The 278,785-nt window shown below is 42.4% G+C and overlaps 23 protein-coding genes, 2 long non-coding RNA genes, 1 other non-coding gene and 1 pseudogene across 70 annotated transcripts in view; 16 read left to right on the top strand and 11 right to left on the bottom strand.

Moving 5' to 3' along the window:
- Window positions 1-1,818, bottom strand: part of LOC118123658 — a 3,308-nt gene extending 1,490 nt beyond the window's left edge. Inside the window, exons 1-2 of the long non-coding RNA XR_004698616.2 lie at window positions 1,731-1,818; window positions 1-158 (exon numbers count right to left, since the gene is read on the bottom strand). The exon at window positions 1-158 is cut by the window's left edge and continues 1,490 nt beyond it. This is a non-coding gene — a long non-coding RNA (uncharacterized LOC118123658). The remainder of the gene's footprint in view (window positions 159-1,730) is intronic.
- Window positions 1-25,058, top strand: part of LOC118123653 (septin-9) — an 83,315-nt gene extending 58,257 nt beyond the window's left edge. For 5 of the 6 annotated variants that reach the window (XM_035181156.2, XM_035181161.2, XM_035181160.2 and 2 more), the window contains 9 exons: window positions 14,963-15,172; window positions 17,542-17,670; window positions 18,122-18,203; window positions 18,493-18,630; window positions 20,515-20,632; window positions 21,368-21,463; window positions 21,606-21,702; window positions 23,138-23,189; window positions 23,552-25,058. In XM_035181156.2, coding sequence (XP_035037047.1) covers window positions 14,963-15,172; window positions 17,542-17,670; window positions 18,122-18,203; window positions 18,493-18,630; window positions 20,515-20,632; window positions 21,368-21,463; window positions 21,606-21,702; window positions 23,138-23,189; window positions 23,552-23,693 — 1,064 coding nt within the window. In that variant the 3' untranslated portion in view covers window positions 23,694-25,058. Of the gene's footprint in view, window positions 1-6,446; window positions 6,601-14,962; window positions 15,173-17,541; window positions 17,671-18,121; window positions 18,204-18,492; window positions 18,631-20,514; window positions 20,633-21,367; window positions 21,464-21,605; window positions 21,703-23,137; window positions 23,190-23,551 lie in introns of those variants that run through there. The other variant, XM_035181162.2, reaches the window with a different exon arrangement.
- Window positions 25,059-48,353: 23,295 nt separating this feature from the next.
- Window positions 48,354-90,151, top strand: tnrc6c1 (trinucleotide repeat containing adaptor 6C1). Of its 5 annotated transcripts, none has more exons than XM_035179863.2 (21): window positions 48,354-48,474; window positions 54,111-54,213; window positions 55,014-55,035; window positions 65,052-65,408; window positions 72,028-74,547; window positions 76,970-77,170; window positions 77,709-77,893; window positions 77,977-78,054; window positions 78,199-78,417; window positions 78,794-78,943; window positions 79,257-79,376; window positions 79,634-79,717; window positions 79,869-80,109; window positions 80,212-80,376; window positions 80,633-80,809; window positions 81,197-81,346; window positions 81,742-81,852; window positions 82,715-82,933; window positions 83,638-83,711; window positions 84,148-84,287; window positions 84,376-90,151. In XM_035179863.2, the coding sequence occupies exons 2-21, from the start codon at window positions 54,151-54,153 to the stop codon at window positions 84,752-84,754; spliced, it is 5,655 nt and encodes a 1,884-aa protein (XP_035035754.1). In that variant the 5' UTR covers window positions 48,354-48,474; window positions 54,111-54,150; the 3' UTR covers window positions 84,755-90,151. The 5 variants fall into 5 exon arrangements, with proteins under 5 accessions (XP_035035754.1, XP_035035756.1, XP_035035755.1 ...); XM_035179865.2 differs by having other exon boundaries at window positions 48,402-48,474; window positions 80,212-80,337; XM_035179864.2 differs by having other exon boundaries at window positions 48,403-48,474; window positions 78,797-78,943.
- A 1,437-nt stretch (window positions 90,152-91,588) lies between these two features.
- Window positions 91,589-94,896, bottom strand: LOC118122919. 2 transcript variants are annotated; one of them, XM_035179871.2, is made up of 4 exons: window positions 94,548-94,896; window positions 93,388-93,732; window positions 93,198-93,304; window positions 91,589-92,149 (listed from the first exon to the last, which is right to left on the bottom strand). In XM_035179871.2, the coding sequence occupies exons 1-4, from the start codon at window positions 94,588-94,590 to the stop codon at window positions 91,937-91,939; spliced, it is 708 nt and encodes a 235-aa protein (XP_035035762.1). In that variant the 5' UTR covers window positions 94,591-94,896; the 3' UTR covers window positions 91,589-91,936. The 2 variants fall into 2 exon arrangements, with proteins under 2 accessions (XP_035035762.1, XP_035035763.1); XM_035179872.2 differs by having other exon boundaries at window positions 93,198-93,247.
- Window positions 94,897-95,319: 423 nt separating this feature from the next.
- LOC118122918 (zona pellucida sperm-binding protein 3) lies at window positions 95,320-98,321 on the top strand. Its single transcript, XM_035179869.2, has 10 exons — window positions 95,320-95,785; window positions 95,860-95,975; window positions 96,050-96,153; window positions 96,231-96,405; window positions 97,027-97,144; window positions 97,232-97,314; window positions 97,395-97,552; window positions 97,718-97,879; window positions 97,983-98,051; window positions 98,127-98,321. Exons 1-10 carry the CDS (start codon window positions 95,405-95,407, stop codon window positions 98,303-98,305), a joined length of 1,545 nt encoding a protein of 514 aa, XP_035035760.1. The 5' UTR covers window positions 95,320-95,404; the 3' UTR covers window positions 98,306-98,321.
- Window positions 98,322-99,948: 1,627 nt separating this feature from the next.
- On the bottom strand, window positions 99,949-102,869 carry LOC118123616. The gene is made up of 3 exons (XR_004698603.1): window positions 102,848-102,869; window positions 102,536-102,612; window positions 99,949-101,110 (listed from the first exon to the last, which is right to left on the bottom strand). It is a non-coding gene; the product is annotated as an uncharacterized LOC118123616 (long non-coding RNA).
- A 3,666-nt stretch (window positions 102,870-106,535) lies between these two features.
- LOC118123484 (BUB3-interacting and GLEBS motif-containing protein ZNF207) lies at window positions 106,536-113,524 on the bottom strand. 2 transcript variants are annotated; one of them, XM_035180899.2, is made up of 11 exons: window positions 113,357-113,524; window positions 112,915-113,041; window positions 112,704-112,842; window positions 111,963-112,145; window positions 111,623-111,698; window positions 111,453-111,523; window positions 111,183-111,337; window positions 110,894-110,986; window positions 109,791-110,018; window positions 109,425-109,563; window positions 106,536-109,160 (listed from the first exon to the last, which is right to left on the bottom strand). In XM_035180899.2, exons 1-11 carry the CDS (start codon window positions 113,395-113,397, stop codon window positions 108,997-108,999), a joined length of 1,416 nt encoding a protein of 471 aa, XP_035036790.2. In that variant the 5' UTR covers window positions 113,398-113,524; the 3' UTR covers window positions 106,536-108,996. The 2 variants fall into 2 exon arrangements, with proteins under 2 accessions (XP_035036790.2, XP_035036791.2); XM_035180900.2 differs by lacking the exon at window positions 110,894-110,986 and having other exon boundaries at window positions 113,357-113,523.
- Window positions 113,525-115,673: 2,149 nt separating this feature from the next.
- c16h17orf75 (chromosome 16 C17orf75 homolog) lies at window positions 115,674-121,138 on the top strand. 2 transcript variants are annotated; one of them, XM_035180143.2, is made up of 11 exons: window positions 115,674-115,798; window positions 115,906-116,079; window positions 116,501-116,575; window positions 116,989-117,114; window positions 117,229-117,357; window positions 117,515-117,575; window positions 117,667-117,786; window positions 117,922-117,986; window positions 118,112-118,251; window positions 118,706-118,809; window positions 119,205-121,138. In XM_035180143.2, the coding sequence occupies exons 2-11, from the start codon at window positions 115,937-115,939 to the stop codon at window positions 119,418-119,420; spliced, it is 1,179 nt and encodes a 392-aa protein (XP_035036034.1). In that variant the 5' UTR covers window positions 115,674-115,798; window positions 115,906-115,936; the 3' UTR covers window positions 119,421-121,138. The 2 variants fall into 2 exon arrangements, with proteins under 2 accessions (XP_035036034.1, XP_035036037.1); XM_035180146.2 differs by lacking the exon at window positions 116,501-116,575.
- Window positions 119,699-124,386, bottom strand: LOC124854953. Of its 2 annotated transcripts, XM_047343788.1 has the most exons (10): window positions 124,215-124,386; window positions 124,054-124,131; window positions 123,871-123,903; window positions 123,173-123,259; window positions 122,713-122,810; window positions 122,336-122,538; window positions 122,149-122,241; window positions 121,970-122,053; window positions 121,822-121,887; window positions 119,699-121,344 (listed from the first exon to the last, which is right to left on the bottom strand). In XM_047343788.1, exons 1-10 carry the CDS (start codon window positions 124,275-124,277, stop codon window positions 121,307-121,309), a joined length of 843 nt encoding a protein of 280 aa, XP_047199744.1. In that variant the 5' UTR covers window positions 124,278-124,386; the 3' UTR covers window positions 119,699-121,306. The 2 variants fall into 2 exon arrangements, with proteins under 2 accessions (XP_047199744.1, XP_047199745.1); XM_047343789.1 differs by lacking the exon at window positions 123,871-123,903.
- A 132-nt stretch (window positions 124,387-124,518) lies between these two features.
- Window positions 124,519-139,846, bottom strand: rhot1a (ras homolog family member T1a). 6 transcript variants are annotated; one of them, XM_047343787.1, is made up of 21 exons: window positions 139,432-139,846; window positions 137,699-137,757; window positions 137,489-137,570; window positions 137,188-137,231; window positions 137,037-137,090; window positions 136,839-136,891; window positions 135,992-136,100; window positions 134,882-134,983; window positions 134,113-134,211; window positions 133,832-133,940; window positions 133,533-133,653; window positions 133,082-133,166; window positions 132,713-132,858; window positions 132,452-132,552; window positions 132,120-132,250; window positions 131,863-131,946; window positions 131,558-131,680; window positions 131,264-131,466; window positions 130,115-130,237; window positions 127,405-127,557; window positions 124,519-125,678 (listed from the first exon to the last, which is right to left on the bottom strand). In XM_047343787.1, the coding sequence occupies exons 1-21, from the start codon at window positions 139,466-139,468 to the stop codon at window positions 125,561-125,563; spliced, it is 2,136 nt and encodes a 711-aa protein (XP_047199743.1). In that variant the 5' UTR covers window positions 139,469-139,846; the 3' UTR covers window positions 124,519-125,560. The 6 variants fall into 6 exon arrangements, 4 of the variants coding, with proteins under 4 accessions (XP_047199743.1, XP_035036029.1, XP_035036031.1 ...); XR_007034885.1 differs by lacking the exon at window positions 130,115-130,237 and adding an exon at window positions 129,510-129,596 and having other exon boundaries at window positions 125,547-125,678; window positions 127,405-128,753; window positions 139,432-139,845; XM_035180138.1 differs by lacking the exon at window positions 127,405-127,557 and having other exon boundaries at window positions 139,432-139,845.
- Window positions 139,847-140,457: 611 nt separating this feature from the next.
- On the bottom strand, window positions 140,458-146,293 carry adap2 (ArfGAP with dual PH domains 2). Of its 3 annotated transcripts, none has more exons than XM_035179622.2 (11): window positions 145,847-146,293; window positions 144,708-144,832; window positions 144,495-144,586; window positions 144,159-144,247; window positions 143,791-143,903; window positions 142,911-143,060; window positions 142,704-142,787; window positions 142,447-142,509; window positions 141,514-141,588; window positions 141,183-141,411; window positions 140,458-141,053 (listed from the first exon to the last, which is right to left on the bottom strand). In XM_035179622.2, the coding sequence occupies exons 1-11, from the start codon at window positions 145,932-145,934 to the stop codon at window positions 141,031-141,033; spliced, it is 1,131 nt and encodes a 376-aa protein (XP_035035513.2). In that variant the 5' UTR covers window positions 145,935-146,293; the 3' UTR covers window positions 140,458-141,030. The 3 variants fall into 3 exon arrangements, with proteins under 3 accessions (XP_035035513.2, XP_035035514.2, XP_035035512.2); XM_035179623.2 differs by having other exon boundaries at window positions 141,514-141,591; window positions 143,791-143,891; XM_035179621.2 differs by having other exon boundaries at window positions 141,514-141,591; window positions 145,847-146,292.
- A 110-nt stretch (window positions 146,294-146,403) lies between these two features.
- Window positions 146,404-157,960, bottom strand: atad5a (ATPase family AAA domain containing 5a). Its single transcript, XM_035180108.2, has 22 exons — window positions 157,703-157,960; window positions 156,660-156,723; window positions 154,793-156,558; window positions 154,050-154,134; window positions 153,783-153,914; window positions 153,359-153,500; window positions 153,008-153,268; window positions 152,741-152,886; window positions 152,367-152,517; window positions 151,777-152,052; window positions 151,206-151,302; window positions 150,832-150,914; window positions 150,609-150,736; window positions 150,352-150,523; window positions 150,055-150,222; window positions 149,687-149,929; window positions 149,536-149,600; window positions 149,262-149,430; window positions 148,850-148,992; window positions 147,838-148,724; window positions 147,542-147,700; window positions 146,404-147,217 (listed from the first exon to the last, which is right to left on the bottom strand). Exons 2-22 carry the CDS (start codon window positions 156,708-156,710, stop codon window positions 147,139-147,141), a joined length of 5,403 nt encoding a protein of 1,800 aa, XP_035035999.1. The 5' UTR covers window positions 156,711-156,723; window positions 157,703-157,960; the 3' UTR covers window positions 146,404-147,138.
- Window positions 157,961-158,084: 124 nt separating this feature from the next.
- LOC118123044 (far upstream element-binding protein 2) lies at window positions 158,085-165,727 on the top strand. Of its 3 annotated transcripts, XM_035180118.2 has the most exons (18): window positions 158,085-158,367; window positions 159,511-159,613; window positions 159,725-159,784; window positions 159,925-159,961; window positions 160,114-160,166; window positions 160,305-160,376; window positions 160,467-160,524; window positions 160,814-160,985; window positions 161,171-161,269; window positions 161,352-161,450; window positions 161,542-161,644; window positions 161,867-161,988; window positions 162,108-162,401; window positions 162,505-162,620; window positions 162,706-162,794; window positions 163,148-163,354; window positions 163,813-164,000; window positions 164,139-165,727. In XM_035180118.2, exons 1-18 carry the CDS (start codon window positions 158,239-158,241, stop codon window positions 164,145-164,147), a joined length of 2,010 nt encoding a protein of 669 aa, XP_035036009.1. In that variant the 5' UTR covers window positions 158,085-158,238; the 3' UTR covers window positions 164,148-165,727. The 3 variants fall into 3 exon arrangements, with proteins under 3 accessions (XP_035036009.1, XP_035036011.1, XP_035036010.1); XM_035180120.1 differs by lacking the exons at window positions 163,813-164,000; window positions 164,139-165,727 and having other exon boundaries at window positions 163,070-163,291; XM_035180119.1 differs by lacking the exons at window positions 163,813-164,000; window positions 164,139-165,727 and having other exon boundaries at window positions 163,061-163,291.
- A 589-nt stretch (window positions 165,728-166,316) lies between these two features.
- On the bottom strand, window positions 166,317-179,142 carry rfx1a (regulatory factor X, 1a (influences HLA class II expression)). 8 transcript variants are annotated; one of them, XM_035180109.2, is made up of 18 exons: window positions 178,977-179,142; window positions 176,458-176,838; window positions 176,064-176,173; window positions 175,877-175,975; window positions 175,186-175,280; window positions 174,667-175,090; window positions 173,756-173,937; window positions 172,819-172,938; window positions 172,408-172,541; window positions 172,129-172,247; window positions 171,820-171,926; window positions 171,568-171,719; window positions 170,756-170,853; window positions 170,184-170,333; window positions 169,501-169,709; window positions 168,863-169,016; window positions 168,679-168,724; window positions 166,317-168,589 (listed from the first exon to the last, which is right to left on the bottom strand). In XM_035180109.2, exons 2-18 carry the CDS (start codon window positions 176,816-176,818, stop codon window positions 168,429-168,431), a joined length of 2,721 nt encoding a protein of 906 aa, XP_035036000.1. In that variant the 5' UTR covers window positions 176,819-176,838; window positions 178,977-179,142; the 3' UTR covers window positions 166,317-168,428. The 8 variants fall into 8 exon arrangements, with proteins under 8 accessions (XP_035036000.1, XP_035036004.1, XP_035036005.1 ...); XM_035180113.2 differs by having other exon boundaries at window positions 173,756-173,931; XM_035180114.2 differs by having other exon boundaries at window positions 174,718-175,090.
- rln3a (relaxin 3a) lies at window positions 175,993-183,332 on the top strand. 2 transcript variants are annotated; one of them, XM_035180123.1, is made up of 3 exons: window positions 175,993-176,193; window positions 181,814-181,963; window positions 182,565-183,332. In XM_035180123.1, exons 2-3 carry the CDS (start codon window positions 181,858-181,860, stop codon window positions 182,843-182,845), a joined length of 387 nt encoding a protein of 128 aa, XP_035036014.1. In that variant the 5' UTR covers window positions 175,993-176,193; window positions 181,814-181,857; the 3' UTR covers window positions 182,846-183,332. The 2 variants fall into 2 exon arrangements, with proteins under 2 accessions (XP_035036014.1, XP_035036013.1); XM_035180122.2 differs by lacking the exon at window positions 175,993-176,193 and having other exon boundaries at window positions 181,567-181,963.
- A 1,153-nt stretch (window positions 183,333-184,485) lies between these two features.
- On the top strand, window positions 184,486-193,083 carry il12rb2l (interleukin 12 receptor, beta 2a, like). Its single transcript, XM_035179612.2, has 15 exons — window positions 184,486-184,692; window positions 184,988-185,086; window positions 186,601-186,748; window positions 186,855-187,000; window positions 187,188-187,348; window positions 187,454-187,595; window positions 188,138-188,214; window positions 188,328-188,565; window positions 189,237-189,431; window positions 189,598-189,702; window positions 189,825-189,959; window positions 190,757-190,903; window positions 190,979-191,042; window positions 191,263-191,371; window positions 192,280-193,083. The coding sequence occupies exons 2-15, from the start codon at window positions 185,014-185,016 to the stop codon at window positions 192,616-192,618; spliced, it is 2,079 nt and encodes a 692-aa protein (XP_035035503.2). The 5' UTR covers window positions 184,486-184,692; window positions 184,988-185,013; the 3' UTR covers window positions 192,619-193,083.
- Window positions 193,084-193,669: 586 nt separating this feature from the next.
- LOC118122768 (transportin-2-like) lies at window positions 193,670-209,477 on the top strand. 9 transcript variants are annotated; one of them, XM_035179605.2, is made up of 26 exons: window positions 193,670-193,808; window positions 195,416-195,515; window positions 196,024-196,099; window positions 196,592-196,741; window positions 197,022-197,128; window positions 197,571-197,704; window positions 198,012-198,093; window positions 198,241-198,363; window positions 198,583-198,701; window positions 198,824-198,884; window positions 199,122-199,293; window positions 199,570-199,722; window positions 199,912-200,137; window positions 200,327-200,498; window positions 201,377-201,463; window positions 201,637-201,744; window positions 201,836-201,994; window positions 202,118-202,205; window positions 202,421-202,519; window positions 203,167-203,202; window positions 203,377-203,472; window positions 204,083-204,158; window positions 204,559-204,658; window positions 204,755-204,829; window positions 205,377-205,525; window positions 205,746-208,666. In XM_035179605.2, the coding sequence occupies exons 2-25, from the start codon at window positions 195,417-195,419 to the stop codon at window positions 205,482-205,484; spliced, it is 2,706 nt and encodes a 901-aa protein (XP_035035496.1). In that variant the 5' UTR covers window positions 193,670-193,808; window position 195,416; the 3' UTR covers window positions 205,485-205,525; window positions 205,746-208,666. The 9 variants fall into 9 exon arrangements, 7 of the variants coding, with proteins under 7 accessions (XP_035035496.1, XP_035035498.1, XP_035035500.1 ...); XM_035179606.2 differs by having other exon boundaries at window positions 193,692-193,812; XM_035179607.2 differs by lacking the exon at window positions 203,167-203,202.
- On the top strand, window positions 195,238-195,308 carry LOC118124132. Its single transcript, XR_004698693.1, has one exon. It is a non-coding gene; the product is annotated as a small nucleolar RNA SNORD41 (small nucleolar RNA).
- Window positions 209,478-211,014: 1,537 nt separating the features above from the next.
- Window positions 211,015-216,272, top strand: LOC124854987 (transportin-2-like). The gene is made up of 8 exons (XM_047344013.1): window positions 211,015-211,149; window positions 211,241-211,399; window positions 211,523-211,610; window positions 211,782-211,892; window positions 212,366-212,441; window positions 212,897-212,971; window positions 213,524-213,672; window positions 215,651-216,272. Exons 1-6 carry the CDS (start codon window positions 211,147-211,149, stop codon window positions 212,952-212,954), a joined length of 495 nt encoding a protein of 164 aa, XP_047199969.1. The 5' UTR covers window positions 211,015-211,146; the 3' UTR covers window positions 212,955-212,971; window positions 213,524-213,672; window positions 215,651-216,272.
- A 1,615-nt stretch (window positions 216,273-217,887) lies between these two features.
- gtf2f1 (general transcription factor IIF, polypeptide 1) lies at window positions 217,888-223,138 on the bottom strand. Its single transcript, XM_035179613.2, has 14 exons — window positions 223,069-223,138; window positions 222,602-222,679; window positions 221,734-221,780; window positions 221,492-221,564; window positions 221,134-221,327; window positions 220,773-220,943; window positions 220,462-220,667; window positions 220,205-220,355; window positions 220,021-220,076; window positions 219,740-219,871; window positions 219,545-219,615; window positions 219,092-219,233; window positions 218,432-218,570; window positions 217,888-218,292 (listed from the first exon to the last, which is right to left on the bottom strand). Exons 2-14 carry the CDS (start codon window positions 222,611-222,613, stop codon window positions 218,088-218,090), a joined length of 1,599 nt encoding a protein of 532 aa, XP_035035504.1. The 5' UTR covers window positions 222,614-222,679; window positions 223,069-223,138; the 3' UTR covers window positions 217,888-218,087.
- A 2,889-nt stretch (window positions 223,139-226,027) lies between these two features.
- Window positions 226,028-231,322, top strand: LOC118122835 (deoxyhypusine synthase). 2 transcript variants are annotated; one of them, XM_035179717.2, is made up of 10 exons: window positions 226,028-226,165; window positions 226,283-226,479; window positions 227,594-227,758; window positions 227,892-228,013; window positions 228,565-228,661; window positions 228,822-228,908; window positions 229,322-229,427; window positions 229,495-229,598; window positions 229,848-229,973; window positions 231,070-231,322. In XM_035179717.2, exons 2-10 carry the CDS (start codon window positions 226,288-226,290, stop codon window positions 231,160-231,162), a joined length of 1,092 nt encoding a protein of 363 aa, XP_035035608.1. In that variant the 5' UTR covers window positions 226,028-226,165; window positions 226,283-226,287; the 3' UTR covers window positions 231,163-231,322. The 2 variants fall into 2 exon arrangements, with proteins under 2 accessions (XP_035035608.1, XP_035035607.1); XM_035179716.2 differs by lacking the exon at window positions 226,028-226,165 and having other exon boundaries at window positions 226,172-226,479.
- Window positions 231,323-231,902: 580 nt separating this feature from the next.
- On the top strand, window positions 231,903-236,262 carry LOC118122779 (deoxyhypusine synthase). Its single transcript, XM_035179625.1, has 10 exons — window positions 231,903-232,048; window positions 233,129-233,319; window positions 233,435-233,599; window positions 233,794-233,915; window positions 234,400-234,496; window positions 234,771-234,857; window positions 234,962-235,067; window positions 235,148-235,251; window positions 235,411-235,536; window positions 235,774-236,262. The coding sequence occupies exons 2-10, from the start codon at window positions 233,134-233,136 to the stop codon at window positions 235,867-235,869; spliced, it is 1,089 nt and encodes a 362-aa protein (XP_035035516.1). The 5' UTR covers window positions 231,903-232,048; window positions 233,129-233,133; the 3' UTR covers window positions 235,870-236,262.
- Window positions 236,263-236,704: 442 nt separating this feature from the next.
- LOC124851077 (F-box/WD repeat-containing protein 9-like) lies at window positions 236,705-241,286 on the top strand. 5 transcript variants are annotated; one of them, XM_035181013.2, is made up of 9 exons: window positions 236,705-236,943; window positions 237,046-237,085; window positions 237,175-237,274; window positions 237,358-237,505; window positions 237,926-238,943; window positions 239,089-239,237; window positions 239,324-239,527; window positions 239,612-239,677; window positions 239,791-241,286. In XM_035181013.2, exons 2-9 carry the CDS (start codon window positions 237,058-237,060, stop codon window positions 239,863-239,865), a joined length of 1,788 nt encoding a protein of 595 aa, XP_035036904.2. In that variant the 5' UTR covers window positions 236,705-236,943; window positions 237,046-237,057; the 3' UTR covers window positions 239,866-241,286. The 5 variants fall into 5 exon arrangements, with proteins under 5 accessions (XP_035036904.2, XP_035036902.2, XP_035036907.2 ...); XM_035181011.2 differs by having other exon boundaries at window positions 237,160-237,274; XM_035181016.2 differs by having other exon boundaries at window positions 237,046-237,090.
- LOC118123551 (guanine nucleotide-binding protein G(I)/G(S)/G(O) subunit gamma-7) lies at window positions 241,280-242,834 on the bottom strand. The gene is made up of 2 exons (XM_035181020.2): window positions 242,632-242,834; window positions 241,280-241,813 (listed from the first exon to the last, which is right to left on the bottom strand). The coding sequence occupies exons 1-2, from the start codon at window positions 242,722-242,724 to the stop codon at window positions 241,688-241,690; spliced, it is 219 nt and encodes a 72-aa protein (XP_035036911.1). The 5' UTR covers window positions 242,725-242,834; the 3' UTR covers window positions 241,280-241,687.
- A 2,279-nt stretch (window positions 242,835-245,113) lies between these two features.
- LOC118123548 (F-box/WD repeat-containing protein 9) lies at window positions 245,114-247,709 on the top strand. The gene is made up of 6 exons (XM_047343871.1): window positions 245,114-245,287; window positions 245,622-246,594; window positions 246,740-246,888; window positions 246,983-247,186; window positions 247,271-247,336; window positions 247,451-247,709. The coding sequence occupies exons 1-6, from the start codon at window positions 245,114-245,116 to the stop codon at window positions 247,523-247,525; spliced, it is 1,641 nt and encodes a 546-aa protein (XP_047199827.1). The 3' UTR covers window positions 247,526-247,709.
- Window positions 247,710-250,415: 2,706 nt separating this feature from the next.
- Window positions 250,416-253,263, top strand: LOC118123552 (annotated as a pseudogene).
- A 470-nt stretch (window positions 253,264-253,733) lies between these two features.
- dhps (deoxyhypusine synthase) lies at window positions 253,734-258,753 on the top strand. 2 transcript variants are annotated; one of them, XM_035181017.1, is made up of 10 exons: window positions 253,734-253,897; window positions 255,010-255,206; window positions 255,560-255,715; window positions 255,804-255,925; window positions 256,496-256,592; window positions 256,731-256,817; window positions 257,064-257,169; window positions 257,268-257,371; window positions 257,579-257,704; window positions 258,319-258,753. In XM_035181017.1, exons 2-10 carry the CDS (start codon window positions 255,012-255,014, stop codon window positions 258,412-258,414), a joined length of 1,089 nt encoding a protein of 362 aa, XP_035036908.1. In that variant the 5' UTR covers window positions 253,734-253,897; window positions 255,010-255,011; the 3' UTR covers window positions 258,415-258,753. The 2 variants fall into 2 exon arrangements, with proteins under 2 accessions (XP_035036908.1, XP_035036909.1); XM_035181018.2 differs by lacking the exon at window positions 253,734-253,897 and adding an exon at window positions 253,955-254,163.
- The last annotated feature ends 20,032 nt before the right edge of the window (window positions 258,754-278,785 follow it).

Here is a 278,785-nt window from a genome sequence, read left to right as displayed (position 1 = left end):
AGTGGAGAAGTAGAAGAGTGTGTTTGGGCACAGATTGACCAAAGTTGATTTTCTTCAAATCATTAATTGAATTGAGTCTTTGTACAGCTGACACAGAGGCCAGTGCAAGGAACAGAGCTGCACAGCAACTCGTGACTCTTCCTGACATCCTCATCATCCTGTAATGATACAGAAAAATATATCAATGAAGGCTGGGCATGGTGGGCAATAAAACAATAGCAAAAAAGGTTGAATATATATTGATATAATGGTTATGCATTGTGTAAGGAGGTATAACTCATAATTAGTCTACCTCAGATTTAGATAATTATTTGCTGTTTATCAAATGTTTGTCATTCTCTCCTCATAAAAGAGTTTGAAACCACAACCTTCACTTCACTGAGCAAAAATCAGTCTTTACACTTAAAATTAATAACGTGACATTTAATGATAATTATCGAGAACCTTGGCCCAATTTTTTTCCCATATCGCCCCATATTATCAATCCATACATGTATTTGTAACTAGGATATATCTAAAGATTATTTTTACTAGTGCAGTTCCCGTTCTCAACCTGCCTGGTTGGAATGTGTTGTTTGTTTAGCCTGTGGTGATGCTGGTTGCAGCTTTCATTCTGAAATTGACCTGCAGTAATTAAGCTGCAAGTAAAGACCAGCTGCTGTTGCACAAAGAGCTGTTCACCTGCTTTTTTCCAAGTTCGGTGAAGCTCGACTCTGTACGAACAACCTTGACCTAAATTTATGAGTCCCAGCCGCCGCTGCTGCTGCAGAGCACTGACCGTCTCTTTATTCACAGTTTATTGATATTGAATGCATTTTGCAAATCGTAAAATTCAACACTGCACTTCCCTGGGCTCTTAACAATATATATGCCATGTGTGAAGGCAATAAGATGAATGCTTCTCGAGATGTGAGGCACAGACTTAAAGACAGGGAGAGAGAGACATATGTCTGGAAGTACTAGATGGAGATAATTTATGTATTTACTAATGCAGAAAGGGCTTAGGTTTTATTAGGAGCATCTTTATTCTACGTGAAAATCTATTAAAGTTTTTCTGACTATAATGAGCTTCTATGTTTTGTTTCTAAAGTATTCCAATGGGAGAGGAGTAGTTAAACAAAGGGTGGAGTCCATTCTGAAATGGCCGCTGCATCAAGGATGTATCTCTGATAAGGAACGGTTACTAGTAAAACCTGTTTCAGTGTTCATAAGGATGTCTATTGTTATAAATCATAGAAAAAAGGATGACTTGTCCTGACGGAGAGGTGAAAACATCATTATTTTAATGCCTCTGATCAAACTATAAAATAATGTGTGTTGTATCACTTGAGAAATAACAAACAATAATGACAATATATTATTTGTTTGGTAAATCGCCTGTATGATTTTAAATTATCACAGTTCAGGAAATGGAACAAAGTAGGTGAATGTTTCAAGGCTATAAAGTGGATTAAGGATTTTGTATCTGTTTTTGCTGAAATTTGGAAATAATGTTTTTGGTAATGTGTAAATGACTGTATTCCTATGACACAACAAAGATTTCATAGAAGAATGACCAAGTGTAGCATCACCGTCTGAACAAATGATGTTGTTCAATAGAGAAAAACTATTTAATAAAAGGAGAAACAAATAGCGAACCCCTCACAAAGAAGACTGGGATTAAATGCCTCAATCAAATCTTGAGTGAAAACTAAATCAAAAAGTAGTGATTAGAAAATTTGAGCACTCACCTGCCTTAGTGTGCGGTCACTAGGTATATGATCTGTGTTAGTGTGAGAGTCGCTACTCCCTCAAGTTGCTATTTCCTTGAAAGTGAAACCAGCATAGCAACGTCTGTTCGTGGTTGCACAGAGTTTGGGTTTATCTGTAATGTACTTGTAAAAATACAAAAGCTGATTGTTTGTATTGACAGTTATTTGTGGAATTGTATCTTTTTTGTTTTAGCTAGATTGTTGCAGAAATCATGGTTTGAGAAAGTTGAGAAACTGACAAAGACATTACTTCCTGTTTAATTGTAGATTAAATCTTTTCTGTTATTCAGTGAATGGAACGGAAATTTAAAAGTGTGGTGCTTCTGCTTGACATTTCTTGAAAAACTCCCTTCATCAATCACTTCTGAATTATATATATATTATATTTTTCCTCATTTTTAATCAGTCAAGATTCAGTGTGAATGGCATCAACTTTTCTAAGACACTCCTACAAAGTGTTACTTTCACAATTGGATAAATCTTTATATAAATGGTAATATTGATACGGTTCTTCAAAGCTGATCACTAGATTTCAATAGCATGTTGAATTCTATGGCTCTAATGATCTGCAGTGGAACATGGAATAGTTGTTTCAGCCTGCAACTCTCCCAGCAACCAGCAGGAGATGCTGTCACCCAGGTAGTTGCCCTTGCTCACCTGGAAGGTTACTTGGCCTCAGGCTTGTTAAAGCTTTATGTCAGTGCTGCGTTTAAAGCTCATTATAGTTCAGAGACATGCGGAAGAGCAGATCAGCTGTCAGGCTGTTTGTCTGTACACACACAGGCTGCAGCAGCTGTTTTCAGAGCAGCGACAGTGTCTCATTTAGCTGTTTACTATGTATCCTCCAAACCAACCAAGTATTTCCGATTTTCCCAGAGAACTGGATTCATGTGACACACACAGGTTTCTTTTGATATCCTGTAATGGAGCCTTTTGTGTTGGTCAGGACAGAAAGGGAGTCAGAACACACAAAGGAAACATTTAGTTAGTTTGCGGTCACCACCCACATATTTTGTATATGCAGCTTAAGATCATCCACACACAAGATGCTGTGTAACAATGCTCTCATTGCTGTGTTTGATTTTTTTTTTTTTCTTGTTGTACTCCAAAATATCCTCAACAGGCAGCGCAGCCAAAGATTCACTGATATTTTTTGTGAAATAGCATTCACTTCACTGTGCGTTTTCTGTTGAGGAAAAAGACTAGCCACTGATGCATTAAATCCAATGCACCCAGTGACTCAGGCTACTATGCTATCCATCATGTTTCTGTGTTATAAAAGACCTTGGACAGCTGTTAGGAACACTGTCAGGGGTCAGCCAGGCAGCCCTATACTCCGCCTGCCAATATATGACACCATTTTGGCTCCAGAAACATCAGCCCCTGCCATTGGCTCTCTGTCACCACATCCCCCTGTCTCCTCAAAATGAAGATCTTTTTTATCCGAAAAGGCCATGTCCCCAGCAGGGCAGCAACTCTGTTACAAAGGAACAAAGCCAAGTTATGTCGGCTCAAACAAATGATGGTTGGCTCACACTGCCGGGTTCAATCAGGAGTCAGTAGCTTCAGGAAGAAGCTTCGAAGGTGAGGGAATGGAAATCATTTTTATCTTACGGTTTATCTTAATTTATTTATAACATCTGTAAAGTTGTGTGTCACCTTTCATGAGCTGCTTTCAGACATGCACTGAACTCTGAAGCAGGAAAATGTCCAGAAAATGAAATGTGCATGTTGATGACGTTTCTTATGTGACGGACGGAGAAGCTCTCAATTATGAAATATCTCAGGATGAAAAAGATACACGTTAGAAGACATCGAAGAATGTCATCTTGTAAAGACAACAGGATTTCAGAGCTTTTGGTGAGAAGCGCAGACATTGGTGTCGAAACAAAGAGTTTTGTGTTTTCTGCAGTGGAATTTATACCTTATGTCCTGCCTCCTGCATGCTCTACCCAGACGCCACCCCTTGCTTGAAAGTTCCAGACATTTTCTTGTTGTAAATGAGTCTCATCCTGCTGCGTTCTTCATATCCAACTCCCTAAAATGTCCACGAACTATTTCTTTGGACATTTCTAGGAGTTCACGTCTGAAAATGTCTTTTAGTTTGAAAGTTGACACGGACGAAGTTCAAGCTTGCTGTAAGCTGGGTATGTTGGCTGTCAGTGGTGAGTTTTACACTGTGGGTAGCTCAAAGTAAAGGGTAACTCAAAGTTTTTTAGTGAAACATTAGGAGAGAGAGAGGCTGCACAGAGGCAGTCATGAGGAAAAGATTGTGTTTCGAGCTCAGAGTTGGCAGGAGATTTAATTTGCACAAGGCTGTTCTCATTTTGAATGAGAAAGAAACTATTTCATGACACATCGTCAAAATCACACACTGCATTAAAATGACTAAATCTGGGTCTCAATTGTTTTGCCTTGAATGAAACCGGCAAGTTTCCTTTCTTTGTCTCAGTCCATTACACTGTGGATTGTTTTATCTCTGGGACTGTAAAGACGAGAAGTAGCAGTAAGTGTATTCTCCTATGCTCATGTCCGTATTATAAACGGGACAAAAAAATGATCTCTGCTCCAATAACTGCACTGGGGACCTGGTGTTAAGTTCACAGAACTGGAGCTGAGGTGATTTTAAAAAACAGCAAACTCAACATGTCAGCCTTTAAATCCACTGATGCCTCCTGTGTTTTATCTACATTTTAGCACCAGTCTATAACTTCATACGTACGTTTGGTTTAAACCATGGCTTTTTACTGGGGCGACAAAGTGGAATTTCAGAGAGAAGGGAGATGAAAACAGGAGGCTTGCCTTGGACTGAAAGGTTTTAAGGGGGGGGGGGCTTAGTTAGGGGAAATGTACAATTTACCACTTTGTAAGACTAAGTGCAACAAAGGTTTAATTTGAACTCCATATTAGGTCGAACCTGGTTCGATCACACTGACGAGGCCCCCTGCTTGTGTGTTGCGGCAGTGGCTCAGGAGGTAGAGTGGGCTGTCACCTAACCAGGTGGTCATTGGTTCGATCAGCGGCTCCTCTGAACCATAGACTGTATATAAAAGCTCTGAACCCCAAAAACTTGATGGCTGTGTGAGCAGTGTCTGTTACAACAAGTGCAGCTTATATGAACGATGTACGGATGAGTGAATCTGGGTAAAATGGGGAAATACAGCCCATTTACTGTGTGTTTTGTATACATACATATATTTGTGTGTCATGCCAATGCATTTGGCACATACCCTCCTTGGATTACAAAACACCCCGAATTTACAGACACCTAACCAATCATTCTCTGGTATTACGTAAAACAGAGGAGACATGCGCTCAAAAGAAATAGAAAATCCAAATGAACTTATGTTTACAAAACTTTTGCAGATGTTGCATATCTATAAATTAGCTCAAGTGTGTATATATATATTTACTGTCTGGTATAGTGCAGAATAGGGTGTGTACTGGGAGAAGGGTTAATCCTATGTGTAGATGAAATGAGACAAATCCATCTTTGCAGCCCATTGTGCCTGTTTTCTTTTTATTAGGAATATGACCCTTCATCTCGAGGAATGCAGGTGCTGCCGTGTGCGTGCGCGTGTGTGTGTGTGTGTGTGTCTGTGTGTGTCTGTTCACGTGGCTGTTAGGTCGCTCTTCAGCCTTGTACTGGTGTATAATTACACTTCCTGTGAGGCTGGAGACAGCTGTTTCCTCTCCTCTTTAATCACACAAATATACATACTCCAAGAACAGTAATCAGCCAAAGTAATTGGTTGGCTCTCAGGTCTTAAAAAATAAGTGAAGGCTAAAAAATCTGCATCAGACGAGACACTTAAGTTTTAATTGTTTTAGTTGTTTATGTTGAAGAGTGAACTGTTATTCTTATATTTGGCTGCCCCACTTGAAGACATTTTATATAGATTTATATGTATTCCCCGATGTGTGGATGAATACAGTTCTATCTAATCTAGGATGCTGGAAAACCTGGTGACTTTATTTACTTGTATTGTGACTTTGTTTTTTAAAGGTTACAAATGGCTGCCTCATCAAATGTTACCGGGCTGGCTCTGTAATTGATCATGGCTTTATAGTGATAGTAAATATACATTTACATCATGCCAGAAATATTTTAAAACAGGTTGTGATGGAATTATGCAATACCTCAACCCCCAGCTTTTTAACATTCTCTTCTTTTGGGAAAGAACAAATCTCTTACACATCCTATGCTCACCCTGCAGTGCATGAAAATACCTGAAACATGAAACCTTTCCTTCAAAGCATGATTTTGAAATCGAAGATGTTGCATAATACCATGAGTTTTTCCATAAACAACGTATTTGTTAGTATCATGAGAATTGAAAAATTATTCTGAGCATACTGACAAAGGGTTTGATGTGACGTGTCTCAGGTCTGTGTGCGAGGAATGAGTGGGATGTGATGAATGCAGAGCCTGGAGAGGAGATGAGGAGGTCAGGCCAGGTAATTAGATTAGGGTTGTAAATAATCCTGGGAGTTTAGGAGAGGGACATTCAGCCGGCCTGAAGCTAGAAGTCAGCCTCAGTGCAGATACACACATACAATCTTTTTTTTAAATGTTCCCTTCAAACTCTGCCTCAGACAAATACATGTGCTCTCTTTTCCTCTTAAGTTTATTCTGCATTTTGGGGGTTTTAACTTTGAGGCAGGGGGTGGTGGGGATATTGGAAGGAAGTGGGCGTGTCTTGTTCCCTTGCATGCTGTCACATGACAGGCATGGGTGGGAGGGCCAGGCAGGGAGCCTCCAGAGCCACGGCAGAGTTTGGCCTCTTTCACAGTGAGTGCATACACACTTGCTGAACTTCGACAGGGGACGACACATACTTTACACACGGTGAGTGTTTGGCATTCTGGGCGTGCGTGCGTGTGTGCGTGCGTGCGTGTGTGTTTTGCAAGGAAGCAAAACGAGAGGAAGCAAATGTTTTTTCTTTCATTGTCTTTTTTTTGCTTGCATGTCTCTGTTCTTCCAATGGAAGAAGAGCTTTGATCATCTGTGGTTTTCACATACTTTACTTTATAAATATCTTCTGCATGCCTCTCATACCTGACTGAGTCCATAAGTTAATAAGTGTTTACGTGCTCCTGTTATTTTTTAACAGTTTTGTTTAATATACATAGGAGATGTTTTGAGTTCTAGTATCAAAGGGAATTTTTCAGTTCTGTGTTATTTGCATATTTTCTCTCTGTGCGTGTGTGTGTGTGTGTGTGTGTGTGTTTAATTACCCTTCTTAAAGTTTTACATTCCTCTGTTTTCCGTGTCCTTAATGTTGTGTGTTTCTGCCCTGTGGCAAGCTTTGTAATCGATATACACAAAGGGATCTGCCATCATGTTTCAGCTCCTACTCTGTTTAAGTTCACTTTGTGTGTTCTGCTGTTTCTGATATTGATCCATCACCAGATAAGCAACGAGCACTTTGTGTGTGTGTGTGTGTGTGTGTGTGTGTGTGTGTGTGTGTGTGTGTGTGTGTGTGTGTGTGTGTGTGTGTGTGTGTGTGTGTGTGTGTGTGTGTGTGTGTGTGTGTGTGTGTGTGTGTGTGTGTGTGTGTGTGTGTGTGTGCCTTTTAGTTCTGTGTCTGCTTTGGAAAATGCACTAAAGGAATCAACGTAGCTGATGGTAATTAGTGGAAAGTTGTCCTTGTTCCTTTCCAGTGGAAAACATTATGGATCAAATTTGACCAAAATCAAAGGCTGTTCTTTTTTTGTGTCGTTGGAAATGTTTTGTTGACCCCGTCCAGCTTCCCTTTAGTCTCCTTTCTGATTAGTCTCTCTGTCATTTTGTGGTTGTGGTGGATTCTGGGTAACCTATGGCTGAAACTGGAACATTGTGTCATCCAGGTTTTGTTGTCGAGGGGGTGGGGGGGTACATGGCACAGCGCTCTGACAATCTCCAACCGATGGAAAACAGCAACCACCCTACACCTTCTCAGAGAGTCACAAGCCTCTGGTTTGCCTCAGAAGCATGTGCACATACACACACACTTTCTTACACAGAGTTGCTGAAAGGAGCTCTGTTGTGGCCCCTGTGTAATGCCAAGCGAGAACAGACAGTGGCCTTTCACCAGTGTTTGACGGGACGCTGAAAAGGTCATCGTTACCTTCTGTATCTTGTGTCTGTGCATTTTGAGAGTTGGCGCAGCAGTAAGATTATGTATCTATTGTGGAATTCAGAATCACAACCTTGAAATGCAAACTATTTCATGCATGCTACAGCTGCGTAAAGTAAAATTGATAAAGTTTCAGCTGTGTAACTTGACACGCCCTACAAGTTTTTTACTGTGTGCATGAGAACTTACATTTTTTTTTTATAAAATTCGAAAATTTGAATTCCAGGGCATACTCTGATGTAGTAACTACAGTCTAAAACGACTTTGTGTGAGGAATTTAACTTATTTTAGATGGTAATGTATGCAGTGTCAAATTACTTATTGGAATTTGGATATAAAGTCCTTTTGTGTAAAATATGCCAAGAACTACAACACTGTATGAAGCTGCTAACGTGCTGCAGTGTGAAGTGACAATGTGTATTACCCCTGCCAAGGAGGATATGTTTTCATCTGCATTTGTTTTTTAATTAGTCAGCAGGATTACACAAAAACTACTGGAGAGATTACCTCAAAACTTAAGGACCAAGTAAATTTTGGTGTGTATCTGAATCAGATCCATATTTTCAGTTAAAGGCTTTTTCAACATTTTCACAAATTTCCATTTCCATGTATCTTGATGGGAAGAAAAACATGCATATTTATGGGACTGATATCTATGAGTGTGTGCAGTTTGGTTTAGCGTTATTAAATCTAAGGGGACCATCGAAGATTTCAAAGTATCAAAGCTGACGTTGGTGATGAGGAGGCTTTTTATAACGGACTGAAATTTTACCTGAATTAAATGTGGAAAATGGTGCGCACAATTATATCCAACTGATATTGAGACCTAATAAATGAACTTAGTCGGTGGTGAATTCTACTTAAAGTAGTGTCTACTATCGTATGGTTGAGCTTTGTATGTGCGTCAGTCATAGTCCATAAATACTGCTGCTGAAGCCTGGAGAGGACCAGAGTGAGAGGCTTTATCTCACACACACACACACACACACACACACACACACACACACACACACACACACACACACACACACACACACACACACACACACACACACTGTGGGGAATGTCAAAGACTCTGTAAGGACTGCTGGTTATATTACTGATGGAATGATGGACATGTACTTGTACACCTTCACACATGCAATGAAACATTTTATGAGTGGCCTTGGGGACCTCAGTCCAGCCCACTTCCCAACACTGATACACCGTCGCCCTCATATGAATTAACATCCTGATCTGGTTAGACAGCATGCTCCTTTAGTTAGGTAAAAATCAACCAAGTGTTTTGTTGTTTTTTTGCAGTCTGGATAATGTCATATCTGCTATTAACAACACACTGACTTAAGTATGAACATTGGGCCTTGTCGCCTCACCTAGAGTCAGGGGATATGTTTTACTCACAGCCACACAGCCTGCCATGAGTCCCACTGACAGTTGTAGACAAATGAAGAAAATCTTGTTTTACGAGTTTGAAAGCTTCTGGCTGTTGTCCCTGAGGTGAGGTATGCGTGTGGACAGAGGTCAGATTCCTGAGCCCTTTGGCCCTGTGGACCCACACCCGCTGTCAGCCAACCGATTCACTGATAAAGTTTGACCTGCGCACTAAGATAAAGAACTGCACTGGCTCGCCACCACAGTGACCAACAGCTCCTGTGAGGGAGCCGCTAGCAGATAATAGCTTGCTTAATTATTTTTGCAAAGAGCCTCAGAAAATTGGCAACTTCTTGATTAATTTAGTGTTTGTGTGAACACTTTAAGGGGTTAATGTTTACTAGTTGCTTTGGGTGAGGATATTGTTGTGAAAAGCTTAAAATGTAGTCAATTGCACACTTATGTGAGGAACGTTGTATTGTGGTGGAATTGCTGTCCTATGTAGATACTCGGCAAGAAATCAAATAAATGAGCCACGGATCACCCCGTCCATAAATGCTCTTCTTTCGTAATATAAGCATTCAACCTTGCAAAATGTTCATTGTGAGCTGCGAGTTAAAAGGAGCTTGGAAAGACAACAGCTCTGTTGTACACCACCACAGTGTGGAGACTGAACAAATTCCTCTGGCAGTCTAGACAAACCTGTGGGCTTCTACTGTCATTACTGTAATTTACCAACATTTCTCATCTGTCTGCAAAGTAACACAAGCTTCAGAAGCTGCTTGCACCGACATGGATGCATCTTGATGGTTGGAGTCTACATGTCCAAGATTGGAGTAAAAATGCAAGAGATTGAGTAACACTTGTTTGTAGCTCCAGAGAGATAAGGTTTCTACACGCCTTAACAAATACACAATACTGTAAAGGCATACTTATGATATGCAACACACATACACACATGTTGTCCAATGCCAGGTGACATGATGAGCGAGTTGGTTCTGCAAGGGTCAAAGGGCACATTTCTCCAGAGAGCTGAATGATGGGGACTCTGGGAACTGGGCCTTGCTGCACAAACACTCTGACTTTAATAACACAACAGACCATGTTTGCACTGCCACCACTCCAATTTCCCCCTTTTATTAAGGGATTCACTGTCAAAGGGTGGGAAAAAAGTGTTTGTCTGTGTGTGCACAAGTGTTTATATATGTCCCTCCCCTGGGTCTGTTGCAAGCCCAAGTGGCCCATGGTATTTAATTGATTCTGTGCTGGAGGGCTGTGCTGGGACCCCAGTTCAAAGTAATTTAATGGCCACATGGACTTTATTCTTTCTGCACAAGCTTTCTCAGTTGTCTTTGCAGCATCTCCTTATCTTATGAGAAATGAACCGTGTGAGACTCATTGACCAGACCTCCCAGAAACTTTTGTTCTTTTTAATTTTAACACAGAATAAGCCTCTCAAGCAGCTCACAGTCTTCTAAAGAACTCAACTGTGAACCAGCTTTGTCCTGTGCGGGAATGTAAATAAAGAACAAAAAGAGCCAATGCTTTTAAAGAGGGCCCATAAAAACATTTTAGACCAGAGCAAAGAGGCAAACAGCCCATTTAGTGGATTAGTCCACTAATGTGTGTTTGACATGGAGCTCCAGACATGCACTGAAATGCCATGAGTATTACAAAGTCTTAAAAGTGTCTAAATAAAGGAAATCATTTTTAGGATCCAAGTTTTTAGGATTCGGTGAGTGAGTGAGTCACCCTCCTAGATACCAAACACACTTCCATTGAGCCAAGTTTCCAATCCTTTCTTTCTCCTGATTCCTCTCTGATTCAAGTCAGTTTTTTACACGGGGTCAAACCACTGGTTTGTCATAACCTCAGCACGGCTCCTTTCCAACCTAAACTGGGAACACGACCTCTGACCTGTATGCACGCCACGCTGTCAAAATCAACACCCTGGGCAGCAGAGGCATGGCTCAGTGGTTCTGACCACGTCTCTACAGTCGTAGCGTTTTTCACAGTTCTTGGCAGTTTTGGTGCCTTTTTTAAAAAGACTAACAAATGTGGACATGTTTTGCTGGTTTTCAACTGTATTTACATCCCTGTTTGGAGGCCTGTGTGTAGTTAGTGAGGAATGCCCCAGGCCCAAAAGTAGAATAAATCACAAAATGTACGTTTTTTTCTTTCCTCCCCTCCTCCATTCAACACTCCTTCCTCTGTCCTCCTCTTCCTGACCTTATCTTTTTTTTAATTTTTTTTATCCCAACTCCTCAGTGGTCCTCTTCCTTTCTGCTTCTAGTCTTTATCTCCCTGCTTTCTTCCTCCTCTTCTTCACCACATTTCTTTTTAAATTCACTTGATGCCTGTTTCTTTTGTTTCACATTTTTTCTAGCCTCCAAAATGTTTTGTGGTCTTGGAGGCTGCTGGAAATGTTTGACAAAAAAGCTAAGTAATCGGACACTGCTGGAAGCAAGAAAAAAAAAACATTCTTTTGTGCCTATAATTGAAAACAGGATCCCAGCAAGTCAAATGACTCACTCCATGCTTTCCAATTTCTAAAATTAATTTTGCTCATCTACAGACTCACATTATCCAAACCATCCCATAACTAGATCTGACACAAAGGAAATCCTTGCACAAATTTGAGGGATGGTCAACACTTCAATAGATGATGCAGAGAAACTCTCTTAACCTTTTCCCCAAAGTTTTTACACAGAATAACATTTGCCATGAGACATTCAGATACCTGATGTTCTGTCTGAGTGAGGTCTGTGAAGCCCCTTTGTTGGGGAAATGTCTACCAGCTGCTGAACCACCAGGGTCAGACATTGTGTCTTAACATTTTATAGGGTCGTGCTCCAACCGGCCAGTAAACATCTGTTTGGAAGGACGTCATGGAAGAAGTGAGGGCACTGAAAACCCCTTGTCTGATAAATGGTCAGTGTATACAGATGTTTGCAACTGGCTGCTTCTGAGGCTTTCTCCGCTCTGGTTTTATTCACTGTCAAAACAACAGAGTTTACACAATACACTTCACTCGCAGCTTGACAATCTTGTATCAACACCTCTTCAACCTGGGCTCTGTAGTTTACTGAAATTCATGACACAGGACTGAAACGGTTTACTACCTCGGGAGAAAGTGATTTATTTTTATTGTTTGGCAGGGCTGGGTTTCCCACAGTAGTGGTCCAGGACTTTGTGTTTGTTTGCCAAGTAGTTTACAGTGTTTGACACTACTCTGACTTGGGCAAAAAGGCAGTGTGTATTCCTGAATGACGGATAGCGATGCCCCTGAAGAGTCTTGTTGCGTCTTACCAGGAAACCTGCGAGTTAAAATGCAGGATACAAACAGCTCCTTCTCTATTTGTCTGTGAACCATTCATCCTGTCTTATGGTGACTTTTGTATTTTTCCACCCACACAAGGAGCTTAGTGTGTGTTTACTATAATACAATAGATGAGGGCAGCATTGTTTTCAAAGAAGGAAATAAGGCACCTATTTCAGGACAAGACCTGAAATCAACTGCAGATATTAAAATTGTTTGTACACATAATGCTGTCAGAAAAACTATATAAAGATGGACATAAACGCTCAGTCCAGAAAGTGAAGCACCGTTGTTGCAGCCTTGCCTGTCGAGGTGTGCTAGCCTCTGGTCAACATCTGTTTATTGCACATAACTGTCACAGAAGAGAAGGTCAAGCAGAGCGAGAACAGCTGACATGCACAGTGGCAAGCAGAGGATAAAGGAACAAGGGTTTTGTGAGGTGAGACAAAGGAGGAGGGAATTTGGAAAAAGGATGAAACCAATGTAACCTTCAAGATAAACGTCAGAGGAGCAGTAGAGAGGAGGAAGAAGATAAAGGAGTGATTACAAAGAAAGTCGCATGGGAGAGACAATGGAAGACTAAGGGAAGAGGGGGCTGGTGATGGGAGAGAATCAGTATGTGGAGGGAGGAAAGGGTGAGGCTGACACAAGCAGAGGTATGGGAATGTGGGAGGTGCAGAGGAGAGGTGGAGGGCAGTGATTTGCACCAGTTTGCTGACTAACTGTTGGAACAGGATGGGGAAGTGGTGAAGGAGGGAGACCAGGAGAGCTGCTTCCATAGGTGGGTCTCTGACACACATACATACACAATGGAGCTCATTATTATAAAAGTAACACTCCATGCTAAATATTGAGTTTCCACAGCCGTGTTATTCTAAACTGATTTTCTCCCATTAATCACTGCTGTGTCAGTTTGACGTGTGAGGAGCTCCTACCAGCAGTGGTGCCTTTCCCCTCGATGATTTAATTCCCCGGGTGATACAAGTGAACTATCTAGTTGCTTGGACTTCTTCTCTGTGTGACAGGCCAAGTGTTGTGGAGGGAGATTTGTGCCTGAGCTGGAATCCAATAGCTATTAAACACTTGGCAGTCGGTCCAAGCTGCTGGTTATGTGTGTGTTCATGTTTGCCCAAGCTTTTTGTACCTACGGGTCGGCTATGTGATCGAAAAGAGGAAAGGCTGAGTGGGTGCGAGGCCATGGCGACCACTGTGAATGTATGAGCGTGTGCATGTGCGTGTGTGTGTGTGCGAGTGGATCAGGTTTCAGCCTCAGCCGTCTCTGGCTCTGTTTTCCACCCTTGACATTAACAAGACAGTAACACTGCTCTGTGCGAGCGAGGGAAAGTGGGGCCCTCTGAGGGGTATACTCTACTTCATCCACTGGACATAGAGACGTAGACATAAACAGTGTAAATTCTTCACCTGCACTCCCTTAACACACTGTAACAGTGAACATAGTAAATCAACAGCGACCATATTAAAAGTTGAATATTTAGCTTATGATTGGACACACATCCGTGGGAATTCCACAGGAGGACATTGAGCTAATCATTAGCAAAACAAACTGTAGGGATAACCTCCTGCCAAGTGAAAAATACTTTAATACTACAGAGTGTATTTTGAATTTGAGTTTTCTGTTGAGTCAAGAGTCTGCGTTGGCATGAGACCAGCCGTCTCCTGTGTTTAAAAGTCAGGGGGTGATTTTTACATGCCGTGTGTGGTGATTATAAAGCAGACAAACAACCAGACATATTTATCTGCCACTTTGGTGCCAGTTCTCCAGCAGGTACATCCAAATGATTGAAAAGCAGGGATTTCCCAAGGTTTTTATTATGCGGGTTGTGATTGTTATGTAATTGATACGTTTTTTTTTAGCAGTTTTGCAATAATTTGTTCCCTGTTAAAGAAATGACGTCTTAGGAACTGTGAGTGTTTTCGATATAGCTCTCAGCTCTGCTCCTCTCTCGCCCACAGTCCTTGTTTTTCACATTCTCACCCTCGCTAATCGAATTCACAGAGAGTAAGTTGACGCATTGGCGACACGTGACAGATGCAAAACTAAAACAAGAATACAGTTATCTCAAGATGAAAAAAAGGTGCCAAACACATCGACAAAGATGTCAACTAAGACAATGAGATTCGAGAGCTTTTGGTGATGTCTGTGTGCTGTCACAAAAACATGTGATTTCCACAGCGGCATTTATACGTCATCTCCTCAGGCGCCACCCCTCGCTCGGACATTTTTCTGTTGTTGTGAACGTGTCCGACCGGCACAGTCTCTTGTTGCATTCTTCATATGTAAAAAGCAGATTCCGGACCATATCATGTCATGTCTGAAAATGACTATTCCTCAGCCACATCCCTCTAAACCTCCATTTTCTCCTCTTCCTCTGTCAAACCAGGGCCAGAGGTGATATCCAGCTACAGTGGCATGACCATGTCTGAGGCGGTGATGCCCGATGCTGTGGTGTCCCCACCGATGGGCGGCCTGTACGGGGAGAAGGTCGGTGGCCCTGTGGTGGACTTCAGTTACGTTGGGATCGACGCCATTCTGGAACAGATGAGGAGGAAGGCCATGAAGCAGGGTTTTGAGCTCAACATTATGGTTGTGGGTAAGTCGTTTTAATTTACGAGGAACACAAAGACCTTTGTCTGTCTGTCTGCTCTGAAACACACCAGAAAACATTAAGTAGCATCATCTTTTTTCCTATCAATTCATTAGTATAGTTAAAATGAGTGTGACATGTTTTCAAAAGGGTTTAGAAATCTGATTACTGACCTGCTGCATATATGCGTTACGTTTAAATTAAACGCACAGAGTTTAAATGTCTTATGCTCAGCCCTCACACAAACCCAAAGACATGCATGTTGGGTGTTAGAAATATTCCTGTCATTGCTCTTGACTGAAACTCTGTCCTTGGGGCTGGAGTTGGCCCCTTGTTGCTGGATGGTTACAGCTCCAAAATATTTAGGATTGCTCAAGTCGTGAATTAACAACTTGTTCTTAACTTTTATTTTTATTTTTTATTATAAAGACGAATTTCATGTCCTCATTCTCTGAGCCTTGTCATCAAGTGCAGCCGACATTTTAAATGTGTTAGTCTCGAAAAGACCTCAAGGCCGACTGTCATTCAGGTATATGTGCTGGTTTCTCTCTAATCAAGTTTTGTGAGAAAACTGAAGCCTCAAACCCGTTTTAATAAGCGGCCAAACACAGTAATTAAACTCTTTGTGGTTGAGCCCTCATCACTGTGATCAGACACCTTTTAAACAGGAGCTAATTACACACAGACACACTCACGCCTCCGTAGTTGACAGGCCACTATAAAACCAACACCTCCCTTATGTCTCCACTTGGTGACGTTATGCCTGTGGGTCTGCGTTTCATCCTCAAATAAAAAAAGTTTGTTTAAGAAACAGCCTCAGGGTTGTGGAGCCAATTTTCTATTCAGTTGAAATTATTTTCAACAACTTAAAAACTGAGAACAGTGCAAGTTGTTGTTGTTGTTTTACAAAGATATTTTCAAGAGTTGAGTGTTTTACATATTGGATTTGTATTAGTAAATTGTAGTGGCATGATCCTAAACGGTGAAGCCTACAGAGCAGGTAAGGTCCATTTGTCATGTTTTATTCAAAAGAATTAGGTGTTAAAGACGGAAGAGGGAAAATGCAGTCTGGCACTTTTTATTGTAAGCTCTGAAGTTTTAACCTTGACAGTACTTTTATGAAAATGTTTTATCCTTGCTTTATCAAATCTATAAAGTAAAGAATTGGCTGCAGGTTAATATGAAAGTGTTAAGACCCTTCATCACCTGTACAAGCTCAAGATTTTAAAGATGACCCAAACAATCCTGGATTATTCTCACCACCCACTGTATATTGAGTTTCTTCCATCTGGCTGTAGATAAATTTGGTCCAAGTGCAAGTCATTTCTACCTGCTGCCATCAGACTTTTAGTGAAGTTGTTGTATTTGTTGAAGCATTTATTGTTATTAGGTGGAGTTTCGTATGTGGTCAGTGCCAGCTGTTTAACTAATTGCCCCACAGGGATGAAAAAAGATAACTTGAACCTTGGAAGAACTTGATTGTAGCAAGAAACCTCTAATTTGGTTGAATCTTTTCATTTAGTTTTTTCTTATTCATCTTCAATATAGTTTTGTATTTTCTATTAATTTATATTTGTCAGTTAGTTTTCAACAAAATCTACTCGACAATGGCCACATACAGGCAGCAAGTATGGGATTTTGGTGCCACATCTGTTGTGATGGTTGTTAGTGAAAGAATGTTGGACCGAGACACTCTGAGAAATGCCGCTGACAGAGAGGGCAGAAGCTTTACAGGGCAGAAGCTTTACAGTACATAACATTTGGCATGAAGTGATGATCGCTTCTTAACCTCAAACTGAAGTGAATGATTTTCGTCCAATAAAATGTGCAGCTGTTGTCTCTCAGTATTTGCAGAGTAGAGCAGTGTTTGCATGTAAGCGCGCTGCTGACTGCCTGTAACTTTGACTGTGTTTGAATGTGCTTCTCCAGTATTAATTTCTTGATGTTGACACAACCTGAAGATGAACTGTGCAGTCGCTGCCCAGTGGGCCTCTGCAATCTCCTCCTCATTAACCTGTGGTGGTGGCAGTGGGAGGAGATGGTTGCATTCATACAGATATTTACACAGACTGCTTCTACCATAAAGTTTCCATTATTATCTATATCTCTATATAATCTTATCCAGTGATCATCTGGTTGAAAAGTATCTGAAAATGGCCCAATAAAAAATAATTTGATCAGATTTGTAATATTACTTCAGGAACGTCTGTTCATTTTCATGTTTTTATCCTGGTTTGGTTTTATTTGTGTAAGCTTGTCATTGTTTTATTTTGTATATTTCTCTGCACTTTGATGTACCTGCAGTACAAGCATCATCTTTTTCTGTGTGTCTCACTGTCTCTCGTGTCTGTGTTGTTGTTGTTTTTTGTTTACAGGACAGAGTGGCCTGGGAAAGTCTACTCTGATGAACACGCTGTTCAAGTCTAAAGTCAGCCGTAAGTCGGTGCTGGCTACTGCCCAGGAGAAGATCCCCAAAACAATCGAAATTAAGTCCATCAGTCACGGTACGTCCCTCCTCAACCCCTCATTTCTTCTCTCTGTTTTTATTTTTGTCTGTTTTTCTGATTGTCTGAACGTCTGTCAACAAAAATATACCAATCTCTCACTTTGTTTTTCTTCCCTTCTCTTCTGTATTTACTTTTTTATTTAAATCCAATTGTCTTAAATTACAGCTCGCTAGTTAGGCTCAAACTATGTTGGAATGTATTCTTAACCTTACAAAATCAACAGTTTTAAAGCTGGCAGCGTTTTCCCACTGTCGCATTAATTTTCAACAAATCTATCAAGATAAGTTTCTGGATGCATTTCAGGTTACAATTAGTGCAGTTATAGAATTATCCATTACTCATTATCTCTGAAACCAGGATCAGTAGTTGTAGTATACAGGGTGTTCATGTAAGCATAGGTGTACAGTGTTCTACTACTCCCTGACCTTGTGTTTTTGTTTGAGTGCAGACATTGAGGAGAAGGGAGTGAGAATGAAGTTGACGGTCATTGACACTCCAGGCTTCGGCGACCAGATCAACAATGAGAACTGGTACCTAACTACTCTGTCATCACTGCATTAACTGTATGAACCCTGTGAGTTGAAATGTGTCTCACCACATGTCCCACCCTTTCCCCTTTCTCTTCCTGTCATCTTACTTTTCCTTTTCCTCTTCTGTTGTTTTAAATCCTTGTATCCTTCCTCCTACCTCTGTCTGTCTCATTCTGTGAGCTCCTCTTTCCTCCCATCTTTCTACCTCAATGTTGCTTCCTCATTTTTCCTCCTTTTATCTCTCATTCTCTTCCTCTACCTCCCTCCATCCATACCTGCTGTGCTCCAGCTGGCAGCCTATCATGAAGTTCATTAACGACCAGTATGAGGCATACCTGCAGGAGGAGATCAACATCAACAGGAAGAAAAGGATCCCAGACTCCAGAGTTCACTGCTGCATATACTTCATCCCCCCGACCGGACACTGGTAAGGACACAAGCACACATGGTTAAATATGGTGCAAAAAGGAAAACACACAGATAAGACAGCCTGAATATTAATGCTACCTTATTAGTATGCCCCTTAACACAACAACACCTTTAAAAGATATAGAAATAAGATGTCAGACACTTTACAAGGGGGTTCAACATTTTGAGAAATGAACTTCTTCACTTTCTTGCTGAAAGTTATTGTAGATGAGAGGATTTAGGATCATGATTAGGAAACAGAAACAGGAGAGTCAGTCCAGTGTTTGTGCTAATGTATGTTAGTTAGCTGCTGGCTGTAGATTCGTGTTGTGCTTTCAGACGTGTTGGTGATGGCTGATGCTCAACAGGAAAGTGAGAGAGAGAGAAAGTGTATTTTGCAAAACTTGACTGTCATTAAGTAACGACGGTTGAAATGACCTTATTACCTCCACCAAGTAAGTTATGTTCTTACCCCTGTCTGAGCCCATTTCAATTAAACTTTGATTAGGGGTGGGGCGTGACCCAAGGAAGAACCCTTTATATTTTGGTGCGGATCCAGATCTGGGGGTTAATCCAGGAACTTTCTTTATTAACTTTAACATTAGGACATTAAAATAGGTGGCAAGATTTTCAACATTTTAGTTGACTAATTCATGGATCTTGATGGAAAAAGTCAGGCATGTTTAGGGAACTGATATTTATCAGTGTGGTCAATTTGGTGCTAATTCAATAGAATTGCATGAACCAGAAACTTCTGTTGTTACTGTGTGTTGTTCATGTGCTAAAAGGTCATTTACAATGATACAGATTTCCTGTTTATTCTGAAGCTTTCCAATGTGAAGCAACTTGGAAAAACTTTGTTATCCCTCATATTGAACACATGCATGTCCCCGAACATTTCCACACCAGTGCACCACAACACACACACACACACACAGGCCACTCTCGCCAGGCCCTGAAGCAGCACCGAGTCCCAAGTTTCTTTCCCTGGATCTCTTACAGACACACACATCTGTGTTTGATTGAACTGAATAAACTGTCCTCTCTCTCTGCTTGTTCAGGCCTGCACTGTTCTGAGCTGGGGGTTGGCTGGGGAATACTAGCAGGAGAAATTAGGGGGAGGGTGCTTAGTTTCATAGGTTCACTGAGCATTTTATAGCTTTTGCATTTGTGTAACTTTAGGGGAGTGCAGCGGCAGGTCTTGGGAAAATGTTGAAAGCAGCTGTGGATTTTCAGTCTCGTTCGGACACACACACAGACGCAAAGTTGATCACCATTCAAGTGCTGCGCCTCTATTTAATTTTTGTGTCATGGTCTGTCTTTGCTCTGGCAGGGGGCTGGTGTGAAATGGCCCCCTGTCTCTGTGCCCCATCAGCCACGTTTCATGTTGATCCAACACTGCAGATGTCACATGGCCTGGCCAGCAGCTGCTCAGGGTTTGCCTTAAAAAGCCTAATGGGACAGAGGCAGGAAGGACAAGAGAGACACAGAGTCTATGTGGGTGTCTGGTGTGTGCAATCAATTGTTGCACTTTTGTCCTTTTTGAATGGCTCCTGCATGAGTGCACAAGGCGCTCCTTGTTGACAATGACCTATCTTTGTCGAACTGTATGTTATTCAGCTGCTCCAGCTACAGGCCCATGCTTTTGTCAAACTGTGGAAAAAGTCCTGTGCTCCTCAAACCACCACATGTTTTTTTAGTCCCGTCATGGAGCTGATCAAGAACAGTGTACAGTGTAATTGGGTCATGAATTGAAGGTGAAAAGTTGGAACTATAAATACTGTATGTGACAGTTCCATCTGGGAGATGTTAGGAACATCTGCCCTCTGGTGGAAGCGTTTTGTGTCACAATTTCATATTCATGTCTCTACATCTAAAGTTTGCTTTCCCTCTTTCTCTCAAGTCTGCGGCCTCTGGATGTAGAATTCATGAGACGTCTCAGTAAAGTGGTCAACATTGTCCCAGTCATTGCCAAGGCAGATACACTCACCCTGGAGGAGAGGGACTTCTTCAAAAAGAAGGTAACATCTGTCTGTCTTTTGTTTTTCCTTTATTTCAATAGATTTCTGTATTTTAATCTCAGTTTTCATATATAATCCAGAAAAATCCCCTTTTTTATTCTCGAACTCCAAGTTTGGATTTGTCATGTTTGTGGTTGGACAGTTGGAAAACATGGAAACGTTACAGCAAGAGAATCTCTCTCTCTTCCACTCTTGTCCTTTCCTTTCTGCTCTTCCTCTACACAGTTAATAAAGCTGCAGCCTTTCATTTGTATGTTTTTATTGGCATCGTATTCACGATTTCCCTTTGTCTCATTAGTTGTGAGGTAGCTCCCGTGTGTGTGTGTGTGTGTGTGTGTGTGTGTGTGTGTGTGTGTGTGTGTGTGTGTGTGTGTGTGTGTGTGTGTGTGTGTGTGTGTGTGTGTGTGTGTGTGTGTGTGTGTGTGTGTGTGTGTGTGTGTGTGTGTGTGTGTGAGAGCACAGGTTTATGCAGAGGCACCCATTATGTTAGGCTTTCTGTTTTGTTTGTGTACAGACAGCGATTAATGACTAAGCCCAAACTTTTGGACTGGATTAGTCAGAAGATTAGTGTTAATACCGCCTCAATCTGTGCATCAGCCAGTTTTAGGTACATTCGTTTGAATTCTCTAAAGACTATAATCACGTCTGCCTCATTATTCTTTCAATTAAATGCCTTCATCTGAGTCCTTTCTGAACTGTTGTTGGTTAAAGGTTTGTTCTCTGATCACTCACCAGATCAGGGAAGAGCTACGAGCCAACGGGATTGACGTGTACCCTCAGAAGGAATTTGACGAGGATGCAGAGGACAGAATGATTAACGAGAAGATCAGGGTGAGGATATCCCTTTAGTCAGTCCCCCTTATTGATGCTCAGACATCCCCGTCAACCTAAATCCATCAACTGCCACTGTTGATATACTTAACGTGAATGATATCTCACTCAGTTGTCTGTTTACCTTTTAACCTTGGAGCAGGAGATGATCCCATTTGCTGTGGTGGGCAGTGACCAGGAGTACCAGGTCAATGGCAGGAGGCTGCTGGGGAGGAAGACCAAGTGGGGAACCATTGAAGGTACAACTCGCTACTCACTCCCCTTCTTTCCTCTTCTTTCACTGCCTGTTTACCCAGTTTTTTACCCTTTCACCAAATAATGGCGTCAAGGTGTAGTAAAGCATTAACTTTTACAAACAATAAAATCAGAGACAAAATCTACATCTTATTTACATTAACCAATCATTTGTCGTCATATGATATCAGTTATGTCTTGATGAAATGGCAGTATAAACTAACACTGCACTGCATACCTCAGCCAAGGCCCAGCGGTTCTCTTGGGAAACCATTATTTTTGGGATCTACACCAAATTGCACACACTTATAAATATCAGTCTTCTAAACATGCCTGATTATTTTCATCTAGAGTCATGAATTTGTTGAAAAATGCTCTATCCTTGCATTGGTAAAGAAAGTTAAAAAAAATCCTGGACAAATTTTATTGGTTCTTCTGGGTCTTGTCCCACCAGTCCGCAAAATTCCGTGAAAATCTGTTGAGAAGTTTTTGCGTAATCCTGCTAACAAACAAACCCAGATGAAAACATAACCTCCTTGGCGGAGGTAAAAAGTAGGATTGGGACACGTCGGGTACGCATCTCTCCTCCGATTCTTTTTATTCTTCCACTGAAATCTATTCTGAGACTTTTTGAGGGCAGAGTGTGTCAGTATGCACATCACTAAGCTGGAAGTGGTTTCGTTAAGAAGACACAAGATGGATAAAGAAGTCACTGAGCTCGTCAGTCAATAAAACAATGCTTCATTCAGGGTCCAGACTGGTGTGAGCCATGTGGCTGCTTCAGGCCTCCAGCAGACCCAGTCTGTCTGAAGAGGCCGGATTTGTTTGTTTGCTTCCCCCCCGATCCACACAAAGAGATGGAAGATGCTCACATCAGAAGTGAAATATGTTGTAGAGAGGAAACTTTATTCTGCTCTGTCTAGTTAAAAAACAATAGGAAATAAATAGTTGTTTGTGTGCTTTACTTTTTTTATTCTTTAACCATTTACTCAGTTCATCATTTGGCCAGTGCTGTGCTTTAACATCCGTTTTTACTGCAGGAGTCGTCATTCAATATTCAATTATGTTATCCACTCCAGACAGACGGCCCCACCCCTCTATCAAGTGTCTCATAAAGGAGGTTTCATTTCCTGCAGTGTGCAGACACACAAACACATGTCCCGCAGGAATATCTGAGTTGTTTGGTCTAATCTCTGCTGAACGACTCAGAGTAGATGAAGTTATCAACAGAGGAATAAAGGGACAACTCACTGACTCCACCTAGTGGACTGTTCAGGAAACTCAAATTACCAGCTGTCATACTGTGTTGTTTTGATCCCTTTTTAAACCAGTTGAGCCTTGTGTTGTTTGTTTAACTCGATTATGAATATTTAATAACTCATAACCTCTCTGTCTCTCTCTGTCTCTCTCTGTCTCTGTCTCTCTCTCTCTCTCTCTCAGTTGAGAACATAGCCCACTGTGAGTTTGCCTATTTAAGGGATCTCCTCATCAGGTGAGTGAACTTTGTGTTTTGAAAGCTGCCTTTTGTGTCAGTGTTGTCTTTTTATTCATAGTTACTTATGATAAAGTTTATGGTTAAACTGTAAAATATCAAGCCTCGATGACATTTATTTCAATATCAGATAAATCATTATCTCTATTATCAGTATAGGCATCGGCCCCAAATAATCCATATCAGTCATTAATGCTCTAAAAAGTTATAAACATCGTTGTGCGAACTGAAGCTCAAATATTAAAGTGACGTAACAATGAGGAAACACATTTTTTAAGTGAAAGGCTTTTTTTACATCTTGTAAAAAGCTGAGATTTCCCTGTCTCATCTACTGGTTCCTCGTGTGTCTGTGTGTTTTTCAGGACCCATATGCAGAACATTAAGGACATCACCAGCAGCATCCACTATGAAATGTACCGCGTGAGGCGCCTCAATGAGAACAACTCCGTGGCGGCTCACGCCAACGGTATCCCAGAGCATCATCACGCCGCCCATGAGATGTAGACGCCAGCTGCCGTGCCGCTGTTGACCTCAGCTGTGTGCAACTCACCTGCTATGAGACTTTTACCTTCATCGACAGCCCCCCCCCCTCTCCACGCCAGCCCCCCATTCTCACCGGTGGGACAGAAACTTAAAAGCTCGCCAGAGGGACTTCATTTTCAACGTTTTTGGCGGCTTAATGGACAGTTCACGTCAGTTTATTGCCTCTCTAGCAAACACTACCCGTTCACGATTGCTGACAGAGAGTGAAGAGAAGTTTGATTCTTCATGATGCGCTGCAGCTTGATTGTCTTTTCTTTTTTTTTTTAAACCTGCTTCCAGATTTCAGTTATCCTCGGTGGTTTTTACTTGTGGTGCCAAAGTTTCAGGCTCTGCCAAACCGGACGGACTGACACGATGCAAAATGTCTCAGACGGCATCGCCTTAATCAGTAACACGTTAACCTTGTCCACTTTCACCCAGTTTTCAGGTTTGATTGTTTTTAGCAGCGTTTGTAAGAATTGATGCCGTAACAGAAGTTTTCTGTCGTTTCTTCACACGCCTCTATAAACATGTGTGGGACGTTCTGACTTTCATTGTTGCACTTGATCTCTACATCGTGTGTCATTGACATGTTGGCCAGTGGCTGTGCAGCACTTTGCCGACATGTGTGACACACACACACACACACACACACACACACACACACACACACACACACACACTCTCTCTCATTCACCTTTCTCACCCAATAGTACATCATATGTTTGATTTTCTTTTCTTTTTTTTTTGTCACAAGATGTTTTGCTTTATCTGTTTTTGTTATACGCGTGTGTCCATGTTAAATATGGATGTCAGGTCCTGGACGTCTTTTAAAATTCCCGGTGATACTTGTCTTTGTTTATTAATGGAAATATCTTAAGAGTGATTTAAGATGAATAAGTATTTATGCACGAGATGAAATGTGAACATATGCCATGAGTTGTGGTCCACTTATTCAGATACTTCACGTAAACAAACACACAGACTCATACCTTTCCTGCATTTGGGCCCATCCTAGTGCCTTATTTATTGGAGGGTGTTTGCTCGCATGTTGGCTGAAACTGGAAAGAGAGCAGGTTTGTTGGTGCCAAGTTAACGTCTTTTACAGTCGACACTTTTCAGTCCTTCTCCCTCGTTTATGCAGCGGGAAACCGACCCACTTCTTCTGTTTTCCATAATATACCAAGGATCTTTGTCTGTTTGAAGCATATGTAATTCTCTAAGCTGTCACTGTCATGCTTTGTCCTGTATATTCTTCTGTGTTCTGATACATTTTTTTACTTGTATTATTAACAAAAATTGTCCTTTTATCTTATTTTAAAGAAATAAAGATTAAAGTTGTAAATATTTACTTTCTTAGATTTTTCTTCAGTTTCCCGTAATTCTGATCGTTTTTCTTTTAAAGCTACTTTATATGTATTTTTTTTCCACATTGAACACGTTGCACAATCTGCAGAGCAGGTAAAGATGAACAAACCACCGTTCATATGCTCAGAATAATATTTTAGATCTTTTTCTACTACACTGGATCCCATCACATTAAAATCGCAGGTGTAATTCACATGGTGGAGCTCGTTAAGTGTCGTGCCATTAAGCTTTCCCTTGATTACCTTCTGAAATCAATATGGCTGCCTGCACGGTCAGTGGATGGCTGATTAGCACTAATTACCTGAATGCCTGAGTGCCTGTTTTCGTCCTCAGTGAGTGAGATTGGAGGAGACGAGTCCGGAGCTCCAGTCAAGGCCTCGGTGCCGAATCAGCAGAATGTAAAGCAAACCAACTGGTGTCAAGGGAAAGCGGCTGCAGTTTTATTTCATGTCTGAATTTCACATTTATCAAAAGGCCGATCTTACATAAGTATGAAGTTAAAGGGGTTCATATTTTGTATGCAGAAATTAGTTTGATGTTAGTTAGATTGTGCAAAAAAAATACTAGACAGATTACTATGAAACTTGTAATAAATATTACTTCAATTAAATATTGATTCCGGTCAAGGGCTGGATCCAGGAATTTTCTTTGACGTGCCTTTTTGATTTGGCATTCTTGGGGAAAAAGGTGACATTTTGTGTGGATCTGGACAATTTCTGTCGGCATCAATCTGATCCCAATACGATATGGTGATGAAGTGGTTAATCAGCATTGGCGGAGGTACGAGTGCCTTTTTTAGTTTTCAGATAAATGTCACATATTTGTTTGTGATTTTGTTGTGTTAAATAAATAAGTAAAGCAACATGAACAAAAAGAAAGAAACAAATGCTAATTGTCTGTTGGCTGATGATCTGGGGTAAAAATCCTCAGTCATGTGGCCTGATGAGTCATCATCAACCTTTTGAATTTAGAGATTTGCATAATTTGCCACTTCTTCCTATTATTTTTTTTAATAATTTCCCATTATCATCATGCAGAGCACTTCAAAATGGCGTCTCGCTGCCTCCTCAAAATGGCGTCTCCCACGCCCCAGGATTCAGATGTGTCACCCATGGCCCTGACCCTGGAGCAAACCCTTTACTCAGGAGAGTTGAGACCCCCCACATTCTCTTACCCTTCCTCCGCAGCTCCCTCCATCTCCTCCAGGAAACGACCGAGAGAGAAAGCAGCTGCATCTCTGCTCTGTCTGTCCGTTGCTCGTCCCCTCCCCGCACCCCGCCCAGCCGCCGTCCCGTTGGCAGCCACCCAGAGCTCCGCCGCTCCTCCGCCCGCCTTTATGACACTCATTAATGACTTGTGCTCTTTCTGGATACTGATGAAGTCGAGCAACAAAGCCAGAGAAAGGACCTGTGTTGGGTCGGCACAGTGTTTGTTTACAGGCCGTGTGGAATTTTAGTCTGTGTCGATCCGCCTGCGAGAATTCAAACTCGCGCATACACACCTTAACAAGTTTTGCTTGTAGAGGTCAGACAAATGAGGCATTATGGGATGTGGGATTAATAGGTACGGGCATGCTCATTGGTCAGACCTGGCACTAAGTGATGGATGGGACCTATCGGGGCAGAACGAGCCCTCTCAACAGGAAGCATTCTGACGGATGCTCATCCGAGTTCATGTGTTGCTGCATGAATATGCAAGAGGTGGTTCCAGCCTCATCGTCACATTTATCTAGATGTGTTTTTTTTTTTTCAGGTTTCTAAAATGTAAACTATTTGACACTATTGTACGTGCACGTGAATCCCTGTAGGTGTTGGTTGATGAATGCATTTCACCTTGTAGCTACGTCTCGTTATCGAGGCCGTCGTGTGCCTCCAATTAACACCTGGTTGTAAGATGAGTAAAAACTATGCATTGTGTTGTTTTTCACTTTATTTAGTAAGTGACTCTCTTTGTGTGATGCCTTGTGCGTTGGTGTGTGTGCGTTCTGGTGATGGTATCGTGCGCTCGATTGTTTCTGTGTGTACGTTTCTACCTTTTCTACTCCCCCATCTCTCGGCATGAGCTGTTTGCACCCCATTTGTCTCCCCCACCCACATCTGCTGTTCCTCCTCTCCTTTGTTGGCGGACACCTCACCTTCTCCTCCTCCATTCTCTCCTCCCTCCTTCCTTCCTCATTCCTCTGTCAGTTTGCAGCCACGCACTTGTCTCTGTGCCAGGCTCTCAGACATGGGAGGGGAGGGGGAGGGGCTGCCAGCCACATGCAAATGATCCGACTTTATGCAAATCGGATCCGCTGTTAATTAAAAGTCAGCTGCAAATTCAATTAGGAGACGGAGGGGGGGTTTGCTCACACTGATGTGAGCTGCGGTTTTCAAAAGACAACATTCCCCCAAAACAGTGTGTGGGTGAGGATGTATGAAAAACAACGAAATTGCGTCTTTTGGGGGTTTGGAGAGATTAAAAATGTTAAATTCAAGGTTTAAAAGGTCACAGGAATACACTCCTCAAGCTGTTTGAAATCACTCGTGGTAGAATAAGAATGTAGGAGTGCTCCGTGTACGACTCTCTTGAGACGAGCAGAGGAAGATCCAGACAGAGAAGGAGAGAGGTGAGACTGAGAGGAGCTCCTGCCTCTGGATAATTACTGTGAGTAATTAAACTAGTCACAGATGTATGTCAGCGATAATTCTGCTCTTAGGGAAACGAACGTGAGCGAGCGTGTGGACCGTGTGTTCTGTACGTGTGTGCTTGTAACATGCTTGTACGTTGAATGAACGCTTGCCTGCCTAGAATCTGTGAGCGTCTTTTTCTGGTTGTGGTCTTTGTCTCTTCTGCCGCGCTCGACCTAGTGGACCCTTTCATCTGAGGCGTTTGTATCATGAGGAGTTTCTGCAACTCATTTAAGATTTTAGTGTCACGGTCAATTCACTAAACTGGACGGACGAGAACGGAACAGAGATTTTTTTAAGATTTTCCTTGAATCGAAATGTGCTGGTTTGTGGAGCAACCTGGAGTGGTGACATCCTCGCCGTTGTCTTGGAGATCAGCTCGGTGACCCTTAGCAGCTGGTTGTCATGGGAGGGTCGTCGGCTGACGCAGTTCAACCGGGCCTAAAGCCGACCTGTGTGTTGCACCTGCCGACATCATCATCTTTGCCTCAGCATTCGCAACACCTCCACACGCTCATTTGTAGTTCACATGAATAGTTTAGTTACCCACAAGTCAATGAGCGCTGATGGGTGTGATCTTATTGTCCGATTGCCGATGTCTTAAAGGTTCAGTGTGTAGAATTTAGTGACATCTAGTGGAGAAGTTGCATGTTGCAGCTGAACACCCCTCACCTCAACCTCAACTTCTAAACATGAAAGAACCTGTGGAAGCCTTCAGTTGTCATAAAAACTCAGAAGGTGTTTAGTTCGTCCAGTCTGGGCTGTAACAAAAAACATGGCGGCCTCCATAGAGAGGACCCGCTCCTGATGTAAATATAAAGTATTTGAATATAAAGGGCACAATGGATTGTGTTTTATTAGTGTTTTTATGTATGTGTCATCTGTGTGCAGGACTCCACGCACACCCAAAAAGATCCAATCACCATGCATGTGCCCGGGGGGGGAATCCTAAATGAGCTCTCGTTGAAAGGACCTGTTTCCCAGATTGGCGTTTTTGACTTTTCCTGAGTCTCCTGCAATATCTACCAGAGAGTGGTCGCACACAGCCAACAGGCTCTGTGGAGAAAAGGACCTTTAAGCCAGGTTGATGCACGCAGCCAGGGGAGACTGCAGGCGAATAGCAACGGAGGTTAAGGACAGGAAGGATTGGAGCCTGGGCAGAGGGGTGGTTGGTAAATGGAGTGAGGAGAAAGGGGCGTGTTTTGTCGGGTAGGTAGAGGAAGTTAGGAAGCGGGTTGGAGAGGCGGGTCATGTAATAAGAAATTAATTTTCCCCATGGTTGCACATCAGTTTCGGTGCTGAAGCGGACGAGGGAGGCGTGGACGCTCGAATGAACACACACACACACACACACACACACACACACACACACTACACTGGAACAACCCCTCCTCCACTGTGGTGCTGATGATTGGAAGAAAAAAAAAGGTACATTGGCGTATAAAAGAAACGTGCAGGAGAGGACAGCGAAAGTGTAAAAACATCACGTGGACTGAGTAATTGGATCCAGCACAGTATGTATTTCCCACTTGTTGACCCCCTAACAGCCCAGGTCAGTTTAACACGACGTCCTGGCTGATTGTGTGTCCGTCTTTATGTCACCCAGGTAATGGAACTGCCATCAGAGACACCGAGGACAAACACAGCACAGGTAGGTGTGCGCATGTGTCCTTGATTTCCCCCGTTGGTTGTCAGTCAGACAAGTTGACTGGCGTGATGAACCCCTCCCCCTACACAAAACCCCCAATAATCGCCTAATTAAACAAATCCCCCCATCAGGAAGTCACTCGGGATATTAAAGGAGATATTATACTTTAATCCCAAACTGTGAACTCCACCACTTTCACCTCCCTGGAGCTGGAAGATGTGAATAAAAGTGAACTCCTTTATTGCCGCGTGTGTCCTCCGGGCTTTTGCTCCCTCAACTTTCTGTTCCCTCCCCTGTTTTTTATGACAGACTTGATATTGCGAGGGTTTATTATTGTGTTAATGCTGAGTGACCATCCTCTACACACACAGAGAGACCCCCTGTGGCTGCAGCAGTCCCTCACTCACTCAGTCAGATATGAACCAATAAAGCCGGGCGTCTCTGAGCCCTCAGCGAGAGGCCGAGGGAGAGAGTGTTCTTCATTAGAGGAGAGAGACCCTGGGTAAAGTCGCTCTGAGCTGCTCTGCTGATCCTCCGCCTTCACTCCTCCATGCTGTTCCCGTCTCCACTCTGATACTTTCACTGATGTCTCGTCCTGGTGTATGACGTGGACTTCTTTTCTCTTGCTTCCATGTGAGGCTGTGAGGTTTGAGCAGTTTCTTCCCACGACAGCCGACGACAGAAGCAGTTGTTCTGTGCTGGCTTCATTTCTCTGTGAGAGGTTGATTGGTTGTTATTGATTGATCACTGAATTCAGCAGTGATGTGTTTAGATCCCCCAAAATGACAGAGGCTTTATATTTGTCAGAGTTTATGTGTGTCCGCATCATAGACATATACATAAAGATGGACGACACACTTCCTGCCACTATCCAGAAATGAAGCCAAAAGAACCTGGGTACGAGCGCTGGGGTGGGGGTGGGGGGTCTCGTTGGCAGCCTATCCATTAACCTACTGCTAATCTACATGCTGCAGAAACAAGTGGATTAGAGCCCACCAGCCTCAGCAGCCAATAACATTTGATGGATAATACCTTTCACTCACACACACACACACACATGCAGAGGCACTGCACGTACACGAACATTCACGCCCCGACCAGTCCATAGGTTTGTGCTGTAACAATATTACAGAGTATATGAAATTAGAGTTATGTATTACGAGTCAGAGCTGTCGCTTGCATATCTGTGTATGTGGATTGTGTATATTCAGCCCAGACGCCTGGTTACGTGGACGTGTTTTACTCTGTTACTGTCTCAACGGTACCAGCCAACCTTGTTTGTCTTCTCTCGCCTCAATAAGGTTTTTTTGCAGCCACGCTAATGCCATGAAAGCCGGAGGAGGGGGAAACACCGTCTCTATAATGAAGCTGCTTTATTAAAGAAGTATGTGGTTTTATCATTTTGGACTGTTTACAGCTCCCCAGCTCAGGCTCCATTCATTACAGAGGACCCCTGGAAGGTTTCATCCATTACGTTATGCTTTAAAGATTTGTTGGAATCGATGTAGTGATACTGTGATACAAAGAATAAAAGTTAGAGGCTGTGGTATCTTGTATTCTGTGGATGGATGTACTTCCTATTGCCCGTGAATAAAAGCTGTATAGTTGCTTAGGCTTCTTTCCTCTGAAAACACAAACACCCACGTGCATTGTGTTGAAAAGTTTTTAGTGTTTATCGGGCACGACAAAGGTCACCAGACAACACAATGCATATGTTCGGTTCTTTTTCTTATTCATCCAGTGCGGAAGAAAGCTGCATGTGTGAGAGCAGCCAAGTCTTCTGTGTTGCTTTTATTGTTTGCAAAGTTCAAAATATCATATGTAACTAAGTTAAACTCACCACATTTAAATCCACTAGATACAGATTTTCAAGTAGAGTTATGTTTTGCAAAATCAATGGAAATGTTAAAAAAAATGTTAAAGAAAGTATTTTTTTTAAATCCTGCATCTGCCCCTTGATACAGATCCGTACTAAACTTTAAAAAGTTCTTCCAACTAGGTAATCTGTTCCCAGACAAACAAATAAACAGATGAAAACGTATTGGTAGAGGAATTATATTGTTACTGTTTTAAACATAGAAGATGGATCCGTACCAAAGTTTTCATTGTGCACCCTAAGAAGCTCTGATATCTGACTTGAGCGACACAGCATTTAATTTCCTTCTTTAGCTGTCGTGTCAAATATGCAAAACAATGTGACCACCTGGTGAATTCTTAAATTACCTTTGATGCCACTTTGATTGTACCTGTCACTACCTACAGTGGGGTCCACATGTCTGAGAAACCTTAAGTGATGTCAGACCTTAGCACCCAAGTGTAAGTTAATAAAAGCTTTGTGTGTGTGTGTGTGTGTGTGCATGTGCGTGTGCGTGTGTGTGTGTGTGTGCGAGTGCGTGTGCGTGTGCTTAACGATCAACCATGTGATTGCAGACTCTCACAGCCCAAAGGAGATTGTTCAAAATGCTCGAAACAAAGAGAGAAAAATTATAATTTGTCGCGCTGTTGCCAAGCAACCAGTGAAACTCCCTGAAGTTATGTAACTCCCGGGAAATGGCAAATTGTTGTTGTCACACTTTGGTGATACCGTGTGTGTCCTTTTATTCTACACTCTTGACAACTTTACGTCACAGGAATCAGGGTTTAAAAGTGAATAGGTCAGTAACAGTAAGCTGTTGAGTATTCAAATCTTAAATCAATGATTACAAATACAGATCCTGGCTTCACTGTAATTGGAATTGGGAGTGCACTTGCTTTACTTTATGATACTGTAATGACATTAGTATAAGCGTTTAACCTATTGATGCTGTTTGTTATAAGTGTTTATCCTCTTTTTATAACAAATGAAAATGTAACTGTAGATTAACACTGGTAACTACAAACTACAAAGTTTCCCATAGTTTGTCCCATGACGTCATTTTAACTGTTGTGTAAAAACTTACTGGATGAAAACACCTTGATAATTAACCAGGAATGAAATAGAGCTGCAGATCCTATAGAACAACATAATATACAGTATAACCAGGCAGCATTAAACAACCTCTGCCTCCTCTGAGAGAGGGGACAGCTTCTGGAAGCACTCGACAAGATGAGCACATAGACACACACACACACACACACACACACACACACACACACACACACACACACACACACACACACACACACACACACACACACACACACACACACACACACACACACACACACACACACTGCACATACAGGCACACACACACACTGCACACACAGGCACACGCCCGCGCACCAAGGTGTAACTCAAATTCTCAGCTTAATTAAGAGCAGCCCACTTTGGAGCTGCCATCTCGTTTAGCTAATTAGTCATGAATATGAAATGCCAGGATTTTAATTAGCTCGCCATTGTCACAGAGAGAGAGAGAGAGAGAGAGAGAGAGAAATCACACACTAATTTTCTCTCCTCGCTCGGCCACACTTTATATTAAAGACCTGGTAGGAATGTGATTTGGGTCCTTTGTGGCAATCACTACGTTGTAGGAGAGAACTTGCAAGATCATTGTCATTTTCTTACTGAATATTTAACAAGGACTGCATTTTAATATTTGTCAAATGTTCTGTTTAATATTTAATTTAAGTAATTGTTCAATTATAAATTTCAAAGATTGGATGAAAAAATTGCTGGAAACTTTTATATTCACTTATTTACAACAGACTTTATTCATGTATATCTGCAACTAAGTGACTCACAAACATGTAAAATAGTAATGTTTTATTTTGGAAGAATAAATATGCTGGTATAAGTATTGATGGTGAATTAAATGAAAGGTTAGTAAAGATATTATGATAAAAAAACTAATGCAACACACGCAAAAAAACACACAATATAATGTTAAATATTCTTTGTAAATTGTGGAATTGGCTATTTTGTCATCAATTCCTGATAGAAAAATGTGCAGATATTTAAAAAACTGAAACCTATGATTGTTCATTTGCGATTACAACAATGAATAAAGCTCCTATTTAAAAATCCTGCTGATATTCCCCATCTATTTTCTATTGTCTCTTTCACTCCAAACCATCAGATAACCAGGTTCCTGTTAATGAAGCTCGACCCCAGGGGGGAGGCTGTTTAGAGCGAAGGCATGGAGAGGCTCTGGAAGGTTTCGCAGACAGGTAGACGGGTCCTGGTTCTTTTCTGCACCGGGTAATTAAATTGATTAAGGCTGAGCTGGTGGTGGAGACGCGACGACAGGGAGAGGGGAAATAGAGATGGATGAGCCTGCGAGGGCTGCGGCTACGAGATAGGAATGGTGAAGAGCTCATCTCGACTGGCCGGCCGACCGCCTGGCTTCCCTGCTGCGGGGAGAAGAAAAGGCCGCTGGGTTATAATCCTCTCTCCAACTTCAGTCTGTGTCTGGATTCAGCCGGACACAGATTCAGTCCCAGCAAGATGTCAGCGGAGTTTATCCTTTTAAATTGGTGGACGGACTATTTCTTTTGTGCTGTTGTGTAGTGTTGTGCTCCATCACTGTGAGAGGAGTGTGTGTTTCTCTCTTGATTGCAAAGGCAAAGAGTGGATTTCCGCCTCTTTCCAAGCACACACACACACACTGTGCTGTGTATGGAGAACAGGTGGGCTCAGTGTGTGTCTATCGCTCCCCGTGGAGTTCATGTTTGATCAGGGAGAGAATGAGAAAGACTGAGAGATGAAGTATAACTGATTACTTTCCGTCTGCAGGCAAACGTGTTACCGAACCACGACTTCCTCAGCGCTCAGGATCAGGTTGCAGGGCTGCGACTCTCAGGTGTTTTCCAGACATTTCTGAGCTCGCTGGGGGAAATTGACATCCGACGCGTGACGTTTACACCAACCATCGCAAACCGCCATCAAACATATTTCATTACCTGCAAGACAGAGCCTTGAAATAACCTGTGGTGGACGCGGTTCTTGGGGAAACTGCTCTGTTTAGCATGCAGTCTCCATCGCGGTGCCAAACAATATGGCAATTAACCCGCTGCCCACCCAGGCCTCTGTGCATCAGGGGTTAGGCAGAGCACAGAGGATCGTGGTGGGACTGATTGGAGGCTAAGTGGTCAAACATACGCTCAGTAAGTAGGAGTTGTTGATGGCGGCAGATACAAGAGGACCTCATCTGCAATTCCTTACACCCTGCAGAAATAAGACCTGACCTCTGGAAGTAGTTTAGACAATCAACAGACGTTCAGTTCTTTGCATCGACATAAGACTCTACAGCGAAATCCTAACGTCCAACATGCTAACATGCTTATGCTTAGCAGGTTTACCATCATGATTTAGCACGTTAGCACGCTAACATACACGTAGACTGTATATAAAGCTCGGTGTCTTGAGCAGCAGCTACGTCTGCTCCTGCCTTAAGATGACATCAATCTAAATCTCTCAGAGGAACTCTCAATCACCTGAGAGCTGATTTAATAGAAAGACCCCAGCCTCCCATTCATCACCAAAATGAAAGGCTGCACAGTGCTGGAAATTAACACGCGCATAATGTGAGTGTGTGTGTGTGTTTGGACCAAATATTCCCGCCTTTCCTCTCTCTCTCTCTCGCTCTGGCTCTAAAACACACACACACACACACACACACACACACTATCCCAGGTTGCAACAAAATAAAAATTGTAATGGCCATTGATCCGAGGTGTATAAATAACCCCCTTTGTTCATCATCCTCTCAACACCCTCCCTGCTTTTTCACACTTTGCTGTAAAGAAAATGAAAGCTCACTAAAAAAAAACTATGATCCGTTCATGTATATTTATCTTCTGGGCTAAAACACCACAGTCTTTCAATCTTTCAAAGCAAAACATATTCGTCAGTTAACAGCAAATGTTGATGTGAAGACAACAGAGACTCCATATTTCCCTCGGAAATCCTCAGTTGTGATCATCCCTCCCAACCCAGCACCATTCGCTTGTCTCCCCTATTGATCAGCTGCAGGTTCAAATGTCAGGGTTGGTGTCTGGGCTGCTGCTGTCTGACATCGGACCTCTCCAGGGATTCCCTGTGGAGGCTGCAGGATTGACGAAGTGGACGGGGAAAGTGCCCCATGTACAACTACTGTCTAAATGATCTTTATTTAGAGGGTCGTCAACATTTTGGGAAGTATGATTTCCACCAAGCAGGTTATGTTTTCATCTGCGTTTGTTTGTTACTTAGCGTGATTACACAAGTATTACGAGAAGGATCCCCATGAAACTTGGTGGAAGGATGGGATATGGGTCAGGCAAGGGTCTTTAACTATGTGAGACAGTTTTTCAACAATATCTCTATTCTACTGAGTGCCTTGTTTCATTTTGAGTAAACAATTTATTATTTGACTTCATTCTTCTTACCACTCTTTCACTTTCCAAAGAGTGATTGTTGGTTTTAAAATGTTTCCTATAAAGAAACAACATATAACAGGTCATGCTAAATTGGTAACAACGTGAATTTGTTCATTTCAATATTACGTTGAAGTTTACGTCAGCTTAAACGTGACCTAAAAGTATAGTTGAAAGGGATTTTGTGTGTGTGTGTTTTCTCCTGTTGTGCAACTTGGAGATTAGTTTTAATTTAGCAGCAAACCACATGTTTACAGTGGGTTAGATACATACATGTAAGAACACTGCATATTTATTCCTTTGTCATTTAACACAGTCTATCTCTCAGTCTCTCTCTCTCTCTCTCTCTCTCTCTCTCTCTCTCTCTCTCTCTCTCTCTCTCAGTCTTTCTCTCTCTCTCTCTTTCACACACACACACACCTACCTCAGTCAATCTGTGCCTCTGTGTGTGTGTGTGTGTGTGTGTGTGTGTGTAACAAGGGAGCATCCTAGTAGGAGATGAGACGCGGATCAGCATACTGTTACAAACCTGGGCTCCTCGTCAATTCATGTTCCTGCAACTTAAAGGTCACGTCATCAAATAAAGCTCCCTGAGCTCGATAGCAGTGAAACGAGTAAAGACTGAGGAACAAAGAGCGAACCCGTCTCCCCTCTCTTTCTTCCCCTCTGTCTGCTCCTGCTCTTTATCTCATAATGAAGCACAATCCTCCTAAGACCTCAAGCTCTGGGATTTGTCAAGTTATCACAGGCTTGGGTCGTCTGCCCAGCTCTGCAGCTCTTTGATATCACAGCTCAGTTTGTGTGAACATTCATCTAAATATCAAGTTAGTTTTGTCCACATTCGATTGTATTTGTTTCTCATCATCGAAATATGTCTCACTGTCCATCTTTCCGTTCTGACTCTTCCTCTTGTGCACCCTCCTCTCCCTCCCTGCCTCTGTCTCTCTGCTGCTGCTGACGATCACAGACGACCAGGAACCCATCATCAGGTTAGATCTCATTCCCTTGTCTTTTTGTGTGTTAATTGCAAAAGTCTTTCCCCAGACTAAACTCACTTAATAGGATTTCCACATTCAACTGATGCATAATATTTGCTGCTAATGGTGTTAACTGTGCTCTGGGAGACATCTAATCACATGTGATTTTCATGAGCTGATTTCCATAACTATAACCCACTCTGCCCATGCTCCCTCGCACACCTCATGAATTTGATTAAAGCTGAAACTGTGTAATTTCCAGCCGATATTAAAAGATGCAAACTTGTGTGATCGTGTTGCCTGAGTAACAATAGTTTGTGCCCATGATGACAATATTGTGAGCAGCGTTATTCACCTCAGGTCTCCTCTTGCCCACAGCCGTACAGTATGCTAATGACTCCACGCTAACAGCCACAATAAAAGTAATGATGATTACTGGGGGTGGGGGGAGATGGGGGGTGGTAACAATAACAAACCCTGAGATGTGTAGTAAATTACAAACATCCTCCCTGATGTCATTTTGTAGTTAATTCATATTTTTATTCAGGGTTAGGAGAATTCTCTCACCCCCTTGCTCTCGCTCTCTCTCTCTAATGGATACTGTGTTTACTAGTTTTTGTTATATTGTTGCATGCATGACTTTATCTATATCTTATTTGCATGTGAATGCACGTGACCCCTGTGTGTTTGCTTCCCCCTGCCTGTCTCAGTCCATGGACATTTTCATAGAAGTAAATGTGGGAAATAAAATGTCCGGACTGGGAGCATATTTGTGACCAAACATCACAATGATAATGTGGATGTTGTGAGTGGTGAATGAACGAATCACCTGCAGGTGGCAGTGTATCAGCATGTGTACACACACACACACACACACAGATACACACATTTATCCACATGTATATATACACAGCATGTGTGTGCATGAGTAGCTGTACAGCAGCTCCTCTCTGGTTGGAGCTTCAGATCATTTATGTAGCACACAATGACTGTTTTGTCATGTTGAATGTTCAGAGGGTCCCGAGAGGGAAGCAGCCATGACAGCCATCAAGGGCTGTCCAGATGACTGATTTATGCTGGGACACACACACACACACACATATAGACACACACTATCACGCCACACCATTTCTAACAAACACACACATGCACACACACATACATATATATCTTGCCTGAGGGTCTGTCACTGCTGAACCTGCTTGGTTTGGTTTTATTGCCAGTATTGATCTTGCCTCAGGCTGAGTTGAGGGATCAATATGTGGATTATAGGGAGGAGTTCACTCCACAGTGCTTCCCCCAGAAACCCCCCAGTTCTCTGACACCTCTCACATTTACACCCAGGCCCTGATCACCACTGTGTGAGAGAGAAGAGAGGTGTGTGTGTGTGTGTGTGTGTGTGTGTGTGTGTGTGTGTGTGTGTGTGTGTGTGTGTGTGTGTGTGTGTGTGTGTGTGTGTGTGTGTGTGTGTGTGTGTGTGTGACACATGCCCTGTCCTGATGAGTGATGTTTAAATGAAGATGGGCACCTCAGTGTCTAGTCAGCCAGCCCTCCGCCCCCCCACCTGAATGCACCTCTCTCCCTGCCTGTATCTACATATCTACAGTAATTGACATTTTCCATTTGGCGGCTTCTGTATCTCCTTCCTGTTATTTCTATGGCAACGGGCAGTGGGGGCCTGAGCCGAGTGAGCTAGCTGCGCCGCTTGGCCCAAAGCGTCTCGCCGGCTGCCTGCTCCTGAAAGCTGACAAGAGAGCACATGGGATTTCCTTACTGTCCGTTTAATCAGGTAAATAGATACGGTAATAATAACTAATTCTATTTCGGCCTCTAATCATGAGCCAGCAAGCTACTTGGTGAAAATGCATACTTTAACAATCGTTGTCCCACCTGAACACATCTGGGTTTAATGAAACTAATTCTCATTCATTTCCCCATCAATAGAAGAACTAATGTGCCAAACCGCTTGTGAGGAAATTACACGAGCTGAGCAAGTAATCAATTTGCCCACATTGTGGAGATTGGTCTTGATGATTACCCTCTTTAGTTTTCACTCAGTGTAAAGATCTGCACATCCTCCAGGTGATTACCACTTTCCTTCTTTACACCATTCAGGAGATTAATGGCACATATGATACCCAGATGATAGACGAAGTGCATTTTGAAAGTTATTTCATGCTGAAATGGAAATATTGCATAAAACACATTATATTGTATAGCAAAAGCACAGCATCTCAGGAATCTGTCTGCAGAGAAATGAAGACAAGATGCTCAAGAGTTTGTTTTGCATATTGATACTCATTACTGCCTCTCTCACATTACATATGTCTCTCCCCTTCTTTCCCACCATGACTGTACGGGGTGAAAACAGGGTGAGAGTCTAGGGGGTGGGGGGGCTGTCCCAGCAGCTTCGCTTGAAGTGCAGCAATTAGTAGCTGGAGAGCTTGTGGAGATAACAGGGGCAACTAACACACACACACACACACACACACACTGACACACACACTGACACACACAGACTCCCAGCGAAGACATCAAAAGCATTTGAATGTAAGAGAGAGGGGAGGACAGGAGAGGAAGGGGTAAGGACGTGGTGAGTGGATGCATTAAAAGGAAAACACTCAGGGTCCTTGAGATGTAAAAATGAGCTTTTGTAGGTTGCAGAGGTTGCAGGATAATGGAAGACTTAAGAGCACTTGTTCCTTTTCTCGTTTATGCACGGCTGGTCATGTTGTGGCCTTTTGTGTTTGTACTCGCGGTATTTTTCAGTGTGCATTTCACTTTTCTGTCATCCTCACAGCAGGAGACAACGATCCAAGACACAAGCAGCGGTTGAGTTGTTTATAATAAGTGTTAGTGTGATGTAAGGCTGTTGATATGAAAAGGGCCATGACAGAATGGATTGTAAATGTGGATGTGTGATTGCTGTGCAGGCTGCGATCACAAATTCAGTTGTTTCTGTATTGAAAACACAGACACACAAACACAGAAGAACAACACAAAAAATCCTTGCAACCTCATCATAACCTGTGCAAACAGACTCGTCATTGTAAAATACTGTGGAATCCAGAGGACTTTTTTTTATTTTCCTTGTAAGTCTCCGGTACTTTCCTGCACTCATGTGATCTTCGTCATCACTTAGGCTGCTGAGATTTTCCTCTTTAAATGGATACTTACATGCCATGTGCAAAATTAGTACGGCACTCAGAGAGCACTTAATATGTTTTGGTTACTTATATGTTGAGTGTGTTACTTATGTTGAGTATTTATTTACATTAGGGATCACAGAGAAATGTCATTTCAATCCTATCGATGAGTTATTCTCTGAGAAATCAGAGAAAGTGTTGACATGTCACAATTTAATAGAAAGTGGAAAACAATTCCTGGATCCGTCCAGTGATCTGGATCCACACCATCATTTAGTGGTCTCTACCCCAACTCATACCACATCCTTCCACCACGTTTTGTGAAAATCCATCATCGTTTTTGCGTAATCATAGTTTTCTGCACCAAATTGCACACACACAGAGACTTCAGTCCCCTAAATATTCTTTTTTGAAAATTTGGATCCACAAATGAAAACTCAACTTCCTTGGAGGAGGTAACAACCAGTCTGAGGAGGTTCTTCAGGCTGATAAACAAACACGTCTTTAATGTGATTTAATATGACAAACAGTTTTACTGCTCATTGCCTCACAACAAGTGTGTTAGTTCATAAATCAGCTGTAGTGAGTCTGTGTGGTGGATAGTTCTGTTTTCTACTGTGACATAGTCATGGCTCTTAAAATCTGAAGGGCGCAGACAGAGATATATGATCTGCTGGGCTGCTGCCAGGGCGCTGCTTAACAGCTTTTTTTAATCATGCTCATTTGGAGCGTTTTGTGCTCTTCTAAATGGACCTTTAGCGTTTTTTAACTGTGTCCCGCCATCACCCGAGAGTGTTCGGCTCCTTGTTCCAACCAAACACCGCAGCAGCTGATTCCGCTGAATCTGCCCTGAGGGAAATGAGCTGGTGAAGCCCTAACCATACAGTCAAACAGATCGTTTTTTTTTTATTGTTGTGATAGGTAAATAAGGTTAAGGTGGAGAAAAGAATGGAGAGATCACAGGGAAGAAGAGAGGAGCACGGGGGGATTTCCCACTGGGTGAATGGAAAATCCATACACAACCAATTAAAAAGAAGGAGATCTTTGAAGGCTTTATCCAACCTCTACTCCTTCGTCTGCATCTCAACCTGCCAAGCTCCCCTCTCCTGGTCCTACAGGACAAATCTCCAAAAGAAGACCCCCTCCCCGCGTCGCTCGTGTGGTTGTGTTCACTTCTGTCAGTGAGTCGTTGTGTTGTTTCTCTTCCCCTGCTGCTCCACATGGGGCGGTCTCAGGAGACGATAAGTGCATTACTAGCTGTGTGATTTACAGGCCTTCTGACCAGAGTTAGAGGAATAGATATCATTAGACTGCACTTAGCAGATGCTGTAGAGTACACACTGGGCGGCTGCTGCGTGCCAGAACTGGTATCTGTGGTCTCACTGTGGTTCCAGAGCAGCATTTCCATATTCACACTTACTGCTGTGACTGTTATTTTGGCTATTAGGAATCATTTTATCACGTCAGTCTTACCGATTCAATAGATTTTTAAAAGATAAGTCTCAGGTTAGTTGTATGAAAAGAACATTTTTTATTTGATGCTTATAAAAAACGAGGTGAAACGTCATGATTGGCAGCTGAGAATCCAAATGCGCAAGATGTCAATGCTTCATTTCTGGATTGTGGGAGGAAGTGGGGACGTGTCGTCCATCTTTATTTACAGTTTATGGTCAAAACAGTATTATCATGTTAACCCAGGTCTGCAATTATACTGCATTTTCTCCATCAGATAAACATCTCATTCAACAAAACGGTAAAGTGCTTTGACTCGCAGCATTATGAAACACATAAATTCATGTCAGCTGCACCGCTCGTGCTTTATGAAAATCCTCTACATCACCGAGTCAGACCTTATTAAATTGTCAGATATCTTTAACAGCCACTTACATGCTACTCTAATCTATTACATCTATTTAATCTATTTCACACAGTATTGTCTCGCGTGTTATTTCATTCCTCGCTCCTCTGTTGCCTCCCTGTTCTTTCCCTGTCTGCCTCTGTCTCCGTTACACTCACTGTCTGTCTGTCTGTCTCTCGCTCCCCTGGGAGGGGGCTGAGGGCATTATGTGCTGCTATGAATGATTCATTGCCCTCTGTGGTGTGTATGTGCACGGACTAGACAACAAGGAGGGAAAGCGAGGGTAAGGTAGGTGGTTGCAGGAGGGGAAGATGAGGTGACGGAGAGAGAGAGAGAGCGTATAGCCTCAGGTGGAGGACAGCAGCAGCAGCAGCAGCAGCAGCGGGACTATATGAAAGAAAAAGCACATTATGAGGTTTTGGGTTAAACAACGCAAACAGGATTTTCTTTGAGGTTTCTTATTTTGGCAGAATCGACCATATGTCAATGTAAAAATGCAGCAGCATTATCTTATTTTTTAAAATGAAGTTTATAGGGCCTTAAGGACAGTCTTTACCTTAATTGACGGAAGATTTCTGAAATGAATGTTCTCATTACTACTTTGGGGTACACAGTCCTGGGGGTACTAATTCTAATTCTTGTCCCATTAATCTAAATACATCTAAATACAGTACATTTGTTTAGTTCTATGTCTCGTGTACTTTATCCCTCCTTTCCTCCCAGTTTTGCTCAAAATGGAAATAATTCTCTCAAAAACACCCTTCCCATCATGCACTTATAACCTCTCGTAAATTCATAAGCACTCGAGCAGAAAACACTCGGCACTCGACCCGAGATGATGAGACACTTGAAACAACATTGTCTTTCCTTATCTAATTTCCCACGACCTGGAATAGATTATCTGCCAGATAATTAAGACCTGCTGAATAATTAAGTGGACAATAATGCTAATTCATGAATAATATATCTGTTTATGATGGGGAGGCATAGATGGCGGTTACGGCGGCGCTGACAGGAAGATTGATGCCGTGGCCCAGATAGGATCTCTCCAGCGAGGGGATGTTGCCGACTGCGACACTGCCCATATTCATTAAGCCACTGTCATTGGCTTCTGTGCGTAATGACATACTTATGTATAATTTACAGGCACATCCCAAAGCAGAGGTGGCATACGTGACAGAATGGAACAAATGGGTTTCTTGGCACAAGGCACATGGAGTTTTTGTTTGAAAATGCTACGGTGTTGTCCTGTAGGTTGGGACTGATCGATTCCTGCATTTTTTATTGTATTTCTCTCTCTCTCTCTGAAGTGTGTGTACTGAAGCATGGAGTATGTCCAGCGTGTATTCATATCTGTATTTGTGGCAGAGTCTGCTGGAGTGTGGTCTGCCACATAAACCGTAAGTGAAATGCCCAGCACCACGATGCACTGGTATACAGGTGTTAGACCTTGTGTAGCAACGTGTGTTTATGATTGCTTTTGAGGCATCTCGGTGCAGATGTGAACGCAGATTAAGAAGAATGTGTTGCATCAGACACTTGCATGCTTCAGCTTCAAACACAATGAAACCCTCCTTGTCGTCCCCCCGCCCCACCACCACCACCCTCCGCTTCTCCAGCCCAGCGCAGCGGAGCCTGTAGCACCTCGGCCAGTTGGATTACATTTGCGATTAAAGCCGCGGCCAGGGGATGGTGAATTATGCCTGAGCTGTTACCTTGCTGAGGCTGCTGGGGGAAATGAGGCAGCTCGGCTGCATTTGCCCCACTACCACTGACCTTGAAGGTCACTCACAGGAAGGAGACATTCATCACTCTGACACATGGATGCTGTGGGGAGAAGATGGTGTGCATGTGTGTGTGTGTGTGTGGCAACTACTACTATTGCATTATTATTCCACGCAGTATGTCGGTGCTCTTAATAGTATGAAATCACTAACCGAAGATATGCAGGGTATACGTCATTCCCTGCACTGCAACGAACAGCTCAGCTCATTTTGCATTCTGTGTGATGCTGTTGTTAATTTGTAATTAGTTAGTGATATGATTCTTTTACAATAAACACTGTCTCTGGTGAAAGACTGCTCTTCTCATCTAGCCCTCTCCCCTCTCCCCCTCTCTCCCTCTCTCCTCATCTAGCCCTCTCCCCCTCTCTCCCTCTCTCCCTCTCCCCTCTCTCCCTCTCTCTCTCTCTCTCTCTCTCTCTCTCTCTCTCTCTCTCTCTCTCTCTCTCTCTCTCTCTCTCTCTCTCTCTCTCTCTCTCTCTCTCTTTGTGCTGAGTCTCAGTTTCTCTCCTTCTTTCTGTGAATATAATCATGAGTGTCAGACAAATATCGACCATGGCCATTGTTGGCCCAAGTGTCTATTTGCTCACTAGAAAAGACTCATTATGTTACAACAGATTGATATCTCTGCCCCAAAGGACTTTAATCTCTCCTCAAATGAAAATAGAAACAATCATGGCTGTTGGTGGGGTGACACTTTTAGCTCTGTAGCACACCTGCCACTCTCCAGCACCCCCCACCCCAACCAGGAGAGAGACCTTGGCAGGTATAGTTAGTGATGGGATGCGCTGACTTTGAAGGATGACAAGTGGACCAGCTTTCATAGCATGTGACTGCACCATCTTTTCCTCCCACTGTCTTCTCTCTGTGGGATAGATGTTGTGCTCTGTGTGTGTGTGTGTGTGTGTGTGTGTGTGTGTGTGTGTGTGTGTGTGTGTGTGTGTGTGTGTGTGTGTGTGTGTGTGTGTGTGTGTGTGTGTGTGTGCGTGTGTGCTTAACTGAGTATGATTGAGAAGACGTTACACTGATGACAAGAGGAAGCACAGACTCAACATACTGTTAGAGAATGATAAATGATCTTGTAGATGTGACACAAACTGAGAATCAGACATGAGACAGGAGGCAAACAAAATACATTGAGAATGCAAATTAATGTTTGCTGGAGTTTAATTGTTCAATTGAATCATTTGAATCCATAAAGGTACACAATTATGTGTATGCATCCCATAAATCTGATTAGCGCGGAGTGCCGCTCTGCAAACGTTACGCAGTCTGCTGAATGGGGGGGCTGATGCCCACCCACACAGCTCACGTCTGATTAGCTGCGAAGCACCGTCACTTATCTCTCTTTCTATTACCACACAATTTATGAAATGAAGTATGATGATGTATCGCTCAAACTAATTGTGCAGTCTTTTCTTATTTAGAAAGCAAACATCAGTGGCAGAAATGTTGAAATAACAGCCGAGCCGAAAGAAAGACTTTCAAACTGTGCACGATCCAATTTGTCATGCTTGTCTGAAATTCCTTACACTTGTAATGTTGTGTTTTTCACCATCGTGGATCATTTGACCTTTTCCTAACTTGCCTCAGCTCCTCTTTGAGAACACAACCCTGTATTTGATGGAGGAAGAGGGGCAAAACCTGCTGTGCCAAATGTAAAAGTAAAAGATAATAAATCTCCAACCAGGACAAAATGACTGAGCTCTACTCTCTAAATTCAATGGTTGAACAAGATAAGTTACCAATGTTAGCAAAGATCCAGGTGATAGCATTGAAACCGCTCACAACAGTATATTTAGATTAATGTTGAAAACCCATGCTCACGTTCTGGACCTTCAGACCATTTTCAAGGGAACGCCAATACACAGTTTGCACATCACATACTTACGTTTTTAAATAAATTAAAATAAATAAATAAAATACTGCAATATGAACGTATTCAGTCATGCATGGAAAATTCTAAATAAATCTAAATATGCATTATTAGCTAAATGTATTTAAAGCATCAAAAGTAAACTAAAGATTTCCCTTGTGATTTCTCTTGGTCTAACCCTATCTGATTCTTTTATCCAATGCATTATTTCAAGCACCATATGCCGTTGTACTTGTTGTGCAGCTTCGGTTATAAGCTAATGTTGGATGGTTGGATCTGTAACAGTGGATCGTATTTCATAAAGTTGTCATTTATTTTCAGTGCAAAATCATAATCTGTAACATATAATTATATCGGTCAAATGAATGTAATATGGTATAAAATAGCATTAAATAGAAAAAGTTAAGTAAAGAGGTACTTGAAATTTACAACTGCTTGAGTAAATGGATATGGTCAGAATCCACCACCAATGATATTTAACATATATCCTATAAATAAGCAATAAATACTACTTTATGTAGCTTTGCAATTGCACATATGCTATTTTCAACAAGCATGACGAGCTCTCTCTCTCTCTCTCTCTCTCTCTCTCTCTCTCTCTCTCTCTCTCTCTCTCTCTCTCTCTCTCTCTCTCTCTCTCTCTCTCTCTCTCTTCTCACAACCAGTCCTGCCCCCGTCCTCGGTGTGAAATGACACTTTGATCGACCCCGCTGCACTTCCCAGGTGAACTCTATCCTCGACCAGACAGGTCAGCGTGGTCGGGGTCATAATTTAATTCCTCAGATACTCATTGACTGGCCGTGCGCACTAATCAATGCTGCTAACGTTCACAGTGGGGACAAAAGGTCAGAGTTTTTCTTGTGTGGATCCCAGTCACTCACTGTCTTCCACACAGAGGCTTTATTTAACTCACTGCAAGGAGGAGTGGTGCATGTCAAAATATTTACATAGGATTTATTTAGTAATTTGGGGAAAAGACAAATGTCAAACTACTTTTTTGTGTCTCTATTTTTTGCAAACCTGTCAATCATATCGGACTAACAGTTACCATGCTGCCAAATATCCATCTCACTTATCTACATTTATATCCTTGCTCACTGACATTTACTTCCAGTTAGCCTTACTCCATCCATGTGCCTGTCAAAAACACAGTCTCTGGGATTGGAGCATCTACACAGTGCTCATGTACAAACGCACACGCAACGCGCACGCACACGCACACGCACACAAAGTTCGAAAAGGACTCAGGCAATAGATTATTTATATCTCCTGGAAGATTCATCACCATGGTGCATGATTAGTGTCTCCCCTCCTCTCCTCTGTACGCACATGTCTCCGCTCACACTCCATCATCTTGTAGACTGAATAAATGTGTTTTGCCACCATCACTTTAATGCATACTTCTGCAATTATCCAGATGTGGGGATTGCCGTAAAATATGTGCTGGCGACACCCGATACAGACGGGTCCGTAATTGCGAGCACACGGTGGTGATCATCCTGTTTCGTAATCAGATTCATAGTTATTTCTTGTGGGCATTCACCGTTTGATGTTTCTCCCGGATTCATTTCCTTATCAGACGCCACTGGAGACTCATTTACAGTGGACCTCGTTGGCTCTTAATGAGATGCAGACAAGGGTATTTATTCAGCTCTCTGGCTCATTGAGTGGTGACATATTGGCCTCGAAAGCGTTCCAGTCATATTTATTTCTCCTCGATTCTGTGGCGGAGATAAGGTTTCCAATGGGAATTTCTAATTGTAAAGTAGCCAGTATATAGACAGGGTTTATCACATAGAGTGTATATAAAGACGGTGGCCCTGAGGGTCCAAACACAACAACACAAAGACATTTCACACAAGCACAATGGCCACTGAGAATAAACAACAACACTTCTGATTAGGGAAAAGGTGGGATAACACTTCTTGTTTGTGTCTGAACAGAATCTAACTCTCTGGTGACTGGAGTTCTGCTGTTTACGAATCTTAGCAGTGACCTGATGCAAATTTTAAACTGGGATGAAAAGATGGAAGATCAGATAGAAATCATGAGGAGATATTTAAGTACATATGAGGTAATTCTCAATATGTTTTTAGCATTGTGACAGAGAAAATTGAGAATGTACTCTAATGGTCGGACTCAACCAGGTGTGAAAGCCCCTTAATATAATTTCTAACCTTAATTTGAAAGAACTATATTCATTTGTGTGTTACCAATTCAAGTTTTAATATTTTCCTATTTCAGTGTAATAACTGTTTCCTATTGTTTGCGCTCAATTAGCACCTTATAGCTGTGTTTGCAAAGGTGCTTTATGAATAAATAAAGTTTATCATTTAAGTTGTGGCACCAGTGGAATCATTTAAAAATGTTACATACATTACAATGGAAGTCAAAAAATGTCCCTAAAGTTGGAAAAGTAGGCGTTCTCTGGATATTATTAGAGGAAATATTGAAGGCCTTTAGAAGAGGGACGATAAATTAAGATTAGTTAAATTTAGATAAGTTAAGATAAGATAAGATGTACCTTTATTTTTCCTCCATAGAGCGTCACATACTTAAGATTATAATTAACATCACAGTTTTATTCACATTTGAATGTGCTATTCCGTGGTGGAAGCCGTAGTGAGATCCTGAATGCAATTTATATAAAAATACAAAGTAGACTGGTTTATTCTTAGGCCTTTATAAGGAGCTGAATTGAATGCATTTTAAAACTTTGATCGACCCTCAGACTCCCTGTTACTGGTGCTCGATCACCACAGAACGTGTTTCTGTTGCACACTTGCTTATGTTGCTGTGTCGCTACGTATTTAACGTAAGGGGGTTATGATGGTGTGCGGCATGTGATGAGAGGGCAGTGATGGAGGGGCTGCAGTTGTCATGGAAACGCCGGGTGAGGAGGGGTAATGGTGGTGGTGGGGAAGGGGCGGGGGACAGTTTGTTTTGTTATTGACGGTCACGTGGCAGGGTGAATCCCCGCCCCCCTCCCTCCTCCCATTACCACCGATTCAAGCGTCGCGAGCTCCCTGCTCCGGTCAGTAACTACAAAATGGCTGCAGAGGCTCCGCCGCCGCCGCCGACGAGATCCCGCTGAACGCTTCACGGTAGGACCCGGTGGTTTGTTCTGTGCGGTTTCATTGTTCCTGCTCGACAGCGTTGCAGCTCCGCGCTGCATGGGAAATACGCAGGGGGTGTGGGGGGGTTGTTTTGAAAGAGGCTAAGAAGAAAAAAAAATGGCAGCTGGGAGAAGGAGAGCGGAGAACGTCTCCGGCTCAGCCCACTTTGACATCCCGTGCTGCCGTCGCTTGTTGACGGGGATGTTTGTCTTTCAAGCCCGCGCGCAGCTCTAGACGACCTTAGCACGGGTTTTATTTTTATTTTTATGTGACGCTGGTCACGCAGAGCTAACTCGAACTAACCCTGCAGCACAAGTGAGTCAAGGGCAACCCGGGCTGTGTCATTGCTGGCAGGGCTTGTTGTGTTTGTTGCAGCTGGGGGGGCAGACGCTGCTTGGATCGGACCGACCGTGCATCTCCACCCGGGGAACACCGCGCACTACCCGGCCCAGCTCCCCCAGCAACACTCACCAGTCTCTCCAGCTGCCTCCGCTGAGAATATGTGCAGCTTTCTGCATCATTATACATCACAGCGATACACTCACTGACGCTGGCTAGTCGTCTGTGGCCCTCGCTTTAAGAGACACTACTTGTTTTTATGCAGAAAGTCTAAATAGTGAGTTGGGAGACGTGACATCACCGTGGGGCTGGTTGTTGAAGCTGCACCCGGGCTGCTCGGGGGTTTTATTCAGTGCAGTGTGGTTGAGATGCATCTCGTCAGCTGTGCAAACCTCGACAAACCCGGAATTTATGCAGCTGATCCCAATATCCACGGCTTGCTTTTTAAAAGTTTGAGTCAATTCTGAACTGTTTTTTTTTTGTAGTTTCAGTTTTCAAATTCTCAGGGCTTTACCGCTTATTTACCTCCTGTTACTGGACAGTGTGTAGTATTTTTCTGAAATTGTAGTCCAGGTAATGTGTGCATGCGTGTACTCATGTTTATTATGTAGTTTTCTTTTGTGTCATACATCAGCAGAAGATAAACTCCCATTAATTCCTGCATTGTTGGACAATAAAGTATTAAATTCCGACTGAGTCATTAAGACGCTGATCTCCCACAGCTTTAAAAGCCTCTACCTGCTGTAATGTTTACAGTGAGTCAGGCCATCGCTGGCCGGCTCCTGTTGCAGCTCCACATCCTGCAGTGGCATGCACTCTTCATGGAGAGGGCAGTGTGTTTGTGTGTAGACTGGGAATGCCTGTGTGCATGCATGTAGAGGGCAGGCTGACGTAAGCGGTGAGGCCTGCTGGTCTTACTGATGTGTTAGAGTCCCTAATTTGGGTCCGGGCCTGGCAAGGGATGAAGCGGTGGTGGCGGTAAAGGGAGGGGGGGGGTATTTTCTGTCCCTGCCAGGTCAGGGGCCCCAGTCAGCACCCAAGCCTCTGAAAGAGGCAGTGTGTAAAGAGGCGCCAAAGGGGGCTTGATAACAAAAACAGGCCACTAAATACTGTGATTACTATACAGCTTAGGTCATAGCCCTTCTTTCAGTTAAAAACTCTCAATGGCCTTTTACTTACTGGTGGACTAGAGGACCGAGGGGCATTTTGCCAGATTGTGTCATTTGGTTTGGCGGCTGGTTTGGTTTCGATGATCAGATGCCTTGTTGGAGTTCTCAGTGGAAATGATGAGCTTGCATTCTGTGAGAGCTATTTATCGTGGTCGAAGAAACGTTTGTTTCAATGTAAAAAAAAGCTGTTTTGTTAGAATGCTCGCTCAATTTCTTTGAATACTGCACAGGTAGAGCAGATTTGTAGAGATTACTCCTTCGTGGCTGTCAGTGGTGCTCCTTCTGTTTAATAGATGCTACTCTAAGACATTTTCTTAATCGCCCTTTGCAGAAATGAAAACACGAGCTCTCTCAGGCTCTTACTCCGTTACTTGATCCCTCCCCCCCATTTTGCATACAAATATGGAAATGGTGACAACGCTACGTGATTGTACTTAAATAAGACATTTGTTTGTTTGTTTGTGAGTTTTTTTTAATCTCCTGGACCAATAAATGGTCAAGCAGGCTTGTGAAAGTGTTCCCACTACATTTGGCGCAGACAACTGGGATTGGAGGCAGCACCCTTGGAGTGCAGCCATACAAGTTATTTTCGGGCCAGTTTCGAACACTAGGAGTGCGGCGTAAGTTTCTTTTTTCGTTGTCGTTAGCCTGGGTCAGAAAGCATTAACATGACCACACTGAGAATAGCCTCAAGTACTTAAGAGACTGCAATCCTCTTTGCAGAGCACAAGGACTTTGTCAGTGCTTACCCAGCAGTTTTTAAACCTTCACACAAATTGAAAGGTGGCAGTGACTGCTTGGTCTGTTGCTTTTTGTACAAAGCGGCATATCGGATATTTTTACAGAGTTAGCATAAAAGCTGTGTCGCCCTAACGTGCGTTCGTGCAGACGAGCAAAAGGGGCTGATCATCCTGCCATAGCTGTGGCTGTGGCTGCTGCTGTGGCTGCTAGCAAGCGATCTCCCAAAGGCTCACCGTGCTCTTGTTTGGCTTGCGATGGCATTCCTGGCTATGTGCCCAGCGACGGCCGTCTACCACCCCTTCCCCCATCGCCCACACAAACACACAAACCAGCCCCATCAATTGTAGCACCCTCATCCTCAGTGCTTCATTTAGGGATAGTCGGGCATTTACAGCATTACCATTGGCTGTGACAGTGCCCCTCTTCCTCTCCTTCTCCATTTGGTTCTCTACCAGCTTTATGCCGGTTGTCATTCTTCGGTCTTTGGGCTCTCCCCAGTTTTTTTCCTTTTTGTTTTGCTTTGTGAAGTGAGTGTCTGGTTTAGAGACGGACACCAGGCTCTAATCCTGTTGTTCTGACAGGACGGTGTAATTCCACAACACAGCCGAGCTCATTGGCCTGTGTCTTTCATGTCGACACTCACCCTGCCTCACTCCAACAAACGGCTGCTCATGATGTAGCTTAGCCCGCTACTACGAGAATATATAAATTAAAAAAAAAACATTGGTGTAGCTTCTCTGGCTGATTCATTGATTTACAGACTGTTTTATTATTGTGAATGGTTCATTTATATCTGAAAGCAGGGCCCTTAGAAATGTTTTTTATTTTAAAAGCATCTTTAGTAATCTATGATGGAGTCTGTATCTTTAAATAGTGGTTTAAAGTTATGTGTTCTGCCTATCCATATAGCACCATTATATTACCAGAGGTGAAACAGCAAGTGGGCAGAAGGTTCCATTACTGTGTCCTCACCATCAGTTAGCACTTAGAGCCCATGGGACACACATCTGTCCAAGCCAGGCACATGTTTGGAAATGAAACAGCAGCTTTCATTGAGGGAGACTCTCTCTTTCTAGCTCAGGGACCAAATGTTTCTTAAACTGAAATCATTTTGACGCATTTCTCAGCACACGCTCTCCTCGTCTGGATCGGAGGCCAACAGCAGCTCATATTAACTGGAGCATCTCGCTCATCCTCTGATCCTTCATAACACAAGCCCAATGATTCCTTTGAAAGGAGCAGCACCCGATATATATTTAGAACTGCAGCTGCACCAGAAGGCTCCATACCAGCCCGTAGGTGGTAAAAATCAGTCTATAGGTGAATAGTGGCGGGACGTTTTTGTGTCAAAGCAAATTTGGAATACAGTCTCAATTTATCTTAAAGCTCCTCTTCATCCCAGCTCCTCTGAGCCATCAGGCCTGTCATGCTGCAAGATTCACCTTTCAGCCCTTACAGACTTTGAAGGCATGTGCTGAGGTAGCCAGGAGGTCTGGTGTGCGAGTGAGGGATATTGTCTAGAAATGTAGTTAGTTTTTTACTTTTGAAACTTACTGATAATATATATTTTTTAAAAACACTTGACACGGGATGTGTTTTGTCTGTTTGTTTGATTACTCAGATAACATAACTTAAAATTATTTTTCTGACCATTTTACTCAGTGTCTTCACATGTGATAGCAGTGTAAAAGATGATGTAAAGAACAGACAATGGGGCAGGGGTCTGATGTTTGAGGTGAATCGGCGGCTTTGTCATGGTGACCTTATATGTCACCCGTTTGTTAGCCACACAGTCTAAGGGCAGAGGTGAACATGGCTTTTTGGCGACCGTGGCAGAAGCTTCTGTCATCAATTTTAACAAAGCATTGCTGCACACTTTGCAAGCTGAGTTTGGAAAATCTACTCTCAAATGTTCAACCAATCACTACCAGTTAAATGACAATACCTGCTAGTTGTACAACTGGTTTCTCAATCAGTTAAGTGTAAGCGTGCTTCTCGTTCAGGGGTTGTCATTTTCTAACTTTTTTTTAAGGAAAGTTCCTGGACAGTTTTGGTTGACATTTAGCATTGAGGTCAAGTAAAAGCAGCCGGGACAGGTAAAAAGGACACTGTCAGTAATAGTTATGAGCCAAAGAACTGACTAAGGCTCTTAACTGTAAGCTCAGATTTGTACTTGTAACGTGTAGCGCTTGTCCAAGTTTGCCTTTTCTTTCGGTTTTCCAATTCCATCCTTGAACCTCCACAACCAAACTGAATGCTTAAGGGCACTGTCTGTCTCCACCTGACTGCTCACCAGGGCCTCAGGGAGCGCTTGTTGCCAGGCAATGGCACACACCTCTGTTGCCTGCAGCATTAAAGGCTTGGAAGTAGAAAAAGGCTGATGGTTTTATGTGCAATTTTTAAAGGAAGGATTCCGTTGTATGTATTTTTTTTCCAGACTAGTTTGTCTGTGTGTAGTCCTTAAAAACTTAGTAACTACTTCTAATTTTTAAATCAGTTTTTTCTCTGTAAAGGGTTATTTATAAAGACTAAATCTGACCTCTTAGCATTTGCAAGTGAAACAAAGGGGTATTATCTGTTTTTTTCAGCAAGTGGGTGTCTGTTGTGAACATTTTTCCTCTCATGACAGGGTAGTGTAGGTGTAGGTGCAGAGTTAATAAATGAAAGGTGGCTCAACGTTCACTTGGACTAAACGATGTACTGATAAGAATTTGGTGATCAAAGGTCAAGGCCACTGTGACCTCACAAACCACATTTTGGACCATAACTCAAGCATTCATACACTAATTATGGCAAAATTTTGCACAAATGTCTCGTGGGATAAAATGATAAAGTACTGACGTTATATATCCAAATGGCCTTTACTGGCCGATATTCAACACTATGAGAAGGGGGGATTTGACCATATTTCCTGCTGCTTGACCAGTTGGCAGAGGCAAACAACCGTGAGGCAGTTTGTTTTGTAGTCTGCTCCCAGATTAGTTGTGTTGGGATCTGTTGCACTGGCTGGGGGTGGAGACTTAAGAATGGGGGCCTCGTCTCATTGGTCCCATCTAAACCTGCAAGGCCTCCTTAATGGTTTCCAGAACCAACCCCAAACACCACCAAACTAAAGCATGTGTGTGCACACAGAGTTCAAGGCATTACACTTAGACAAGAAATGTGCAGCTTGGGAGTCAAGTGCAAAACAAACCCACATTCTTCTCTCTGGTGGTTGTATTACTGCTACACGTGACTTTGTGTATTACAGCAGCGGCCACTGACAACAACAGAAATTGCAAGTGATCACCTGATGATACATAGTATCTTTCTCATTTGCTGGTGTTTGGTTATAAAAACAATGTCCATCTCTTTCTTTCTCTCTTGGTGTTTAAGCTGTGAGAAGAAGCAAAACTCACGAGAAGACAACCATTTGATGGAAGATAAGAAAAAGAAAAAGCAAGAAGAGAAGAAAAAGAAAGAAGCCGCTCAGAAAAAGGTAAGCCTGTGGCCTCTCTTGACAAACTCACTCACCTTTGATTTCGTTTGATATCATAATTCCAGCGCTGTCCTATTTCTGGCCAACATCCCAGTGGCACCAGTCTTGGAAGACACAGCATGCTCACACACACATGAATGACAGACACATAGATAGGGAGGGTACAGAGACGAATGGGGTTGTCAGAGTGAATATCTAAAAGTAATAATGATCTATCTAAAACGTGGCTCTCTTGCTCCCACTCACTTCGTACCTGTTCCCACCTCTCATCTCCACTTCCTGTATTCATTGTAGCACATTGCAGAGATGTGTAGTCACATGCACATTGAGCCCATGCATTATGTCATCCTTATCCTCATCTTTACCCTGTATGCTTCCACTTCCACTGCTCCTCTTCACTGTTTCATTCCGTGTGTCTGTTTTCCTTGTTAGCTTAACAGGTTGGCCTGCTGTTCTAAGTAGTCTGTATCCCTGAAATCTTTTTGTCAGTGCTGCCAAAAGAAGGTTTGTGTATCTTATGAGAGGAACATTTGTATTATCTATTTTTGTAGGTACACGCCAAATGAACCCTTTTATCCCATCAAGCATTATGAATGAACATGAACCTCTTAGCATTTCAACAGATGAGCAAAACCAGCCCCTAAAATTTCCCTGACTGGTCGTGCAGGTGGAAAGCAAGCGTCAATCGTGATTTGACATTAAGACCCACAGTTTTCACGTATACGCGGAAAATATGCTTATTGCGTCATCTTAAGTTATTCTTTCTTTCTATTGCTAATATATTTCTCTCTTCTTTTCAGGCCACAGAACAGATAACCAAAGGTGAGTTGTGGTTACTTATTAAGTTGTTTGTTTAATGTATTTTGCATCATAATTTCTTCAACTATGTTTATTTTGCCTGCAAGTGTAGATCTTCCTTTGTTTAGTATGTTCATGCTAACACAAGGTTTCTCTGTCTTTTCCATGAATTTAAAATATGAGGTTTTCAAACAGAGAGGCTGATTTTCTACAGGATTACTTTTCTTCCACTGAGACTCAATTTACCCCCCCGTTCACCATTGTGCAGTTTGTATATGAGGCATACAAACATCTTCAACTGAATGCATTAGCAGCAGCCAGGTGGTCCATACTACATGAGCCAAGAAAGAGGCCAGGTGCCCATACAAGACTAATAAGGAGCATGGGGATTTTGCAGCTGCTCCTCAGGCCTCCCCATTGGCTCCTTGGGCATACCTAGGAGGAAAGAGGTGAGGAGGAATATCAGAGGAGAAGAAAACAAGAGGGAAAAACCCACCAAACAAACAAACAAGAGAGAGAGATTCAAGTAAACTGGACTAAAACGTGACTTCTGTAGGAAAGAGTATGCTTAGCCTGCAGGTTTTTAACTCGTCCTCAGTGGCAGCTGCAAACCCACTCTCTGCATTTTGTCTCCCCCAAACCAATGCTCTTAACGACCAGGGAGCGGCAGGTAGGCAGATATGGACAGTAAGGAGCAGATCCCCTTGCTGCTTTAAGCAGGCAGATGGGAGTGGGAGGGTGGTGTCTTTCAAGGGGCAGTCAGGGCTGATCTGATTAGAACTTCTGGTGGGCATCAGCTTATTGGCCTTACAGCAGTTTATTGTCAGCAAAAGAATGGACGCCCATGTGAGAACACAGCAGGAAAAAGTCTTGGCAATTCACAGCAAGTGAGTGGGTGTCTTGATGATCATTTATTTAAAAAAAAAAAAAATATACAAATATCTCAGGGAATATCTCATGAAATAGAGGAAATACATGTAAAAGAAGCAGATAAAGAGATTTGAGAGCTTTTGTTGAAAAGGGTCGACGCCGCAGTGTGCTGCAAACCGAAACGTTTGATTTCCGCCGCAGAATTTATACGTCATGACCTGCCTCCTGCAAGCTCTATACAGGCGCCACCCATCACCCGAATGTTCTGGACATTTACTGTTTTTTATGGATGTTTCTTATCCTCATAAGGATATTTTTGCCGACATTTTCCCGATTTCATGCCTGAAAACGACTTCAGTGGCGATGGTTAACGTTTGGGAAAGGGTGCTCGTGAGTGCATTATGTCAGAGTCGTCCCCACAGGGTATTGAAGCAAACACCAGTGTGTTGTGTTTTCAGCAGATTTTTTTTTTTTTAAATCATTTAAAAGGAGGAGTAAGTCGTTCTCTTCTTGTGGCTGCGTACAACTGTGAATTCAAGGGTCAGCGCCTTGACCTCCCACTCTCTTCCTGAAAGATGAGTTAATGAGACTGTACTGTCACTGAGGTAGCCCCCACCCCCCCACCCCTTGTCTGAGTCACCCTTAGCCCCTCACTGTTTGCTGCACTAATGAATGTGATGTGAATTAGCTATGTTAGCATTCTCTTTGTCCCTTATCTACTTTGTGTTGTTTCGCCGCATCTGCAAATTGACCTATATACCACACTTTTCTCCTCATCTGCAGACCAGGCTGTGATTTGCACAATTATTCTCTTGGCTGCGGCCCCTAACAGCGACGTGCCTTGACCTTGATTTACTGTGATCGTCACTCCCTTAAATGTCACAGTTGACTTTAAGCACAGTGTATATATTTGTGTACTCTGAACATGTGTGGTCAGTTTTCCATAGGGCTGTTCTTAACTGAAGAAAGAGGATAATAGTTACTGGATTTCTTCAACATATGAATGAGTCGACTTTAGTTGAAAACCTGCTCGGTGGTTTAAAGATCTCAGCATATGTATGAATGTTATTATTAGCAAATATGTGACTGTTGTTTTACATTAATGAAGAAACACTAGTCGCTCAGTCACCATAAAAACAACAAACTGACCAAAAGATTGTCTGGGATGCTAATGCAGGGTACACTGGGAACTAACTAGGAAAACAGTGCTAGCTGAATAAACAGGCATCCATACACTGGAGATCTCCAGGAAGACCTCGAGCACCATAGTAACACTACACCACCTCCCGTCTGGCCTGATGGAGAAGCCCACCCTGGGACCAACAGGAGGAATGAGCAGAGGAAATAGGTAGCAGCAGAAGGTGGGCTGTAAGGAAGGAGATGGGACAAGTTGCCGTGGTTACATTTGTGCAAAGTTTAGGGGGGGGGGCTGCTAAAACAGGGTGCCTTCAGTTGATTTTAGAGAGCTGCATGGAAAAAGTCATGCGAGAGCAGAAGAAACAGACAGAATGCACTCTAGTTTCCTGTTTGCCGGCACAGCTGAGGGGGCCTTTTGTAGGATATTTCTACTGGCTCGTTTCTGTGACACACACTCACTGTCACTCTCCCTGTCCCCTGATGTGACAGGCAAACATTAAAAGCATATGAACATCGTGTGCCTCTGCAAACACACATATAGTTTGACCTTAATCTCACAAATACTACACCGACCCCTCTGCCACACTAGCCCACACTGACAATGTTGTGATTTTTCATTCGCAAATGCAGCTCATTCACCTCCAAATACAAAAATACCTGTGAGGGGGGGCTTTTACACCCAACTTGTTTTATATATTCAAACTTGATGTGTTAGTGTCGTTTGTGTGGGCCGGAGTGAACGCTCTTCATTGAACTCTGTTGCAGACCAAACAGCGGAACAGAGACAGCCTTTAAAAAGGAGGGGGGGGGTCTCACTTTGCTTCCAAGTTAATTCTGGTGCAGTTCATTCACGGTTTGAAAGTGAAACAGACCGACCACAGGACTTTATGTTGGTAAATGTGTGATCTTCGACATTATATGATTTCAAAACCTCAGCTACTGTTGCATTGATTCCCTCTGCGGCTCAGAACATGATAGGGATGAGAGGGATTTATACATGATCTGTAAAAGAAATATTTATGTATCTATGAACTAAAAGTGGTATTAATCTGACTGTATTTGCACATATGGAAAGCATATCTGTCGACAAGTCAGAGTTTTTGTATGAAAGTTATATTGCGTTAAATTAATTGTCATTGTTAATAGTTCAATCCATTTATCTGTTTTCGACTGCTTTTATGGATGTACATAAAAAAAAAAACAGTTGACTTTTTTTAAGGTTGTGATAGATAATGTAAACGTGACGCAAATATATTACTTAAACTCCACACTTATCAATGTCAGTGTCATTCGCTTGTTACTCAGAAATCAGTGTTCTGAAGAAGCGTCACGGAAGGGCTCTCAAGCTTTCTTCCATCTGTCACTGGAATATTTTACGACCCTTAAGTGTTGTAACATTAATTTAAACGTCCAATGAATCTTCTGTGCAGTGGAGGTGTGTGTGTGTGTGTGTGTGTGTGTGTGTGTGTGTGTGTGTGTGTGTGTGTGTGTGTGTGTGTGTGTGTGTGTGTGTGTGTGTGTGTGTGTGTGTGTGTGTGTGTGTGTGTGTGTGTGTGTGTGTGTGTGTGTGTGTGTGTGTGAGTGACAAGTTGTAATTTCAAACCTTGAATAGTCAGCTCCTGCGTTGTACCACAGACCAACCCTCCTTTGGAAAGTACCCGATTACAGAGTAATAGTATTAGGCATCAGCCCCATCACAGTTATTGTGTCCGACAACAGAGGCCGCCTGCCATTGACAAGCTGCACTTGAGTTGATGTCTACGGGTTAATGACCTATTGTGTTTCTGTTCACACTGTGAATTTTTTTATCCCTATCAAAGACACGGGGGCAACGAACATGCACATCAAGGCGCACATTTACACAGTGCAATAAAAGATAACATTATAAAGTAGTGCTGCGGCAGTAATTTCATAACAGATTAATTTGCCGTTTCACATTCCCTTAATTACGCCCAGCGCTTTGTGTTGGAGAGTCATAAATTGTGGTGCGATCAGGGGGGAGTTTATACCAGTGTGCCTCTTGTCATCGTCACTGCCTCTTTTACATGTCTTATCCCAGTGAGCACAGTTTAAACGGATGCAGCAGCAGTGATGATTAACTACATTTTTAAAGAGCAACAGAGGTAATGGTTTGATTGGCCTGTTGTGGAGTGTCATGCGCTATAAATTATGCATACGAGCCTATTGCCAGTTAATGTATAGATACTTCAGTAGTTTGAATTATCTATAACTCAACTCGGAAGAGGTTAGCAGGTCAGAAATGGGTGTAGTTTTATTAGTGGTAAATTGGGTGTTATGAGAATTTCTGCAACTGGCTGTTATGTGAGCTGAGGATGATGTGTTGTTTTGGTATTTTCAAAAAGAAGCTAGGTTTGTGAAATGTCTCCAAATATATTTTTCAACAGTGGTGTTGGTTGATGCCTCTTGCAGTTTCTGTGCGAAGCGAATATCGGGCTCACAGTGACTTGTGTTGGTCCAGTGGGCGCTACTCAGGTCAGGCAGACAAGACTAGCACTCTCTTTCACACATCACTTCCTCTAAATTGTGACAGGCAGTGGAATCTGGTCTGGCTGCAGCTGTTGGCACAAAGGGCCAGGGACATGATAGTAATGAGTCCAGGGAAGCTGTCTGTCTCAGAAACAGACCTATTTAAAGACAAGACTTGACTTACAAGTGTAATCTACCACTCAGGTGTGTGGTGTTGTTGCCCCGTGCCGTCAGACATTAAATGCTTTTATCTGTGTTGTGTGTGTGAAGCAGCAAGGGAGGTTTCCCCTCTTAACTACAGTGTCATATTTATTCACTTCTAATTAAGCCTCTCTTATGAGGTGCACTGCTCACATTTTAAAGCCCAGTGGAGGAACGAGATGGAGGAGCCTGAAGACATGCCTCTCGATCTCGCTCACGTGTTCTCCCGCCTCCTCTCTTAATTAGACATCCTAGTAATTTCTATGTTTCTGGATTTACTCCAATCAGAGTAGTTTACTTAGACAGTTTGGCAGTAACACCAGCAGTATGATACACTTTAAAGGGAAGTCAAGTCTGTAACCTCCAGATTCCCTTATGTTGTTTGTTGAGCTTTTGGAGAATTTGTGATTGTGTCTTCCATTTAATATTTAAATTAAATTAAAAATTAATAAGGGGTTGCGTTCCTGATGCACAGTATCTGTCACCTCATCCAAATCTGTGATTTCTTTGCACCTGAATAGGCCAAATTAACAGCAATGTCTTTTTAAAGTCCTGATGCTCATGATGATAAAAATAATGCTTATAATTAAATCTAGCTTTTATGTTTATCTTCAGAGCCTACTGCCCATCACCGGAAGTTCTTTATGTTAACTTTTACCAGCCTATAACTACAGCCTTTGTGAGGTTTTCTGCTGTGACTAATGTATTTCCTTGTATAAAACTAGTCCTTTATACTTAAATAATTACCAGTACTATACAGTATGAAGCTGTGCCTCTCCTGCAAGTATTTCAGAATAAAAGCTTTTTAAAAACAAATGAATGGATTCAGTAAACAGAAACGCTGGAGAGCTTTTATTTTGAAACAGGTACAGGAGGTGTGGCAAACATTTTTGTTTGGCTTTTAAAATTTAACTCATTGGCACAACAGCTGGGAGAAAAAAGTTAAGATTAAACTAACTACCCATCTCTGATTTTATGCATCCATCTCCAGGCAGCGTGTTTGACTTAATTTATTGATGTAAAATTCTCTTTTGTGTTTAAAAAAAACCTTTATATATATTGTCCATCTTTATTGCAAAACAAAGTCCATAAGTCACTTTAAAAATATATATAGAGTGGTTATCTAGCTCACTTGGGGCTGTTCTAGGGCACATTTTTGTTTTCTTCCTTTCATTCTTGTTTTCATTTTCTCTATTATTAAACTACGGATCTTCATAATAGGGCTGACATTTCTAGCTGCGCCCCTGCCTGTGGGTCCTGAGAAGTAACTATCTGTGCACCTCCGCTTACACAACTCGTACACAGAAGGATCCTTTATCTTCAAGGTCATGTGGCCTGTTTTTCTGCTTTTACCTGAGAGAGAGAGACCGTTGATGCTTTCCACTCAGTTTCCTCTCCCCCACATACCCTCAACTCTCTGATATCGTTCCAGACAACCTCCCCCCAACCTCTAGGTCTTAAACAGTCAGGCAGGCATGCTATCATCTTCTCTCTCTCAGAAAATTAAGACTCCTTTAAAGTGGAAAATGGGATGTCTTCCTCTGCGTGAAGCGCACACAGCCCCGAAGCCACAGTCTGATGTGCATCTTTGATGAAGTGGGAATTCTCCGGTGCGCCCGCACAGCTGAGGATGGTGTTTTTGCAAATAGGCTGTCAGAGAGAGTGACTCTGATCTCTTTTTACTCTTTTACACTTTTTTTCTGCAAAGCACTGCCATGTACGACTTCATGAGGCTTAATAAACCTCGCTAGTGCCAGAGGTAATTTCTTGTTTTTTTTACTCCTAATCCCCTTTCTGACCCAGAATCAATGTATGATTTTCATCCTCAACATAATCGCAAATATTAGACATTTTTACTTTAATGTATCAGTCATTTTGTTGTTATTGGTGTTTGTAAATGTACAGGGTTTACGGCTCTCTTGTAAGAGGAAGAATCTAAAATTGCGTGGAATACTGTGGGCAAAATAGTGGTCTAATTGTAAGCGGATTTAGACCAAAGCTGGTTTCAAACAGTGAGACTCGATCTTACAGTGGATCGCACAAGGGGGTGGAGACTGTCCCACACACACACGCACACACACACACACACACACACACACACACACACACACACACACACACACACACACACACACACACACACACACACACACACACCATTCTCTTCATCCCTCAGCCCTCCCTGCTCTACCTCCTTCCTATCCTCTGGTACATTCAGCTCTCTCTTTCGCTCTCCCTCCCGCTCCCTCCTCGTCTCTTCCCTCTGATTGGCTGACAGAGGAGCCAGCCAGCTTCCCCCTTCCCCCAGCTTCGAGAAGAATCTACGTCACACATCAGAGAGTCCCAACTGTATACCGATCGCCTCCATAACTATTTTTATACATTGTGGCACAACCACAAAAGTCTGTTTTTTTTTTAAAAAATAAGGAAATCACCTCTTAAAATCAGCGGGGAATTAATGATTGTGTGCATCTTCCAGCCCTAATACACTGATGACGAAAAAATAATAGTAGATCACAGTGAATGGGGGAAAGTGAAAGCGTAGCGAACATAGGTGGGGATGGGTGAAGCACGAGATGAGGGAGGAAGTGGAGCAGATGTAGAGAAATCTGACCAGACACCAGCTCCAGCTCCAGAGTTTCCCCCTGATTCCTGCAGTGAGACCCCTCAGACAGATACGGGTGAAACTGTGCAGTCAGTGGTTGTAGTTCACACAGGCTGCAGCATTGGGGGCATACATTTCTCAGAACCCTACACCCCACGCACACATACACACTTGTGACAGACATAAACACACAGAGTAAAACTAGGCAGAGAAGTAGTCCGTTATGTGAGTGAAGACATCTGTCAGTTTTTACAAGGCTGTGCAAGTGTATGTTCCACGACACCATCCTGTCCTCTCCCCTCAGTGTGGGCCTCAGCATTACATAACTCTTTGTTTTTCAGTGTGTCGGGCTGGCCGCAAGTTATTCATTGCTTCACTGCACACACTCGGGATGGCAGCCAATGGCGAAGCACTGCTCTTTATAACTCATTTAGGCCACACAAAGATTTTCTTCTTCTTGTGGTTGATGCCTTTACAGTTTATTTTTTCTCTTCCCGCCTTGTTTTTTTTTTTGTTTTACCAGCGAGAACTCAAAACACAATCTATGCTTAGTGCACATTACGTCCGATAAGCTGATGTTTGGGTATGTTCTTGTACAGCATGTTTAGGTTTTAAACACATTTTTTGCATCCTGCTTACATTCTAGTTTACCAGCTTTTTCTATTATGTAATGAAATGTACTGAGGCGATTATCCAGTGTGCTTTGTGTCCCATAATGCACACAGCAATGGCTCTGTGACCCTGAGCTGATCATCTTGTTTGACTTAGTGGGGACCTCTAACCTCGCACTTCCACATTCAGCCACAGTATATTAGCCCCCTGAGGACTTCATGATTCACAGCTTCGGCTTCCTCTTCTTTTCTTGTCATGGTTTACACGTTTACAGTTTTTCAAATAGGGCTATAATGATTAACTGTAAATCAATGTTTTTAGTCTTCTTTTTTTTTAGGAAAATAAATGCTGGTTTTGAATGTATATATTCTTAGTGCTCTATATATTTTCTGGTTTTATTAGTTCTCTATGGTAGTAAATTCAATATGTTTGCATTTTGAGTTGTTTTTAAGACAAAGCAGAGGATTTGGTATCATATTGAAAATCAAAAGCACTTATATATCCATATTTTGTATTCAACCTGAATGCCAAAATGGAAACTTTATATTATTAAGGGGGTAATCTGCAACTACAAGCCTGAGGATGCTCGCTCTCATGTAAACCTGCAGACGTGTAGGTGACACGCGTGTTGTGTCGGGTCTGCCTGCCTGCTGAGGATGGTAATAACTCCAGGGTCAGCTAAGCCATCAGCTCGGCAGGATTGAATCAATACAGGTTAATTGAAACAATCATGACAGCAGATAGTATAAAATGACGGGATGTAACATGAGAGGTGTCCCTTCGGCTTTGCAAAGCTTCAAAGTACATTTCAGGTCATTGTTCAGTCAGACCTACAACTTAACTGTTTTCACTTTCATGGCTTGGTTTTAGCAGCAGCTGTTTCTAACAGAGGAGTTCTAAAAACCCACTGTACTCTACCTCCCTCTCATTAGACAGACACAGCTAACGACTAGCTGGTGAACATAGTACATCGCTTAAGCTTGGCTGCGTGGCTGAAATGTTACAAAAAGATAACACAGAGAATCCAAGCCAAAAATCCTCCAAGGGGAAATTAATGGTCAGAGCCAAGGTGTGTTAAGTGAGAAAGCAAGAGGGACTATGTGGCTGAGGGTAACTAAAGCTAGTGGACATGAACACTTGGCTTCAGCAGCCTTACAAGCAGTTAATACAGCTTTGGTGGAGAACTGAGAGGTGATTATTTCAGGGTCCATAACCTACCACAAACCATGAATACCTTAATGTTAATAGAGCAGAGCACTCATTACAGTACAGTTCCTGACGGAAACAACAGCCCACAGCAGTGTATGTCCATTATCTGCTGCTTGAACTCTTCAACACTTCTAATCTGTGACCATGCACCGTGGCAGACATTGAGAGCCGCGTTGTTCGGCCATCACTGGAAGCTGAAGGTTTACAACAGAACAACCCTGAGATTATTACGGTCCTCTGGTCCTCCAAAGAGCAGCCTTGTGTTTAGTCTGACCACTGCCTTGAATCCAAGGCTCAGCCAGGCAGGAGAGACAGTGAATCTGGTGCATTTATAGACTCCTCTCCTCATTTGCCTTATTGTTCACATCCAAAAATGACCATGGTTTTAAAATGAAGCCGTGGTGGAAATGCTCAGCCACAGCAGCTTTACAGAGCAGAGTTCAGCTCTACTGGTAATTGTGTGCGTTTGTGCAAGGGCAGCAATTAATATATCCTAACTGCTGCGCTCTTAACTTTTTTATCATTTTCCTTTTGTTCTGTTTTTATTAATTGTTTTTATTTTATTTCTCTTTCTTTTTTTATTTTATTTTCAATGTCATTTTAACATGTTTCTTAAAATCAGCTCCTTTTTGTTTGAATTACATTTTAACATGTTTTGATTTTAATTTTGTATCCATATGTGTATGCAAATGTTATCATTATTATAACTCAAATATTAAATATATTTCAAATATAATGAAAAATGCAACCAAACAACAATGTCATGGACTTATTGACTTATAATGATTAACTAGTCAGTCAATAGCTTTTCCATTGTTGTGCGCTCAACAACTCTGCTTTTGCCTAATTCTCCTGTACCTCCACCCCCCACCTCCCCATCTCTGCTCTCCTACTACCCCCCATTCTCCAACTTCCACAGTGCCAGACTCTGCCAAGCTCGATCCCACCCCTCCTCTTCCCCCCATCAACCCCAGTGCCGCCCCGTCTGTAGCCCCAAGCAGTGGCAATGGCAAGCGCGCTCCCTCCGGAGGTCAGCCACAGACAGCACAGCAGCCCCAGACTCTGCTCCAGCAGCGCTACCCACCCAGAGAGGTGCCCCCTCGCTTCCGCCAGCAGGAGCACAAGCAGCTGTTGAAGAGGGGTCAGCCTCTGCCCTCTGGAAGCCTGCTTCTCACCACCACAACACGTCCCAGCACTACTGAACCTGCAGCAGCAGCTGTACCCGCACACTCCTCTCCCTCCTGCTCCTCTTCCTCCACAGCCAGCCTGCCTACAGGTCAGCCTAGACACTCAGTTGGCAAGTCACTGTCTTATTCCAGTTTTCTTTGCCAGTTATTTTTGCAAGCAGACAGTTGCTAGTATAATATGGGGCAGTGGGGGTTGTTGCAGAAAAGTTGTGGATTACTTGTTACCTTGAATATATCCAGAATGTTAATGGCTTGATGTGGCTTTGATATTTGACTTTACCTTGAGAAGGATGAGTGGATTTCAAAAGCAAATAGGGTAGTTTTAACCTGGGTAGACACTGTGCACTTATATTAATCTTGTATATGTTTCAACTCACACACATTTTAATCTGCCTTTCTGCACAGCAGCACCTGCAACTTTTGTTTAGACAGTACGGGTCAGTTGACTGACCCCGACGTTGCTGCTCTCACTGAACATAAGCACAGAACTCCTGTCAGGTTGTTTTGACGAAGAGAGAAAAGTTTTTGTGCAGTTTTACTCTGAATGGAAAGTAAAGAGAAAATCATATGGAGCCGCAGATGGTTGCAAGACGCAAACAGTATGGTTGGTTCTGCAGTGAATTTCAGTTTTATATCACAGCTGTCTCAAACAAAGCTTTGTTAACACCAGTTTACTAAAATTGTACCGATCTTAAACAGCAGCCATGAGACAGATCAGACTGTGGAACTGTTCAGACTACCAAAACCAATGATCTCACTTGATCTGGGAGTTATTTAGTCCGGTTCTGTAATGAAGTGTGGCTGACCAGTTCACTGTTTAATCAGGCTTAGCCAATATAGTGTCTACCTGGCTTTATGTAGCTCAGATCAAATAAAACACAATCACATTATTTTCCAAACTGTCGAGAATATACCAGACTCTAACAACACTGTGGACTCTATTCCCACCATTAACACACAGTATTGAATTTATGACAATATTTTTTTTATATTTAATAATATATGGTTGTAATCAGTACTCTATAAATACGAAAATCATGAAATAACATGTTTAAATTACTCTGAACGGCAGTAGAAAAAGTCGCAGTAGTTGTAGATGCTGCTTTTATCGTAAGTTTTCATCTGTTCTAATGCGTTTGGAAGGGATGATTGCTGACTTTTGTCATTGTTTGGCACCGGGGTTGTAACAGTGTGGTGTACCTGTAGAACAGTACGAAGGCACTTGCATCACAGGTGCTGCTGACTGTTGTTTGTTTTCATTTTGCCTCTTCCTGGCTGGGAATTCGAAATTGGGATAGAGGCGTACAGGGGTAGACGATGGAGAGTAAACACAGCTGGCTATCTCTGTTTATGTGTTTTCTTTCCTGGTCACAGTAAACTGGGTTCTCATGTATTTCAAAGTGGTAAAGGTCTGTTTCTTTCGTAACAAATTATTATTTGCTCTTTGATAATGATTATACAAATTTTCTAGGACACTTGGCACTTTTAATTGTCTGGGAAAGAAAAAGCTTTTTTTAGAAGTGTATGTTTGAGCATCATCCAACCCCTCTGATGCTGAATACAGCTCTGTCTCCTTGGTGATGAGATGTTTATCCCATCTTCGTCTTCTCCTCCTCCTCCTCCTCCTCGTCATCCTCCTACTCTTCGTCCAGCTTTGCTGACCAGCTATACAGTGTTAACTGTTTTCTTGGAGGAGGAGCAATATGGAGCTAGTTCGTTGGCTGCGCGCCTCAGTGGGCCTGACCTGGCACTGATAGAAAGAGTGAGAGGGAAAGAAAGAAATGAAGAGAGAGCTTGCATGGCAGAGGTCCAGTACTGTGGGCTGCAGTGACTCATGGCTTACGGTAAAAGCTGCTGCTTCTCTCCGCCCTTCTTTGGCAGGCCTGCTCTGCTTTGGTTTGCTTCCTGTGTGTCTCTGAGCTGACTGATTGCCTTATGACAGACAGACAGGAGGACCCTCAAGACTGAACGTCAAATAGGAGTCCAGTGGGAGGGCTTCATATACGCCAATACAGATCTTGTTTGCTAAACATTCAACACAAGTCAGGAACCTCCCCCTCACAATTCTCCACGCGTCTCCTTCCCCATCTACTGTCTTAGTTCAAAAACCTCTTAGCCTAGTTTCTGTTTTGTAAAGTATGCAGCAGTGTGTGACTTATCACACAATGAGAACACCATTGGTAATCCCACATTTATGGCTCTGTCCTTACAGTCTTGTCCTCTGATTTGATGTAGTCCTATAATGTGCTCGTGAAATCACTCAGGATTTATAATTACTCCCTTGTCTGTAAAGTAATGATCGAGGTTTTATGTGCCAGTGTGCATACTTGCTCACTACAGCAGAGACAGACACTAACAAAAAACATCATAATGCAAACGGGCCTCGTCAAGTGAGAGAACAGTGTACCTAATGTGCTAATAGGTCGTCTCGTGGAGAATAGAGTGTTTGCAGGCTAAACTTGATTTGCTCTTTAAGCCTGCTGCTGCTGATGCTGTAAAAGAGCCTTGGGAATCCCCTCAAAGAGGACTGGGACGTCTTGTGATGTGATTAAACATCAGCTCTCTGTTAACCACAAATGTTCAGCGCTCGATCTCTGATTCTATCTCGCTCCGCCCGCTCTGTGCCTCTGCTCCTCTGACTTTCTCTGCAGCGCTTGTTGTTCTGATGCTCGTGTGTTCATCTCCTCCACCTCCGCTATACCAACACCTCGGTTCACACATAACCCTCGCTGGCCCTAGGGCGGCCAGGTTTAGTCCGGCTGCACAAACTCTATGTATGTCTGTCAATCTTTCCATTATGAAAGCTGTCTCCCAATGTTACCTTTTGCTTGGCCAACAATCCATATCCCAAGGCCCTTTCATGTGGAGGAGGCGTGAGAGAGCTAGCTATTTTAAGACTGGCATGTTGGAGAAAGCCCTTGACCTGGTTTATCCTTTAGAGGAGGAAGAGAAAGAGGATACTCACAGGCAAACATGACGGCCAGATGTCTCAGATGTTTACCCTTTTTTTTCTTCAAAAGCCATGTTTTGTCCCTCTGTTGGTCTTTTTCCCCTGAGAGAATATTAAGATGGTAACATGAATGCATGAACTTCAAAGCAGCTGCACAGAAAGCATCCACACATGCATCCACAGTATTTGTTGCATATATTTCTGCACTGTCCCTGTCTTTCTGCCTTGATATAATTCAACTATCTGTGCCAATCTAGCGTATTTCCCAACAGCAGCAGTAACAGAAATGTCTTCGACATGAAAATCAGCTTCTTTTTTTTTTTGACAATCCTAAACTCACAAAGTTAAGTCGAGGCTATACTATGTTATCCTATACCTCATTGAAACCTACACCTCATAGTAACTTTTTATACCAGCTGCTTACTTGAAAAATACCTCAACAATTTTCAATTTGCTATCATATATGACCAAATAAAAGCTGGAGCAAGGTGACATTAGTGAAGGGCTTTCTTTGTTCTTTGGCTCCAGCTCAGTGATATAAAGATCAATAGTTATGTAAACATGGTGTCGGAATTGACACTCTACTTTTTGTCCCTTTGCCGCACAGACGTCTTTCAGAGCACACTAACAATGCTAGCCATGCTATGTAGCAGACAGGCGCCATGCAGGCCCGCAGAGAGAAAGTGAGCACAGTTTTTAAAAACACACATTTACCAACACAAAGTATCTCACACTGACAGGAGCACTTGTGGATGGTTTGTTTTGGTCTGAGATGCAGGTACTAGTGCGACATCTAGTGGCAGTGAATGTCATATATATAGCCTTTAAATGCAGAGGTAGCATATTCCTGGGAAATGCGGTTTGTGTGTGCGCGCGTGCCCGTCATAGAGCTCGTTCGTCTGGCTGGCAGCGTGCATTGTCAGCACTGTACCATCCAGTCTCTCTGCCCCTCAGGGACTTCATTAAGCCAGGATCAGTCCAGCTGAGGCACACACAACTCCCCCAGATTACTTCTTCCTTCCATCTCTTGACATCCATCTCTGTCTGTCATTTTCTGTCCTGTCTTTCTTTATACACCACACACACCATCACAACATGTGCGTACATGTCCATTTTCTATGTAAAATGCTGGAAAGCAGCAGTGGGGGCCTTTCTACTATTGGAGTAGTCAGGAAGTATTGTTTTGTTTTTTTTCAGTGTACCAGCAGCGTGTTTGCTTCCACAGAGGCGATGCAGTGTTGTCACTGTGTGTATTTTTACACATGAATGAGCAAGTGGCCATCTAGTAGTATGGTGTGACCTCACCGCATGTCAGGTCCTCACAGTGGAGCGGCACAGGGGGCTGAGCCTCGTCCATAAAGAGACTCTGTTCTCTACCAAACATTGACTTATTGTGTTGTTGGGTGGGCGTTGGGATCATTAGTAAACAATACCAGCCCTGATCCAGGCGAATGCTGCTCTTTTTTTTTTTTTTTCCATGCTCCCCAAACTCTTATTGACTTCCCAACACCCTCCATGTTTGTGACCAGATCACCTGGCCATCATAGCTCACCGTGACCGATCCATATGAAGCTGCTCATTTGATGCCCTTGCCCTGTGCCCTAAAAGCACCCATATGAAGAGATGGTCCTGCTGCTCATCATCACTGCATTTCTAGCCTGTAGTGACTTACAAAAACAGACATTGTACATCACGTGCGATCTGATGGTGTGGCCTTACATTTATAAACATGTTCATGTGTGAGAAAGTTGCCATCCGAGCACCAGAGGGGTTGAAGCTGGGTTTTGTGGGGTTTCCCTTGCTCTCTCTCTTGCCCGCCACTGCTGCTCATGATGTTTTCCATTGTGGGCGGCAGTGCTAATTGCGGATGGAGTGGTCTTGGCTAAATATTTAATGACAGTTTTGAAAGGTTGAAAGATGCAAGGACAGGGTGAGTTTGGAAGAACCCCCTTTGTTTTGTTTTACCGTATGCCTCATGAGTGCATAATGAAAGTCTCCAGGCATTATCGTTTAGCTGTTAACCAAGCCCTCCCCACCCCATCCCTCCAACACTCCCCTCCCCCAACTTGCCTTCTTTCAGTGCTTTACCAGAGAGAGAGAGAGAGAAGATATCCTCCGTCAGGATAGGAATAGGGCACGATATAAATAAAGGCAGAGGGAGGCAATAGATAGAAGAGGAGAAACCCAGCCAAAGCAGTGTTGGTGGGAGGGACAGAGCATAAGGGGTGAGGAAGGAAGGGAGGGGGGTTTGTCTCATGCCGTGCAAGAGCTGTGCAACTTCTTGGCAGCACTTCAGAAATGAGCCTCAGAAGCTTGGCGAGCCGAGCAGACATATTGAGACAAGGATGGCCGCTGCGTTGCACAAAACCTAGCTCTTAACAGGATGGTTGGGAGGCACCTCTCCACAGGTATTTCACCCCCCTCCTTTCTTTTTCTGTCTCCCTGTTTCTCTCTTTCTTGTCTGGCTCTACTGCACTGTTTTGGTGGCTTGTATTTACTCACTTTGCAAATGAGCACTTTAAACACTGCAGCGTAAGGGTAGTGCACGCATGCAGTGTTGACTTCTTGTGTTTTGTTTATTAATTTGAACGAGACATGCATGCTGTTGAAGCAGCGATGGTGGATATACAGACGGTAGCTCAGAGCCTTTTTGGCACTATTTCAGGACTAAGAAAATGGCGGTCCTGCACTTCTCAGTGGAGTGACGCTACAGAACGACAGTGCTGTGTGTGTCAGAAACACAGTGCCCTCTTTTTTCCCCCTGCTCTCACTGCCTCCTCTCCTCTCTCTCTCTCTCTCTCTCTCTCTCTCTCTCTCTCTCTCTCTCTCTCTCTCTCTCTCTCTCTGCTGTAGTTGCAAGCACTGAAAAAAAATGGGATGGTATACAAATACTGTCACTTCCCTCTTATCGTCATGATACAGTCAGTCTATGAAAACAAATGCGGTATGCAAGGTAGTTGTAAACAACAGCAGCTGCAGCACAAGGGATGGTGGAAATGGGCGATTTGGTGGTGCCAGTTGATCAGTGCCGCGATCATGATCTGCAGCTGGGCTTGCACTGTACCAAAACAATCCTTATGCACACTGGAACTTCAGGCAGCGTGAGAGAAACTCAAAGTGCTGTCAGAGCAGTTGTATAAGCAGATGGAGGCTGACGTGTTTGTGATGAGACTCGTTGCCTCGGGCAAGTGTAGAGTATTTGTGCTTCATGTCAAGCAGAGGTCATAACTGTAACAGTTAGCAGGTCAAAAGTTAAGGATGTCTTCTGCATGACCTTTGTCATTGATTGCATCCTCAAATCTGCCGTCTTTTTGGGGTGAACTATCTGGAAGATGCAATGCTCAACATTTAGAGTATTGTTTCATTTGGGGGAAAATGAGTGATTTCATGATTTTGCATGTGATACAATTTTCCATTTGGTTAATTTTAACGCTATTTTCAAAAAATACATTTATTCGGTAATATTGTAACATCTAAATGTTCTATTTTCACTTATGGTGTTCGATTTAATTTGTTAGATTTCTCTAGACAGAAACAAGCACAAGCAGTTTGACTAAAAGCCAATTCTCAGTTTGAATATTATCTACAGTGATGAGTCCTCTCTAGATCACTCCATGACTGCTTTTATTTCGGTGATGTATATGCTTCAACAACACTGTTGTAGGCTGTAGGTATACTGCAAATATTATTTTAGTGCATATGTGGGTGTGATGACGTACAGTACATAGCTCATATCTTCTTTCTTTCCTCCCATACAGACCTGCCCCCCCAGAGCAGCCAGGGAGCCCAGTATGATAATCCCCTCTGGGGACACCTGCCAACTAATAGGAGTGCCACAAGTGCTGCCTCTTCCACCAATCTCAGTGGTTGGGATCAACTGATTATTGACCAGAAGGACACAGAGGCTTGGCCTTCTATTACCCTCAGCAAGAGCCAGGCCCCTCCTGGAGGATGCCCTTTGGATACTGACCCTGGTCGCTTGACCAGCAGCAGCAGCAGCAGCAGCAGCGGCAGCAGCAGTACTAGTAGTAGTTGTAGTACAGTTACTATGGCCACAGGGGCCAACAGCCAGACAGGCCACTTCCCTGCCAACCACCTTAGCAGCAAGGCCAACAGTGGAACCAGTCCTGCCAGTCATAGTGGAACCAGCATGCTCTCTAGCCAGGTTGCAGCCAATCGCAGCTGGGGTTCTGGACCTGGACCCTCCCATTGCCCCCCTCAGTCCTCAGTGGGGAATGAAGGAAAGAGTGACAGTCCAGTGGGGGGAGCAGGCAGCAGGGGCTGGGGCTCATCATCTTCCACCACCAACTATAACTTGAACCTAAACCCTAATGCCAACCCATCTGCCTGGCCCATGCTGGGGCATGATGGAGCTGGCATAGGGGGAGGCAGCTCAGGGGGAGCCAACACCATTTCACCTCCTCAACCTACACCAAACCTCTGTAATCAGCCTGGCCCTCCACCAGCCCAGACCAGCACCTGTACTGGAGCCAACACTAACAGCAACTCCTCTGGGATTGGCAGCGCCTGGGGTGGTTTAATGACCTCTGACATGTCAGAGCCACACCCCTCCCCATCCACGAATGTGTCTTTCAGTTCAGAACCTCAGAACCTTAAAACTGATGGACCAAATCACACTAATAAGCAGGAACCGTCAAGCCCTATCCACAGCTTGCCTGGCTGGGGTAATGCACCTGTAGGGATGAGTTCAATGGGCCAACCTCCAAAAGGGGGCCCGCAGGTCAATGGAGAAGATAGTAGCTCAGTATGGGGTAACAATGGCGACTCTAAGGCACCTTCATCTAAGGAGGCACCTGGCTGGAACTCTGGCTGGGGCCATGGCGGAGGTGGAGCAGGAAATACTGGAGGATGGGGTGACCAGTCCCGTGGAGACTGGGGGAAGCAGCACACTGAAGAGCCCCAGGGAAGCTGGGATACCCCCAGCTCTCCTCCGCAGGAGCCACAGGCGCCACAGGCTAGTCCTTGGGGCAGAGCTGTGAGCACAGCTGGTGCCAGTGAAGGGAGCAGTGAAAGCATGGAGGGACATCCCCCATGCAGAGACTCATCCAGAGATAATCCAGCTCCTCTGCTGCCTGCACAGGATCTGGACCCCAGGGTGTTGTGTAACACTGGCTGGGGACAGACCCCTGTTCGCCAGCACACCTCGTGGGATATGATTGAGAGTAAACGCAAGAATGATGCAGCCACTGAATCACGGGGCTCTGGCCCAACCACTCCAAACAATGCCCAGGGGCCCTCCAACACTAGCATGGGCCCCACTCAGAGGACTGACCCTGGGAGCAAAAATGATGTGCCTGGTTCTCAGGGAGCTTCAGGTTGGGGTGGAAGCATAGCAGCTACCAACAAGCCCAACTCTGGTTGGGGAGAGCCACCTAACAACATTAAGCCCCCAGGTGCCCCCAGTGGCTGGGGGAACTCTCCAGCAGGAGGCCCCACCACCAGTGTACCCAAGAATGGTGGTCAGTCATGGAGAGAGGAGAAGTCAAGTGGGTGGGACGATTCTCACATCAAGGCAACATCCCAAGGCTGGGGAGAGCAACAAAAAGCATCCCACAGCTGGGGCAATAGTGGAGGCAGCAATAACACTGGTGACTGGGGAGAACCAGAAGAGAGCAAAAAAAGTCCCACCAACCCTGCCTGGGAGGGCGAGGCAGGAGGTTGGAAGGAAAAGCCACGAGGCTGGGGAATGGCAGCTTCAGGATCAGGGATATCTGGAGCTGGAGGAAATGGTGGCTGGGGAGAACCAGTTTCCCAGCGTCCCAGTGGCCCTCCTCAAGGTTGGGCTGGCAAGCCTCAGGATGGGCCCAGTGGTAATAGTGGAGGAGGGGGCGTAGGCTCTTGGGGTGGCTCAAACTCAGTGAAGCAAGCTGCAGGTTTGAGTGGCAGTAAGCAGGAGTCCTCAGCTGATCCTACAGGCTGGGAAGAGCCCTCCCCACCTTCAATCCGACGTAAAATGGAGATAGATGATGGGACCTCAGCTTGGGGTGACCCTGGTGCCTACAACAAGGCAGTCAACTTGTGGGACAAGAATAATCCAGGAAATTCCCAGGCTAAAGTTCCCACTGGAGGCAATAATCCCCCAGTTCCAAACAACAACCATCACCACTCTCACAATCACCCATATCACGGGCCACCTGCACCTTTACAAAATCACAGTCAAAACTCTCAAAACCCAGGGCCCACCAGTGGGCCCATGGATCCTGTTGTGCAACACCCGCCTGGGCCATCTCACAACAGGGCTCCCCTGATAGCTCAAGGTAAGACAAGAAAATACTGTGACTGTGTTATGTGTAATTGTGTAATTTACTCATTTTATTTTGATTTAACAGTACCACATGGCCAAATGGGTCAGATTCCAAGGCTATTACAGACACTGATTTATACTGTTCATACTGGTCAGTTTAAAGGCCATTAGATTTCAAATCAATGTAACTCAAGCTTAATTATATCAGGTCCATATATTATCAGTTTCTCTTTTCTTTTTCATTGTTAAAATAAAGGTGTCAAACATGAAAGCTGGCTAGGTTGTTCGCACACTGCACTGTTAAGCTCCAAGCTGTTGATCCACTTAAAGGTAAAATCTTGACCTAGTTTACCCTCCTTGGATTTATACCCAAGCGACTATCCAAATTAGTTAAGCAGTGCCAGCCGTGCTCCTCCACGAGGCTCCTCACATTTCACAACACTGTGCACGTCTGTGTGTGGGTCACCCTGGAAACCCCACATGGGCACCCAGAGGAAGAACAAGAATGCTGTTTACAAAGTACCTTGTGAAAATAGCGAATCACCACAAACAGTTTGAGACGGATCGGAAGTGTGTGATTATATGGGAGACACCATCTGTCAGTAGTTGAGGGGAGGGGGTGGAGCAAGCCCCTGAGAGAGTTCAGGCGCCCCCTGCTGTCCCTCACATGACCCTGCATGCTAAGTCCATATTTGCTGGATGTTGTGCATATAGTGGGTTGAAAATAAATAAGCACAACCCTTAAATATTCATCATTGTATAAAAAAATAAAAATAAAAAAAAATTATAAAGTTTGTTTGTGCAAGTGTGTCAGTGTAGCACTTCAGGTAGTCATACAAAACAGGGTGAATTTAATTAAATCATTTTTTAGCAGTGTTTTCGACTTGACCTCTCCCTGAAGAGAGAGAGAGAGAGAGAGAGAGAGCTAAGCTGAGTCTGGCACTGAAACAGGCCCGGAGACACCACTTTGCCTCTAACGCCAAAAGGGTCCAGGCTGTGCCAAATTTTAAATGGGCATCTCCTCCCTCTGTCAGCCATCCTTCTAAGCCAAGCCCAGGTCTCTGCCTCCCTGCACGACTGCTGTTTCACACGCACAAGCAGAAGGATAGATGTGGTGATGGCGTTTACCAGTGGCACAATTAGACTTGAGGGCCAGTTTATATCAACTAAACAGGAAACATCTTATCACACATGAGATAACCTTAGTGTGAGTAGACAGCCATTTAGCAACAGACAAAGACTTTCTTTAATAAAGAGCCGTGATGAAGATGGTTTGTCTCAAATTGATTGCTGCAGAAATTTGAATTGAAGAGAGTGTCTCATACTATTATTAAGCAGAAATGTATGCTAACATGAGCCAGCACAAACAACTTGACTCCATGTTTTTATACTTTGCCATTTAGATTTGTTTGTTTGTTGTATGGCCTGGCTCAGGTTTAACCCTTTGAAAAACAAATACAGGCATAGTAAAGGGAAGTTCTATGGCATTCATTCTAACTGTTTTGTAGCGGAAATTGCAATTTTATCTGGGTAAAGGTAATATACTTTAAAGACTTGGTATCAGATCGGTACATAGATTCACGTACTCGCCAGGCAATTTCCGCAGTATCGGAGGCATTCCGATGCTGGTATTGATATTGTATTATCTGTAGTAAATTCAACACTTTAGAAGCACTGTAACATCAGATTGAGAAATGGCACTTGATTTTTAGGTTGTAAAAAAATGTCGCTTTTTATTTAGCTTTCCTGATATTTCTAGTAAACTAGTGCAGTGCCCGTTGTAAACATGCCCATTTAGAATGGACTGTTTGTTTGGGCTGTGGTGATGCTGGTTGCAGCTTTCTTTCTGACACTGTGAAACTGACCTGCAGTAATTGAGCAGAGGCAAATAAAGACCTGCTGCAGGACTCAGTCCGTAGAACCCTTCACCTGTTTATTCAAAGATTGAAGAAGCTCACTACAGTTGGCAGAGCCCCCAACAGGAGGACTAGTTATCGTTGTCATGAATGCACTTGCTTTGAGAGAATCTCAGCCACCACTGCTACATAGCACTTGTCACCTGTTCATTCAAAGTTTATTCAAATTGAAAGTAGTAGTAATATGAACGGCAATCGAGATATGTGTGAAAACAAATCTCCTAAGTGGAACTCCACATACAGACAGACTTCTAGAATTATTAGATAGTTGCAGTCAATGATGGATTTAACAATTACAACAAAATGGTTTTCCCTACTGTTATAGTTTCCCAATCATTTGATCTTCCCACAGTGTTGCTTTCTGCCCTTTTATGAGAAATGAGTCACACAAGAATCAATGCCAGAATCCATATTCAATTTTGATTATACATAAAGCATACCTTTTTTTTTTTTAGATATTGGTTTAGGTATGATTAAGTATTTTTAACTGACAAGCCATTGTCCTTGTGTCTCCTCCAGGCTGGGGAGAAATACCAAGCTCCCACACAAAATCGGAGACCTCTTGGGGGGAACCTGCACCTGCACCTGCTCCGGTCAGCATGGACAATGGGACGTCTGCCTGGAACAAACACACTGGGAGCTGTGGAGGCTGGAGTGACGGTAACCAGGACAGCTATGGCAGGGGCAACCCAGCAATGACGTCTGCATCTTGCAAACCTGGTAGATAGCTGAACCCTTTATGGTTTTATGATTATGTACACCTCTTGATGAATAATGTTAACACATGGGTGCTCTGTCGCTTAAAACAGTTATTCTCTCCTGATGAGTCAAGTCAAGGACATCAATATGGCACAAGGGAAGCAAGAGTCCTGGAGATTTTGCAGAGAAATCTACACTGACCCCTAGTGGCTGTCAAATATTTCAGTCAAATTACTTTTCCCCCTTGGATTCATTCACTTTCTTTTTTTTTTCATCAAAAACTGGTGTTAATCTCCTGTTTTTTTTGTCTTATGTTTTAAAATGTTAAAACTCAAGGCTTCACCCAAAAGGCAAAATGACTTGAGAACTTGAGAATCACTGTTATGTGGCATAAGTTTATACTTTACGATGTATTTTGTTTTGCAATAACAGTAACTTGAGCTTCAAAAGTTTATTCCAAGTGAAAGCTAACATAAGTTATCATGTGTAAAGTAAAAGTACAGCTACATATTTGTTGTTAACATTGGTTGATTTACAACTTTTCCCATGTGTTTTTTAGCCCCCAAACCTATGCAAGACGGATGGGGAGGTGGAGGTGGAGGTGGAGGTGGAGGTGAGGAGCTGAGCCTGTCAGGGGGTCAGTGGGATGCTGACGAGGGAGACATGTGGAATAGTGCTCCCTCCCAGGAGAGCAACTCCTCCTGCAACTCTTGGGGCAATAATCCTAAAAAGGTCCCACAGAAGGTGTGAAGCAGAGCAAATTCCATATTTCATTATTAAGTACTATTAGTGTGGTAATAATCATTTTCCATCATCATCTCCTCCAGGTGAAGGTCCCAGCAAAGCAGGAAGATGCCTGGATCATGAATCGTCTCATCAAACAGTTGACAGACATGGGCTTCCCTGTGAGTTGAATTGACTATAAACTGCTGTTAATCTATTCTAGTACCAACTACTGGACAAACAAACTGCACTTTTTTTGCGAAAAAACATGTTATGTTTGCTTTCATCTTCTCCTAACACTGAAGTTTTCTGTGTTTTCTCTACAGAGGGATCCAGCAGAGGAGGCTCTGAAGAGCAACAACATGAACCTGGACCAGGCCATGAGTGCCCTGCTGGAGAAGAAGACGGAGCTGGACAAGCGGGGGATGGGGATGGCCGGCCACGACTACAACAACGGGCTCATCAACAAGCCCATGAGCTGCCCTCGGCCCCCGCTTCTTTCCAAAGACCCCTCAGCAGACCCCCGCTTGCCCTTCATGGATAAGGTGAGCAGGGCACTCATCGGTTTAAAAGAAATAATTGCTGAAAATATTTATTTTACATTGAAATAGTTTACATTTTTTGATGCAGAATAGCAGCACAAGCACTGTAGAAAATATTAAATGAGTGTTTTTGAATGGGATCCCTGAGAATATTATTCAATAAAGAGTGACGCCAAGTACAAACGTAAGATCTTAAGTCATAGAAATATATGAGACCAGCTGTCGTTATTTTAAACGAAAAGGATTTATGAATATAAATCTTTTCCATATTTAATGAGACGTCGTAAATTCTTCCTATTTTCCCAAATAATCACAACAATGAACCTAGCTTATGCGTGTGACTGAGGCAGAAGTTAAGAGTCTCTCTACCCTCATCCAGCAGATGCAGAGTGGAATGTTTGGCGGTGGTGGAGCAGCACAAGCCCGGACCATGCAGCAGACGCAGCAGCCTCCTCAGCCGCCAGTGCCGCCTCTCAGCTCCTCTCAGCCTAGTCTACGTGCTCAAGTGCCTCAGTTTCTCTCCCCTCAGGTAAGCACGCGCAAGCACACACACAAATACAGAAATAGATACTCGTGAACATGTGACCTAATTTCTTACTTACTATATATACAGATTCGTAGGCAGGGTGTTTTAATATACGCAGTGATGAATATTTTATATTCAGATTATGGTCTTTAAAAACATCTCTGATTTGAGTGTCCAAATTATTATATATCAGTTTAGACCTTTTTAAACGATATACATCGGTGAAGGGGCAGATTATACACCAAACACGAGCAAACAAGCATTTTCTGTAACGTTTTAATTTTGTTAATATTCTGTTTTTAATGTTTGCCCACAGGTTCAAGCACAGCTCTTACAGTTTGCAGCAAAAAACATTGGTCTGAATCCTGCACTTTTAACCTCACCAATAAACCCTCAACATATGACCCTTCTGAATCAACTTTACCAGCTGCAACTGGTGCGTTTCATTCAACCTTGTTTGCTTTTAGTTGAGACAGAATAGTTATCTTAACTGGCATAGATGTGGCACATGGTTCATAACTTTGAACACAAACCCTGAATGAATAGTCCTGAATACATTAAGAGCAATTTTCTAAACTGTTTTATCTACATTTAGATTAAACCATTTTATTGTTTTTGTGTGCGTTAGAATCTGGGGGCACAGATACGCTGACATGTTTTGACATTGAAACCATGCTTATACCTGACACACAGGCATACCAGCGTTTACAAATTCAGCAGCAGATGTTGCAGGCGCAGCGCAATGTTTCTGGTCCCATTCGACAACAAGAGCAGCAAGTAGGTGTCCCTCCTAACCTTCACTTTTCTCTCCTATCCACCTCACTGTCACATATTGCTTTCTTTAAATAAATCTGACTTAAAAATAATGTGAAAACAATTCATTATAATTCCTAAAGTTGTCTCCTTTGTGATCTTGTGTGTGCCGCAGGTTGCACGTACAATCAATAACATGCAGCAGCAGATCCAACAGCACCAGCGTCAGCTGGCCCAGGCCCTGCTGATGAAGCATCAGCAACAGCAGCCGCCCCCCTCCCACTCGGGCCTGCATCCTGGTGGGACCAAATCCACCCTGGATTTGTTTCCAGGTCACCCCCAGGCTCCAGGCCTCCCTGACCTGCAGACCAAAGAGCCGCAGTCATCTCCTAACACCTACAGCCCCTACTCTCTCTGTGAGTGGCATTAGCCTTGCTCTTTGGATGTGAAATAGACAATGCTGCACTAATACACATGGACGTGTGTAGTAACAGTTCACTGTTGTGTCTTCTCTTCAGCTGGACTGAATCCAAACATGAATGTAAACTGCATGGATGTGGGAAGTCTGGCTATGAAGGAACCCCCCCAGCCCCAATCGCGCTTGTCACAGTGGACGCACCCAAACTCCATCGAAAGCCTTACTGGTAACTCCTCTTCTCTAGAGCCCAGCCTGGGCAAGCATGGTGAGAGACCAGAGGGAGTCCTGTGTAGTTAAAGAGGATTTGTCACCACTAGAGAACCCTTTGTTTCCTCCTGATGCCAAGTTTAAATTCACGTAGACAGGACTTTTTACAATAAACCCTGACCAAAGAAGCATCACAAACTTTAACATACAGCTCTATAGGTCTTTCTTTCTTGATAGGTAACAAAATCCAAAATATTTCCCCACATTTCACTCATATCAGCTTCTTAAAGTTTTTGTTTGTTCACTTGTCTCAGGTGCCAACTTGGGTCCCCCGGGTAAACCCCCACAGCTGGAGGACTCTTACAGTCCCTACAACCTCATGTCCAGCTCAGACTCTCCTACCAGCCCCCTGGTCCCCCCAGACAGTTGGGGACAGGGCAAAAGTAACAACGACAAGATGGCCAATGGGACCAATATCAACTGGCCGCCAGGTTAGTAACATCAGGGAGTCGGATGTTGATCAATGTCAGATGTTGTTTAATGTGGTTTGCTGAGTTGGAAGCTATGTTAGCAATAGTAACTGCTGGGTTCCTTGCTCCCAATGTAAAATGTTATATCTGGGTCAATTCACTGTGTTATTGATTTACTCTGTCATAAATACTGAAATATGATGAACATTTCAAGGTCTATGAACATTTCATGGTTTTACAAATATATCTGAACGATCCAGTTAACTGAAAGATTGATGTCTGGTCACTAGCTGATAATAATATACATCAGGTTGATGGGTGCTCTTTTCTGTTACACTCTGGTTTGTCAGGTTATTATTTATGTCCTGATGGTAAAACTTAAGCAAACACTTTAATTCTCATTTTCAGAGTTCTGCCCCGGTGTTCCCTGGAAGGGTCTGCAGAATATCGACCCTGAGAATGACCCCAACATGACCCCTGGCAGTGTCCCCAGTGGGCCCACCATCAACACCAATATCCAAGATGTTAACCGCTACCTGCTACGGGACAGGAGTGGAGGTGAGAGCAGGACCAAAGTATATTAGAGACAAAAGTGACATAGGGTGTGATAAGTCACACCCTATGTCATAGCACATCAACACACTATGTCAAACAGAAGGGAAATATATTCTAAAAATAAATTTAAAGAAAAGTGTGTCCGTGTGTATTGTAAGTGACAATACCATGTAGCTGCCGCCAACAGAGAGAGCCTGCTTCTTATTGTTTCGTTCTTTATTTTCCTGCTTTTAACTACCTCTGTGGTCACTGTCATTTTCCAGTTTATACTCTTCTCTTCTTAATGAGCTGACATCATCATTTGTAGTGCCTTTTATTCTTTACTCCATTTTCTCTCTGCTATTTTTTCCTTATTTGTTTGTGTCTGTCTATTTTTTGTGTTGCTGGTATCGGCTTAGGCTCCTCTCCCACTTCATCTCAGATCGAGGCTCTGCCTCCCTCCACTGATTGGCCAGTCAGTGCCTACACTAGCTCGTTCAGTCTGTCGTCCCCGGAGATGGACGATGCAGGTACATGGTCTAACTGTAACCCCCACCTCCCACAATGTAGTGGCTCGATTGCTGCAAATCCTCTCCCTCCTGTTACTGTAAAACCCAGAGCCTCAAGTCATTCAATCCAATGCTCCTGATTAAATGACCCTCATTCGAGATTTCTCCCCGTGAACTTTGCCCCTCATGCATATTTCCCCACATGGTGTTGGTGTTTCTCCTTCTTCCTTGTGTGTGGCATGGGAAGTGTGAAACACTTAAGGGTGTAGCTTGTTGTTTTTCCTTGATTTACTGTGACTGTTGGATGTGGACGGAAATTGATGACACCAGTCTGTCAGTGAAATATTTTGAAGAATAGGAGAAACCTGTTTTGCCGTTCATTGGACTTAGTTAGTATTGCTGTCATTCCAACCATAGACCCTATATAAAGATGGTGGACTCCCCAAAAGTGAAGCCAAAGCGTCTTGATTGGCTCCTGGTGGCTTGCTGCCCAATTGATAATAAACCCGGCCTCCTCTGTGTTAGTAAATGGGATCAGGACCAAACATAAAAGTCCCTGTGAGAAACATGTGAGTGTGTGTATGAGTAGGAGCTTGATACCATGGCTTCAAATCACGCGATCGCTACTGTGACTCCAAATGACATAATCAATGCAAGATGGCAGTGTTTGTATCCAAGATATTTTAGCTTCATGATAGTGGGAGGAAGTGGGGATGTCAATACGTCTTTATGTATCCCTGCTGTTGAGGCACTTATTTTGCTCTGCAGGACGCTCTCCCTTGGTTGCTGTGTGTGTGTGTGTGTGTGTGTGTGCCCTTTGTGCATGCATGCATTTGTCACTTGGTTCTGAATGCCAACGTTTCCCTCCCTTTTTTCCAACCAGGTAAACTGTCAGAGATGAAATCTACTTGGTCTTCTGGCCCTATCTCTCATAGCCAGGCCTCCCTGTCCCACGAGCTGTGGAAGGTCCCTCAGGGGCCCCGGAGCAGCAATATAGCCCCTTCACGTCCCCCACCTGGCCTCACCCACTCCAAGCCTTCCTCAACGTGGGGGGGAAACTCCCTGGGTCTGGCCCAAGGCTGGAGCAACTCTTACACCTCAGGTATTAATGTTGTGAAATATTTAGTTGTAGCAACTGAAAAGACTGATATTATAATGAAACAGGTACATTATCAATCAGTTAGCAGAACAATCTAACAAGGCTCCATTATCAAATATACGTTTGTCCTTTTTGCCCAAATCCTACATTTGCATTTATTCAAAATTTAAAGTGTCAAATTTAATTTAATAATTACTTGATCACTCATGGAAATTATACAACTTTATTCAATTATTTTACTAGATTCAACATTGTTGCAACTCTGAGGGACTTTTTGGATACCATGTGGCAGCTAAGACATGCAGACATATATAACATATGGTGATGATCGTGATGATAACATCAAAACATGTAAAAATACATTTCTGAAAACTGAAATGAGTTGAAGCATACTGCATAGCTCAGACACAACATGTAAGACATTTCTTATGCAGTCATCAAATGCGTTAAGGTCGTATAATGGAGGCATGGCATGTCTGTATATACGGTTATGAAGTTTACAGTACGAACATACTCGAAGAGCGAGCTGCACTTTGATGTGGCTTACGACCACACACTGATTTTGAAGGTAGAGCGGCCGACGCCCTAGTAAGATTCATATTGTGGTGAAGAAGTGTCAACTGACACTCTGTGGTTTTTGTTTCAGAGAATCATGGAGATGATCAACTTTGTGTTAACAAATTGCTGCCTTATGTCTTAATCCACAGCAGGTACCACGTGGAGTACAGACAGCTCCACCAGGACCAGTAGCTGGCTGGTTTTGAGGAACCTCACTCCACAGGTAATAGTTTACAATCTGATGCTCTTCCTTAAAACTCATTTCTGCTGCCTTTGAAAATAGATGCATCTGTTTTGAACAATGTAACCGTCCCCGCCCACAGACGTCTATGTGTCAAACGGCAGTGGTCTGAGAGGCCATTAAGTACATTGCAACATGTGGACTTTGAATTCTTTGTTGAAACTCCTTCCTTGTGTCCTATGGTTGTCTCGTTTGAACTATTACCTCCACTGCCCCCCTGGATTTCCGGTGGAACTGCCCCATTTCCTCTGTTTCATTCGTATCACTGAGCTTTTAGAGGACGTTCAAAAATACAAATGAAAACACAGAGGAATCCTTCTGTCCGTTTCCTTATATGTATCTAACGTTGAACATAAATGAGCCTTTAAGCATTTTCAACTGCATCTGTCACTGAGGGTTATGATCCTTGTTTTTTCAGATTGATGGTTCGACTCTGCGTACACTGTGCATGCAGCACGGCCCCCTCATCACATTCCACCTCAACCTAACACAGGGCAACGCTGTGGTGCGCTACAGCTCCAAGGATGAGGCTGCCAAGGCTCAGAAGTCCCTGCACATGTATGTCCACCAATGCATTGCATCAAATTTGGGTTTTGGGATTTTCAACCTTTATTTATTTGTTGTATTCCCTCTTATCACTCTCTAGGTGCGTGCTCGGGAACACCACCATCCTGGCAGAGTTTGCTGGGGAGGAGGAAGTGAACCGCTTCTTTGCACAGGGCCAGTCGCTCGGCGTAACAACCAGCTGGCAGGCCACTCCAGGCTCCAATCAGACAAGGATGGGTGGGACTGGGTCCGGAGCCCCTCATCCTATCGGTCACTCGCCCCACTGGAACAACAACAACAACGGCGGCGGTGGCCTGGGAAGCGGAGCAAAGACAGGCGGGGAGTTGCTTTGGGGTGGCGTGCAACAGTATTCTAACCTGTGGGGACCCCCAAGTGGAGAGGAGGGACGGATCATGGGGAGTCCCACACCAATCAATACGCTGCTGCCTGGGGACCTGCTGAGTGGAGAGTCCATGTAGGATGGAAGATCCCGGGCGAAACAAACACCAACAGGAGCAAAAATCTTTCAAATCAATGTGGAGATAATCAGTGTGGGTGTAACACGAAAAGGAAAGACAAGAGGAGGACGAGGCTACATCCTCGCTGCTCACCCTCGTCAGCCTCCTCTTCTCCTTTAGTTTTGAATGACATTTCAGTTGCAGTTCTTATGTGAATCTCAGCGAGGGATTTTGGTCACAGTGTTCAGCTTTTACTTTTGGAGGCACAAGACGTCTTTTCATTCGACAAAGAAAGAGAACTTTTTACAGACATGAACTTTTGAGATCTCGCCGTGTGAACTTTGGTCAAACTGACACAGTGACGAGCCGCCATCTTTAGTCTTGCGTAATCCTTTTGAGGCAAATCATACTGCACCTCAGAGATCCATGGAAAAGGCATCATTCCCAAAGTAAAACCCTTCAATCAGAGTGGTTGTCGAACTTTCAGCTGGTCCAGACTCGACACATTTGTTTCTCTCAGCACTAATATTAGCCTTAACCTCTTTCCTGCCCTGCTATCCTCATTCACTCTGTACTTGGTGAAGAAGCATACGGACACTTGCACACCCTTATTTCTGAGCCAGTGAAACCTGAGTGGAAAGTACATGCTGCTGCTGCTGCTTAACGTAAGCAACCACAGCTCACGACTTCAGTGCATTTTTTGCAAGCAGATTGAGTTCCTCAGTTCGCTCAAAGGGAATGATGCAACTCTGTTCGCCTTGTTCAAGCCATTTATTTTTGTATTGTTTTTTTTTCTTCTTCTTGAACCATTGCAAACAAAGCTAATGAAATTATTCAAATGTGTCTGTCAATCGTACTTGGTGGGGGCATAGTTTTTTTGGGGGTCATCGCTTGTACAGACAGTTATGGACGTGGAGGACGACACAATGAACCACTGCTATTACCATGGAACTGTAAAGACAAACACTTCAGCGCACCTCAACTCATCTGTGGGGAAACTCGCAGTTTGTCTCTGACCCTCTCACTGATGTAGTGGAGAGGGAAAAAAAAACTCAAGTCGTAACTGTTTCCCAACGGTGTGTAATCAACGACCCCTCCCGCCCCCACCCACTCCACCCCTGCAAAAACAACCATTTCAAGTGATGTGCAATATAAGCCACAGACTCTACCGTCCAAGCACCCTAGCGTGGCCTCTCTCGGAAAGAGGGGAGACTATAAGGAATGATCGAACTGCAAAAACTGTATCTGCCCCCGCAACCCCGACCCTCCCCACCCCAAAACTGCCACTACTACCCTTCATCCCCCCTCCCACGAGTGTGTGAACTCAGGAGAGTAGCAAGCTGGTCTTGAACCATCTTCAACCACAAGGACATGTACACAAAAGCACTTCTTCAGCCAGCTTACTCTCCACACTTATGCCAGTGACTATGTTGGGGAGAGGGAGGGGTGTGTGTGTGTGTGTGTGTGTGTGTGTGTGTGTGTGTGTGTGTGTGTGTGTGTGTGTGTGTGTGTGTGTGTGTGTGTGTGTGTGTGTGTGTGTGTGTGTGTGTGTGTGTGTGTGTGTGTGTGTGTGTGCTTGATGAGAAGGCATCAAACCAAAATGAGATGAGCCTGTTTTTTTTTTTGATTTCCTTTGATTTTACCCAGAAGACCTTTTTTTTCCTTTTGGCCCAAATTTGCATTGGTATAAGAGTATGAAGCAATGATTTTGTGAATCGGTTGGTCTATCACAGCACTTAGCAAGAGCCCCACAGCTCGTTACACCCTCAATGCCAACGAATAGAAGAAAGGAGAAGCAACACTGGCATGTAAAAACTGAAAAACAAAGACAAAAAAAAAGCAATCTGCTCAGTGGCTTCTCAATATACTTATTTTTTAACTTAACATGGATGTGAAGATTTTTCTTTTTTTTTTTGGTCAGTCCTTCTTCCCTCAAGTCGTGGGACCAAGAAGGATGTTTAACACAGCAAAGTAGCAAAGTGAAGGGAAAATACAAAGAAAGAACTAACTCAACCGATGATGGCTGCAGCAGGGACAGACCCTGAAGCGCTCATCCTCACCCTCTCTATCAAAGTAAATATCACTGTTACATTGCATACTGTTGCATTGAAATCTTTAGCCTTGGTGTCTGGAAACGCTCAACGTGTTAATGTTCTACTGGGTCCAGCAGGGAGGATCTCCATCTCTCTTTCATCCTCTTTTTTTAAATTTTTTTTCGTCTGTCTATTGGAGGCCCTGCCAACCTGTGTGATAGTGTGGCCACTGAGTGCCTGCCTGCTGCAGAGCGCAGTACTCTGCGGCAGCCCTCACCCCTCCCGCACCCTCGCTCGCTGCCTCCCTGCGGGTCCCTACAGACTGGCTTCCCTCCTCTTCCTCCCCCCACCCCCACCCCACCCCTCGGGCCTCCAGGCCAAGAGCAGCTCTTTCAGAACTGGCCCACATGTATTACATTTACTACTACTGCTGCGCCAGAGTATGTCCTCAGCAACCTCCACTTCCACTCTCTCTGTCTCTCCTGCAAAGTTCACTTTAGCCAGAGATGGAGGCGCTTGATGTGTTTGTTTGTTTTTTCTTTTGGTTTTCACTTTTTATTTTATTGATGTAAGAAGTTTGCTGATATTGTTGCTGTTATAATTGATGATATAGTTGATGATTGTTTTCTGATGATAATTCATGGCTTTTTAATATTGGTCTTTATGCAGTGTTCAGCTTCTCTCCTGCCCCTCCCACTGCCTCAGAGGCAGAGCCAGTGTGTAGATCAGAGGTACACCTTAGTCGTGCAGCAGGGCCGTACAAAACACTGCAGATCTCAGTGGAAAAGCAAGGTGGGGGGAGGTCTTAATGTTGGAGCGAGTCAAATCAAGTGGGAAAGGTTGTGTAATCAAAGGTTCTGTCCAGGATGGTGAGCCGACTTCCCCCGTCCATCCTGGGGCACCAAACCTCGACTCTGTCGTCTTTTTAGAAACACACACACTTCCTTTAATGTTGACGCTCCTCACTCACGCTGGTGCTTTATGTTTAACTCTGGGAGCACTCAGTTATGCTTAGAACCACCTCAACTGATAACAGCCTTCCATTTCTATGCAAAGACAAGGAGGTGTTCGTTCGCAGCCATCTAGAAAATCACAGCCATCGCCCACATCTGCCAATCTTCACTTATCTCTCAACCTTTACTACCAGGCAGCTTCCCTTGAAACAACCCCCACTCTTCAAGGGTTTAGTCTCCCACTGTGTGGACAGAGCTACTCGATAACACTAAATGACCTGCTGGAGGCACAAGTGGTTAGCAAACAGTCACTTCTTCAGTCTTGTGCCAACCGATCTTTCCAATATCTACTTCCACTTTGCCATATCCTAATTTATCTTTAGTGTGATTAGACTGAAGTTCCTCTTATCGCTGGCGGAACGTGCACCACAATCTCCAGTTGTAGGAGGAGTAGAAGGGCAGGACAGAAGAATGGTGCTGGTCTTTCACCAATAGGGGACTGGAAATGTAGTGGAGAACCAGGCTGCAAGAAGAGTACGAGGAGGGGGTGGGGTGGTCCCTGTATGTGTCTGTGCACTGTTTATGGGTCACATCGGGTACATCTCTTTAAAAACCAAAAACATTATCTTTTTCTTTAGCATCAATGTTTTTCGCAAAAAGTAGAAACTACAAAAAAAAAAAAAACTAAAAGTGGTCTGTTTCAGCTGTGCACTTTGAGGCTGAGATGTCTGTGTTCTGTGTCTCTGCAAGCTGCCGCCTTCTCACCCCGTCGAGGCTCAACGTCTGGGCCTCGCGTGGGGAAGCTGTATCCGGGAGGTTTCGTTTTGGACCTCCAACCTGAAGGTCGCTCCAGCAAATATATAACAGGTTATCTCTGCACATCTGGCTTTGGGGTCAGGGTCCGAGCAGGGACCCAGCGTATCAGTAGAAACAGCGACAAACCTCAAGTTCGGTACCAAGTCTTAAAACGTAGGGGATTCGCCCTCTTCCAGAGTTGCTTAAGACTCGCGTCATTCAACAAAACAATCACTATTGCCTGTGTTGTTTGTGTGTTTGTCTGTTCCTGCATTTACTCCACACTGGACTTTAATCAAGGAACTGGCGTTGAAGTGCGGAGTTGAATAGAGACGGACGATGGGTGACCGGGACGGAGGTCGAGTCTCAGACGTGCCCTGGATTTCTTGACTTAGCACCAGCACTGAGAGCCCTGCCCCTCCCCACACCCTTCGCCTGCTCCCTCATCTAACTGTGTAGTGTTGGAAACCGGACGCTCTCCCTTTTTTTAAAGTCACATTGACTCAAAGGCAACTGGAGCTTGAGCAAAATATGCTTCTCAATCATGGATCAGACAAGGGTTCTGGGGCAGGGCCCCCAAAAGGGTTTGAATTAGCAAATCTCTTTAAAAAACAAAGGCCTGGGTTGAATATGCACATGCTAGTTCATATACGCTATACAACCATATAATGTGTATAATGGGTGTATGTGTGTATATGACTAGATCTCTGTTTTCCATTTGACCTAAGCCCCCGGCCCTGGCTTCAGCCCTTACCCTGTGTATCCTCCTCAACATTGTATTTCCCAGAAAACAAGATCATAAACATATCAGAGTAATACAAAATAATGAAAACAAATACTTGAATCAAAAGAAGCGCCAATAATGTAATGTGAACACTTTTTCTAGTGGTTTTTTTGTCTCATTCATACACTTAAAGAGATTTTTGATAACATCGGTTCAGAGTGAATCAAATTTGAAATACAAGTGTTGTTGAAAACAAAGATCGATTATAAAGGCAAATTTACATCTGTTGTATTTGAGTGTTTGCACAAGGCTGCTTGTACTGTATGTTGTATGAATGTTCGGAGCGTGAGGTGAAAAACATGTATGAGAGCTTATGATTACAGCGGAGGAAATGTCCGCCTCATGTTTCTTTTCAATTCAGTATACTTATGTTGATTTTTTTTTTTGTTTGTTTGTTTTTCTTTTTGCTCGTCAAAAATATATTCTGATGTTAATTGTTACTAGCCTCTAGCGTTGCACTGAGTGTCGGCCTCACCCCTCATCCAGCTAAACGAACAACATGATACAAGTACTGAGGGGAGACGGGGACAGTTCACGTGTAAATGTTTACTCAAGGACTAAAATAAGTGTGTTTTTAAAATGTAATGTTTATCTACCTTAGTGGCTTTCATTGTTGAATAATCCAAGAAAGTATGGATCATAATTGAGTATTGCACCATTTTTCAGACAATAAACCGAAAAGAAAAAAAAAAAAAATCACATATGTATAAAAAAAAAAGCAGCAAAAAAAGTATTTTGCAGACCTGTGGCCATAGTTTGGGGTAGAAAGACTTCAACTCTCCCAAATCTGAGCAACGGAGAGAGTGAAGGACGACATCAGACTGAGCCTTGGCTTCTAGGGCTCACTTCAGAGGTGCCTACCTTTTTGGTTTGTTAGCTTTTGTTCTGTTTTCACTCATGTCGTCTTTTTTTTTTTTTCCCTGCAAGGCCACTGACAGTTTACAAACACTTTGTTTTTTTCTGGAGTTCAATAAAAGAAAAACCTGCAACAGAAAAGGAGTTAAACCATGGGAATGTTGGAAAAACAAAAACAAAAAGGACAAATGCTTCCATTTAAAACGGAAAAAAAACAAAAAAGCAACACAACGCTTCACAGAATGAAGATCTATTGTGCTACTTTCAGAACTCTGGGATTGAACAGTGTTGTCTTGTTCTGTTTAACCTTCTTTGTTCTGTGTCGATGTTTGATTTCATGAACTATCTCAAGCCTGTATGTTTTATGTTGATTATAAATATATTTTTTTTCCTTTATAGAAAAGAAAAAAGAAGAAAAAAAAAAAAAAGACATAATTGCTCACTATCTTGCACACACACGAAAAAGTGGATCTTGTCTCAGGAAGGCCAGGGTTCCAGAGTACCAACTCCACGCCATTTTAATGTACATTTTTATGATGAGTTAAAAGAAAAGGATGATTTAAAAGAAACAATTTTAAGCACTGAAGGTTATGGATTTCAGAAGAAGAGAAAATACCTTTTGTTTCTAAATCCGTAGCAGTTACATAATAACCAAATAATGGACTTTAAATGAAAATGGAGTGCTTTATATATAAATCTATATATAAAAATTGCTTTACATTTAAAAAAAAAAAAAAAATTGTCAATGATTTTGATTGTTAAAAAAGAGACAGTGAATAACATGCAAAATGCTGTATGTTTGAATCTTTATTGTGTTTTCTTATGAGGTCCCGTCCTGACTGAATCAGGAACATTGTGCATTAATCTTTCTTTCTTCTTTCTCTCTCTTGTCTCTCTTTCATTCTCCCACAGCGGGTATTACTATTATTACTATTATTATTAATAGATAAATCAGATACATTTGTGGAACTTTTCACATTTTCGGAGGATGTTTGTAAAACATGAGCTGGTTGTAAAAGGATCATGAAACTATGCACAAGTGTTTTGGGGGGGTGGGGGTGGAAGATAGGGGGTTTCCAGGCCTACTTCTTAAGGGGCCGATCTATCGCAGGGGTTTTGAGGATCCAATGTGGGGTTTTATTTTTTTGTTTATTTGTTTTTAAAGGGAGTGGAGGCAGGGAGGTGGGTGGAGAGGTGATGGATGTCGAGCTCTCTGCCTCCAGCTTCCTTCCCCCTGATTCAGATTGATCTAGCGCTACATTGCCATGCTGTGTATTCCTAAAACCAATGAGCGTCTCACTCTTTAGCACTGTGGGATTCTATCCTATCCTGTCACCCTTTTATTTTGGTTGTTTCCTCAGTTGTAAAGGTTTTTCAGAGGGTGGGATGGGGGTGTGGGATTAGGGCTATTTTATTTTTTTTTGCCTTTTTTGTTTTTGAAATATTAAGTAAAAATGTCTGTACTGAGATTTAATGAGAAGTCAGTGGCTTGTAATGTTTTATTTTTCTCTCTCTGTATATCTCTTTCTCCTCATAGAATGTGATTGTTAAATGACATGCACCGAAACAAATGTTTTCATGAACTATGGAGCTTCTTTCAAATATTAATAAAATAGCATCGTTTTTCTTGGCTGTTAAAAAAACGTGACATTTGGTTATTTGCCTGCTCGTCTCGCTCTCCGCCTTTGTTGCACCGCACTGAGAGGACCACTGAACGGGCCGCAGCTCTCAGGTCACGTGTCACTTCCTGTACCGCACCATTAGTTCAAAGCCAGCATTCAGGTCAGGCTCTGAGGGAGAGCTCTCTGGGGCAGGCGTAGTAGTTGTCCTGTGGTTGCCGGATGTTGGGGTTTGCGTACAAGGGGAAGTTGTCTTCCTCCAGGTGTGACGGGTCCTCCAGGTTATTTTGGGGCACTGCGGCGCTCTGCTGCTTCCTGGTCATTTCCTCATAGATGGGAACAGGAGGTTGTGGTCTGTGATGACGCCTCGCCTTCAGCTACAAACAATATTATTTCATTCATGGTTAGAAACACATTATTGCTCAGTGTGGAACACTTACAAGCTTCTGTAATTCATTTTTCAAGTTGTGTGTGTATTTCTGCTCAGGGCCTCAAGCTCCTGTGAGTTTTTACTCTAGAAGGCACTTCTTCATCACTCAGCCGAATAATGAAAAACAACATTCATGTGAATTAATTTATCCACCTACTGCTGTCTCTTCCTGTGGTCTATCACATTTTAAAAGTCTGACATTTGTGAAAAATACCCATCACATATTCCAAACAACCCAAAGGTTGTTTATTCAAATGGTCCAATTGACCAAATAGTCCAAACACAGGAAGTACTACAGTGTCTACTATACTATAAAGTTGGACTTTTGTGTATTGTTTGAATAGATGCTTAAAGATGTTTTACCTCCAAGAGGCTTCCTCAGTTGTAACTGACTGGTGAGTTTGAGACCCAGGTATTTAATTTAATCAGTTTACAATCACTAACAAAGTTAGAACACGCAGCATTAATTTAATTTAACTTAGATTCCTGCCAATGTCTGTGCATGTTTAATAGATTGTATCCATACTGAAGTCATGGCAGTAATTACTTAGAATTGTCTGCGTTTGAGCTCAGCCTTTCTATCAGGTGTAGATAGGAGACATTTTGAAGAACTTGAAAGGTGCTGAGAAATGTTCCCGATAAAACTTTTATTTCTAAAGCACTCATTTAAACAAAGTTACAAATTGCATGGGAATATAACAACTAAACAACACAGAACAAGACATTGAATCATATTCAATGAAAATCCAAACTCCAGTTGAGCAGACTAAGTAAATTCATGATTACTTTGAATTAAAAAATTATTAAAATCTAAATGAGAAAGATAAAAAATAAGTTTGTGGGCTGGTTGAAACCATAAATTCTAACCTAGTGTGTGTGGCCCGGACCAGTTCAAGGACAAAAAAGTAAAAGTGGAACCTGACACACACTCAGCAGTGTTACTTCACAGAGACACTCAGGATTTGTTAAATATTAGACAAAGTGTAAATACTCACACATCTGTCTGTGGCCAGCCAAGTGAGTGTGAGCCCGATGAGTCCTGCTGCTGCAAAGATGGTGAGGAGCAGAGGGGGGTAACTGGGAGAGCACTGGCACGGCCTCCCTGCAGCACAAACCAGCACAAGGGGGTAGTTTAAGTTTAGTTCAACTGAAGTGCAGCAGTGTGTGAGTATTGTGATGTTTTACCTCCCCCTTCAACCAGCAAGAAGAGCTGATTGTTACTGGGCATGAGGTCCTCCCCCCTGAAGCTCAGCTCCCACATGTACAGTCCTGTGTCGCTGTGCTGTAAGTGGGTTATGGTCACATTGACCCGCAGGGAGTCCAGCCCCCCACACAGCTTCAGACGCCCCCTGCGCTCTGGGTCCACCCTGAGCTCGCCGCCCTCTGCCATGGACAGCAGGGTGGTCTGGCTCTGGGCCCCGCGGTGGTACAGGTGGAGGCCCCTCAGGCTGCCGAGGTCCCGCTGAAGAGGGCAGGAGAGCTCCAGTGACTGGTTCTCCGTGAGACGCCTGAAGATCAGCTCTGCAGAGGCTGGAGGAGAAAGAGAAATCCAGATTAAGTTCTGGGGGTTAGGGTTAGGGGATCGCTGGCCGAGAGTCAAATGTTTTATCATCTATTAGATAGATATCCATGAAATTTGCTCTCAGTACCTTCTCACTTTAGTGATCACTTTATTTCCTCTCGAACCATCAGTAGGTCAAAGTTTGAAAACTAGAACGTCACTCAGAAGAATGGACACCTCCACCAAACATGTTTAAAGCCTCTAGATCTGCACCAAATTACACACACTGATGATTTTACTTCAGATGTATGAATTATTGTCTAAGAAATCAAGGGAAATGTTGAAAAACGAGTTCTTCCCTGACCCATAAAGTTTAATGATAATCCATAATAGTTTTTGCATAATCCTGCTAACTAACAAACAGTTACAGGGTCAAAATAAAATGTCAACAGTGTTCATGGTCCCCAGAAGATGACTTGTAATATTTTTGTTTACAAACTGACTTTTGCCATCATCAGTTCAGAATTTAATTTGTTCGCTGCTTTGTTGTTTTAGTATTTAAAACTTTTTCAACTAACTCAAGGGCATCTAAATTTAGTTAAAGATCAATAATGCAAAGTGCTGAAAAAGCTTTCTCCCAGTAGATAAAAACAAATTGATGAAAATGTTTTTAACATCAAGATGAAGATTCAACCCTTTAAGAATATTGGAGCACCAGGATGTCACACCTTGTACAGATTGTTAAACCCTATGAGGTGAATTGTCATTTGTTGATGAATATAATTTGTGTCATATCACAGAGTAAATCCGTTGACATTATTTTGTAACAAGAAATTTCTCTTACCTTCAACGAGCTGCATGAAAATAAGAGCACATGCTAAATTCATCTTTACGGCCCTTTTCAGTTATGAGAGCAGTGAGATGCACCGAAGCAAAGTCATAATGAACTCCGCCTGCTTCTCTGACTGTGGTCAACCGCACTCTATTTATTGTTCTTCCCCTCAGAGCAGGAAGAGGAAGAATTCAGCTGCTTTAACGGCACTGTGGTTGGTCTGAGACACAATCAGGATGTCGAGATACAAAAGGCTCCAGCCACTGTGAACACACCCCTTCATTAGAAACGTTTAAGTTTTTAGTATTAACATTGTTCCTGCAATAAAACCCTTTCTGTATTTAGGGCTCTGTTACAGATTATGTGAAATGTTTCAAGTGATTATCAGTTTCTTCATTCTGTATCACAGGATGTGTCGGAACTTCAGCTGAACAGTTAGGTGGTTTTATATAAACCGTGACGCCACTAGGTACTTTCCCATGAAAGTGGGTTTTATATAGTGAACACGCTCATAAATAAATGCAATGACTTTTTTTCTCGCAACTAAACAGAAAACATTTCCAGTCAATTACCTGCTTTGCATGTAGCAACGCCCCTGAATACAATATATTCTATTTTATTTAGTATTTGTAGATTCTTAAATGTATACATCAAGTGTAAATCCCCTTCGACTCAATCAGATCTTGTGTCTCAGGCCTGAGTGACTGAGAGCTGATTGTTGGATGAGTGGCTGCAGGTGTGCTGTGCTGAGGCTCATTGTCTGCAGGAGGTTTAAAAGGCTCCTCGACTCTCACTGCTATGTGCACTGCCTTGTGGGTGAGAGCAGAGTGTGTGCAGTCTGAGCCAGTTTGCCTTTTTGAGTGACCTCCATGGCGTCCTTGTGTTTCGTGCTCCTTTTGTCTGGCCTCTGCGTTCAGTCGTCTGTGGCCTTCCCACCGACACATTACACGCAGCATGCTTCGTTTCAGACCCCCGATCTCACGAAGAGCCAGAGCTCCCAGCTCACTGGGCCCGAGCAGCAGAAGGCTCCAGCTGAGGAACCAGAGCAGGTGAACACTGTCGGAGTGACCTGCCACCCGGACTCAATGGAGATCACCATCCAAGCCGACATGTTTGGAGTCGGCGCTCCTGTTCAAGGGGACGAGTTGCGCCTTGGAGTGGAGAACAATGCTTACTGTAGAGCTGCGGCGATTTCACGAGAAGAGTACAGGATTTTTGTCGGACTCATGGACTGCGGCACCAAGCACTGGGTAACAATGAGCTTATAGCATTTCTGGCGATTCTACATGTTTGACCTGCTTCTAAACACATCTCTGATCCACAGATGACTGACGACAACCTGGTCTACACAAACCTCCTCATATACTCCCCCGAGGCCTCTCCGGATGGGCTGATTCGGATGGATGAGGCTGTCGTTCCAGTTGAATGTCACTATGAAAGGTCTGTTTGACAGCGAATCTTAAAACCTCACTGTGCAATGTGTTGCTATAAAATGCTTGTCTTCCGTTTTGCAGGAAGTACAGTTTGTCCAGTTCCTCCCTCACACCTACCTGGGTCCCCTTCACCTCGACACAAGCTGCAGTGGAAACCCTGGACTTCAACCTGAGAATCATGACCAGTGGGTTTTATTTAAATCTCACGTGTGATCTTTCCTTTGACTTGTATGATCACTGTTTCTTTTTTCTTTTTGTGCAGATGACTGGCTTTATGAAAGAGGCTCTAACGTGTTTTTCCTCGGCGAGCCCATCAGCATCGAGGCCTCGGTCCGACTTGGATATCACATGGGGCTGCGGGTGTTTGTGAGCAGCTGTGTGGCTACACTTGACCCGGACATTTACTCCGTGCCCAGATACGTCTTTGTTGATAACGGGTAAGCACATTAATTCTAATAGTGGGGAGTCTGGTGTTGAAATAAGGAGGAACTCTCATCAGTCCTGTTAGAGTGTCTGAGTGAGATGTTGTATGAAGCTTGTTGTGGCTCTAGAGGAAGCTGACGTCTGACAGCAAATCTAGTGACTTACTTGAAAGTGTCGGTTGGATATGAAAATGAGGTGAAACACGTTACCAGGAACCCATCCTTCATCTGTTTGAGGCGTGACACTGCTTTACAAAGACACAGCAGCTAGTGCAGCTGGAGTTTGCAGGCTCTTACAGTGTTTTGGTTTTTTTTTTAAGTTGGACAATTTTGTGCCTCAAACGGTGACTTATTGTGCTGGTATAATGAACAAACAATATTTCGTTGTCTGCATTCTTTTCCACAAGTTCTGTACGCAGGTCTTTTAGCTACCTCATGCTCCACAAAGACCTGTGGCAGGGCCCGGAACAGCCATACCACCAAATAAAGTTTGAAATCTAACTAGATGTGTCCTGACTAAATCTTAAACGTCAAATGTTTGCAGTTTAGTAATGTAGGAACAATGTTTGTTTGAGCATAAGGTCTCTGGATGTCCACATTTTTCCAAAGAGTGGTGACCTGATTTCTTTCTTTTAGTTGCTTGGTTGACTCCCAGCTTCCTGGTTCAAGGTCCCACTTCTTACCCAGGATGCAAGATGACAAGCTCCACATGGTCATTGATGCCTTTAGGTTTCACAATGAGGACAGAGGACAGGTGAGATCACGTTTTAAAACTGGTGTAAGACATTATCGCTCGTATATAGTTTGTTCAATACTTGTGTTCTTTCCCTCCTTCATGCAGCTCTACGTCACCTGTCACCTGAATGTCGTACCGGTCAATGATGCAGAAGTGCCGAATAAGGCTTGCACTCTTATAAACGGAAGGTAAGTGATGTCTGCTCTAGTGTGAAAATGTCAAGTGCAGTAAGCTAAGGGTGTGCTGAAAAATGTCACATCAATTTCAGATGGCGCTCAGTTGACAGTAACGACTTCCTATGTGGACAATGTCAAAACCCAAATGAAGCTGGTAAGCCCAGCAGCCCCGGCAAGTTTAGTCCCCGTGGGTTTGGGAAGCCGGCTGAATCTAAACCCTCATGGAGAAGTACACTAAAGGCCAATATGGGTAAGATCTCTTATTATGGAAAATGGCATATTGGTCAGATCTTAGCTGGTTTTGGTTTCCCCTGTGATAACACTAGTCAATAGTAGATGAGTTTACCACTAGATGTCAGGCTTTCCCCTGGTTTTATCCTCTATCATTGGTAAAGCTGTGGACTTGTGCTCTTAGTGTGGGAACAGGAGGCACGTGTGGGTCCAATGCTGGTCTTGCCTGCTAAACCCAGAAGTGGGCCTCTCCCTGTGGAAGATCTCCCTCCTGTGCTCTATCAAATCAGCAGACCTTCCCTCTACAGCAGCCAGTGGAGAAGTGGAGCGACCAACAGAAGAGTTGGTGTGTGTCTGAATCCAATCAAAACCATATCTTTACCAATGTTGTGCTTTTAGGTCACAATGTTTGGATTTTTATGGCTCAAAAAAAAAACTTTTAATCCTAGATCTGAAGCAGGTTCATGGTCCATCTACACCAGACCTGGTGGAGGAGGGAGAAGATGAAATTGGAACAGGTAAAGCCTGAAGAGACTTGATTAAATCTCAGTTTCCCTTTTTTAAGACGTGACAACTCTTTTCTCTTCCTACAGATGGAGATGAAGAAAATGAGGCAGCACCTCAAGAAAAGATGGCTCCTGAGATCGCGATGACCAATGTCTCCACAACAGCCTCCACTGACGTCAGCCCCACCGCTCCCATTAAACTGGATGTGACTCTGTCAAATGCAACTGCTACAGAATCTGACACCAATGACCCAAAGAGAAAATAAACTATTGCTTACTAAATGTTTGCTTGGACTCTATGGATGTATAAATGTGCAGTTTAGGATTCACACTGGAGAAGTGACCTTACTCAAACTAATAGCATTCAGTGGACCCGACCACCAAGGTCCAACAGTCGCTTTAATTCAAATAAAATGCACTTAACAGCACACACTATCAATCCCCTAAATATTATTACAGGGAAATCAGAAATGTCACAACGCCTCTTACTATACAGACAAAAAATTCTTGGATCCAACTTGATCCATTCAACATCCTTCCAAACTTCATGGTTCTGTCCAGTAGTTTATGCATAATCCTGCAAACTAACCAAAGGTAACTAGATGTAGATTTGTTGCTGTGCAAAACTTTCCTTTAGCGCACGCAGTTAAAATAAATTTAATGTTGCTGCACTAAAACCTCCCATTTAGTAAAAATGGAGCAGTGGTTGCTCTAATTGTACCACATCAAAATCTGTAAAGCATGCAGAACCTCAACTTGGTAATTAATGCAAGAAAAATGATAACTTATTTTGCATCTGTAGGGTTCTTCATACTGAGTGAAATGTTCGGTGATGCACTCAAAACTGAGGTCAGTGAAATAAAGTGCAGATTGGAAGTAGGAACTTTCCTGAATTGTATACAGTTAAATCATCAGCTTAATGATCAGCTTCAAAGTTATAGTTTTATATTTAGATGCAATGTGTATTTCCATGTCTCTGGAGCTGCAGACCGAACAGGCCGTCTTCACCCCAGCCTCTGATCGGCTGACTGCAGTTTGAGTGACACGCGACCAGGCCTGTCTCATTTTGGCGCATTTGACGATCTCTGGCTGTAAACGCAGCTGAAAGTCACGCTGTAGAAAAAACCAGCCACATATTCCCAGTCGGTTACAACAGGATGTTTCTGAACGGTAAGTTACACCGTCCTCATGTTGGTTCAAGTTGTAGCAGGACAGTCGGCCACTGTAGGAGTAATGTCCCGAGTTACAGTACGGAGTTTCAATACGGAGTAACAAGTAACGTCTTGGTTACTCCGTAGTGAGCTCAGGACCCGTTCTCTTCCTTGCATCCCTCCACGCTGCAGTGATTCTTCGGTGTTGATTGTTGCGGTTAGCCTGTGGTAGCTAACAAGCTGCTAGCCCAGCAACATGTTAGCTTGGTGTCGCGTTTCGGTATGATTCACCACCCGTGTTGTTTCCATGTCGATATGTGTCCACCTACTTACAGACAAACCCGAAGCAGTCGTTTGAGATGTGAAACACACGTTTATATCCTTTCTAGTCTTTGCTCAGTCTAACCGTAACTTGACCCAACCTATAAGTCCTGATCAGGCAGCTGAAGTTAATAGGGACACAATGACCTGCAACTTCATTTCCTAGCGATTATGTAATTTGACACCACACATGCATGATTTATGAATTCAAGGGGATGGTTTATGAATTTACTCTTCACATTTGCAGTTATATTTTTCAAAACGGATGGATTAAAAAAAGCATAATTACATCAGACAATTGTGCAAAATGAAATTGACAAGACAAAACATGTAACTTTTCAAAACATAAGATGAAGAAAGGGAAGATTACATTACATTTAGCTGACGCTTTTATCCAAAGCGACTTACAATAAGTGCATTCAACCATGAGGGTACAAACAAGAGTCAAGAAAGTACAATTTTCTTCAAGAAAGCCAAACTACCAAGTGCTATAAGTGCCATTTGTGCTAAAGCTGCTTTGTCTCCAACAGAAACACAAAGACCGATACCTGATCGAGAAGAACACAAGTGTTCAAGTCTCGTGGTGCACATGGTAAGTGTTATTTTTAGTGTGTATATGTCAGTGCGTCACAAAACAAAGTGAAAACAAATACTAAAGCTTCATCTTTTACTGTCCTTAGGAAGATTCATAAAAATGGAAAGCAGATCCTCAGAGATGGGTGAGTATGAAATGTTACATGACATCACAACAGTGTAAATAAGGGCTGGTATAGGTTGCAGTTACAGAAAATACAATCCCCTTATAAATCCACTTCTAAAATAAATAAATAAGACCTGACAATATGCCTCTTTATGACTATTCACACAATCCATAGCTACTCAAGAGTCCTAGATACTTTCTATCCCGTATAATTACAGAGGTTTGTCACATTAAAGTGCTATTTTTAAGCCACACAACTTTATTTCACAGAATGGTGCAAGCTGCCCTACGACTGCTGGACTGAATCTCGCGTCAGCTCCTGGTTGAGATGCATTGGAATAAAAGAAATGTGCAAAACTTGAGGATGAGAAGGTGACAGGACCAGCCCTCACATCTCTACACAGGGACTACCTCAGCAATACTATAGGAATGAAAAGTGATCAAATTGATGATCTGCTGAAGGAAATAGATGAGCTTGTAAAGTCAGAAGCGCACAAAACAAAAACTAAAAGCGCTTCATGTGGTAGAGGTAAAGGGGACAAAACCGGAAATGTGTGTGAACAGTTTGTTCACAAGAACCTGGTGATGGAGCAGAGACAGTGAATACTCCTGTAATACTCCATCTATCAAAAATCAGAAGGACTTTGTGGACGTATTGAACTACATTGAAAAATGCTTCAAAGTTTCGAGTCAACAGTGTGATGTGGTGTCTGACATAGCATGAGTAGCATGGATGATGGAGAGCTGCAGTCGTAGCTGTGCCACATCTTAGGGGGTGCGGGGAATAGCATTCAGGTGTTAGGCCTCAGCTCTGGCAGGGATTGCGAAGCTTTGCGGAGATCTCGTCCATGGTTGGTGAGCAAGGGTGTCGCCAGATGGGTTGGAGAGCGATGCAAGTGCTTCATCATAGAGGAGAAAGAACAGAAAGCAGTATTATTTTTAGCAATGATAATTCAGAAGTCTCGACAAGATCTATCATACTTGTCGTGTACATGTGTTCTTCTAAGATTAGAGAGGGTAAGGTCATGTAGAGGATTAAATGAGTGTCCTTGGCAGATTTCTGGCAAGACTGCTTCCATCCTCGTATCTACTCTGACTCACCTTGACCACAACTTAGTAATACGGAAATAGAAAGCCAAGCTAAATGTTGGGTAAGACTGTAATCATTGAGGCTTAATAGATTATTTCTATTGTAGCAGCATTGACGCATGACAAAGCAATTGTTCTTGATCTATTTACTGCTCTGTAGGAATCGGATGAAGAACGTGGGGTAAAGACCATCGGGTTTGGTTGGCCAGACATTAATGAAGAATCCCCCAAAACAGCTTTGGTCTAAACTTCCTCTCTATGGGCAGAGATTTTATTTATTTATTTGTATTGTGATTAATTTCATTTATTTATATGTACCAACATCACGACTACAACACCAGACAGTACGCGAGAGGTTAAAGACAAATTATATACAGTAAAATAAAGTATAGTTCCTTGCTTGGGGTACACTGCATCAATCAGTCCTTCATAATGGTGCTTATTGCTCTACCAACAGAGTTTATATGTATTCTATTCATAATCTAAATAAAACAGAGCCTTAACCTAAATGTCTATTGTTTATATTCTTTTAAAAGTGTCCATGGCTCTTGTAAATCATTGTCTCAGTGCAGTGCTGAGGCTGCACGTTCCATGATTATCAGCTATGAAGTCCTTTATTTAAGTTCTGAGGTGACGCTGAACTAGGCCGTGGCTAGCTTTCAAAATTGGATCATTGATTTTAGGAACTACGAAAAATACCTGAAATCAACTATGGTTTTCTTAGCGGACGTCATGGCCTTTCAGAGATTTATTTTCTTTTGATACATGTGTGACGTTCTCTATATTGCTCTGCTGCTATTGGAATGCACTTCACAGGAGTCAGGATTGTATGGACCAGTTGGACTGGTTTATTCTGCAACACATTGGACAAACACACAACCACAGTTGTGAAGTGCAGTTGTAAGTTGATCGAGTCTGTTCCCGCTCGAACCACAGTGTGAGATCGTTTGCTACTGAGAGATAAGTGATCGTATAGTGGTACAATTTGTTTAGAAAAATAATTCAATTATTTATACTGACAGTATCTAAAAATAGCTCATATTACATTACACATTGAATAAGAATATTCACAGGCCAAAGCTCTTTTTTGTAATAACAGCACCGAAATAAAGGCAATGCTGCCATCTTGTGGTGACAACTAAATATAACACATCTGAAATGCACATTAACTTCAGCCAGTTTAACTAGCAAGCTACACTTCAATAACATATTTTAACAACTCTTAATAAACATACCTGCAATACGTTGGACAAACACACAACCGCAGTTGTGAAGTACAGTTGTAGGTTGATCGAGTCTGTTCCCGCTCGAACTACAAAGGAGAGTTCCATATTAGTACACGTACACTCCGTTGAGCCGTTAGCAGCTAGCTAAAACACTACTCGTTATCACAAATTCTTTACAAAGCAATACAACTACGAATTTCACAAGCATTTCGCTTGATAGACAATTCAAGCGGTAAATGCTGATAGATTTTACACATCATAAGAAACGCAGTTTACAGTAATTACTTAGTTTATGTCCGAGCGAACAGAGCAGCCACTTACCCACAGTGGGAGATAATCAAAGTGCGCCACACGAACTTCCGCTGTGGGTTTTCAAAATAAAACCCATACAGTAAAACTTTGGTTGCAGTCCCAAGTTTAACAGGAATTTAACAATAAACACAAGTTAACTATTTACACTGTTACATATGCATATTTGTTTATATGTATATCTGCGTATACAAATTACATTACATGTCATTTGGCTGACGCTTTTATCCAAAGCGATTTACAATTAGTGCGTTCAACATCTGAGGGGCCATTTGAGGGGTTCAGTATCTTGCCCAAGGGCACTTTGGCATGCAGAAGGGAAGACTGAGGATTGAACCGCCAACCTTCTGGTTGGAGGACGACCACTCGACCTACATATAGATATTATATTCATATAATTGAATGTTTCCAGAATAACGAAACAGATTACCTGCTAGAATTTGATTCCTATGGAAATGAATTGATTCCCCCCCGAGTCAAGAAGTAGTTGAAAACGTCCTCGTGGCTCCGCCCCCATGGATGAACGCTGCGGGCGCACAGCCGAGAAGCCCGCGAACGCCACGGCTCAGACGCGGGACGTCCGATTCCCACTGAGTGAATCTCGAAGGACCGAGCCCAAATTTGGGGAATAAAGCGGACTTCTTCCCGGGAGGACTCGGACTCATTCGGATTGAGAGAGACAAACGACCCACGGAGGCACAACGATCACGTGGTCAAGAGCTGAGACGCTGAAGCAACTGGTAGCAATACTGACGCAGCAGCAGCAGCGCGAGCGAAGGGGATGATGGGAAACTTCTCTCTGTTTAAATCGAGGTGGGGTTTGTGTTATAGATGGTTGTGGATGTCACATGATGATTGGAGCAGCGCGGCTCGAGTTGGCCGCCTGAACTCGCTCGCAGGCGTCGCTCCATTTTCTGAAACGTGTTGAAGGATGGACGGAAAATGGAGTGGTTGCATTTCACGTCCAAATAATGGAATAATGTTCCCAGAGTATAACTACACATATATTAATCTATGCTATCTATCTATGATGTGAGTGACAAAGACTTGGGCAAACATTTCCGGAAGGACACCAAAAGAAATCGAAAGAAATCCTTCATTTTCAAAGAAGTGTTTGTCCACTGTCTAGACCTGTGATGAACTCCGGTGGGTTCGGAGCCTGGGCTGGGTGCGGCTGAGAGACCAGTGCGAACCCATATGACTCATACTGGGAGGAAGTATGAAACGCGACGTTTCAATAACATATTTCTTAGAATGGCCTGAGTGAAAAAGTCACTGTGAGTGTTTTCATACTTTGAGGGGCCCTGCTGACCCATTCAAGTCATTACGGATAGTAAATGCCCAGAAAATGTATTTTACACAATATCGGCCTTTTAACACTGTTATTGATCCTCAATTAAGTTTTGTTGTCTGTGTTCCATTTTAGTATTTTCATCTGACAAGGCAGAACAAAGGCAGCTTTGTACTTAGTCTTGAAACTAAGGCGCAGGTTGTTTTACTTGGTCAATTGTGCTAAATGAAATTGACTTAAGACATAAAACATGTAACTTTCCAACACATAAGAATATGAAGAAAGGGAAGATGTGCTAAAGCTGCTTTGTCTCCAACAGAAACACAGAAAGACCCATACCTGATCGAGAAGAACACAAGTGCTCAAGTCTCGTGGTGCACATGGTAAGTGTTATTTTTAGTGTGTATATGTCAGTGCTTCACAAAACAAAGTGAAAACAAATACTAAAGCTTCATCTTTTACTGTCCTTAGGAAGATTCATAAAAATGGAAAGCAGATCCTCAGAGATGGGTGAGTATGAAATGTTACACGACATCACAACAGTGTAAATAAGGGCTGGTATAGGTTGTAGTTACAGAAAATACAATCCCCTAATAAATCCACTTCAAAACATAGTTGTGACACTCCCCTTTCATAAGGATGTTACTTTATCGTAGGGGTAGTTCAATTTTAAATATTATTATACTGTGATAGAATTCATTGTTTTGTACAAGTTGAGTTTTAAAAACTTTGTGTTTATTTGAATAGTTTTGGACTGAATTTACAGGTTTACAGATTTTTCAACTGAGGTATTTCACACTTGTGGACCCCAGGTGGTCCTTTCGTCATTTGCAGTTGAAATTCAGACCATATGGATATTGACACTGATGGTATCAAACACACAGAACATCTCAAAGGCATCTATCTTAAGATGCATTGCCAGATATCACTATGTGTAAGATAGAGTATTTTATGCTGTAGTTTGAATGAACTGACCCTTTAAACGCTAATAATACCTTCTCCAATTCCTAGTTTGCAAAAAAAATCTCCATTTATCCAAACAAGTAGTGAAGTAAATCAGACCTGACAATATGCCTCTTTATGACTATTCATACGATCCATAGCTACTCAAGAGTCCTACATACTGTATATCCCGTATAATTACCGAGGTTTGTCACAATAAAGTGCTATTTTTAAGCCAAACATTTTTTTTTTTTTTTTCACAGAATGGTGTGAGCTGCTCTACAACTGCTGGACAGAATCTCACGTCAGCTCCTGGTTGAGGTGCATTGGAATACAAGAAATGTACATCTCTACACAGGGACTACCTCAGCAATGCTATAGGAATGGAAAGTGGCCAAATTGAGGATCTGCTGAAGGAAATACATGAGCTTGTAAAGTCAGAAGCTCACCAAACAAAAACTAAACGTGCTTCATGTGGTAGAGGTAAAGGGGACAAAACCGGAAATGTGTGTTCACAAGACCCTGGTGATGGAGCAGAGACAGTGAATACTCCTGTAACACACGACAGGGCAGTGTCTACAGAAGTAGATGTGACTTTTTGTGACTATCTTAAATTTGATCAGCTTGAAAAGGACTGCAGATATGTAAAGCACAATGTTCTTCCACCAATGACAGGAGTTAAAAACATGATAGATCCATGTCATGAATATAAAACCTTTGAGATTGCTCACAGGCTAGACTCAAAAAGGCTGCAAACATAAGTAGCCACACAGGTGTTGAGATTCGCATGTGCATGCATGAATATGAGAACCAATGGCACAATTCATTTTGGCATTAAGGATAAAGTCAGAGGTACTCACAAGCATGGAGAGATTATAGGGATACCTATCAAAAATCAGGAGGACTTTGTGGACGTATTGAACTACATTGAAAAAATAAGTCCATCTAGGTTGTGCTTTATCCTGCTCATCTGCATCGGCATCTCAAACAGTCGCAGTCACACACAAGCTGTCAAATTCAGAGAAACCTTTGTTCTCAGAAAACCTTAAGCATCTTGAACTGCAGTTTCAACCAGACTTCATCCTAACATTCGTTCTGACGAGTGAAGGGTTCCAGCCAAGTGGTTCCCTTTGACGTCCAAATAATGGAATAATGTTCCCAAAGTATAACTACACATATATTAATCTATGCTATCTATCTGTGTAGTTGACATTAAATGATCGGAGTGACAAAGACTTGGGCAAACATTTCCGGAAGGACACCAAAATAAATCAGAAGAAATCCTTCATTTTCAAAGAAGTGTTTTTTGACTGTCTAGACTTGTGATGGCCTTACTGATACAGAGTTATACATCATACAATGAACAGTCACCACGAAGTTTTGGAACAGTAAAGTTGTTTTATTTTTGTTGTACAGTGAAAACAAATGGGTTCAAGATTAGAGGATGAATATGAGACACAAGATCAGAACTTTTGACTTTTTATTTTCTTGTATTTGCATAATGTTCTTTTTTTTTTTTTTACAGTATTTACATTTATACTTTCAGTTTATTGATCGGTTTGCCCTCATTTTAAATGATCTGATATGCAACACTGCATTGTCCCAGAACAAAAATAAATCTGCTTGTTTGTCAATAAGAAGCATTTTTGTCGTGATAAAATTGTAAATATGAAATGCATTTATCTGAGAAGTTTGAGGAAAATGCAGTTGTTCAGCAAAAGTGTGACACTTGATTAAAACTATTTCAGCTAGGCTTACTAGTAATATAGTCACTGGACTTAAACACTACATCTATTATTTCCTGTCTCTAAATTTGACAGCCTCACGACCCCCTAAAACAACAATGTGGAGAGGAAACATCACAAAAACACATTTATAGTTAAGGAGCTGGTTTATTCAAAGAAAAAGAGTAAACAGACATCGGCACATAAATCGACAAATAAAACTTTGCAGATCGCTTCACAGCACAGATCCTACAACAAATATTCATGATTAAGTTTCAATTTTTAAATAAACTCTTCCAGAGCTTCCCAGCCAGTCTGCTATCGTGTTTATAGATGAATTGTAGAAAAAAATAAGAGAAAAATTCTTGAGCAGGTAAAATCTGATCTTTTTTCCTTGCGATATGGGAATCTTTACGAGCCCATACTTACCGATGAAGACTTCCTGTGCAACTTATGTAAAATACTCAAATTATTGGTTTGAATTTGAAGTTATTTGCAGCAAAAAATAGGATTTGTTAGACATTCCTTGAGATCATAGTGAATAATTGGCTGCCATTAGTGTTAACTGCTAAATGATTGTTGTGGGCTTGAATTGTGTTTTTCAAAAAGAACCAAGTAAGTATTTAGATGTCATATTATGTGCGCACACAAAACACAGGTTGACTGTAATTAAAAGAATGGCAGTGGTACTTACAGCTTTAACTAACCTGTTACTGGCAGAGATTCTCCTTCATGCAAGAAGTTAATTCAAATGATCAAGTAGGGAAAGCTGATGAAACAAACAGGATTAAGTGGTAAAGCCATTTTACAAACCCCCCAACACACATTTAATGAACATATGGCTGCAGGTGACAGATTGTTAATGTATGCAACAACCTCACAAATTGTTTGACATCAGTATCTGAGACTGTAAACTGCAGTGGACTGTAGGACTAGTTAATATCAAAAGGAGTGGTTTCATTTCAAAGCTCTTCACGTTCAGTAAATAGCTTCTAAATGAAAACAGAGCTTCCAGATGCTCTCACCAGTAAATAATGAATATACAGGTTCAATGGCACAAAAAGACTATAATCCACATGAGCAAACATGCCTGGAGGAAATGGTACCTGAACGCAACAACACAAACAAGGGCCTTCACCAAACTTGCTGCAAGTTTGGGGACATAGAGATCCAACAGCATGAAAGCTGTGAGGGCCCCTGGTAATGAGTGAGAAGACAGAAAATGGTGAGACTTGCCTCAGGCTGAAACAGGGCTACACTGAGACAGGGCCTCAGCCAGTCCCCCATGGCATTGCTACAGGGAGAAGAGAAATCTGGGTTTTAGCACTACAGCCACTGGCGACCCGGAAGTTATGCAGCTGTACAATGCACTCTGGGTTTCAAAGGCCGGTCTGCCAGTGCCGTGTACAGAGCATCAATAAAAGAACTTCAATGCACTGCTTATTGTCACAGGATAACATTTAACAACATTTTCATTGCAACTAAATAAAGCATTTCTATTAGTTTTCATTGTTCATCTTCAGGACAACAAAAACAGTCACTGTGTAGTTGAAGTACAAACCTGCTGTGACGTCTCTTTTCTCACTAACGTCCCGCAATGAAGAGTCTTACATTTTTACCACATTTTATTACAGTACAGTATTTCAACGATACATATACTATTTTATCTATTTAAAGTTAAGGTGGTAGTTATTCATTAAATTATTAGCACAAAACAGAATGAATGCATGACAGTAACTTGAAGCCCTCACCAAACAAAGTTGGGGACGTAAAGTCCAACAGCACAATGTGCTGTGAAGGCCTCATTGTTTAGCTTGGAACAGAAATGTCTGTACATTAAACTTGCCTTGATAAAGGGTGGGTACTGCCCATGTAACTCCAGCGCCTTCACAACACTACGAACCATATCTATTACACTTCTATACACCTAAATGAAACATGAGAAGAAAAAAAGCCACAGAGATGGTTTGAAACAACAGTTAATAGTCTTGGTTAGGTACAGTGTAAATGTTTTCCCATGCGCTCAGTGTTGCTTTTAAAGCTCTTTTGATTGCTGTTTATTCAGTGTCTCTTCTTCATAGCTCAGTAGAAGAATACACAGTACGTCGTGGTTCTAAAATACCAATACTGGTTTGTCTACTAGCAGCTGAGGACATTAGAAAAGGGTTGAGTGTCCAAACCTATAGAAGAGAGGAGGGCAGGCTTCAGTAGCGGCCTCCAGGAGACATGACAGGGGGCCTCATTCCCATGGGCGGCCTTATAGGGGCTCCCTGGTACCCTGGGGGAACCACAGGAGGGGCCTGTCCATATGGAGGCATTCCTCCTGGTATGTAGCCTGGCATCCCCTGTGGTGGACCACCATACTGGCCTGCAGGAACACAGGTTTGTTGGCTTTTTAATCAAACATTAGTAGAAAAAAAGGTTTAGGTAGAGGCAGCCTACAAAACTGATGATGACAGGAGGTAAGCATGTCGGGCAAAACTCTTTAGTACGAGCCCTAACCTGCAATGTGAAACAAAAACTAACCTGATCAGATGTAAACAATGCAAGAAAGGCATAAACCTTAGTTTGGAGCAACAGCTAAAAGTAAAAGTAAAAGTTTTTCCTGATCTTAAGACAGAAGTGTATATACTTGGTATGGGATGCCTCATGCCGGGCTGCTGAGAGGCCATCATGCCACCCATGGGACCTGCTGACGGGGCAGCAGCAGTGGCCTGGCCTTGGTGGGGAACACTGCGCTGGTACCTGGGCATCTGAGCTTGCAACTCTTCCTACAGGAAACAAAAACAAGGAGAAATAATTTGACAATTAACTTCTGTACCCAACCCAGGAGTAATAAATAAATACAGTCAAAATGAATCAATGACTTTAATTCCAGAAAATGATATTTTCTACACTGTGATATTGACAGAAGCTTCATCTACGATTAACAGGCGCTCAAACTGAATAGCTACTGTTAACAGAATAAATAGAGACAGTTCTAGCTACGACTACTTACCAGTGAGATATCCTCATCAGGGTGGATCAACTTACTGGTAGCACTGGAGGTGGTGAGGGTGGCAGGCTTACTGGTCAAAGTAGAGGGAGGTTTGGAGACTGTGCTGCTGCCAGCACTGGGGCTGGGCACAGCTGCAGTGGCCTGAGTGTAGGCGGGGAATGTGGGCTTTGAGAGGTCAGAGGAAGTAGAAGGGGGAGGATGGGGGGACCCTGACACTGTCTGCTGACTCTGATGGGGGGAGAGAGGAAAACACATGAGAGACTGCTGAAATTAAATGAAACTTTTAGTCATACTTTGAGGTTACTCCCATGATTGAAGTTGTTCCCTTTGGGCTTGGTATTGATATGGTTTGTACTATATACTGTATATAAAGTAGGATGTCATGACTGCTCCCCAGAAGTGTCTTGATCCCCCTGGTGGTTGGCTGCAGTATAGGTCGGTGTGAAACATCATGATAGACAGTTGAGAATGACTCGAGATCTGTCGGGCGCATCGGCGGGACCACCGCCAGTTATCCTGGACTATGATGCAAAATAATTGCATGTCAATTTGTATTTCCTCTTCCACTGGTGGATCAGTTTGGATTTTTACATCCTCATTTCACACTTTTGTTTCTTTACCAGACTTTGATCATATGATCATCTTTCAACATCTATTAAAGAGGGTCTTAGTACTGTCTATGCCAAAAGTGGTTCACACCACTCATGGGAAGGTAACACTGTAATGTACGACCAAAGTAAAACTTATTTCTTTAAGCCTGCCAAAAAAAAGAAAACACAACTGGATGCTGTGCTGTGCTGCCCAACAGCCTCTCTGAAAAATGAAGCCCATTTTACAAATCTGCATAATGCGACAGATTTAGATTTTGCCGAATTATCGAAGCAAATTAGTGCAAGTAGTGTTTTATGAATGCAGATTTGTAGCAAAAGAAAAAGCAAATAAATGTGTCTTGCTGGACTTACCAAACATTTAATGAGCATCTTCTACACACATAAATAGATTTTATGGCAAAAAAATAATAAAAAATGTATCTGCCCATAGACACCACAGGCAAACTATTTTGCTGCAGGTTTTCAAACTAGAGGCAGGAAACAGCTGCGTACTTGTGCTGTGATAGTGAACAGAGCTTTTGGGGAGGCGGACTCTGAGTCTGCACTTGGAGACCCTGTACTTGTACTTGCACCCCGACTGCCCATCTGTAGCACAGGAAACAAGTAAAGAATAAGAAACAAAAATAAAATGATCCTTTAGATAAAGGAATTTTGGGGTTAAGTTCTCTTTATATCAGTCTGTATTAGCACAGATAGGCTACTCAAACATCCTGTATTCAGCAGGAGAAGGTAATGTTCTGCTCCATCAAAGTGTTGCACGAGATGGGAAAAAAGGTTTTACCTGTCCAGCACTGGGGAACAGAGGTTTGGTGACATCAGGCTGAGCTGAGGGGGCAGTGGCAGCAGGAACAGCAGGTCTGACCAGCATGTTTGCAGCAGGGGGGACCTGAGCCATGTGTGTGATTCCTGGACGGTGGATCACAGGAGGAGGCATACCTGACAAGGGCAAACATGGAGGTTTAACACCGCAGTATTTCACTTTTCAATCACTCCCATTGAACAAATTACATGGAGTGCTTATGAAGATGTATAATGGCAGGGCATTGGTTACCTGGATGCACGCCTGGAATCATTGGAGGCATCCCGTGACCTGGAGGCATCATCCCACCCATTGGTATCATCCTAAACACGTGCGGGGGGGGGATATGTTTAAAATACACGGTGAAGTGGAAATGAAACATTTATTTATTACAGTCGTCATTAATGATGCCAAACATTTACCCTGGAGGCATTCCTGGCATTACAGGAGGCATTCCTGGCATCATTGGTGGCACACCCGGCATCATCGGGGGCAGTCCTAAAACAAAGAGATTCAGTTTTACAAAAGTTTGATGCTTGATGACACCTACTGTGTGAATCTCATGTGGAGATCTAAAATGAGGAGTGTTCCGAGCAGTGGATGGGGAACATGTCAAGAAGATATGGCTCCACATCAGCAACATAAAGACAGATTTTTAGATCACGATATCGGAATCTTTGTCAAGTAAAGACATGTAAGAACAAACATGAATGTTGTATCTGTACAATCACAACATAATTAGCTTAATTCCAAGTTTCTCACCTGAGTAGCTGACAGGCTGTAGCCCAGTCACACCAGCGCCAGGAGGCATGCCGGGTTGGGTGATAGGGGGCATGTAGCCCACCTGGGTCTGACCTGCAGCAGGCGGCTGGAAGGAGGGACCAGGCTCGTCATCCTCATCATACTCATCAGAGTCATCCTGGTTCTGCTTCTTCTTCTGAGTCTCTGAAAATAGGGAGCAGCACAATCAGTCGGCAGAATAGACCATAACAGGACAGTACATGTAAGGGCAGGGTAATAAAAAACATCAATTATTATTCCCACGTAACTTTAATCATTAGTAATAATACAAAAGTTCAATATAGACTGCTGTAATGTTTATGGATTGTTCACAGTGAGGAGAGTTTAAACCACAACCTTCACTCAGGAGCAAAATAAATCAGTCTTTAAACTTGATAGAAATAATAACATGACATTTATTCTGATAATTATGTATAAAAGCTAATAAGAAAAAAAGAAATTTCATATAATTTTTTGCAATCCCTGGTAACTTAAAGGGATAGTTCACAGAATAATGTTATCCTCCTACCTGGAGCCACGGAAGAAGTGATAACTCAATTGTATTGGATTTGGCTGCAACGCTGTTTACCCCTGAAACTCCAAAAGTGTTTTGTGGACTCAAACATTTCACCCACCCCTCCGTCGGCATAGTGGTGAGTAGATAATGAGTGACTTTTCATTTTGCTGTGAACTATGCCTTTAAGGTTATTTTGGTGACAATACCTTGGTTCTTTTGCTCCAGCACTCTTCTTCTCTCCTCCATGTCTTTCTCTGGTATTCCCTCCATGCCGTAGATTTCCAGTTCAATATCAGTCCTGCCAGGGATTGCATTAGGAACCCCATCAATGGTCTCTTTGTGCACCTATGCGAGAAATGAGGGGATTTTTTAGCTCAAACTCTACTCGGACACTTTGCCTTCTCGTTGTCTCCTCACCTGCATGCAGTGGATTGCCAGTCCAGGGCCCGTGTACAGCTTTTTATGACAGATGTGACACTTGAAGTGTTTGGCCTTCTGATGCTGGATGAGGATCTTTTCATCGTCAAAATCTCGGTTGCAGTACCTGACGTTAGTTTAAGGAAGCAAACGTAAACATAGGGTCGTGTCCCAGCAGCACGTCACAGGACCTCACGCACCGACGTGTGTTTGGTTTCTGTTATAACAACGCGATTTGACGTAATAACGCCATGTTTTCTATTCACAGCTGGTTTGACTCAATCTCATCAGCGAGTTAAACCTGACGTGGGGGGGCTGTAGTGACGCTCCTCCACACGGCTCACGTCTCAATGGAGGCTCGGGTTAGCTTAACGCTGAAAAACACAACAACTCCTTCAGAACGAGACACGGCAGTGAAATGGAGCGTGTGAGAGAAGGATACCAGCACCAGGGCTTCATCTGCTTTTTCTTCTTCCTCCCCATGGCTCCTGTACTTTCAGCTCAGCGCCCGCTCGCCCTGACCAGACAGCAGCTGACACCAGCTACATCCACACGGATCTCAGCCTGCGAGGAAAACACGGGACGGAGCAAGATGGCGTCGCTCCATCCTCCCACCGAGGTCCCGCCAGAGCGCCCCCTACTGGTTCAAACCCCACCGCCAACATCAGAGATGGTTCAGGTTCAGGTGAGGGATCAACAGTTTAAAAGTCTTTTTTATTGAGTGACGCTTCGTGTTTCTTTTAAAGAAAGTCAGCAAAATGACAACAAAAGGAGTCTAAGCAACCAAAAGTATCATCCAGACATCCAAAAAGAGACTCAAAACCACTACAGGGTGAGTCAAAACTACCACAAATACATTTCAAACGGCCCTAACGGCCCTTTTCAAAGTTATAGATCGTGTGTGTGTTTTTGTGTTATAGATTCTGTCAGGACATTTCCATAGATATGTTCCCTGCACTAATAGTTTGTTTTAATGGTGTAGTTCATTTGTGCATCGCTCCAGAGAACGAAGTTGCCCTGTGAACTTCAGGAAGCCATAATGAAATGGGAGAAGTTAAAGCCTCCGGAGCCAGATGATCCCATGTGCTGCTGCGAGTGTGATATCTACCAGTACGGATGCTGCTGTGACTGTGAAGATCTGGACGAGGCCTTTAACAGGTTAGAAGAAGTATGACCTTTAATGAGACACAAAAGGGTCACAAGGTGATTTACAGACATCAAATACAATTTAGATGCAATTCTCAATATCATATTTTAGCCATAATTGTTCCAAAAGCTAAAAAAAGTACTTGTTAGAGTAAAACCATGTAAATAACCATGCATGGTGATTATGACAGATGAGTGACAGCATCAGTTGCAGCAGGTCAGTTTACAGCACCACAGGAAACACTGCACATGGGAGATTTTTTGTGAACAAGCTCAGCTAAAATATCCTTTGGGATAATGAGGGTCACATATCTCTGACTCGGTTATTTTGGGCATCAAGGACTCACAGGTTTTGGAATCCCTGCTTTAGTACAATAAACTTCAGGCCGAGTGAAGCAATGTCCCAGGGCCCCAGATCCTTCTGAGACTTCATGACTTCATGTTGCAATGTATTTAATCATAACGAAAAGTTACAAAGTAACGACAAGTAACGACAAGTAACGAAAAGTAACAAAAAGTTACAAAGTAACGAAAATGCAAAAGTAACGAAAAGTAACTAAAAGTAACTAAAAGTAACGAAAAGTTACATAACGTAAAGTAACGTAACGTAGGTGGCGCTATGACCCTGAACTAATATTAATATATGGATGTGTTCAGGTCAGGATTGTGATCGTAGGTCAGTAGTTCGGAGCCGGTTGGATAACGCAGAGTGGATTTACAAAGTACTTCCTGTATCATGGCGAATCAGTAGGTGGCGCTATGACACTGAGGAAATATTGACACATAGAGCTGTTCAGGCTTGGTGTCTGATCATGAGACATCAGTTTGGCGGTGATAGGACAATGCACACTGGACCTATGACAACATCGTCTCCTTTGGCGAAGGATGAACCTTCGCCGCACCTCAATGTTTACACGGTTTGAGGAAATGTCACAATTCTGACCATGGTCCAATGACTTGACTGAGCTCTTTTGAGCTGTTTATTGTAAAGCAGCCAGGAGCAGTTCATCAAAGTAAAAACATGTGCTGTGATTTTAAGTCAAGATTTCTGTGTAGATGTCACCAGGCCGGGACTCTTGTCTTACATGTCTAGTTTGGAACTCGATTGGATTTCAAATTACTCCAGAATACAATTACTTTTTGGGGTTTTGAATTCCCTGCCAACTTTGGTAACAATTTGAGCATGTCTAGGCCCTGAAAAAGCCCCAAAAGGGAAATACAAATCCTTCGAAATACAATAGGGCCTCCCAGTGCTCGGGCCCTAATTACATTTTAGACAACTACATAGAGACTGAAAACTACCACACATACATTTTAGACAACTACAAGGTGACAAAAACAACCACGAATACATTTTAGACAACTACATTGAGACTGAAATCTACCACGAATACATTTTAAACAATTACAAAGTGACTAAAAGCAACCACAGGTACATTTTGGACAACTAAGAGACTAAAAATAACCACAAAGAGCAATTTGACGATATAATAAATACATATAAAAATCAAGAAATAATAAATACTAGGTTATATTGAATAAATGAATAATAAATATACAATTTCACATTTTGTCTGATTACACACTGACAATAAACACTTTTTGACGATAGAGGAACCAACATCAGGAACACACGTCGGAGTCGGACCTATTTTGGAACGTACACAGTGGACATGCGCAGTTGACACATCAACGAGAAGCTGTTTATAAACTACAGCGCGTATTTGTGCCAGAGACTGTAGGTTTGTGCGTGTTTAAATACTTTATATGAAGCCTTCGTCTCAACATTTATCCAATTCCACAGCTCAGCTTTATAAACACCTCCCCTGCTTTCTGCCATTTTAGCTGTTAGCTTCCTCCGCGCAGCAGCGGGACCATGTTTACCTCCCAGACTTCGTCCTTCCAGGAGTCCATCGACGTGGAGGAGAGAGATGACTTCGACAGCGAGGACATCTCCGGGTACAGCCAGAAGACTCAGCTCAACTGCTACTACACCATCTACCTCTATCAGGGCACGAGGTGAGAGGGGGGGTTTACTGGTGTTTGTGTTTACCACAAGATAACAGCTGTGCTACAAGCGAGTGTTACAGATGTTGTTTGGACCGTTGCTGTCACAGTGTTGTTGGATTATTTCATGTTTTTCACAGTGGCTGCAGAAGCTTATGAGATAAGACTAAACTGTATTGATCCCACACCGGAGAAAACCCCCTTTATAAGAAGTACAGAGTCATAATACAATTATTGTTCTTTCTTTTACGACAACCAGGTGAAAATCTCAGGTGTGACATGAGTGTTTTTCTGATTCTTAACTTTTAAGCTCTCTTAAGTTGTTGTAGTGACCTTTTCCTGAACCTGCAGACAGTGACGCTCACACAGGTGACTCCAGATTTGTCCATTAAACCAAGCAGCAGGTTGATGAGTAAACTGTCGATTGTCTTAGATCTGAGGCTTCTGGGGAAAATGTGGCTTGGAACCAGAGACGAGCAGACTCCACAACCAGTCAGGAGGACTTTAGGTAACACAGGATCCGTCCGCCCACCTTCTCCTTCCTCTCAGTGGTCGTTTCTCTTTGGCTTTCACTGTTGTGCATTGGTGCATCCACGGGCTGCTACTGGAAATCTGTTCAACATGGAACCAATTCTGTTCTCATTTGTGATTTCATTCTGATTGGTCATTGCTGTGCTGCTGAGTCTCTTCCTAATCTCAATCAGACTAGGTTGACAAAATGTGATTGAAAAACCTCTGAATGTGTGGTAGAAAAACAGTCTGCACAGTTACAGCCATGTGTCTCAGTTGTGTGTTGTGTTGGATGTGGCTTATGATCATCGGCTTTCTTCATCTCCTCTCCATTGACTTGAGTGGCCTCCAGATTTCTCATGGCCTCCACTGGCGGCTTGTATCCACACTGACTCTCTGCCTTGCCCACAGCCTGACGCTGATCGACAGCAGCCTGCCATCGGAGGCGGAGCCCGAGCTGCGGACCTACATCTCAAGGAGGCTGAGTAAAGGAGCGCTGCTCGGAGGCATGGGAAACATCGCCACTGTGGAACTCAGGCAATCATTTGACATGTTCCCATAAAAAGTTTTGCATCAGTAGCAAAAACATACATTTTCTTTCCAATAAGTATGGTGGTTAACACAAATGTGTGGATAATTTACTTTTTCCAGTCTCCCAGAGGAGGCGGTCGGCTGCTACTGCTGCCTCCTGGAGCAGGAACGGTCTCCTGAGCAGCCTGATGCTGATGGTAATGGATATGTTATCTGTTTCATGGGTGGCTCTGAAAAAGGACTGAACCTATATCCTTTGCATTGGGATGTCAACCCAAGTTAAAAGCATCATCCAAGTTCTGCAAGCATTAATTATATACATGATCCTTGCTCTTACAAAAAGGTCCGTCCACAAATTTTTTCTTTGTAAAGCAAGAACTTGTTTCAGTTCCTTGACCCAACATACATTTAGATTAGAGCTTGATAAATATGTCCAAGGCCTTCATAGCAGCCTGCAAACACCAGAGGTATGAGAATAAATTAAAACTCTGATAAGTTGTATATTTTTCATTACATCCATGATGCAAGATTTGATCTGTTCTGCTGTTGGTGTGTCAGCTGCAAAACTTGGAGACGGAGGTGCGTCCCTATCTGAGCCGGTGGTACGAGGAGTCTGTTATGCACATTTACAGAGTGGTACAGCTGGTCCAGAGCAACATCAGCTTCCTGTTGCACGCTGTGAGTCATTTTTCGCCACTAGACTATGTCCAAAAAAAGAAAATATCGAAACAGCTTGATGGAAATACTTTTTTTATGCAAATACACATTTTCTGCAGAACAATACATTTGAAACCCTGCATTTCCTGTAAACAGGCTCTGAGTCACACACATGTGGAGGTCGTCAATTCGGACGAGAGGACGAAGGGTGACGTGTCCAGGTGAGTCAGTCCCCGAAACAACATCACAATGTCTTTTACGTCCAGAGCAGCAGGTGTACCTGTCTGTAGTGTATTTCTATGTTGCCCTGTGTAATATATATCCCATCTGTTGTACTCTGCACCAGGTTCATCAAAGCAGCCAGTTTACAGGGTCTGGCCCAACAAGACACCACAGCAGCTTCTCTGTGTAAGGCGATCTCAGAGGAGCCACAGTGTGACCTGGTCATAGACTGCTCCGCCAGCCCGCCCACACTCTTAAACACTGGTAGGTCAGGCTCATGTTACAGAAGCATATTGCATTCACTTGAAAAAAAAATCTGCTCTGAATTTTTTAATTTACAAGAGTATTATGTCAGAATTCTGAGAAAAACTTTAACAGAAAAAGAAACCCTCTTGTTTCTCTGAATCAACGAAAATCATTTTACGTTACAGTTCCCAGGTCCTGAGGTGCCTGTGCAAAGCCAACAAACGGTTAAATGTCATCTATATTACTAAAAGACACAAGTATCTCCCAATGCTGCAAACTCAAATCAAACAGGATCAAACTACACAGGTGGGACATGTTTGCTTCAGAAAACCAAGAGCGGATGTTTTTTTTTCCTCAAGTGAATACAATACAGATCCATACAATAGTAGCCACTTGATAAAGAAAATAAACTTTGTTTGTTTGTTTGTTTGTTTGTCTTAAGAGTCCAATAAAAATGTTTTGTCTCCCTTAGTCAGTAATCGTTTCTGTGATGACTGGAATCAGGCATTTCTAAACGCTGCAGAGCGTTGTAATCCCTTCTTGCTCAGACAGATTCTGGAGAACTTCAAGCTTAAGGTGGGAAAAATACACACACATACAGAATATAGCAGTGTTCTAAAAAAAAGTTAAGGACTGCAACCATCTGCTATTTTCATAGAAGACGAATCTGCTGATTAACCATTAAGCCCAGAGGGACATCTTCAAATTCCTTGATTTATTCAAAACATCAACCCAAAACTCAAAGATGTTTAGTTTGCAATCACGTATGATGAAGAAAAGTAGCACATCGTCTCATTTGAGAAAACTTAAATCTAAATGATGTTAAACATTATTATTTGAAAAATGTGTGATTAACAGTGACCAAAATAGTTACTATGGTTATTTATTAGAATTTGATTGAACTAACATTTTTTTACTCATCTGTCTCCGTCTATTCTTTCTCTCTATCAACCACCACTCCGCCCCCGCAGGCCATCCAGGACATGAACAGCCTGAAGCGCTTGGTGCGACAGGCAGAGATGAGTCACTACGCCCTGTTCCGCTGCTGCCAGTTCCTGCAGGGCTGCGGGAATGGGGATGTGCTGCTGCAGAACGCCAGGGTGGAGCACAGCGACATGCCCGAGGCCTGCAGCATCATCGCCGTCCTGGAGGAGTTTCTCAGGGAACAGTCCCAAGCCCAGGCCTGATTCCAATATGACAGTTAACTCTAAGTACCTTTCCAGTTGGTGGTAAGACAGACTGCTCTACCAGCCACAAAGTAGATAACTAATTATCATTCTGAACACTACATCCGATTTTAATTATCAGATTGCCAGATAACATTTGGAAAAGTTTTATTCGCCAGCTGTCATAAGACTGAAAACGTAAATATTAGTAATAAAACATCAGTTTCGTCTTCTTGCAGTACGGCTGCTTTTCAAATGGAACAGTGGAGGTCAGATCTGAAATATCTACAGTAAAACACTGACAACCTTCACTCAGATGTTGTTTTTGTTTATTGACTCAGTAGCATCACATACAATCAAGGTACATTCATAGTTGAACTCAAAGGCAAAGTCCTCAGTGAAGGTGAATTTAACGTTAAGACTAGAATGGCACTCAGAGCACATACTTAGTGGTTATGGTAGAAATCAGAAAGAAACAAATAAGTGGTCTAATAACCTGCATTTATTTCTGTAAAACAGTGGAAAATTAAGATCTGTGTATTATTCCCTGAGAAATTAACTTTTTTTTTTAAATGTTCAGTGTTGCCATGTTAAAGAAAGTTAAAAAAAAAACAATCCTGGATTGGCCACTGAATTCATATCAGCACGAACCAGGTCTCATCCCTCACAGAGGTTGATTCAAATCGGTTCAGTGGTTTTTGTGTAATCCTGCTGACAAAGAAACCAACACACAAACAAACTAGCAGACATGGGTGAAAACATAACCACATTGGCTGACATTTATAATTAGATCACACTTTACATCACAATCTATTTATTTTTAAACCTATTGTTATGTGTTTGTGTGACAGAATCATGAACCAAATATCATTACTAGTGTTTTGCTAACTGACAATGATCACAGCAAGGAATTGATCCAAACTAAAGCTTCTGCTCATGGGGGCAGATTTATCCGTTATTCCGTGTGCAAACATTCTTTTCTAATTTTCTTTATATTTTCTTTGATTGTATTGATTCTCTTTTGTGAAGAAACATATTTAGGAAGCACAAATCACTTTTATGCATTGCTTTTTCCATAGGCCTTGTTTTTGCTTTTTCCTTTCAACCCAGTACTTGCACTACTATATTATTTCTGTCTAATGGCAACTGCTACTATATGTATGTGATATTAGACATCTGTGTAATTCCTCTCTGGAAATGAAGTGTTGTAGATTTCGTGTAATCTTTGGACATAACTTGTAAATTAGAAGAAATTATTTCCTTCACCAGCTCATGAGTTTGTGAGAAGACATCAGGCACTATGTGACGAGTCACTCACTACATGTACTAAACATGTGTTTTCAAAGTTTATTATTACTCACAGAAAAAAACGATACGAATTACGATAAATCAAAGTCCTCACGATAATATCTGCATGCCTAGACTTTATTTTCCTTATTGTGAACCTGCAACATGACGTGCTATATGTTTATTCCATTTAAACCATGAAGGGTTAAACTCAACCCATTCCCATTCAAACCAGTCCAAAGTGAGAAGTACAGCAATATTAATGTCGGTGGTGTTTACTTTAAACTGTGAAGCAGGTGACATGTACATTTTCCTGTTGTGAACAATGGTGCTGCTGACCCACAGTGAGTATATGTAGACGTTTCTGTACAGTGTGTTCTCTGTAGTTATAAATGACATGTACTTCTCTGCTTCTATAATCAGAGATGAAATAAAAACCACAGTGCAACCTCTCTGTTGTGTTGTGCACGTTGTCTCATTTGCAAAAAGGTGACAAACAGTATCTACACCTGTGAGAGTTGTATACATTTTTTTAGCTTGAACCTGAAACACAAACAATTAAGATATTAACAGTCCTGTGCAAAGAATTGCTCCACAACTGGTCGTCTGGAAACCGCACATCATATCCTCCAGTAGACTCCGTCCTCCTGCTCCCTGTCTGCAACCAGAGAGAAACAGATGTACATGTGGTCTCTCAAGCCTTTCGAGTCACAACCCACCAGTATAATAATAATAATAATATAAATAGTATAATCTGGTGGACGCCATGAGATTCTGTTACAGAGACAGAAACAGCACTAGACTGGTCGTACTTATCAGATAGATTACACTTTGTAAATGTTATCAACGACTCCTTCATGCACACAGAAGTTAGTCATGGAGTTCCACAAGGTTCTGTACTGGGGCCGATACTTTTCACTTTGTATATGCTTCCTTTAGGCAAAATTATCAGAAAGCACCACAGTCATTTCCATTGTTACACAGATGATACTCAGCTGTATATATATGTGACGTTAAACAGGCCTGGATGAGCCATAATATTCTATTTCAAAATTTAGCTTAAGTCATTGTACTTAAAGATATAATATTTATTCCTTGGCCGAGGTATGTGTTCTCCGAGTGTTACTCTAGTTACCTGCTGTGTGAGCTGGCCTCTCCCTCAGTAGAGAGCTCGGTGTGTCGTAGATGCTCTCTTCTGGGTCTGCAATGGATTGACAAGATCATTATGTTGGTGTAACTCAGTCTGTATACAGTTCTTGGCATAAGTGTTAAAATAACCTCACCTTGGTTTCTGGCAGGCCTATAAGACTGAGGAGTGTCATACACGACCTCGCTCATCTGTGTTGAAATGCCGATCTCACATTTCTCTGAGGAGACATCATATATATGTCCCACAGTTAACCACAGTTATGCTGCATGTTGTGTTATTTTAGATGCTGATGAAGTATTTTTAAGATCATACTGTTTCTAAGTGGTAAAACATCATAGTGTTCTTCTTGTCTGTCCTGTGCACTGCTCAACCCGCTGGACCTCTGAGGGACGTTGAGACCGTCACCTGGAAACGAATGAGTTCAGCACCATGTCAGCAAAAGATCAACTCGGCTCAAGACTTGTGACGCTGCAAATATGTAAATCAATTGAAGGTTTACCAGTTAGATGCTGGTATTTGCAGGCTGACGGCATTGCGTACACGGCCTCCTCACTGTTCAGCTCCTGAGGCAGGCAGACGGCGGAGACCACACTCCTGGTTTCACGGCAGCTTTGGATGGAAGGAGTCGGGGCTGAGTTGGGCCGAACAGGCAGGGGCCCCATCGTGCTGTTCAGTCCGTCTCGCTGCTCAAACCCTTCAAAGCTGAGGAGAAGAGAGAGTGCAAAGGTCACAGCCTGTCAGACTGTCATGTGTGCAGCTGTGCTGGCAGTTTTCTGTTACAATCAAAATTCATGAAAAGAGTTCAAGTCCAGTCTAAACATGTAAACATGTTATTTCAGGTGAACATATGTGTTCATAAGTCTTCCTCCTACTTACTGTGTGGGTGAGACATCTGAGATCCGACAGCCAGAGAGATGCATGGCCTGCCACAGCTGTCCTATCCACTGCTTTCTGAGATCTGCCGTCTCTGCTGCCTTCACACACACACACACACACACACACACACACACGTATACACACAGAAAGACACACAAACACAAAGACACAAACAGACAGAACAGATGGACACGCACACACACATTGACAGACAGGCAGACACACACACACAAGGGTATGAAGGCAGTCTCACACACACATAGACAGTGACAGACACACACACAGTGGTATGAAGGCAGTCACACACACACACATGGATGGATAGAGACACACACACACAGACACACACAGTGGTATGGATTCACAGTTTGACAGAATGTGAGTAGAGCGGGGACCCTGGAATCAGACCTGCCACACGGTTTACATGAAGTGAGGAAACATGACCACAGTGGAGACTCACCAACATTTTCCTTTTTCCATTTTTCATGACGATCTCAAACATGAAGCGGCTGCTGTCCGCTCTCGGCACCTCTCGCACCGACTGCACCTGCACCAAGAGGCGGACAGATCCTGTGGATACTCAGGTAATGAAATGTAATGTGTCCCAACATGAGACAAAGCAAAAGTGAAGGTAAATGTAAAAACACCAAACAGTAGAAATACTCTTACAAGTATTAACATCAAAATATACTGTGAGTACTAATCATATTATACATATATTGATGAATTATACATATTGATGTGTAAACAGTGCTTTAATTTTGCATCTGCTGAAATAGGTATTAAATGCAACAACTCTTTATGCTGTTGGGCAAAGCTGTACATAATAATACATCAATTTATTTAAAATGTTCATAATATGAATCTGGAAATTAGTTTATAAAGCTGTCAAATATAAGTAATGAAGTAAAGGTAAATAATAAATATACATTTTCTTATAAATATAACATGACATGAAACAGTGACATGGAATTACTCAACTTAACTGCAATTACCTCTCATACATTGTGGTAATTGCACTTGAGTATTTCTATGTATATCTATTTCATGTCACGTAATGCACCATATATAAATATCGAATGCAGTACCAGAGTAAAGTTTAAAAGTACTTCCGCTACAAAGTAATTTCCAATGACCTGTATATAATGGAGGACTTACTGTGTAAATGTAGTAATAGCCTCGCAAGTGTGACTGAAAGAATAGAAATAACATTTTCGTTTAGATCTTTAAAAGAACAAAAAGATCACAATGAAATTATTTAGATCACATTGACCATTTAATTGGTTTGTGAGGTGAATGCAGTCCTTCAATATTGACATAGCACAGTATTTGTCCACTTACAGCACTGCCATTCTTCTTGGTGTAGAAGAACAAGGTTGTATTTTGAAGCCTGAACCAGTACGTTGCCCATCGTATTTTCTAAGGACATAATGTTTCAAAAATATTCTTCAAATTGAGGTTTCATATAAACACATTAAATACCATGAAATGCAACAACTTACGATAGTGTCCTTTCTTTTCTGCAGGAAGCCCTCGAACAATAACCTGGTCCCATCTACAGACATGTTGGCCCTCGCTCGACAGTAACTTCACACGGCAGCTACCGCTTGTTTTATTTTCATCTACCTGTTTGTGGAGCGACTTCCTCCTCAGGTTCGCAGAAAACAGCCCACATTCACAACCCCATCACTTACCCACTTCTCCATTCTGCTTCTGTAAAGTCCCAGTTCACGAAGTTAATCAACACACATCTACTCTGGAACCACTGATTCCACCACTGCTCTTCAAGGACACATTAACACATCAGAGGGTGTAAATGTCATTTATTACAGATATTTAAAACCACTTTATTTTCCTTTTTGTTGTTAAATTAGCAGCCGTTTCGTCCGGAAACCCGCGTACGGCTGTACCAGATACAATTCTCCATTGTAAATGTTCGGAAAAGAGTGACGAGAAACACTTCCTTGGTTTTAAGGTGGAGGAGGTGCGCTGAATGGCTGTTAATAGCATAACCCCTGCTCTATGGTGCCTCTAAATTCATAAAAATATAATATGAGGGACAAAGCTCTATTTGAAAACCAGAAAAAAATAAAAACGGAAGCGGAAAGTCATAAATGATAAACCACGAGGACAGCTTTGATAACACTAAATACAAAAATACATAGAAAATGTAAGTCCCTCCATCTCATGCACTTAACAGACAAGAAAACAAAGAAACCGGTTAATAAATTAACACGCAAAATAAACAAGTGCATGACATCCATGACATTTCCAGTGTTAGATGTAGCGCTGTTCGTACTAACACCGTGTTGCTTCTGGCTTGTGATGCTGTCTACTGGGCTGCTCCTAAAATTGTTTAAGGAATACATACATGATATACTGCATATTCACAACTAAAAACAGATTCACGTCCCTTTGTGGTGTTTCTGTGTATGGCTGCTTCTCTCTGCTCTCCAACCATCTAACTCATAATACTGACCTGAGGGGAAAAAAATCTGAATCAGCAAAAACATCCAGGAGCTGGTATAGGATCTGATCCGAACTCGTCCAACAGATCACAGACTGTCAGCATTAACAGAGTGATTGACAAGTGATATTTCAAATGATGCTGTCCATCTTTTCCCCAACATTAACAAAAAAAAATTAAATAACCCAAACTCTTTATTTTTAATTGCATATAAAATGTACCGAGGATTTTTGATCTTGTTCGAGGATGACGGGGAGGATGTTGAGGCGACGAGCCTGGTCGTTTGGTTAGTCAAGTCTTTGAGAGTCTTTCAGGTAGAAGGGGATGAGCAAAGTCAACAGAGGGACCTGGGGAGGGAAGTAGCTGTGTCATGCTCTCTGATCACCGTTGTTTGAGCAGAGCTCTGTACATGGCGAAGCCCAGCACGGCAAACACGGTGGCACCAACGCTCGCTCTCAGCCAGAAGGTGGAGTTCTTCAGGTCTGCCTGAGCCATGTGTCTGTGAGGAGGAGGACCGAGACAGGAAGCAGGTGAGGAGACAGCATAAAACACAATAGTTACAGTATTTTATCAATTTTGTAAAAACCACAGTGGGGCGACAAAAACAAAACAAAGTCATGTGCTCTCTCCTGTTAAAACTTCCTCAATCGGGAGGATAAATGACCAGTGTCAGTGCCCTGTGACACCAGCTTGAAAGAGGAACACATGCTTTCTCTTGACATTTGATCTGGTTTAGGGAACAAGACTAAATCATGAAGCAGTTGGGGGGGGGGAAAGAAGGAAAGATGCTGGAATATGAGAAGCAGCTGCGGGGCAGGGAAAAAATAAAAACAGTACAGAGCCCTGGAGGTGTCATGGACCAAAGAGGAAAATATAAGAGTGAATACAAAATTATTTTGCTCTTGATTAAATATTAGATATTTTGCAGAGGCAAGAAAACACAAAGCAATATTCAATTCAGTCAGTGTAGAGTTTGAAGACGACGGCAACGAGAAGACAATTATCAAGTTTTTTCAAATAGTGATTAGTCAATATTGAAGGACTCTAACAAATAAGTACTTGCATATCCACATCTCTAAGGAAACCAATATTGAATCAGAGAGATGGAGGTGAGATATTAAATGAGGGGCTGCAACACTAACAGCGTGAAGTTAAGTCAAAATCAAGAGCGCAAGTGATTGAATTCCCAACTTTTAGTCATTTAAGTTAACTTTAACATCTGCTGAGCACCGTAGAGATTTGAAGTTAAAACCTCCTCGATGACACACAACTCCAGCTGCTCAGGAAGGAACCACAAACAGTGGAGAACTACAGACTAATCGAGGTCACTTTATGCCCAAAGCAAAGGAGGAGTGAGCAAAGCACAAACAGAGAAATCTAAACGTTGGCGTGTGGCTTCAGCTGGGACCTTAGCCTGCAAAATAAAACCTTGCAGCAGCTGGTCAGGACGCAGCACTGACTGGTCAACGGTTAAACCTACAACACACACAGACACACACACACACGCAGGTCATTTGTGTTCCCTTGAGTAGTGTGTATCTGCCCACCCACATGTTTTATATCTAGTGACCCATTCGGTGTGGTCAGCAGCGCAGGTCTGAAGGCACCTAAATGCCTCCTGAAAGCCTCCTGAGATCGAGGTGGATTTGTTGGTGGCCACAATATCAACAGACCATCACATGATGATTGATACTTTTCTTAAATTGGTAAAATCTTTCTTCATAGCTATGCATCATTTCATTCAGTCCCTCCTGACTCAGCGCGCTCCATTTCTCTCTACATTGTCATCGGACACATGTAAAACCTGATTGGGTGAAATCAATATTATTTGGTCTTTGCGAACACAAATGACAGTTTATTTGCATCTCGAGTGGGAAAATGAGACCTGATCACAAATGGTCACAGGAGACTTTCAGGACGCATTCTATTGCAAGAACAGATGAACTTCACACTGTCCACTTCTCTCTCAGGATGGATGTTCAGAACAAGTCTGAACAGGGCCAAAATGTGTTTTGATCAGATTACAATGGGACATTAAAGTGCAGATGGACAGAATGTGATCTGAACAGTCAAGCCACCTCAAGAGATGGTCTTCAGATCTCAATGTGGACACATTAATATATACGGTTTAAATCATATCTAGATACAATCTGAATTCGAGGTGCATTTTGCTAATAGGTGTTAATGGAGTCATCCTTCTCTGTGGACGTGGGTTCTGCCTTTACCTGTCTGAGGGAATTAGCTGCACAGCAAAGCCCTCCATAAAGATGGACCCCTCCACGCTGGAGACAGCTGCAACCTGCTGTGTCAGGCTGAAATCCTCCTCTGACAGCAGGCAGCTCCCCCCCCCCACACACACACACACAAACACACGCAACCTCAATGTCATCAGTATCACCAGCTCTAACCAGCACGAAAAGTGGGAACTTCCTTCACCCCCAAACCCTCAAAAGCACAAGTGCAACTATACCTCGTCAAATGTCACTGCACACTTCAAACAATGAAAAGCTTCTCACACACACACAAATCACATATCCAAACTGTACACACCACAGGGCAGCCAGACTAGAAAAGCTGCAGATCTTTGTCACTGGGTAAAATTTCTCTCCCTCGAGTACAAGTTTCTTTGAAAATAAAGTACATCTTTGGCTCTAATCTGTTCCCACTTTTTTCCCTATATTCTCTTTTGCATATTTTACAGAAACTGGCAGCTCTGGTGTATTTGATTTTTATCCACAAATCATAGACTGTACTTAAAGATGGACATGACGGCTCCAAAAAAGTGACACCAAAGCATTTCAATCACGTCCTGGTGACCGGCTGCTTTATCGATCATATGGAGGTGGATGGGACATGGCTCAAGTTTAAGTTCTTATCACACTGATGAATGTTCAAGTGCTGAGATTTCCAGTTTGTTTGGTTTCAATTATTTACATTAAACGGGACGTAAAGTCATGATTGACTTTGAGGGATTTTTGCTCCTTGTAATTCTGGTGACAAAAGGGGTAATTTTGGTTCATTCAGTTTTGCCCACAAAGCAAAATGACTTGGATTACAATGTCAAGTGAATTCATGTCATTTGAAATAAAATGTAACACCTATAACAAACCCTGTTTTCAGAAAACACATTGGGAATTCAATGGGGTGTGTCAGCCCCTTGCACTGCCTGGTCTGGCCTGTTTGGTGTCATGCTATTAATAGCACCAGAGATTTAAAAAGGCATGAGCACAGAGATCTCGCGCTGGCAAACGTTCAGGCCAATTTGGATAAAATCATTAAACATGACACCTGACTGCGCAATCCAACAGTAAACACAGCCACTCAAACCCTGCGCTCACGGCCAATAAAGCTCCCGTCTTATTCACAACACCAAGCTCTCTTTACCGTGGAAATGGACTAATGAAAGATCCCATCTGCCAATAGGTGGCATTATTTTACTGAAGACATGCCATTGGTTGCGGAGAGAAAGGTGAGGAACAGATGAGCCATGCAACATAAACAGGCAGGTTAGCAGAGGGTGACCACATGCAGGAGGAAGAGAAAGAAGGGCAGACAGAAACATGCGTGTGAACACCTACAGAGTGAAAGGAAAAAATGGGAAAAACAGAATGAAATGACATGACAATCAATTTAAACAGGGAACATTGTAAGATGTATGAAATCTTAATCCACAGGAGAACATGAGTTATTATTTTTGGTGTATGCACGGAGGTGTCGATACAAGTTAAGTAAGACAAATAACAAAATGTGGAGTCTCCTGTAGGTGCAGACTTCAGTGTTAGGAATGGAAATGAAGACTGAAAACATCATAGACAAATCAATCCAGCACTTTTTCATAACTGAAGAAAGTTGGTGGAATACAGAAATGGACAAGACAAATCTAAAAATAAAATCACAGGACAAACATGCAGACATCAATGATGTTTTCTGTCTGAGTGAAACACAAACCAAAGAAATTGGTTGTATTTCTCTCATTTTCTATGCAAATACAATGCTCGTTAGTCAAGATTTACTGTTTGCATATCCACTGCAGGACAGGGGAGGGAGATGTCAACAATAAAAGGTTCCTGTCCATTTGTAACATGCAATTGTCAACTTTCACCACTAGAATCACTGTTGTAACATTATAAAATTCTATAAAACAAGAAATTAAGAATTAAATATACTCTGAACTCTCCAGGACATTCTTCTCAAGGAGATGAACATTTTTCAAATTCTCTTTTTCTTGATCCAATTTGACATTTTGAGTCAGTATTATTAGTATTGTGTTTTCACAAGCAAATTAACATCATGCATATTTTAACATGGACTCTGACACACTGTTACCTCCCTGGCAAGCAGCCTGTGTGTTAGCCGGCACAGCATGGACACACTTTTCTGTGAGAGACTGTACAGCGAGCAGGTGGATTTGCTGGAGCTGGAGCAGAGACCAAGACACCCAGCATGACTGATGTGTGAAAGTGAAGTGAATTATATTTCAGCTCACTATTAGCTGCAGCATTTGACTGTAAGGAAGTCATCTGGGCTGCCTCTAACCTCTCTCAGACTTAGGAACTACATATATCAGCAAAATTACTCTGACACTCAAGACTCACTCACATCCTCTATTTTTAAGAGTTTCTCCTAATTTAGCTGTTTAAGAACAAGAGAGAATTTCCCCTCAAAACAAGGAGGATTCAACATCATACTTGGGCACAAGATGTCGCTACGCAACGTTTAGCATTTTCCCTGCAGTGGATATGTGGTGTAAATCTGATCACTGACGAGCAGAGAAGGAAAGAGCGCAGAGGAGCTGTCTCCATCACCACTGTTAGAGAGCTTGGGTGAAAGAAGGAGCCCCTCTGTGACCCGCCCTGGAGGTCCAACTCGAGGGGGGGAGACAGAGAGGAGGAATGACACTATGTTAAAACACTATAGCTTATTCTATGTATGAACCTGTTGAAAACGACCCTGCGGAGTTGAGCCTTTATATTGCGCAGCAGCTCCAACTTGAGGAGTTTCTGACACAGGCAATAGGTGCACCTGTTGCAGGGACACATGCAGCGGTGACGGGCGTGACTGTGGAAAAACACACAAAAATGCGTGTATTCACCACCATACAAAAAACATTACGCACCACACAACAGACAGAGAGGAGGAGGAGGAGGAGGAGGCCAGAGCCAGGTGAATAAAAAGCTCAACCTTGTTTAACCACAAGGTCCAAAGGAGGATCTTACTCTGAGCTGAACCTTAACTGTTGCTATTTACCTGCACCTTAACCAAAGTAAAGACAAGAAAACATCCATGTAGAGATGTTCCGATATAATTTGACCCTAAGCAATACATTACCTGGACTTTGTGTATCGACTTATACATATATTATATATAGTGTATATATAGGATTTCCGGTGTGCTAAAATGACCTCTAGCGGACATGTCCCATTGAGTGCTAATTGATTTACTTTGAAATGTGATCCGATCTGAGAGCTTTGAGGAGTTAAGATACCGTACAGGCTCAATAAAAATAAAAAGATTAACCCTGCTGAATTTCAGGCTGGGACTGGCATGATTGCAACACAAATACACAGAGATGCACATTATGAGAAAGCATAAAAGACCGACAGAGTGGGCAGCTCTCTCTGGGTGTGAGGTAGAGAAGTCCTCATAAACTGAGTGCAATGGGTAGATGATTCCAAAAAAAATATTAAAGGGCAAAATATCACTGCCTGTTCTGGTACTTCCATGAGAGAGGTAAACGTAAAATGTTCCGATACCATTTTCCCCTTTCCGATACTAATACCTGAACTTTACCGTATACCGATCAGAAATTTAAGTCTTGCATTTGGTACACGTCCCAATTTTACTTGTGGGACTTTCCAGCATGAAAAAGGTCGCTCTAAAAACAGTACCTGGCTGTGGCAGAACAGCGAAACAGTTTCGTGATATCAAATTGGTACATAGATTCACATACTCGCAGATGCCCGACCCAGATTATTCTGCAGTATCGGAGGCATTTCCGATGCAGGAATTGGTATGGGAACATCTCTAGGTAAAAGTAGGAAAAGGTGTAAAGAGTGAAACCAAAAACAGGGGTCTAATACTCACGGATACATGGCCATGGTGGTGAGTCTGGTGTAGATGTCTTTGTTGGGTGCGTCAGTCGTGTTGCACGTGAACGGCTGGGGTGGGTGAAGCTTGTGTTTACGGCAGAACTCGTGCGGTGAAAGGCTGTAGTGCTGCCGTATTTCATGTAGATCTGACTTGGCAGCGATCACCACACATGGCGTCTTGCTGTCAATGAAGTATTGCTGCCAAACACAAGCAATCAATGTTACATGTTAAGTCGATAAACATCGATAAACATTCAGGTGTCTTATGAAACAAATGCCATCTACACACCTTGTACACTTTGGCACAGTATTCAAAAGAGTCTGGACTGTTGATGTCATACACCAGGCAGACCACGTCACAGGCTAAGTCCTCCTCTGACAGGAAGTCAAAATCTGGCATCACCTCATGGAGCTTTTAGTGCGGAGACAAGAGAGCGAGCAGAAAGAGAGGGAGAGACAGAGCGTACAGATGGACAGATTAACATTTTGGAGAGGACTAATGCTGATTCGCAGTAAAGTGAAATAGACCAAGATTATGTAACAATAATCCAAAGAGTAGACGATAACATGATTTACTGAGTGAATGGTGCTTACCAGCAGGTACTTCTCCTGACCATACACATAGGTTGTGCTGATGGCATAGAGGGACTTGTGGTCTTCTCTAATCCGCCTCTGATGCTGCAGAGGAAAATAAACCATCACAGCTTTTTATATGTTTGGGAGCTGGTCCACTTCAACAGTGGTTTGATTCATCTTTGCCAACTTTGAAGCTTTTGAGAGAAGCTTTTATTTTATCACAAATAAATCTACACGCAATAAAAAAAAACACATTTAGCTACATCATTGCTGACCTGCAGATTTTTGCCCAGGAAAGCTTGGAGGAAACCGGTCTTCCCACTACCCCGCGCCCCCAAAATGTTGCAGCGGAAGACGCTGCGCTGGGTCTGTTTCTTCTGTAGATCAATGCGCTTGTTGCGAGTTACTGAAAGAACAGGGAAGGGAAGGATATACAATGAACAATGGAAAAATGCTGCAATATTCATGTTTTCATTTCGCACATAGCAAATCTTTAAGACAAGATAAAAACTTTTTAAAAAACAGTACTCATCAGTGGAACTTTAATAATTAATATTTGGTACTTTATTTTTCAAACAATCAACACAAAAGTATGTAAATGTCTCACCTGTCATAGCAGCTGCTTGGGACTCCTGTTCATAGATGATGGAGTAGCCCAGGTAACCTAAATACTCTAAACTACGCTGTACATCTAGATATGTTGTTAACCTGCCACAGAAAACACATAAGACACGATGACACCAGGAGCATTGGTGTCAGATTTACACGTGTTAGACGATCAGCATATACACGAATGATGCATGTTCTATAGTCATAGTATTTCCTAAACAGGAGCACGTGTTTATTAATAGACATGTTCCATACTCACGTCCACTGAGAGAGGTATCCTTGGTACGTGATCCATCCCTGATCGTTAGTGCAAACAGTGTTGTTGACATCTGGACCCCATGGCATGTAGGGAAACACTTTGAACAAGTCCTTCACCTCCTCTGGCGACAGCGCACAATCTCTATCCTGGATCATTCCAAGGGCACATCAATCAACAGACATTTGAACAATTGAACCACAACTGGATGCAAAAAAACATAAAAGTGGGTATCCCTGAAAATGTTTTATTGTATTATAAACAAGAATAGTTCAGACATTTTCAAAGAAACAATATTTATACCTTACTAAAATGAAAAGGCTACAGATTTATGTTCAAGAAAAGGAAAGCTTTAGAAATCTGGCCACTCACTTTGTCGTGCTTGTCAAACACACTCTGAAGGAAGAGGTAAGCGTTGTGATTAAGCTCGGTGGTGCAGTCTGGAGGGATCTTTATCCTGGAAAACATGATCAGACACAGAAGTTAATTTGTCAGAGAGCTCTGAGGCGCCGACTGAGATTTCTGATGCGGCTGCAGTGACAGAGGAAGAAACAATGTGCTTCAACCACTTCAGATGGTAAAGATAACCGGGCTTGTATAGTGACAGCATTATGTTTAGCTATGCTATGTTTTCCTCAGTATAGAAATCAATGCATTATTGTACTTTAGCCATTTTATGGTGAGAAGACTAAGAACTTCAATTTCATTAACATTATCATCCACCAGGAATTTTAACAACATAAAAGCTCCATTTTCCTCCATTTACCCCTTTGCTGTCTCCACTCGACCTAAATTAAGAAATGACCTTTAAATGTGGACTCACATGGGGAACAGGTATTCCTGCGTGAGTTCCAGGTCATCGTCATAACCAAACCTTCTCAACACGGTCCAGGTGGTCTCGTGTCGACCTCGCTGTATGAAGAGCGTGTGCAGGAACAGGAAGCCTGCAACAGCGAGCCAGTAAGAGCGGGTCAGCATTTAAAGGCCGATGAATATGGGAAAGAACAAGAAGGGACTGAAAAGATGAGCTGAAAAGGGACAGTTGACGGGACATGCAGAGAGATGAGTAGTGAAGAGGAAGAGAAAGAGAGGAGAAGGAATAAGAAAACCTTAGACTCTGACCTTTGAGTGTGAGTCCATTGTCCTGGACTCCGTCTCCCATGTTCCTCCTGACTACGTTCTTTACATCCTCTAAGGCTTGTGGTGCCAGTGGCATATTAAAACATGTTCTCTATATAAAAACATTATTAAAAAAAATGTCACAGTTTCCATTAGAAGGTTCATTCATTTGATCCATGTCTAAATCTGCAACCCCAAACCAGTCCAGCCATTTCTCCTCTTTATTATAATTATATCATATTGCACAACTTAATGAAAACTTCTATTAAAGTGGAAAACATTACCTGGAAGAAGTTGAGCTCATTGTCATTGAGGATTCCGTCGTTGTCAAGGTCAGACACTTTAAAGATTCTAGTTAAAGACTTAATGCAAGAGGTCTTCAGCTGTAATACACAAAGAATGCATTCATTTAGGTGGTTACAGGTATTTCTATAATACACACAGATTTAAATTATGGCAGCTAACTTTAAAGATACTATACTATTCGATACCTCTAATATTGCATACCAATCTGATACCAAAATAAATGCTGTATACATCATATATTCTTTACTTCTTTCTTCAATTTCCAACTTTTTTGCCTGGTGATAATAATTTTAAACAAAGAAACCCAATTGCAGGCGCTTCAGATCTGTATAGTCTAGTTAGCTTAAAGTTTGATGATTTCATACAACTGGTGCATTTCTGGAAGCTGAGCTCTGGGAAAAAATTGAAATTAAGTTATTTCTTTAGCATAAAACTTTGACATCACAGTGGGGAAATGGATGATGGCTGAATTTAGCTGATTAAGTGTCTGGGTCCTGGTTTAGAACGTCCACGAAAAACTTAACAAAATCATCAATTGTGTTACTAAGAACTATTTTTCTTGTCTTGCTATGACCTGTCAAAATGTCTGCCATGAAAAATGTCTTGTGGTACACACTGGCTAACCGTCCTGACTGATTGGAACACTTGACAAGGACTGAGCTATTGTAACTGTCATTCGTAACAAATGGGCTTTTCCTCCCATGTCAAGTTAAAGTGCTGTATCTGCCTCTACTGTATAGACCTCACCTCCTTCTCCTCTGGGCAGTACAGGGGTCCTGTCGGGTGGAGAACGGCCTTCTGGGCATAATAAAACAGCTCAGAGATGTTTTTCAAGTTTTTGGCAGAGCACTGAGGAAACAAAGCACACGGGTGTAAATTACACGACTGAGAGCAGCCTTCAATGATCAACAGGGTTTTTTACTATTTTGATTTCAATTACACTTGAATTCAACAAAATCCCAAAGGGGCGATCCATCTTGAACTCATCCATGATCATAATAATTAAGCAAATTGTAGAGATCATGAAATTTGCCTCAATTACATGGATCCATACTACGTTAAAAAACAAACAGAATTATTGCTTGTTATATTACAATGCTGGGGCTTCTTCCATGTGTGACACATTTTAAAAACTATTCAATGTGATACTTAATAGTTATATACTATAATGTTTACATCCGAGCACTTTTTTCTGCAGTAGAGCCACTTTTACTTAGATAAAAACATCTTAATACTAAAAACAGAGATGTAAGTACTTTAGAGGAGCAACCCTTGGCCCAGATGAACACAGAGTCAGTGGTGTAACACTGGGTGTTTTCATACGAGTCCCACTCTCACGAGCTGTGTGACTGTCCCAAACTGTATCCACTGCGTATGTGCCTTCCCTCACGTCCTCCTCCGACCTTCTTTTAACTCTGGAACTAATCCAGCCCTGGAGGGCATAACTGAGGCATATCATGCGACAGAGGGAAACCTGAATGGAATAGCGACAATGGGCCAGCGTCTTCCACGACAGCCACGTCTCTCAACATACTCACAGTCTATCGGTCAGCAGGCCTGGGAGCAGGGGGTGCGGAGTTATAAACCTTTTAACGACTCAGTCAGAGAGTGAATTGAGTCAGGAGCTGCACTGCAGTCTGAGAGCAGCTGGGAGCTAATCTGTCCTGCACACAGCCAGGCTCTAAATGACAGGGTCTGCTAGTATTGAATTTTCCATCAGTTTTTCACATTTCATTTGCCACTTCATTGCTCTTGAGTGCTTCATCACTTTGACAGCTCTGAACCAGAGGATCCAACATATATTAATGCATTAGTGTGTGTGTGTGTGGTTGAATCTGTTTGGGACTGATCTCCTACCTCTACACAGGTCTCAATATCCTGATATTGATTCATGATTGGCAGGATGGTCTCCATGCTGCTGTGTTCCACCAGGTCCGACTTGTTCCCCACGAGGATTAATGGTACCCTGTCATTTAGTAAAACCAGTTATTATTACATTAACTGTTAACACTAGCGATTAGTTCAACTAATCTGCAACTAATCTGTAAATAGATGCTCGGTAGATTAAGGGGATTGTTTTTGGCAAATCAGCCAGAAATACTCTGGTTGAAGCCTCGGTAATGTGAGGATTTGCTGGATTTCTCTATTTTATTGAATTATGACCAGATTTTTAAAAGATTTTGGATTGTTGATTGGACAAAACAACATATGATGCCGTCAACAAAGACTCTGGGATAATGTGATGATGATGACAACCACAACAATGCAGCTGTACTACATTATATTTGGATTCAATCTGAGATTTGCATTAATCTGCCAAGATGATATTCGTAAACACACTTCATCCGCATGGAGCATATCAAATTAACTTCCATCCATTCGTGTGATTTACAATGATTATCAGAGGCTACAGAGGACTCATGAATCTACATTTACATCAGCTAGTACGCCACAGACATAACAGTAAGAAGGACACACTCTAATAAGATAAACTAACCAAATAAACAATCAAAGCCCATTAAAAACATAACTATAAAGTGAGCTTAATATGGGACAGACTTCCAACAAGTAAAAGTTAGTTCAGCAGCTGCATATTCTACAATTTCAAAATGGTAAAATTGCAGATGCAAAACCAACACATATGCATGTGATATGCAGGGAAGACAGACAGACAGACAGACAGACGTGAATGACATGAACACACCTGCTATCTTTATCCGTTCGGTCATTTATGAGGGGAATCCAGTGGCTTGTCACCTAGAGGATGGAAGCACAACATCAAACACTGTTTTTTCACAGATTAAGATGACTGTCAAATGAAGCGTCATGTTTCATGAATGGACATACTGCAGTTATGTTCTTAATTAACCGCGATGAAGGCGCAGCTAGAAACCTTGCTCACCTTCTCAATGGACTTCTTGTTGTTGACGGCGTAAACTATGCAAATAACATTTGCCTATAAACACAAACAGCAAAGTCAGTGGGATGCACATAAGACGTATTTGGGATTGAGACATTAGAACAAATGAGCGGAAGAATTAAGTCAAACCAACCTTGGATATTTCTTGATACAGCTGCTCGTCTGACTGTTCTGCTTCTAAATTATTTCAAAAATAAACATTGGTATAGTATTTTACATAGCTGCTACTTGATTAATTGATTTATTATTAATATTTAGTCAGGATCATTAGGTTTGTTCTGTAATTAATTGTTTTTTTTGGCTTATAATGTCAAAAATGCCAACATCTGTCGTGGGATGAGTTACATTCCATTTTTTTAACCATTTGGAGCATTTCAACAGTTTGTGGCAGAACTAATGGATGGACAGAGTTTGCGTAGCCGTGGAGGACTTACCTGAGTAGTCCACAATATGTGTGGGCACCCTCTCTGGAGTGACATCAGCTGGGATGGTGATCTCCTCAGCTCGGCGGGGAACCTGGAAGACAAAAGGACAATTATCCCAATGAATATTACATGCATCTGTATATACTCCGAGTGTGTGTATACACCTCAAAGCTATAATGACCATTTCTATTAGTGTGATGATGATCTGATGACACATACCTCATCAGGAAACTCTTCACTGACCAGAGACATGATCAGTGATGTCTTCCCCACTTTGGCTGTACACAGGGGAAGGATACAGGAAATTAATTTTATAGAATTCTGGTAACACACTCATCGTTTAAAGACCATGTGTCATGAACATGTGACATGCCTTTTTTTTTTAAATCAGCGTTCTGGGTAATGTGTTAAGTGACAGGGAGCAGATAACAGTAAAGAGGGTAAAGGGCAGTAGACAAGTGTCTTTTGCAGTTTCCACTTCATGCAAATGTAGGAATTTACAGATTTTCTTTGTTGGATATTATTGCAAATTGAATATCTTTGTATTTTGGACTATTGATCAAATAAAACCAGTTCAATCTGTGAATTTTTGCCATTATTTCTAACATATCACTCTTAACAGGATAGCTATGCCACCAACTCTAACTTCACACCACTGAAGTGGGCCTGCAGCATTTCGGCTGCACCTCTCAAAAGGGAACAGTCAGTGCCAACTCGCCTAAAGAGGCAATGAAGGCCGCACTGCAAAGACATGGCTGAAATATATAGTCTTGACCACACATGCAGTTGGAAGAGAACAAACATCCAAGGTGAAACAGTTCAAAGAGAATGGGATCTTTTGCATTTTTGATTTAACTCCGCTCTCACTCCAGCATTAAAAGGCTGAGATACAAACCATTATTCTGCTCAACATTCATTTCATCTCTTTGCCAACTAGAGCTTTAGTCGATCAACAGGAAGTTGATCAGGAAACTATTTACAATAATCTTTTAGGTAATTTTCAATACAAGATGCCAAACTTTCTCAAGCAGGAGGCTTTGCTGCAGTCCTTTATCTTACAGGATATTAAAAGATATGTTTGGGTGTATCAATGCTATTCAAATTAAATAAGTAATATGGAAGCATCACCTTGGGCTAAGGCTGGGCAATAAAACACTAGCAATAATTACTGCAAAATAATAATATTTTTTATCAAAATCAATACAACAAAAGGTTCAATAAATATCGATATAATATTTATACATTGTGCATGCAGAGGGAGGATAAGACATAACCGATCTACCTCAGATTTGCAGCATTTTGTTTGTCGTTCTCTGACAATGACGTTTGAAACCACAACCTTCAGTCAGGCACAATTATCAGCGTAAACTTTTAAGAAATAACAATGTGACATTTATCACGATAAGTATTGATATCCAAATATGACATATTTTCGGCCAAATCGTCCAGCACCTTCCTTAGACTTTGGGAAAAGGTGAAAAGAAAATAAACAACAGACTAATTGATGATGAAAACTATTTTCTCTGTACCCGATTCCAATTACAGTTACATAGAATAAAATTAACCCTTGTTTTCTAAAAATCTTTTGTAATCTGATCTGTTTCATTCCCACGTGTTTGATTATATGATGTGTTTTAGGTGCATCAACATATTCGGCTTTACAAATTGTGAACCAACGACCCACTGGGGAGGATGTGGAGCTATGGCAGCCCCCTCCTCAGACTGTGTGGAGGTCTGAGTGTTAACACCGATGACATTCAGCCGTCATCCACCGAAGGACACCAGACACAGACAGAAGCCCCGTCCAGATGTTGAACAAGTCACAGCCTCTGCATGATTCTCAGCCACATGCAACTACAAGTCGGCTGATAGCAGTAGCATTAGCTCCCTCACTAGCATGCTAGCTAGCCCTGCGTCCCAGCGCCTCGGGGTTACGGACACCTGCCACTTACGTTCCCCCACGAGCAGAATCCTCACGTCCTTCCTCATGGCGGAGCTTCTTTTCCTCTCGGGTCACAAACACACGCGTTTTTATCGTCTCATGTAGTTCCCCCCCCACCGGCAGTCGACCCGTCGGGCCTGCGCACTCGCGTCCCTGCCGCTGTCAAACTCCCGGCGCCTTTGTAGGACAAACCGGACGGACAGGGTTCGGTGGCGCCTCGGTTCTCTCCGCGAGCTCTTCCTTTCACCGCCGGCGGCTCATCGGCTCGGCGGAGACCAGGTTTCACAAGTCGTGCGCGGCGCGTGTGTCCGTCGCTCTCACGTTAAACTCGCTGCTTTTGGCGCTTTCTTAGCATTTCGCAGTGGACGTTACATACGCGATCCTGACCTCCAGTACCCGGCGAGTACAGCGAGCCGCGCAGGACAATCCTCAGCCGACATTTAGCAACGCGTTACGCTGCTCCCTGGCGCCGAGAAGTGGAACTGCAACTAAAATATTTGACAGACAGACAGACAGGCAGTCAGGCAGGCAGGCAGGCATACATACAGACAGACAGACAGACAGACAGACAAACAGACAGACAGACAGACAGAATATAATGATTCATACATGTGACTTTAGATCGTATCATGTGGGTCGATGAAAAATACAGATTCTATTTTCTATAGACTGTTTTCCAATTCAATTCAATTTGTATGGCGCCAACTCATAATATCTGTTGTCTCAAGGCACTTTGCATAGTAAGGTCGAGACCTTAGAAATTATAGAGATGCCCAACAGTTCTCACAATGAGCGAGCACTCCCTCATTAAGTGGAAGGAACCTGTAGAACCAGACTCAATGTGGGCAGCCATCTGCCTCAACCGGTTTGGGTGAGCAGAGACATTATTCTGATTAAATGTTCAAATGCTGTTTGTGTGCATTTGGAAAACACTTGTTACAAATGAGAAAACTCTGAATACAGAAAACTGGAAACCCAATTCCATCAAACAGGCTCTTAACTTACATGTAGTCTATGAATCAAACCACACACATTATTTTATTCTAAAAAATGCCTTTTATTTCGTTTGGGAATAATAACGTCATGAAACATGTTCACCACCAACAATATATGCTTTTTCCTCAGGAAATTTAAAATATAAAAAAAAAACAAGGATGATCATATGAAATAGCATAATATCATGCAGGGATGGTAACATATATTCTGTTACTATAATCTAGTGACAGGTGAGGAAGAGCATTTTTGTCAGTTCTTCTCTTCAAATGCAAAATGAAAAATAATTGTTCCTCTTCTCATTTTTTCCCACATGCTTGGCCCTGACAGTCTTTCAAAGACAGGAGTGTATATTTGGTCATGAGTGGATTTTACATATTGAGACAGTGCTTTCTGGAGTCCATCAGTCCATTAGCATCTGGTCCAGTGTCAGTTGAAGTGAGTAAATGGAGGTTAATCCAAACTGTGGCACAGTCGGCCACGGTTCATGATGTTTTACTTTAAGACAGAGATGAGAGTCCGTGCTGTCAGCAGGTTCATCTGCTGTGCTGCAGTGGCTCAGTCACTGCAGTCGTCTCGCCGTCGTCCTGTGGACACACGTCTCTTCAGATCATTGTTAATAATGGAGGTTGGCTTCAACTGGAATGAGACAGCAGAGCATTAGATTGAGGACACACATACGGTGCAGTGGTTGTGTGGTTGAGCATGATGACTTTATTAAGTGCAAGGAAATGCTGTATATGTGCTTGTGTACGTAGCCTCTCTTACTGGCATAATCCTGTGGTGCCATGGGCCTGGACACGACCTGTCTGAGAGCATCCAGCCACTCTCTCTGCTCCCTCTCCTGCTCGCACATGAAGACAAACTGTCGCTCGGGGGTCTCCACCATCACGCCACACTTCCACTTGTTTCCCCGAGCATTCTTCGGGATGCACGCCTTCACAGAGTAACCGTTGCTCTCTGTGCCGATGAAAATGACCCCCAACTCCTCTGCGTCCTACATTGACAGCGATGAGAACATGAACACTCAAGCAGAACGTCGGTCACGGTGCTCGACAGCCATCGTTACAGCTGGATTGAGAAGAGGTTTTGTCCTCACCAGCTGGCCTTTGAAGTAGAACAATTTCCTGTTTTGAGAGTCCAAAATAAACCACCTCTTTTTGAAAGGCTCCTTCTGCTGTTGAAAACAGAATTAATTGTGAAAAATTGGATATCAATAAATGATAATACTTAAACATTTTCTAACTAAGCTCCAATTCTCAACTTGTAACAAGTGTGATTGTGTGTGTGTGTGTGTGTCTGAACTTGTCTTTCTAAAGGTGTGAAGTTGTTTTAGGGTTAAGACTTGATGTTGGATCTAGGATTAGAATAAAGTTTAGGTTATGGACAGGATTAGGTGTTTTGTTGTAATGGTTAAAGTTAGGGTAAGGGACTAGAAAATGCATTGTGTCAATGAGTGTCATCACAACTAGAGAAAGACAAGAATTTGTGTGTGTGTGTAGTTGTGCTTATATCTTTGTGAGAACCATCTTGAGCATAGAACTTACAGAGTGAGGACATTTTGTGAAAGTGAGGACATTTTGGCCGGTTTGAAAGTTAAGACTTGCTCTAAGGGTTCAGGTTAGAAATAGGTTTAGGGTAAGGGAATTAGACACGTCTCGTTTGGAAGCACACAGGAGGTGCACTGTCCTCCCGCCTGGATGCTCCCTCCCCTGGTGGTCCACCCCCCGCAAAAACATCACTGATCACCGCAAAAGTGGGGGGTCTTCTTCAGGCCTGGTCAAACGCACGCAGAGAAGAAAAAGTTTTGCCAGGAATCTGAACAGACCTGGTTTTGTCTCTTTTCTGGTCAGAGAAGGAAACTTACTCAAGGTTTGGGTCAGGGGCTAGGGAATGTATTATGCCAAGGAGTGTCCTCACTAAGATAGAAGGACTGGAATGGGAGTGTGTGTATATGTGTGTAGGAGGAACAGAAACACACATTCAAATGCACGACTTAGACACACATGGGTGTCATAAACAAGTAACCTACTAGCGGCCCCGTCTTTTCCATGTACCCCTCTTTGAGGTAGTTTCTTGTTATCTTTGGTATCAGCTGGAAAAGAGATGTAAAGGAAAAACACTTGTGTAAGGCTTCAAAACATAAAAGCAAAAACAGGCAAGTTTCTGTTCTAACTGCTGTCGAATAGTAAAAACAAAAAAATGTATACAATGGCTATGAATAAATTATTTTCAAGTATTTAAAGAGCATGCACATCCAGGATCGGCTGAAACACAACTGATTCTTACTTCTTCATCGCTTCCAGTCGGATATGCTGTTTTCAGATATGCATAGCGAGCAGCACGAATGGCGTTGTACCATGTGACTATTTCCTAAAAGAAAATAAAAGAATAGAGTGTTTCTCCAAAGCCCTATTGCCACAGTATGACTTATGCTATAAAACCTGCTGGCTACTGTCATGTAACCAGCAGGTTTGGACAATCGTGCAGTCCCACCTCAGGACTCTCGTGATAGACATAGAGGTTCCTGGTGTGATCGGCGTCTTGGTAGGTGAGCTGCAGCCCGTGAGGATGACCAATCTTCTCCGGCTGAAAAGTGGCGTTCAGGTCCTTGATGGAGATCACAGCTTTAGGGCCTTTGGACTCCTGGACCACAAATATACAGACAATCAGTTCGTTGGTAACACGTATCCAACTGTTGGATCGCCATTAAATTAGGTGAGTTTTTTCAGTTTTGGTCTTAGTGGAGCATAAAAATGCAACAGTGATTAACTAACAGTGTAATTTTTGTTTTTTTAAGAGAACTAGAATAACGGTTCTGAGGTTGTATGCCTCCGCCAACCAATAACATGAGGTGACTGTGACCTTTGACCAGTGAAATCTGATCAGTTAAAAGTGAAAATGAAAACTGTTTTGTGAGATCTACATAACTTGACCCTCTACCTTCAACCATACAAATCTAATCAGTTTATCTGTGAGCATTTGCAAAAAAATTGGAAAGGATTCTCTTGAGGCGTTCTTGAGATATTGTGTTCACAGGGTCAAGGACACATTGACCTTTACCTTTGACCATCAACATCGAATCTGTTCATCCTTGAGTTTAACATAACGTTTGTACCAAATTGGATGAAATTCCCTCAAGGCCTTCTTGAGCTATTTTGTTCATGAGACATTGGACAACCCGATAACATAATGCCTCCGTCCACTGGCTGTCGCTGGTTTGGAGAAGCAATGAAGTTAAAACATTGGAGGGAAGCGCTTTAAGTTTCACTACAAATCTTAAAGTAATAACAGTTTCAATCGTGGCAAAAAGAGAACCACTGGTGGTTGTGTCACATGGTGCAGTTCAACTGTGCCCGAGCTGCAGGGAACTCACGTTTTCCTTGTTGTAGTAAGTCAGCGTGAATTGTCTCTCTGACAGGACGAACTTCCTCTTCAAAAACTGTGTGTTCTCTTTTCCTTTCTTCCACAGCCACCCTTCATAGAAACCTGGTATCAGTCCAGCACAACTGAGTCACAGGCGCATCCTTGCAAACACGTCTCATTCCAAAATTCATATATTCAGAGATTTTGTAAAGAGTAATAACCCCTCACACTTCACTATGCAAAGAACAGGCTTTTCCTCCACAGTTGTGCATATGAGGAACCACATTGTTCTTATTTTTTAACCAAACAGACTGATAAAGATTTACGATCTGCAGTAAACACGTGTGTTAAAAAAAAAGAAAACAGTGAACACATCACCTGTTGTGTATGGAATTGGTGGATACTTCGTTTCCCCTTTGAATTCCAACCTTTTGTATTTGGCCAGGATCCACTGCTCTCTCAGGACCCTGCGGTTTCAAGAACAAACATGAAACTATTCCAAGATGAGGAACAAACACATTGAGCTTTGATGTCGAAATTCAGACATATTCTATGTCTACAGTCAGACATCAGGTCTATTTCCTTGTGGGATTGCCCCATCAGCAGACTGTGACTGGTCATGAACGTCACACAACCAAATAATTAATCACGGAGACATCACGTAATCACAAAGACGGTTTTCTGAAGAATTTTAACATCCTGGAAATTACTTACACAGAGTCATTTTCCCTGGGCCGATAGTAGTACGGTGGAACAGCTTTCTCATACAAGGCCTGGGCGCTGGCATTGCCGTTGGATTTCATGAACTTCCCAGGTCCCAAGAAGACACACACATACACATTACACATCTCCAGTTGAGCCTCGCACCTGAAGAATTGCTGTGCTGTCATAGCAGTAATAACAGGGAGGAAAAAGCAGCCGGTATACCTCCACCAGCTCATCATCCCAGAAGTCCAGCTTGATAGATTTCACGTGGCTGGACAGGCTGCGGTGGACGTCAGAGCAGTTCAGACACACAAACACACCCAGCTTGTAGGGCCCCCAGTCTGGATCTGAGGTGTGCAGAAGACAAGGGATTCAAATTCAACGATCACGTATTTATTACACTGTAGTACTCATGTGCAGTTTTGAGGTCCATTGTACTTTACTTAATACTTACTACAGAACTTTGTTTGTTAGAGTCCAAATCTTTTGGGTTTGTGATTCCATACATAAAAGCAGAGTCTGGGTGTGGCCCCTCATAACACTTATTATACACGGAAAATGTTTTTATAGTTTACCAACTTTAGTTTTGTGTGGGTTTCATTAAAAATATTGTTTGTTGGCCTAAGAAGAAAATCTATCTAATATTTCAGGTTCTAATACCATGGAAACATTTAGCTAGGGTTAACGGTATTTAGGGCTGATACAGATACAGTAGAAAATGTTTTTCTGTCAGGTCCACATCCACAAATGTAGAGAACAAGATGAATATAGTAAAACAGTGTCTGTTGAGCCACTAAGACTCAACAGCTCTGAACAAAGTAGCTCAGACAGTTTAAAACTCACAAGGATATGAGTAACAAGCCAGTGGGGAAAGCTTTGGAGTAAAAGTCAGAGCCTCTTTAACATTCTAATGTCCTAGTCCTTCATACACACTGATCTTTTTAGCCTGATTGTTAACATGTATGATCCAAAAGGGAAATCAGGAATTAGAAAATGAAGAATGAACATTCACTGTGTCGCACAAAGCAGGAGAAAATAAGTCAGTGACAAGATGAACCACAGATGTAAACCATAAACCAATATATATGTAATTTTACTATTTTTTATTCCATTTTATTGTTGCCCTTCTTTTACCTTCACCTCTGGAGACTGATATATACACAATTCTAACCTCAAGTCCATTATTAAAAATGAATCAGTCACAGAAGAGAAATTTAATCTGATTATCTGGAGGTTACTATCTTCAAAGATAATCACTGTAGGAACCAGAGATAAAATAAAATGTGTGATCTAAATGACATAATGGAATCTTTCTTTGCCACGTTAATGAGCAGCACACTGTTAGATGACACATTTCTTACCTGACGCGCCGCAGTCCGCACACATGCTGTTGTCCGGCAGCTTCACCAGCTCCAGTAAGATCTTTTTGTTTTGCTCTCTGTTTGCCATGTCGCTACAAATCCAGGATTTCTTCTCTCACAATGATAAATCCCTCGGTCTAAACTGAGCATGGTGGTCACATAGCTTCACACAAAGGAAAAAAAAAGCAGTCAAGACGAAAAGTGGAACTTGCCAGAGACGCTTTGGTTGTTACAACACAGAGCAAACCTCCCTTCTCCTTCCTCCTCTGGAGCGAGTCCAGCTGCACTGACAGAAACAGAAAGTTGAGCTTTAATCACTGAGGTTGTCCTTGTTCTATTAAATCAACCGGTTCATGCGCTAAGTGCTCTTTGAACTTCATCCATGAGAGGATATGAAAGGAACCTGAAAAACCAGTCCTGCCACTGCGCACATTTCAGAAGTGATAACTACACACGATACAAACCATGTATGCAAATTCATTCACCACCTCCGGAAGAGGATAGACACATGTCTATGGACAATGTTACTTGCTGAAAATTAATAATGAGGCCTGTCATTTTCTGTTGTGATAATCCTTTATTTGATCACAACTAAAACCCATTGTGTTTGTGTACAGTTAAAACTGAAAAAATAAGAAATAATTGACTGTGATGTGTGAAAGTGTGAAATAAGGCAGAATCTTGTGTAAAAAAGCTGCTTTTTATGAATGTGAATAGAAACAAAATCTTAAGTGCATCAACAGTACGTTGTGTGGAGACTATTTATACACAGCCTTTACAAAACCAGAGGAAATTTCTATTTTACATGTTAATCTGTTACAAATATTAACACTTGCTCCCCAAAAGCAATTTCTACTTGATAAAAAACACTTTGCAAAGTGCAAAGCCAATTCATAAATGAGGCTAAAAGTTACTACTGTACAAAAATCCATCACACACAATCCACCACCCCTTAATATTACAAAATATTTCTTCAAAATCACCATAAGAATCAGTCAACACTTTAGCTGTGCACTTGACTTCAGTGATTCAGTCATTTCCATCTTAGAGGAAACTGTGTGGAAACGCCTCCAGACAGTGTTTAGTGTACACACACGTCTGACCACCTCATATTTCTCTGAAGTAGGGAGCATGAAACAAAGGGCAACACTGATTAAAGTTGCCCAAGTGTCCGTCCCTGTGCTCCCGATGCCACCACACTTTCTGTAAACACATTCCGTGTTAGCGTCTGAGAGCAACATCCTATGGACCATAAAAGAGAGTGTCTATGATCTCAAGGGCTTCTCTGTGGTTCAGGGGAAGTCTTCAGCGAGGCGCTGTAGTGTGGTTTTGTCAAGACCAAGGTGGATTGCATCAAGGTAGTGCAGAAACCTGGAGGGAAGACAAAAGGAAAAACACAGCTCAGAGCTTTGTGTCTGTGGATGCATACCCATTTATTTGCAGCCTGTCGGTTATTCGCTTGGTGTCAAAACAAAACCTACATCTAATCGTATTCGTCTGTTTAACCGAACCAAATATCATTTCAAATGTTTTATCCGAACCCAGCCGGACCCAGCTCAGATCGGGTATCATCACTCGTAGCCTGATACTTTTCTCGTTCACTTTTGTTAATAGGATATCAATTTTGGAGACACAAATGATCCATCGTGCTTCTCATTTAATTCATATTCTGTGCACTGTTTCACCAATTCTCACCTCCGTTTAACTTTGCCCTTCTCCTTCAGCTGCTCTGATCTGCAGATGGTGCGTAGCACTGGCAAATAGTCCAGAGCAGCCGCTGGTCTGTTTCCCAGAGTACCAACCACTCCTTTCAGCATCAGACCCTCCATCACTTCTCTCCTCACCTGGACCAGCCTGGAACACATCCATACATGTTGGCTTTCTTTGAACTGGCTTAGGATTCTGTGTTTTTGGGGTCAATTCTGCGAATGTTTACATTGTATTGAAGTTTAAATGAGGCTTAACATAAAAGAGATTGTAGTAAGACTCACTGTGGTTGGCAGGGACCCTCCTGAGAGAAGCTGTAACCTTCACGATGAGGGGCCACAGGGAGGGTGAGTTCTCCTGCAGCCTCATGTCCAAGCTCTCCTTCCAGCTGTTGGGCTTTGTCCCAGGCCTCTGCAGCTGAACACCGACACCTGTGGAAGCTCAGCGCCTCCACGGCAGCCTGGATCTCCAAGACGCGCTCTCCCGTCTCCCAGCTCCCTCTGTCAGTCTCGACCCTCGACTCATCCGTCATCCCGTCTTTAACCACTGCACCGACTGGTGTCATTCTTCTGTGATTGTCTCCTCCTTCTGGATGGACATGCAGGGAGGAGTCCAAGTAGGACATGTTGTCTAAAAAGTCAGCTATTGAGGCTAGACACTGTGAGACTGGGAGACTTTTCATACGCTCTTCAGAAGTCAGCTGCTTCCTTTTCACCATTACTGAAACTAACCTCTCTTTAACTTCCTCCTTTGCCTGAGGATCCCCCTGCGGCTTGGACAATGACAGAAAACTTTCTTCTGAGTCCGAGTCCGAGTCCAGTCCATCTTGGCCAGGCACACAGTGCCTCCTCTTGTTCTTCTTCATTCTGTTGGAAACTTTAATTGGACTGCCATCATCCGAGCAATCACCGGAGTCTGCCACGTGCAGTAACCTGGCATGAGATAGCAGCGTGTCGGACGGCAGGCAGGTGGATGACGGCTGCTTTTTGGGATCAACAGAAGGATGGTCTTGTGATTCAGAAACAGATTTCTCTGGCTTGCGGATTGGTGCAGTCAACTGTGTGAGTGGTAGAGGTAAGAGTTTCTCCATGTTGGAATAAAGTAGATCGACGCCTCGTCGCCTGCAGTCCATCAGCAGCTCCCAGCAGACCGCCTCCTCCAGACTCTGGCTCTGTTGACAGCAGATACCCGATCAATATCTTACATCAAGTACAATATGAATCAACATGAATTTAGACTATATTAAAGAAACCTAGAAGAAGTCATTGCCCTTGTTATGTGCTGTGAAGAGTTCACCTTGAGCAGCTCCCAGATGTCTCTCTCAGGTTCAATATTCAGGAGGCCCAGTCTGCTCTCAGTGCAGCCAGTGTCACAGGGAGGGAGAGCGGCCGGGACAGACGTCTCTGTTGCCTCTCCGTCCGTCTCCGGCTTCAGTCCAGCTTTGAAAGTGAGCGAGGGAGAAATTAAAAAATCCCATGAAATTAAATAGTTAGTGCTGCACTTTGTTTTAAAATACAACATGAGGCACGGAAAATTATAATTAATTATACAGTATAACAGCTGACATATTCCATCAAAGTAAATGCAATGTCACCCCACTAATTATAAGTCTCGACTTAAGAGCTTATATATTTGAAGTAGTATTTACAAAGCAGAACCAGGATAAAGTAAATATCATCATCAACATTTTCCCAGCTCATCTGCTCACCATTGTTGGTTACGTGGCGACCCCCTGCACTGCGAGTCCAGAACTGCAGCTGCAGTAAACTCTGCCGGATGTCACAGCCATTGAGCCTGAGCAGGGAGCTGATGTCTGACAGGTCTGTTCTCATGTCTTCAGCCAGACACAACAGCTGCAGGTAGCTGCTCACATTTAACTGCACCAGAGGGAGAGGAGGACAGTTTTTACCATCACAAATTCAAGCGACACCATAGAACCGCACAGTGAAACTAAGAGTCAGACTTAAATTTCCTTTACTCACCACTGACGGCGTTTTAAAGTGGATCTCTTCAAAGTAGCCATCGAACATGGCGCTGAAAGCAGGATCTAGGGAAAATATAAAACTTGATTGAAACTCAAAAAACGGACAACACGAGGTAAAACAAGTCTTTGTCCGTGCTCCTACTACTCACCACTGGTAGTGAGGATGACTGGCCTCTTGGTGGTGGTCATGAATGTCTTGATGGCAGCTAGAAACCCAGAGTCTTCATCGAAAATAACATCCACCTCTTCAAACAGGATGAGCGAGGTGGCCGTCTTCTTGCTCTGTTCTTCACTGTTGTCTTTAGGGGTCGTAGCTGCTGGGGACTTCACTGTGAGGTCTTTATGCTTATTTGCATCCTCATTACTTGTTTTCCCAACTTTCTTGGAAGCAGCTACATGAAAAGATGGGGTAAAGAGACAAACAATCGCAAATTACTTACTATTATAGTGCTTACATTTTCACGAAAGGCATCATCATGATAAAATAAAACATTTCAGACAATGAGAGTGCATGTACCTGTTTGTTCATTCTTCTTAATGCTTAGTTGCTCCTTGTTGGTGGGTCGACCCATTTTGAAGAAGTTGGCTAAAGAGGTGGGAGCCAGAGCACCTTTTTTGGCACCTCTTGGCGACTGGGGATGTTTCCTGGGAGAGGAAACCACCCTGCGAGGAGAGTTAATCTTTCCTGAAGGATGAAGAAGGAAAAATAAGTTTTGAACAGTTCAGCTTGTGCAAATCTAACAACTAAAGCCTGCATATACAGTATCAGATCTTTAAATGGAAACAGTGCTACTTCTGTCAGCTGTGTACTAACTAGGAGAGGATCCAGGCCTGCCAGCGCTGCTGCTTGTGCCGCAGCTGTTGAAGTAGGTGGGTTTGTGGGCGTTGACCCCCTGGCTGTCCACCTGGTGTGACTGAGTGGCCTCCCTCAGCTGGGACAGAATAAGTCGGCCGCTCCGCTGAGACGAAGCGTTCACCTCAAATACCTTGAGAGACCAGAGTAAAGTTCTCAGTTTAGTGACGATCCACAAAACAAATGTGTTGCTCAAAACACTTGTGAGGCGTTTGTACCTTGAAGCCCAGCTCCTGGGCACATGCATAGACGGCAGCAGTCTTTCCTATTCCGGTGGGTCCTGTGATCAGCATTGAATTACACATGTCCTCTGCATCCTGCGAGTCCTCCTCTCCACAGTCCCAGTCTGAACACAAAAGTCCATGATGCGGTCAAAATAAATTTACACCAAGCTCAAAGTTATGAAGAGAAAATAAGATGAGCATTTTTAGAATGTCCCACCGTTGTTTCCTTCCTCTTGTTTCTTGTCTTTCTGCTTTTTTCTCTCATCTCGGTCTGCACGGAGTTTCCATTCCTTTAGCCAACTGTACAAATAGAAAAAAGGGAAACATGAAGCATTAGCTCACATATTCTTCAAGCAAGCAAGTGTATCAGTGGGACCTTGCTATCGCGATTGCTACTGCGAAAACTTTGGCTCCAAACGCGCAATATGGCACCCTTCGAAACCAGAACATTTTAGCTTCATTTCTGAATAGTAGGAGTAAGTAGAGACGTGCTGTCCATCTTTAGATATCATCTAAGGGTTAGTCAGTTTAAAACAAATACAGCAGCCATAGTTTTTATGCAGTTAAAGCAGCTTTACTGTAGTTCCTCACCTGTGCAGCCTCCTCACTGAGGCAGTGTTGCCTATGATGTCACTGGAGTGCTGGGGCTGATATTTGTCGGTCCACAACACTTCCTCCTTCACCACATCTGTAAAACAAACTACACTGAGTTTCTGAGATTCCAACATCGAACATGACAAAACAGCCAGTGGAGTTTACAGAAGCCAGTTGAATGAATATAACGAACAAACACCTTAACAATGAAGGTACAAATCACCTCCCGTAAGAAGGTCATCGCACCAGTCTAGTAGGTCTAACTACACTATCATTAAGTTCAGTAATAACACATTTTTAACAAATCGAAACTGGAGGAACATTGAAAACCATCAGCAAACATTTCATGGTCCACTGGTGTCGGTCTGGGCATTTTAATATTTTCACTCTTGGATGTAAACTTGCTTTGTCGTGAGATATTTGTTGGACATATCCAGGAGTTTTCTGACAACTGGCTGTCATTTAACTCTCTTCTCATTCCCTGTTTGATTAGATATCTTCTCGGTTACTTTACTGTCATTATGTCGGTTTCTTAACTGAATTAGGAACTGTCTTTTTGCTGCCTCACCGTTTTCCACAGTGTCGTCATCCAGCACAATCACAGAGTCGTCCTCGGACAAGATGGGAGCAGCTGTGTTAGAGGGCCTGGCTTTCTCTTTTGCCTCCTTCTCCTGCTTGGATCTCTGCACCCGTCTCGAGCGGCCTCCTCTTTTTGTTGGCTCTGGCTCAGACGTGGAAATGCTCTCTTCTGAATGGTTACCCCGCTGCTTCTTAGCAACCTTCACTGTGTTCTCCCCTTCGTCATCCATCCTCTTCCTCTTGCCTCCTACTGTTGGTGCCGTTTCTAGTAGGTAAAAAACATTGGTCACCTAACTTAATTTTAATTTTATGCCCCAATTGGTCTTTATTTTAGCAATAGTTTATTCTAAATTCATAGTAAACTTAAATGCAGCTCCAATAATAATGCTTTGAGGAAAGTTTGAATAGTATTTAACTTCCTTGTAGCTAAAAATGAGAATGCTCATGCAACTCTCCTTCTGGTCCAGAAGTTGAATACTGGATACAGTCAAAATGATTTACAGAATCAGAGATTAACTGCAGCTTAGAATTAACTGCAACACATCTACGTTCAGATGATCTACTGGTCATTCCACTGACCTGAGGCAGAGCTAAGCTGCTGGTATTCAGTGCGTCTCTTCAGGAAGCGACTGATGAACATCTGAATAGGGAAGGCAGGGTTACAGGTCCTGACCTCCTCGATGAGAAGCTGACGAACACTTTCAGAGATCTCAGGTCTCCAGCCCGAACCCTGAACAGTTAAAAAAAAATATTTGATACATCTGCTGTAAAATATCCACTGCTGAACATCTGCTCATCAACATTGGGGAAATGATTAAAATATACGAACAATGCAAATCCACAAAATTCACAGAAATTAAATAACATACTGGAGGGAAAGGAGCATTAATTGTGTTTGCAAGTAGAATTTTACCTGCTAAGAGAATCAGATCACCACAGTCATGTCAACATACCCTTTCACACAAGTCTCTACGAGCTGGTTCAGTCTTCAAACTCAAGGAGCCACTAACAGATGGAAAGGAGGATGTTCGGCTCCGAAGCGGTTTCAGTTGAGACAGTAATGGAGATTCAGGCCACGGTAGATTCCAAAGAGGGCAATCTGTAAATACAAACAGACATTCAGAGCTAAGAAACACACTTAAATAAACACAATCATGAAGATGAGTGTTATTAACACTTGTAGTTACTCGAGTAACAAGTAATAAAACGGAACCACCTACCGTCTGGTGGTTGCTTCATGTGTATGACTGGCTGGAAGGAGGAGCAGGAGACGGAGTATGCCTCTTTAGTGGCAACGGTCTTGGCTATCTGCTTCCTGAAGGACTCTGGGAGACCACTCTTCAAAAACTCTCTTCGAGCCCTGAATTGCTCATCGTCCTGGGAGTTTTCAGAGCCCTCTCGGCTGCCCTCATCAAAGATTGAAATCACTCCGGACACCTTCCGAGAACTCTTCTCTTGGCCCAGTGAGGCCCCTTTACAGGCTATGAGAGAAAACACAGCACCATTAAATGATATTTCTGCAGATTACAGAATATAAAATAATAGCTTGTGATTTCGGGTGGGAGAACTACCTGGGACAGCCTTGGTCTCTTTGCCAGCTGGTGTGGCTTTGCCAAGAACATCATTTAGACTTCGCAAACGTTTCCGGGCTTTATTCTTTTCTAGTGCCACCTGAGTGGCAGTCTTCTCCTCCCCCAGGCAGATGATAGAATCCTGACAAAACAAATCACATCACAAGCCTTTCAGAAAACCAATTAGTGGATACAAAAAGAATTAACACCTAATGTTATCGAGACAAGTGAAGAAAAGGTAATGCTCGTCAGGAAGATGACAGGGCAAGAAAAGTCTCCTGTGCTTATTAACAAAAGCCAGAGGAGTCAGACCCCAGCACTGCCTGCTTGAGCAGATATTCACACCACTAATACAACCTAATTTCAAAACTATATCACTAAAAAACTACAACTGAGAAATGAAATTTCCCTTCTTTTACTGTACCTCATTTTCACAGTAACTCTTCTTGAAGGACGCCTCATTTCTCGATGAACGCCTGACTGCACTTTTCTTACTCTGCTGTATCACTTTGGCTTTCTCCACCAACTTCTTTGCCTGCTTCCTTTTTTTTGATGTCTGAAAAAGATAAAAGATTATAATTATTATTATAAATCCTGACTACAGTTATGACAATGTTAAAAATGTTCCTGGCCAAGTTCATTACATTGAGAATTTGTCTAATTCATAAAAAAACAACAACATTATACTCACTTTAGTAGCCACAGACGTGTTAATGCCACTTCCACTTTCAGCCTTTGACAGGGAAAGATTTCTATGGATCCTAGTAAATTTAATCCTTGTGAAAAAAGAAAGAAACATTTATTCACCACAACAAAATCATAAGCAACATTAAAAAGATATTTCCATTTGCCAGTTAATTAGGTACACATAGCTATGGCCACAGCAGTCTAATAATAAATAAACCTACCTTCATGTTCTAAGCTTTGGTTTTTGTTTTAGAGGTGTTTAGATGGTCATTTTAAAAAGGAGGATTTTTGTGCTGCTGTTGAATTGTGCTGTGTAACACTGCCAGGTTTCGTACACATTTTCTAGCACATTCCCTTATTTTACTAAATTCTAGTTTATAATAATTTCAATGTGTGGTCATGCTTCCATTTCTGTCACACATTTAATGTTTTTATTCTTTTATGGTTGCGATTTTATTGTTATTTATTTCTGTGTTTTTGTTTGCAAAGCACTTTGTAACTTTGTTTTGAGAGGTGCTATATACATAAATATTTTTGTTTATACTGATGACGTTAGGTTAAATAAAACAAACAGCTCTTTGTTCAACACAGAACAATTCAATCCCACCACAAACTGCATCATACTGTTGAATTAACAACTACTAACACAGTTTTGGTGCAATCTAAACATTATAACCTTCCTAACCTCCATAATGATTTCAAAAGCACGCACTGTTGCATTAAATCACAACTATGAGCATGTGTTACCTGATTGGACTTTCTTGCGTGTCAGGCTCACACACCATCTCTGCTACAAAGACTCCGTGCTTGGACTTCCGTGTCTTTGGGGTGGACATCTGCGCAGGGCAGTCAGGTGGAGCAGCAGAACCAGCAGCATCCTTTGACTTGTTTTGTTTTCTGGTTTTTCTTACAGGAGATGTCGGAGTGGATTTGGTTTCTTGCTTGACCAAAGCCTCTCTTCTGGACCTCCTCACAGGTGGGATGGCGGGCTCCTCTTCTTTATCATCACCGATCATGACCACCTCTTCTTCCACAGGAGGAAGAGGAGCAGCAGCCACAGTAATTGAGGTGGTGACAGCCTCATTTTCGTCCTTAGCTTTCTTCCTGCCTTTTCTTGCTGGTTTCTTTTTAGGTACACTGTTTTCCTGAGAGTCAGCAGGGACTTGCTCAACAGTGAGAGGGATGATGCTGTCTTCCTCAGCAACTTTGTCTGCTGCAGCATCTGAATTCTTCTCTCCAGGTTGCTTCTGCTTGCCCTGACTCTTCACTGGTTTGGGTTTGGACCCTTCCAGGCTGGGCTGTTTGAAGGCAGCCATGAACTGCTTCCTCTCCACCACGGTGCACTTTGGCGTGGATTCACTCTCAAGCACAGCCAGCTCTAGGTCCTCCTCTTGAAGAACCACATTGGATTTCCTTTTGACACTCAGCAAGGTAGATGGAAGTTGGTGTTCAGCTTCTGTCGGAGATGATACTGCTTCTGCAGGGCTCACTGGCCCCTTTCTCTTGCTAAAGATAGAAGCTAACTTTCCAACAGCCTTGACTGCTTCCTGTTTGGGTGAGACTGCATGCACCTGAGCCTGGATGGTTAAAGTTCGGGGTGAGATTTGGAGTAATGGCTCCCCAGACCCCACGTTTTTCGACTGATCATTGTTCATTTCCTCTGCATATGTTGTGATTTCACTTTCCTGGTCTTTGCACTCTCCATCTTTGTCCTGACTCTGACTTCGCACAAAATCCTCAAAGGATATTGTGACCGTGCTGTGTCTTGACTGTAAGGCCTGATCTTCATTAATCTCCATGTTAACCTCACACAGAGAGGTCTCTGCCTCTTTCTCCTCCGGTTCTGGTTGCTTTGCCTCCTGTTGATGCTTCTTCTTGGAATTCCGCGCACCAATTTTAACCTGTTTTGCCTTATCTCTCAAAGGTACAAGTGGAGATGAGGGAATGCTCTTCAGCTCTGGTTTAAGTTTGTTGCCACACTGGGAACCATTGTCATGATGTTCATCTTTTTCAGTCTGTTTAACAGTGACGCTCCTCTCTGATGTCCCAGCACTGTCAGAAGCCTCGGCACTAAGCTGGGCCAACAGAGCTGCTGTATCACTACCAAGCATCCCACAGCTACTGGTCACCTCCGCTGCTGAGTCTTTGCACTGCTCTGGTTCATCTATACTCACGCAGTCCACCTCCCCTGTCGAGCAAACATTTTCAGCCTCCACAAGTCTTCTAGCAGCCTTGATGGCCTTTCTACCCCGTTTCTGAGATGGCTGTTTCACTGCTGCCTCTGAGCCGGTGTGTTTTTCGGTAGACTGAGATGTCTGACAGTTCTCTTTAGACTGTTCCGACGGGCTGGTCTTTTCTTTGGAGGACGGAGGTCTCCTGCTAAAGTAGTCCATGATGTTGTTTGACCGAGGAGGAGAGAAGGGTTTCTCCGCAGGCTTGGCCACAGGAGAGAAATAGTTTGTGATCGTCTTAACAACCGGACTGCCACCATCTTTGCGGGATTTCTTGCAAGGCTGTAATAGGGGTGACAGAGTTAATCAAACATGAGCATGCATGTGAATGAAGAAAAATGATATGCAACACACCAGCTTTACAATAATCATCATAAAGATACCTGCGTGTCAAAATCCTCAATGACAGATGCCATAGCCACAACACCAGCCATAATTTGAAGAGATCTAAAGCAAAAGAAACATTGTTATGCACATAGCAGCAGGTCACAGCATAGCCACCACCTCCACTGGGTCAAGGAGGTATCCTAGGACCAAGCTGGCCTTCCTAATCAGTCTGTCCACTCTCTACCTGTCAGTAATTAGACTGTCACGTCCCTTACTTCCCTGTTTGTAATAATCAACACAGGCTAAAGTGCCATGAAAATAGGCATGACGTGATAACGAAGGCAATACCCTTGCAAGTGCTAGTTATCACCTAAACATAAGAGAAGACTTTACAAAATCCTGAAGGAAATTCTTGTGCCAGCTTGCTCCAAGATTACAGTAGCACGATGTTTAATAAAAATAGAAAACATGGATAACAATAGAATATTAAGTCTAAAAATAAAAGGGAAACATAAAAATAAGAGTATAAAGTGTATTGTAAATGCAGAGTAATACAGAACCAGTGCCTAATAGAAATTATATTAAAATAAGCAAGTTACACGAGACAGAAAAACTAATACTACACAAAAATGGTGTTATGGGATATTGCACATATTGAGATAAAACGACGTAAAAAAAAAAATACATTATTGCAAACGAGTGGTGTATATAGTGTTTTAGAAGTGTTTCTTTCTGTTAATTTACAATTTTATAAAAACACTTTACTCATCAGTCACTGTAAACATGATGCAGAATCAGCTTTATTTGCCCTCTGTGTGTTCCCATACTAGGAATCTCACTCCGGTGTTATTTGCACTTACACAAATAGACATACAGTAAAACAAAAACAGACTACAGAGTAACTACTACGTGCAAACAGAAGAGGACAACGGTGCAGAGCAGAAACGTATATTCATGTACTTACAGTCCTGTGAAGTAAACTGTGTAATATGAACATGCTCATAAGCAGCACATCTAAAAGTGTAGTATCACTCGGGGGCAGCGGGCAGCGGGACACATTGTTCCCGACACTCGCAGACAGGGAGAGGGAAACACTCACCGACGATCCAGAGAAGTGTCTCCTAGTCTCAGCCACTAACGGAGGACACGTTCATTGTGAGGCTCCACGCAAACTTCCAGGGCGAACAACAACAACGAGCTAGCTACAGTTCGCCGGACGCTCCCTTCACCGCAGCTCCCGACCCTGACCCACACATGTCGGGCGCCGGCGGTGCGTGGACGCTGGCGTTGGAAGGTAGTTTTACCCGAATCGTTCCGAGTGGGAATCCACAATACGTGTTTCTTGACGTGCGCTTTCAAAAACGCGCCAGAACCCGCCGTGGACGAAGAGCGCCAAAATACGCGTGACCTTTGGCATCGGCCGATTCCGCCAATCACGGAGGAGCGGCGCGCCCGTCATCCGCTGACGTAGTTCCGCCCTCAACAAAGATGGCGTCCGGAGTCGCGTTTCCAGGGGTAAGGATAAAGTGACAGCGACCTCTACTCGCGTCTCCGTCCATTTCTCGACTTTCCCTCCCACTCCTGCGTAGCTCTGGTCCCGTGTCTCGTTTACATTCGCCCCCTCGCCTGGTCGACATGTCGGAGTACAACACGGTCCCGCCGCCCGGCTCCGGGGCTCCTCTCGGCGGACAGGCGGCTCTTGGGAACGGATCTGCGGCCATCAAGAAAGATGCGTTCGCGGACGCGGTGCAGCGGGCCCGGCAGGTGAGGGATGAGATGGGCTGTGTGGACGGAGGGTTAGCTAACCTGTTAGCTTCAGGGCTAACGCAGGCTACAGTGTCACTGCTCGAGCTCCCTCAGCTATAAACACGGTGGCTTGTGTCAATCTGCAGTGTTAAGTGGGCTGCACAGACAAAACCCCAATACGATCGTTGTTAATGAAGTTTATTAGCTTTCTCTAAACTAATCAATAAATGTTGGCACGAGTATAAACTACCTGTGACGTGGTTGTTATCTGTAAATGATCTAGTCCTCCTCCATAAGGTCAGACAACACAAGGCAAGATTTACTGGAGGCTCCATCATGACCTCCATGTTTTTGTATGTTTACTTCCTGTTCTCTTTTCCTTTCCTTTTGATTTTTCTTCAGTTTGTTTTAACTTATCGAGATATATATATATATAGATATATCTATATCTATATCTATATAGAACCTTTGTGATATTGCAATAATTATTGATATTGTTTTATTGCCCCGCTCTAAGAGGCTGATACAATATATGAAGAGTAGAGTAATTGAATAATGTTACGTCTCCAACTACAATGTCCTGAATGAACACTGTACAAATTGTAGTTATATACTGTGCTGTACACTAGTGCTAGATAAAGGCTGTATAGTGTGATTTAATGTGCTGTCCTGTCCAGAGTTACCTTACAGCATTATATGAGTGTTAACGCACACATCAGAGTAGTTTTGTGACCAAGGGGAACCGGTGTTAGGGCTGGTTCAGAGTTTAAGAACCAGTTTGCCTTTGCACAGGCTAGAGCCACCATAGAGCCACGTCATTACGTCACTGTATACATCACTTTATACGTCTATATGTCCATTTCTCCTGAACACAGGCTTTGTCTGTGAGGCTCCATCTAGTTTTTCAGCTGATGAACACACAACAAGGAGACAGTTTCTTTCCTCCATGGACCACTACTGCCTCTCTTTAGCATCCATAGTTAAAAATATCTTATGGTCATGATAATCCCTGTTCCCAGCGAAGTGTAGGTGCCATAGTCGAACCAGATTTTCTCACCAAGATCCAGTTCTTTTGTTCCGAGCTGGCCCTTGAACTTCCTTGGTGGAAAAGGGATATCAGTGTCTCTGGTGATAATGGTGACTTTTATGCCTGTGCTTCAGATTGCAGCTAAGATTGGGGGAGATGCCGGTCCTCCCGTGAACATCAACGCTGCATCAGATGGCTTTCCATTCACTGCACCGAAACGACAGCTGGAGGACGCAGGTAGCAGTGACCACACTGCCACATCACCTCTTTGTTTCTTTTGTTGATGATGTCTTTAGATGCATAAGATGTTTTTAAAGCAGATATGTTGTCTCTTCTCTCACTTGACAGATGAACCAGAGAGTAAGAAACTGGCTGCACAAAGTGACTTGGATTCAGTAAACGCACTATGTGAGTTCATCCCGTGAAGTTGGGCTATGTTTACTGACTCACTGTTGACAATATTTAATATAGACTTCAACTATCCTTGTCTGTCGACATTCGTAATCCAGAACATCTCTATTTTTCTCTCTGTTGCCGTCTCCTCTCAGCTATTGGTGCACAGCTTGCTGCTCTTGCGCAACAAAGGTGAGAGCTAATAGCTTTAAGTTGATTTGGAAATAATGAGCGGCTTTTGTCATGACTGGGGGGAAAAAACTAAATTGTGGCAAAATAAAATTGTAAAAAGTCATACCTACCTTTTTTCCCCTCTTGTTCCCTCTTTGTCCTCGCTGATGAAGACCTGCTTCCAGCACAGAGGAGTACAATGTCCCTGACAGCATGGTGGGACTCGGTGAGTGCAGTTTAACTCTTGTCTTTACCCATATTGATGCCACTCTGTCCCTGTGATATAAGACACAGCTCGATGCCACTGTCGAGAGTGTGACCCATTAAACAGGACGTATCTTTTTTTTTTTCTCTTCCTCCACAGTTATTGGCCGTGGAGGTGAACAGATCAATAAAATACAACAGGAGTCAGGTTGCAAGGTTCAGATAGCTCCAGGTACTTGCTGCACAGTTATCCATAGTTTTCCAATTTAAAATGTAGTTTTCCTTTTGGTGTCACTTATGTCCTGTTTCTGTGTGTGTCCAGACAGTGGAGGCCTTCCAGCGAGGACTGTCTCTCTCACTGGTTCCCAGGACTCGATACAGTAAGTTTTTTATTTTTTGCAAATAGGCTCAATATCAATTTATTTTGTACCATCACAAATGGTGACTAATAATGAAGCTGGCCCCATTAACCTGTGTATGCAAATCACAAAATTAGTCAGACTTGGAGGCAGGATTCAAACATATCATATTGTTAGTTTTGTTGAAGCTCTGAAGCCCCATTCTGTCCTGCCATTATTAACTGGTTATCTATAATGACCCCATTGACAGCTTTATGTCATGGTGTTGTAAAATGGATGTGGAGTAACTGCTCAACTCTTCTCTGGCCAGGAAAGCCAGGATGCTGTTGGATGAGATAGTGTCACGAGGGAGGGGCACACCCCCTGCTTCTTATCATGAGTCCACAAATGGGCAGGATGGCACCGTTCATGAAATGATGATCCCAGCTGGCAAGGCCGGCCTTGTCATTGGCAAGGGAGGAGAGACCATCAAACAGCTACAGGTACATTGCATGGCTCTTGCTTTAGCATGTTTGATAACTGTGATTATCTCGGCATATATGTTCCCACTTTTGCAGTGTGGCTGTTTGTTTGTTTTTGAAAAAGGTTTATAAATAAAGTCAGACAACAAAATCCAGGAGTATCAGTAAAGGCCTATAAAACCGAGTTTGTCTGTGTGATACTCTAGGAGCGTGCAGGAGTAAAGATGATCCTGATCCAGGATGCCTCTCAGGGACCTAATGTTGACAAACCCCTGCGTATTATTGGAGATCCATACAAAGTCCAGGTGAAACAATTAAATAATCTTACAAAGTTCCAATAAAATGGAATTAATCATGGAATTTAATTATCATATTTATCCTTTTCAGCAAGCCCAGGAAATGGTGGAGGAGATTCTGAGGGAGAGAGACCACGCCGGCTTCGGTGAACGGAATGACTTCAGCTCCCGAATGGGAGGTGGCATGGATGTGAGTGTGTGTGTGTGTGTGTGGAAATAGGATCAGTTGCCATTGAACCAAATCTAAGCTTATACTGTAAATATTTATGTTTTAAACTCAGGTCCCGGTGCCGCGACACTCCGTCGGTGTTGTCATTGGACGCAATGGAGAGATGATCAAGAAAATCCAGAATGATGCTGGAGTTCGGATACAGTTCAAACAAGGTTGGACCCTGTGGTGATAATGGATGAAATTAAGTTTCTAAAAAATCCACATTTAAGTGATATAACATTTTTAAAGAGCATTCAAGAGTATGTGAATACGTTTTTGACCACTAGGAACAAGTAAGATAATCATTATATCAGTTCAGCACAACAGACGGTCACATTAAAATCTTTAATTAATGTCAAAAATATAGCTAATGCAAACTTAAATCTTCCTCTCAGATGATGGGACTGGTCCAGAGAAGATTGCGCACATCAGTGGGCCTCCTGACTGCTGCGAACATGCCGCCCAGATCATCAACGACCTGCTGCAGAGCATCAGGGTCAGGGAGGAGGGACAGGGGGTATGGATCACCCTCTCTCACACATGCACAAACTGTCTCACTCCAAAACAAACTAATAATCCTAACTGGACTTTTTTTATATTGTGCCGTACTCATGAGGCTTTCTCCTCCATCTGCAGGGTCCTCCAGGTCCTCCAGGCATGCCTGCAGGCAACAGGGGCAGAGGTGGCGGACAAGGCGGCTGGGGTCCCCCAGGAGGGGAAATGACCTTCTCTATTCCTGCCCACAAGTGTGGGCTCGTGATTGGCCGGGGAGGAGAGAATGTCAAGTCCATCAACCAGCAGACAGGGGCATTTGTGGAAATCTCACGACAGCCGCCCCCCAACGGAGACCCCAACTTCAAGCTGTTTATCATCAGGGGCTCACCTCAGCAGATCGACCACGCCAAGCAGCTCATTGAGGAAAAGATTGAAGTACATACCTTAAATCCTTTTGTGTGTACTTTTGGAACGAGATGCCATTATTTTTCATAGACTTGTATCTTCATATGATGTGTGACTATGTTGTGTCCCCCAGGGTCCTTTGTGTCCTGTGGACCCAGGGCCAGGTGGACCAGGTCCTGCTGGTCCACTGGGTCCCTACAACCCCAACCCCTACAACCCTGGACCGCCTGGGGCCCCTGGACCACCACAGTAAGTGTAGTTCAACTTATGTGTAAAATAAGAGCAGCAGACCTTTTAGAGCATCTATGATAATAATCAAACATTTTCTCCTCAGTGGTGGTCCTCCAGGTCCTCACCAGTACAATCCTCAGGGCTGGAGCAACACCTACCAGCAGTGGCAGCCCCAGGCTCCCCACGACCCCAGTGAGTCCCCTTTGAATTAACTGCCTCTCCTGATTTTCCTGGGATTAACATTTACTTTTACCCATCTTAGCACATTAAACTTATCAACCCCAATACAGTATTTTCATCCCAGGTCATTTCTCTGAACCCTCCTAGTCCTTTCTGATGAGTAATCTTTTTTCGAAATCTGAGAAAGGTACACAAGAGCACTGATGGAAATGATGTGTTGAGATGCAGTTTCTGTACTTAAAGCAGTTCTGGCTAACCCTGTCTCTGTTTTCCCCCTGGTCTCCAAGCCCGGTCTCCAGGCCAGTAGCAGGGGCTCACCCTCACCCTATGAGGACCTCACCCCCTCCACCCTGCGTCTTTTCTAGGCAAGGCAGCAGCTAATGACCCTAACGCAGCCTGGGCGGCTTACTACGCTCAGTACTACCAGCAGCCGTCGGGGGCTGTGCCGACCCAGTACCCCGCAAACCCAACTGGAGGAGACCATACATCAGGCGACCAGACCCAGCCCGCACAGACGCCGGGGGGGCAGCCGGACTACACCAAGGCCTGGGAGGAGTACTACAAGAAGATGGGTGAGAGAAAAAGAAGATCGCCTGTAACTTTCTCGCTGTTAACAAGCTAATTAAAGATATTTTTTACCTTTTGTATTTGTGGCCATTTATAGCATTTTAATGAGCACTTAAATATCATCAAGGGGATGAACTAAATCAAATTTGAATTGATGTTTAATCAATTTAAGGTACAGCCCAAATTTTAGATTGATTAAAGAAATACTAATATTACATTCCTTGATTATGACACATTTATTAAATGAGTCTGGTATATTTGGGTTCATGTTCCTAAGTATCCTGCTCTGTGTCTTTGCAACAATTAACTCTCTTACTTAAATACCTTTAACACTTTATCATCAGCAATTAGAGGAAGATGGAGGTCAGTTTGTTTTCTGCAGAAACTGTTGGTGGTTACTTTTAGTTCTGCGTGACAAACTTAGTATGAGCTGGGTCCTGTCTCCTTTGTGTGTCACCTCCAGCCCAGACAGGAGGCTCCGTACCTGGGTCTGCAGCCGCAGCTCCGGGAGCAGCAGGGGCAGCGGCATCCACAACGGGAGGTCAGCCGGACTATAGCGCAGCCTGGGCCGAGTACTACAGGCAGCAGGCTGCGTACTATGGACCGACAGGACAGGCTCCTGGGCAGCCAGCCCCTCCCCAGCAAGGACAGGTTGGTACTGAGGCTGCCGCAAGGTTTTCATCATGTGTCTTTAGTGTCATCTGAGATTTAAATTTTTTTTAAGTCATACAATTTGCAACATGTAGTAAGAAGCTGATCTGTCCATGGTTTCAACCGTTTGTATTTTAGACGCAGTGAGAGTTCATAGCAGAAAGTCTCAACCTGGAGAGAATCAAGAAGACAGGACGAAGAGGACAACCCCGAACTTTGAGCCAGGATCTATGCTGTTAAGTTTTATTTTTGTTTTCATTTTTCATCTCCCCAGCACCAAACACCCCTTGCTTTTTAATAAAAATGTGAACCGAGCAGACGTTCTAGTGTTTTGCTCCCGAGGGAAGGGATAAGACTGATGATCCCATCATGTCAGGTACACACAGCTTTTTAAAACCTCTACATACATTTACATTTGCCATCATAAACAACGGAAGCCTTGAAACGCCAATACATCCGTCTCATATATATTTTATTATCTTCTTAAGAAAACTAAGTCATTATAAAGCCCTAACCTTCATATCTCAGTCGTAAATTTACTGAAATGCACAGAGCTATTAGAACTCTAATCACCTTGTGTATTTGGTAAGGTAATAAATCACGGAAATCCTTTTTAAAGCTCATTTGTTTGCTCATTGTTGTGATTTTGTTTTTCAGTTTCCTCTAGTGAGGCTTGCTTGGTGTAAAAATGTTTTTTTGAATCTACTTTGTACGAGTGAAACAGGTTTACTGAGTACGAACACAATTCTACAATGTTGATTTGTGCATGTGGGATGAATAATAATGATTAAAAAACACTAGAGATAGATGATAAAAGAGCAGGAACACCCTTCACCTCCAGGGGAGCGTCAGTCTGCCCTCTACTGGTGACATGCAAGACCTTAACTGTGTGCTGATGTGGAAGTATTCTCCAAGATGCAAAGCCATGAGTTGTTTGATGCATGAAGAGTAGAAATCAGGAATTAAGAGGTTTTACTTTGAAGACTGTGAAGACTGCATACAACAGGTTATGTGTCTTTGTTTTGCCTCGGATGAAAGTATGTTTGGATCATTTTTGCCATTTTTGCTTGCCTCTGTTCATTTTGTAGATTTATTCACCTTTTTGTTCATCTTCAAATATCCATTTAGGGTTAGACACAACAAAATGCCGGCTTACTGTGGATGGAGGGCCAAGATGATAAGGAAAGAAATGATTTAAAAACTTTGCTCAGCTTTGTGTTTTATATTACTGCTAGAGATTGTCAGGCCTTTTAAAGCCAACATATACGTCTGGTGGGTTTTCACCTTGAAGCAACTGCAAATGTGTATTTTCCATGCAGTGACCTGTAATGTTTTCACGTGGCGGTTCTGTCGCCCCCTGTAGGTCTACAACGGGAGTATTTTGCATATGGCGACATTCAAACCTTCCGCTCAGCTGTTTCATCTCAAGGCTGCATGTTTTGCTTTTTACTGTTTTAAGAATGCCAACGAGAACCTGATGATCGTTTCTCACACAGCTGTCGTTTGTGTGCAAAATAATTCAATTTAGTCTTCCAGTGTTTCCCATTTCAAGATATATTACACATGTACACATATTCAGCAATAGAAAAAAGCTGTTGGACGTGACTGTCTGAGATGTATCAGGTATGATTCTTGTATTCTCAGCGCCTCCCTGTGGCAACAGTGTTGATATTGTTAATAAATGACCACCAGCAGCAATACTCTGAATTAAAAAGGGGCATACGTCATTACTTTCAAATGTGTGAACGTTTGTTGTCGTCTTGCTTGCACATGTCTGCAGATTCTATAAAACTAATGCAAAGATGATGAAAGCCCATTTATTCACACACACAAAAGATACCGATATAAAGATCATCCATCTTTTTAAAAAGGGTAACTGAACTACTCAATAGAATAAAAAAATGTGGATACATTAAAACTAAGTGTATTTTTTTACTTTATTATATCAACTTTGATCTGTTTTTCCCACATGAAGTATTTCAAACTTTCCAATTTGCCTGAAAACACAACTGTTTTGTTGGTAACTCCAGGACAAGCTGACGTTCATTTCATAAAACAGACTGAAGGTTTTGTGGCATCTGTCCCACTGTCACTTTTGGTAACTTACAGCAGAAGCCGTCACAGACAAGTGTGTGACGTGTGTGAGTGAGAACAATCCAGGAAGTCATGAGTTTTACACACTACAGAGCAAGGTTGTGGTGGCTGTGAGTCAGAAACTATCCCGGTTCTCATCCTTCAGCCACAGAGTTTATAACACAGTGATGTAGGTTGAGACACGACGGTGAGAAAAAAACAATCAACAGCAGGGACCGCAAGTGCAATTTTAAAAATTCTTTAATTTATATCTTTAAAATTAAAAACATCTGAATTGCATTCTACCACCTCCAAAGGCACAGTCATACTTAGAGCAGACCAAATTCATAAAACACTGCCACTGAACATCTTTTTTTTTTCTCAGTTTGTTTTGTACATTTGAAACAAACTATAAAAAGAAATGACTAAACATTTGTCTTACCGGGTAAACAATGGCCATTCTATATGCTTTCGGACATTAAAAGACTGGAGTGATATGTACTGTCCTGCCGTGGTAGCATCAGACTCTATGTGAGGATGATGTGCTGGTTTGAGGCTGGCGTTGCCCGTCAAAGATGTGCACTGCAGCAATTTCAAGACATATGTATTTCAAATCAGGAAAAAGGACATGTTTGCAACAACCAATCTTGATGAACAGTGCGTAAGAACATGTATGTTTGAAGCAAAACAAAGCCATTGGCGGGAGGGGGCGGAATCGCAGAGAGAGAGACGAGGGAGATGAGCCTCAGTGGACTGTGCAGGGAGAGCAGACAGAGATTTCCCCTCTCGCAAAATTCTCTGAACCACACTGAGCGGAGCAGGAAACCTGACACATGCACAGCACCATAAAAACAAACAAACACCTAAGACGTAAAGGATTATTGAAAAAAAGAGGAACCCTCTCAGAACTTTAAAGACAACAATCGAAAGTGTGCAAAGAGGCCGGGTTTGTGGAAAAGTCAAAAAGGTATGAGATAGGACTGATAACTGAACGTACAACCACAAATCAAGAAAGCACACAAAGGCTGATTACAATGTGTGACAACACAGCACCATACACGGCACGAGAGGTTCACTTAGTGACAACAAAATTCAAAATAGTGGATAAATATACAGTAGAATATATCACCGTTCTTACTCAGGCACAGTCCTCCTTAAAACATAGAGAGAAAATTCATAAATGACAGGATCTGGGATCAAAGTAAACAGGTTTGGCACACACACGTGGAAAAATGCATCAAAATAAGGCAAGAAAATGATATTTCAAAGAAAAATGAGGCAACAGAGGAGCTGAGTAGATGAGCAGGAATGAAGCACTTTAAATATATGACACATACAGTACCTCTCTCGTGGAACTAGCGGTTCAATAAAAAGAGAAAGGATTTTTTTTGCAGCAACTAATGAGAGCCCCTATTCCACAGCCGTAGTTTTATCTTTACAAGTGTGTGTAGCAGCCGCGACAGGCACTCCAAGAACACCACAATGTTTTCTTTACAGGCAAATCAAATCAAACAGAGAATCTACACCTCTCCCAAATCAAGAACATTTGAAAGCCTTAGAAAATATCTACAGAGGAAACCAGTCATTACGTGCATGACTCACAATCACACAACCAGACAGACACAGAAACACACACACACAAAAGCAATGTTCAGTCAGCCTCCAGAAATCACAGCAGAGCGGTGTGACCCCTCACACTAACGAACACACACACACACACACACACACACACACACACACACACACACACACACACACACACACACACACACACACACACACACACACACACACACACACACACACACACACACACACACACACACACACACACACACACACACACACATCACAGTATTTTCAAGATCACTTTGATACGGCAGTGACGGTTTCAGGAGGATCCAGAGTGAGCAGATGTTTCTCGGCAAGGCTACAGGTTGAAATACAATGAGGAAAAAAATGGCATGCCTGGCTTTGAGTTCATATTTTCAGAAGATCGTACGACTGAGGGTGAAAATGCTTTGTGTTTTTCTTTGCATTGAGAGGTGTTTGAAACCACATCCTGTTGCAGAGCCAATGATTGTGTATTGAATCAATGGTGCCAACAGGTAGTCGTGCCATTCAGGCAGCAGCGGCTACTGAATGAGCGTGGTTGGATTGTGCGTGTGTGTGTACGTGTTTGTGTGTGTAAACAAGTGGGACAGTTACAGTATGCAGCGAGGGTGTGCACACACATTTACAAGATCTATATACATGTGTCAAGTGTATAAATTAGTGTTCTTTGTACATTTAAGTGTCTGTGTGTGTTTGTATGATTAATATAATCAGCCCACATCTAGCAGTGTTACTCTGTGGTTAGTTGTCAGCTGATCCGGTGGTGAAGAGGACCCTCTGGTCAGTTCTGGCCAGTTTAGCAGGCGGCTCCAGAGACTCCTCTCCAAGCACGACCCCGTCTGAGGGAAGGGAAAGCTCCTGACCTTCCTCGTCACTCTCATCCTCCTCCTCCTCTTCCTCTTCTGGCATAGACAAGGGTAAAGCAGCTGGTCAGAAACAATGCTTGGAACGTAATCCTCATAATCTGAGATACAGTGAAGAGTGGAAGTACCTTTGTCAGGATCCAGCTGGGTTAGACCCCGGCCTAAACTGGCAAACTAACAGCAAGAAGGGAATTTGTTAGAATGGCTTACGTTGTTTATTTCAGTTATGTGTGTCTTTGTGTGTGTTTGTGTGTGTGTGTGTGTGTGTGTGTGTGTGTGTGTGTGTGTGTGTGTGTGTGTGTGTGTGTGTACCTCTCCCATGACAGCGATGGGGGTTTCTCCTTTAGCCTGGGCCACTCTGTGCTCTATCAGGTAGTACATGTACTCATCGTAGAGCAGGCGGATCAAGTGAAAGGAACCGAAACTGGCTGCACTCCGCAGGGTTAAGTCCCTGATTACCATGGAACTGGAGAGCAGAGATGGTGGGAATTAAGGAACTGTTACACATATAGTGTTTAACTATATTACATCTTCTTTAACCAGAAACAGGAAGTACTTCTCAGTGTTTCACAATGACACAGTTTAGAAGGTAGAGAATGAGTCACCTCCACTGAATTCAATGTTCAATCCTTGTTGCTTAATTACCTCAAATTCCTTATTTTAGATGAAGGTGTGAAGATAAACTGATGCAAAAGATAATCTTGACTACTTTATTAGCAGGGCTGCAACTTATAACTGTTCTCACTATCTATTAATCGGCCATTTTGTTTCTCAATTGATTGAAAAAACGGAATCACATTTGAGAAACTGGGACCAGAGAGAGTTTAGCAATCGATCTTTCAATAAACTAATCGGTTAAATAACTAACCGCTTACAGAAAGAAAGAAAAAACCCTCATAAACTTCTTGGCCCTAAAGTTTCAATTCCAAAATCAACTTTTTTCATCGCACCTGTAAAAGGACCACTTGAGCAGGAAGAGCTTAGCGGCCTTTGGGAAGGTAGAGCTGTGCTGGTAGGGCTTTAGGACCTGGGAAACTACACCATCCAGCCACGCAGCCCACTGCTCCAGGGAGTTCTGCTGCTGAAGGGTCAGCTTGAAATCCTGCTCCAGCCGCTGCACAACACGGTCTTCACACCGGCACACCCACGAAGCCTGCTCCTGCAAAGGGCGGACAGGACAGGTCAGTGTGTCAGTAAGAGGCTGTCACATCTGGCATTAGTTGCATCAGTTAAGGTTGCGGGGTCTGCTGGATGAATTAAAGTCTACACAGGCTACACTTTAAACAGAAGAGGGAGGGCAGCTATAAAGAGGTACATGCTACCAGCTGAGGCTCCTGAAGGAAGGAGAAAGAGCGTTTCTGACAAATGACACAGAGCTTGTTTTACATTTCCTGAAGAGGGAAGTTGCAGAAAAGACAGAATGTCTGTCACAGTAGATACAGACACGTCTGTCATCTACTGTGACAGAATGTCTGTCGACAGAATGTCTGTCACAGTAGATACAGACACGTCTGTCACAGAAACCTTAATAAGACCACAGGCGACAGCAGAATTTCCCTCAACCACGAACACTGAAATTCATATGAGGTGACCTGAATGCTGCCAGCACACAGCACTTAGAGACCAAACCGACCTGGACGTTTGCAAAATCAACGCGGTTGAGGTCCGAGAGCATCTGGTTGATCTGAGCTGTGTTCTGGAGGACAGCGCGGGCCGCCTGGGCGAGGTGGTTCAGACTGGTGTAGCGACGCAGTGTCTGAGCAAACGCATTGGCTGAAGTTACCTGAGAAAGCATGTCATGCAAATAATGAAAAGATGGGTCAGATATAAAAAAATGTACACGCTTTCTTTCAATAACCTGGAAACATACAAATAACTCTGCAAACAACCACATGTACCAGCTTTGGGGTTATTTCAGTACTTAGGTCTTCATGAGCAGTTCCATGTTATTGATCAAGTGTTACAAGCCTTTATTCAACAACCTTTTCAGGATCAATAATCCTGGTGAAGAAGTAAATTTTAGCATTTACACTGTGAGACTTGTTATGAAAAGGCAAGTTACTACTCACAGAGATTTTAATGCTCAGAGATATTCTCAAAGAGAAATTAGTTGCACTTATTTCACATATGTATTCTTTTGTAGCGCTCTACAAGCAGCTTGCTCCATGCTCCACCAACTACAAGCTACAAACAAGGGGAATGTACCTTGATTCGGACCATCTCCTCTGGGATGTTCATCATGGCATTGGTCAGCCAGCTCTCCAGGCTCTTGGCAAAATTACGGATGGCTTGAGTTAAGGCACCTGGGAGAAGGAGGAAGAAGAGAAAAGAAAGTTTAATAACGGTCACTTCAGATTGCCTGAGAATGGGCCTGGGTCAATGATTATCAAACACACGGTTCACATGGAGTAAGGATTTGCAGGATAAACTGATTTCTTGGTCATGTACTGTATTATATAAAATATATTTAATGTAGTTGAATTTCTATGAAATGTTGAGGTGAGGTGGGGCATGACCCAAGGAAGAACCCATTCAAATGTCCAGTGGAAACAGGCGGATCCAGGAATGTTTTCCTTTCTTTAACATGGCAACATCAGACGCTAGCCTTGTCTGTGGTATGTGTTCTCTCCATGTGCCATTTATAGATTGTACATGTGAAATGTTGACCTCTGTTCTCCCATTACCTCCGCCAAGGTGGTTGTGCTTGATCTTGATCTAACGAATTTAAAAGTGGTTTCATAATGGGATAGTTGGGCCTTGGCGGATGTATGTAGTGACATACTAGTTCTTAATAGTTCCAGTAGTTGTCACCTGGGCTTAAGAAGACCCCTTACCTGGATATTTATATTGGCATGTGCTGTAGGTATGCAGATATACAGTATGCTTTAATGCCAACCGGAAGTCAAATATAATTTTTTTTTAATCAGATATTATTAACTGATATTTCTGTGTGGTCACTTTCACAGCAGGAAAGTCAAGGTGTATTTTGCAAATTCATACTTATTGTAGGGCCTTACTGGGGATGGGCCTGAGGACATCAGGGATGAGGATCTCCACCAGGCTCTGGTACAGGCTGTTGTCACAGTCACGGCTCCAGCGCAGCACTGGCTCATACTTGCACAGAATCACCAGGCAGGACTTAGGGAGACGCTTCTCTGACTCATCATGACTGCAAGACATGCACACAGTTTGTATGAAAATAGTACTGCTACTGCCACAAGGACAGAAACTGAATTCTGAATTTTTGCCTTAAATATTTAACCACTCACACAGCCAACGTGGGATCTCCATCCTGGCTCTGGCTGAATCTCCAGAAGGTCTTCCACAGTGTCTCCACCAGGGTAAACTGCAGGTTGACCATCACATCCAGTATGGCCTGAAATAACAAACACAAATATCTCATACATCACTGACTGATAATGAATGACCGAGCACACAATGTGAGGACAATGCTTAACTGCTGGACTTCATGTTTGATGTTGGCTGAGAACTTTGACTCTCTACGACTGACTCGATGGCAACTGGATAGAAAAGTCACTCATTAATACTCACTAACCAGTGTCCTTTCAGCTGCTTACCTCACAGTGCTCTCTGTACAGCAGCTGAAAGCTCTTTATGTGCTCCAGTTCGATACCCTCTGGCAGAGACTTCCCCTGAAGGTCGATATCTGCGAACTCTGGTAGAGATCTAGATGCATCTGAAACACAGGAAACGAGAAAACTGGACACTCAGAGAGAAATCACATCACTTGCACAGAGCAATTGGCATTAGCTGTTTATAACATGCTATTTACATGTTCAATCACATTCATTAAGCCATTACTTTCATAGCTACAGATATTTGTTCACTGAACACACCTAAGAACTGCTGGTACTGTTGAACCTGGGTGCTGATGTCCACGTGCCCTGACCCCTGTTGCTGCTGCTGCTGCTGGCCTGCTCCTGACGCAGTGCCGTTTGTCATTCCTTCCACTTTGTGCACAGGCTTCAACCTGGTGGGAACAAGGAGTTATCTACATGAGACAGCCTAGATACATATTCAGCAAAAAGAGAGATAAGTATTAAAGTGAAAAGAAGTAACAATTCTGTTTTATCATATTAAGTTAACAGTTGCTTGGAACTCCAACAGGATTTTTAAAAGAACATAAAACAGTGTGAGAGACAGACAGAAAACATGAGTCAGTGCTGTGGCCATATAAAGGAAATGGAAAGAGAGGAAAAAAAACAACAACAGAGAAATGGTTCCAGTAGTGGAAACTATGTGTGTACCTCTGTTTCTGTGAGAAGGGCTGCTGCCTCATGGCCAGATGTTGCTGGTCTTCCATCAGACGGAGAAGAGAGGAACCTGCCTTGATCCTCAGGCCATAGTAGTGGTACTTTGAATTACCCCTGTCAGGAACGGACAAAACATGTTTATGAACATATTACGACACATTAGGTCTACAGAGACAAAAACAAAGGGATGTGAGAGGAGCAAGTTTATGTTGTCTAAATAAAGTGACAGTAACTCAAAGCCACATTCTTTGCATCAGTAGTGACTGATATGTAATATATACATGCATATCTTTAATTTCATAAAATACAATAACCAACCATACCATGTGATTTAATTTGACAGATATATATATATATATAAGAGCAAACATTTCTAAAAAGCCAGTCTTTCTCACCCTCTTCGCCTTTATCAAAGTCACTCACCCACACACACACTGTCTGTCTCCATCTCTACCCACATTTCTTCCTACACTAGTTCTACACAAACAGCTCTGCAGATTTTCCAGGAAAAATCTCCATTGTTCTCCAGCAGGAAAAAATTGTTCATGTGTGCACTTTTTGAGATCAATATGCATATGGATTACTTGCATACATAGTGTGTGAAATAAATGGTTAGCCGCGTAGCTCTGCTCTACTAATGTGCCTCACTGTAGTAGGAAGATTGTCGAGAAAAGTGTTGTCTCTGCACTTTTCTGTCTGTTTGCCTGCTCTCTCTGTGATGTCACAGTTACATTTAAAACTTCAATGATATAAAAGATTTTCAGCAGAAACCAATTTAATGGAAAAATACATTTAAAATCTTCACATTAGTAAGATGTCAATAAAAACCCTTCCATGTCAACTGGGGAACTTGTGTATTAAAGGGAAATAAGTGGGCGTGTGCATATGGTCTATTATGTCTTCTATAGCGGTGTCTGATCACCCATCTTACCGAGTGCCCAGGCGTCGTGTGCGTAGCCCCATGAAAACAGATCTAATGAGTTTCCCAAAAGAGGCAGCATTAACAGGCTCTAGTTTCTGCTCCTGACAGTGCAGCAGATAGTGGCAGTAGAGGGTGGAACGGGGCAGACTCACTCCTTCAGCTGTCTCATAGTTGTCCAGCAACCACTGTACCTGACAAACAGGCAAAGAAAAAAAAAGAAATAGCTGGTGCAGTTAGCAAAGAAAATAGATGCAAATGGTAAAAAAACCACTCATACTGTATGTGCACACATAAACATACATGCAAATTTGCAACCGCATTACACTGAGTTTTCAGCTTAATATACAGTACATGCGCACACAGTTTTCAAATCGATAAATTATACAAACACGGAAAACTTCATTCACATTTTCAGTTTGTTGATCATTCCGGAATGAAAACACGAATACAATTGTTTGCGTGCCGTGGCATACAACTTTGGTATGCAATGGATAAATGACCTGTAATACTGATGGGATGTTTGCTAGACATAAGTTGTTTACCATTATCAAATGGGAGTTCTGTATGATGAATTTGACATGAACAATATAATGTTGGGGCATTTCAGGCAAATCAATAATGCCCCTCTTCACATGCACGCTAATGATATGAAAATGATGGTCATGGTTTTGTTTTCTACGAGGAAATCACAGTTAAAAATTCTGTATGCTACAACAAGTGTTATTGTGATCAACAATAGTATATTATTATATCACCCAGCAGCTCACATTTTCTGATTCTAAAATGAATCTCAGTATTTTTAATTGTGCTTTCCACTTGACAAAACTCTACTGTGATGCCATGTCAGTGTGTGCCACTAAAAGGTTGTGTTGATGAGAACAAAACGAGAGGGAATTCCTGCGCTTGGCGCCTCTGCATACCTTCTTGTCTGCCGACGGCACGCTACTCTCCTCGCCCTCTGTAATACTCACAGTGGCTGGGGAGGCGCGGGCGGTGTGTGAGTAGTTCTGACTGTTGCCAGCTGCCCCTCCGCTGCTGCTGCCCAGCATGTAACCCCCCTGGATCACATAGCTGCCTGCTGTGCCACCATTGGTGCCTGCCCCATCCCCTGCCCCATTGGTGGTGCCACCTGTGGTCACCACTGTGGCCCCTCCCCCTGCCGCAATGGTGGGCTGTGCCACAAACATGGACACACCCCCTGTTGTGCCAGCCGTCACAGAGACGGTAAGAGGCGTGCCAGGGGTGGAGGCCTGAGAGCCTGAAGTTGGCTGACCTTCATAATACTGGGCAGCTGTGGTCTGGGTGTACAGGGGCGTATCAGTGTAAGGGAAGGTGCTGGAGCGACTAGATAAAAGACATGGAAAGATGTGTTAGAAAATACGAAAAAAAATTATGCCTGAACATTTGTTTGAAAATGACTGATGCAGTTTTGTTCTGACATGGTGCTGGTGGTGTAGTTGGTGTCTCCTCCTTCCACATACTGCACTTGATTGGTGTAAACATGTTGAACTGGCACTGGTGTGAGCTGCTGGACCTAAGGAGAAGGCAGACGCAGACACACACAAACAAACACACACGCACGCATCAAATAAGTCCCTCCTCGGATAAGCAGCCCATATTTCCTGTATCGTCACAGGGCGATCCTACCAGGTTTTACCTACTTTGCCCTTTATATTTCTAACTTGTCTAACTGTCTAGCTTTCCAAACAGAGTGTCGATACCCTCAACTCAATAGCAGCAGTCCCTTGTGTCCCTTACCTACTTGGAAAATGGTTGTAATGTCTTGCATTACCAGTGACTGGTAATACTGAAGGAGATCCAAGGGGAGGTAGAGGAGCTTTTCACTGATTTCCAAGTCCAGGCACTCTGGATGATCTTTCTACCTGACTTAAGCTGTTACCGCTCTGGTAGGGAGGAGCTGGAAGCCAACAAAGGCAGGTTTGACCACGAATGTGATTAGTTGACTAATAGTAAACCAAAATGTGCAGATGCTATACAGGTCACATGTGATACTGTTTTGTAGTATAAGCTGTGATGACCAGGGTGTAAGTTAATGATGGTCTTACAAATGATTGTCAGACATCATATTAGACCACCACTTTTGAACTGTGTTAGAGGGTTATAGCTTACCTCCTGGCTGATATGAACAGGCTGTAGACTGGTGACACTGAGCTGGGTCCCTGGCTCAGTCTTGGCTATCTGGGAGGTGGCCTGCACCACAGACCTCTGCTGAGATAAGGACACAATCTAGTTTCAAGAGTCAAGGAAACATTAATTTCCTGGTGTGCTTGTCTGGGTGTGTGCGAGGGTATTTTACCTGTTGAGCCGTCTGCACCTGTTGAACCACCTGCGTGGGAACACCTGTCTGCACCACAGCTGGAGGAGGACTAGAGTCCGACAAACTGTCACTTGAGTGAAGGGAGCCCTCTGAAGGACATAGAGCAAATGTAAGGACCTCACAAGCTGAGCACATGATCTTTTTTGCTTCCATCAATGGATGATAGCAAATAGATAAATGATATAACTTTTTCAGTCATGATAAAGTTAGAAAGTTAAATGTTAATGTACTGAGGCAACTTAGGGTGTTTTATTTGAACATGTAAAATTGATATGGATTGATTACATAGAGCCCTATGCTTGTATAACTGCGAAGGTCTAAACTCTACATTAGTGCCAAAGGACTATTCTAGTATGTGATGTTCAGGGTTTACCTGTGACTGTTACAACGATGTACTGAGGAGTGCTTTGAGCATTTCCAGTCTCTGAAGGGGAGCCCTGGATTTCTGCAGTCACATACTGAGTCTGAGCTGACTGGGCCAGTGCTGTGGGCTGAGCTTGACAACCAGCTGCAGGCTTCTGAGTGACAATGGAAGTGGCTTGCTCAGTGGGAGCAGTTTGGCCTGTGGGTGTGACAACAGTGGGAGTAGCCACAGCAGTCTGAATCTCAGCCAGAAACTGAGGGGCACTTGCAGGGGTGGAGCTGGCATCGGGTTGCCCAGGTGTGACGGTGACACCAGCCCCCTGGGATTGGGCTGCCGGCTGGATCTCACCTACGTAGCCTGCGGTGGCCATTACAAGAGCTGGGAATCACCCTAGGAAAAAGAAACAAGTGACAACTTTATACAAATATCAGAGATGCTTAATATACAACTGTTTGTTCCTGGTCACCTATGCCAAGGAGGTCATGTTTTCCTTGGTGATTGTTTGTTTGCTAGCAGGATTACACAAAAACTACTCAACAGTTCACCATAAATCTTAATGGAAGGATGCAGTATAGGTCAGGGAAGAGGCCATTCAATTTTGGGTGCGACTCCAAATCAGGGGGCAGAACCAGAAAAAACTAAATTCATTGCGAATTGGAACATTTTTCAACATCTTCGTTGAGTTTTCAGAGAATTATGTGTGACTCTTGATGAATAAAATTCAGACATATTTAGGGAGTTGGTATCGATAAGTGTGTACATTTACATTTACAGTGGTGCCGTTCCAAATGAAATTGTAGATCTTGGCAGAGGTATGCCCTTTGATGAGTGACAGACTAGTTCTTCTTGGTTAGGACAGCTAATTATTGCTTGATCTGACAAGCTGCTGTTAAATCATTCTGGCAGAAACAGACAAGGCATAGAGGGAAAGAGGGGTAAAATATTCGATTTTAGACAATTTTTAACTCATCACAGCTCGAAGTAAAATTGACTTTAAGAAAGGTATTACTTGTAGTACAGAGTTATTCGATAATATTTAGGAGTAAGGACTCCAAAGTTATAAAATTGCACGAGCAAAAATTGGACATGAGGCGAGGGATGACTGATGCAGGTTATCTTAAAGATTAAGTGGGAAAAAATAATCAACATCAGATGCAACATTGTGTGTTCAACGGTTCATCCCTGTGAGACATTAGGAATATTTCTACTTTGTCGTTTGTTGCCTTGATGCTGATCAATAAGGTGAGAGGACTGTTTTTTTCTGAAAGTACAGCTGACCTGTTGGTGGTGCACCTAACGTGTGGGGGAGGAGCACTGACAGGAACACGCATTTCAGTGTCTCATTACTTGAAATGTGATCACACAAAACCTGTGGCCTGTCTCACACACACACAAACACACACAGCAGGAAATAACATAATCCAAATGAGAAACCCCCTCACCACATTGCATTACGTCTGCAGCATATTGTTCTGCTTCCTGTCAGACACAATAACGTGAGATAACACATACTTACAACGTATCGCACAGTTGCACCATCCCTCCCCTGCTGTTTTCCCTTATGTTTTATATTTCTTATATTCATACTTGCACAAATTCACCAAAGCAAAAATGTCTCGTATACCTGCTTGGCAATAAAAAACAAAATTCAGATTCACCTTGATATTTACATTTTGTGCCCGGACTGATTGAAATGGTTTATTTTTGACCCGTGCCTTTTAAACCAAAAGTGGGATTCTACGACAGTTGAACCCTGTTGTACAGAAATGAAGTTGCTCACACGACAAAGCTGTGACAGGCTGAATAAAAAGCACCTGCAGACCAGCCTCATTCCCCGCAGCTCCTCGGTGCTCATGTCGGCCCCTTGCCCACAGCCCCTCTCCACTTCCCCATTTCCACTGATTGCTCCATTTCTCTCCTTTAACCCCAAACTGTCTGAGCAGTGACACTCTAAACCTGACTGACCCAAACTGGCCTCCCCTCAGTGCGGCTGACGCTGTGCACCGAGTGATTTGATTTTGAATTAACCACTGGGGGGGGGGAGAAAAATGTGTTGAACCGACATCGACTCCACGTTAAACGGCGTTAACCACACGAGCGTCCGCTATTTGTAACTCGCCCCGTCAACCGTGGGCTACGCGCGTGCCTGTCGTGACAACACTGGCGCTAGCTATCCGGCAAGCTAGCTGGTCTCTACAACAACCGCCATTTTGTACCTTTTGCATTTGACATCGCCATAACAACGGCCTGCTTGAGTATGCATCTGCGGCCGCGTCGTCATGGCAGACACAATCCGCTGTCACCCGAATGAGGAGCGAGCACAAACGACCCCATTCAAGGAAAAAATGACCCCGAGTGATTATCGATACCACGGCTAGCTCGCAGGCTAACCTCGGCTAACACTGTGGAGGCAGATGCCTGTTATGGCTACTGAAACAACAAGGGGGGGGAAAAAGCAATAGCCCGATTCAGCTGAATCATTAACGGATATAAAAAAAGAAATATTCCCTGCATGTTAAGAGCTTCACCTCTGGTTCCACGTGTGTGTTTCCCACCGGTAAAATGTCTTCTTTTATTTTTATGGCGATTCAGTTGTTGTTGTTGTTGATTCTCGTTGCTGGGTTCTTGTCGCCAGGGCTACCGTGGCTATGGCGCTTCGTCCTCACCAGGGCAACTGTTGCTACCCACCCGCTCCCTTCCCTCCCCCGTCCACGCTCTGATTGGCTGGAGGCGGACAAATTGTCTTAAAGCCACAGGGACAGATTCTATTATTTATTTATTTCTCTACAAAGCACTCCACGCCCAATTGGTGGAAAAATTCCCGACTGTGGAAACATGGTGTTTACAACAGTTATTTTATTTCATTCATCGACCAAACTAAACAATTTAAAGGTTCAGCGTGTAGAATTTAGTGACATCTAGTGGTGAAGTTGCATGTTGCAGCTGAACACACCTCACCTGACCCTCCCCGTCCAATCATGACAGAGAACCCGTGGTAGCTTTAGTTGTCGTAAAAAAGTCAAAAGGTGTTTAGTTTGTCCAGTCTGGGCTACTGTAAAAATACATGGCGGCCTCCGTGGAGAGGATCCGCTCCCGATGTAAACATACATTTTTGCACAATTTTTTTTCTTTAGGTGTATATATATATATATTTTATATATATATTTTGCTTGTGTAATATTTTGAGCATTGCTAGAAGAGAGCCTGTGACCCAAGCATTTCATTGCCAGCGACTGCTAAATGTAATTGTTGTGCACATTATCAAAAACTCTTGAATCTTGAATCTTGAATCTTGAATCTTGAATCTAACGTATTTAAATATAAACGGCCCATTCCAGGGTAAAGACAACAACAATTCGCACAATTTAGATGAAACGAGTGAAAACATAGGATTATTTTCTGTTCAGTTCATCCCTCTATTACTTCCTAAATTACAATTCATGTTATATCATTATCCTGAAGTGATAAAACTGCGTTTAATTATTGTCATTAAACACTATCTAAAGCTGAGCAACACCATTACCACATGCACTTCCTGTTTACCATTGGGGAAACATCTGTCTGGTTCAAATTGAAACACTGAAACGCTGAAATAAGGAATAAGGTATCATCAATTCATTCTGGTGGGGGGGGTCTTTCTTTCATTGTAACGTAGATTTACTGTACATATTGCACACAGATCATATGATGTCAGAAAGATACACAGTGCGTCCACCTCCAGTGCCATATAACATTAGATTTTACTATTGTGTATAATATTATTGATTAAGAGCCTAAGACACACTTCATCTGATCCCATTACAAATGCATGTCTGCTCATTAATGAATAACTGCTGTCAAAAGTGTGAACAGACCAGTTACCATCTACTTGTGGCACAGGATCGACAATCGGCAAACTGTAAGTCATTTCTTAGCCATTATTCAACAGAATGGGTATAGAGATGCACAATTTCTGAAAGCAATTATTTGAAATTATTATTACTATTAGTAGTAGTTATCATTTCTTAATTTACCAAAGTTGACAGAGAATATAGGTTCAAATTGTGCCATTTTGTGTTCATTGTACATAACAAAATAGTCCCTAGCATTTTGATATTGCGCTTATGACCGCCACAGGTCACTTCTTTGACACTGTGTTAATGAGTGTCAGGGTGAAACACCTTCCTAAAATGCCATTTTGTTTGCATGTTATCGTCACATTAATTACAAATTCATCATCCCTATTGTAATCTTCCAAATGGGTGACCTTTGGCTATGGGGATACTCAGATAAAAATGTGTTTTATTTTAGTCTGACTCATAATAAGACTTCTATGTTATCTGACTTTGAAAATGTCACTGGTCCTGTCTCAGTTCACCTTTGGGAAAAGCAATTTTCAAGAGAAAAGGAAAATTATACATGTGGAAGTTATACCTGGTCATGTGTAGAATAAAATGGCAAAGCTGATATAAATAATTATAATATCAATCACAATGCCTTAAATATATCCCGTAGTGGTGTCTATGAGTGTTAAATCTTATCAAGGGAATTCATGGAAACATGCGTAATTAGACCTAAAAGGTTTATTCCATGTATTCAGATAATGTCTGTTCACTATTGTTATTTTTATCATTTTTATTTTTGAAATAAATTCCAATTTGTAACGCTCTTCCTGTAGGACTTGGACTGATTCCTGAGCTATTTATTGTGCAAGTATTCATTCATAATAAAGTGTATTTATTTCACACTTTAGTTTGTTTGACTTCTTAATTTAGCCTGTAAAGTCCATGCATCCTACACAACAATCTTTGGTACGAGTGGGGGCAAAAGACCATGAAAGATAGTTTCGTAGTGCCTACATATAGCACTACATTATAGCATTTATATATATGCAAATGTGGGAAATATACAGAGAGAGAGAATTGTAATTGGTCAGTGTGCTAAATGTTTCATGCATAATCACCACATGACCCAACGCTTTACATATTAAATGTAAGTTTGATCTGATGACGTCATTATATTATTATGGAAAACCAAAGGTGCAAAGTGCTTCACATGCTGAAACACTATTAGATCATAGAGGCCTCTGATATATTTGTTAATTATGCCACCTTTGGTCTGCTTTTTGTCTCCATAAAGGTCACTGACTGTATCTGTTTTTCGAATCTGTTCTCCTCACGTAGAAGGCCTGCAAGTGCGTACGTAGTATGTATGTCTCCCTTTCAGGGCTCCAAAACCCTTTATAAACCACGCCTGGGTCACCTAGAAAGGCACAGCTCTTGCAAACAGGGAGGCAGAAAGCCAAGTACTGCTCAAAGCAAATAATCTACCGTCATTTTAACCACATCTCGCCTGCTTGAATTTCCTTGGGACACTATGTGGAAAGCTGTGGCACTCGCTGTGTGTCTGCTGGTGGCTGGGGTTCAGCCCATGGAGGACCCAGCATATGGGGTGAAGCTCTGTGGCCGTGAGTTCATCCGGGCGGTCATCTTTACTTGTGGGGGCTCACGATGGAAAAGATCACTCAGGAGCGCAGGTGAGACTTGGAGGTTCCACATCTTCACCACCTTGTTATGTCTTTTATTTGTAGCTGATTGTTCTATCTGCTGATTTTATAAATGCTTTAATTTAAATTTTCATTATTTTACATTCATAATTTGATTTTATTTGTATTACTTGCACTATGATGTATTACGTTTTACTGTCGTTTTGTTGTACCATTACACCTGTAAAGCACTTTGGTCAACCAAGTTGTTCTATACAAATGTGCTATATAAATAAAATTGACATTTAATATGATGACTAAAACATGTGATTGTGTGAGATTCACCGTGCTCTCAATTTCCAATATCATGATAATTTATGATTTCTTTAGATCTGTATGAATTACCTATGTGTCCACAGTGAAGTAGTAATTGTGTGAAATTGTGCAGAAAGACATGTGCCGATGATAACTTCAAGGGTGAAGGAAATTTTAAATTCAGAATGACAGAGAATATTTGTAATTAAATTATGAAAAATGTAGACTATGCTGAAATCAGAGAGCTATATTTGTCATCTGCAAGGTTATCAGATGTGACTTGTGACCTGTGTACTGGTAAAACAGCCTCTAAATATTCTTTTAACCTCTGCCGCAGATGACTCAGAGGACCCGTTTAGCTCCCGTCAGGATGAGTCCTTTGAAGGCTTGAGTCCCAACTCGCTGGAGACTCTTCTCCAAAGGAACAGAGATCTAAGAGTCCCACCTAGAGACAGCCAGGACGGCGTGTTCAGCAGGCCGACACGCTCTTTCATCACTGACGAGATCCTGGAGGCCCTGCGCAAGGCTGACCGCAAGGGCCGCGATGTGGTGGTGGGTCTGTCCAATGCCTGCTGCAAGTGGGGCTGCAGCAAGAGTGAGATCAGCTCCCTTTGCTGAGAGTTGATCGCCCCCGTCTGAGTGAAATCATGGCGTAGCACATTGCATATATTAATATACAAACAGATACACAAATACACACACTCAACCTTTTTTCAATGCACGTAAATCCTATAGCATTTATATTATTTTATCGCCAGTGTCTTTCAGTTAAACCATTACGTGAGCTGTAGGCAATGTTTTACTTTTTGTATCTGAACGGAAAGGGCTGTCATGTGTTAAAAATGCATTTCAGGCTTTGTGATAAACAGCCCAATTTATTAATTCTTAAATCAATTCCACTGAATTTATTGATTTTGTATTTTTGCATTACTTTCTGAATTATGCACCTGAGAACTCAAGGGAATGAAATTCTTTGTTTGGATCAACAGCAAAATAGAATGTCACTAATGTCTAAAATTGTCTTATTTGTAAATTATAAGCAGAATGTTAGTATTTTGGATTTGTTTTTTGAGCGACCCATAATAAAAAAAATGTATGTTATTAATATGTCGTCATTCCTACATTACCATAGCGTAAGGCTCACTTTACCTAAAATGTCCTGTGCTTTCATATTTTACATTTGATAGATCACGGATAGATCCGAAGTTAAAGTTTCTCAATAAAAATCCAACTTGAATAAAAAAAATAAAAGAACAGAAGTATTTTCAACAAAATTTACTTAAAGTATCCAAAGTAAAGGTTCTTTATGTGCATATAAAACAACATGTTATAACTTAAACAACAGATACTATTATACTTTATATTACAATAAACGATGGTAAATATGATTGCATCAATGTGTAAGCAACACTTTTCAGTAGAGCTTGTTTTATCTACTTAATATACAGATAGGCTTTTTGTGTGTGTGTGTGTGTGTGTGTGTGTGTGTGTGTGTGTGTGTGTGTGTGTGTGTGTGTGTGTGTGTGTGTGTGTGTGTGTGTGTTTTCCTTTGTGGTCTACTGACCAGTAGACCACAAAGGAACCAAATCCTGATCCTAATGATGAAGCAAAGAGTAATTTCTGAGGCCATGGCTAAGGTTAGGGTTAAGATGTGAATAGTGATTAGTTAAGGGTTAACGTCAGGCATTTAGTTAAGATTACGGTAAGGGGGCTGGGGAACGCATTGGGCCCTTGAGTGTCCTCACTGAGAGACAGGTACAAGATTGAGTGTGTGTGTTTTGTTACTTCTTGTCCCATTGCCTAAATGTCCACTGTCATCCTCCTGCCTGGAGCCACGTTCACGGACATTAAGGCTTAAAACATAGTGTAAACATGACACCATTTCCAGTTGAATTTGAATGTTGGAAACTTGGATGATACCACAGGGGCAGTATGGAGGCTTTTATGTTTTCTGTTGTTTTTTTAAGAATCTGTGCCCACAGTTCCTTCAGTTGTTTTGGATTTGGCTGAACGTCCAAAAGTGTTTCGTGGACTCAAACACTTCACCCACTCCATCGGCATAGTGGAGAGTAGATAATGAGTGAATTTTAAATTTTGGGTGAACTATCCCCTTAAGCCTTAAAGGGATAGTTCACTTTTTTACACCTTAAAGTTTAAGGTGTAAGGGGGCTAGACACATAGGGTTAGACACAGTCTATGTCACAGTCTACATACAGTCTATATATATACACTGTATATATATATATAGTCTATGGTTAGACATGGAAGTCAATGCAGTGTCCTTAGAAGGATAGCTGCGCAAACTTGTGTGTGTGTGTGTCACTGGTACTTCCAGAAATGGGCGGGCCTTCCCGGCTGACAGACCGAACAATTTTGACCTCACTTCAAAACAAACTTCACGGATTCCATCGTCCTGTGATTCCGACAGAATGAACCACCGGCAGCTCAGTGCGTCTCATAACGAGGTAAATGATCCGCAGCTAACACCAGTTCACTCACACTGAACCACCACAGCAGCTCCTTATAGTCTGAGAAAGAACAGTAATCAGTAATCAGGAACCGACGGTGGAAGCTTCTGCTGTCACACGGACTGATTGGACGGTTACCGTAGTTATGCCGCATCAACATTAAAGTTGTAGTTGTGCTGTCAGTGTTTAAATGTCACTCAGCCTGTGTGTATAACAAGCTGCTGTAGTCCAAAGCGTCTGTGCTAGCAAATACATTAACTTCATGTATGTGTGTGTTCTGTGTTTTCCACAGACACCACAGGCCTGGATCCAAATGTGATGGCCACACTCGGGGAGAGATGGATTCTGTCCATCTTGCTGGTCCATTTACAGACTGGTTTAGCTGCAACAGGTAGACTTTACCAAGGCTGCACACATGAACATGTGTGTGTGTGTGCAGAGAGAAATATGGCCATTTATACTGTATTTCCTCTCAAATGTATTATACTTCTTACTTTTGTTTATCTTCAGTGTGTCTTTCTTTTAAAGTCTATTTAAAGCAAATATACGAGTTAGTAACTAGTTAATTAATGGTGCCCCAAGTTAATTGTAATCTTCGAATATAGTTTGTTTTGTTTATTTCACAAAGGGCAGGACAATATAGCAATATTAATAATTATTGCTATATATTTTCCATCAATAGCAATATAAGAAAAGTCCATTATATATTATATAATGCTTATGCATAGTGTAAGGACTTTGAGGAGGTATAACCCTCAGATCGTTGATCTACCTCAGATTTGTCAAATGTTTTGCTCTTAAACAAGTGGTTGTTATTCTCTGCCTGCAAAGTAGAGATGCAAACCACAGCCTTCACTCAAGAGCGACAATATTAGTTATAAAACCTAAAGGAAAACGAAAAACACATCCATAAGATATAGAAAAGATAAAATCTATGGTATACCTGCACTGCTAAATGACTCCCCAGTAAAATATACTGTAGATGTTCTATGCCGTTCTATGTTCTATGTTGTGTTTCAAAGCATTGTCGTGAGTGTTTTAGGTGCAGGACGTGTTCTGCCTACGGTGAGGCCATTACACCACAGCATAATGTATTTTGATAAAATTTGCCACCATATGCAGGTCACACTACCGCTATATGATTTTAACAAGATTGTCGACACTGAAGAGGAAGTAGTTGCAAAACAGGGGTGCAGTAAGTGCTTATTTCCTGTTAATGCCCCCGACCACGTGCTTTCCTGCAACGTGTTGCATGCAGGCATTGAGCTCCGCTAAAAGTCTACAGCCTTATGAGAAATGGGTAAAGGTGTGACTAATGAGAAAAAAATGTTGGTATGTGAGCTTCAAGGGATGTGGTGACTTGTAGCTGTTGCTTTTTAGCTTTTTTATTTTTCCTTCTTTAGTCACTGTCTTTGCCATCACATAAAGTCATCTCACAAAAAATATACATTAAAAATTTGTTTGCATTTCTTTGCTCAAATAAATCTGTTGATGGCAAATTGCCGCAAAAGGTTTATATTTTTTTAGGTGTAGAGGAATTTTACATGTTTCTATCTTTTAGGGCCATTTAGTTTCACCAGTTCTTCATCTTATACTTTTTGTTAAATATTTTTATGGCTCTTAATACCCTGGAAGTTTGTTGCTTTATATCAGTATCTTTGCTTGCTGTGACAAATGTGCATTTTAGATTTGAACATTTCAGTATGCCACTGGCCAAAAGGTCACTGCTTTTTGTCCAACTATGTGAACTAGTGGATCTGAGTGTGGGGTTTTGTACCATAGACAACAAAAACCTCTTCAATAAAGAGAAAAATACTAGTTACACCCACCTAAAACTAACCCTTATCGTGCTCAGTCTTTGATGAAACAGCTTTTCTTACATGTTTCCTACATCTCTCCATTTAGGTCGTCCTGCTCCTCCCTCTCATCTTGAGTGCTTTATGCCATGTGATGAGAAAAGCTGCAGTCCAGATATCCACTGTACTTGGGATCCAGGACCGGACCCTCAGATAACCACCAACTACAGCCTGCACTGGGAGCCAACAAACAGCGAGTAAACACACTAATAAATATTCATTATAGGTTTGATGACAGTAATGTGAATTACAGTATTGTGTAGTTTTTTTGTATTACTCCATTTGTCCTGTTTTGTTGTCCAGGCAGGGGCATGTGACCCGTCCGACCAGTTCAAGCGTTATCGATCGTCAACACTTCAACCATGGACAACTTCATGTATGGGTGGAGGCTAAGAACAAGCATGGTTCTGCCAAATCTAGGGAGAATGTTTTCAACACAGCAGATATCAGTGAGTCTGTCTTTTGCTCCTTGTAATACTTTTAGGATCCTTATTATTCATGAATACAGACAACACAACCAAAGTTGATGCCTCTCTGACGAGCAGGAAAAATAATTTTACTTAGTTACAATTTAGTTTCAAAATGTGATTCATAATTCTAATAACATTGTTTTTACATATGTTTTTCTGTCTCCAGTCAAGCCACCCCCTCCTAATATCACAGGAGCCATGGCAGGAGCAGAGGGATGGCAGGAGCCATTAGAGATTGAGTGGCGTTCCTTCTGTGATGAGCTGCATCTCTCCATGGGAACCTGTGACATCCGAAATCGGGCTGAGGGAAACCAAGTTTGGCTTGAGGTGTCTTTTCTTAAGATTTTGATTTGCATCTTATTTTCATCTCTTTCTTTGACTAACGTCATCACAATTAAATGCATGCTCAAGATATTTTCCCCCTTCACACAGCATGAGGGTGGATACCTTCACACCTATACACTTGAAAGCCCCCTGCCTGACACATTCTATGAATTTCAAGTCCGTTGTAACTGTAGCGAAGGGTTAATAAGTGACTGGAGTACAAGCCACAGGATAAGGAGTGCGGAGAGAGGTGAGTCCTTGTGTTTATGTGCTGAATAATTCAACATTTTGAGAAATGGATTCATTCATTTTATTGTCAAGTGCAAGATGAGAAGATTGATACAACCTTCATATCTGTTCAATAACTAGAGGGTGTATACCTCTGAGTGCATTCCTCTGCCAAGGTGAAATTAATTCTGGATCCAACACTCTATTTGGATCTGCTGCAAATGCTTTCTTCATATATCTCTGTAGCTATGAGAGATAAGTCAAAACTGCTTGTACCTTAATAAATCCTAATTATCTTAGCTACACAATGGTAGCTGTTGCTAGTTCCTACAGCTCTATTTGTTACCATACAGTAACTGAATTATAAACACCCTAAAATACAAATTTTTGTTCACAGAATCTGGATCAGCATTAAAGTCTATATGTTTTAGCTCTCTACATAGAAAGTGTTTCTTGAAAAGCATTTTACCTTGCAATGTTAAAAAAGTAAAAAAAACAAAAAAACATCTGATGGTAATTCATGGTAACTTTTTTTTCTCAAACAAAATGTCTTACCTCATTCAGCCCCTGTTGGCAAGCTTGATATATGGATGGACTGTGGGCTGTTGCCTGCAAGCTTCGACTGCTCTCTAACCTGGAAGGTAGGTAAACAAATTATCCACAATCATTTTTCTCTGACTAGAATAATTGACTGGAATCTCACTTTGTGCACACTCACCAATTGCTATCTTCTCCTTGTCTTTATCCCATCCAGACGCTTCCTTTATCTCAGGCATGCGGTGCTATTGTGGGATATAAAGTTAAATTGTTTTACAATAATTCCACATGGAGACTGCTGAATTTGTCCCCAGCTGAGACAAGAGGCCTGCTGTTGTGCAATGAGAAGCAGTGCCGCCTTACCTCCTCTCTAAAGGATGTATCATCAGTCAGTGCATCAGCCCTCAACTCTCGTGGTGCTACTGCTCCCTCTCATCTAGCTATGCAAACACAAGGTATCAGTTGCCCAGATTTAATGATGTCATCAAAGTATGGACAGTTTTGAATCAGGGGCTGCATTCACCTCCCTATTCGTAACATCCTAAGTCTGAACGTCTCTTCCATCTGGCTAAATAATATAAATATTGGGCATCTCAAACCTAACAATCGTACTTCTACAATTTTTGATCTAATTCAATAAGTGTTTTAGATCTAAAAGCACCTGAGAGGTGTGAAAGCAGTTCAAAAGACTCTTAAGTCCTTAACACCCGGTCCCACTCAGTCAGATCCTGCAGGAAATGAGCTTCATAATGTCAGCTGTTTGGACAAATATGACAGTAATAAACTTTTTAGAGCATTTTGATGGCGAGTGGGTTGATAAGAATCAAATCAGCAGAGCTCCCTGCAGTTTGCAGTTCGGATGAACTGCAAGTATTAAATAATCAGAGAATTATTCTTTAAAACCAGACATATAAATACATATACATTAAATAATTACTAAATTCAATAAATAAACCTATTGAATATGTGTAGAATTTCGGTATAAAGATGTTCATTTAATTTGTGAATGAAATCTGAATATCTGTACATATAGTGTTAAATTATTCTTTAATTGAATTATTAGTAATTAGTATTTCATTATAATTAATAATTATACGATCTAACAAAGCATTTTTCTCTTGCTTAGGTAAAGATGAAGATGTAAAAACTATAAACCTCAAGATGAATGAAGAGAACCTCACTGTGGCCTGGGATCTGCCCTCGAAGCCCCTCGCCAAACTGAAGGAATATGTGGTGCAATACAAACAAGTGGAGTCACGTCTAGGCCAAGGATTTGATTGGGTCAAAGTGACCAATAACCAGACAACAGTGTTTTTTAAAGGTGTGTTTGATTTGGATATTTTCATATTGATAAGAGACAGAATTGGCAAAAAAAAATAACAACATTTTTAGCTTGATAAACTCTTTGTTGTTTTACATGAAGACTGAACCTTTGTTTGCTAACTTTAAAGTGACTGTTTTACTCTGTTGTGTGTCTCCACCTACAGGTCACTTTATAAAGCACACTCCCTTCCAAGTGTCACTGTTCACAATATCCCACGACATGACAGTCCGTTACCTTTCATCAGTCATTGGATATTCTCTCGAAGGAAGTACGTATTCGTGCATTTTTCTTGGGCTGTCTTTCCTCTTGCTAAATCTGAACGCTCATCTCTCCTCATTAAGTGAAAGATAACCTTGTGGTCTTCGTGTCCCTTTCTCAATCACTTTTCAGTTCCCTCCAGTGTGCCCTCGTTTCAGGCACTTTCTATTGCTGCCACTCGGGTGACCCTGTGTTGGACGGCTGTTCCCTTATCCAAGCAGAATGGGTTGATCCAGAACTACCAAATAGGATTAGGCGAAAAAAACGGTACATAATGTAACAGTATACAGTATATTATAATAATTGAATTGCTATGATGTAATATTTTATTTTATAATTTATTTGAACCTTTTATTATTAAGGAATTGTAGGGAACTGTTAGATATATTGAAGATATATTTGTTTGATTATTTTAGCCACATTAGTGGGTCTATGGAGGGCAATGTTGGACTTTCAGTAGATCCACCATTCAGGTGATGGCTAATAGATGGAGCTAAATTTGATTCTCATAGATGTTATATAAAGATGCGCAACATGAAAGCATCCCAAAAGTGAACCCAAAGCGTCTCCATCGCCACTTGGTGGTTGGCTACAATATAGGTCATAAATCACTGGAACGTGGACCAAACTTAAAAGTCAAAATACGTAAGTAGTATGTCAAGTGAATAATTCTAAAAGATAGTTTCTGTCATTTTAGGTAGATCATACAACACTGATAAATGTCAATGTGCCAATTTTTCCGCTAAGATTGTTTTTAATTTAAACAGGGTGAAATGACATGATTGACAACAGAGCCTTACTCACGATTGCTCGCGTGTGTGTATAGGCTGAACTTCGCTACTGCAGCCCCATCCCCTGATCACTACTGCACAGACCCTGGCATGTGCAAGATAGCAGAGTTCATATCTGTGATATTTTAATTAATACATATATTATTATTGCATAAAAGACAGAAAAGATTTGAGTGATTTGCAAACTGAAGAAATAGCATAGTGTGTTTAGTGTGTCTCAGCCAGCTCTTCTCTAAATAATTGACCTTACTCCAATCTCTTTGTCTCTCCTAGTGCACACTGTGAGAGCATCCCCACAGACTTTTACGCTGAAGCATCTGAGTCCAGGTCAGGAGTATGAGGTGTGGATAAGAGCTGTGACTAAGGCTGGGCCTGGAGCAAAAGCCACCACAACGTTCAAAACTGAGAGTGAAAATTATGGTACAGCATCATTTTACTCACGTTGACACATGCATTGGTCTATTTATCTCATCCAATTTCTCTCTCTCATTTCAGATCTTTTAAAATTAATCCTGCTTCCACTATTGTTTATGGGTTTAATATGTGCTGCGATTGTCTGGTGAGTTTTTCTTTGTTAGTAAATATATTTTGACTATCACAAAATCCTTTACTGTTATTCATCGACAAATCTATAGTAACAGCGGAAATATTTGAACAAACAATATAACATTAGGTTGCTATAACTAATCATGTGTATGAAATATTGATGTGAAGAAGTTGGGATTGTGAAGAATCTTTGTCTTATGCCTCTTTTTTTTGTTTTTACTTTTTTGTCTTAGCTTTTGCTTGGTGGCAGAAAACAAAATGTGTCCCCAGGTGAATTTATTGTTCAATAAGAAAGTGCCAGATCCCCGCAACAGCAACATCTTCAGAGGGATGAAGCACCAGGTGAGAAACTGATAGAAATTGTAGGATTTCTTCTGAGCCTTGTTTAATCTCATAACAGGGTTTACACTGAATGTCGAGCCTGAATAATGCCGTTATTTTTGTTTTTCTACTTGTTACTGCTTAACCTGCTTACAATTACATGCTCTCTGATGTAGTGAAGTCCTTCTTCCTACTATGTGACTGCAAGAAGATTCTCGGTTTCCCACAAAATCAGATTCAAATAGTGGCAGAATTTTATGGTTACCCATTAACAATAGTATACAAATAGATATAACAGGGTTTCTGCAGGGTCATAAAAAGTAAAAAAAAAAGCCTAAAATTCAATCATCTGAATTTAAAGCCTTTAAAGTCTTAACTATGTTAAAATATTACACACTATGTCTTAAATACATTTAGGTAGGTCTTAATTGTGTCAGTGTTAATTTCAAGCTACTTCTGTCATACTTAAAAATATTTTTTGGTGGCATTAATAATTTATAATGTCTCTGCTTAGCACGCTGTAATAATACAAATAAGACCATGTGGAACTCATAACTGATACAAACACCTTGGTCAGAGTTTATCGCAGCACACTGAGCTTGGCTGTAGGAAAGACTATGAATCCCACCTGTCTCTACCTGTGGTTCGCGCTATAATGTTTTGAAGGTTAACCTCTTCTAGGCTTCTTCATATCTGTCGTGCTTGACATAGATCTTCAGTTTTATTTATTTTGTTTTTAAAAAGTCTTGCATTTAACTTGTTAAAACCTGCAGAAACCTTGTGTAAAACTATGTGTCATTATATATAAATAGATTAATGTGTGAAACATTGTAAGTGTGAAAGTAGTTTTGGTCCATTTTGAAACTTGCAGGCTGCCACAGTCTCGGTAATTAATTGGAAACACTGGTGTGTGTGTGATCTTCCCATAGATTAATGACCCATTTGGCTCGATCAGCATACCCATCCCCGAGCCACATCCCAATATCTCTGTTTTGGAGGTTGTTAAAATCCAGCCTGATGCTGTCAAGTCCACTCCGAAGGAAACCTCAGACCAGGAAGAGCAGAGGGACGATGCTGTCACAAAGGAGTGTGGCAGGATGGACCACAGTCATGGACGAGAGGAGTACAGCAAGATGGTTGACTCTGATGAGGAGAGGGACAGAGAGGAGGACAAGGATGATTGTTGGAGCTCATCAGAGGAAGACCAGCTTACATCAGGTTATGAAAAGCACTTCATGCCTACTGCCTTGGAAATACTGGACGTTTGATGATGTCTCCATATTGCTCAGTGGACATTTACCTCAGATGTGTGTTCATTGTTTTTTTTATAATGTGCAGACATTTTATTTATTTTTATATTTGTTTCACCATTTGTTCATCATGTTGGTTTTTCCTATTTCAGTTACAACTTGTGTAGTTCCCCATTTTGTCTTTGTATTGAGCCTGGCGTTGAGAATACAAAACCATTGTGTTTTTTAAGAGGCAGAAATATGACACATTTTTCTACAAACCGACAATGCACTGGGTGTGATTTATAATGTCTTAAAAATCTACATATAAATCCTGGCTGGAACCCTAATATACTTGACATCGAGATCACCAGCTCGCAAACTTGAAGTGGCTTCAAAAGATGCACTCTGACTAAAGATCCTGCCCAGTTTTAAATTATCATCTGAACACCTCATCTCAGTAGATTCATCTATAAAATGTTAAAATAAAATTCCTGGAATGGCGCTCAGTCAATCTCATTGCACTGCCAAGGCCAAACAGTCCTCTGTCTGTCCAGGAAAAAGGAAGTGGGGCGATCATGTGTATCGAAATGTACAAACGCACAGACCTCAAAACCAATGAAACGATCCATCAGGAGGATTGTCTTATTTTATTTTATCTTATACTTTAGTTACTGATCAATTTCATGGATATTTCTTTGGCATCACAAAGAATCATTCAACATCACAAAGAAAAGAAAACACTTGAAACTTAAACTCCTCATTCGAGGTCACAAAAGATTTAAAAAATGCATTTAAGTTTTATTTTAATCTTGCGAAGTTTTCATAAAGTCTGGAATTCCTTGATACGAGCCTTCAGGGTATGTTGCAAATATTCGTAAAAAACTTCCAGATTATAATATTAAATAAACAATAATAATATTAAAACAGCCTGTAAAGATTCGACTTATAAAAGAAAACATTTCCTGGCATGTCATTTAATCCTAACATTCGTATTTGTGGTTTGTTTGTGGGTTCTAAACTCATTTATGTTAGTATGTAAATGTAAAGGCAAAAAAAAAAAAGCGAACACGTTCTGAGATCTCGCGTAGTTAGCGAAAAGTGGGTCCCACGGAAGCCGCCATAGGTCAGTTGCAATCGGCGTGCTCATTTGAACCGGAGGAACCGCTACGAAGAAGAGGGGAAGAAGAGCGGCCCAGTCCTGAAAATCCACCTCTCAACTCGATATTGTAGGTACATTACATCCGTGTGTCGCGTTTACAGGCAGATCGCGTCGATTACACCGCCCGATCGGGCTCGTTGTTCCGATAAAGCGAGTTTAAGTAACCGTTATGTAGCATTAGCCTGACTGTTAGCATTAGCGTCGTCGTCAGTTACTGGCCGGGCGACTTAGCGGCTAACACCAGCTTGCAAAACGTGTTCACCGGGGTTATGCCTTCTGTTGGGCTGCCAGAGTGATTTTAACCACGATGTCGCACACGAGTACTCGGATGTTATCGTTCTTTAACAGGATACCTCGGTACGTGGCTTCATTTCGGGGAGCAAGCGGTGCTTTTGCGGCGGTTTCCAGTGCCGGGCGCACTGGAAACACCCAGGCTTGAAAGTGCAGTGCGGAGCAGGCCTGAGTTAGAAGAAGGGCAACTTTGCTCGCACCGGCTCCGCTGGTTGTAAACCCCGCAAAATGTGTCGCGATCAACCGATAAATGATGAGCTATAACGAGGGGGAAGTGATAATCGCAGCCAAAGTGGAGTTAAGGGGAAACTATCTGGGCTGTTAGCTTGGAGCCGGGTTTGTGTCGATGTCTGGTTTCCACCGTCGAGGTTGTTTCTCCTAAAACTTCACCCGAGGACATTATCCCCCAACCACCGAGGAGGGGGGGCGCCTCGACGGGGGGAACCTAAACTCCGCTTCTCGGCGAAACTCTTCCGAGTAGTTCTCCCACATTCCGTCCAACCACGGGTGGACACGACCCCCCCCTCCCTCTCTCCACGCCACGCCACACCAGGGCCGTGTTCAGCCGTGACGGGGTCGGGCACATGTGCTGCGCAGCTCCGGGTTTGAACGTGAGACGACGAAGCTCGAACGCGTTTCCTGAAAGTCGCACCAGTTGGGCCGGGTGGCGTGGGGGGTGGGGGCAGGATTAACTCTGGAGCGGTTAAGCCGGTTCACGGAGATTTCAGCCGGTCGTCTTGACTAATGCCCTCGTTTTTGTGCCGCAAGCCGATTTCCCCCACCACCAAACTCTGGAGGGACCTTTGTGCCCCCTCGTCGGCCCACATGCTCCCTCTGGCCTGGTCCCTTTGCCCCGCAGCCATTCGGCACATGGGTGGAAAAAACCCAACTTATCTAACTTTGAAAAAGGCCATTTTACTAATGCAATGCAGTTACTGGAAAAAGGCCTCCCAGTGATTACCAAAGATATTTCAGACTTAATAACATCCCATAAAAGAAGGTGAAGTGCAAAGTTCATTATGAAGTAAAAAGGTATGACAAGAAAACAGCAATACATAATATATCGTAAAACTAACGATATTACTACACGATCTGCTGGAATAATAACGAATCTCAATGTACACGCACATCAGATCTTCCTGTGTATATTCTGTAATTCAATTTTAATTATGTCCCTTTCGATTTCCTAACCTTACATGTGGCCTCTGGACATGATGCATAAAAAAAAACATCTGATTACCACTGATGGTGTTTGTATTCATACTGTCTGATCCAGAGACCACCTGATTGTGAATTGTACTTAATGTTAATGTATGTAAATGAACAAACGGGCCCAACTTAGTGTGTGGATTCATGTATGTGTGTGTTCTTCTTGTTTTTCAGGATGGAGTGGCAGCCAGATGAGCAGGGACTTCAACAGGTCCTCCAACTGCTCAAAGACTCGCAGTCGCCTAACACAGTCACGCAGAGAGCTGTCCAACAAGTATCCTATTACAGCGTGGCCGGGCGGTCTCAACAGATGTTTTACCAGTTTGTGACGTGTTTATGCCGATTCAATGTTGACCTGTGCTTGTAGAGTACCGTCCACAGGTTGAGGATTTTTCGTTGTATTGCGTTTACATGTATTGAAGTCATATGTCGGGATCCTCACCTGTATCTGCACCAGATTTGACCTGTTCATACATATAACACTCAACATAAGCCTAATTAGTTTCATGATGATCTCTGCATTATTTCTTTAGGAATTCACAAAAATGTGACTAACCCTTCCTGGTGGAGGTAATAAAAATTCCACAAAAGTCTTTAGTTGGCTGAAAACTATTTAGGCAAATAGAAAAATATGTGGGGAACTGCAGATTACATGTATAGACAAACAATGTTCTTTCTTTTTCCCAGTGTGCAACTGAAAAACAAGAGTTAGCATAGAGAACAAAAGTTGGTTGTTGAAGTTGGAAGCTCTAAAGTGTAAAAGTCCTTAACTTTCATGACAGAAACTTGAACAACTCAACCAGTTCCCCGACTTCAACAACTATCTCATCTTTGTCCTCACACGCCTCAAAACTGAAGGTGAGTAGCCAAACCGGTTTCGCCCCTCCAATGTGTCTGATATAGGCAGCCACTGACTGAGGGATGATGCTGGGGGTGAAGGGTGACAATCAGATATTGTTGAATAGTAGATTTTACATAAATTTGGCTAAGAGCTGAGCCAACCTCTCAAACCCTTTCCATTCATAAGATATCAGTATGTGTCATATATAACAACTCTTCTCATTCAATCAGAATATACTGTATTAATGGTCCAGAACAAGATAATTAACATTTACACAAGTAAAAATAAATGTTGGTGATTGGAGGAAATGTGTAGTTGCATGGTTACATTGCTTACTATTCCACACAATGAATCGTACATATTTTAAAACTGTAAAGAGGAAAATGACAATTGTTACAGTAACGTGTAGGTCATTACCCTGAGCTGGTATCTAAACAAGAAAATCTAAGATCGGGACATCCTTTTAAGATATTCACTGATATATGGTATATTTTTCTCCTTCTGTTCAGATGAGCCAACTCGCTCTCTGAGTGGTCTGATTCTGAAGAACAATGTTAAAGCCCACTACACGAATTTCCCCCCGACTGTTGCTGAATTCATCAAGCAGGAATGTCTCAACAACATCGGCGACCCATCGCCGCTCATTCGTGCCACCATTGGTGAGTTTGTGTGTGTTTTGTGGTCGCTGTGTCGACGTGTGTAGTGAATGCTACACTCCATCACGGGTTTTTTTTGTGGGGGAGTTTCAATCCACACACCAAGTGCTCCTTTTCTGTTTCCACCTGGATATGATTTAAATTAAATCACCTGAGTATCTGTGAAGGTATTTGTATTCATACTGTCTGATCCAGAGCTGCTGCAAAGACAACTGCTCGTCATCCTTTTAACTATGATTCCATCTGAAGTCGGATTTCTTCTGCCCAACCTTTTCACCTCTAGGCATCCTCATTACTACTATTGCCTCCAAGGGAGAGCTACAGACATGGCCTGAACTACTGCCACAGCTCTGCAACTTGCTCAACTCGGAAGACTACAACACCTGCGAGGTTTGCACTTACCTTAATATGTGATTATTCTTTTTTTTTTTATGCAATGAAAACCAGCACTGACACTTATTTCAAAGCCCTGCACAGCCAGACAGGTGTATTCACTTGTTCTGGAAGATAAGATCTGTGCCCAGGTTGAATGTGTGGGTCTAGTCATGCAGAGAATTACATGAGGTTCCCAAACTGAAAGTATTTAATATAAGGAATGTACAAGTTTGAACGACAAATACTAAATGTGAGAATACTCTTGACTGTATAGAGAAATCTTTAGCCTTTGTAACTACAACAATTTCTTTGAAAACTAAGGTGTAATTGATGTCTGTGCAGTGCATTCAGTGCTCCTGCTCCCATTTGATTTTCTGATGCAGTCTCATTCTCTCCTCTGTGTCCCTGTATGTTTGCGTTTGATTTGACAGCCTCTCTATGTATGTCCGTGTCTCAGGGCTCGTTTGGAGCACTGCAGAAGATCTGCGAGGACTCGTCCGAGCTGCTGGACAGCGACGCTCTGAACAGACCCCTCAACATCATGATACCTAAGTTCCTTCAGTTCTTCAAGCACTGCAGCCCCAAGATCAGGTACAGGGCTGAAAACAGGAGTCATTTCTCAGTTTAGTCTGTCGTTAACATCTGGGCGTGATGCAAACCAACATCTGACTTACAATGAAGGTGTTTGTATTCATACTGTCTGATCCAGATATTTCACTTTTACCCCTTACACTGAAACAATATTAATTAAATTAAATTGTCCAACTTTCCCTGTTTAAAGTTAATATTTGTAATAATAAATGTTTTAAAAGAGCAGTTGCGGTTATATTATTTCTGTTTGACTCAACCCACAACGCAAGTTCCACTGGATTGATCAAATTCTCTGTCATCCCTGCAGGTCCCACGCCATCGCCTGCGTGAACCAGTTCATCATTGGCAGAGCTCAGGCCCTAATGGACAACATAGATACTTTCATAGAGGTGAGCTGAGTTTCAACAATGACGTCAATCAGGTTGTATTTGAATAATATAGTAGAACTTTTTTTAAATTTGCCTTGTCCATGCACTCAAACATCAGTCTCTCACAGTAAATATCTTTCTCGTCTTGTTCTTTCTCTCCGCCTCTAGAGCCTTTTTGCGCTGGCAGCAGACGAGGACTCAGAGGTTCGAAAGAATGTGTGCCGAGCCCTGGTCATGCTACTGGAGGTCCGCATCGACCGTCTCATCCCCCACATGCACAGCATCATCCAGGTAAGCTCAGCTGCGCGCCCTTTGTACGTCCACGTAATTTGTCTTTTGCATCTGGACATGATGAAAATCCCAGCTCATTGATTTACAATGATACCTTAAGTTCCTAAAATATCTGATCCAGATTTACCAGTTGTCTCTGCAAAACTGTCACTGGTATTTTTCTCTTTCCCCACTGTTATCAATGAGTCTGAAACATGGGGTTTTCCTCATCTCTTGCAGTACATGCTGCAGCGGACCCAGGACCCCGATGAGAATGTGGCCCTTGAGGCCTGCGAATTTTGGTTGACTCTAGCTGAGCAGCCCATCTGTAAGGAGATGCTGTCTGGACACCTGGTGCAGTAAGTAAAACATAAACGTAAAATAATTAAGATGATTTCATTTGATAAATAACCAACACGCAATCATTTTGACAGTTTTTTCCAAAACCAATCTTTGTTCTTCCCTCCCTTTTTAAATATAGACTGATACCAATCTTGGTGAATGGGATGAAATACTCGGAGATCGACATTATACTGTTAAAGGTGAGCTCTCTTTGTACTTGCCCCGCTATACAACACCTGCAGAAATATGTCATTCCCTCTTTGACTGAAAGCCAGTCTCATAGCCGTAAATAATTTGTGATGGAAAATCCGAAACAAAGACGGCGTTCAATGAGGAAGTTGATGATTTAGAACCGACCCTAGTGCAGTTTTAAATCAGTGTCTACGTATGATGAAGATGCAGTGCAGCTGAAGTAGAAATTGTGTGCGTCTGTCCAGGGTGATGTGGAGGAGGACGAAGCAGTACCAGACAGCGATCAGGACATCAAGCCCCGGTTCCACAAGTCCCGCACTGTCACGTTGCAGCACGAAGGGGGAGAGGGAGAGGAGGGTGAAGACATTGAAGACGATGATGACGACGATGACGACACACTGTCAGACTGGAACCTGCGTAAGTCGAGGACAAATGCAGCTACAGCGATGCTCTCTTTGAACCTTTTTTGTCTAAACTGAGTCTAAATTCGTCTCGTATACTTTGCACATCATCACCAGGTTTTTCATTTATCTTTCTCTAGGTTTTACACACATTTTAATTAAAGTAGAAACATCCCGATATGTTTCGTAGATTTAACACTCAGATGTTGCCTTGAGAGCAGTTTAGGAAAACATCTGCTCAAAGGTCACGTTGTAAAACATGTTGTTATAGAGGTTTTTCTCTTGGGTGTAGGAAAGTGTTCTGCTGCAGCCCTGGATGTGCTGGCCAATGTGTTCCGTGACGACCTGCTGCCACATCTCCTTCCCCTCCTGAAAGGCCTGCTTTTCCACCCCGACTGGGTCATCAAGGAGTCTGGCATCCTGGTTCTCGGGGCTATTGCTGAGGGTAAGGCTCCACACATGTTCATCCAAACATGCATGTGCTATCTTTAAGGTTGCTAGTATACAAATGGCTTTTCCTAGGAAAATCAAACTATTCAGAACAACAAAATTAGGTAGAATCACGCAACTAAAAGGATGTCTGCGATAAAACAGAACAATAAAGTAACAATAATCGCCTCTTTCCATGGCTCAGGCTGCATGCAGGGCATGGTGCCCTACCTGCCGGAGTTGATCCCCCACCTCATCCAGTGTCTTTGCGACAAGAAGGCCCTGGTGCGCTCCATTGCCTGTTGGACCCTGAGTCGCTATGCACATTGGGTGGTCTCCCAGCCCCCCGATTCCTTCCTCAAACCCCTCATGACAGAGCTTCTGAAACGCATCCTGGACGGCAACAAGAGGGTGCAAGAGGCTGCCTGCAGGTGAGCTGCTTCACACTCCTCGTCCTCTTTGTATGTGGATATGATGAAAATCCCAGCTCATTGATAAACAATGATACACTTTGTTCCCATATTCATCTCTGATCCACATCCTGCATTTATTGCTCCTTGACCCGTAGAACTAGATGACAGGATTCAATACTAATGTCCTCCATCTTGGTTTTCTCTTAGTGCGTTTGCCACCCTAGAGGAGGAGGCATGTACTGAACTGGTTCCCTACCTGAGCTTCATCCTGGACACACTGGTCTTTGCCTTCGGGAAGTACCAGCACAAGAATCTCCTCATCCTCTACGATGCCATAGGAACTCTGGCAGACTCAGTGGGTCACCACCTCAATCAGCCTGTAAGTGCCTGTGCAAAACATTCTGGGAAAGCTCTTATTTCTTCATCTATTGTTAAAAGGGGTTGGAGGTCTAAGTTGGCTACTATTGGAGCAGTAGTGAGAAAATGAGTTTAGAATTGGGACATCATTTTGGGGAATTTACTTAGTTGGCCAATAGTTGGATGAGAAGATTGATACCACTGATACTTGTTTTACACTTTGGTTTTCTGTAAATTACACAAACAATATATAACAGTATTTAGTGTGATTCACTTGACCTGAGACATGTTTAATAACGATTAACCTTATTTTAGTTGTAGATGTCTACTGCTGGCTTGCCATACTCCGTGATGATCACTCATCAGACATTCGAAATCTGAATACATTTTGCGGATGATTTTTGATTCTGAGAAGTGTGGCTAGTGTTTTGCGGTTATAGGGAGGAAGAGCATTTGTTTCTACACCGAATTACCCCACTCAAGACAGTGTAGGTGCCAATTCGGCGTCACTCATGCAAGTTGATCAGCCAATCAGTTAATGTTGACTCATCTCTTCCATGACTGTCCAATCACAGCTTGGCAAACAATTGCCATGTTTGAAAACCCAAAAAAAGAACCAGTTTATCAGGCAGAGACTAAACCGTGAGTTTAGTTGCAACTGTTAGCATGTCCAGCTAACTGACCTATCACTGAGTTACAGTTCTGACCAAATGATATTCCCAATGACACAGGGCAGGTTTTATGGAGATTAAACAATAATAATGGTTTGAAGTGATTCAAAGGTGGTTGTTGGTTTCCAGTCTCGCTGAAGTCTTTTCTACAGTTGTTCTTTTCTTACCATTTCATGAAGAAGTAAATAAGAATGGCAGAGAGATCTAATCGGTTCCTATCATTTCTCAGGAGTATATCCAGAAGTTGATGCCCCCCCTTATTGCCAAGTGGAATGAGCTGAAGGATGAGGACAAGGATCTTTTCCCACTACTAGAGGTGAGCATTTAGTTTTTTAACAGCCATAGTCCGATTACACAACTAACAAAGAATCACGGTAAAGGGTGAATCATATGATTGCATGAAGAGTGTCACCTGACCAAAAAGACATTTTTATCCCTATGGGTATTTGACTGCCTTCATGTAATTTGTCATCTTTGTGTTTCTTCCAGTGTTTATCATCCGTAGCCACTGCTCTGCAGAGCGGCTTTTTGCCTTACTGTGAGCCTGTCTACCAGCGCTGTGTCACTCTAGTCCAGAAGACACTAGCTCAGGCTATGGTGAGTTCATGCGCATAGTGAATAGATTGTGCATTTTTTTTCTCGAGAGTTGAAGAAGAGACATTGAACCTTTTTTGTCGTGTCTGCACAGATGTACAACCAGCATCCAGACCAGTACGAGGCTCCTGACAAGGATTTTATGATCGTTGCCCTGGATCTGCTGAGCGGCCTGGCCGAGGGTTTGGGGGGGAATGTGGAACAGCTGGTTTCCCGCTCCAACATTATGACTCTCCTTTTCCAGTGCATGCAGGTATAACAGAGTGTTTTCCCTATTTGTTTCCATGTTTTTCTAACAGATATTAAAAATGCAAGCAAAGATGCATCAGGTAACACACAGTATAAAACTAATGTGTGTGGTTTTGTGTTTTTGCAGGACACAATGCCTGAAGTGAGGCAAAGCTCGTTTGCTCTGTTGGGTGATCTAACTAAGGCCTGCTTCGTCCATGTGAAGCCTTGTATTGGTGAGTGTGCTTCACCTCTGCATTGAGCAATGTATTGCATCACCTCTCCTCTACTGTCTGGCTATGGGGGAGCACTCAGCACTGATGCATTGTTCTACATGTTAACATTAAGCCATAGATGGTGCAGTGGCTTCACAGATGGGGGGTTGTAAAATAGTTGATTTGGGTGCAAGTGAATGTGTTGTAAGCAGTGTGTGTCTGTGTTCTCCCTCCAGCTGAGTTCATGCCGATCTTGGGGCTCAACCTGAACCCAGAATTTATCTCTGTGTGCAACAACGCCACCTGGGCCATTGGGGAGATCTCCATGCAAATGGGTGAGAAAGCAGGTCACACGTTTTATCTTTTGTTTTGTTTTTAACAAATGGTTGCCTTCCCTGAATACAAGTGCCAATTATCTGGATATGATGAAACACCCAGCTCATTGACACACAATGATACATTTTGTTCCTATATCTTCTGATCCAGATGTTGCACTTGTCATATGGCTCGTACTTAAAGGCTCCGTGTTTGCTATATTTATACAGATTTGTGTGTGTGTGTGTGTGTGTGTGTGTGTGTGTGTGTGTGTGTGTGTGTGTGTGTGTGTGTGTGTGTGTGTGTGTGTGTGTGTGTGTGTGTGTGTGTGTGTGTGTGTGTGTGTGTGTGTGTGTGTGTGTGTGTGTGTGTGTGTGTGAGAGCTAACAAATGCAACTTGGTCTGCAGGTCTGTGCATACAGCACTGCCTCGTCCTTCCCTGACTCATTAACTGTGTTTTTTGGCAACTGGTAGATCTCTTTCTTTCAGACAATTAAAGGCATTCTTAGCAAAGGTTTCCTGATTGTGAACGTGGGTTTGTTGTAACATTAGATCCAGCCTTCTTATGCTTGTGCATTGTTTGAGCGTGTGTGTGCTCGCATGCTTGCCCGGCGTCATTGCGCGTGATCCAGTCATCCCAGTGACACTCTGTGTGGTATCCTTACAGGCACAGGTGTCAAGCAGCAAACAGGGGATTGTCCAGGTGAGCGTAGGGACACCCGCGAACCAGTCGTCTTTTTCGACCAAAGAGTGCAAAAATCTAAAGAATTTTTCTGTCAGATGTGTTGAAATTCGCTTTAAAATTATTAGGCGGAGTTCAAACAATTCAGGTCATGTCACTTTAATGATGTGCTCTGTCTCTGTTGTGTGTCTCTAGGTGCAGAGATGCAGCCTTATGTGGGCCTGGTTCTGCCGCACTTAGTAGAGATCATCAATAGACCCAACACACCCAAGACGCTGTTGGAAAACACAGGTAAGAACACACAGTCATATCAGGGTTTCTGGGGGTCTTAAAGGTCTTAAATGTAATTATCAGAACTTTAGGCCTTCAATTCTCTAATATATTAGACATCTAGGTCTTAATGTTCATTTAACACTACTTTGGTTACACCTAAAATGTTGGTTTAAAATTTTTTGTTTTCTTAATCTTTACTGAATACAAGTGCCAATTATCTGGATATGATGAAACACCCAGCTCATTGACACACGATGATACATTTTGTTCCTATATCTTCTGATCCAGATGTTGCACTTGTCATATGGCTCGTACTTAAAGGCTCCGTGTTTGCTATATTTATCTTTATACAGATTTGCTTGTGTGACCTAACAAATGGCCTCCAGGTCTCTAATACATTAGAATATTAGGCATCTAGGTCTTAACGTTAAATTTACACTACTTCGGTTACACTTAAAATGTTGGGTTTTAAGAGTTTTTTATAATTTTTTTTATGTTAATGTTTTGGTGTTAATCTTTACTTTAAATCTGCTAAAAACCTGAGAGATGCACTGTATCAGCTAGATGTTGTCTAATGATCACACTCATTAGTTAATGTGTATTGTTTTTCTTTTGTCCCTCTGTGCAGCAATTACAATTGGCAGACTGGGTTATGTTTGTCCGCAGGAAGTGGCACCACAGCTGCAGCATTTTATAAGACCATGGTGAGTCATATCTGAATATCATTATGAGTAAACAAACGGTGAAAAATAAATCACTTTCTCTGATAAATGCATAAGTAGTAATTTAACTACTTTAACAACATTTAGTGATTGAATCAATGGGGAAGGAAGGAATAATTTTTAATAGGTATATTTGCCTTCAGTAAAAACGAGTGCCCAGTATCTGGATATGATGAAACACCCAGCTCATTGAAACACAATGATACATTTTGTTCCTATATCTTCTGATCCAGATGTTGCACTCCTCATATGGGCTCATACTTACAGGTTACACAGTTCAGCATTGCCATATTCATTGTAAACAGGTTAACATGTGTGCAGTGATAAATTATAAATGCGTAAGATCATAACTCTATTGTGTTCTTATTGTACCCACTCTCAGGTGCACGTCGCTGAGGAATATCAGAGATAACGAGGAGAAGGACTCTGCTTTTCGGGGAATCTGTGTAATGATCGGCGTCAACCCCGCAGGAGTGGTGCAGGTGAGGGGATGTGGTTTGAAGCTGTTGGGACGGCAGGGGTTAGAGAGGAGAGCGCTGCATCAGTGAGTGTTGAACTAACGAGTCTTTTCTATCCAGGACTTCATTTTCTTCTGCGACGCTGTGGCCTCGTGGGTCAACCCCAAGGACGACCTGAGAGACATGTTTTATAAGGTGATGATTAATTTTAACCTGCTTTTATTAACTTATCATTTAGTTAGCAGCTCTGTCTAGTTATTTTGTGGATTTGGGGACGTTTATACTCAAATCCCGTGCTAGCCAAGATATACAGTGAAGGAAATACAAGCTTAAATGAACTATAACTTAACTTTAATAAATGCCGAAGTAATAATTTAACTACATTTAGTGACTGAATCAATGAGGAAGGTAGGAATAATTTATAATAGATATATTTGCTTTTAGTAAAACAAGGAAGAGTGCCCAGTATCTGGATATGATGAAACACCCAGCTCATTGACACACAATGATACATTTTGTTCCTATATCTTCTGATCCAGATGTTGCACTTAAAAACTAATAAAAATAGTTTGAGTTTATTAATTTGATGGCCGCTGCACTGTGCTAGAAAAAAAGCGGAGAATTGGGTTTAGCATTGAGTCAGTTGCTTTGTTTTACCCTGAGGAGATGGAGGTGTTGTTACTTCTTGGCAACAGATTCAATTTATTCTTAAATAAATTCTTTTATTTTTTTTTCCTCCAAGATCCTTCATGGCTTCAAAGACCAGGTCGGAGAAGAGAACTGGCAGCAGTTCTCTGAGCAGTTCCCCCCTCTGTTGAAGGAGCGTCTGTCTGCCTGCTACGGTGTCTAACCCAAACTCCCCCTGGTCCACACAGGACACAGACCTGTTAGGTATGTCCAGCAAGCATCTCAAACATGTTAACCAAGCCCCTGCCTTCTGGAAATGATGAAACACCCAGCTCATTGACACACGATGATACATTTTGTTCCTATATCTTCTGATCCAGATTCTCACACCACTTTTGACCCGTAACTTGTTTGTTTCATTTACTAGTTGCTGTGTAATGTGGTTTTGAACTTGTTTTTATTTTCCATTCCCTCCCTTTTTCAGGTTAATGTAGGGGAGGGTAACTGGGGAACTCATTGCACTGCCCAGATCACGGGGGAGAAACGAGCTGGAGGGATGTGACTGACCTTGACCCTCGATTCAGCGGATGGCACCCTTTCCCCCGCACCGTGTGTGTCTCTGAGGGAGGGTGGGAGGAGGGTGGTGGGTGTGGGAGGGTAAACTGGGGATATGCATATACCTCTAGGAATAAACGCCTCACAAAATCCAAACACGCTCAAAAGTGACTTTCGCCAACAGCACCGCAGGGATCCTAGGTAGTTGAGGGCAAAATAGGGGCTGGCTTTGACCTCCCCCTCCTCAATTTGATTATTCTGTTAAGATAGATGACGGCTGGGAGGGGAGGGGGGTGGCAGATAGGTACATAATAAGGATTTATCTGAACCAGCATAGGGTGCCACAGTCCCAAATACCACAATGCACGTAGTCGGTAGAAACTCACAGATGTAGATGCGTTTGAACAGGCTCGTGCAAGAGGCTCAACAAAAACAAACATGCTTTTACTATGTAACGATGCAGGAGATGTGCACAATTATTTTCGCCTTAACGGCAAAATTGCATAAACCATTTTGTGTGCATATACATGGGTCTTATTCTCTTTTCACATGAACATTTAGCTGAATTTAATTTCCCTCCTCTTCCCTTGGTTGCTGACTTCCTGTTGACTCACATGTTTCTTTTTCTCCCTCGTTTGAGGAAAAAAAAAGTTGCAGTCGGTCTGTCCTGTAAGGTTTTACCACCGTTGTACCAAGTTGTTGCATGACAAATGATCACCTCTGAAGTGACGCATGTTTGAGTCAATGACTATTGTTCTCTTGGATTTATTGCGTTGTCAGTGTAGGGACGCTGCCAAAATTTGAAGTTGTCAGGTGCTTGGTTCTTTTCATCCTCGCATTCATACCCATCCTCTGAACAATGTCCGCGATAGTTAAATGGAGGCTACGTGTGTGTGATGACCAACTATAGGTAGATCAATACAGGAATCAGCTCATGTCTGATGGTTTGAAGAATCACCCTTCAAATACTGTAGGCAAAGTCAAGAATCCTTTTTGCTGCTGCTTCGTTTTTAGAGAATATACAAAATCGACTTAATGAGAGCGATAAGACATCACCACCAAGAATGAATTACTGATATAAATGCACTTTTTCTTTTGTAAGAAATGTTGAATTTCACCTTTAAGGCATACAGTAATGAAATACTGATCTTGAGGTATAGTTTTTTTTTTTGATAAGTAATTTTAAAAACTGTTAATGGCTTGCTAAAGTAAGCGTAATGTTAAGCAATGATAAAATGACTAGGTTAGACTTGAGGCCTCTTAACATAGTTTTATAATGTAGCCCCTTCTAAGATGGATGGAATAGGATTTAAGAGGGAGACATCTTGATTACAGTGTTTTGAATCCACGTCCCAGTGCACCCGTCAATTAATACTTGCGTTATAGGATGTCCCCGACATTTTCATCACAGCTTCTTTTCTTGAACTGCAGCCGTTTGAGTCGTCAAAGCTTCTCCTTGTCATGAACATTGCATGCTTCTCGACGAGTCTTGCTCCTTTTTTAGCCATTTTGTAACAGGTCCCTTTGGCGGGATCGACTGTATAAGAGCTTTGTCAATGGCAACACAATTCACAGCTGGACTAATAAGGTACTTCTCCGGCTTATGATCTAACAAGTGATTGTTGTTGCCATATCTTTCACCCGTTGATACTGTGTAGGATATGTCTGGGAATACACTGACTGAGTCCTAATAGTTCTCCCCTGACACTGGTAAGCTTACGTGAGAGAGTGGTGGTCTTTATCCAGCTTTATCTTTTTGTCATTGTCCATAGTGGACGGTTGTAATGTAAGTGTGTATGGCTGCTTGCCTGTTGGTGTTTTACTAGAACGGTGTGTAAGCGAGTAACTGCTTAGATGTAATTTGCACCAGCCCTACTCTGAAGTGAAGTACAGGGCGTCGTTTGAGTCATGCCTGGGTTCGATGTGGCCAGTGGGAGAATCATTTGCCTGCCAATTCACACGGTTGGTCAGGGTGCTCAAAAGTCTAAGATGAAGACTTATGGAAAATACTGAAATGGATTCCTGCCTGATTTATATTTAAGAAAAAAGAATTTCCCTAAAAATGACTGGTTGTGTATTTTAATAAATCAGCATTAATGTTGGATTTTTCCTCAACAAATGAAATGGATCTTTGATTGTTTTGTTGAAGCGCATATGTTGCAGAAGTTGATGCAGCAGTGTTTCCATTCGTGACCACTTTTCTAAGCCGTAATGCCCCTTTAGGCTGAATACTGACGGGCGACTCCTCTAGGTTTAACTGGTAGGCGAGTGTTTTGACGTGAGGTGGCCACTCATTCATCAGGGGCAGGACAGATGCTCCTGCGCCACAAAGAATTGGAGAAAAAGGCTTTACCTCTCCTCACTATGTTGTGATACACTACGCTACAGAATAAAATTTAAATGCAAGTTTGTCCACAAGTTATTTTTTGTTTCTTTTTCTTTTTTTTAACTTTCTTTTATTTTGATGTATATGTGACAGTTAAGTTTTATTTATTTATTTTTTTTATTTTTTTATTTTTGTGCTCCAGTGCACAAATTGTTTTGGACTTTAAAAGTTTTTTTTTGTTCTTTTTATTTAAAGAATAACTTGTTTTCGTTGTTTTATAGCGGACCATTTGTTTATATCAAATTTGATGTTGTGGTCGGACTGAAGGCGAGTCGGTGCTTGGTGCATACCTTAGGGAAGAATGTGGAAAACTTAATTCATAACTTGTTTCAATCTCATATAAAGGCTGGCAATTGAATTTGATGTAGTACCATTTTTTGCTGAACTGTGGTGCAGGTGGGATATATCCCTTTTTATTTAATTTTTGTGAATAGGGGAAAATAAAAGTTTTTTTTTCTATTAAACCTTGAGTCATTGAGTGATTTGTTAATCAATGTATTCAGAGAAATATTCTTGAGCTTTAGAAAATTTAAAATGTCAGCTGATGTCTTTGCGACAAGAAGGCCCTGGTGCGCTCCATTGCCTGTTGGACCCCGAGTCGCTGTGCATGTGCATGTACATGGGTGGTCTCCCAGCCCCCCGATTCCTTCCTCAAACCCCTCATGACAGAGCTTCTGAAACGCATCCTGGACGGCAACAAGAGGGTGCAAGAGGCTACCTGCAGGTGAGCTGCTTCACACTCCTCTTCGTATGTGGATATATATACGTTGTAAAACAATGTTGTCATGGAGGTTTTTCTGCTTTTCAGCCCTGGATGTGCTGGCCAATGTGTTCCGTGACGACCTGCTGCCACATCTCCTTCCCCTCCTGAAAGGCCTGCTTTTCCACCCTGACTGGGTCAACAAGGAGTCTGGCATCCTGGTTCTCGGGGCTATTGCTGAGGGTAAGGCTCCACAAATGTTCATCCAAACATGCATGTGCTATCTTTAAGGTTGCTAGTATACAAATGGCTTTTCCTAGGAAAATCAAACTATTCAGAACAACAAAATTAGGTAGAATCACGCAACTAAAAGGATGTCTGCGATAAAACAGAACAATAAAGTAACAATAATCGCCTCTTTCCATGGCTCAGGCTGCATGCAGGGCATGGTGCCCTACCTGCCGGAGTTGATCCCCCACCTCATCCAGTGTCTTTGCGACAAGAAGGCCCTGGTGCGCTCCATTGCCTGTTGGACCCTGAGTCGCTATGCACATTGGGTGGTCTCCCAGCCCCCCGATTCCTTCCTCAAACCCCTCATGACAGAGCTTCTGAAACGCATCCTGGACGGCAACAAGAGGGTGCAAGAGGCTGCCTGCAGGTGAGCTGCTTCACACTCCTCGTCCTCTTTGTATGTGGATATGATGAAAATCCCAGCTCATTGATAAACAATGATACACTTTGTTCCCATATTCATCTCTGATCCACATCCTGCATTTATTGCTCCTTGACCCGTAGAACTAGATGACAGGATTCAATACTAATGTCCTCCATCTTGGTTTTCTCTTAGTGCGTTTGCCACCCTAGAGGAGGAGGCATGTACTGAACTGGTTCCCTACCTGAGCTTCATCCTGGACACGCTGGTCTTTGCCTTCGGGAAGTACCAGCACAAGAATCTCCTCATCCTCTACGATGCCATAGGAACTCTGGCAGACTCAGTGGGTCACCACCTCAATCAGCCTGTAAGTGCCTGTGCAAAACATTCTGGGAAAGCTCTTATTTCTTCATCTATTGTTAAAAGGGGTTGGAGGTCTAAGTTGGCTACTATTGGAGCAGTAGTGAGAAAATGAGTTTAGAATTGGGACATCATTTTGGGGAATTTACTTAGTTGGCCAATAGTTGGATGAGAAGATTGATACCACTGATACTTGTTTTACACTTTGGTTTTCTGTAAATTACACAAACAATATATAACAGTATTTAGTGTGATTCACTTGACCTGAGACATGTTTAATAACGATTAACCTTATTTTAGTTGTAGATGTCTACTGCTGGCTTGCCATACTCCGTGATGATCACTCATCAGACATTCGAAATCTGAATACATTTTGCGGATGATTTTTGATTCTGAGAAGTGTGGCTAGTGTTTTGCGGTTATAGGGAGGAAGAGCATTTGTTTCTACACCGAATTACCCCACTCAAGACAGTGTAGGTGCCAATTCGGCATCACTCATGCAAGTTGATCAGCCAATCAGTTAATGTTGACTCATCTCTTCCATGACTGTCCAATCACAGCTTGGCAAACAATTGCCACGTTTGAAAACCAAAAAAAAGAACCAGTTTATCAGGCAGAGACAAAACCGTGAGTTTAGTTGCAACTGTTAGCATGTCCAGCTAACTGACCTATCACTGAGTTAGTTCTGACCAAATGATATTCCCAATGACACAGGGCAGGTTTTATGGAGATTAAACAATAATAATGGTTTGAAGTGATTCAAAGGTGGTTGTTGGTTTCCAGTCTCGCTGAAGTCTTTTCTACAGTTGTTCTTTTCTTACCATTTCATGAAGAAGTAAATAAGAATGGCAGAGAGATCTAATCGGTTCCTATCATTTCTCAGGAGTATATCCAGAAGTTGATGCCCCCTTATTGCCAAGTGGGAATGAGCTGAAGGATGAGGACAAGGATCTTTTCCCTTACTAGAGGTGAGCATTTAGTTTTTAACAGCCATAGTCCGATTACACAACTAACAAAGAATCACGGTCAAAGGTGAAACACAAGAGTGTCACCTGACCAAAAGACATTTTATCCCTTTGGGTATTTGACTGCCTTCATGTAATTTGTCATCTTTGTGTTTCTTCCAGTGTTTATCATCCGTAGCCACTGCTCTGCAGAGCGGCTTTTGCCTTACTGTGAGCCTGTCTACCCAGCGCTGTGTCACTCTAGTCCAGAAGACACTAGCTCAGGCTATGGTGAGTTCATGCGCATAGTAAATAGATTGTGCATTTTTTTTCTCGAGAGTTGAAGAAGAGACATTGAACCTTTTTTGTCGTGTCTGCACAGATGTACAACCAGCATCCAGACCAGTACGAGGCTCCTGACAAGGATTTTATGATCGTTGCCCTGGATCTGCTGAGCGGCCTGGCCGAGGGTTTGGGGGGGAATGTGGAACAGCTGGTTTCCCGCTCCAACATTATGACTCTCCTTTTCCAGTGCATGCAGGTATAACAGAGTGTTTTCCCTATTTGTTTCCATGTTTTTCGAACAGATATTAAAAATGCAAGCAAAGATGCATCAGGTAACACACAGTATAAAACTAATGTGTGTGGTTTTGTGTTTTTGCAGGACACAATGCCTGAAGTGAGGCAAAGCTCGTTTGCTCTGTTGGGTGATCTAACTAAGGCCTGCTTCGTCCATGTGAAGCCTTGTATTGGTGAGTGTGCTTCACCTCTGCATTGAGCAATGTATTGCATCACCTCTCCTCTACATGTTAACATTAAGCCATAGATGGTGCAGTGGCTTCACAGATGGGGGGTTGTAAAATAGTTGATTTGGGTGCAAGTGAATGTGTTGTAAGCAGTGTGTGTCTGTGTTCTCCCTCCAGCTGAGTTCATGCCGATCTTGGGGCTCAACCTGAACCCAGAATTTATCTCTGTGTGCAACAACGCCACCTGGGCCATTGGGGAGATCTCCATGCAAATGGGTGAGAAAGCAGGTCACACGTTTTATCTTTTGTATTGTTTTTAACAAATGGTTGCTTTCCCTGAATACAAGTGCCAATTATCTGGATATGATGAAACACCCAGCTCATTGACACACAATGATACATTTTGTTCCTATATCTTCTGATCCAGATGTTGCACTTGTCATATGGCTCGTACTTAAAGGCTCCGTGTTTGCTATATTTATCTTTATACAGATTTGCTTGTGTCACCTAACAAATGGCCTCCAGGTCTCTAATACATTAGAATATTAGGCATCTAGGTCTTAACGTTAAATTAACACTACTTCGGTTACACTTAAAATGTTGGTTTTTAAGAGTTATTTTTTTATGTTAATGTTTTGGTCTTAATCTTTACTTTAAATATGCTAAACAAACCTGAGAGATGCACTGTATCAGCTAGATGTTGTCTAATGATCACACTCATTAGTTAATGTGTATTGTTTTTCTTTTGTCCCTCTGTGCAGCAATTACAATTGGCAGACTGGGTTATGTTTGTCCGCAGGAAGTGGCACCACAGCTGCAGCATTTTATAAGACCATGGTGAGTCATATCTGAATATCATGAGTAAACAAACGGTGAAAAATAAATCACTTTCTTTGATAAATGCATAAGTAGTAATTTAACTACTTTAACCACATTTAGTGACTGAATCAATTTTAATAGGTATATTTGCCTTAGTAAGCAAGTTGCCCAGTATCTGGATATGATGAAACACCCAGCTCATTGAAACACAATGATACATTTTGTTCCTATATCTTCTGATCCAGATGATGCACTCCTCATATGGGCTCATACTTACAGGTTACACAGTTCAGCATTGCCATATTCATTGTAAACAGGTTAACATGTGTGCAGTGATAAATTATAAATGCGTAAGATCGTTACTCTTACAGGTGCAGGTGAGGGGATGTGGTTTGAAGCTGTTGGGACGGCAGGGGTTAGAGAGGAGAGCGCTGCATCAGTGAGTGTTGAACTAACGAGTCTTTTCTATCCAGGACTTCGTTTTCTTCTGCGACGCTGTGGCCTCGTGGGTCAACCCCAAGGACGACCTGAGAGACATGTTTTATAAGGTGATGATTAACTTGAACCTGCTTTTATTAACTTATCATTTAGTTAGCAGCTCTGTGTAGTTATTTTGTGGATTTGGGGACGTTTATACTCAAATCCCGTGCTAGCCAAGATGCAAAAAGTGAAGGAAATACAAACTTTAATGAACTATAACTTAACTTTAATAAATGCAGAAGTAATAATTTAACTTAATTTAGTGACAGAATCAATGAGGAAGGTAGGAATCATTTATAATAGATATATTTGCTTTTAGTAAAACAAGGAAGAGTGCCCAGTATCTGGATATGATGAAACACCCAGCTCATTGACACACAATGATACATTTTGTTCCTATATCTTCTGATCCAGATGTTGCACTTAAAAACTAATAAAAATAGTTTGAGTTTATTAATTTGATGGCTGCTGCACTGTGCTAGAAAAAAAGCGGAGAATTGGGTTTAGCATTGAGTCAGTTGCTTTGTTGTACCCTGAGGAGATGGAGGTGTTGTTACTTCTTGGCAACAGATTCAATTTATTCTTAAATAAATTATTTTATTATTTTTTTGTCCTCCAAGATCCTTCATGGCTTCAAAGACCAGGTCGGAGAAGAGAACTGGCAGCAGTTCTCTGAGCAGTTCCCCCCTCTGTTGAAGGAGCGTCTGTCTGCCTGCTACGGTGTCTAACCCAAACTCCCCCTGGTCCACACAGGACACAGACCTGTTAGGTATGTCCAGCAAGCATCTCAAACATGTTAACCAAACCCCTGCCTTCTGGAAATGATGAAACACCCAGCTCATTGACACACGATGATACATTTTGTTCCTATATCTTCTGATCCAGATGTTGCACTTGTCATATGGCTCGTACTTAAAGGCTCCGTGTTTGCTATATTTATCTTTTATACAGATTTGCTTGTGTGACCTAACAAATGGCCTCCAGGTCTCTAATACATTAGAATATTAGGCATCTAGGTCTTAACGTTAAATTAACACTACTTCGGTTACACTTACAATTTTGTTTTTTAAGAGTTATTTTTTTACGTTAATGTTTTGGTCTTAATCTTTACTTTAAATATGCTAAACAAACCTGAGAGATGCACTGTATCAGCTAGATGTTGTCTAATGATCACACTCATTAGTTAATGTGTATTGTTTTTCTTTTGTCCCTCTGTGCAGCAATTACAATTGGCAGACTGGGTTATGTTTGTCCGCAGGAAGTGGCACCACAGCTGCAGCATTTTATAAGACCATGGTGAGTCATATCTGAATATCATGAGTAAACAAACGGTGAAAAATAAATCACTTTCTCTGATAAATGCATAAGTAGTAATTTAACTACTTTAACCACATTTAGTGACTGAATCAATTTTAATAGATATATTTGCCTTCAGTAAAAACGAGTGCCCAGTATCTGGATATGATGAAACACCCAGCTCATTGAAACACAATGATACATTTTGTTCCTATATCTTCTGATCCAGATGATGCACTCCTCATATGGGCTCATACTTACAGGTTACACAGTTCAGCATTGCCATATTCATTGTAAACAGGTTAACATGTGTGCAGTGATAAATTATAAATGCGTAAGATCGTTACTCTTACAGGTGCAGGTGAGGGGATGTGGTTTGAAGCTGTTGGGACGGCAGGGGTTAGAGAGGAGAGCGCTGCCTCAGTGAGTGTTGAACTAACGAGTCTTTTCTATCCAGGACTTCGTTTTCTTCTGCGATGCTGTGGCCTCGTGGGTCAACCCCAAGGACGACCTGAGAGACATGTTTTATAAGGTGATGATTAACTTGAACCTGCTTTTATTAACTTATCATTTAGTTAGCAGCTCTGTGTAGTTATTTTGTGGATTTGGGGACGTTTATACTCAAATCCCGTGCTAGCCAAGATGCAAAAAGTTAAGGAAATACAAACTTAAATGAACTATAACTTAACTTCAATTAATGCAGAAGTAATAATTTAACTACCTTTAGTGACAATCAATGGGGAAGGTAGGAATCATTTATAATAGATATATTTGCTTTTAGTAAAAACGAGGACGAGTGCCCAGTATCTGGATATGATGAAACACCCAGCTCATTGACACACAATGATACATTTTGTTCCTATATCTTCTGATCCAGATGTTGCACTTAAAAACTATTAAAAATTGTTTCTGAGTTTATAAATTTTATGGCCGCTGCACTGTGCTAGAAAGAAAGTGTAGAATTGGGTTTAGCATTGAGTCAGTTGCTTTGTTTTACCCTGAGGAGATAGAGGTGTTGTTACTTATTGGCAACAGATTTATTTCATTCTTAAATAAATTCTTTTAATTTTTTTTCTCCAAGATCCTTCATGGCTTCAAAGACCAGGTCTGATAAGAGAACTGGCAGCAGTTCTCCGAGCAGTTCCCCCCTCTGTTGAAGGAGCGTCTGTCTGCCTGCTACGGTGTCTAACCCAAACTCCCCCTGGTCCACACAGGACACAGACCTGTTAGGTATGTCCAGCAAGCATCTCAAACATGTTAACCAAGCCCCTGCCTTCTGGAAATGATGAAACACCCAGCTCATTGACACACGATGATACATTTTGTTCCTATATCTTCTGATCCAGATTCTCACACCACTTTTGACCCGTAACTTGTTTCGGTTTCATTTACTAGTTGCTGTGTAACGTGGTTTTAAACTTGTTTTTATTTTCCATTCCTCTCTTTTTCAGGTTAATGTAGGGGTAATGCCCCTTTAGGCTGAATACTGACGGGCGACTCCTCTAGGTTTAACTGGTAGGCGAGTGTTTTGACGTGAGGTGGCCACTCATTCATCAGGGGCAGGACAGATGCTCCTGTGCCACAAAGAATTGGAGGAAAAGGCTTTACCTCTCCTCACTATGTTGTGATACACTACGCTACAGAATAAAATTTAAATGCAAGTTTGTCCAAAAGTTATTTTGTTTGTTTTTCTTTTATTTTGATGTATATGTGACAGTTAAGTTTTATTTATTTATTTTTTTGTGCTCCAGTGCACAAATTGTTTTGGACTTTAAAAGTTTTTTTTTTTGTTCTTTTTATTTAAAGAATAACTTGTTTTATTTGTTTTATAGCGGACCATTTGTTTATATCAAATTTGATGTTGTGGTCGGACTGAAGGCGAGTCGGTGCTTGGTGCATACCTTAGGGAAGAATGTGGAAAAACTAATTCATAACTTGTTTCAATCTCGTATAAAGGCTGGCAATTGAATTTGATGTAGTACCATTTTTTGCTGAACTGTGGTGCAGGTGGGATATATCCCTTTTTATTACATTTTTGTGAATAGGGGAAAATAAAAGTGTTTTTCTATTAAACTTCGAGTCATTGAGTGATTTGTTAATCAATGTATTCAGAGAAATATTCTTGAGCTTTAGAAAATGTCAGCTGATGTTTAACCAATGGAAGCTCATTCAAATTGAATTGAGCCCAACAGATGTAGACATGTTGGGATCTTGGGCTGAAACCAACAGAGGTATAAACATTTCTGATACCAATATATCTGCCAATTTGTTAAAATTTGGCAATAATTCCTAAGCTGTAGTTATCTTTGGGTGGCGGCAGGTCCTTATTCTGTATAAAATACTGTCAAATTCATGGGTTTAAGAACACTGCAAACATTTTGTTGAAAAAGGTCTTCAAGTTGTAAATATTGCTGTTGATTGCCCTGTATCAAGCCTTCATGACATAAAATATCGAGTCGTATCGGATCATATTGTAATTGAATGGAGCTCATGCAACATGTGAAGTAGTGAAGAGCTGGCTGCCAATGACTGAGCCAGATCAGTAGATGGGTATTATGTTGTATAGACCTAAAACACAATTCTGTCTGAACTCATCAATCAAGCGACTGGTAGATGAGTGAGTGATGAAAACAATCTTCAGTGATTGTCCTAAGACCAAACTTTATCTAACGCAAAAAAGAAAGACAGAAGTGAATGGATGTGTTCATGTAACATGGGGAGTAACCTCCCTCTCCTCACGTGTTCTCAGAGCTAAACCTTGATTTAGTTCACCTCAGGACCATTCTCTGTCTAAGACCATTCTCTCAAGTCTAAGATGAAGACTTATGGAAAATACTCAGATTGAATACTTTTCTAAGCCATACTGCTCATGGACCAAAATTGTGAGGTATTGTTTCAACCCTGCTCAATAATGAAACCAAGGAAGCTCACAGATGTTGCGTGAAATTCACATTGTTCTGACTTTACATACAACTTGCTCACCCAGAGGCGGCGGAGTACTATCCATTCGTGTTCGTCGTGTTCCTCCATTTTCCGGGAGAATGAGGATGTCGTTGAGGTAGATAAAGAGGAAATGGTTTAGCATGTCACGGAGGACGTCTTTGACGAGGGCCTGGAAAACAGCGGTTTCTGAGTCCGAAGTGACCCAGGGGGGTGTTAAAAATGCTTTTCCACTCGTCGCCCTTAAAGATTTGGATGAGGTTGTAGTCATTCCTAAGGTCCAGTTTTGAGAAGACTGGCTTGGCTCAAAGGCAGGGTCGATTAGAGGGAATTTATTCTCATTTAGTCCTCTGAAATCAATGCACGGGTGGAGTGTATTGTCCTTTTTGGCCATAAAGACAGTGACTTGGGCCGACAGTCTACCATCGAGAGCATTTCCCTTTGCGTGGAGAGGGAATAGCTTCTTGGGTGATGTTGGCGTGGGTGACTAATGATGCATCTATGAAATTGTCATCGGCTCTGGAGTCCACGAGAGCGAGGAGGGGAGTAGTGATGCCCTGAAAGGCTAGGGTGGCTTTAAATTGCATGCAGGATTGAGAGTGAAAAATATCAGAATCTGATCGTAGGGTGTGCGGTTGTTTGTCTCTGTACGTCAGCCGGTGGCTAAACGTGACAGCTGTGATAGTAATGTACACCCTCTGCCCACCAAGTGTATGCAGGATGGAAAGAGAAGAACCTTACACAGCAGCACATTTTGCATTTTTATTAGAAAAACACCTAAATGTCTAAAAGACTTTTCACTCCATTAATCAAATTCTAAGTTAAGAGAGATCATACAGAGACTGAGCTGTTTTTCACTAATCACTGACAACGTTTCTTTCTTTAAACGTGAGATGTCAGTGTAATAATACTCTCCACCCCAGTCACTTTGTCCCTCACTTCTAAAGGTTATTCAGTGAGGTAGAAGTGCATTTTATCATTGACATTCTTGCGCTCTGGATTGAGACGCTTCAGGATCTGGGCGAGCACGTTGACAGTCTGCTCGCTGCTCAAGCCCGTGCGCTTGGTCTGGAACTTCTTCAGCAGGTCCTTGGTGGTCATTGGTTTACGGATCAAGTAGCGTCGGACTGCTTCCTCTGTTAGCTGCACATCACTGTGGGACAGATGAACAGGAAAGAAGCTTTAATCCTGTTCACAAACTTATTTCTTTTTAGGGTCACAATAAATGGCTATTTGTATTTTACAGTTTCAGTAAATAGCTTAATGTTAATAGACATGAACAAAAAACATACCTGGAGCTTGGGGTGGATTTTCCTGATGGAGGTTGAGGTGTGCTCTTTCCAGAAGGAGCAGGACTCTGACTGCTGGGCTCCATCTTCAGCCTTTTTGCGGCTGGTGAGTCAGTGGCAGGACCCGGAGGCTGTCTCTTACCTGTGCAAAAGAGAGATTAAGTTGAAACAGTTCAAGCTCAACAAGTTGTTCTTTAACACACACATGTATCACTAAAGATAATCTTCAGTGTAATGACGCAGCACAGGTAGGTAATTCATTTAAAATATGTTAAAAAAACATTCAAAAACCTGCTTTGCTTTAGTGGATGAACAAACTGAACACCTGGAGGCTTTGGCTTGGTTATCCTCTGTGTAGCATCTGAAGGCAGCAGCAAAAACCTTACTTATTTCCCCCCCGGGGACTTGAGTGTGATGATCATCCTTTTTATGAATTGATATCGGTTCATTCAAATAAAGATCAATTTTAAATCAGAGAATAGTCTTGGCAAAAACGTGATTGGCAGATTCAAATGGCACAGAATAAAGTTGACCCAAATGGTCTCCTGTTGCGTTCTTCCTATGTGAAAGGCAATGTCGGGAAAATGTCTCAACCCAGTTGATATTCCTGTCTAAAAACTAACGGCTCGTGATTTAAAGTCACTGCGCGCCACCGATGTGTACCTTGCTCTAGCTTGCTGGCAGCAGCACGGAGTGTATTTGAAGTGGAGGCCGAGTCTATGGATGGTGTCCCCGGACGACTGCCAGTCCTGGAGCTGCCTGCAGAGCCACGCCCACCTGCACGTTTAGGAGGAGTGCGCTTTTTCTGAGAGAGCGAGAGCAAGAGCAAGAGAGATGCTTGATAAGAATAAAAAAGCAAACGATGCAAACAAATGACAGAACCATTCACACACACTCAGCACCAACATGCATTAGCTGCTAGAACTCAACAGCATGAACTTTGCTTATGTAGAGAATTTGCTGCACACCTATGCCACATTTTGCAAGAGTTGTTTGAAGCCCCATGAAGCCATATACTTGCTACAGCAACAAAGTTAGACCCATGCAACTTCTGGGCAAGACTAAACCATAGAATACAGTAATTTCCATTCACTCAGCCACACACTCAGTAACCACCATGAACAAAGCCGAGGCCGTCTCTCCGTCGATGTCACTGTCGTCCGAGCTTTCCGATTCTCCGCTGCTGTCTGTCACACACAAATCCACAAAACTCACGTCAAGCAGAGAAGTGTATCATTTCACATCCATTGTGTTCGTTGGCACCTCTTTCAAGTTTGCATTTCATCAAAGTGACCAAAGTGAAGACTGTACCTTTTTTCTTCTTCTTTTCCACTTGGACCGGGGTTTTCTTCCCTTCCTCCTCTTCATCTTCCTCTTTTCCTTCCTCTTCATTCTGCTTCTCTTCCTCACTCTCTTCCTCACTTTCTGATGCCTCATCAATTCCTATGAAGAACATTTTGTTTCATTAACAATATTATACACGCATAAAATTGCGGCCATCAATCTTTAATGAGAAATGATTCTTGTTTATTATCTATGATTTATTTCTATATGGATTGTAAATGGTTCAGTAATATTGCAGTTGGCCTCACCTTTAGGGTGGTCTTCTCCTTTGCTGGGCTTTCCCTTTTCCGGCTCTTCATCTGAGCTGCAATCACAAAGTTACAGACTAATCAGAGGAAATACAGAAACAACAAAAAACACACACCCACACACATACATATATATACACACATACATACACAATCCATAAAGTGGGAGCATTTGTGTTCTGACCTGCTCTCATCTGACATGTAATCCACCTCTAGGCCCTCATAGTCTCCGTCGTCACTGTCTTCTAAGGCCTCTTTGTCATTGCTCTTTCGCTTCTTCTTCTTTGCGTCCCCTTTTCCTGCGTTTTTCTTGGCCTTTGACTTGCTCTCCCCATCTGTCCCACGAAGAGACGGGTTGAAGAAAAAAAAAAAAAAAGAGATATGACAGAAGGAGGGAGGATGTGGACAGATATGGCCTCAGGTATGTTTCTGTCTACTTACCTTCCCCCATACTGCTGTCACTATCGCTGCTCATCTCCAGGTCCTCTTCTAGGTCATGGATGCGCAGTTCACCCCCTCTTCCGCCACCCCCCTTTTTTTTCTTCTTCCCAGACTTCTCTGTCTCGTCATCGTCATCGTCACCACGCTCCTGCTCCCGGAAACGCCTCTGAAGCATGATGCTGAAGTGATTCACCACCTTGTTCCTCCTGAAAAGATACAGCAATGTCAGCAATTTACTTTGACACCTACACCAGTGGTGTAAACTCTTCCTCTACCAACAGCCACCCCTCCCTGGTCTTCCCCTTTCTAACCTGCCCCACTCCTCCTCAGCCTCCTCAGCAGTGAGAGTTCGGTGCTTGGCCAGCGGTACAAAGTTGTACCAGCCATTGACAGGGAAGGCCTCAAAGGCTCCGTCCGGACACTGTGTGAAGATGTAGTAGGATGCATTTTCTGTAACGCCGCCCTTCTTTAGACCTTTGAATCTGACATAGACAGAGAGAGAGGCTGTAAAGCAAACAGGTCTGATGTGTAAATTCCTCTTCAGAGATTTTTGTCAACAATGACCTAAACATCACATTAAACGCCAGTTTCAGTTACATCATGAATACAGTATGTGTGTGGATGCAATGTAGTGTGAATCAGGGCAAAGAGAAGCGTCTCCCTCCTCCTCACCTCTTGCCAGCCTTGCCATTGACCTTGAGGATCCAGGGCTGGTCCTCCACTTTGAACTCACGTGTCACAATACCAAACTTCTTCCTCCGTGCTTCCTCACGCTGCTTTTTGCCAAACTCACTACCAGCTGCACCTTCCGCTGTCTCCTCCTCCCCATATATCCGCCGAGCACTCATGTCTCTTTCCATACGAGCCTGGAAAATGAGAGGGGGAGCTGTTCAGAAACACAAAACTCAAATATGGGTGCTATGGCTCTCACCATGGGTAACAACACAGTGTGTCATTTCAGCACTCACCCTGTGCCCTGCTTAATGACAATTGCAGCATTATCTGTTATGTGCTACTGAATGAAGCCCACCTGTGTCCACGCTGAACAGTTGACTTTGTCTCCGGCATTGAAAGCCATGATGTTGTACTTCTTATTGGTGTTTCTACAGGACAAACAAAAAGAAATGTTAACAAACAGCCATCAACTTGCTGCATATTCCTACCGAAGGTCGTGAGAATAGCTGCCGATTATATTTATTATTACAATGATTTATTATGAAGTTGTGCTTTTCTTGTTAGTCTCTGTTTTAAAACCAACTGTGTGTTACTCACTTTGGAACTCGCACAGTGTATTCTGTGGAGGAGGAATTGCTGCTCCCCTGTAAGACAAACACATGATTTATTTTAGAGTACAAAGTCTTTTCCCACATGTAATCTTCCCAACTTCATCACAGGACTGTGACACTAGACAGAGGCAAATAATAATCATAATAATAATATATTATCAATGTTACAAAGTGCTTTACAAGGAAGAAACAATGATAACACAATAGAAAATGAGCAAAGTAAACAGAACAGTAAAATAGACTGAATTGTATCAATAAATAAATAATAAGGATTAGTCAGTGTAAATAAGAGCCAATGTCCATCATTTGCAAAAGCTTTTAAGAAGGGCTGTGAATTAGTCTCTAGAGTAAGGTTCATAGTGTGGGAATTCTGATAGTAAAGGCTCAGGCACCCTTTATTATTAGGAGAGGGCACAAACATGGTTTTGTCAGTGCAAGGCCAGGATTTAAGGCCCTTAAAGTAAGTAGAATTTGATTTTGTCCAAGTGATTAGCCATGCAGAAGCATCTTACCTGCACTCACCACACACACACGCACTTTTTATTATTTACATTTTGTATAGTTCTTATTCTTACATTGTGCATCGTGTAACACTGGAACTTTCACGTTTAGGATCAATAAAGTACAGGCATCAAGGTGGGATTATATAAAAGCATGTACACCTTGAAATCCCTTCATTAGGAGGCGAACTTGGGGAAACGGGGCAGATTTAAAACGATAAAATGATGATAAATGAAATAATGATGAAGGTGATACACCTACACAGCTGCACTTTGATACAGAGGAACACCAGTTGGATGTTTTGTGGTTGTGTGGTTGTGTGTGTGTGTGTGTGTGTGAGAGTGTAAACTTACCAGTGAAGTCATGATGCTCGTCTCTCTCTCTCTTGATTCACTCAGCACATCCACAGCTGCTCAGGTTGGTTTGTGGCACTGTGGAAAAGATAGCATTGGAAATAACCTGGGATTTAAAAAGGGAATGAATGGCTACGGACCTAATTACTCATGGTGTTTATTCTACAGTTATCAGACGACGAGCTGGTTTGAAATCCAGTCGAGACCAGAGAGCAGCAAAGTCAGGAAAACAAACTGAGAACTAGATCATGTCTTCCTGTGAGCAGTGCTTGCATTAGCTCCTGATGCTAACATAAACAGCAGCTACGTTTAGCGGAGCTCCTCGGCTAATGGAGGCTGTTGCTGCGAAAACACGGCTTGGCGGCCCCGGTGCGTTCATGTGAAGTGCAGACGGGAGTAAACAATGACTATACGGGCGTTTATTCATCTAAAAATATTAACACATTTAATAATCGTCGCTGAATTACCGGTTCACGGACCTCTGCTGTGCGTGTCCCGTTAGTTTATAAAGAGCCGACAGGAAACGCGGAGCACAAACATTGGTTCCCACTCCTTTTCTACCTACCAGTGCGGCCAGTGGCTGCTGGAGAACATGGCGTCTGAGAAATGTGGTCCCCTGTGCATAAACTATTTACATATATATATATATATATATTTACCAGCAAAATGTATTTATTATTTAACTCTTAGGCAAACAATGCAATCCACCATTTTGTTCGATATATATACATAAACAGTTCGAACAAAATGGTGGATTTCATTGTTTGCCTCAGAGTTTTATTAATATTGTGGGTAAATCGCTTTCCTTTCTTTCTACACGCTCTATACAAAAGGCTGACTTTTCTGCAGCAGCATTTGTACGTCATGTCCAGCCTCCTGCACCACCTCTCGCCCGAATGTTCCGGAAATGTTCCTGTTGTTGTGAGGGCGTCTGACCCGGTTGATCTCCTGCTGTGTTCTTCATAGGTGAAGGTCTATCTTAGTCTGTCTAGTCTGAAAACATCTTTAGAGAAGTGGTAGCTATCAGTTTTTCTCCTCTTATTGTCCTCTCCTTGCCTTTAGCTGCCCTATATTTCCCAACAGCAACAACTCTGAGCTACAGACCTTCATGCTGAAAGTGTTAATGAAAATTTGAATTGTGCCGTCACTAAGTAAAAATAAACCTTTTTCTGTTTTCTTTACATGGGAATTATTGTGCACGCCTGCCCACATTCAAATGAATCACCAAAGCAAGTCCCGACACTGGATTAAGACCCAGTTAACATCTGTCCTGAGAAATCCGTGTTGTAATTGTTTTTATGTAACTGTGTGTTGGTGTGAGAAATAGAAATAAAGGGAGGGAGCAACGAGCAAGGAGAACCTGAAGTACTCGTTTGTTCTGCAGTTGGTGGCATTGTGACAAAAAAAATAATGCTGCGATCAAGGAACAGCAATGGCGAAAGAGCGATGGTGCTGGCACTGGAAGTAAGTCTTGCAATGCCTGTAATCTTTTATTCATGTCTCCATCTATGTTGTGTTCACTGTTGATAGAGTCATGACTGTCATTTTCTTATCAGGAGGCACACGTCTTCATTATTGTTTCCAAACTCTAACTTCCTGTTTGTTGTCACCCTACCAGAACGGAGGTTTCTTTTTGCCCGACCAAGAGGAACAGGGAGAGGCCAGTGTCATACTAAAGACAGATTTTCTTATAATTCACTTAACACAAGTCTTCCATTTTACTTCTAAATAACAATATATTTTGCAAACTATTGAGTCATTAATCAATTTCCAGTGGAACAGCCCAGTGCCCCAGCAGCAAAACACCAGACGCAAGTGCACTGCGCCACAAATCAATAAATATCACATGCATTTTCATTTAATAGATGATGAATCTGTGCATCAATTAACCATCTCTATGTTACAATTATTTCAACTATTAACTAGAAATTTAGCGACTGCAATCTCTGTAACAACACAAATCTATTTTGTTTTCGTTGACATTTGTTTTCTTATATATCAATACATAGTATACCACAGTTTTACACGTATGAACCACTGTTTCTTCCAACATGGAGGGACAATGGCAATACTAAACATTTTGTCAAAGGCCGTTGTGGATAGAAATTGTGAAATGATTTGGACACTCACACCAGTTGCACTTGTGAAATACCAAACTTATTATTATTATTTTTACTTTGCAGAATGGATCAGTGGGTAACACGTAAGATATGAGTTGTTAACAGCTCCACCAAACAAACTGGAGATTCTGCCTGTCAAACTTTTCACGGCTTAACTTTTGTAAATGTTGAATGAATGGGTGTGGTGTAAGGTCATTGTATGCGTTGATTCACCCCTGGAGTGACCCCTGGGGTGAAATCCCAACCAGATGTCCAAGACACCATAAAGTTTCAGGCTCTCCCAGGCCACAGAAGCAAAAGTCCCTGGAGTGATAATCGTTAACCTAAACATTAACTCACAGCTGACCCTTTGGATAAACACATTTGTTTATCCCATCCTCTACATGCATGTCTGTTCTTCTATTAATCATTACCCAAATACAGAATTTTCCATCACAATAGCAAATCCTTCTTTTTAAAGCCCATAGGAATTCATTGCTCATAAATGCCCTCATCGGGTGGCTGCCGTAGACTTTCCTTCCATCCACATGCCGTTTCGTCGCCACCTCTCATTCTATTCAAATTATTAAAGAGGGGGTCACATGTGTGCCCCATGTAGGCTCTAACTATATTTAATAACTTGTCATTAATTTGAATTTTAAGTATTAGAGCAACAGTATCTTCCCTCTCTCACATATGTTGTGTATATGTATGTAAATTTTAGAGACGATACATTAACTGGAATTATACATGAATGATGTGCCTTGTGGATTCTTACCTGCTGAGCACCCCCACCTTTGAAACCGAAATGAAACCCCTGACTCTGCCACCATTCTTCTTTGGGCATTAGTGAAATCTTTCCTGTTAAAATGAATACGTTCCAGAGAACCGCCTACCTGCTAGTGCCACCCTGCCTCCCTATTAGATATATATATATATATATACTAGATATTATTCTCTGCTCCTACTGTAAGAAAGTGGAATTATTTCTCCCCTCTCATGGTGCTTAAAACCAGACAAACAAGACAGGTCACTGTACCAAGACTGTCTCCAGAGGTTAACACCATTTATAACTTTACAGCATAAAAATAATAAAGAGTTAAATGTGGTTAAAGCAGTAGAGTATTCTGCAATAATCATTAAACTTACTAAAATATGGTCTGATCTGTTGTACACAGCTGCTTAATACTGTAATTCAAGCTTGTCCCTCAGGTCATTAAATCCATGCAGCTGTATGAAGGCTGCAGGACATGCGTGTTAAAAAAACCTGCAGACTCCACTGCAGCTGACGACATAGGTGGTTGTGGTTAGATTAGTCCGTTGGAGAGGAGAGTGGAAGGGTGTGACGGAATTCTCGTCCAATCAGACTGTAAGGTTTTAGAAATTTGTAGTGGTCAGACAGATATAAGCGGTAGCACTGGCCATACTGGGCAGTCTTCCATCTGACTACACCCACGTCTGAAAGGTGCTTATTTTCCTCCTTCATGGGCCATTCATTTAATATGCATTCAAATACTTTAGAGGTTTTATAGTTTTGCTTGCAAGGACTAATTTATGACAGTGTGTCATATCGTTGTTTCAGAGATCATGGCCCAACATGTCCATCCACTTGTAGGGAGTCTCTACAGAACCACTCAGCCGGTACCAGGGGATACACCAAAGATTCTGGGCTATGACTTTAACAAGGGAGTGGACCACCAAGCCCTGCTACAGTCGTACCTCACCACAGGCTTCCAAGCCACTAATTTTGGCTTGGCTGTCAAGGAGATCAAGAACATGGTGAGTTGGATGGTACACGGGGAGAATTTTGGCGAATACGCAACAACCTTTTTTTAAAGTTCAGTGTGTAAGATTTAGGTGAAAGAGATCTATTTTGTGGGGTGTGGTGAGGTGTGGTGAGGTGTGGTGAGGTGTGTTCAGCTGCAACATGCAACTTCCCCACTTGTCCCAACATCTTAACCACTGAATCTAATGGCATCAGTATTTATTAAGTAGGAGTGCATGTAGACTGACAGTGGGCAGATAACTTTAGCCTGGTTCGACAACCTCAGCACAAGGCTAAAACCACAGAGCAGTGAAAACCGTTGCATGTAGTCAGGCAACATTCCACACTCCAAGGCATCTGACAAGAGAATCACCAGACATGTCCAAAATACGATTTGCGAAATCCGCCCATGTCCTCCATACTGAGTCAGCTTGTTTCCTCAGGCAGACACTGTAAAACCCGTCAGTGCAGGCTCAACAAGAACTCACTCTGTCCATCAAAACCCCTAAACAATGAGTCAGCCAGAGGCTATTGGTGCATATCATGCAAAACATACTCAACACAGTGTAAAGGGCGTATCAAGATAAAGCAGACAGGAGAGAAGAGGCTCCGCGCATATGTCCATGACAAGGAGTAACAAGATGCAAGGAAGTGAAGAATCAGCCAACGTCCACAACAAAGCAGGCCAACTAATCATTCCCCATCCCTGACCGTAATTAAAATAAAAATACTTACATTGTAGTTTACACACTTTTCATTTCACAAATCTTTTCTTGCTTTAACCCCTGTTTTTTTATTTGATTTTATTTGAACTAAGAGTAGTTTAATTTAAACAGCATTGAACTATATTAATGTGACATGAGTATCAGATCGCACAGACACAATTGGTAGCCCTCAGAGGGGTACTTTTTACTTTAGAGTACATTTTAGAGCCTGTACTTTTATACTTTTACTTGATAGGAGAATATGTGTGCTTTTGCCACCTCTGGCTGCGTGTGCATACCGTCCGCTTGCACTCATAACTTATCATCAAATGTTTTATGACATTTTTTGAAATGATTTGAAAAGATTGTGCTCTATAAAAAACAGCTTTACCTTGAAGTTTCGCCATCCACTCCACATCCACAGATAAAGAGACGTCAGCAGCCAGTGAAGGCAGCGAATGGCACCGTCAAAGAGGATCCATCAACCTGCCCGTGCCTCATGAGCTGCACCATCTTCCTCGGTTACACCTCAAACCTCATCAGCAGCGGATTGAGGGAGACTATCCGCTACCTTGCGGAGCACAGAATGGTATAAAACCCTTCTCATTAATACGACATGCGTTTAGCTGTATGATAGAGCAATACCTCACAAGAAACATTTAAATCAGAGGCATGTATTGTATAATTTTTCACAACAGAACAGCACATTCTTCTCTGTTTAGGTGGATGTCTTAGTGACCACCGCTGGAGGTATCGAGGAGGATCTGATCAAGTGTTTGGGCCCGGTTTACGTTGGAGATTTTACTATGCCTGGAGAGGATCTGTATAAAAAAGGCCTCAACAGGTCAGACAGCATTTCAGATGACCAGAACACTCGTAGATTTGGCTGCAATATAATTGTAGAGGTGTCTCAGCAGAGCACCTCCAGCTGCACCCGGGGGAGTGAACAGCACAACAAAGTGTAGACAGCTAATCACTCCCCCTTGTTAAAGGTGGCAAAGGGTTAGGGCTAGGGAGGCCCATGGTGGCAGTTAACAAAAGTTTGACAACAGCCGCTCACTCACAACGTTTTTTTATCCACAAAACTCAAAACAACAAACATAAATTGCGTGCTCTGATGAGCTACCTCCACAAGAACTAAGTTTTCAAATCAGTGAATTAGCTGCAGCATAACAGCAATTCAGCTAGTTAGGGTTTCCCAAGGTAATGGTAGTATACATGCTAACCCTAACCCGCAAAGCGGTGATGCTAACATGTTGATGTTTGACTTGTTCACTGTCTTAACTCAGGACAAACATTTGTTGATGAAAAACTATTAATATGCACCTTTAAATGACTCACTTACACTGCCAGAATTACTTTCAGGATGATTCATATGTGTCACTTTGGCCTTAGGACTGGAAACACTCTGATGCCTGATGAAAACTACGAAAAATTAGATAAATGGATAATGCCGATCTTGGCGCAGATGCTGGTGGAGCAGAACACTCAGGTGTGTGAACTCTACTTTAAACGGCTGTCTCACATGGCTCTTGTCACTGCAACATATTTCAGCCATTGAGTGTCTAATGCTCTGTTTGTGATGGCAGCTAAAATGTCCTGATCCCAGTTCACAGCACAGTTTAATTTTGCGATGATGCTTCTTCTGTCAGGGCGTTCGCTGGACTCCATCTAAGATGATCCACCGACTGGGCAGGGAGATCAACAACCCTGAATCTGTTTACTACTGGGCCTACAAGGTGAATCCCGAGACCTGTGTATTGGGGTTAGGGTTTGCTGGGCGGGCATGTTATTTGGCGAGTGAGGGATCCAAATACTGACTGGTAGATGAAGACGAGGGTGGATGTTGCTGAAGACAGCAAAGGAGTGGATAATGCACCAGAATAGTAAACTGAAAACAGACCAGGCATCAAGGTATTCGAGTTGGAATGGCCATGACGTTAACACACTGGGAATCTGAACTATCTGGCGGCGACTGGATGAGCAGGACTTAAATACTGCAGCAGTAACACACAGACAGGAATGACAACAAATAGAGGGCAAACGTACATTAACGAGAACGAAACACAGGAGAACGTGGGGCAGCAGCTGTTGAATTGGTTCAGACTTAAGGTTACAACCCACTGGTTACTATGGGTACTTTCTGTTTCAGAACAACATCCCAGTGTTCAGCCCTGCCCTGACAGATGGTGCCATGGGAGACATGTTGTACCTCTTCTCAGCTGAGAACCCTAGTTTGATACTGGATGTAATAGAAGGTAAAATAGTTTGCATCTCTGCTAATCTCGGTTGTTATCTGATCTCACACAACACATTTGATTCCAGATATTGCAAGGTTGAACAACCTTGTAGTAGCTGCCAACAGCACTGCAGTGATCACCCTGGGAGGAGGTGTAGCCAAACATCACATCTGCAATGCCAATTCCTGGGTATGTAGTTTGCATTTCTGAATTTGATGGATTTCCATTTTGAATTTATTAAGGAGGCCTAACCACACACACACACACACACACACACACACACACACACACACACACACACACACACACACACACACACACACACACACACACACACACACACACACACACACACACACACACAAAATCGAGCATAAAGCAATTCTCTTTGTTTTTCTTCTCATTCGCACTCTGAAACACTGCTTTGTTTCCTTCCAGAGGGATGGAGCTGACTACGCTGTGTATGTGAACACAGCTCAGGAGTTTGATGGTTGCGACTCAGGAGCTCGACCTGATGAAGCCGTGTCCTGGGGCAAGATCCGCATGGATGCTAAACCTGTGAAGGTACCTTTCGCCACATTTCGCCCAAGAGCACCAGGAACCTTTAGCCCCTGGACTATTTTCAGGGAACTAAAAGGTTCCTGAAGACCATTGTTTCATCTGTGTTTCCACACACACTGTACTCTAAGGACCAGGGGAAATTATGCAGATTAGTCCACTGATTTATGAAGCTATATAATGAGCTGTTCCACTCTAGTCCAACGTGTGTCAGTAAAACTACACCACGACGATGCTGCGATATAAATAGAATTAAAACAGCAATCAGGGAGGAGATTCAACTTATTTGTATAGTGCAAAATCATGATATACATTATATCAAAAAATATTTTTTTACCTAACAGTTCCCACAATGAGCAAGCACTTTAGCGACTATGGAGAGAAAAAGCTCCCTCATTAACAGGAAGAAACCTCTCGCAGAACCAGACTCAGTGTGAGCGGCATTCTGCCTCGACTGGTCGGGGTGGAGCAGGGAAGAAGAGAAGAGATAGAGATAGGGGGGAGGGGGAGGAGAGGGGGAGAGAGAGGAGAGAGAGACCAGGAACAGGTTTCAGTTGTTATAATGAAAACAATAGGGGTGATAATTATCAGAATCCTGCAGCTCTGGAATTCCCCTAGCAGTCTAGATCTATAGTAGCATATAAGGGATGGTTCAGGACTCAGCCATAACTATAGGCTTTTAAAGGAACGTAAAAATAAATTCCTTTCGATCCTGGTCCCTTCAGTGGAAATTCTATGGTTTCTACTACCTGGGGAAAGTGTCTATGTTGGTTACGCAGCTCTTTATACAAAACTGACAATAACATACAAATGTCACAATTACCATCCATTCACAAGCCCTAAAAATTTAGCAAAAGGACAGATTTTGCTTTGTTAGATAATTGTTGTGCAGTCTTCTTAAACAACATAGTGCACCAATGCAAGAATGTATTACCTTTTGTTTAAAAGAAATGAGAAGCAATATCTATGTCAGTGCTGTGACCTAATTTATTCATTACAACCAGTAGCTTCATTTGAATCATCGAGGAGCAAACCTGAAGGTCTGATAGTCCCTGTTGTTCTTCTAGGTTTTAACACACATGATGTCATTCTGTCTTTCAAGGTGTTTGGAGACGCCACCATCATCTTCCCCTTGTTAGTGGCAGAAACCTTCGCAGGTTACGCCAAGACGACTGCTGGCAAGGAAACAGCATAAAACCAAATCAAAGCCTTCTGAAATCGTTTCTGTTTTTTGACAGCACTTGAATCTACAGGAAGAGTGGTGGTTATTCAATATTATTAAATATTAACTAAAACTTTAATTCATAGCAGCAAAACCTGAACAATGTACGTCAATAAAAAGAGTAAAATTCATAGTTTCAGACTTTTTCTTCAGACTCCCAGGCAGCATCTACCAAAAAATACACAATTTTCCACACTGCAAACCCACATCTGCAACTAGACAGGAGAAGTGTAAGTAATGGATTGAGAGCATTGTTAAGCACTTCTTTTATGAATGCGGCCTCCTAAGAAAGAATGCATAAACTGAAAAGTTTTTTTGTTGGTGTTTTCACATCTCATTCAGGTCACACATTAGTCTGCGTAAAGAGATATCAGTGATTTACGATAGAGCCTGGAAATAGAACAATATCAGTGATTATCACAATTCACAATACAATTTCAGCGAAAGCAACACAACAAAAGTTCAATATATATCGATGTAGTGCTTATGCATTGTGCAAGCACAGCGAGCAGGTATAACACATGATTACCTACCTCAGATTTGTAAATTCCATCATTCTCTGGCCATAAAGAAGAGTTTAAAACAGGTTTCATTACCCTGCAGTAACATGTTTGGGGTACAGCAGGTAGGACAGGTTCAGAATATACTAAAAAACATAATAATACACGCATAATGAGCTGCCTTAACCAGCTACACACCTACTGGGTTCTTCAGGACACAAGGAACTCCGCCCTCCTGGTTCGGTAAAGGGTTTCAAAGACTGCAGATATAAATCCATCTTTGGTGAAAGTTGCATGGACTGAGCAACATCCAGAGGACACAACAACAACAAGAGATCTTCTGTCTGCAAACTACGCAGGTAATATTATAACTCACCTGTAATACATTTGTGGGATATACAGTATGTATTTAACATTTCTTTGTTTGACAGTTTGCCGAGTTTAGAAAGACAGAGACAGACTCTCTCTCACACACACACACACTATCTGAATATATGGAAATTCGTTTCGTGTAGATATATGAGGCTAAAGCAGTTACATTTGACATGTAATTAAAAAGTCCAACGATAAGAAGTAAATAACTGAAACCTGTCTTACATTCGTCATTTCAGGGTGAAACCAGATTATGTATATTCAAGCTGTGAAATTGAGGACGTAGCTTCTAACCATTTGCGGAGCAGTAATTTAGTTTGTATATTCATAGTCTCATCATATACGTGTTCTGCCTCGTGTCAACCAGTTTCCGTAACTCTCATGTGCTCACATACAGTATATTAACACAGCCGAGTTCCCAATGAAAATGTTCTGATTTGCATGTTTTTCTGCTTCTGTTGTCAGACAATGGAACAAGTATAATATATTAACTGAAACAACATTACATTTGACATTGTGAAACTGTCTGTACTGCCTGTAAATACCCCCCTGAACACATAATAGCCTGTGGGGAACCTCCCCACTCAGCTGTTATGCATTCTGTCAGTCACTCAGTCGCACACCTTCAGAGATACGAGTGAAATCTGTTGCACTTCTGCCCGTCCTGGGATCCCTCACATGTGTCTCTCTCTGAGGTTTCTGCACATTTTCTCCCTTCTACTAGTTGGGGGTAATTTTTCCTTAAGGGCACCGGTACATGTCGCACCTTGTTAAGCCCTATGAGTCCAATTTTGATATGTGAATATGAGCTTTGCACGTAAAATCTGATCGAATGATTGATGTAGTAATGGGCTGTGGCCTTGTGACACACCTTCTTGCGCTCAAAAATCTTATTCAGGCAGGAAGAAATTTACCAACTAACCAGACTGGTTGGAGCAGGCTGGTTCACATGTACAGACTTATTAAAAGAGCTGCTTAGTTTTCAGTTTATGATAGTAAATGCCAGTGTCATATGGGGAATTTTGTGATAATTCTTCATTTACATCCCCAATGTTTTTTCCCCCCAGACAATATGGCCTGTAAGCGCAAAGTAGTTCCGTACATCTACAGGGAGACTCTCAAACTACCAGACACACCAAAGGTCCAGGGCTATGAATTCAACCAGGGAGTGGACCACCGCGCACTGCTGCAGTCCTTCCTCAGCACTGGCTTCCAGGCGACTAATGTGGCCCTGGCTATCCAGCAGATAAACAGCATGGTGAGATGGATGGAACACAGGGAGGATGTCTGTGAATCATCACGTTCCCAGTGTAACAGACCTTCACCACAGTTTACTCTCCTCACTTTTTGGCAATCTTCTCCAACATCCACAGATCAAGAGGCGTCAACAGCCGGTGAAGGCAGTGAATGGAAGTGTTGAGGAGGATCCGTCGATCTGCCCGAGCCCCTCGAGCTGCACCATCTTCCTCAGTTACACTTCAAACCTCATCAGCAGCGGGGTCAGGGAGAGTATCCGCTATCTCGCAGAGCACAGAATGGTATATGACCCTCCTCAACTACACGAAGCACAAAACAATGTGTGCTTTAACATTTTTGCTGAAGCAATACAAGAGTTTGCAGGACGTTATAAAATGTTCATGTGCTTTGTATGACAAAATGCTATCATGTCCACATTCTGCACATTCTGCACATTCAATACATATAATACATATACATTTCCTCCTCTGTTTAGGTGGATGTCTTGGTGACCACAGCTGGAGGTATTGAGGAGGATCTGATCAAGTGCTTGGGACATATTTACATTGGAGACTTCACTCTGCCTGGGAAGGATCTGTATAAAAACGGTCTCGACAGGTCAGTCACAGGGTCAGATTAGTAAAAACATGTCATTTTAAGTGAGATAGTTAAGCCCCTTCTAAGTTGGAATTTTAGATTGTATATAAAAGTGGCCGTAAATTCCGGGTCCGGAAAGTGAAGCCAATATGGAAGTGCCTCAAACCTCCACTGGTTGCAAAAAGAAGTCAGTGTATAAGAAAATTACACAATGTTAAGAGAGAAATCAGGAAGTACGGCGCTGATATCAGTGACACACCTTTGTGTTAGATTACACACATTGCATCATCATTTTCTGATCCCTCATCCCTAGTGCTTTGGCAACCTGAATCCATTTGAACCCAATCAAAACTAGATACTTATGATATTTGAAATGAATAAGTTACAGTGATCAATATTTTTTATTTAATAATATGTAATCATTGTGCATTTGAATTAGAAAAATATTCTTAACACAGCTGATACATTATTTTCATTCGGTTTCCATATGTCACATTTGCTGCAGGATTGGCAATCTTCTGATGCCTGATATGAACTACATGTTATTCGAAAAATGGATGTTGCCGATAATGAAGCAGATGCTGATGGAGCAGAACTCTCAGGTGAGTGGACAGTTCTACATTGTTTTGATGGTTCATAATAATAATAATCATAATAATAATAATTATAATAATTATAATTATAATTGTATAGTACTCAAAATATTAATTATTTTGATGACTTTTTAATACACACGTACATTAAAAGGTCCTTACTTTAGGGCAACATTTTAAATTCTAACCATTTAAACTGCTATTTTATCCATTGTGGTAGCCGAGATGTCCTGACGCATCTATTTGCAAGAGATCATGTATATTTCCATTTTTCTGCCCTCAGGGCGTGAGTTGGACTCCATCTAAGATGATCTATCGACTGGGCAAGGAGATCAACAACCCTGAATCTGTTTGCTATTGGGCCTACAAGGTGAGTACTGGTCAGGGTTCTCTTAAAAGCAAGTGTCTGAGGTTTTTGTTCAAATCATTTAATGATTGGGTTTTCACAAAGCAGTGACCTGGCTTTCGTTTCAGAACAACATCCCAGTGTTCAGCCCTGCCCTTACAGATGGCGCCATAGGAGACTTGTTCTACATGTTCTCAGCTGAGAACCCTGGCTTAATTTTGGACATTGCTGAAGGTAAAACAGTCTTTATTTGTTTGCTCTTAAATGTTGCTTCGTGTTTTTTTTGTAATCTTACACTATGACTTTGCCTTAAGATATTTCAAGGATAAACGACATTGCAGTGAACGCCAATAGCACAGGGATGATCCTCCTAGGGGGAGGGTTAGCAAAGCACCACACTTGCAATGCCAATGCATGGGTAAGTATTTACTTTTTTAATGCTATGCTTTAGCATTTGTTCTAAGGAGCTACAGTAAATAACTTTTGTGGGAAATTGTATCAATGAATCAGTGAATAAGTAAAATGATCTCCGTTGCTCAGTGTGAAGTTTTTGACAAACTGCTTTGTTTCCTTCCAGAGGAAAGGAGCTGAGTTTGTGGTGTATGTGAACACAGCTCAGGAATTTGATGGTTGCGACTCAGGGGCCAGACCTGATGAAGCCGTGTCCTGGGGGAAGATCACTTTAAATGCCAAACCTGTGAAGGTAACTTTTTATTATTCTTTATATTATTATAAATCAGACATACTAATATCAACATCATTAGTGTTTTTTAAATTTTAATACCCATAAGTACGTATGGAAAAACACAGTGTGTACCAAACTTAGTTTATTTATAATATATCCTCATCTATAGCAATCAAAGCAGCGATACAACCATGGATGGCCCTTGAGGGCCTGTTGTCTTGTTTAACTCACAGCCTGTTGTGCTCCCTTTTGCAGGTTTGTGCAGACGCTACAGTGATCTTCCCCTTGTTGGTGGCAGAAACCTTCGCTGTTCATGCTGATAAGAGGACGATTAACAAGGAGAACAATTGAATTGAGACCAACTCGAAATCAAGGATAGTTTTCGCAATGTTGGAATCTTAGAACAGTCACTGGATGTTATTTGTGAAAGAACTGGGCCTAGCATGGATCCATGTGGTATGCCACACTTACTCTAATTAAAAGATTAAAATAAATAAAACAAGTGTAATGAATAGTTACTGTGAGTGATTAAAAACTGTGAAAAGTAGCTTCACTGAATATATACAGGTTGTAATCCATTTTGTTGTATAACCCAGCACATGATTTACAGTCATGATTTCCTACAGGACATAAACAGTACCGACAATAACGTTCTGCAGCTTCTTTTACGTTAATGCATTTCTCTGATATTATGTAATAGACACCTTGTTATGTAACAGAGGTGCAATAAAAAAAAACAAATACTTTCTCACGGTTGGTCGCAGGTTTTTTACCCTTTGTTGAACATAATAGATAAATAGATATATAGATAGATAGATAGATAGATAGATAAATATAAATATAAATATATATATATATATATATATATATATATATATATATATATATATAGATAGATAGATAGATAAATAGAAACATACAAAATAAAAAGAATAAAAGTATGAACAACTTTACATAATATGTACATACATTTATATATACATAGAAAGAGAGAGAGTGAGAGATACATCATCTTTAGATATAATAAACACTCCTTTGTGACATCTTAAAATTTTCCCTGACTCTGTATTGAAGATACACACACGTGACATCCTGAACATAAAAGTTTTCAATTGTGTGTTAGGGAAACTTGAATAAGGGCCGGTTGCCATAGTTACGATTTTTCTCGCGCAGTTTGATGACGTCGTCTACCTACGCCGGAAAGGAACATTTTAAAATGTGTTTTTGTATCGCAGGGACAACAAATAACAGGCAAAGGTCGATGCTTCCGTGATTATATGACGTCTCCGTCTTGATTAACAGTGACTGTGCTCCACGTTTGTTTCCCCCCGACCCGGGCGACGTATTTTAACCAGCGGCTAGCTTAGTCCTGATGTGGCAGCAGGCTAATGTTCTGTGTAGCTGAAGTTGAAGTTAGCATTTAAGGTTGGTGTCTCTCATCTGTAGTTTATTTAAATATACATATATATATATATATATCAAATGTGGACATCTTAGAGAAAACGACTTCATCTTGTTTTCTCCAAGAGGCGAATCTGTATGCCAACACCTGGTCGAGCCTTTCATGGTAATGTAAGTTTAGGTTTTTATTTACCGACAACATTAGTAGAATAATGTTGATTAACTCTGCATAAAATACAGCTCTTGTGCTTGGAGGAGACACGGTGATGTCTGACGTCAGGGTGAACCTGTGTGAACCGTGTCCTGACCCTGTGAGACCCCCGAGTAATGAGGCTCCCGGGCCTGACCTCCAGAGGTGAGACTTTCATTCACCCTCAGTTAACTGACAGGTCCTGACACTGGTAACCGAGTCATGTTGGTCCCTGTCATCCCTTCCAGTCCTCAGCCTGCCGGTCACCCATCCTCAGCAGATGCCAGCCCCTCACCCTGCGCTGAGACAAATGGCTTGTTGTCTTTACCCTGGGAGATGGTCACCCACATCGCCTCGTACCTTCCTGCACAGTGTGTCAGCACTGTGCTGCCAAAGGTACGGTTTCAAGATCGATTGGCCCGATGCTTTGAAGATATCCTGTCGTCTTATGTGCTTGCTTACTTGTGTTAAGGTTTTAAAATGTGATGTATTTCCCTCTTTCACTGTATGTTCCTAAAACTGTTATTGATCCTCAATCAAGTTTGATGTCTTCTTTGATTGTTGAAATAGTGTAAACACCATTGGTAGGATTGCTTATCATTCCAGCATCTTGCACATGCACGTGAAAGTGTGTTCTGAAGTTGATTATGTCACAATCCTGAGTGTGCATTGGATAAAAGAATCTGTGGACCCACTCATACAAAACTGCTCCATGGCGATACTAGACGTCAGACAGTGGACAGGGAATATTTAAGACTTTCTAGTTCTTCCATCTGTTGGAAATTATTCTTGACACTCTGTTTCTCCTCTTTTCAGGTCTGCCAGACATTGGGTAATTTGGAAAAGGACAGCAGTGCATGGCAACTCCGAGCACGTAGATTAATAGGATCCCAAGCTGGCTTTCCAGTGGGGCCAAGGGAGGACTTTGACTGGCCTACTGCTTGTCTGGAGATGGAGCAGCTGATAATCTGCTGGAAAGGCAGAGCGCAGCTGTTGGCCGGACAGGCCCAAAAAGAGGAGGAGGAAAGTAATCAAGTGAGGCAGCAGCAACAGGCGGGGGAGGACCGGGTAGCAGGCGAAGAGGGACAGGATGGTGGCAGAGAGGCTGAGGTAGAAGGGGCAGGGGTCGCTGTGCAGGAGGCTGCATATGGTGCTGGTGAAGAAATGGAGGTGGTAATAGAAGATGGTGACGGTGAAATGCAGCCCATTGAAGGTGAGGACCAACCAGAAACATTAAGAGAACATTTGAATGAGAGAGTGGAGAATATAGTAGCACTGATCGAAGAAGAAAGGGACCACAGGATGCTGTTTGGTGTTAATGGGGAAGATGGTGCTCTTAATCACCAAGAGAACTTGGCTGACCCCGGGAATCTGGGTAATGGAAGACAGGGAGAGATGGAACAAAGTCCACCCTGCAGAAGTCCTAGCCCACCCCCAGCACTGGAGTGCATCACCATCCCTACAAACCACATTGCCTCAGTCAACTCTGTTCTCCTTGTCGGGGGAGAGGGGAAAGTTTGTGCTACAGCTTCCAGAGACTGGAATGTTAAACTGTGGGATCTACAAGCAGGCTCTACTGGGACACTGCTGCACACATTGGGAGGACAGGATGCGTTACACACCCATCGGGGCTGGGTCTGGTGCCTGGCATCTCGAGGGTCTCTGCTGGCTTCAGGGTGCTTCGACAGCTCAGTGAGGCTGTGGGACCTGCAGGCAGGTGGTGCAGTGGGGGGCCTAATCAGAACTGATTCTGCTGTCCTCTGCCTGTCCTGTCAGACAGATGTGTTGCTGGCTGGTACATTGAACAAGACGATCACCATGTGGGACACCAGAGGTGAGGGGGTTTAACATTTAACAAGCTTGACAGTTTAGTGGCTGAGTGTGCCTCAAGTGCAAATAACAATAAATAGTATCATGTATGTGATGATAAACCAAACACTTGTAGCGACCAGAAGTTGATAGAACAATTTTATCTGCAGCGGCCAGCCCTGTGGTGAAAAGCCTCTGTCTCCATGGTAATGCTGTGATGTGCCTGGCTGCAGATGACAAGTACATCATCTCTGGGGGTAAAGACCGCACTGTAGCTGTCTATGATCGCAGGGCAGACAAAGTCTTGAAGAAACTTCGGGTAGCTGCAAACACAATTGTAATTTGCTGTTGTTTTAGTGCTTCTCTGCTCAGTGTAACAACTCGACCCAACCTGTCCTTTTCTAGCTGACTTCTTACCTGCGGTCCATGAGCTACAGTGGCAGTGAGGTGTGGGCAGGAGACAGCAACGGCATGCTCTACTCCTTTTCCATGCAAGCAGGGACCTTAGAAACCCTGTCTAAGTTTGATGTGGGACACACTGCTATGGTCACTGGAGTCCACAGATCTCATGGGAGCCTCTACACCTGTTCATCTGATCGTACTGTCAAGGTAGGATCAGGCAAATTCCCTGTTATGTCTCCTACTTAGCTAACTCTGCCACAGAATGAATGCTATTATAATTATGGATTGCAGGTACACATCCCTTGTGCGCCTCCCAAGACATTATGCACACTACATCATCAAGTTGGAGTCAGTGGGGTTAGTGCTTTGTTCCATATCTTTTAGATTATTATCATTTCTTTAATGTTTTTCTTCCCCGGTGCCTTCACCCTCTCACCCGTACCTCTCTTGTCTCTGTCTCCAACCACCAGCTGAGTGTGGACGCTGGAGTCTTCGCTGTTGCCACAGGAGATGTGTGTGTAGATGTCTGGAGGCCCAGAAAATGAAAGAGCAGCTCCTGCAAACTACAGTATGTGGCAAGAATCGAAAACAGAAGACAAAACACTACCTGCAGCCAATCAACACCCTACCTGTCTTTCAGCATTTTGAAATTCGGAAAACCTGGAGAAAACAAGTGCTTTATATAAAACAAACAGCTCTGCATCTCTTATTAAGCGAGATGTTCGTAGTAATTGAAAGGAGACATACTCTGTATGCTTTTTTTTTCTTCTGTTTTTTCAACAATTTGTTTATTGAGTTTTCATTTTTACAAATGAAGAAAACCATACAACAAAACAAAAGAACAATAACAAAGAAATATACAAAAGGAAAGTATGTTTGTATATTTACAAATTCCCGATATTAATCTGTGGCACACCTATAAATGCATACCCAGCATCATTCAGCACACCACACCGAAGAACAAATACACACTATATATATACACATACAGATGTATACACACAAAGTAATAATAATAAGTGCAATAAATAAATAAACAAATCAAAAAAAAGAAAAGGGTGGGTACATTATAATAAGATCATTTTCTGTTCCTCATCCGAAGGGAGCAGGTGTATTACATGACCTTACATGCAGAGGTTCATGCTATGCTTTTTAAAAATGTAAAAATTTAATTTAAAATGTGTTTTTGAATGTTGGAGCATTCATGCCTTTTAAAGTGATAACCCATATTAAAATGAAAACCTGAATATGATTATAATATGTCTCGTTTAACCAATCAATATTCAAAGGTAAGGGTGTAAATGAAGATAGTTGTGGTACATGTGGCCTAACAACGCTTTTAATTTGCTGCACTGCCGAACAAAGATCTTTTAAAAAGTGTAAAACTAATGTTTTGGGAAAAAGTTCTTCCTGTTGTTTAATTTAGCTGCACTGCTAAACTTTATGCTGATTTTGATATATGGCAGAGGAACGTTTGGAAAACTTCAAGTCTCTTCACCTTCATTTGTTTCTTGTTTGATTAGAAACACACATACAGGAATCATATCTATTTCTAATGTCTGTCGTTGGCATTCAATGCTTTCAAAGATGTTGGTTCCTTGTTCCTTTGTTCATCTTCTTTAAATTATTTGTTTGTTTGAATAGCCTGGAGAATTTAACATTTGTAATATTCACATGTTCACAAATTGACTGAATCCATTCCAGGAACTGACATTGCATTAGTTAGGAAACACAATCAGCATTAATGATCCTTCATGTGCAATGCAATATTTGTATCCTGATACACTGATTGTTATTGTTTTTGAGGGTATGTCTGTAAATGCTGCGTGTGTGTGTGTCTGCGTAATTGTTTGGATAAATGTAACTCTACATTATTTGCACTATATACTTGTCGGATGCAATGTTTAAACACTGAAAGACTGTTAACGCTGTCATTAGATGTCATTAAAATCTAGTGTCTGATTCATTGGTTGTATTTCTTTGGTTTTGATTTATTTGACTTGATCTGAGCCAGTTACTGAGGTAATTCCTAACTGTTATACATTCATACCGAAGCTATTAATATGACAGATTATTTAATTATGCTGTTATATAGAGCAGTAAAATTACTTAAAGTTGTTAAGTGGAAAAAAATTAACTACTTACCAACTTTTAGTCATGATCTGTTCGTGTTTTATAACCAGTGATGTCTTTGTATTAGACAGTGTCACATGTTTTCTGCTCCCTCATTAGTGGCAGGGAGACAAATCAAGTGTGAATTGCCTTTGTGAGTTAATACATTTGTCAGTAGGAAATCTGCAGTTGCATTGTCAAACATGTTTTGTCCATCACAGTCTGTTATGTGCTGGCGATCTGTACTCAGGACGGTCAGAGCAGCACACAGGTCTTCTTATCTTTGAAAGGATTGGATGAAGCTGCGATGCCGGTGAGCAGAGGGTCACTGCGCCTGTGGTCCTTGCAGTACTGGACCAAGTCTGCTGCTGTCAGGGATATCTGCTGGGACAAAAGGTGGACAGGGACAGCTTTGACAGGATATGAAAAGATAAACTACTCAGTGGACATTGATGGAGCATTTTAGTACATTCCAAACTTTGGAAATCAGTCAATCAATTCAACTTTTTTAAATATTTGTCCACTTCGAACTGCCTCACAACTGATTGATGAGAGACAAAGACCAAAATGCGGACAATGATATTTCATAATATACATTAAAATCAATAATAATAAAGAAGATTATATAAAACCAAGGAAAAAGTTAATAAAAGGGGATAGAAATATATGATACTATAAACAGACAGAAACAATTTAACAAAGTTTACAACATAGGTGCAATAAAATAATGTCTATAAACCATTTTACCATTTAAAAGTTAGGCTGAAGATGTTTGAAGCCGTTTTTAAAAGACTTCCGGCTGCTCTAAGGTCCTCAGGCAGACTGTTCCAGTGACTTGGAGCATAAAAAACTATGAGCTGCCACAACAAAGGTTTCAGTCCTGCACTTTGCAACAACTAACTGAGTGGTGCTGAAGGACTTCAGGAGCTGGAATAGTTCTTACACTGTGAACATATCAGACATGTGTGCTGGCGAGAGACCGTGAAGTGGTTTAAAAGTAAAAGAGTCTTAAAATCCAGATGGAAACCGACAGGCAGCCAATGTAAAGGTGAAATGAATGTGGTCTGTTCTTCTGGTCCTCGTCAGCACAGAGCTGGAGAGTTCTGAATCGGCTGTAGCTTCAGATGACTGATTCTTTCAGTTAATAATGTGCAGCTATCATGCATATTAGCTAACAGATTATTTAAATCAATAAATACCTTGATTCTCTCCATGCCTGCCTCCACCCGAAGTTGATCCACCAGCTTTCGTGTCTGAACAACACTGTTGTTGCTGCACATCTTTCCTGACATTGCCCTTGGCAGAAAGACTGACTATCTGTGAGCAATGTTGTTCTTCTACACCTGCAGCACCGCTGGGAAACGGGATTGGAGCAGAGTTTCACCTGATCCACAGAGTCAGCTCAGGGTGTGCACGAGTGTTTGGTCAGACCAGCTCCTGGTTTTCCTTTTTGACCCGTGCCCCCTCTTTTTTCCACTGTTGGGTGCAGTTCAAAGGCTCTGTGATATAAAAGGTCATAGAACCCTTTGTTGGAAATGTCACAAACATCACACACCACTTCACAGCCACTACCGATGAAGAGAGAATTAGCCAAGGCAATATGTTGCTTTATCAACTTGATATGTACTTTCAGTGGGCACTAGTGCAGGCTGTCAATAATGAGTTACATAGCACATAGAGAGAGCACGGGCAAACATTTCATCAAATCAGAGCGTTGGTGCCAAGTCAAGAATCACTTGGACTCAAGGAAAGCAGGTACCTGACTATTTCCAGTGTTTGATAATTTGGATGTTGGGTAATTAGGATGTGGGAAATAGTGTCATTTTTTTTGTGTGCCTTTAGCTGACATTTTAGTGTGAGAGTAAACCTCCAAAATAAACCTGTGAAATATCATGTACTCTATATGGAATAATTGAAGCTACATTTGTGCAACTCAAAGTAGCCTTCAAGGTTTTATCCTAGTGCACCTTCACTAGCCTCACGATTAGATTACGATTCAGCATTTAACGATTTGAATGCACAACAATGCATCTCGATACATTTCAATTTATCACATCCACAATTTCCTATATTACTGCATATAGCTGCTTTTTCATCAGTTAATATCACTTAATAAAATCAGTAAGAAAGTGCTTTTAAAAGTATTATATTCTGTTTCTGTTATTACAATTGTGCTGCATTTAAAAAGAAATAAGGTTTTCAATTAAAAAAATCTGACTACAACAGTAAGTCTATGACAGTGGTCAGTGATCTCCACACTGATTTCACATTCATTCAGTTTAGACTTGTGTGCTGCACCTAAGGCTTAAAGGGATAAACTCTGATAACAGCCTTTACAGTATGAAGATGGCCCCATCTGGCCCCCCCCTTGGCAGCACCACTGCACTGAGGCGCATTAGTCCACTGGTCAACAAGTGTGTGTGTGTGTGTGTGTGTGTGTGCTCGTCTCTGTCCTCACACACAAACTGTCCTCACACACAAACTGATTATCACATGGGATATTCACCATCTAGTCCTATATTCTGAAATAGATACGGATCTTGACTCTGGATCGTTCCGGTCACCTTAACCCTGATGTCCTGACTGTGCGCGTCACGTCTTGTGTTGTGTAGCAGGTTTGCCCATCTGTGTGCAGCCTCCCTTTTTGTTGCCAGCCTTGAGCAAGGTAGTAAGAGTCTAAATCTAGAGCGACTCAAACAAACAAAAATTAAACGTCAGTCCTGTACTTGTTCTAATAACTTGTGATCAGTGATGGTGTTTATTGTTAAAGTGTAAAGTGAGTGCAGGTCAGAGGGGGAGTAAGGAGGAAACAGACTCTAACAGAGACTCTGACACAGGACAACCAGACCTTTAATGATCGTCTTACCTGAAGCAGTGGTGTTATAATTTTTTCAGCGATGGGACATCGCCAAAAACAACATGAATCGATTATGTTCTGTCTCTGCATCAATGCAGAGTCCACGTCCACATCGAGATACATCTAAGAATCAAGAAATGTTCACAGCTCTAGTGCTCACCACTGTGCAGGAGACGTGGAGGAAGGGAGGGTAGAGACAAATCTCCCGACCTAATATTTTGATTGTTTATTCAGTCAATATTGTTTGACAGGGAAACTGTGCACAAACAGGATTAATTAATTTTTTTAAAAGCACCCAACGAAAAGGGCACTTTCTCTCCAGGAAGAAAAAGGGCAGGGGCAGCTGCCTTTGATGTCACACATGGACTTTGATGTCATGTGTGACATCAAAGGCAGCTGCCTTTGTTGCCACACTGTTTAGGGGGAGCTGCCGTTGTTCTTCTTTGTCAGGTAAAAAAGTAAGGAACAAAGACAACAAACTTGATTGAGGATCAATAACATTGTTAGGAACATAAAGTGAAAGAGGGAAATACATCACATTGCAAAATCTTAACACAAGTAAGCAAGAAAATAAGGTGACAGGATATTTTCAAACATCAGGCCAGACAAATCTTAAAGAGATACCTTTTGCCTTTTGCCTCAAATCGCGGCAACTGCCTTTACAAAGGAGACACGGTGATGTCTGACGTCAGGGTGAACCTATGTGAACTGTGTCCTGCCCCTGTGAGACCACCGAGTAATGACGATCCCGGGCCTGACCTCCAGAGGTAAGACTTTCATTCACCCTCAGTTAACTGACAGGTCCTGACACTGGTAACCGAGTCATGTTGGTCCCTCTCATCCCTTCCAGTCCTCAGCCTGCCGGTCACCCATCCTCAGCAGATGCCAGCCCCTCACCCTGCGCTGAAACGAATGGCTTGTTGTCTTTACCCTGGGAGATGGTCACCCACATCGCCTCGTACCTTCCTGCACAGTGTGTCAGCACTGTGCTGCCAAAGGTACGGTTTCAAGATCGATTGGCCCGATGCTTTGAAGATATCCTGTCGTCTTATTTTCTTGCTTACTTGTGTTAAGATTTTATGATGTGATGTATTTCCCTCTTTCACTGTATGTTCCTAACACTGTTATTGATCCTCAATCAAGTTAGTTGTCTGTGTTCCTAACTTCTTGTATTTTCTCCTGACAATCACAAAAGCAAGTATAGATTTTCAGAATAAAGCGTTTCATAATTTGAAGGTACTCCGATGAGTTATTATTGTAAACAAACAAAAATTGTGTTGGCACGAAACTTATTATGTGATTTATTGGAAACTCTGTTTCTCCTCTTTTCAGGTCTGCCAGACATTGGGTTATTTGGAAACGGACACCAGCTCTTGGCGGCTCCGAGCACGTAGATTAATAGGATCCCAAGCTGGCTTTCCAGTGGGGCCAAGGGAGGACTTTGACTGGCCTACTGCTTGTCTGGAGATGGAGCAGCTGATAATCTGCTGGAAAGGCAGAGCGCAGCTGTTGGCCGGACAGGCCCAAAAAGAGGAGGAGGAAAGTAATCAAGTGAGGCGGCAGCAACAGGCGGGGCAGGACAGGGAACCAGGCGAAGAGGGACAGGATGGTGGCAGAGAGGCTGAGGTAGAAGGGGCAGGGGTGGTAATAGAAGATGGTGATGGTGAAATGCAGCCCATTGAAGGTGAGGACCAACCAGAAACATCAAGAGAAGATTTGAATGAGAGAGTGGAGAATATAGTAGCACTGATCGAAGAAGAAAGGGACCACAGGATGCTGTTTGGTGTTAATGGGGAAGATGGTGCTCTTAATCACCAAGAGAACTTGGCTGACCCCGGGAATCTGGGTAATGGAAGACAGGGAGAGATGGAACAAAGTCAACCCTGCAGAAGTCCTAGCCCACCCCCAGCACTGGAATGCATCACCATCCCTACAAACCACATTGCCTCAATCAACTCTGTTCTCCTTGTCGGGGGAGAGGGGAAAGTTTGTACCACAGCTTCCAGAGACGGGAATGTTAAACTGTGGGATCTACAAGCAGGCTCTACTGGGACACTGCTGCACACATTGGGAGGAAAGAACGTGTTACACGCCCATCGGGGATGGGTCTGGTGCCTGGCATCTCGAGGGTCTCTGCTGGCTTCAGGGGGCTTCGACAGCTCAGTGAGGCTGTGGGACCTGCAGGCAGGTGGTGCAGTGGGGGGCCTAATCAGAACTGATTCTGCTGTCCTCTGCCTGTCCTGTCAGACAGATGTGTTGCTGGCTGGTACATTGAACAAGACGATCACCATGTGGGACACCAGAGGTGAGGGGGTTTAACATTTAACAAGCTTGACAGTTTAGTGGCTGAGTGTGCCTCAAGTGCAAATAACAATACATAGTATCATGTATGTGATGATAAACAAAACACTTGAATCGACCAGAAGTTGATAGAACAATTTGATCTGCAGCGGCCAGCCCTGTGGTGAAAAGCCTCTGTCTCCATGGTAATGCTGTGATGTGCCTGGCTGCAGATGACAAGTACATCATCTCTGGGAGTGGAGACCGCACTGTAGCTGTCTATGATCGCAGGGCAGACAAAGTCTTGAAGAAACTTCGGGTAGCTGCAAACACACGGACACAATTGTAATTTGCTGTTGTTTTAGTGCTTCTCTGCTCAGTGTAACAACTCGACCCAACCTGTCCTTTTCTAGCTGACTTCTTACCTGCGGTCCATGAGCTACAGTGGCAGTGAGGTATGGGCAGGAGACAGCAACGGCATGCTCCGCTCCTTTTCCATGCAAGCAGGGACCTTAGAAACCCTGTCTAAGTTTGATGTGGGACACACTGCTATGGTCACTGGAGTCCACAGATCTCATGGGAGCCTCTACACCTGTTCATCTGATCGTACTGTCAAGGTAGGATCAGGCAAATTCCCTGGTATGTCTCCTATTTAGCTAACTCTGCCACAGAATTTATGCTATTATAATTATGGATTGCAGGTACACATCCCTTGTGCGCCTCCGAAGACATTATGCACACTGCATCATCAATTTGGAGTCAGTGGGGTTAGTGCTTTGTTCCATATCTTTTAGATAATTCTCATTTTTGAAATGTTTTTTTTCTCCCTGTGCCTTCACCCTATCACCCATACCTCTCTTGTCTCTGTCTCCAACCATCAGCTGAGTGTGGACGCTGGAGTCTTTGCTGTTGCCACAGGAGATGTGTGTGTAGATGTCTGGAGGCCCAGAAAATGAAAGAGCAGCGCCTGCAAACTACAGTATGTGGCAAGAATGGAAGTAAGCCTTTTCAAGTGAAAGGACGGACCCGAGGATTTTGACAAATGCAAACAGCCAGACAACGATGAATGCAATATGTATCTGCGGCAAAGAGTGCAAGAATCTGCGTGGACTAAAAATCCATCAGGCCAGAATGAAATGCCTGGACAAGGAGAAACAGGTGCAATGCACAGGACCAGTTCCTGGTGAGACGCAGGAGAAGCATGGCCAGGACTCACAGAGCCTAGCCCCTCAACGTGCCTGTACCCCAGACCCCATGCAGAGTACTTCGACTGCGCATCAAATGGCCTCCAGCAAACAACAGGAGGGAGTGGCAGCAGTTTGACGATGATGTGTGTGAAATCGTACCAACAACAGCCAAGTGCGACGCTGACAGAAAGCTGCACGCAATGACAACCATCATTGTCAGCTATGCGTCTGAGAGATTTGACCACGTCGAAAATGGGAACAGCCTACAACAAGAACTGTAAGGCCAGAAAAATACCACAGTTGCGGCGAGAACTAAGAACTCTCAGGAAGCAGTACAAGGTGGCCAGGGAGGAGGAACGACAGCCACTAGCAGACTTGCCAGAGATCCTCAGGAAAAAAAGCTCATGACAACTCGCAGAGCAGAGTGGCACAGAAAACGAGGGAAGCAAAGGGCCAAGAAGCAAAAATCCTTCATTGCCAACCCCTTCGGCTTCACCAGGAAACTGCTCGTGATAAGTGGAGCGGCCACCCCGAGTGCTCTGCGGATGATGTTAACACCTTCCTACGCAAGACCCTGTGTGACCCAGCCATAGAGCAGGAACTTGGCCCAGATCAGGACTATATCACTGCTCAGCATGGAAGGCAAGATATTTTTCAATATCTTGTATCAGCGGTTGTCAACGTTCCTTTTACAGAACGATTACATTGACACGTCGGTACAGAAAGGTGGGATCTCTGGAACACCTGGCTGCTTGGAGCCACAGCCATTCAGTCCAGTAAACATCACCCCAGGAAGAAAACCATCACTTTCGTAAAGGCTGGAGAAAAGCTCCATTCCCGACCACAAACAATAACGTGCCAACTGTGCACAGCCCCAGACTGGCAGCTGACAGAGGATCTTGGAAAACAACTAAAGGTCCCTGATCACATCATTCAAACAAGACTCCGCCCAGACTTGATTATCTTCACAGAATCCACCAAGCAGGTGATCATGTGGGAGCTGAATGTGCCCTGGGAAGAGCACATGGAGGAGGCTCATGAGAGGAAGCATGCCAAATACCAGGAGCTGGTAGAGCAGTGCAGAAGCGGAGGCTGGCGGGCTCTCTGCGAGCCGATTGAAGTGGGCTGTCGGGGGGTTTGCTGGCGCTCAACCTGCAAAGCTCTGGCAGTGCTTGGAGTGACTGGAGCAGCAAAGAGGAGGGCCATACGTACCATCACTGAAGCTGCGGAGAAAGCCACTCAGTGGCTTTGGATAAAGAGGGCGAGCCTGTGGATTGTTGCTGCTGGGTTGGGTCACCAGGGTGAGGGGGTCTGATGTTTAAAGACCCGAAACCCCCAATGACCCCAGGAACATCACTGATGATGCATCCCAGCACATCCTTGAGATGTATCTTGCAACCCCAAATTAAAATGAAAAACCTGAATATGAGCATAATATGTAACGTTTAACAAACCAATATTAAAAGGTAAGGGTGTAAATGAAGGTAGTTGTGGTACATGTGGCCAAACAACACATTTAATTTGCTGCACTGCCGAACAAAGATATTTTTTAAAAGTGTAATTAACGCAATTATAGCATTAGTTAGAAAACACAATTAGCATTAATTATCCTTCATGTACATTGAAATATTTGTATCCATGTCCTGATACACTGATTGTTATTGTTTTTGAGGGTATGTCTGTAAATGGTGTGTGTGTGTGTGTCTGCGTAATTGTTTGGATAAATGTAACTATACATTATTTGCACTATATACTTGTCGAATGCAATGTTTAAACACTGAAAGACTGTTAACGCTGTCATTAGATGTCATTAAAATCTAGTGTCTGATTCATTGGTTGTATTTCTTTGGTTTCGATTTATTTGACTTGATCTGAGCCAGTTACTGAGGTAATTCCTAACTGTTATACATTCATACCGAAGCTATTAATATGACAGATTATTTAATTATGCTGTTATAGAGAGCAGTAAAATGACTTAAAGTTGTTAAGTGAAAAAAATTAACTACTTATCAACTTTTAGTCATGATCTGTACGTGTTTTATAACCAGTGATGTCTTTGTTTTAGACAGTGTCACATGTTTTCTGCTCCCTCATTAGTGGCAGGGAGACAAATCAAGTGTGAATTGCCTTTGTGAGTTAATACATTTGACTATTTAGGAAATCTGCAGTTGCATTCTCAGACATTATTTGTCCATGGCAGTCTGGTCAAGCTCAAGCCCCCTCTGATGGCAGGGAGACATATAGACATACGTGCCACCTCCAAACAGTGTGGCAATAAAGGCAGTTGCCTCTGAACAGTGTGGCAGCTGCCTTTGTAATCCTACTTGATTAAGGATCAATAACAGTGTTAGGAACATACAGTGAAAGAGGGAAATACATAAAATCGTAACACAAGTATTGCAAGAAAATAAGATCTTGAAAGCATTGGGCCAGACAAATCTTTTGCCTCAAATCGTGGCAACTGCCTTTTCAAAGGAGACACAGTGATGTCTGACGTCAGGGTGAACCTGTGTGAACCTGACTCATTCAAAGAGCAGGGGAAACCGTGTCCTGACCCTGTGAGAACTCCGAGTAATGAGGCTCCTGGGCCTGACCTCCAGAGGTAAGACTTTCATTCACCCTCAGTTAACTGACAGGTCCTGACACTGATAAACGAGTCATGTTGGTCCCTGTCATCCCTTCCAGTCCTCAGCCTGCCGGTCACCCATCCTCAGCAGATGCCAGCCCCTCACCCTGCGCTGAGACAAATGGCTTGTTGTCTTTACCCTGGGAGATGGTCACCCACATCGCCTCGTACCTTCCTGCACAGTGTGTCAGCACTGTGCTGCCAAAGGTACGTTTTCAAGATCGATTGGCCCGATGCTTTGAAGATATCCTGTCGTCTTATGTGCTTGCTTATGTTAAGATTTTATAATGTGATGTATTTCCCTCTTTCACTGTATGTTCCTAACACTGTTATTGATCCTCAATCAAGTTTGTTGTCTGTGTTCCTGACAATTAAAAAAGCAAGTATATATTTTCAGAATTAAGCGTTTCCTAATCTGAAGGTACTGCGATGACTTATTCTAGTAAACAAACAAAAATTGTGTTTGCACAAAACAAGAAATATGTTGGATATATTTCCTTTCTAAAACATTTACAAGGATTATTTTACATTATTCATTATTTATATTCATGTTTACCTGCAAGCAGTCTTCTTCCCTGCCTTGGATGGCACATTGCTGTATTTCTTTGATCGTTGAAATAGTGTAAACACCATTGGTAGGATTGCTTATCATTCCAGCATCTTGCACATGCACGTGAAAGTGTGTTCTGAAGTTGATTATGTCACTATCCTGAGCGTGCATTGGATAAAAGAAAATGTGGACCCACTCATACAAAACTGCTCCATGGCGATACTAGACGTCAGACAGTGGACAGGGAATATTTAAGACTTTCTATTTCTTCCATCTGTTGGAAATTATTCTTGACATTCTTCTTCTCCTCTTTTCAGGTCTGCCTGACATTGGGTAATTTGGAAAAGGACAGCAGCGCATGGCAACTCCGAGCACGTAGATTAATAGGATCCCGAGCTGGCTTTCCAGTGGGGCCAAGGGAGGACTTTGACTGGCCTACTGCTTGTCTGGAGATGGAGCAGCTGATAATCTGCTGGAAAGGCAGAGCGCAGCTGATGGCAAAAAGAAGAGGAGGAAAGTAATCAAGTGAGGCAGCAGCAACAGGCGGGGAGGACCGTAGAGCAGGCAAAGAGGGACAGGATGGTGGCAGAGAGGCTGAGGTAGAAGGGGCAAGGGTCGCTGTGCAGGAGGCTGCATATGGTGCTGGTGAAGAAATGGAGGTGGTAATAGAAGATGGTGACGGTGAAATGCAGCCCATTGAAGGTGAGGACCAACCAGAAACATTAAGAGAACATTTGAATGAGAGAGTGGAGAATATAGTAGCACTGATCGAAGAAGAAAGGGACCACAGGATGCTGTTTGGTGTTAATGGGGAAGATGGTGCTCTTAATCACCAAGAGAACTTGGCTGACCCCAGGAATCTGGGTAATGGAAGACAGGGAGAGATGGAACAAAGTCAACCCTGCAGAAGTCCTAGCCCACTCCCAGCGCTGGAATGCATCACCATCCCTACAAACCACAATGACTCAATCAACTCTGTTCTCCTTGTCGGGGGAGAGGGGAAAGTTTGTGCCACAGCTTCCAGAGACTGGAATGTTAAACTGTGGGATCTACAAGCAGGCTCTACTGGGACACTGCTGCACACATTGGGAAGACAGGATGCGTTACACACCCATCGGGGCTGGGTCTGGTGCCTGGCATCTCGAGGGTCTCTGCTGGCTTCAGGGGGCTTCGACAGCTCAGTGAGGCTGTGGGACCTGCAGGCAGGTGGTGCAGTGGGGGGCCTAATCAGAACTGATTCTGCTGTCCTCTGCCTGTCCTGTCAGACAGATGTGTTGCTGGCTGGTACAATGAACAAGAGAATCACCATGTGGGACACCAGAGGTGAGGGGGTTTAACATTTAACAAGCTTGACAGTTTAGTGGCTGAGTGTGCCTCAAGTGCAAATAACAATACATAGTATCATGTATGAGATGATAAACAAAACACTTGAATCGACAAGGAACTTGATTGAAGAAATTATTTCTGAACAATTTTATCTGCAGCGGCCAGCCCCGTGGTGAAAAGTCTCTGGCTCCATGGTGATGCTGTGATGTGCCTGGCTGCAGATGACAAGTACATCATCTCTGGAAGTACAGACGACACTGTAGCTGTCTATGATCGCAGGGCAGGCAAAGTCTTGAAGAAACTTCGGGTAGCTGCAAACACACGGACACAATTGTAATTTGCTTTTGTTTTAGTGCTTCTCTGCTCAGTGTAACAACTCGACCCAACCTGTCCTTTTCTAGCTGACTTCTTACCTGCGGTCCATGAGCTACAGTGGCAGTGAGGTGTGGGCAGGAGACAGCAACGGCATGCTCCGCTCCTTTTCCATGCAAGCAGGGACCTTAAAAGACAAGGGGTCTATGTTTGATGTGGGACACACTGCTATGATCACTGGTGTCCACAGATCTCATGGGAGCCTCTACACCTGTTCATCTGATCGTACTGTCAAGGTAGGATCAGGCAAATTCCCTGTTATGTCTCCTACTTAGCTAACTCTGCCACAGAATTAATGCTTTTGTAATTATGGATTGCAGGTACACATCCCTTGTGTGCCTCCGAAGACATTATGCACACTGCATCATCAAGATGAAGTCAATGGGGTTAGTGCTTTGTTCCACATCTTTTAGATAACTTTCATTTTTTAAATGTTTTTCTCCACCGGTGCCTTCACCCTCTCACCCGTACCTCTCTTGTCTCTGTCTCCAACCACCAGCTGAGTGTGGACGCTGGAGTCTTCGCTGTTGCCACAGGAGATGTGTGTGTAGATGTCTGGAGGCCCAGAAAATGAAAGAGCAGCGCCTGCAAACTACAGTATGTGGCAAGAATGGAAAACAGAAGACAAAACACAACCTGCAGCCAATCAACACCCTACCTGTCTTTCAGTTTTTTGAAATTCGGAGTTCCTATAATAGTAATAATAATAATAATACATGTGGTTAAAGTAAAAGAAGTAGCACATTGAAATTGAATTACTGGATAATTTTTGGTATTGACACCAGATTCATAAACATGATTTCATGGTTATGAATAGATAAAACACATAAAACTACTACTACTACTACTAATTGATACTATATCAATTTAAAACAGCAGCACATTAGCGTTTTGAATAAATTCTGGTGTTGTCAACAGATTAATAAACATTATTTCATGGTTATGAATAACTACACAAGGTAAAACACGTAAATACGACAACAACAATAATAAAAAATTAGAAGAAGAAGAAGAAGAAGAAGAACAACAACAATAATAATAATAATAAATGCAAGCAAAGTAAGATTATTACATTAGTGGGATGTGCAGCAGAAAGGCGTTTTTTGTCAGGTTTGCCCCTTCCGGCTTTCCGTAGTGACAGCTAGCTAACTCCAGCCGACACATGGGATGTTTACAACTCTTCAGTAAACCTGTTTGTCGTGTGTGTGGAAAACTCTTCACTTCTCAGACAACTGTATAACCTGAGGTCTCTTCAACAACAACAACAGCTGAGTTTTACCTCTGTCTTCACGAGTTTCAAGCGAACAGACACAACACAGCCGGTTAGCTCGGTTAGCTCGTCTCGTACCCGTGTTCTGGTGTCAAGCTCCGGGGGGAAACACGAGTGTTATTGGGGTGTTTGGGCACCGTGTGCTGCCAGGACAGATGTTAATACACCTCCACATGTCTTCCTCGTGTCTCTGAGCTGTGCTGGGAACACACAGGATTATTATTTTCTGAAGAGAAGCCGCGGTGGTGGGAAAGTTTGTGATGGTAATTCCTGCTGGTTTGTAGCTGGACGCTCCACCGGTCTGTGGTCATGCCACGCTGTCAACGCCCCCTGAGGCTAATTTATAACAAATGTAGATTTTCTTCACTTAATCAATATCAGTGCAACGTAACCTCGTTTTGTTTTTTGCGTCTCACTAATGTTGCTAATATAAGAGCTCGTCTTAGCTGTCGTAGCTGTTGTTAGCCCCGCTACCGTGGTGATTAATGCTAACAGATGTTTGGAGCTGGTTGAACTGTTCCTCTCTATCTCTCTCTCTCTCTCTCTCTCTCTCTCTCTCTCTCTCTCTCTCTCTCTCTCTCTCTCTCTCTCTATATATATATATATATATATATATATATATATATATATATATATATATATATATATATATATATATATATAGTCTATGGTTTCACCAAAGATTCCAGTTTGACTGAATTCCAGCTTTGTTGTGATTCCACAGAGAGCTTCTTACATACACCAGCAGGGGGCGCTAAACACGCCTGGGGCATGGATTGTACTTGTTTTGACTTTGAGCTGGATGAGAAACAAATATATACTTTTGTTAAATTGCTATTGATCAAAAACAAAAAAATGCTTTTCACCTCCATTTGGCAGAACAGGTTATTATTATTTATGTGTTTGCACAGTATGTACTTTGTTTATAATTTTGATATGAAACGAATCATTAGAAGATGAGGATGGTGGTGGGTTCAGTTTGGTTTGATTTAGGACCCCCGACCTCTTTTGCTTGTGGTCCCCCCAAAGTCCCACCAAGCTCAGCAGCTCAGTCCTGTGCTCTACACGTCAGTCATTATGCTGCTAACACATCTTTGTTCTTGTTAAAGAGATGGCAGACTGTGCCCCCTCTGTTGCCATGGAAGCCGTCCTCAAGCCCAGCTGCGAACTCCCAGAGGACATGACCAAGATCAAGGGCTATGACTTCAACCAGGGGGTCGATCTCCACCAAGTGCTGAAGTCCTACTTCACCACGGGTTTCCAGGCCAGCAGCTTGGGCTTGGCCATCCAGCAGATCAACCTCATGGTGAGGGGAATGGGGTAATTACCTGTAGTAGCCTTGCAAATAGTTTCTATTTTCTCAAATTGTGTTTGGTAAGTAAATGCAATACATATTTTTTCATTTGAATAAATACAGTAAACACAAAAATAATAGAAAAATAAATAGAACCGCACCTTGTCTTTCCTGAAACAATGTGACAGTCACTGTGGGCACATAAAATGTAAAAGCTTTGTGTCGATATATATCAAGAAAGGCAAGTATGTTTGTTTTAGTTTTTATTGGGGTTGAAAAACTAACCCTTGAAATGATACAGATTCAGCATCGTTCCATTAGTCTGTCATTGTACATTGTGACTGTTGTTGTGCCGTGACCCACAGATAGAGAAGCGGCTTGAACCAGTGGAGGCAGGAGAGGGAGCTGAGTCTGGTGAATCCCCCCAGCACTCGGGCTGCACCATCTTCCTGGGTTACACCTCCAACCTCATCAGCTCCGGAGTCAGGGAGAGCATCCGCTATCTGGCAGAGCACAAAATGGTACAAATTCATGCACTTGTTACAATTATCCATGTCTGCCTCCCAAATGACATCTAAAATCAATTTTGTTTCTGTTACTCTTTGTGAGGTGGATGTGATTGTTACCACAGCTGGAGGTATCGAGGAGGATTTTATCAAGTGTATGGCTCACACATACCTGGGAGACTTTAGCCTGCCCGGAAAGGAGCTCCGCTTGAGAGGAATTAACAGGTTGGCAAATAGTGATACAGAATCGATTGAACTGTCAATCAAGAGCTACTCTACTGGAGTCCTAGAATAACAACATAGAGCTGGGAATGAGCACGATAGGTCCCCTTTAAACATGAGCCAGACTGTTATACACACAGTGTGGCCGAGGGTCCTTAAAGGTCTTAAAATATCTACAATTAAATTAAAAGGCTTTAAGAACTATAAAATTCCGGTTGGCTGGGTCTTGATTTTTTAGGCACATGATGGATACCGTGAATAATTTTTCGTCCAATTGCATGAATCCAATGTGATAATTGATAATAATAATTGGCTTGATGATGACGGGTTCTCGTGGAGGTTTAAGTGCCTGGAGAGCGCTGTGTGCCTAAAGTCTTTTAAGTTTGGGACAATGGGGATCAATGTTTAACACATGGGTCTAACACGTGTTTACTTGGAACAAGAATATTTTTAGTTTTGCTGTGTATTTCCATTGAGAGTTTAGTCTTAAATATTATTTTAAGTGTTATTATAAAGGTCTTAAATGGTCTTAAATTTAGGTCTATTCTTTTTTACTTATCTCTCGGTGTGTAGAATAGGGAACCTTTTGGTGCCCAATGATAACTACTGTAAGTTTGAAGACTGGGTGATTCCCATCCTGGACCAGATGTTGTTGGAGCAGAACACCGAGGTGGGTCTCTCTCTGTGTGACAATTTTTTTCAGTATTGGTAGTTTTTCTGAATCAAAGATTATGTTTCCCTCAAAGTAATGCAGCTGGAATTTTGAAATGTGTCTGCTATTATTGTTTATATCTTCTTTATTTTTCAGGGAACCCGTTGGACTCCCTCCAAAATGATCCATCGGCTCGGGAAGGAGATCAATAATACTGAGTCTGTCTACTACTGGGCGTACAAGGTGAGTCCTGGTTTATAGTGGTAATGTTGTCAGGCATCACACACACAAAAAAAATGAACTGCTTCAAAGTCTAACTATAAAGTCTCAAGTTTATTTAAAATAAATTGCAACACAAGTCAGTTTGTTTAAGTCATGAATAAACTGTGGTTCCTGTGTCTTTGTCTTTAGTATCAATAGCACAATTGAAATCAGTAGACTAGAAAACAAGTATGAAATTAATGTGATTTAATTCCCCATTGTTTTCAGAATAATATCCCAGTGTTCAGTCCTGCTCTGACAGATGGCTCTCTGGGGGACATGATCTACTTCCACTCTTTTAAGAACCCTGGCTTGGTACTGGACATAGTGGAGGGTAAAAAGCAACATCACTCGTACAGAACAAGATCACAGCAGCGGTCTTAGTTGGTCATATATGTGGACTACATGTGGTGAATGTGGACTTTATTTCAGATATCCGCAGGATGAACAGCCAGGCGGTTTTTGCCAAGAAATCGGGAATGATCATCTTGGGAGGAGGCCTGGTCAAACATCACATAGCCAATGCTAATCTTATGGTAACTTCCTACTGTTAAATCTTTATCTCTTTTGTTTTTACTACATAGATGACTGTCATAGCTGCTTTCAGACATGCGCTGAACTCCAGACATTTTCCTTAAATCTTCAAGACGGGCTGTACAGCTGCATAGTAGGGTTATACAGAAGGTATAACAGCAAAGCAAACCTCCTCACAGACACTTTCCCTCTCCTCTGTCTCCCTCTAGAGGAACGGAGCCGACTATGCAGTGTTTGTAAACACAGGTCAGGAGTTTGATGGCTCCGACTCTGGGGCCAGACCTGATGAGGCCGTATCCTGGGGCAAGATCAGAACAGATGCCAAACCTGTCAAGGTACAGAGATTTATCCCGGCAGCGTTGGTCAGGACCAGGCTAATGTCAACATTAGGCTCATTTACTATTACATCATCAAATACATTTCTATTAGACCTTATTTAGAGATATCTCCCCACTCCTGCTTCACTTTATTACTGCCTCAATTTCTATTTAACAATAACTTTAATGTAATTTCTGATATGCATGATGTGCAGAGCATGATGAATTGCATAGCAGCATAATCCTATTGTTAACAGTCTGATTTTATTTTTCTTCTCTTTTAATTTCCTATAGTTTGGTTTGTTTTGAAAAATCTGATGGCTTTACTTTCATCTATTGAATTGAATTTAAATTTGATTTTTAGAAATAATTCAAGATCACAGTAGAACTCTTTAACTAAGCTAAGAAAGAGGGTGAGGAATTTTAGTGGAAACCAAGGAGTTGTATGCCCCCTCGTTGGCCTCATGGGGGCAGTGTCTGCACAGCATTTACATCCAAGAGTACACTTTGGCACCAAAACACAAACATGAAAACCAGGAAGTGCTTTCAGTTAGATGAATTTAGCATTTAACGTAAAACACTAGTACAACAATGTTACAGAGGAGTGACACTGCTTTGTTGTCTGTTCCCAGGTGTATGCAGACGCCTCTTTAGTCTTCCCTCTGATAGTGGCCGAGACCTTCGCTCTCCACGCGGACAAGCTGACCGCTGGAAAGAAAACAGATTAAATGGTTTTCTCCTTAAACTCTCCGTTAGAAACAACAACCAGCTGTGTCGCTCTGGTTCTTCCTTCTTTCTTCTAATTTAACATATGAGTTTGATCTTGTGAACCTTTCCATTGAGAATACATGGTTACCACTTGGCAACTGTAAGAGGCAGCATTGTGATGTTGTCACGCACACAATGCACCAAAGAGAATGCATCAGGTTTTAGCTGTGTGTGTCCAGTATCAGTGTGTTTTAGCGGGTGTATGGTGTTTTAATGTATTTCAGTTCCGCTGTTTTTACATCATCTTGTATCTGGATGACAGATGTGCCCGCGTGGCCGAATAAATCACAAAGTTATAATTGCTTCCTGTATTTAATCTGGTTTAAGTGAATAGTGCATTGTGTGTGTCAGAAGGCCACAAAGGGCCTCACATGTGACTCCTCATTTCACATGACAATGTTGATCATCTTTGCTTTATAAAAGGATATCAATATATTTGCATTATAGGTGACTGCAGGGTGTCAATATCAATATAACAGAAGTCCAATATATATCCATATACTGCTCATGCATTGTGCAAGCACAGTGACGCGGTTAACACCTAATTGACCGTCCTCAGATTTGTAAAGTGTTATATTGTGTTTGTCGTTATGTGACCATAAAGACAAGTTTAAAACCACAACTTTCACTCAGGAGCTATCATCAGTTTTTAAACTTAAAAATAAATAATAATGTGACATTTAACAATTATCAATATTGACTGATATTAACATTTTCATCTGGATATCATTTTTGGCAAATACATAAGGATATTCCAGTTTGAAGTTTCTGACTTGTATTTGAAATATATGCAGCAAGTAGTTGCAGTAATTGTTATTTCTCCACATAGAGCTACACTCAGTGGTGATGTTATTAGTTCTACCTGCATACCTGTGTAACTGGACTACACTCATTGTACCTTTTTACCTTAGCAGTTTACAAGAATACACACACGCATATCATGCTCATCTGCCATTTGGAGCAACTTGGGGTTCAGCGTCTTGCCCAAGGACACTGTGGCACAGGCCCAGGAGGAGCCAGCTATCAAACTGCCAACCCTGCGATTAGTACACAACTCGCGCATCCACCTGAACCCGGCCTCCATCAGTGTAGTTGTTCCAATACAACAGCACCTGTCTTAAATTCTGCCTTTGCAGAGTTTGATATATATTTTTTGATAATGTTTTACTGAGCCTATATTTAAACATGGTGATAATGACCACATTATGCTGAATGGTGGTTCTAATTGGTAGAAAATGAGAAACTCTCTGAATATAATGCAGTCCAGGGCAGCACAATCAATACAAAACACTTTAAACTAACATCTAGAAGACAGTGTCATTACAAGCTGAACATTATAGGCATCATAAAAAAGTTCTTTATGGCAGAACATTTGTGGATAAAGGAAGAACTCAGCCCTGTGCTGTCTGATGCTTCAGTTTATCAAAGACTGTGCGGTTGTGAGCACGTAGGAGTTGTGGCAAACTCGCTCAGCTTCAATCCACCTGTGGTTGCTCTGTTCAAAGTTCGCCTCCAGTCAGCTCCTCACCTTGAGTCCCCCCCGAGGGTCATCACAACTCACGCATGTGTGGTTAGTGCGTGCTGATACAAAGACACACAATATTCATGCACCGAGGCAGAGTTCACGCGGAGTAGACAAGACCGTCGGCTCCGTCTGCCGGCAGCAGAATCAACCACATAATCTAGTAACATTGATAAAGACGTTTCCTAATGCATCAGTCTGCTGCTGTGGGAATGGACGTTTCCTGTGGCTAATCACTGCTCCCATATCCTCTGCACACAGTCATTGTTATAGATTCCCAGCCCAGTTATATTTGCAGGCCTTGGAATGGAAATGTGGGTAATTTAGTTTTTTATCAGATGTGTGTGTAGTACACATCTGGAGTCATTCTAGAGTCATTTTAAGTGTCACAGTGTCTTTTCTTGTAGTGGGAATGTTGACCTTTTCTTTTATGGAAACAGAGTTGGAGAAGTGCAATTGGAACTGGGATAAGGTCAACTTTCCCAAAAACCTCAGCCCAATATGTCTCTCTCTCTCTCTCTCTCCCTCTCCCCCCCTCTCTCTCCTCTCTCTCTCCCTCCCTCTCTCTCTCTCTCTCTCTCTCTCTCTCTCTCTCTCTCTCTCTCTCTCTCTCCCTCTCTCTCACTCAAGTACAACACACACACACACACACACACACACACACACACACACACACACACACACACACACACACACACACACACACACACACACACACACAGTTGTGTCTCCATGACTTCAGAGGACATTACAGTGACTTACATTCACTTCCTGGTGACTATCTCTAACGTGCATCATAGTTTCTACTTGCCTTACCCATAACCTAATCATAACCTTGCCTCAACCTAACCTGAACCTAAACCCAGCCTCAAAACACGTTGTCACCTTCAAATGTAATGATTAACGACATGGTGACTTGCTTGCTGATGTTTGTACTTCTATCTTAGTGAGGACACTCATTGGCATAATGCATTCCATAGTCCCTAACGCTAACATCCAAACTAAATGCCTAACCGTAACCCTAACCCTAAAACCAAGTCTTAACCCTCAAACAGCCCTTTGAAGAAGTGAGGACTGGTCAAAATGTCCTTACTTTCCAAAAATGTCCTCACTCTGTAGGGTCTATGCTTAAAATGGCTCTCACTAAGATATAAGTACAGGAACACACACACACAGGAGTTGGGCGTTTCTGTCTTGGTACAGACTGCTTTTCCATTCAGTCCTCCTATCATTTCCTATTGGCGGTGGCACTGCGAGAGTGTGTGTTTACCCAGGGCTTGACAGTTAAAAGATTTTTTTTCTTAAAAGGCAGCGGCGTATGCAATTTCAGCTCCATAGAGACTTTATGTTTGCTCTCTGCTTAATGGAAAGATTACAGAGGGACTGAGAGGTTCTGAAAAGAGAGAGATAGAGCCCTTGTGTGTGTGGATGAGCTGTAGTCACGCTACGATAATACTGTGTGGCGTCTGCACGGAGCAGACAGTGTTTGCCCCCTCCTCCTCTGCAGAACAATCAGCACACTGTGTGATGTGCAGGGCTGCAGCAGCCATAATGGCAATTATGTCTTCTCCCAGCCAGATTGGTCAGTTTTCTTTTCATGGTGAGAACTAGAGAGCCAGACAGGGAGAGGGCAGAGGGAGAGCTGACCTGCCCCACAGCTGCAGGGTGGGGTGGATCTGTGTGGAGTGGAGGGAAAAGAGAGGAAATGACATAGTGGAGAGTTTGTGTGCATTTACATATTCATATTTGAATTTTTACGTAAATTCACATGGAACTTGTGTATGTAAATGTGTCATTTCCACAGGGGATGGGGCGTTTGTGCAGAGTTATTTGTCTGACCTCAGTTTTTTGACTTTATGCTCACAGCAATGAGTTAAAGGAGACAGACTGTTTGCCCTGAGTTTTACCTTCTACCTTTGAGTGGTGGAATTTTCCTGAAAAATTCCAGAGTGGAACAAAGAGGTAGTGTCTGTGTCATGTACACGACCGTCCCTGAACAAATCCCACAATGCGATGTGACAATTCCGGATATACAGCTGTCAGCGATGGTCTGTTATCTGTTTGACATCATAATTATGGGTGTGGTGGAAAGTCAAAGAGAGACATCAGGTCGGCAAGTGTAAGTAAACCAAGTGGACCCTGAAGAAATATAAAGGTTCTAAGAGAAACCAGCCGTTACAAGATATAGTCACATTTCAAAATAAGAGCATACAGTCTTGTTGGAAATCTTATTTTGAAACCCTGTCCTACTTTTACTGCAGAACGGGCATGTTGTTTTCAGGCAAAGACACTTCTAAGCATGTGCGTCATGTCTTTGGATAATTGCTTATAAATCACAATTCAATACTATACTTGACCGATCAAGATGTTGAAGCTGTTGTGCTGCAGTGTAGGGGTTGGTAGTTTATATCTTAAATTTATTTCCTGAATCTACATAACTATGATATTCATATATTATATAAAAAGTTCATACATCATACATGTCTTTCTTGTCTGTGCTCGAAAATGCCCAGTGTCAATCCTCTTCTAAACGTCAATGTTAACAAGGTTTCTATCATTTTGCAAAAGTATGTGAGTGATTATTTGTCATAGTTGTCCCCCGTGGACACTTCATCAAACAATGAGCTCCATCAAAGTATGTTGTCTTTGGTTGTTTTTCCTCTTGTGGTTGTTTTGTGCGTCTTTGTGTAGTCGCCCCCTGATCCGCTGCCTCCTTGGGTCTACCCCCACTGAGCCTGTTCACTAATCCGTCCCTGCAGAGCCCCACCACGTTAGTCAAAATGTCACTCAAACTTTTCCCCAAACAAACCCACAACTAAGTGTGACGCTTTCCAAGAACTCAGAGATGAAAAGTTAAATGTTTTTTTTTTTTTATTTGCACAGGAACCAAACATACACCCTTGTGTGTGAATGTGTGTGAAAGTGTGTGTAGGTGAGTGCCTTAACTCCACCTCTATTTACCTGTTATGTTGCCATAGGAACTCCCACCTCAGAAGGCCATTGGCCACGAGGTTGCGGCAGGTGAGGGAGTGTAAAGTGTGTGGGAGCAGGAAATTTACAGAGCGAGGAGGGGCAGGCAGAAACAAAGGGATACATATCCAGATGTGAGGGGAACAATAGAGCAATAAACATACAGAAGGTAAAGACTGATAAACGGAGGAGAGAGGTAAAAGGGGAGAGGCAGAGAGTGACGGGGAGGTGGCTTTGCTTTTATCTCGACCTCCTGCTGCTTTCTCAGAAACAGGAAGTCGTCAGTTGAACCGCCGTCTCCTCCTCTGACGCAGCTGGCTGAGGCTGATGACGGCCTTGTGTCTCTGTTGCTGTGGTAACCACCCGGCGAGGAAAAAACACTGTGGACGCTCTCTGGTAACCAAGGCGACAGGATGCACAGCTTTTTTATTTACAGTAAAAGAACTATTTATTTATTGTGGAGACGAGCTGAAGAAACCTGTTGTGGGGTTTTCACATAGTTACTGTAAATCTGTAGACCATAAAATATGTGTTGCCGTGATGCCACAATAAATAAAGGTTTTACAAGCTGTAATGACTTACTTTAAAGATAATTTGCAAACTGTTAACAACAACTTTTGTCCCACCAGTACGATGCTTTGTCTTTTCATCACTCTGATCCATTAGCGATACCTCTCCATTGGACATCTGGACCAAAATCCATTCAAAAAACTACTTATTAACATTTACTTGTATGTGCTCTCAATGGATTATAGTAGTAGTAGTATATTGTTATAGTTTCTGAAGGTCCAGGATATAAGTAATCATAAATTCCAAGAACCAACCTGAAATACAAGTAATGTCTCATTCTCCACAAACCCAAAAGTTATTCTTATAAATGGCTTCTACAGCATCCATGAAGGATTTATTAACCCTGAATTACAGCCTATAAAAATGATGTCAAACATGTTTTTGAAAACATGTTTGACAGAGAAAATGATAATCACTTACAATTGTCTGCCGTATTTATGTTTATGTGGTGATAACTGTCCAGTAATAATATTTTAATTAATTATCACTAAATCTCTAAAGGCATTTGGGTCCCTTTTTTATTATCATTTATTATTTTAATTACTAGTATTATTATTTTAGGTTTCTGGCAGCTTTCTTGTTTAGTTGAGAAAACAAGTTTAACCCTAACTCACTTTATAGACAATGCATGTGAGGTAGAAACAAAAAGGTGCTGAAGAAAAATAAAAGTTATGCGTCGAAAGTTGTCAAAAATTAACCAAACTTCTCTTGAGCTCCAAAGGGCAAATTCATTAAATTGCACACAATGTGTGAACGGTTGCATAATGCAGATATAAGTTGAAGCTACTGTCAGCAGAGGTGAAGGAACTGTTTTTTCTTATCTGTTATGGCTTCACGCTAAAGGAAATGATTGTTCAGCACTAATCAGAAAACAGACATGCTGCACAGTCATGGCTCTGATGTATTGTTTTTAATTTCAGGAAGCAATGCACAATATCATAAAATGAAGCAAGACAATTACAAAATCTATACATTTTAGATTTTGAATTCATTTTAATTAATTTTCCTTATTTGATCTTTAGTTCTGACTGGAAGCATAATTTTTGTAGTGATGCATATCTTGTAAATGATACAGCTAAATTGAATGTAAGATGTTTTCCCCTGTTTTGCTTTTTCTCCGGTTTCTGCGTGTTGTTTTCTTAATACTGTGAAAGTGTTAGGTTTCTGATTGGCCAATCAAATGGAAACGTTTATACATTTAAATAACATGGCTCACGGTTCTGAGTGTGCAGCTGCTCAATTCCCTTTTTTTTAAATCCTGTATCTGCCTGTGAGCCAGCACCTCACGAGAGCAGGTTTTCTTTTCTTATTGACAGTAACAGGATAGCATATTTTATTTCCACTTTTCTTAGTTTCTTTCCACTCACAGACTTTAAGCTCTGCAGCTGTGTGGGAAAAGGGTGAGACTGCAGGAAGTAAAAGGTTAATGTTGCATAGCTTTACCGTTGGATCTATATCATTTTAAATGTGAAACATCCAAATAAACACAAGGTGAAATTTGATTGAGTAAATATGAATCTCCTGGTGCAACCTTTGGATTCAGTCTGTGGCACATTTCACTTCCTGCCTCTGACCTCCACCAGGAGAAGAGAAACACGGATGACAAAGCACAACACACACACATACGCACAGTGCTTCTCAAAATAAGTTTAATTTGAATTAATGTTGATGAAACCACATTTGATAATTAAAGTACTGACCAGCCATAGTTTTTGATTTAAACATTTTTATTTGAAAAATGTATGTTTTAAGCTTTATTATTAAAAAAAAAGACAGTGGGAAAAAAAGGACGGTGAGATCTTACAAATATAAGCAACTCATACAAATTCTGAAAGAAAAAGTAATACAAATATTTTATTACAAGAAAGGTTGTGTTTTTCTAAATTAATATTTTCTACTTTTTACATTGATTCTTGATTAAAATGGCTAATATATAAAAATAGCTTTTAATGTTCTTTAAATACAGAAAGAGACCAGGGCTTAATCAGAGTCAAGTGGTTTATTACAGGACGGGAGTGTACACATCTGTCGAAGGAAAAAATAGGTTGGAGTAAAGTGAGACAAACACAAACATCCATGTAAATCATTTTATAACTCAGTCTTTTCAAAATCAATTTCTTTACACACGTGTGTACACGTCCAGATACAGTCATTAAGTGGGCAGTGTGTGTGTGTGTGTGTGTGGAAATGAGACCGGTCCCCTGTTCCTGCTGAACTGAGCCAGCCGACGTCACACACTGATTATCAGCGCAGCAGGCACGGGAGACCGACCCAGCAGGGGGTGAGGAGGGGGCAGATAGGGGTGATCTCTCTCTATCTCTCTCACATAAACACACACACACACACACACACACACACACACACACACACACACACACACACACACACACACACACACACACACACACACACACACACACACACACACACACACACACACACACACATTCATCCAAACAATATGACACTGATAATTCTGCAGGAATCAACAGGTGAATGAAATATGAAACCAAACAAAAAGTTACATCACACACACACACACACACACACACACACACACACACACACACACACACACACACACACACACACACACACACACACACACACACACACACACACACACAGCCCCTCAGAGACCCTGGCAGCCACGGACATAAAGACGACATGAGTTGACATATTGCTCGCTCTAAAGGAACAGGAGCAGTTTCCGACACTAATGAGTCAGCTGACATTTAGCAGACACAACACACACACACACACACACACACACACACACACTGAGGCTGCAAACTAGCTAATTCAACAGATTACCAGTAACTGTATTACAAGAAGCTTATATACAGTCATACCTGCTCCCATACACCCCTCTCACAACAGAATGTGAGTGAGTCGTATGTGAACCACACACGCATTTGACCACATGCGCTGTCGAACTTCAACACATAATGTCGGGGACTTTAGTCTGTGTGAGTCGGGGCCCATAAAAAAAGAGTCAGAGAATGAAAATGAGAAACAGCAGACGTTTGCCATTAAATTGTCATCAGACTGTTTTAAAGGAGAATTTACTTTTCGAATAAATCTGCAAAAGAAAACGCCACTAGCGAAATGGTTGTTGAAACATTATTGAAATATGGCATTCGTGTTTGTTTCGTGTGCTTTTATACAAAAAGTTAAAATCTCCTCTTTGAAATAAAAAAAAGAGCAGACAATTTTTTATACTGTGACGCCTCTCTGAAGTGTGAGTTGGTGTAAAGAGCAGGATTTTTGATACTGCGCTGCCCCTCCCTGACCTTTGCCCCCACCGCCCCCTGCAGTGTGCAGCCCTGTGGCGGCAGAACTTAACCACTGTGAACATGGCAAACACTCACTGTTCACATGTGGGTCAAGTCCTGCAGCCGCACGAGCATCTGTCCGCGACGGCGAGTGTTTGTGTGTGAGTATGCAAATTGGACACACGGACGTGACTGTGTGAATTAGCAGATTAGTGTGTTTCTGTGTGTCTCAGTTTGCAGGAAAGAGGTCGCCTTCTTCATGTCAGCCATTGGAAATCCCTGGCAATGTGATTCAGTCCTGTAGTCTCAAAAATCACCCTGCCAGGAATTCCCCTGGTCAACAGAGACAACTGAACAGTTTGCGGCGGGAGAGGGACTTTAAAGTACGCACACATGCGAACGATAAAGAGCCCAGTAGACCTCCTGCATCACTGTCATCTCAAACACCAAATGTCTCCATCCTGTCGTTGCCTGATTCTCCCACATCTGTATCTCTGTGTGAAAGAGCTGTCGCCTCATGTGCAGCATCTTGGTCATTCACGGGTCAGACTCACTGCGCCCGCTTGCGTGTGCTTCACCCAGACTTCACGTGGCCTCTTATAAAAATAGCTGACCAATGACAGAATGAAGAATTGGGTTATAAGGAAGAGGGCAGTCAAGTGGTGCTCCCTTTAAAGACGGTTCTCTGTTCGGCCTCTTCCCCCTTTATCTCTGCCCCTCGTGTGGCGAGCACTGGGCTGTGTTTCCGCTGCTGCTGAGCCAAAGCTAATTCTCTTAAGAAATTGTTGGGAATTTTTAAGAAAGTGATGCTGCATTTAGATGTTATTTCTTCTTATAACTACCTGTTACGTAATATCTGATAACAACACACACACTCATTGTCTGTGGGGGAGAACAAACTACTCTGAATTCCTTTTCGGTGGGTTTTACACGTCTGGACAGGACACATGTAAATAACTGGCTCTATATCCACACTCAATGCTATTTTGCCATATCCTCTTCTAGTCTCCTTATTTTCCACAGCATGAATATTTCAAACTTTTCAAATAAGTGTGAAATGAGCTTCCCAAAATACGCCGCTTTACTGTATCTTTAAGAAAGTTCAATGTTTGAAATATTACGCAACAAAACAACTTGTATTCTAAATTTTACACAGACTAAAAAAAAAAAAAGTTTCCTTTCTTGCAGACCAATGTTCTTGCTCTCATTTCATTCCAAGATGTGTAAGTCTGTTAGTTAGAAGCGTTACACAATTACGGATTATCACGAAACCCGGTGGTAGGATCCTGTATGAACCCACAACATTTTGGTGAGGATCTGGATCCATTGGCGGCTCCAGGAATTTCAGTATTTACAATTTTCCCAGGGAATCATTCACAGATCTTGATGAAAACAAAGAGGCATGTTTCGGCGACTTATATCTATGGGTGTGTACAAGTTGGTGCATCTTGATTGAATTGAAGGGGACTGTAGGGCCTTTGGTGGAAAATGAGCTCTACTGAAAGCCACTCTAGTTTTAGCGGTTTGGTAACAGCAGATTAAAACCCCTCAGAAGACACTGCGACTTTGGTGCTACTGGGACGAAATGATAAAACTGCTGGTTCTTCCTCCATCTGCTCTCTCTTCGTATTTACTCTGTCTGCAAAGCATTTTTGAGGTCCATGTAATTTTAGGGACAGGTTATCAGTATCATGTCATTCAGTACATAAAAGTGAACCTTTACACAGTTTGTATTGTATCAACCTCTCTAACTCTGTTTTGTTTTATTGAATAAGCCGGTCTGTCTCCATATGGGCACAATAAGACGTGGCGTCACAAGCAAGAATGTCATTTGAGGTCCCAGCACCCATCAAAGACGGCGCGCTCACTCCCCTTTAACTCCTCTCCTCCATCAACCCCAAACCCTCCGTCCCGCCACCCTTTCATCTGGCAGCAGCTCATCTTGTGTGTTATTTTCTCTGCCTTTTCATCTTTTCCATCGTTTTCCCTCTTCTCCTTTGCATTCCCCCCGTCAAACCCGCAGCCGTTAATGTCTATGAGCTCATTCCTTCCCTTCCCCTGTAATGACGGCATTTGGTTGACGCACACTGTCCTGGTCCAGCACATCAAACACTCGCTGTGAGAATCCCAACATGTCTCGCTTCTGCCTTTGGCCCGTCTTGTTTTTAAAGAACTGTCCTGCTGTTACAGTGTTCACAAACTGGATGTTTATTATGGTTAGAAATAATCATATGGTTTGTGCCATATGTGCTGCTCATGGCAGCTCATAATTGTGCCAGCGTGTTGCATCCTGTTGGAAAATTAGTATCATTGAGTGACAATCGCCAGCAGATGTACCCTTGTTAAGTCAAAGTAAGCTTTTAGAGAGAGTCTTCATGGCTTACGGCTTTGTGTGCGGGTGCTTTGATGGTTTTATGGTGCACAGTTTACACTATGTGTGTGTTCTACTACGCTTATATTTGTACACACGACCTGCAGAGGCCCGAATGTAGACGTGGCCATTGCCTGTTTTCTTTCTCCACTTCAGCCTGAGTTCAGAATTGACATTGCCGTTTACACAAGGGCACACAGTTAAGTGGAAAAGCCGCTGTTGAGACAGCTGGATCTCAACCCCTTGTTGTTTCAACACATATCTACCCCCCACCACACCAGGCCCTTTTTCTGTGTGCATTAAGACATGCACACAGACCTGACACAATCTGCATCTATGGACAAAATATGCTCACTATCAATAAACAAACACAGTGATGTTAGTGGGCTGCCGGGCGAACTCGGCCTGTGCGTTAGCCGGGTTCTCACTCTGTTTCACAAACCAGGGACAGTACAAATACATACCTCGCTGACATCATTCACACCTCCAGGCTGTGAACTGCTTCACAGAGCAAACAGTGGGCCGGCCAAGCCACAGACTGGATCTACACTACTTTTGTGCACTTCATTAATAATTATGTATTGAATTGAATTTTTTTCTATCTTTCCATTGCATCAGAGAATTTCACAGGGGGCGGTTTGTTTCCAACTTCAGCTTCGTGTGAAATCAATTTGTCTATGTGTAACGGCTCAAAACACAATGTCAACAACGGGGCACAAGGGTTACAATAACATCTGAATTCCCTTCTTAAAGTTTAAATATGCCACGTTTGCGTTTCATTATGGCTGTCGTATCCATTACACATCTTAAACACACTCTACCCGATAAGTAAAGAGTGTGACTCAGCACAGAGAAAATGTGGGAAACTAACTGGATCACCTGAAAAGGTAAATAGATGAGAGACGCCTGATGCAGCAGAATTTCTTTTTTTCAAAACACTGTTTTAAATCTTCAATCCGACCAACAACAAAAAAAGAAAAGCAGAAGCGAAGGAGTAGAAATCCAAACTTTTTTAGTAAAATCGGTTGGTTTGATGCAAATTCAGCTTGAACCTCCAGTGCAGAAATATCAATACACTTTAAAAAACTGGTGTAAAACTGCAAAACACATCCCACTGATCTTCAACCTAGATCTTTGAACCCACACACCTTACGCTGTACCACACCCTGGTGCTCTTGCTACCAGACACGGTGTGTGTGTCTGGGTATGTGCACGCATGTGACTGAGATTGTATTTGTTTCATGTTGCGTGTGAGGGCGTAATTATTGCTGAGGCCGTGACATTCAGTGACATTCAGACAAGGACTTGTGCTCCACTATGGGCCTTCTTCTCTGGTGCAGTTTTCCTTGAATCAAAGGGGAACACTTATTGGCCGGTCTGGAATCAATGGAACGCACCACATGTGGGACATTAGGCTGTGAATAAAAAGTATTTTCAGCTCCAGATAAAAAAAAAAAAAAAAGAGAAAAGCTCAAAGTCTCTTTGGACTGTAAAGTTAGCCTCAGCAGTGAAGAGCCCAGCCCAAGTCTGTGGTCCGCTCCCAATGTGTGTAACCCTATCCATGGCCTGATCCGCTGCCAAACACCCTTACCACCACCAGCCCTGTACTTAGTGTACAGCCGCCCTGCTGCCACTGAAACACACATGCTCAAATTGATTCAGAAACACACACACACACACACACACACACACACACACACACACACACACACACACACACACACACACACACACACACACACACACTTTTATTCCACTACGCCATGGTTTCCTGAGCCTGAGCCCATTCCTACAGATTGCTGCCAGGCACACCCACCCAGCCACCCCACCGCAGCCAAAGCTGGAGTGTTAGATCCCAACCTTCTCTCCTCCTCTTGCTCCTTCTCCCCCGCTTTCTTCCCATCTATTCCTCCATCCATTCAACCCATCTATCCATCCCTCTGTGACATAATGATTCCTCCCGGAAAGGAAGAAAAACAAAACCTCCGCCTCATATTCCCTCTTTCCAATGTCCTTAGGTGCAGAGGTTATCTAAAGCCGGTCCAAAATAACTCATTATTATCTTGTCTTCCCTTTGTGCCTCAGTCACATGTTATCCTCCTTCAGCTCCGTTTTGCCTTCTACTGCCCAGTTCTGCCTATGCCAGCAGTCCCAGAGGGGAACCTGACGGGTCGGCGGACAGGAAGACGGAGGCAGCCGGCCCTGAACTGCAGCTGAAACTGGTTTAGCTACAGTAGCTGCTAGATTCCCTTCCTTTCATGGAGGTTTGGGAGCGCACAGACTTACAGGGCCTCTGAACAATGAGAGGAATGTTTGAGCGCCTCCGGCCTCGCTTCACCACTACCGCTACGTCTCTCGGCTGCTTTACAAGAACTTTTTACGACTTCTATTCTCCAGTCTCTGGTGCCAGCAACACACTGGCACACAGACTGACGGGCATGTAGACGGATGACATACATGCTGTCGGCAGACAGCTGCAAAGGAAGGTAGACAAACAGGTAGAGGCAAAACTATTGTGCATGAAGTCATTCGGATGGGTGGGGATATAATCCTTCAATCAAACAGACACACAGACACACAGACAGAGACAGACGGAAATTAAGCCGTTCCCATTCAAAGGAACTATTTACGTCTGACCTTTGTAATGGAGCCGGTCCACTGTGGCAGACCTGAGATCAAGGCAATATTCCAGTGCCAATGATACAGTTCAGGCACACATCGCTCAGTGTGAACGTCTTTCCTAATCAACAGGTTGCAAAAACTGCTGTGAAGTGAGTGTGAAGTGTCTCTGTGGAAGACGAGTGGTTCAAGACAACAAAAAAAAAAGCAGAGAGAACAGGTTTGCTGCATCGTAAAGTCATAAAACAGTAAAAAGTCAACAATAAACTTGTGAGAAGAGGCAGACATGATGCTGCACCTACCTGAGAAAACATTTTTTTTGTTTTTACTCCTTTCCTGTGTTCACTGTCCTCATGCTCTCCAGTGTCACACGCTCCGGGTGAACTTCACATGTCGTCGTCCTTCGCCCTCTTTTCTCTCTCTCTGTCTCTCTCTCTCTCTCCATCTCTCAGTGTTTCTCTGTGTGTCCCTCTCTTTGTCAGCCTTCCTCTCCTTCCTCTGTGCAGACAGGAGTGTGTGTGAACCCGAAGTGTGTCTGGGAGCCAGACAGGCTGAGAGTAAGAGAGTAAGGGAGTGGGCGGACCCATCCCATCCCAGTGAAGGGGATTCCTTTATGACGATGTCAGAGAAGAGGAGCCCTCCCCTTCTCTCACCTCCCTCCCTCCCTCCCTCCCTCTCTCTCCTCCCCTGTGCTTGGCCGAGGCTGCTGCTAGAACACAGGAAAGGGGGCAGGGAGATAATTGGCTGCACAGCTGCTAATAAATGAGCAAAGTCTGTGCGAGTCAATAGCAAGAGTTGAATGTGAACTGTTTCACCGGACGTACACACTGACTTATGTGTTGGAGATGTTCTATAGAGAGAAGTTATGTTTTTAATCGCCTCTTCAAGCAGATACAGATCAATAAGCATAATCCTAATTTTGAAGAAATGTTTTTGGGGCGCAAGAGCATATTGCTTTTATCCAGGAATGCACACTTGTGTGAGAGTATACTCACAGAATGATTTTTATTTATAAAGTGCTTTTAACCAAGATCTGAATGAAACTGAATGCAGCAAATATAAGAATAAGAGAATATAAAACCATGGTCAAAGTCATGTTTACGAAGCCAAAAAGAATAATGTGAAGTTTTTCATAAAGGCAAGTTTCTTAATTGAGCACGAAGAGGTGATTTAAAGGGTTTAACCAAAGGTCTAGCCAAAGTAAAATGATTTTACACTAAATACGTATACATCCACGCAAAATTAGTTCTTGTTAAAAGTTTAAAAGTGACTATGTGAAGCCATCAACGGCGTTACATGGGACAGGGGAGCAGGCAGATTGTTCAAGATGCAGTTTCGATGTGGAAATCATTTGTTAGAGTGACACAGATCTGTGGAGTTCAGAGATGTCCTTGAAAGTGTAAATTTGAATGTGCCACAGTTTGTGTGATGACTTCAAACTCCCTGTTTTAGCAGGAAAAGTCCTCTTCCCTGCATTTTACTGATAATATTACACTTTAGATTGTCAATATCTTTGCAACGTCCTCTTTGTTGAATTTCTATTGTGTTTGTGCTTGGATTGATCTGCACCTGTCAACCGCAGGACCCCCCCTCCCTCAGCAGAGAGACAGTAACACAAGCTTCTGAGGGGGTTAGAGGCTTTACAACTTCCCCTTCTTCGCCTGTAGCCTCTGGATGTGTGTGTGTGTGTTGTCCCGCACAGGCAACCACGCCCCTGTGAGGGAGCAGACGTCACACATTCCACACACGCACCGCACACATATACACTTGCGCGTCTCCTAGCAACACATACACTCAGGCTCAGAGAAATGGCTGTGCCAGGAAGACACATGAGTGCGACACGTCGTTCGCTTTCAGATCGGATAATGTTTTGTTTATGGTCCTCAGTTTCTATGTTGTCTTCACTGGGGATTTACAACTTTGCACAACAGCCGCAGCTGAATGAAGTGTAATCAAAGCCTTAACTTTTTTGATTGTTAGTCAGCAAGGATTACTTGTGGTATAAGTGAACTTGGTTATTATGACAGAGTGTTGGTTCATAAATCAAACATTTCTGTTGTTCCCACTCTTCCTTCTTGTCTTTTTCTCTCTTCATGTGCACATCTGCATTTCTGCATGAACGCTAATCATCTTCTCGTGCCGTGTAGAATGTCTATGTGAGACTTGGCGGTCAGATGAGCTGGATATTGTGAAGACTTAACTGGGTTGTTTATGTGAGAAACCCCCAAAAGAGGAAAAAGTTTCCATCTGCATTCTGTGGTCTGAACATTGATGCGAACTGTGCACATTTCCCTCTCATTTTGCCTCGCAGACATCACAATTAGCATATAGCCACACGCAACAGCAGTACTGTAATGACTGAGATGATGCAGCTCTGAAACAGAGATGCTCTCAAAACCTGCTCATTACACGAAGACAACTCTCGGTTCCAGACTAATACCAGTTCTTAAAGTGTGGCTGAAATGTGATCCAAATAAACCTGGAATGAAAGAGGAAGCCATATCGTTCGACGTTTTCATCCAAACTCTGAAAAACAACTGTCTTTTCTTTTTGCCCTGAGACCATAATCTCTTCTTTATGGTTCTATGATATATATGTATGTATGTATATGTATGTTTATAAGCATGTTGTAAATGCTCTCATGGTGTGTATGTGTGTGTGCGTTTCACCATTTCAAAAGATAATACTGACAGCTGCTCCAATAACAGTGTCTGTGTTCTTGCTTGTGTTAATACACAGTTTTATGTACTGTGTGTGTGTTTGTGTGTGTGTGTGTGTGTGTATAATAAGGAAGTCATATATTACAACACTGACCTTTAAGGTCTCTGTGGCCAGCAGCTCCACTGAGGCTTGTGGGTGAATTTGTGGAGTCATCTCTGGTCTGGTGTGATCTTGAGTTAATAGTCCAGTGAGATATATGCTCCATAGCGTGTTCTATGGTGGTGGTCAGAGTACAATTCTATATCTGTGTGTGTGTGTTTGTGTGCGTGTGTCAGTTTTTACATATGCACCATAGACTGTGTATAAAGATGGACAACAGATCTCCGCTTTCTCCCACTGTCTAGAAATGAAGCCAAATGATCCAGGATATGAACGCCGCCAACCTGCGCATTCGGAGCAAGAGTCTGTGCAGTAGCGATCGGGGGGTGGAGCCACGTTTGTAAGGTCCCAGCAATACACACGCTGGACCAATCACGAGCCAGTCTTCACTGTCAATCATGATGTTTTGCCCCATTTTTACAGCATCAAATAACTAATAAAAACCAAACTTACTGTAAAAATAAACACTTGAACGAATATCAGAATGATAAGAATGACCGAAAATGACAGAAACCATCTTTTTAGGATTTTTAAAAATTTTAGTTTGTTCCATGTCCCATCCATTAACATTGAGGAGGCGGGCCTGTGCAACAGCCAATCACAAGGGGGCGATCGAGACACTTTGGCTTCACTCATGGGAGCCATTGTGTTGTCCATCTTAATACACAGTCTATAGTATGTACACATAGTTTTACATATCTTAATGCATGTGCTCTTACACTTCATGCCTAAAAGTGTAAATGTGTGTCTACACAGCAGTGTGTACTATATGCATGTGTATTTGTAGCTGTGTGCGTCAACTGGTCACAGCGGACATTCGGCTGGGTGAACATCTTAGACAGTGAGTCAGACGACAGTAACTGACTCCGATCTTGGCCACAGGGTCTGGGAAAAAGAAAAAATCTACTTCCATTTGGTTGCCATGGTGAGTCAGATCCAATTATGCGACGAGCAGTGGAAAATGGTTTTGGAGAGAGAGAGAGAGAAATGCAGGGGAACGGGAGAGAGAGAGAGCAGCTAATGGTGCCAGCTAATCTGAGAGGTAGCCTATCAGTGCTATTCTTACTTAACCAGACACGTTGGCGATGAGCGCACACTTATTAGCAGTTTCTATGGGGAGAGAGAACTGCGCTCGCACACAGATTCACGCATAAAAACTTGAGTCTACTCTCGTCTGGCACTTGAATGTTTTAATAAATGTGTCTGAAGTTACTCTGAACTTTATTTTCTGTACTAAACCAGACCATTGATCTTTGCTTAACTTTGCTTACAGTGCTGTCAATGACTACGTGGACACAAGTACAGCATAGTAGAGTAGTTACCTTAATCTGAATGACACATTATTTTGATTATAGTGTTTAAATGAGCTGCTAATAGAATATTCCATTGATATTCCTGTTTTCATGTTACAGAGCATAGTCTGATAATGACTCACGACAGCATCACGTCCTACTATTGTTCACGCTCCAACCCAGGGCGTGCGTCGCCAAGCAGTTGGTATTTTTACAGAAAATGTTTATGTTGTCGGAGAAAACATTTTACTGATACGTTCTGCGTCAAGATTCTGACTTTGCAAACATTAATAATCATCATGTTAACAGGAACTGGGTTAACAGTAATTAAGCCAAAGCATATTTGCTGTTATTAGTTGTATGTAACATAAATGTAATTTCTAGGGGACAGTGTGCAACCACAGTGGTGCATGAACAAAAACTTCAGGCTTTCTGCTCGTTAATTCAAGGTCGTTATTTTTTTTATGTGTCTTGTTGGTCGGCATTCTTTTGAGTTTTACATTTTATTTGACATTTAATTGAGCGCATATTCCCATACTGTTTGTTTTTTGGATTTCTCTAAATTATACACACATGCAAAGTCCTGACGTCACTTAGTCCCTGTTCAACAAGCATTTCTTTCCTTATTGTTAAACCAATCACCATCCAGTACAGAGTTCACTAGTAGAAGTTTAAACCTTCGGGAGTTAACCAACGTCAGCTCAATGCACCTCTCATGAAAAATGGATCAGTTACTGAATTTTCAACCATTAAAGTTAAATTCACTGACACTCTGGGCCAAAAAGACCCCTTGACTCACCTCTTTTGTTGAGCTGTGATATTTATTCTATATTTGATCCAGTGGTGTATGGTGACCATGAAAGGCAGCTATATAATGAAACATTGAATAAACAATGACACCACATACTATCAATGGGATGTGGGATTTTGAACTTCTGGAAGATCAGGTTCGTATGTATTTTTTTACTTGGGAGCATCATCATAGTACTGGATAGGGTTGCTAGGGAGGACTGAACCAGCAACTTGTCAGCTAATAGGAGGCCTCCTTACTCAACTAGTCAAACCATCATCCCTCTCCTCCTCCTCCTCCTTCTCCTCCTCCTCCTCAGCTCCACCCTGAATCAACCGTCTCTGAACTTTTTTTATCCCCTCCACTTCATCCTTCACCAGATTTTGGGAAATTGAGGTCATATCTTTTTTTTTACACCTCACCCATGCTGGACTGCTCACTGGAAACCAGTCCAGATCTCAGACATAAAGTCCACAAAAATACCAGCACAAGTTCAAAGCAGCCGGTTTGCAGGCTCATAGTGGAACCACTTGACTTTGACTGGTCTGTCCTTATTTTCTCTTTTCCGAGAGAGAGCGTACTCTCTCTCTCTCTCTCTCTCTCTCTCTCTCTCTCTCTCTCCCTCCCTCCCTCCCTCCCTCTGGTATTTATGTATTGGTAGTTGCTGTGGAGACAAGACACACAAACACTGTGGCAGCAGACAGGAAGTGCTGTGGAACCACAATGGCGTCACTGCGGCTCGGCGCTCGCTCTCCTCTTTCTCTCTCTCTGCGCTTGCCCCAGCCAGCATGCATGCTATTATCCTTAGCAAGCTATACGGAGACCACACGTTCTCTCTTTCTCTCTCATTATTATTAGCATTGCTTTTTCAGCTGTCTCCCTCCCTTCTTTCTCTCTCTCTCTCTCTCTCTCTCTCTCTCTCTCTCTCTCTCTCTCTCTTTCTCTTGCTCTCTTAAACTGTGCACCGCATTAGCGGCTCTAGTATTTGGAAAATCACTGTCTGATTTGCGGTGTCTGGAATGCCTGGTGTGAGCTGATGTGCTGAAAAGCCGTTGGGCATCGGCTGTTTTAAGTGTTCGACCTGTCCACAGGGCGTTCACTGTCGAGAAGCTGCTTCTCTGTTTTTAAAACTGGGTCAAATATGTGTGTGTGTGTGTTGTATGTTTTGGAGGCCTGCGAGTTTGAGTTGAAGAGCATGAAAACGTCCCAAAAAAAAGAAGAAAAAATCTGTTTGACGGTGCACATGTGTGTTTGCTTAGTGTGCGATCAAGTGAGTCAACAGGTGAGTGAGTAAGAGGCAGATATAGCGAGGGCAGTGCCACAGAGAGAATACAAGGAATGTGTGTGGTCCTATTGCAGAGTCTTACATCAGACGGGCATTAGAGTACAGTGCACACACCCCTCCTGTTCTCCCTCTGTCTTTCTTACACATCCCAGCTCTAAATATACTCCCCTGGAAAAACCCCTTGAGAAGATACTTCTCTCTCACACTCCACATGCTAAAAATATCTGGCCAAGACCACCTTTACAGCCCCCCACCCCGCATGCTTTTCTTCCACTCTGACTCCCCCTCATACTGCCCTCCTCGCTTTTTCACTTCTTGCACTTAACACCGGTTCATTATCCCACAGAGTCTCTAACTCTTGTGTGTGAAGTGACTCCTTCCTTTAATTTCCTCCTGTTACTCTTTTCTTACTTACTGCCTTCTCCCTCTCAGATAGTACTACCTCTAATAGCCAGTCATCCATCCATCCATCCATCCATCCATCCATCCATCCATCCATCCATCCATCCATCCATCCATCCATGGAGCCAGCCAGGCTGTTGACCAACTCTTCTTATTTCCCACCTCCTCCATACATAGATAGATAGATAGATAGATAGATAGATAGATAGATAGAAAGAACCAGCCCGGCTGTTGACCAAGCGTGTGACCAGCCAGCTGGTTTGATGAAGCGCAGGCCGCGGCCGCTGGGGTCCAGCTGGTGGTGAAACCTGTTGAACAGACAAGTCCTGGGGACACACATAAACACAAGAAACAGCAGTGGATTTTCTTGAGGTGAGCTCATAGCACGCGAAGCGAGCGAAAGAGCAAAATCAGA

The sequence above is a fragment of the Hippoglossus stenolepis genome, chromosome 16 (assembly GCF_022539355.2).
Source record: "Hippoglossus stenolepis isolate QCI-W04-F060 chromosome 16, HSTE1.2, whole genome shotgun sequence".
NCBI classification, from domain to species: Eukaryota; Metazoa; Chordata; class Actinopteri; order Pleuronectiformes; family Pleuronectidae; genus Hippoglossus; species Hippoglossus stenolepis.
This window is presented reverse-complemented; position numbering and strand designations above follow the sequence as displayed.

Coding starts and splice junctions, on each gene's coding strand:
- LOC124854953 (XM_047343788.1), bottom strand. CDS start 124,277: ATGTCTGTAGATGGGACCAGGTTATTGTTCGAGGGCTTCCTGCAGAAA. Junction 124,132..124,214: donor AGAAAAGAAAGGACACTATC/GTAAGTTGTTGC, acceptor TTATGTCCTTAG/AAAATACGATGGGCAACGTA. Junction 122,242..122,335: donor CAAATACCAGCATCTAACTG/GTAAACCTTCAA, acceptor ATTCGTTTCCAG/GTGACGGTCTCAACGTCCCT.
- gtf2f1 (XM_035179613.2), bottom strand. Junction 220,668..220,772: donor GCTGAGGAGGAGTGGGGCAG/GTTAGAAAGGGG, acceptor GTATCTTTTCAG/GAGGAACAAGGTGGTGAATC. Junction 219,872..220,020: donor AGGAGAAGACCACCCTAAAG/GTGAGGCCAACT, acceptor TGTTCTTCATAG/GAATTGATGAGGCATCAGAA.
- LOC124851077 (XM_035181011.2), top strand. CDS start 237,058: ATGCCAACACCTGGTCGAGCCTTTCATG. Junction 238,944..239,088: donor CACCATGTGGGACACCAGAG/GTGAGGGGGTTT, acceptor TTTTATCTGCAG/CGGCCAGCCCTGTGGTGAAA. Junction 239,678..239,790: donor ATCAAGTTGGAGTCAGTGGG/GTTAGTGCTTTG, acceptor TCCAACCACCAG/CTGAGTGTGGACGCTGGAGT.
- LOC118122919 (XM_035179871.2), bottom strand. CDS start 94,590: ATGAATTTAGCATGTGCTCTTATTTTCATGCAGCTCGTTGAAG. Junction 93,733..94,547: donor TTTCATGCAGCTCGTTGAAG/GTAAGAGAAATT, acceptor TTTCTCCTCCAG/CCTCTGCAGAGCTGATCTTC. Junction 92,150..93,197: donor GGCTGGCCACAGACAGATGT/GTGAGTATTTAC, acceptor TATTGTTTGTAG/CTGAAGGCGAGGCGTCATCA.
- LOC124854987 (XM_047344013.1), top strand. Junction 211,893..212,365: donor GCAAATGGGTGAGAAAGCAG/GTCACACGTTTT, acceptor CCCTCTGTGCAG/CAATTACAATTGGCAGACTG. Junction 212,442..212,896: donor CAGCATTTTATAAGACCATG/GTGAGTCATATC, acceptor TTTTCTATCCAG/GACTTCGTTTTCTTCTGCGA.
- LOC118123044 (XM_035180118.2), top strand. CDS start 158,239: ATGTCGGAGTACAACACGGTCCCGCCGCCCGGCTCCGGGGCTCCTCTC. Junction 162,621..162,705: donor GGGGCCCCTGGACCACCACA/GTAAGTGTAGTT, acceptor TTTTCTCCTCAG/TGGTGGTCCTCCAGGTCCTC. Junction 163,355..163,812: donor GGAGTACTACAAGAAGATGG/GTGAGAGAAAAA, acceptor TGTCACCTCCAG/CCCAGACAGGAGGCTCCGTA.
- LOC118123548 (XM_047343871.1), top strand. CDS start 245,114: ATGTTGGTCCCTCTCATCCCTTCCAGTCCTCAGCCTGCCGGTCACCCA. Junction 246,889..246,982: donor AAGTCTTGAAGAAACTTCGG/GTAGCTGCAAAC, acceptor GTCCTTTTCTAG/CTGACTTCTTACCTGCGGTC. Junction 247,337..247,450: donor ATCAATTTGGAGTCAGTGGG/GTTAGTGCTTTG, acceptor TCCAACCATCAG/CTGAGTGTGGACGCTGGAGT.
- LOC118122768 (XM_035179605.2), top strand. CDS start 195,417: ATGGAGTGGCAGCCAGATGAGCAGGGACTTCAACAGGTCCTCCAACTG. Junction 197,129..197,570: donor AAGACTACAACACCTGCGAG/GTTTGCACTTAC, acceptor TCCGTGTCTCAG/GGCTCGTTTGGAGCACTGCA. Junction 198,885..199,121: donor TCGACATTATACTGTTAAAG/GTGAGCTCTCTT, acceptor GCGTCTGTCCAG/GGTGATGTGGAGGAGGACGA.
- rln3a (XM_035180122.2), top strand. CDS start 181,804: ATGTGGAAAGCTGTGGCACTCGCTGTGTGTCTGCTGGTGGCTGGGGTT. Junction 181,964..182,564: donor AAGATCACTCAGGAGCGCAG/GTGAGACTTGGA, acceptor CCTCTGCCGCAG/ATGACTCAGAGGACCCGTTT.
- LOC118122779 (XM_035179625.1), top strand. CDS start 233,134: ATGGCCTGTAAGCGCAAAGTAGTTCCGTACATCTACAGGGAGACTCTC. Junction 233,600..233,793: donor ATCTCGCAGAGCACAGAATG/GTATATGACCCT, acceptor TCCTCTGTTTAG/GTGGATGTCTTGGTGACCAC. Junction 233,916..234,399: donor TATAAAAACGGTCTCGACAG/GTCAGTCACAGG, acceptor CATTTGCTGCAG/GATTGGCAATCTTCTGATGC.
- il12rb2l (XM_035179612.2), top strand. CDS start 185,014: ATGGCCACACTCGGGGAGAGATGGATTCTGTCCATCTTGCTGGTCCAT. Junction 189,432..189,597: donor GACAACAGTGTTTTTTAAAG/GTGTGTTTGATT, acceptor CTCCACCTACAG/GTCACTTTATAAAGCACACT. Junction 189,703..189,824: donor TGGATATTCTCTCGAAGGAA/GTACGTATTCGT, acceptor ATCACTTTTCAG/TTCCCTCCAGTGTGCCCTCG.
- LOC118123484 (XM_035180899.2), bottom strand. CDS start 113,397: ATGGGGAGGAAGAAGAAAAAGCAGATGAAGCCCTGGTGCTG. Junction 111,699..111,962: donor ACAGCCTGTCAGCTACTCAG/GTGAGAAACTTG, acceptor TCTTTGTTTTAG/GACTGCCCCCGATGATGCCG. Junction 111,338..111,452: donor GATTCCAGGCGTGCATCCAG/GTAACCAATGCC, acceptor TGCCCTTGTCAG/GTATGCCTCCTCCTGTGATC.
- rhot1a (XM_047343787.1), bottom strand. CDS start 139,468: ATGAGGAAGGACGTGAGGATTCTGCTCGTGGGGGAAC. Junction 137,571..137,698: donor GTGAAGAGTTTCCTGATGAG/GTATGTGTCATC, acceptor TTTGTCTTCCAG/GTTCCCCGCCGAGCTGAGGA. Junction 136,892..137,036: donor ACAAGAAGTCCATTGAGAAG/GTGAGCAAGGTT, acceptor TCCATCCTCTAG/GTGACAAGCCACTGGATTCC.
- LOC118122918 (XM_035179869.2), top strand. CDS start 95,405: ATGGCGTCCTTGTGTTTCGTGCTCCTTTTGTCTGGCCTCTGCGTTCAG. Junction 96,154..96,230: donor CAACCTGAGAATCATGACCA/GTGGGTTTTATT, acceptor CTTTTTGTGCAG/ATGACTGGCTTTATGAAAGA. Junction 97,553..97,717: donor TACACTAAAGGCCAATATGG/GTAAGATCTCTT, acceptor TTGTGCTCTTAG/TGTGGGAACAGGAGGCACGT.
- atad5a (XM_035180108.2), bottom strand. CDS start 156,710: ATGGCTGGTGTTGTGGCTATGGCATCTGTCATTGAGGATTTTGACACG. Junction 156,559..156,659: donor TTGAGGATTTTGACACGCAG/GTATCTTTATGA, acceptor CCCCTATTACAG/CCTTGCAAGAAATCCCGCAA. Junction 152,518..152,740: donor GTAGAGACTTGTGTGAAAGG/GTATGTTGACAT, acceptor TTAACTGTTCAG/GGTTCGGGCTGGAGACCTGA.
- tnrc6c1 (XM_035179863.2), top strand. CDS start 54,151: ATGGAAGATAAGAAAAAGAAAAAGCAAGAAGAGAAGAAAAAGAAAGAA. Junction 80,110..80,211: donor CTACAGCCCCTACTCTCTCT/GTGAGTGGCATT, acceptor TCTTCTCTTCAG/CTGGACTGAATCCAAACATG. Junction 83,712..84,147: donor TGAGGAACCTCACTCCACAG/GTAATAGTTTAC, acceptor TTGTTTTTTCAG/ATTGATGGTTCGACTCTGCG.
- rfx1a (XM_035180109.2), bottom strand. CDS start 176,818: ATGGCCACCGCAGGCTACGTAGGTGAGATCCAGCCGGCAGCCCAATCC. Junction 175,091..175,185: donor AACTACACCACCAGCACCAT/GTCAGAACAAAA, acceptor TCTTTTATCTAG/TCGCTCCAGCACCTTCCCTT. Junction 169,017..169,500: donor CTCAAGTGGTCCTTTTACAG/GTGCGATGAAAA, acceptor TCTGCTCTCCAG/TTCCATGGTAATCAGGGACT.
- dhps (XM_035181017.1), top strand. CDS start 255,012: ATGGCAGACTGTGCCCCCTCTGTTGCCATGGAAGCCGTCCTCAAGCCC. Junction 257,170..257,267: donor GGTACTGGACATAGTGGAGG/GTAAAAAGCAAC, acceptor ACTTTATTTCAG/ATATCCGCAGGATGAACAGC. Junction 257,372..257,578: donor TAGCCAATGCTAATCTTATG/GTAACTTCCTAC, acceptor GTCTCCCTCTAG/AGGAACGGAGCCGACTATGC.
- c16h17orf75 (XM_035180143.2), top strand. CDS start 115,937: ATGTTTACCTCCCAGACTTCGTCCTTCCAGGAGTCCATCGACGTGGAG. Junction 116,576..116,988: donor ACCAGTCAGGAGGACTTTAG/GTAACACAGGAT, acceptor CCTTGCCCACAG/CCTGACGCTGATCGACAGCA. Junction 117,987..118,111: donor ACGAAGGGTGACGTGTCCAG/GTGAGTCAGTCC, acceptor ACTCTGCACCAG/GTTCATCAAAGCAGCCAGTT.
- adap2 (XM_035179621.2), bottom strand. CDS start 145,934: ATGGCAAACAGAGAGCAAAACAAAAAGATCTTACTGGAGCTGGTGAAG. Junction 144,833..145,846: donor TGCGGACTGCGGCGCGTCAG/GTAAGAAATGTG, acceptor TGCACACCTCAG/ATCCAGACTGGGGGCCCTAC. Junction 143,904..144,158: donor ACCAATTCCATACACAACAG/GTGATGTGTTCA, acceptor GACTGATACCAG/GTTTCTATGAAGGGTGGCTG.
- LOC118123551 (XM_035181020.2), bottom strand. CDS start 242,724: ATGTCAGGAAAGATGTGCAGCAACAACAGTGTTGTTCAGACACGAAAG. Junction 241,814..242,631: donor CAGGCATGGAGAGAATCAAG/GTATTTATTGAT, acceptor TTGTCCCAGCAG/ATATCCCTGACAGCAGCAGA.
- LOC118122835 (XM_035179716.2), top strand. CDS start 226,255: ATGACAGTGTGTCATATCGTTGTTTCAGAGATCATGGCCCAACATGTC. Junction 229,428..229,494: donor GATACTGGATGTAATAGAAG/GTAAAATAGTTT, acceptor ATTTGATTCCAG/ATATTGCAAGGTTGAACAAC. Junction 229,599..229,847: donor TCTGCAATGCCAATTCCTGG/GTATGTAGTTTG, acceptor GTTTCCTTCCAG/AGGGATGGAGCTGACTACGC.